At 39.6% G+C, this 282,023-nt stretch overlaps 2 protein-coding genes across 2 annotated transcripts in view; one reads left to right on the forward strand and one right to left on the reverse strand.

Moving 5' to 3' along the window:
• Nucleotides 1-17,156: 17,156 nt before the first annotated feature.
• lama2 (laminin, alpha 2) lies at nucleotides 17,157-198,897 on the reverse strand. The gene is made up of 64 exons (XM_042332818.1): nucleotides 198,894-198,897; nucleotides 198,094-198,264; nucleotides 187,238-187,350; nucleotides 160,113-160,355; nucleotides 158,957-159,136; nucleotides 158,048-158,137; nucleotides 156,643-156,760; nucleotides 156,014-156,192; nucleotides 154,292-154,391; nucleotides 154,037-154,197; nucleotides 150,041-150,181; nucleotides 148,316-148,489; nucleotides 133,920-134,018; nucleotides 131,323-131,534; nucleotides 128,654-128,765; nucleotides 121,437-121,550; nucleotides 117,133-117,260; nucleotides 112,124-112,210; nucleotides 105,941-106,149; nucleotides 100,418-100,524; nucleotides 98,433-98,714; nucleotides 93,516-93,696; nucleotides 87,251-87,387; nucleotides 81,786-82,019; nucleotides 80,052-80,195; nucleotides 79,448-79,627; nucleotides 78,471-78,656; nucleotides 76,884-77,011; nucleotides 74,278-74,395; nucleotides 72,166-72,297; nucleotides 70,338-70,462; nucleotides 69,164-69,250; nucleotides 67,759-67,952; nucleotides 66,540-66,682; nucleotides 63,696-63,794; nucleotides 63,198-63,309; nucleotides 62,208-62,370; nucleotides 61,827-62,037; nucleotides 59,140-59,256; nucleotides 58,570-58,730; nucleotides 55,434-55,572; nucleotides 54,120-54,222; nucleotides 49,993-50,109; nucleotides 48,741-48,923; nucleotides 46,858-47,012; nucleotides 46,617-46,760; nucleotides 44,035-44,168; nucleotides 42,379-42,538; nucleotides 39,521-39,645; nucleotides 38,863-39,025; nucleotides 38,355-38,499; nucleotides 36,666-36,804; nucleotides 33,320-33,440; nucleotides 32,984-33,157; nucleotides 32,222-32,370; nucleotides 31,325-31,501; nucleotides 30,237-30,414; nucleotides 24,744-24,856; nucleotides 23,649-23,838; nucleotides 22,789-22,944; nucleotides 22,325-22,478; nucleotides 19,611-19,741; nucleotides 19,152-19,374; nucleotides 17,157-17,412 (listed from the first exon to the last, which is right to left on the reverse strand). The coding sequence occupies exons 1-64, from the start codon at nucleotides 198,895-198,897 to the stop codon at nucleotides 17,261-17,263; spliced, it is 9,501 nt and encodes a 3,166-aa protein (XP_042188752.1). The 3' UTR covers nucleotides 17,157-17,260.
• A 71,237-nt stretch (nucleotides 198,898-270,134) lies between these two features.
• The window catches only part of si:dkey-126h10.1 (vesicular inhibitory amino acid transporter), a 15,272-nt gene continuing 3,383 nt past the window's right edge, over nucleotides 270,135-282,023 (forward strand). Inside the window, exons 1-3 of the mRNA XM_007899309.2 lie at nucleotides 270,135-270,321; nucleotides 270,920-270,974; nucleotides 271,655-271,937. Coding sequence (XP_007897500.2) covers nucleotides 270,135-270,321; nucleotides 270,920-270,974; nucleotides 271,655-271,937 — 525 coding nt within the window. The remainder of the gene's footprint in view (nucleotides 270,322-270,919; nucleotides 270,975-271,654; nucleotides 271,938-282,023) is intronic.

Below are 282,023 nucleotides of genomic sequence, written 5' to 3' on the forward strand. Positions count from 1 at the left end.
CAGTCAGTCTGCTCTGATCTGACAACCGGATTGCAGCAGTGTATTCTGAGACATTTGCATCCAAGCTCTAGAAAGCATTTGAGACTAAACCACTACTATAAACAACGTTGAGTTCATTACACAGGGTGGCAGACAGTCACAATGCAATTTACTCAGTGGTTTACATCACTCCTGTAAAATGTCAGCACAAGAATAATTTCATTTCCAGCAAACTCTCTGAAAATTATGCTTTTGCAAGCACAATTTCTGCTTTAAATATTATGCAAACTCATTGTAAGATGAAAATTGTGACCTCAATGTGTTAATTAACTGCGGTCAATCAATACCTGAAGACATTGACTGGTTTGGTTGATGTGAACCCCCGACACACACACACACATTGTGTCACAATGGTTGGGACTGAAGCCAGCAACTTTTGCACATCAGCTTGCTGGTAGCAGGATGTGGCCTTAACTCTGATGTTCTGAGTTAAGACAATATCCTGCTAAACAACAGGCCCAGTGTTTTGGGGGAAGGATCTGCATCACATCCATGGTCGAGTTGATGTTGATTGAACATGCTTTTCAACAGTGTGTTCATTAACGTAGATCAAGAGCAAAATAGGTCAATCAATCAACCAATATATTATGTATTTGTGCTGGTTGGACCTGCCCAGCTTAGGTGCCCAGACAGCATTGTCAAGCACTTGAGATGTCCTCCCAATGTCGAAGATGCTATATAAATGTAAATATTACTTTATCGTATGTCAATGCCTCTTGTGTATTTTTATTTACAATGCAGTTTGTTTCATGTTGAGTTGCAGTTAATAAGTTGCAGTCCTTTTCTTGTCGAAGGTCTATACAGAGGTGAAATAGGACATTGGAACTCTGCATGCATGTGTTTCTCTTTAAGCAACCATGTTGCCAGTGAAGAATTGTGGGTTAATAATAATAAACCTTGTATTTGATTTAGCACCTTCCAGTCAAGGAGGACATCTCAAAGCGCTTCACAGGATATACTGTAAAGTGTAATGAGTGTGCATTTTGAACACAAACACAGCAGCCAATTTCCACACAGCAATATCTCACAAAGTGAATGACCAATTTTATTTGGGGGATTGTTGGCCAGGTCACCAGGAGAAACTCTCTTCTCTTTTCAAATAGTGCCATGGGATCTTTATCATCCACCTGAACTTGCAGACGGGGCTTTGGGTATAGCGTTTCATACAATTGGACGACACCTCCAACAATCCAGTGCTCCCCTGGGACTGCATTGAAGTGCCAGCCTATACTGCAAGCTTAAAGTCCCATTGTGGGGCTTGAACCACAACCTTTTCAAGACGAGATTGCTACTAACCAAGCCAGGATGACACCTTGGCTTTCTTGATCCCTCTCAGAGGAGGAAGAAGTTACCAGAGGCCTCAGTAGGTAGGCACAAACATGTTGAGAAACTGACTGCCTTGATGTCCCCTCGATTTGAAATCTTTCAGTAAAACTCAGATATCAATTCAATCAAGATCATTACTATTATTACATGGTTGCAAAAGCAGTAGATGAGGTGACACCAAATCTGTTATGAAACAATGTTTTCTGCCATATATTCTGAAAAATTGGCTGTAGGTGTGCACTCCTCCCAGATTTCAGGTCAATATTTCTGTCTGAAACTGATTCCAAGATCTTAAGCAAAGTCTTTCTGTTTTCCTGCATAGTAGCTGTGATTGTTGTTCCAGCCTCCAGGGCTAGCCCTTGAGTCCTTCAGAGGTTACTGATTGAGTTAAGGCATAAATTTGAACAGATGGAAAATTAAATGTTTCATCACAGATCACAGATTTTCAGAACAGATCTGTTATGAAAGCATCACTACTACATATGCAAATAAATGTTTGCTAGCATTAGTAAACAGTATGCGTTAGGACCTCACTGTACTTCACAACTCTAGCTCTTTCAATAGAACAAAATGACACAAATTCATGGAGCAAGTGTAATATACAGCAGTGAATCTACTCGCCATCATTTATTGGTTTCTGCTATGTCTACAGAAATTCTGGATTTTTATATTTTTGAAGATAAGTGGTTTCTGCAGCTTAACGAAACTAAAGAAATGTTTTGCCTTTGTATACAACACTGCTTCCTGCTATTGGGGAAAACTGACATAATCCAGTATTTCTCAGCTATTAATTTTGACTCAGCCTTTTACCTTATTATGAGAACCGGATAGGTTTTGTAACAGAAATTGGTCATTTTTCTAATGAAACTTAAAGTTCTGGTGCACAGAACCACTATCAAGCACAATTCAGTCGACTTACAACTGTAATTTCATATTTCCACTGATTGAATGAAACCTAAAATGGTGGGTGAGACATTCCAAAATAACAGGATCTATTTCTGCGCAACTGAAATTGTTGGGGCCCAAATCCTTCATTTTGATTTATTTTCTCCAAACAGAGACTCGGGTCAGATTCAATCTGAACTTTGGAGCAGAAATTTATAGGCGTATCATTGATGGCAATTGGATTTAGGCGGTTAGTGTTTTCATAAATACTGTACAAAGCAAAAGGAAAAGAAACCATACAATGGCAGTGAACAAAAATAAAGGTTTTGGGAAATACTCTGGCTCCACCTAGTGTTGAGTTTTGAAATGCCAAGTTGTGTGTGGTTTTGCTCAGCGAAGTATGTGACATGTGCAAAATCCTCTACCATTCAAATTGCTAAGAATTCTACAAATGGATTGTTTCCATTTGCCTGTTTTAGGTGTACACACTCTCCTCATCCTGCTTACCCAATCCCAGAGAATTTAGGTAGAGGTCAAAGCCAAAGTTTAGTGCACCAGAGTGTGCTTTGTGGTATTTCTGGAAATTAACCAGTTAAAATTGTGTATCTGACTATTTTAGAGCAGTGCTTGTCCAACAAGGACCACCCTAACTGTTAAGTTTTGTCTTGCAGAGGTATCTGGAGCTAATGGGAAGAATCCCAACCGCAGTGACTGGTCTGCTTCTCCAAGTCTCACTAACAAGCCAGACTGGCTGGTCCATTATCAACAATCCACAGGAGAACTGCAGACTGCCGCAACTAATTGTATTGAGACTCACAGAATATACATTAGGATTTTACAGTGAAGTTTAGTGTCTGTGTAGCTGTAGGTAAACATAGTCTTATCTTCTATCGATCTGTGACAGGAAGTTATGTTTAATCTGTGAGAGAAGCGAAATGGGCGAAATTATCTTTTCTCATTTCATGTTTTCTGATAGAGATGGAGAGATAGAGACGAACAGGATTTAACAATGAGAAACACCTTGGAACTAACTCAGCCCTAAAGAGACCCCACTTCTCACTGTTGTGTGAGACCTCTGAAATAAAATGGAAACACTTTACACTCAGAATTTAGAAAGATTTCAACTTGATTTGCAGGTCCACAGCCTCTTTTTTTCTCTTTCTTTGTCATAATTGGTCTCTGGGTATTAACCTTCTATTTATTCTCCCATTGGATCATCTAGATCACATGTGTTATCTTTGACAACAATCACCTGTTTTACATCTGAATTTATATAGTAACTTCCCCTCTCCAACCACAGGAATATAAAGGATAATCTGATCAGGTTAGTCCACAACCATTTGTCAAAAGCTTGAACCTAATTAATTTCCTCATTTTTAGTGACTTGCATATAACAGCAAAACATGGTCCTAATTTGAACCAAATTGAACTGATGAACTGCTCCAAAAAGAGAATAGCTACTCCAACTGAGTAGGAAGGTTCCAGTCAACCAACACAGTTCAATGCTATTTTGGTTTGGGAACTTGCTGTTTAGAATGAATGTGGAGTCCTGCAGCTCAGTGGTTAGAGCACTCACCTCGCAAGCAAAATATTGGGCAAATTTTCTTACTACACACATGCCTAATAATAATCCCTCAAGATAAAAAAAACAAATTGGTCCCTTCAATACACAATTGTTGTGGGAAACTGCTGTGCGCAATTGGCTGCTGTGTTTCGCCCGCAAAATATACAGTCAATTTACCTTACCTTGTATTCTGTGAAATGCTTTGAGATGTCTAGAAGACATGAAGAGCACTGTATCAAATGCAAGGATTATTATAGTAGTTATGGATATTTAGAGTAAAACACAGAGTAATACATAGGCACATAGAAATATGCTGGACCAAAAAAGCATTTCAGACCTGTGCTGGAGTCGGGGGAGAAGGGAGGTGGCCGATGGCATGGTCGAAGGGGAGAGTCTTAAGGTGGGATTTGAAGGAGGCTAAGGAGTGGGCGAGGCCTTGCTGGACAAGCAGCGGGAAAGCTGTCCGGACAGCAATATCAATGCCAAACTATGTGTTTTTAGCTAGTTAGACACCAGAAGTACTCCAACACACACTCTGGGATCCTCAAGCCTTGGCTCTTGCCAACCCACACCTAATAGGGTAGAGTGAAACATTGGGCAAGTTTCCTTACTCCACACGCCTCTATTTACCTAGTAGTAAGTAGGACCCCGGTTGTTAGAACATTGATGGATTGCTTTTCTGGGGATAATAATTCCTTCAAAAAAAAATTGGTCACTCAATCCATAACTGTTTGTGGGACACTGCTGTGCACAACTGGCTGCTGTGTTTCGTCTGCAAAATATACAGTCAATTCACATTACAGTATATTACAGTATGTGAAATGCTTTGAGACATCGCGAAGACGTGATAAGGTGCTGTATCAAATGCAAGGATTATTATAATATTTTATGGAATTAGGTTAACAGGATGCGTCCCTCCACAGGGAGAGAAAATGCGCATTCTATTCTAACAATCTATCTCTGGATTTCCATGTGTCAGTGGGATGCAGGGAACTCTCAGCTTGGTTTGGATATTCTTAAGCATGGTGATGCAGATAGATACTAGCTGGTCATTTGACATCCGACAAGCTTGGGTTTGAGTGCTCACTAGATGTATGTCAGATACCTGGAACTTGGTGAGCACCACAGCTCATGAAACTGAGGTCCAAGTCCATTGCTGCATAACGATCTTACTTAGCACCAGCTGCTTAATCCAGGTCCCCATGTGAGGGCCCTTGGCAAATAGGTGACTCTACCTCCAGGATGCTGTGCGACAGGTCAGTGTAGGCCGGGGCCCTCCCTCCCTGCAGCTACTTTCTGTGTTTGCCACAAATCCACCTCAATACTTGATCCTGGACTTCGCAAATGGGCTGGAGGAAGCTCCTCCACTGCATCCCCAGGAGCTCAGAACTATAAAGAAGAAAAAAGATTGCTCTTATCATAAACCGCTTAAATGAGAAATTTGTCATAACTTTTACACATTGACAATTTCAGCATGAAAAAATTACTGGGCAAAATACTATAATGATACTGATAATGCTTCTGGAGAATTTAAATCATTCTTCCATTTCTGCAGTCCTTAATGTCTCTCTGGTAATTGCGTGATCAGCTTTCAGTAACTGGAGATTTTCTGACAGCTTCTTTAGGTTCAGCCAAGAGAAGGTAAAGTATAAGGATTACGATTGCTTTACGTAACTAATGCATCCTTTATAGGCTCCTCCACTTAAAATCACATACCTTTTAGATGACATTTATCCCCATGAATCAGGGAGAATAACAGTCAAGAAAAAGGTGATCAAAACTGCATCACAGGTCTCACTGTGATGGTGGAGAACATTGGGACATCAACATACAGAGCTGACAAGTGCTGGGAATCCAGGTTTGATTCTCTCTGTTGCTGAGATCTCAGTGCTCTTCTATCTATCTATATGACCAGCATCACTTGAGGATTACCGTCTTAGGGCTCCTACTGCTTATCAGAGATGGCAGGCCGTGAGCAGTGAAGCCTTAGCAATATGAGAAACGCCACAAGATAAATATTGTAATGAATTATTTTCCTCTGTTTGCTCAGTGTCATAAATTTGCTGATGTTGGCTCAGAGATATTTTGCTCCATTTGTCAGGTTAATAATAATAATAATAATCCTTGCATTTGAAATAGTGCCTTATCCTGTCTTCAAAATGTCTTAAAGTGCTTCACAGAATATACTGCAAAGTGAATTGACCATGTGTTTTGTGGACAAAACCCCACAACAGTCTTGGATTGAGTGACCAAATTATTATTAACCTAAGATTCCTGCTCGTGAAACCAGAAAATAGCCGCGCTGGGAACCTTAACTCTAATACGCCTGGCTGTCACTATGGTCCCTCAGACAGAAAGAGTTGACTATTATGATATCAATCAATGTATATTTATGAATACTTTACAATTTAAAACAGCTTTCCAGTTGCTTACAAGTATAGCACTATATTTTGCTAAAATTAGCACAAAAAAGCAGAATAGCCCCAGGTCTATATCAACGAATTTGCTACATTGTGCACATAGAGCAGAACAACCTCCAATGATGCACTTGGTGATCAAAGACTCAACAAACAATCCATTTCAAGAAAAGACAATGTTAGGAATTCTAGATTTTAGCATTTATCATTATTGTGGAGTCCTATAGCTCAGTGGTTAGAGCACTCGCCTCGCAAATGAAAGACCTGGGTTTGATTCCCGGCAAGGCAAACCTTTGGGCAAGTTTCCTTACTCCACACGCCTGTCTACCTAGCTGTAAGTAGGAAACTGGTTGTTACTTGATTGGCGGATCGCTTTTCCGGGGGTAATAATCCCTTCAAAAATTAATAATAATAAACTGGTCATTTTAATCCACAGTTGTTTGTGGGACACTGCTGTGCACAATTGGCTGTCATGTTTCGCCCACAAAATATACAGTCAATTCACTTTAGAGTATATTCTGTGAAGCGCTTTGAGACGTCTTGAAGACGTGATATATACCAAATGCCAGAATTATTATTATTATTATTTATCAGTATTCTTTCAAAACTAAAATCACTTCCACAGCTGGTGTTACTCAGAAGTTGATAGGAAACTAGCTATAAGATGAGTTAACACAGATGTCAATTTAGAGTAAGTTAGAGTACTCAATTTCCCTTTTTACACAAGAGGTGTGATTCTCTCCTTCAATTCACAGAACAATCACAAGGTGGCACTGTAAACGAAAATATTTATATCGTAACAGCCAACGGTTGCAGCCTAAGGATCTTGGTGAGAGCCAGGTTTATTAGAGTTAGGGTTCCCAACTTGGCTATTTTCTGGTTCCAGAAGCAGGAATCTTATGTTAATAATTGCAATTCTTCAGCAATTATTACCCCTGAATTCAGGAATAATGCCAGCGACCAGGAGAGGAGACCTGCAGGCTTAGGAGGAAGTGTCATGGTGAAATACATTGTTTTACTTTCCTTTGACAGCTTTGGATCAACAACAACACATTGCATTTATATAGCGCCCTTCAGATTAGGAGAATGTCTCAAGGCGCTGGGCCGTCGAGGGTTTACACCCGGATCCTCAGGGTTTTAGCACTGTACCCACTGAGGGCGCGTCTCCAGCTGCTTCAATATTGAAATGTTATTTTATCAACATATAGCTTCTTTTTCTTATCAGATTCACCCTTTCCTCTTGTAAGGGCGTTCAGCTCACTTTTTTCTTCCAGTGGTGTATGGTTCCACTCGGCTGGTGCCAGTCATTTTCTAATACCTCTCTTAAATGAGAATTATTCATGTGTGAGCCCTGGCAGTGAGTGTCAGCAGACTAGGTCACTGTGCCTGCTGGGGATTCGGGGCAGTCGAGGAAAAATCACAGCAATAACTTTGATAACATCACACCTATGTGTTCCACTTAAACGTCTATAAACATTCCTTTTGGGATTCACTGTAATGTTTCTCCAGTGATCCACACCCAAAAGATAATTAAAAAGGATCTGTTACCTTGGAGAAACATTGGGACATGGTTCAGCCCTAGCCCACATGTGATATGTGAGCATGGAAACATTACTTTCTGTGACTCCAAAGGGTTTCCTTAATTCAATGCAACTTTACTGCTGGTTGAACTCTATCATTATATCGGCTAATAAGGAATAACAATCATAATAATAAAACTTGCATTTGATATGATAATAATCCTTCCATTTGATATAATGGTTGGGATGGCTCAAATCACTTCACTGAAATTTACTTTGATATTTCCCAGAGGATTACATTCTATCAATAAATTTCTGTAGGAAATGTACACAGAAACAATATTACAGACAAGAACACAAGATTGCACAGATTTTAAATTACCATTTGTGACCACGCATATTTGTGAATCAATACATTCTTGTACAATTTAGTTAGGTATCACATTAATGAAATATCTCACAAAGCTCAATAAATAATCTTTCAGTTTTTTGCATTTTTCTTACTCTATTGATCTAATACAGTGTTGAAATTTAAGGAGAGTAAGAATTTTTATTTGAAGTGTCAAAAAATACTTCACAGGAAATTTGTTTCAATGATAGGCAATGATTGCTTTTATAGACAAATTCACCATCAAGGACTAAACATGTCATTTGGAGGCCTGGACACTGAAAGAAACCTCTGGAAAACAGCAACTCCCATTATACATACAATTTAGATTCATGTAGGTGGACATATCAAAGTGCTTCATATCATTGACTGGATGGGATGGGGGTGAGGAAGTTGACCAAAGAACAGTCAAAACGTTTTTAGCCATATTTTAATGATGGAGAGGGAGGGGGGCAAGATTGGAGTTCCAGAGAGAGGGACAAAATAATAATAATAATCCTTGCATTTGATATTGCGCCTTCTCACATCTTCGAGACGTCTCAAAGCGCTTCATGGAATATACTGTAAATTTTGCAGGCGATACGCGGCAGCCAGTTTCGCACAGCAGTGTCCCACAAACAGTCATGGATTGAAATGACCAGTTTTGTTTTGAAAGAATTATTACCCCCTGAGAAGCGAACCACCAATCGACTAATAACTGGGTTCCTACTTACTGCTAGGTACACAGAGGCATGTGGAGTAAGGAAACTTGCCCACCATTTCTCCCTGCCGGTAATTGAACCCAGGTATCTCGCTTGCGAGGCGAGTGCTCTAACCACTGATTTACAGGACTCCACAATGAGTGAGAGCTCACTCACCGATGGTGGGGTGGATCGATCAGAGGACATGAAGCAGGTTGGTGTTAGCTAATTACTTTCCTGAGATCGCGTTAACGCAAAATTGACACACTGTGTATTGTGTCTGCAATTATTTTAGCAATCCAAGATTTGTCAGTCAAAAATTGACTGACGAGATGGTTGGGAAAATGTAGGAAAATAACTTGACTGACAGATCATGGAATCATAGAATCATAGAGTTATACAGCACAGAAGGAGGCCATTTGGCCCATTGTGTCTGTGCTGGCTCTTTGAAAAGAGCTATCCAAATCAATCCCACTCTGCTGTTTTCTCCCCTTAGCCCTGCAAACTTGTTCTCCCCAAATAATTACCTGTTTATTTGGGTGTCTATTTATTATTAGATCTTGGGTGTTGGACTGAAATGAAACATGCCGAGTGACTGGTCCGTGTTATGCATGATCATTCAGGATATACGCATTTTTTTAATACCCATGCTGACACGATACCCTAATGGGATCTCTGCTTTCTCACTCAGAGGAAAAGATCCTGTCAACATCATCATCTGACTCATACCATTATTATTGAAATATCAATGCTTCAGATTGTTCTCTTGCAATAATCTTGCAATAATGCAATAATCTTGCACTAGTGATGGTGTTTTATTTAGCAATTTTAATTAAAGAGGAGAGATAGTTTGGGGATTAGAGAAACAAGTGTTTTGGTCAGAGACATACAAAACAGCAAGGTACACCGGATTGTATCAGAATTATAGTATACAATGTAGTTTGTTTGTTCTTTAGGATCAAATTGTTAGAAGTCAGGAGACAATGTGCAGCTTGAAGTGTCGGTCGTATGAATTGATAAATCAAACACTGATAAATTGCAAATTGATGAAAAATGATATTTTTAAAAACTTTGCCAATGGTTTTCTGTTTTCCACTCCTCTACATTCCTATGTTCTCGGGAAACAAATAATAATAATCCCTGCATTTGAAATAGCTCCTTACCATGTCATTGAAACATTTTAAAGCACTTCACAGGATTTACTCTAAAGTGTTTGTGACTGTGTATTTATAGGTAAATATGTAGCTTGGTATATGTAGAAGTGCCGGGTAAATCAAATTACACTGAAATTCCCAAGTAATTTACTATATCTGATGGGATATAGTTAAGTACATAAGCCAGAAAAAGCTCCTAATGTTCTCACAGACTGGTACGGAGTAGAATTTGGGCCTCAGGTCTATGTGGTAACATCTGTTCTTCAAATTTTGGTAGTGAAGCACATCACGATACAACATAATTGCTGAGGGAAGTCTCATTTCCCTGCCTCTATGGACGGGGTGTTTGGCATTAGAGAAACAATATTCTTTCTCATTAATAAACAAGACCAGACTTGAAATGCTGTTGTTAGCATTAACCCAGCCTAATCAAATGTTCTTCCACACACTCACTCCAGATTTGGAATTATCTATGGTATAATGGAAAGCTACAAGAAGTCAGCAGGATCACAGTACCACAGCAATGCTCATTAATATTCACAAAAGCAAAAGCAACTTCTGAACATTTCTAACTGTTGAATGTTTGAGTGTCAGAGACATGTACACAAGTGAAATTATAATTATTATTTGGGAGGCTTTTTTGGAATGAAAGGATGATACTTTCTGATTCTTTACACTTTTGTCTATTGGCTCCCCATCCCTCAAGATCCTGATTCTCAGTTTTAAATCTCTTCATAGTCTTGTCACACCTAGCAACCTCCTTCAGCCTTACTGACTGTTGAACCTTATTGAGTGATTCCTTCACGCAGTGAACATCGGCCTGCTTCACGTCCCCGCCCTATCTGCCTCACCAACAGCAATAATAATATAATAATAATCCTTGCATTTGATATAGCACTTTTCACGTCGGGAGGACGTCCCAAAGCGCTTCACAGAACACACTGTAAAGTGAATTGACTGTATATTTGTGGGCGAACGCGGCAGCCAATTGCGCACAGCAATGTCCCACAAACAGTCGTAGATTGAAAATGACCAATTTATTATTGTTTTTAGTTTGGGAGGGATTATTATTAGGCGTGTGGAGTAAGGAAACTTGCCCAAGGTTTCGCCCTGCCTGGAATTGAACTCAGGTCTCTCACTTGCAAAGCGAGTGCTCTAACCACCGAGCTACAGCAGGTTGACTTTGAGCTATTCTGCCCCTGGTAATTGGAACTCGATCTTGGAATCCCTTCGACTCTCTCCCTCCCCTCTTTCAAGGCACCTTTCAATATGTACCTCTTTAACTGTGCTTTCGGTCATTTTTCCCCTCTCTGCTCCCCTCGGATCCCATCCCCGTCTCTGTTAGCCATCCAGCACTGTGACAGTGTGACAGCGCTTTGGCACATCCTTCCCAATGTGAAAGTAAATGTAAATTACATTTTGTATATTGTATTGTTGCTCTTGCTGAGAACAACAAGACCGTTTTATTGTTTCCCATGTCACCAACAAAAAGGATTTCGCCAGCAGACATTCTACAAATGACTTGGCATTTTATTCTGTTGAAATGCTTCTTCCTGGTGTGCAGACGATGTAGCATCTTTTAAACAGTTCTGGCCTTTTCAGAAGCTTGTCACCATTCTCAAACCACACAAACACATTTTAATATTGTCAAAATCAGCTTTTGAAAATTTCTAACTGCTGAGCATTTGAGCATCAGTGACATGCACATACGAGAAATTATAATCTTTTAATTTTGCTTTATTTTGGATGAAAAGATGATACTGTAGCGCTCAGAGGGAATTACTGAAGGTATCAGCCTGGCTCAGTTGGTTAACACTCTGGGTTCAAGCTCCACTTTGAGACATGAACTCATACTGTCTCGGCTGACACTTCAATGCAGCGCTGAGGGTGTACTGCATTGCCTGAGATGGGGTCCTTTGGCTGAGACCTTAAACTGAGGTCCTGTCTGCAAGTTTTGTTTTCATTAGTTGTTAAAAGAACTTACAAACAAAATTAAAGCTATATTTAAGAATCTGCCAAATTCTGGGAGTCTGAAATGTTCCAAAAGTAAATCTAGAACCAGGTGAAATGTGTCCTCAACAATGCCAGCTGCTACAAAGCTACGTCCATAGACATTAGTCAGAAAATCTCTAGCCTGATGTCAAAGCACTTTGATGTGCTTCTAGGATATTCATTAAAACCTTAATGCAATATTGATCGCATCATTACAGCACAAAAGTTCTTTCATAAAACTTCTCTAATTAGTACTTCAGGGACACTTAATAGCAACAAGGAAGCAAAGATCAGACTGCACAAATTCCCAGGACTCAACTGGCAGCAGGAGTGTTTCTGCCAATAATTACTATTTTGTATAAGTTACTATTTAATAAACAGAATTGAATTGTGCCTCCCAGACAGTGAACTCCTGCATTTACCTCAGGTGGATAACTCCACAAGCTGAGCAGTATCAGCAATGGTATTGCTCCTAACTGAATGGCTTCTTGTTGATGCTCATGTTGTCTGTAGAGATTGCGTGACTGGGCAGGGCTCAGACACTTTTCTACAATTGGCCAGTCTCCACTCAACTTAAATTATAGGAGAACTGAGTCCCACTGTGGGGCTTGAACCCACACCCTTCTGACTCAGAGGCGAGAGTGCTACCGACTGAACCAGACTGACACCATAGTGCTGTGGAAAAGCAATGACACAATTGTATTGCTGTCTGAAGGAAAGTGTCAAATTATTTTCTCCCTTTTTTTATTCTCTCTTATTTTGAAGAATGTTGTCGTTTCCAGTCATTTCTTGAAGTGTTTCACTTTATTAACTCTAATGATCAAGGATGAAACATTTATTTAAAAAGGCAATGTAAAAACAGACCCGCCTTACTCCGCCTCACTCCAGATCAGCCAAAACCAGAAGTAAATCACACTTCTACTGGCTCACTGAGTGAACAAGTATATTACCACATGTCACAGTAATACACCACATCACATGTAAGGAGGAAGGGAAACCAAGCAATGTTCTTGCTGCTGTTGACTGTTTGGAAATCTATAGTGATCCCACCCTTATTACAGAATGGATCAACTTAAAGATCCTCACACTGACGTACAAATTGCTTCATCCCTGGCGTCTCCCAACCTCTCCAAACTGCTTACACCGCACTCCTCTACCTGCCCTCTTTGCTCAGCTGGCTCTGGCCTTGTGTCCTTGGCTACACCATTGGCGGCCATGCTTTCACTATGGAACTCTTTGCCCCAATCCCTCTGCCTTGCCTACTCCTTGTCAATTTTCAGATCACACCTGAAGACCTTCCTTTTCAACCGTGCCTGTCACCTCCCTGCTCTGTGTTAAGCTCCGCCACCGTTAACTGTGTGAAGGACACTATTTAAATGCAGGTTAATATTGTCGTTGATCTCATGTGTTGGGCTGCTGAGTGAGGAGAGGCGAGGTTTGACTGCGAATAGCTTTCTAACACTAATTTTCCAGACTCGTAGCTAAAGAATAGTCATTTAGCTAAGGTACCGGATGGTTTCTACCTCTAAGAGCATTTAGCCACATCAGGGATTTCTGCCATGGAGACAAGGAAACAATAAGAGGACAAACTACAGTAAATTGGAAGAGAGGAGAAAAATAGAAGAGGTTATTTTTTATTTAACAATAAAGGTAAATGAAAGGCTTGTAATAATAATAATCCTTGCATTTGATATACTGCCTTATCATGTCTTCGAGAAGTCTCAAAGACTTTATTATATAAGTATATGTCAGTAACTCTCCGCCTTAAACATGTGATTGCTGCAAATTCTATGCTAAATGGTTTCCTAAGAGATAAAATGACCAGCCACTGCCCTCAAGTCTATACATCATTGCAGAATTGAATACAACTTAAAAAGGGGAACACACTTTTCTTTGTGTTTAATAGAATCTCTGACTAATTTGCATTGTGAACAGTGAGTGCTTTATTGTAAGAAGAGTGTGTTCTTATGGTGAGGTAATTTTACTTTTCTTTTGGATCACAAAAGGCACAATTTCCAATCTTGAATCTTTTGTTACAGTGGTGATACTCAATGTGATTGAGTTCTAAGTACAAATCTTTTCTCCTGGCTGCACTCTTTAGAAACCTATAATATTAACCCATATAGCACTAGTCTGAGCAGTTGATTCTGTCATTTAATACAGTTTCTTCACACAGCATGTGGCTTAAGACCCACTTAATATTGCAGTATTAAGGCCATACACTGATATGAACTGTCGGCTCCTTGTTTCGTTTTCTTTCTTCCTTCTCTTTTCTCTATTTTACCCTTTGTTTTTGGGGGTGACAAATACAGCTTCATTGAAATTGAACATCCATTGAGTTTAGCCGTTATCTTGTGATGCATTACACCATGCACTATGGACAATAACAACAATGTTGGTGACAGGTGTCTTTGGGTCAGCTACATATGAAGCATATGCTGGGGAAATGGCCTGGAGAAGGGCAGCCAAGGTTTGGGATGATGGAGTAATGAGCAAGGATATCGCAGGTGGACTGATCTCTCCTGAAAATGGAGATGGGAGTAGAGGGAGAGACATTTTGGGGATTACACTCTAAGAGGCTGAAATAATTGGCAGGAAATGATTGGCAGATCTAGGCCTGGTGGGGTGAAAGGAAAATACCAATGTGTCTCTGTTAATGTCAAATTGCTTTTCCCAGCTGAATGTAGGGTTTGTAGGTAACAAGTAACCAGTGTTGCATTTGGTTCAGTAATTGCAATTCAGGACCACCCTCAGTAACCTATTGAAAATTGAGATTTAGGTTAATATAGCTTGATATAGCTCCAAAGAAAATATATTCCTTCACTGGTTATTGAGCTAGTGACAACCTTGCTATGCAAATGAAGAGGGGCTCAAAAATACTAAATTAAGACCAGTTCTATATTTTAATAATAATAGCCCTTGCGTTTGATATAGCATACCTTATATCGGAAGGACAACTCAAAGCATTTCACAGGATTTTACTGTGAAGTGTAGAGACAGTACATTTGCAGGCGAATGCGGCAGCCCATTTGTACACAGCAATATCCCACAAATAGTCATGAAGTAAATTATCAATTTCATCTGCAGGATTGTATTGTGAGTATTCTATTGGTGTCATCAAATCAAAGTTACTTTCACAGCATCTAGTTACGAAATAGTTATAATACCACATTATAGTCTTTCACCCATTACAATAAATCAATGTCAATAAATCAATTCCCTTAGTTTGTTTGGAGAGCTTGTTTGAGAATTGAACCTTCATACCAAATAAACTTTACATCAGAGGTTGCCTGCTCCTCTGTATTAAAAATGACTTAAAAAATCAGACTGCAAATATTAAATGGTTCAATTCCCAGCAGGGTGAAACCTTGGGCAAGTTTCCTTACTCCACACACCTGATAATAATCCCTCAAAAAAAAAGCAATACAAAAATTGGTCACTTCAATCCACAAGTATTTGTGGGACACTGCTGTGCGCAATTGGCTGCCGGGTTTCGCCCACAAGTATACAAACAATTCACTTTACAGTATATTCTGTGAAGCACTTTTAGATGTGAAAAGCGCTATATCAAATGCAAGGATTATTATTATTGTTGGCCAGGACACGAGGAGAACTCCCTTTTCTTTTCGTATAGTGATTGGGATCTATAAATAACATCAATGTGAACAAGGAAATGGGGCCTCAGGATGTCCAGCAAAACAGCACCTCCCCATTATTGCACTGAAGTGTCAGTCTAGGCTATATAATAATAATAATAATAATAATCCTTGCATTTGATATAGCGCTTTTCACGTCGGGAGGACGTCCCAAAGCGCTTCACAGAACACACTGTAAAGTGAATTGACTGTATATTTGTGGGCGAACGCGGCAGCCAATTGCGCACAGCAATGTCCCACAAACAGTCGTAGATTGAAAATGACCCAATTTTTTTTTTATTATTGTTTTTGGTTTTTTTTGGAGGGATTATTATTATCTTGTTGATACTCGTCAACAAGGTGATGTCTCACCACTGTAATCATAGACAGACTGCAGACATGGTTGGGAAGAGAGACTGCAGACATGGATGCAGTGGGCATGGAGAGAAGGAATAACATGACCAAATCCATTTAAGTTCCGATTTGGGGCTCGAGCCGTCAACCTTCTGACTTGAAGGCGAGAGTGCTACCAACTAAGCCAGGTTGACTTTTTGTCTAAAAAGCAAGGCACTGAAAGAAACAACCCAACAATTGCATCTTTATTCCAAAGTGAAAGTTATGCTTTTCTAAACAACTTAAACATTTTGGTTCCATCCAAAGATCTTGTTACTGAGGGTTTAACAACCCACATTTATTTTACCCAAGGACGGATGATAGCCCCAGCAAAATGTTATTCAAATGGAATTAACTCTCAGATCTCTGAACCTTGCCTTCTCATGGAACAAAAATGGTATTACAGTTAACCCCACATCATCTTCTCTTTATTCTCCCTCACCCATAGTCTCAGGACAAAGGTATCGCCATTGTGAAAAAGCTGCTTCAATCTCAGAGATTGCCATTTGAGTGCAGCAGAAGAGGACACAGACTGAATTATGTCAATCTCCTCTTGTGTTGCATTCAGGTTCTGCCTCCTTGACATTTGATTCCACTTGTCCCATGACTAAAATTTCCAAGTGGTGCTGCAAATGTTGATAAAATGGCCAGGCTTAACCCAAGTAGGTCAGGAGGGAGGAAGGGCTACTGAGCCTGGCTATAACTATCGAATGGAAAGAATCATGCTGCCACTAATTGAACCCTGTTATTACATGTAAGAAATCTTTTGATAATTCTAGTTACAAAGGCAAGTTTCCAATATTCGGAGCTGGATTCTCACATTCAGGATGACATTTGGGTCCTCTGCAAGAGATTTATGTACTGAGAATTTTTTTTTNACCCAATGTTTCTGGGACTAGAAGCACTGCTTTCACTTCAATGGTGAATTGCATAACAATGTTTGACTATATTTCTTCCATCCACTGCATCATCAAACACACACAAAACAAAATAAACCATCAGTCAAAAATTTTACATCATGCAATAAATGAATGAAGTGAATTAATGAATAAGAAATGATGGACATAATATTCATTTCACTGATTCTATTGAATAAACGAGGCCTGAGAATATATTTTTAAAATTGATACAGTTATTCGTAAAGAGAAAAAAAAACATTAGTATAATATGAAGGTAATGTTTAATGTCTACAAGATACAGGCTTATTTTGGATTGCATGATTTTATCTTTGGTTAAAACATTTTAATATATTGCAAGCACTCTTTTCTCATGCGGGACATGTAAGGGGTTGAACTCCCTTGATCTCCACTGCCTTGCTGAAATCTATTTTCAGGGTCTGTGTGCCTTTTACCAGTTTGAGGTGACGTATGCAGCCTTTGAACCCAGTGTTTGTGGTCAATCCTAACTGTTTCACACCATCTGCAAAAGATACAAAGCTAATTATTTTATCTTCATTTGTGAGATTCTACTGTCCAAATAACCAAAGAGAAGTCAATAAGTCTGTTTCATTATGTCCATCCAGCTACCAATCCTTCGGGGGGAGGGGATAATAAGCCATGCAACTGAACTGGCTTCAAGATGACATGCTTCGCAACAGAATGTCAAAATTGAGTCAACAGTCTGTGCCAGTCTCAATCATCCGATTCCTGAGCCAGGCAACTCTGCAGTATTCCAGGGCACTCCTGATGACAGAGCAGCCAGCCTGGCTCATCGACAGGACTTGAAGGGGCAGACTGGGGATTTTTTCCTCTCTGCTCCTGTTAACCCTGAAAACCACAGGGATAAAAATATCCTACTACAGTTCTTAAGGAAGAAGTCAAGACAAGTGGAATTCTTCCCAAATCAGTCAGAACAAATACTTGACTTGTTCTCAATGAGAAATACTGTACAGCACAGCAGGGGACTGAGGTAGCCGACAATGCTTGTGGCAGTGCACAATAAGCACGCAACATAGCTTAGGCTGTGCAGAGGAGGAAATCTAATGAATATTTCAATGCAGGTACCAACTAAGCAATTGCAGCAACACTCATTGGTGCAAGTGGAATGTCAGTATAATGCTGCTGTAGTGACCCGATCAATGGCAATTATACCTCAATATGCCTGAGCAGATCTAGTAGATGTACGAGAGATCATCAATTTCTCCACACTTAAATGCAGATATGTTTCCTGCTTAACATTAATAATGTGCCTTGTTGCAACTCAAGATTTGTAATTTTGTCCTTAATGTGCAAATCATTCTATAATAATCTTGATAATCCTTTATATGGCAGCTTCTAATTGTGGGTAGGTTACAACTCTGTAGGACACCTTGACTGCCAGGGTAGCAAGAAAAAAGAATGAGTTAAAAGATTAAGGTTTACGTGACATATTGCAACTGCAATCAAATCTGAATTGCCAACTAAGATATGCTGATTTAACTTTATAAAACTGCATTTTAAGACTCCCATTTTCTTAAACATGTTTTTAAAATACAAATTATGTGATACAATACATTGACATAGTGCCTCAAAGCACTTCACAGAGCTGGCAGTGGGCACTGGGGTGTGGGGTGGAGAAAGACGGCTGAAAGTGCAGTTAAAGATGTACGTTTTGAGAAGTGCTTTGAAAGAGGACAGAGAGGATGCAACTTGGAGGGACTCCGGGAAATTTCAGAGAGCAGGGGTAGAATGGCTGAAAGCCACCCGGCCCACACTGATGATGGGGCAAATAGAGCAGAGGGCATGAAGCAGGCTGGTGCTCGTTGAGTGAAGGAAGAAAACAGCTTGAAGGAGGTCAAAGGAATCCAGTTGCGGGAAACCATGGAGGGATTTTAAAGTGAGAACAAGGGTCTTGAACCTGATCTGCTGGGGGATGGGCAGCCCATAGGCAGCCAAGCGAGGATGGGGGTGATAGGTTTGGGGAGCCCAATTAATTTTAAAAGGCCCAGAAAAGGAGTCTGAATGAGGAACTCAGCTTTGTTTGCATAAAACATTAACATTTCTCCCGTTTTATTTAACATGAGCACAAACCACCACCATTTCAACCAGAGCAGGTACTGAGGTTAGGATATGATTATACACGTGCTTAGATTTCTCTGATTTTTTGAAATTAGTTTGATTTTGAAGAGAACACAAGGATATTTGTAAAGAGACAATGGTAAAGATTAATTTTATACATACCTGGATAACCTCCAACAAAGATTGGGTCATTGGTATCTGTTGCAGTAGAGGTAGTGCTGGAGCTTTTGCTTTCTACTTTCTTCCCGTCAACAGTAAGTTCCAAACGGTATTTAATTTTATTAACCACCACAGTGTGCCACTGCCCATTGCACAAACCATTGAAACGTTCGGGATCATACACAGCTGTAAATCTGCCTGCTCCATTGTCAACATGAACCAAAATCTGCCATTAAAAAGACAATCTATCAGCCAATGTGACAAAGATTGTTCTGAAAGCCATTGAAATTCTCATCACTGTAAAATTATTTAATCCAAAAATTATTTAACTCTTGAATGAATATTTTTTGATTGATATTCAATCAAGAAATTTTTCTTTTGGCCGACCATAAAGATTGATCACCGCTGTTCTTGAGCGTATTACTGCTGTATATTCATTTTACATTTAACTTGATAACTCACTTTTCCGTTGACCAGTTCAATGCCTATTGCATCCACTTTCTGACTACTGATCCCCAGCAAGACAGCATTTCTTTGAGAAGTGCGGAAATCAAACTCGATTTGTAAATCCATTCCAACCCTGTAGTGTGCAACTGGAAGTGACAGAAGAGCATAGTACAGCATTACATGGTGACGTACACTCAGACTCAGCACAAAGGTAGTAATAATAATAATAATAATCCTTGCATTTGTTATAGCACCTTATCACGTCTTCGAGATGTCTCAAAGTGCTTCACAGAACAAATTAATTGAATGTATATTTTCTGGGCAAATGTATTCAGTCTATCAGATCCCTTCTTGTTATTCGTGATTTTGGACGCCATTATCAACCATGGGCTGCTCAGCCATTGGAAGTTCTAAGGTTTTTTGGAACCATCTAAACAATATATGATTATAAGAAAAAAATATTTTGCTATCTTATGTTACTAACTTATATTCATCTTATGACTGTTTATGCACAAAATGGCTTCCACATTTGCCAAAAAAAGTCACTATATTTGACAATAATTCCTGTAATGTTCCATTGTTATGACTGTGTACAAATACAAGTCCTTTCTTAGGGATACAAGAGAGGAGATTAGGATTAATTGGGTTGAATGGCCTGATTCCATGCTTTAATGTTCTAGTTTGAAATTCTTTATAAAAGCAAAAAAGGAGCAGAATAATCGTTTTGGGGACTGAGGGAGGAAATTCCTCAGGCCAGTAAAGATTTTTAAGCACATTCTCTTGAAGTCAGTAGATTTACTGCACAGCAGAAATTTATTCCTGAAACGAGATGTGAAAATAGATAGATGGATATCTGGTTGTATGGAAACGTAAGTAATAAAGTCACTATGCACAGCGATTGAGGGATACAACAACAACTACTACTGGCGCTTATTACAGTGCCCTCCACGCAGGATGGCATTTCAGAGCGCTTAACAGTGGCAGAGCCTGTCTCTGGGGTGGGGGGAGGTGGCTGTAAGTATGGTCGAGGAGGAAAGTTTTCAGGCGGGACTTAAAAAAGAGAGAGGTGGCGAGGCGGAGGGATTGAGGGAGAGTGGTCCAGAGTTTTGGGGGCTAGTGGCTGAAAGTGCGACCTCCGATGGTGGGGCGGAGCGTGTGAGGGACGAGCAAGAGGCTGGTGCCAGTCAAGCGGAGAGGATAAAAAGCAGATTGTATGTGTTCGATTTAAATGTTTTTTNGTTCCAGTCTTTCTTATGTCTTGCAGATGAGATAAAACTGAAGACCTTTCTGCCTGCTGAAGTGGACATTAAAAATCCCATGAGACAACATTTATTCCAAAAGAGAGTTCTCCCAGGTCTGTTCTGGCTAGGAATCTTCCAGAGTAATTGCTCTGATGGCCTTTTTAGGGACCTTATAATATGCAAATGTATGTATGCCATCTGTTTGGCTAAAATAACAGTCGCTGTACTTACCAGAAATCAGCTGTGAAGTGGTTTGAGATGTTTAAACATGATAATGCATTCTAAAAAGGCAAGTTCATACTTTTTTGTGTGCAGTGGTTCAGAGGTGTGCAGATGTGTCATGTTTTTGGAATACTTCACATCACTTCTAAAATTTTCACCTGGTTTGTTTAATATGTGACAAAATTATTTTTGATGGCGACCGTGTTTGTTCCAGGACCGATTTGATGGGGAAAATAAAATTGCCTTTGGAGCTAATCAATGACTAAAATTCAAGCCCAGCTCAGGAATGGAGATCAATGGATACAATTTCCTTTCACAAGTTGCTAAAAGGTCAGCAAAATGGACAAGATTGGATACAAGAAATAAATTCAGATATTTAAGGATAGTATATGGAAGAAAGAATACAAAATAAGGTAAATCAATGGAAATAAAGGAAAAAGATAGATCAGCAAAAAGCTGTTAACTGATAAAAGGATATTCCTTGGAACTGCTCTATGGGTTAATATGCATGCATTCTTTTCCTCCTCTAGTTGAGATGCTGATTCATGCTGTGGCACGGTTCTGCGGGAGATAGATAGTCATTCCCTGGTACCTTTGGACTAGATCATGGGTTTGAAAAAGCAATCGTTGTGTTATGTAAGGGATAATTGACTGGAGAGCTTGCTTGGAGAGTCAGTGGTTCCGTACTGGGGAGATAGTTCATGTTGTGAGACGTGAGTTTTTCTGGACACCTTTTCTTTTCCAAGGAGCAAGAGTTAGCAAGCAATTCAACTATGGGGCGCACTATAGTCAGGATCAATGTTGTCCTCATCCACCTTCCACAGCAGAGATAGTGATCAAGACCAGGGCTCCAGACTGACTTGTTTTCCTCCCTAACCCAAAGGCAATTTGACCAAGCTGGAGGATTTCCACTGTTGTCCTGACTCAGATCAGCAAACTTACCACACAGGCTGTACGTTTCTTTAGCAGAAATTTTAAAAAAATGAGTGTTTGAGAGTGCCATGCATGCATGCGTTCCTCTTAAGCCCTCTAGTGGTTGATTTGTGCTTTGTTCATAAGAATTCACACATTTCTCCTGGTGATTGGTAAAGGCAAGTGGGGTTCTACTTGGAAACAAGATGGTAAAGAGCACTGTAACCACCACAATTCTAGAGGAAGCTTCTTAAAAAAGGATGAAAGTGAACATTAAGCCGTGCTGCCCGTTAACAGGAAAACGAACACAGCTAATTTCAAAATTTGCATAAGATAGATTTAAAACATATTTACCTGGTTTAGCAAAACCTGTTCCATCAAAATAGGTTCCCTTCTGGCTATTGAGAAAGCAGGTACCGACATCCAAGCTGGATTCTGGGTTATCCATATCAAGAGTTTTGGAATTCAGTTTAAAGTTACGGATACAGGCGTTTATGCTAGAGATCACCTGTGTTACAAAGCAATAAATCAGCAGATTAGTATGAAAGTATATCTGATTGTACCATTCAGAACTTCACATTTTACTTGACTTTTAACCTTTGACAGCTACCCCAACATCTCTATTCAATCGATGGAACAAACCGATAAAAGATCCTCGTTTCAGAATGAATGTCTGTCTCAGTGTTGTTGACTGGCCTCTGGGATATCTTTTTTTGGTAAACATCAATGTTTGGTGAATTCTACCACTTTGTTAATGCCCAATGTTATGCATTGTATTGTGTGACTCATTATCATTCAAAGATTCTTTGGTATCTTACAGGACCAATTCTTCTTGTTGTATAGTTCTTTGGTAATCCTCCAATGTAGATCAACCCCACAACATCCAAAATGTCTGCATTTTTAGGACTGACTGTGGTTGCCATGCTGAGACCAACTGTGACTGTAGCTCTCTTCTTATCCCGGACAATTCGGATCTGTGGAAAGTAAATGTCAGTGTTAATAATGATATGGACAGGTACACTGAGGAGCAAGTCCAAAAAGAGTAGGCTTGATTCACATTTTTTTAATTCATTTAATTCATTCATCCATTGCTGTTTTCCTTTCGTTTCCTGAGATTTCACTCAATCTCAGATAGTTAAGTGATATAAGACAATTTTGCACATTTTTGTCCGTCAATATAATTCATTACTCCATCACTGATGGTTATCCAAGAAATAAAAGGTGACCTCTAAACCCAAGGACTGTGCTGCTCATAACGCATATAGCTCCTGTTCAATCTCCAGCAGTGGCTTGAGACTGGTCTAGATAGTCTCCACTATCGCAGTGGAGATAGTCATTGGCAAATATAGAGAAAATATATAACTACTTTAAGAATATAACTTCAAATATATAACTACGTACGGTGAATTTTCAGCAAGCAACATGGTATAGTACTAACAAGGTTTCTGATAATGTAATTAATTTCTGATGTGGTTTTAATAGAGCAGCAAATGTGTGGTACAATTATTCACAATAGCTATATAGCCAAATGTTTATAAAGCGAAAGCCTACACTGAATTACCTGAAGATAATAGTCAATTTATGTATTTGTAGATTTAAACTATCACAACATTGTCTCATTATGCGCATATTTTAATAAAAACAATCTTGTGTTAAAATAATGCTAGTTTGTTTTTACCTTGTGCCATTCACCATCATTAATCTTCTTTCGAACAACTACACTTGTATTCCCACTTCCAAGGTCGTAGCTGAAATGAGGCATTCCATCTTTTATCTGAATAGTTGCAAAATCTGCATGATTTATTCTGGCAATGTAAAATACAAGGCCAAACATTGCTTCTGTTCGGATTTCAAACTCAATTATTAGCCTGCAAACAAACAAAAATAATTATCAATAAAATAAGCCTGCGACATGCCAGGATCATAGTGTTAAATAACACTATTGGTATTGGAAAATTTGATCTTTACCCGGTATTTTTAAAGCACAAATGTATACAATGACCTCTTATCAAACAAGAATATTTTTACAATACAGGTTAGAACAGAAACCGCAACTGAAATTGGCACCTGACAGGTGTGTGATGCAAGTCAATATTAATACTGCAAATTGTTGCCCTTCACCTTACACAAGCTGCTATTGTTTGTAGCAGTGGGTCTTTGACTCTAGGTAGTCCCATTTCTCATAAATGAAGACAAACAGATTCAGTGAACAGTGCACTCATGAGGCTAGGCTCTATACTTGCCGGTTGTATCCAACACTGCATGCTACAACCTAACAAGGTATTTCACAGAGAAATCTATGAGCTTCTTTCAGCATTGTGAACTCAGGTCATTGGGAATGATGCATGTCACTCAATATAACTTTTAACCCTAATAAATATCAGTGACTGGAGTCTAAGCGAAAATCAAGAACAATTAGAATTACTAATGTAGGCCTTGTCTGGCTGCCTTGAATCGTGGGAAATGTAGTCTTCATCCATCGATGCATGTGTAGAAGAACTTAATTTCCTGTGATTCGATGCAATTTGCAGCACTTGCCGGTAGGTGCACATGTGGTGGATTAAATTACGCATGCGAGTGTAGATTATTGATTTAATCGGATTTTCTATGATTTCTACTGTTTGTCTGCAACTCGGATTGCGCATAACTCATATTATATGTTATGGTCCAACTGTTATGACTTGTGAGTTTTACTGCATATGAATTTTATTGGTATGAAAGGGAATCCAATGTTCTCCAACCTCTGAGGGTATTACTGCATGAAATGTCTTACCTGGCTTTAACTTTGGTGTCATCAAACCCTATGGCAACATGGCTGTTCTTAGAGAGGCCAAACTGCTTGGCTTTCAGTATTGTAACAGGAGAAATGTCAGCAGCACATGTTTCCTGCATATAAAGCAGCAAAGGCTTTAGGTTCAATACAGATTTCACAGGAACACTTCATTTCTATTCTAAAACAATAGTTCATCCGTACAATGTGAAAAATAGTTGTTAAAAATATTTGCTCAGTTGATTCCAAATGTCAGCCTGATGTCACAGAGTACAAATTATCAAAGATATTGGAAATAAAAATAGTAATATTAGTTTTATACTGGTTAATTCGGCATTTCTGGTCTCTTTTAACATGCAATACAGTATATTTTCTGGCTCTTGCCCTTCTCTTGAATACTCTGACTTCCCAAGTAACCAGCTCTCTTCAAACACTTTTAAGTCCTCCCAACATGACAGGAATATAAAAAAACTAAATTTGTATTACATTGCATGGTAAGTTTTTCAACGTCTCTCTTGCACTGTAGAATCAAATATAAGCACCTCCTCCTGGATTTTACCATTACTTCTTTGGGCAATATTGTACAAAACATTCCCCTCTTCAAATCTCTCTCAAATCCTTGCTTGGGATTCAAAATGTACCTCTAACCCCACTTTCAGTCATCTTTTCCCTTCTCCACCTTATGGCTCTCACCCTCCAGCTTGGATGTCCAGCCAGTAGTGTGAAGCACTTTGTGAGATGTCTTCTAACATGGAAGGGATGCGTATCATATTGTATCATATTAGTGTGTACAATAGATTTGTCAAGAGATTTAAGAATTACTTTTATGTTATATAATTGTAGAATTACATTGACATAGATTTTCAGAGTCTTACACTGAAGAATCAGGTAATTCGGCCCAACTAGTCCGTGCTTGTGTTTATATTCTACTTGGGGCTCCAGAATTTTATACCCCTCTATTCCCTTCTCTCTCACATACGTGAAAGGTGTCATATATCTAGAATTTGCTCTAGTCCCTGTTCCTGTATCCTCACTGTATTATAATAACAACTCATCAAGCAAACTGCTGTAACTCATTCTTCCCCAGGACCTCAAGACCTGCTTCCCATCTTCAGTTTTTCCTTTCTCGGACACATGCAGACTTTTAAAGCTGAAGCCTGGAGTCACCTAACCCTTCTTGTTTACTCGTTTTACTTTCTCTGCTACTTTCATCAATCTTGGCAATGTATTTGCACTATGGGTCTTGGCCCAACATTAAAAAAAATCCACACAAAATAATGCATTGGCGATTTCCACTGTAAAACGAGTAAGGATTAGAAAACCGTGTGGAAGAACTATCACAGCCAATCCCTGCTGAGATCAGGTCAGTTAAAGCAGGAGAGCCGAGGAAGGATGCATTCAGTGTAAAATATTCTCACCCCGTGTATTACTAAGAATAAATGGAATAACAATTTTCTTACTTGTTAAGTAGCTTTCAGTCATCTTTCCCCTCACCCCACCCCTCTTCAGTTCTCTCCCACAGCTTGGATACCCATCTAGCACTGTGAATGGGCTTTGAAACCTCCACCCGACATGGAAAATGTTATATAAATGTAAATTTTAATTGTATAGTACCACCGCAAATTCATGATGATCATCCAGGGGCATTTTGGATAATAAATACTGTTATTAAACCTGACAGGTGTCCTACATTATTCTAAATTATAATTCCCCTTCTATCCTGATAGAGTGATCTCACCGGGGTTTTTTTTTNGCTGCGAATAATCTCTTAAAATAAAATAGCAGAGCTGACCTTCAAAACTCTTGAGATGTTTTTGAGTTTGTTTTTTGATCAGATTAATTCTAAGGAATTAACTTGCGTAAACTTAAAAATAAATACCGGATTTACAATGACTAGGGAACAGAAGGCAGTATTAGTAATATGCTATGGATTATGAATACTGTGTAAATATTATAATTAGATGTCAAAAGGTACCAGATTAGGGCCATGTTCAGTAGCAAGCCTGCCGCTCTTCAGCTCAGCGGGAAGCAAACCCTGAGAAGCAGTAAATGCAAGTAAACAGCATTAGAGACTGAAGCAAACAATGGAAGCTTACCTGTCAGCAATTGGATTGAAAGAGAATGTACAAAAAATGTGTTGATGCTATACGGCTGAGATATAGCATTCTAATGTATTCCAAAATTGTCAGTATAACAACTCATGCTTTTGCAAAACTATTGCATAAGTAGGATGTATCACATGTCTAAGTCACTGTACCATTAAAATAGCAATCCATATTTGCAGACAATCTTCAAAATAGCAACAGAAGGAACAAAGTTTGCTGCATTAGTCAGCTTTATAACATTTTCTGTCAAACGATCACAAGTCATGATAATTGAATAATTTTGTTTTGGTATTTGTTTCCTGCTTTTTAAATTTGCTTTTATTTTCTTCTTCTCTCTTTAACTTTTTCTTTGCCACAGCGAACAGGCAGGCAACTCACTCTGATCTCATTGCCAATGTTGTTCTCTCATTGGCCACTTGAAGCACCATGATAGTTTAAAACGATGACTCGCTGTTCAGTTCTTATCTCTCCATTTTGAGAACTGTGTGGCCTTCAATTGGTATTTGCCAGTAAAGACATGTTTAAGGTTGACTGGTTGCTAGATGTGAAGTCATGTAGCATAAATCCACATCCTATCGCAGTGTGCAGCACTACCAAAGCACTGAACCACTATGTTACCAGCAAATAATTCACTTTAAGATGCTTATTCTTTAAGCCATATTCATTTTTGCTGAACCAACACAGATCACAACTCTCCTTTGGGTGCGTGGGTGTGAACACTAATTTCATTGGCAAATCTAATCTCTATCCCAAAGTACAGTAAATGCAATTTCAAGACAGTCACAAGTGTCAATATTTCAAGAATCAATTATTTAGAATGAAAATCTGTGTATTTTTAAATATAATTTTTTTTAATGTATATTACTCTTAAATAATAAGCACACCTCCAAATATTTCAATAGGTTTGCACTCTATGTAACTTTGCTCCCCCATTCCCCTTAATCTATTCCAACCCGCGTCTCCTCAGCTCCACCTCTCTCCTCTCAGCTTGAGTGCCTAGTCAACTGTGTTAAACACATGAGACGACCTCCCAACATGAAAGTGCAATATAAATGTAAATGTTATTGCATTTTGCACTATATAGAAACTTTTGTATTTTCCACTTTTGTGGAATATAAATATCACTAATAGCAGATCATTGTGATTTAGAGGAACCTGCGCTCACTGGCGAAGGAAGGACCTGTCCCTGTTTTAATACCTTTTGCATAATCCCAAAGAAGCATTAAGGAGGTAAGAGAGGGTGGCTTTGTTTCATGAGAGCCCTACCAAGCAGTTTTTGCAACTTTAGTTTCCCTAAACTGTTACACCTAGAACCATATAATAATGATGACAATAATAAGGGTGAATTAAGCTGTAATAACATAACAATAAACCTTGTATTTGATACAGTGCCTTATCATGTCATCACACATTTCAAAGTTCTTCAGTAGATTTACCATAAATTGCACTGACTCTATTTGTAGGCACACAGTTGCACACACCAATGTCCCACAACAAAATGAAGTGAATGACAAACTTTATCTGGAGGATTTATTGGGAACAGCTTCCTTCACTTCCGAATAGTGTTGTGGGATCTTTAAGGGAAAGCCATTGTTAGACTATTATCACTCTCCGACAAGATGAAATGCGACAGTGCATCTCTGGGAACAATTTTTTTTAATTAGATGAGACAAATAATCTAGAAAAACACATTTCAAGAGACAGTAGGGAATTTATACCCACATTTTAACAAAGGTTAGAAATTAATGATTGCAGAGAAAACATTCTAAGTTTTCGTGAGGTTTTCGTGTTGGTTTAGGATTAGAAATTGGAAATACTTGGAAGAAAACATTTAGATGGTTAAAATAATATGGGCCATATTAACTATAGCTAGCAAAAAGTTAAAGTTTGAAAATATCATTCACTTGATTTCTTCAAGCAGACTACAGATGCAGCATTTCTCTAACAGGAAACCACTTTAACTACGCCACGTTAAACACGCAAAATATAGATTAATAATACATATAGAGGAGCTCATCTTTCCTATATATATATTAAAAAGTCTATAGTATTTTCAGAGTTGTTTTTTATTTTATTTTAACCTTGAAAAGAGAACATTAATAAAATAGTAAATAGACTGTTTGTGTGAAGGATTCATTAACTCCAGATACTTGTTGGCAGACAATTGAGGGTTCACTAGTGGCAGTATTAGTAGTAAATGAGGCATAAACAGACTGTAAGAAAAACAGTTTCAACAATAACTTGCATTAATATAGTGCCCTTCATGCAAGGTAGCGTCTTGGAGTGTTTCATGCAATATGGGAACATTAAAATCGTTATGCAAATATACATACAATGGACCTTGCTAATTCAAGTTGTCACATCTGGAGTAGAGAGTTAGTCTATATTAGGCACTCCCATAGAAATGATAATTTATTCAACCAAATCAATCGAATAGATAGAGTGAACTGATTACAGGAAATTTTCTTTCTAGCACCTCTGGACTGGGCTCCTTAAACACTGGCAGTGGATCTTTATTTTTTGCTCTCTTGCCCTGTCCTCCCGACATGAAAGGCGCTATACAAATGTAATTTTGCTGTTGTTGTTGTTGTTGAAAGCATAACACAAAGTAGCTAAAGAATGAAAAAATGGAAGCAAAGGCTTTCATGTGCAATGTATTGTGCACATGACTTCAGGGAAGGAAATCGGCCGTCTTTACCTCTCTCTATACATGACTCCAATCCCATCTTGTGTGGTTGACTCTTAACATTCTGTTAGATGGCCTAGAGAACCACTTCGCTAAGTGAAGGCCTACCACTTAATGGGGGAATCAGGGAAGGGCAATAAATGCTTGCCCTGCTAGTGTGTAAAGAGCAAGTACTAGTACTATGGAACAAAATAGTTATTTTTTCATACATTATTGTGGTGAGGCGATTCCACTAATCATTAAATAATAAACCCCACAGACCAGTAATTTTATTTTAGTTCTATTAAAAAAACCTAGTAAGATACCATTTATCTACATATTCAGTAGAGTTCACCCTTAAATATATTATGAACACTGCAAAACAGACATCTCACAACAGATGATGCTACTTGTATAGTCTGTTAAATGAAAAAAAATAGTGTCAGTGTTGATATGCTTACTAGTTAATATTCGGAAGTGAACTTACTATATTTCCTGTTGCTGTCTGACTCGACAGTCAATTACTTTATCCTTCAGATTATTGCCCGAAACAAAAGACTATTTTGTTTATTGTTTTGTTTATTCTCTATAAATGGAATCTTGTTGTTGTTGTTTGTCCCTCTCCTCACCATTATATATTGTGACCAGAAGACAGTTCACCTTTAATTTAAATGTGGGAATGATTGCAATTAAAACAAAATAAGTAATCTAAAAAAAAGTACTCACAGGAGGCGTGGGAACCTCCCACTCTTCTGGGATGGGTTTGGGTGTGATCTGAGCTGGAAGTCTTGTTGATGTCTCAATTTCCTCCTCTTCTTCATCAGGTTGCTTTGGTGGCTCCAGCGTGGGACACTTGCCAATGTTTGCATTCTCAAAAGATACTGGTTGAGCAAAATCTAGAGGTCTATTGAGAAACACATATTATACGAAGTTGAAGTAACAAAATAGCTTGAAGCACAGCAAGTATTTTACATGTTATTCAATTACAGAAGTTACAATGTATAGTTATCTTATGGTCATCATTGAGTGCTGTGATTGGCAGCAAACTTAATTTTGTGTTAACATTAGACTATTCAGAGCCATATAAATTGCTTGGGTTAGAGATAATAAAAGCTATTTGTAAACTGCAGAATCATGATTTACTCAACACTGACACTACCAATAACATTAGTGGGAAAAGGGCCAACATTAAAGGAAATGTCATTAGATTTGGGAAAGTATATAAAATGTGGTAACATACTTAAATATGAATATAGAAGTTAGAGATAAAGCACACTAATACAAATATTTGCATCTCAATAAATTTAAAGGTGCCATTTATTTTTATTTTTCTCTAAATGTTTCCTTTTTCACAGACTCATAGAAATTAATGATAATCATAATAACTCTTGCATTTGATATAACGCCTTCAACAGCAGGAGGATATCTCAAAGTGCTTTACAGGGCTCACTATAAAGTGCAGTGACTGTTTTTTTTGTAGGTGAAACGCAGCAGCTAATTTGTGCATAGCAAATTACAGACCTGGAAGTGATTGAGCAATTTGTCTATAGAGCATATATTTGGTGCTAGCTTATTCACTGAGGCTGGACTCCACGACTATAATCCTCTTGTCTGCTCTTTCCCCCATACATGTATATTGTTCCTCTTCACATGCTGTTATGATTCCCTTTTACATGTTATGGGTTCATTAATTCATTAACACGTTGTGGCAAAGTGTCCAACCTTCCCATAACTCCCTTCCAGTGACAATGCTGGAACTCTTGTTACCTATTCACCAACCGAAGAGTTATCTTCAGCAATGAATCTTTACTCACACTGAATTAACAACTACATTCCATATGCAGCCATAAAAAGGCATAATGCTTCTGAGAGGGTTGGGCTGGAAGGAGACAGGAACACCACCAACAAATAGTTGTTTAATATGGAGAGAATGATCATTTGGCAGTCGCTGCATGTGAATCCTTTCTTCATCCATTTGGACTCTGAGGAATCTGACAGAGGAAGAACAATCTAAAATTACCTCAATATTTATGTCATTTGATCAACACAGCAGAAACAATTGATAATAAAATAATAATCTTTGCATTTGATATATACATCATTGACTAGGAGTCTCAAAGCGCTTCCTAGGATAAACTGTAAAATAATGTGACTGTGTGTATTTTGGGGGTGAACACAGCAGCCAATTTGCAAGTGGCAATGTCCCAGAAACAAAATCCAGAGTGAGTTAGTGATTACATTTTATTTGGGGCATTTTGACCAGGACACCAAATCACGCTAGAGTGAGGGTATTATAATGTGGTGCCTTGTTACTGGTCTCAGTGATCCCATACTTGGAGGGGGGGAAAAAAATTATAGACAGGTTTCCTGATCAATATTACAAGCACATCGGGTGACAACGGGATCAGGATTGGCAATAAGGTTTGACCTATTTGCCAAAACTCACTGAGTGACCTGACACATGAAGATTAGTCTTTGAGCAAACAGATAAGAGGCTTACATGTAGTATTGTGTTCATGCATGAATCACTATTCAGAGGAGAGCAGAGGACAGCAATGGATAGATAATAGAAAACTTACTGGTGCGCTTGACATCACGTGAAGGATCACAGTTTTATTTTCAGTGCAACAAATCATTACAATTCGTATCTGTGAGGATGCTGATAGGGCTATTAAAAAGAATATGAGGAAATAATTTTAGAACAGCCGTACCCCCTGTCTCTCCATATTCTAACAGTATGCTCTTTGCCATCGTTAAACTCTCCAGACTCTGGCTTGATTGTGACTCGACGGGGATCCCTAGCTCCAGTGGAAACATGCGCTTCTAGGCGTCCTCTGTTTAGAAAAACTGCATAATAGACCTGTTTGGATAGAGAATACAGTGTAAGTACATAGGAAGGACTGCACGACTAATTTGACTTGAGAACTTGGAGAGCATTTGCAAGTTCATATTTGAAAAGCAGAATTGCATCTCCCTATTGCTAGATTCTTTACTAATGTTCTTACCGACAGGAACACAACGGGTGATAAGTAAGGACCCGACATCTGACAATGCAGTGTTCCTCCAGTACCTCATTGGAGTGTCAATCTAGACTGTGAACTTAAAGTCTGAATGTGTGGATTGAACCCACAATCTTCTTTCCCAGAGGCAAGAGCAAATGAACTGGGTTAAAACCAGACCAACAACAAATATAATTTGTTTAAAAAATAAAATAGCTAACTGAACAAAAGCTGAGCTAAGAATAAAAAGAGAGAATTCATTGCTTTTTTTAAAAAAAAAGAACAGATGGTTGCTTGAGGAACAATATCCAACATGGGTTTAAACTAAATGATTTTCTAGGCTTGCTAGGCACTAAATCTACAGAAATCACATATGCTCAACAGCTATTTACAGATAATGGAGCAAGAATAAAATTAATATTCATAGGATGTTACAACTAACAGGTGGAAGTGTAAACCTAATGTAACCATCACCTGTCCACTTTGTCTGCGTTTTCTCCTGGGTGAAGTGCGAGCTCCACTGCCGTATAGTATCATTCCAGTTTCGTTCTTTGTACTGAAGGAAAGAGAGATCTCTGTGCTTACGTTCAGGGATTGTGGCTTCAGCTCAATAAAACCAGGTTTTTGGAAGCTAACAGTGTGGACATTCTGTCAAAACAAATCACATAAATCAAAATCCCATAAAATAAAATAATTTTTTCAAGACTGTTTTGTGTCCTCTGTTGTCTTGAATGACTCCCTTTATTCTGCTATTCTGAAAACAAAGATACTTGTTCTGAAATGTATATCCTAAAGTTTTTGAAAACATACCTCCAATGTGCAGCCCTTTGTCAATCCCAGGTAATCTGTGCCACTCAATAAATTGTATGGCGTTCGTGAAACTTCTATATCTCGGAGACAGCCACTGTATTTCTTTAACACAATTTCGGATCTGCAACAATAATAATTTTACGTTAATTTAATATCATGAGTGTTTTTCTAATGTTTCAGCTAAGAGTAACAGTGTTTAAATAAAGTTAAAGAGTAAATATTAAAATACATGTTCATTGCATAAAAATAATTGTTAAAATGAGTCATTCCACATAGATGCTTGTCTCAGTTTTGCCTCTACTTGTGGGGAGGGGGAAGAGGATGTTTGGGATTTACTATTGGCTACTGTTGTGTGCCTCTTTGCAGTTGGACATCTTCCCAACGTGAAAGGCACTATACAAATGCAATTTTGTGGTTGTTGTTAACTCAGGAACACTGGTGAAGGAAAGCTAGCAAGCAATTCACCCGCCTGCTGTCTTGATTGCAAGCGATATCTGGCCCAGCAAGACCTCAACAGGAGAACAAAGGCAAAGAGAATTCCTCTACCATTGTCCTCCTAGTACAAAATATTTCCTATGGAATAATAAAACATTAAACATTTCTTTGGTAATGTATTATCAGCTTAAAATTTTTTTTCCCCCCTGTTGTGTCACCTTTAGCGTTTAAGTAACTGAAATCCATACTTAAAGATTTGGAAAAAAGAGAAATTTTCTTCTGTTGATCTTAGACAACATTAAAGGAGAAATTGGACATTAAATAGTAAAAGTGTTTTATGTCAGAGCCATGTCTTGCAAGTCTGTCTGGCGTGATGCCTTCCTGGAGAACACGCTGTTTACATTGAGGGTATATTTGCCAGTGGCCACATAGCTGTTACATAAAGCTACAAAGTCCAGTGGCCCATTAAGTACAATCTTGGCACCATCCCACCACTTCATCCTCCACCCAATAAATAATAATCATAAATGTACCAAAGAGTTTCACGGCTTTTACTATAAAGTGGAGTGACCGTGAATTTTGTAAGCAGCCCAAGTATGATAGCAATGTTCGACAAACAACCATGAAACGAATGTCCAATTTTATTATTGTTGGCTCGGACACTGGGAGAAACTCCCTTCTCCTTTCACCGAACTGTACTCCTGTTGCTCCTGTTGAATTTAGGGAAAACTGTTACATCCCCAGAGTGCTTTTTAGATACTATTTTAGGAGTGAACCCCTTTCAGGTCTGATATACCATCTAGCTGATCATTACAATCCATACATAAAACCTCATGTGCACTACCCATAATCCAACCCATTAAGGATGAGACGCTCACAAAGAAATGGAACTCTTGTTGTGTGTTCCTCCATCTGTCTGTCTGTCTGTTAAAGTAAGTGATGCTCCTGGCCTTCTGAATGGGTGCACATGGAGTATGCCTACACAAGCTGCAGCCATAGCCTGAAGGAACCCACATTCTATGTAAGTTGAGGCCTGTAAAGGGAGCCAAAGCTGTAACAAACACTCTCTAATCACATTGTGCACTGAGACCATGGATAAATATCCCATTTGTCCCATTCCTCAGAGGCTGAGGTAAATTGTACAATGCCTGACTTGAATCAGCTGCTTACCTCAATTAAGACCCTTAACTGTGATTTTCTATGATGTTTCCTATGATGTTTCACTAACCGCTTTCTGCCACTTGTTCAGCTAAGAGGAAAATTGCAGCTTTTATTTTTAATGAATTTAAGGCTATATTTTCAAATTGGTGTTTTGCTATAAGTGAAAACCATTAAGGTCAATAAATTTACTGAGAAGTGAAGAATAACGCCAGTAATTTATGTACAGCATATCCCCCGTATTCCACATATTCCTTTTCATGCATTGTTTTACTGATGGTGGAAAAAATGCCCCTTTGAAGTAAGTCTCTGTTCTATACAGAATAACCAACAGAATTTAATTCATTCCAGGAAATGTGAAAATCCTATCCTTTTTTTCTGTTCACTACTGATTATGTTCACTACAATTTCTAAATCTGACATTAAGCAAATATTATTCTAGATATGATTTCAGATATCTCACTATTTATTGGCAGACTTAACACTGTCCTTGCTACTTTTGCCAGATTCATTTGGGGTACTTAGTTAGAGCGATGATACAAGCATTGAGAAGAAAATGTTGTAATTAAATAGTTTTGTCTGGAAATAGTTTCACCTTCAATGGGAATGCAAACTGTATAGAATGATAAATCCATTCAGCCACAGATCATAGAAATGTGTGATAGAATGGGAGACCATTTGGCCTATTTTTTACTTTATGTTGCCGTTGCTCCTCCAAGAAGTCATGCATCTTAATCCCAATTCTCTGCTCTTTCCCCGTACCCTCTAATACCTTTCCTCTCCTTGTGCTTGTCTGATTCTTTTTTTAAATGGCCAATTAACTCTGCTCTAACAGTCAGCCTTGGAAAATCATTCCATTATCTGATGACAAGAACAACAAGAACAATAAAACTTGCATTTGATATAGCACCTTTCATGTCAGCAGAATGTCCCAAAGTGCTTCGCAAAATAAAGAGAATGAAAATTATATGATTGTTAACACAGTTCAGATATCCTGGACTGTGACTAATTTATTCAGGGAATTTTGCAATTAGTTCCTCATTAAAATCAGAACATTTACATTATTTTCCCAATTTTTGATGATTGTTTAACTAGTAAGTGATTTTCTGCTGGCAATTTATCCTATTTTGCATACTCAGAAATAGATTCCTTCAATAAACTTCCCAGTAATATCATTTTCTCATGGATACTTCTACTGGTGCCATAGAAAAATATTTATGGATGATATCAGGGCTGGAGGTTACCACTGTAAGGATAGACTGGTAAATTTAGGCCTTTTTTTGCTAAAGAAGAAACTTAAGGGGGACCTAGTAGAAGTGTTTAAAATTATAAAAAGGTTCTATAAGATTAACATACATTGTCTGTTTCCACTGGTTGGGGAGTCTGTAAACTGGGGACACAAATATTAAGATAGCAACTAGGAAATCTAAAAGAAAATTTAGGAGGAACCTCTTCATGCAGATGGTAGTGAGATTGTGGAACACCCTGGTGGCTGAATCATAGTATAGATGCATTTAAGAGAGTCCTAAGCCTTTATAAAGGGAACAGAATTGGGTGGAAACTCAAGTGAAGTATAAACACCAGCACAAACTGGTAGGGCCGAGTGGCCGCTTTCCGTGCAATCTTTCGTGCATCCTTTGTAAATACACCTGCAATGTAATCATCTGTGAAATACATTTGTGAAACAAAAAGTAATACTTCAAGTAACAGCACAATTTTCCATCAGAGAAGTATTTAACACAGTTGGTCATACCTTATATTTTGTCCTGTCGGTAGACCACCAAAATAAATCTTGTCTTTATCCTTCAGGTTAAGGCCTGAGTTAGTCCCTTTAGAAACTGTGACTAGTGTTTCTATTTTGTTGTCATTTTCATCAAGTATGACAACATTTGCTGCCAAAATATAACAAATACACAATTAGCCATTGTATGTATGGAGAGTGGTCTTGTTAGATGAGAAGAATTAACCGAGTGAAAGTGAATATATTGAAACAGACAATAAAATGTTTTATTTTGTTAGTTTATTCATCCCGTTACATTAGAAATCTAATCTCTGATGTCATAATTGCTTATATAAATTCTTCACCTATAATAATAATCCTTACGTTTATTACGTCAAGAGGATGTCCCAAAGCAATTCACAGAATATAGTAAAGTGCAATGATTGTGTGTTTTGGGGGCAAATATGGCAGTCAATTTGTGGACAGCAATGTTCCACACAGCCATGAAGTGAACAACCAATTTTATTTGGGGGATTGTTGTCCAGGACACCAGGAGAAAGTCTCTTCTCTTTCCGAATAACACCATGGCATCTTTAAGGTCCACCAGAATAGGCAGATGGGACACTTGGTTTATCGTCTCCAACACTGTATTAGAATGTCAGCATAGAATATAAGAGTTCAAAGTACCTACATGATGCTTGAAGCCACAACCTTCTGATTCAGAGGCAGAAGCACTATCAATTGAGCCAGACTGACACACAAATTATAAGAAATTAGATGCAATGTTTGTTTGCTATTACAAATACTGAAATTATTTTACGGCAAACCTTCACTGTAACACATTCCTTGGGTTCAGAAAATTGAAACCCACATTCCAATTGAGACATTGAAGAGCTGCTGGGTTTCCTGGCATTACTGGCAATGTCATTGAGTCACACTGTATACATGGGCAGAAAGCTATTCGGCTGCTCTCACAATGTACTGCACTGCTCTTGCGATGCACAAAACCATTAATTTCACAAAATTTAATTGCCTTGATGTGCAACCTAACTTACAGCAACAACAACAAAAAATTGCATTTGTATAGTCCCACAGTATTGGACAATCGAGGATTTGCACCGAGTTGGGGGTTGGATTTAGGAGGGGTGCAGGTCAAGCGGGTGGTGGTCAGTGGGGGAGGGGAAAGATGCCTGAAGGCACAGTCAAAGAGGAAGGTCTAGAGTCAGACCATCAAGGAGGCAAGGAAAGGGGAGAAGCCAAGGGACTCCAGGATGAAGATGTAGAGATTGGGTCAGACAGGCTGAAAGTCCATCCAGGCCAGTGTCTGCTAGATTGAAAGTTGGTAAGGTTTTAGAAGACCACAGAAGTAGGATAAGACTGTGGAGTGATTTAAAAGTGAGGACAAGGATCTTGACCTCAATCCTCTGGAGAATGGGGAGCCAGTAGAGCCGGGCGAAAGTGGGGATAGTCTCACAGATAATACTAGGGACTATTCTTGTGAATTTTAGTGCTCTGATTTCACAATACATCAGGAGCTCAACTTCTAAGACAGAGATTGGAGGCTGTTATTATGGGGTTTCCCAGTTGTTGATGGTGGGAGTGAAAACAGAAAGGACTCAAGTTTTTGTAACATCCTTATCATGCCAGATCATACCAATGCACTTCTCAGGGAAATATTATCAAGTGTAGTGACTGAATTTTTGATAGGCATCCGAAGCTTACCTTCTTTCCGAATTCTTGACAGCGTGAACACCTTCCATTTCCCATCATTGTGATGTTTGATGCCAGTGACATTAGCTGTGCCTGAGCCAAGGTCATAGCTGACCTTTATCTGCCCATTCTTGAGTTCAATGCTCATGAAATCTTTCTAATAAAAGCAAAGTAAATGTATTGAAAATAAAGTATTAAACATAAAACTCAAGCTGAAATTTGCTCAGCTATATATCTTGTTTTTTGTCAACCTGGTGTTTGACACATGCAGAAACCCTCACTATGCTTAAGAGTATTCGAATCAGATTGAGAATTCCTACACATGTAAATTCCTGTGTCTGGAGAGGAATACTTAATCTCTCCCTGCAAGGATGCATCCTGCTTACCTAATTATAGAGAGTATTAGGCGCAGGTTGGCAAAAGCCAAGGCTTGTGGAATGTTTGGCTGCTGCTGGAGTTTAACTCAGAGGTGAAAGGTATGAAAGAATTGTTTTCAGTGCATCCCTTACAATGTATTTACCATGTCTTTTGTTGCAAGGTACATGAGTAGTGCATCTGATGAAAAGGTCTTGAACTTGAAAGTGATTGCCGACACATTTGGGTTCCAGCGACTTGGGCGGCTAACAGCGGCATAACCTTCTCCATCAAACTGCACTGTGCCTTCAATTTCAAGGGGCTGTGGACTGCAAAATGAAAAACATCCTCAATGAATTTTGTGAACTATTATATTTTGAATGCTTCCTTCAAACTTTCAATAATTAATTCATTTGGGAGCTGTCGGAATATGTAAAATATGTAGTCAGTGAATGCTTACACATTGTTCATGATTGATGCAAAATATTCCAAATGAAAATACAAGAATTCACAAAATAACTACTAATTTATACAAGCTGAATAAGCTCCAAATTTTTGGTGCAAATAATGCAGCTGTCACTTTGGTTAAAATGTTCCATGATTCGGGCAGGTGGAGAGGGTCATATAGGAGGACTCAATAAGTGTCAGCAGGTATTTCATCCCACAGGCACTTCCTCTTCTATCATGAACTACTCAGATCTGAACTAGAACTGACACAACTTATCATATTCAATGCAGTTAGATTTGATTGACAGGTAGCCCTGGGACTTGGGTTGTAAAATGCATGCTTCTATCACATTCTATTGGACTTTAGTGAACCGTACCTTACAACACATCCTTTGCACTCTCCCTGTCTGTCCTTGTAATTCCACAATCCAATAGGTTTACCGTCCAAGAAGGTTTCTCCCATGCAGCCAGAGAATGTGGTTGTTTTGACTGCATCTGCTTTCTATAACATTAAAAACAGATACTGAATGCAATTACAATAATGATAGATTTAATCGCTGTTTTTTTTCTGGTGACAGTGTTTTAAGATACTATCTTTTCACCTCAGGGAATGAGATTTGAATCCAGTATCAGACAGATGAGGTGGGAAGTCTGTTGTGCTCTTAAGAGTCCTGAATAAGAAATAAGTTTGGACACAGTGGTGCCACGAATTATCAGTCTTTTTGCAATCTCATTCAGATAACCTAAGGTTACAGATGAAATTAAAACATCTCACTACAGTAGGCATTGAGTTATATAGTAGGAAGAGCTTGTGCTGAATTTAAGGCCCCATCATCCCTGGTTAAGATTACTGAATTTTGTAAGTGGATGTATGTTACACTTAGTAATCAGTGATATGCCTTCAGCAATGGAAAGCAAATGATTCTAGTTTTTTTTTGTATCCCTGTTACTGTTGATCCTTGTAAAGACACAACTAATTCAGTCATCAAATTCTAATTTGCAGCAAGACTTTCTATTTACTTCTATGATTAATTTAAAAAAAAACTTACATTTGATATAGAATATTTCAATTAAGACATCTCAAAACCCTTCACAAGATTTACTGGAGTGACTGTGTATTTTTAGATAAATGTGGCAGCCAACTTGGGCACAACAATGTCACAAACAGCGATGAAGTGAATGACCAATTTTTATCTGGACATTGGGAAAAACTCCTGTTTATTTTTGAATAATACCACGGGATAAAATAATAATAAGTAATAATAATCCTTGCATTTGATATAGCGCTTTTTCACGTCTTCTTGATTTCTCAAACCGCTTCACAGAATATACTGTAAAGTGAATTGACTATATATTTGTGGGCGAAAAGCGGCACCCAATTGAGCACAGCAGTGTCCCACAAACAGTCATGGACTGAAAATGACCAATTTATTATTGTTTTTGTTTTTTGGAGGGATTATTATTAGGCATGTGGAGTAAGGAAACTTGCCCAAGGTTTCGCCCTGGCTGGAATTGAAACCAGGTTCTCGCTTGCAAGGCGAGTGCTCTAACCACTGAGCTACAGGACTCCCCAGGATATTTAACACTTGAACAGACAGATGGGACCTTAATTTAATGTCTCATCTGAAGCTCGGGACTTCCAACAATGTAGTGCTCCCTCAGTACTGCATTAGAGCGACAGTCTGTGAGTTTAAAGTTCCAACATGGGGCTTGAACCCACAAACTTATGATTCAGAGCCGACAGTGTTACCAAGTGACATTATGCATACCATTCCTTCAGTCACCAACTTCAAAGTTCTTAAAACAGTAAATAGGCCAATGAACATACCAATCCTGCAAATAAATTCTGTGTCTAACTGGATAATTGTGCAATGTTATTTTTCTTCATTTTTCCATTGCTGAATGGTTCAATATTGATTAGATAAAAAGATTTGCAAATTCATTAGTTTTTATCTACAGAAATCTTTACCTACATGTAACATAACATTCATTGAGAAACTAGTTATGTCTTTATTAGAAATCAATTGGACGAATGTATTAAAAGGACAGTGAAGCTACACATGAAATGAAAATACATTCTATGTTGTTAACCTTTATGTTCATGAATTATTTAGTTACAATATATTTGGACAGAATATTTCTGGCTTGATAATCAATTTTTAGTTATTTATTGATGAGGTTAGAGTGATAATGTGCTAACCATTAATCCATTGCCATGGATATCACCACGTTTTAGTACAATTAAATATTACTATATATGAAACCCGTAAGAGGCAGAGACTGTCAGGATCCACACTGAGAACCTGTCTGCAAAGCAAAACATAGATCTAAAAGCTGAAATAAAAAACCTTAATTTAACATATTAAAATTATAGTTATTCAGCTTTAGGTTTTAAAGCCTAATTTAGACTTTAATCTAATTTTGGGGTTCAGCTGACTGTCCCATTATCACTCCGGGGTATCCAATATTTTCTATCATGAATTTGTAAAACACTCCATAACTAAAAAGACAATCTCAGCCTTGGAGAGAATAAATCAATCACATACAGAATTCGGTAATAATATTTCAGTCTGACTGTTGCCTTTGAATTCACAGAGTCTATGCTGGTAATCAATGCAGTGCTGGAGGAGTGCTGCACTGTTGAAAGTTTCATCCTTTGGATGAAAGATTAAACTGGTTCCATCTGCCTATTTAAATGGATATTAAAGATCATGATACACTATCCACAAAGAGTGTCCCTGTGTTGCGTCAACAATTCTCCAGATAAAATTGATCGTTCACTTCATGGCAGTTTGCTGGACATGGCAGTTTGTAGGACATTGCTGCATACAAATTGTTGCTGTGTTGGCCTACAAAATACACAGTCACCATACTTAAATAAATAAATCCTGCAAAGTGTTTTGAGATGACCTATTAACGTGAAAGGCAAGGGTTAATAAAGAATAATTCCTGAATTATATTTTTCTGTAAATTTGTTTCCAATCCCCTGATCGCCTTGTATCATTTAGGACATGCAGTCGAGAGGCAGGTGGCTGATCTACTGGCAGGTCACACTTCATGCCTCTGTGAAAAGATGACTGTGAAGGAATGGGATTAGAGTAGACAGCTCCAGTGGGCGAGTTAACACGAGAGTAAACACAATGGGCTCAATTACCTCCTTCTGTGTTTCAACCTTTCTAAGATTCTAATGACAGAGAGCAAATATGCTAATCTTCATGCAAATGTTATAGTATACCTTCACTTTTTCCGTTAGACCACCAACAAACAGGTAAGCATTTGTATCTACATCGAGTATAGTGTAGCCTTCTGGTGATACTGCATGGTAAATAGTTGGCATGATGCTTCCCCTGGGCCCTTCCAGGGCACGTACAGAAATTGTCCCATTTCTTTGAAACCTTTTTGTAACAGAAGATTTGTTATTAGTTAACTCTTCAAATAAGCAAAGCAGAATAAAGTGAAACTCAAGACTCAATTAACTGGGTCCGAATGTTTCTTATAACCAGCCTTTAAAGCCTTTATATTATATTCTTTCCTTTTAACAGATGATTATAAATATGACCATAGTGATAAGATACTGAATACAGTAGATCATCCTTTATTCACAAGCCAATTATCCACATCTATTTTGCACTCCAAAGAAGAAGTGGTGCTGGAATACAGACACAAAGAAATCTTGTTTGACGCGTGTGCAAAGATGCTCGTGCAGTTATTAAACTGGATCTAGTTTCTCAGCAGCATCCTTAGTACATGCACACAATTTAACACGTGCATACAACAGGATTTTACCATATAATCCTTGCATTTGATATAGCTCTTTTCACGTCGGGAGGACGTCCCAAAGCGCTTCACGGAACACACTGTAAACTGAATTGCCTGTATATTTGTGGGCGAACGCGGCAGCCAATTGCGCACAACAATGTTCCACAAACAGTCGTAGATTGAAAATGACCAATTTATTATTGTATTTTGGTTTTGGAGGGATTATTATTAGGCGTGTGGAGTAAGGAAACTTGCCCAAGGTTTCGCCCTGCCTGGAATTGAACTCAGGTCTCTCACTTGCAATGCGAGTGCTCTAACCACTGAGCTACAGGACTCCGAATATCTGACAAGGTAAGTATTGCACAATACAGTACTTTTACACAGTGTAAGGTTAGGGTCAGAAGAAGAAGAACAACAACAGAAAGAGATACAGAAAGAAAGTTAGAGACTCAGAAAGAGAGAGAAACACAATCAGAGGAAGAGAGACTGGCAGAGAGAGAAGCAGAGAAAGAATTGCAAAGAGCAGCAGAGAAAGAAAGAATGGTAGAAGGAGAAAATGAGAGTAACAGAGCGAGAGAGAGAGTAGAAGAGAGAGAGAGTAGAAGACAGAGGGAGGCAGAGAGAGAGAGAGAGAAAGAGAGAACCAGAGATAGAGACAGTAGTAGGGAGAGAAAGTGAGAGAAAAAGAGCGTGTGAAAGTGTCAGTATTTCATTTTATCAGTGTAACTCCTAATGGAACAATTATTTCGTCGGCGCTGTAGCCAATTTATATTTTATGTGATGTCCAATTATTTGCACTGTTTGCTTATCCATATTGGGGCCCAATTAATGTTGATAATCAGCTTTCTACTGCAGTAAGTTGTAGATTATTCAATTGCAGTAAAATGCTTTTACCATTTATCAGTCCTTCTCCTAGTTTGTAACATTTGTCTCCTGTTTTTTAATTCCTCCACATTATATTGACTATTGATTCTGCCAAACTAGCCCATTCTCTAACTAAAATGAGGAGCAAGTGATCTCTTCCTTGAGCTTGCTCTCTACCATCCATCGTGGTTCTGGTAATTGGGTAATTGCCAATTTATGTATACCAAACAGCTTCATCAGCAAGCTTGATCAAAAATATAGTACCTACCTGGATGCTTCAATTCTATACCAGTAAAAGTCATTAATGATCAAGTCCGGATACTCAACACGTCCAACACCAGATCCCACATCCCATAGGAAGTTGACTTTGCCCTTGCGCATCTCAATTGCCAAGAAATCAGTCTGTTGAATAACATAAAAAGAGATTTGGGGAATAGTTTTAGGAAATGTGCTAAGATTGTAATTAATTATCCTTCACTGATGTTCACATTTGAAAGCATTATGGATGATCAGTATTAATAGTGGTGAAATATACAAAAAGGTCTTCAAAGCATACTTTTCATAATACAAAATAACTGGTTCAAGGCCAGTTAGAAACATTCACATTGTCCATAATAGAGTCATTGGAAATATCAGCACAAACACCAATAAATACAATACATTTTAAATATAATAAATTTTGGATTTATACCATGATGTTCCAGGGCCTCTTAACCCTTTTATTACTGACTTCTCATTTACATTTCAAAATAGAATTTCTAGCATGCTATGAATTTCAAATGCTGAATATTGTGAACTAGAAATAAGATAACGTGTGGAGCATTTATTTTCCAAATGTTACATCTTGCTTTTAATAGCTGAACTGTAGATTTTTAAAGGTTAAATAAAATAATCTTTGCAATTGATGTGGCCCTTGCAGTCCTTGTGACACAATAGGCTGAATGGCCAGCTTCTGTGCCATAAATTTCTAACGTCAAAATGAGTTTCACAAGGAACTGCAAGTAGTATTTGTATGGAAATGCAACAGTCAATTTACACACAACAATGCCCCACAAACAGTTATGAAGTGAATGACCAAGTTATATGAGGGATTGATGGCCGGGAGACCAGGAGACACTCCCTTCTATTTTTCAATAGTGTTATGGGATTTCTAACATCCACTTGAACAAGCAGACAGGCCTGTGATTTAATGTCTCATCTTGTATGGCAGAAGAACTGGAACACATTGCCAGGAAAGGTGGTAGAGGCCAGGGCATTAGAGCAATTATAAAAAGAAGCTTTTTAAAAAAAAGCTCAGCAGGCTTTTTTCATCCAGACAAACCTTGTTACTTTACCAAAAATTTAGCACTTTCACCAGAATTCTATTACGAGTGTCAGTTAAGACTGAGAGCTAGCATGCGGCTCGGACTCAGAAGCTGATGTGTGAAAGAGAATTATTTTATGTAAAAAAAAGTGTATTTTTCATGGTTGCTCTCAATCACAGATTTCTTAATGGTATTGCTGTATGTACTGCGCTGTGGCTTTGCAAACTCTCCAGCCCTCTTATGTGCCAGTCTGCAAAAGGCAATGACAGAAATCTCATTTCTTGCATTGCACTTGTGCTGTTCAGTCAGAAGGTGGTGACAAATAAACTTGTAAAGCTGTTGTGTTATGGGTTCCTATAAATTTGTTCCAAATCATTAAACATTATGACCCAATTAAAATGGGCTGCAGTATCCCAGAACAGCATGAGCCTCTGCCTGCAGGGATTTTTTTCTGAATGATGCTTTTGTCGGTTATTGAATGTTTTTAATTTTTATATGGGAACAATCACATTAATCCCGACAAGATGTCAATGGCAAGAACTAGAAAACAACAAACCAGATACAGTGAGAAGAGAAGCAAATGAAAGAATCTGTTCAGAAACACCTATAATGCTAACTCCAGGATTTGGTTTAAAATCTGCTGAATGGAATTAAATTTGTTAATTAAATGCTCTCTGATTATAATGTTTTTAATGTTGAGGGGGAAAAAGCAAACATAGTGGAACAAGCAAAATACATGTTAACATCATGCTGAGTGTACTTTATTCAAATCCAAATATTTGTCTCCTTGAATGCCAAGATTTCAAATGATTCCTTTGAATAATAGTTCTTTATTGAATAAATATTTCAATAAGAAATAGGTCATGCTGGTAATTCACCAAACTGATTTGTTGCTGTTTCATTCTTTTGGTAAGTTATTATTTTCATTTGCCACAAGTAGTTTGCCAGAAAGAAGTTCAGTTCCTTCAAATTTGTTTTCTGTTCTCTTGCAGGCACTGATTCATGCTGGAGTATTGTTCCATGGGCACCCTTCACCCTCCTGTACTATATCCAACTAGCTTTAATTAATCTCTGTGTCTCAATAATGTGTATTGGCAACCAGTTGCATAGCTGAAGATTTGAGTTTGATGTTTTGGTTCATAGTTGAATCCAAGCACTAAACCCAAACCTGTCCTCACCAATCAACACATCCTCAGTTTCTAGCAGGGGTTGTGGGATAATGATCCAGAACAGGAACCCTGGCTGACTTTTTCCCTCTCTTTTCCAGTTGAACTGTGGCCTATTGTATCTCACCTATTGCAGTTATTCCAGCAGAGATCAGTGTCCTTGTGGCACAGTATGGTTCAGTTCTACCTGGGCAGTGGATTCACCAACAAACTATTTCGAGATTGTTCAAAAAATATACATTTTGAAAGTCGAGTATCCCACTCTGGCTAGTTCAAAGTAAGCAGCATAGCAGAAGTTTGAGCTGTGTCCAAACGTTGTTACATATGGCTTGAAGATGTTATTATAGCTGGGAACAAAAGTTAAGAAGAAATGAACTTACGAATTTTGCACTGCCAAGGTAAAATAACAGGTTCTCAAGTTCTGATGTCCTCACATTCAGAATAATAGAGTTCAAGGTGCCCTTCTTAATGTCAGGCCGGTAAGTACGAATGCAGTCCCCACCAGATGCCACTGATACTTTAATCTAAGGAATACGGTAACAATTAGATTGGAAAATTGGAGAGTGGGAAAAGCAAAAGAAATACTGAGCACACATCATTTCTGTTTTAGAGATTACTTACGGAGTTGGCGTGCTTTCTGGCTTGATTTATAAGTTCCTTTATGTGGGAGATGTTCCTTCCCACAGTGTCCTGAAGGTTCTTAATAGGTTTTAATTTATCCAGTAACCGGTCAGTCTCTTCTTCTAGTTTCTTAACCATAGTATCAGCTTCAGAAACTTCACAACAAGGAAAAATGGGAGTGCATAAATCAATGAGTTTTACTACAACAACTTGCACTTATGTAGTGCCCCCCCCACGCAGGTAGCATCTCAGAGCGCTTAACAGTGGTGGAGCCTGACTCCAAGTCGGGTGGGGTAGGGGATTGGTGGCTGTAAGCACGGACGAAGAGGAAGGTTTTTAGGTGGGACTTGAAAAAGGTGAGAGAGGGGGCAAGGCAGAGGAATTCAGGGAGAGTGTTCCAGAGTTTTGGGGCATAGTGGCTGAAAGGGCGACCTCCAATGGTGGGACGGAGGATGCAAGGGATGATTAGGAGGCTTGCGCCAGTCGAGCAGAGGCTCGAGGTGGTGGATTGGAGAGTGAGGAGGGCGGAAAGGTAAGGAGGTGCCAGGGAGTGAATGGATTTGACCATGAGTGTGAGCATTTTGAAGTTGATCCGTTCAGTGATGAGGAGCCAGTGCAGCCTAGCCAGAACTGGTGAGATGTGGGTACGGAGGTTGGTCCAAGTCAGTATGTGGGCGGCAGAGTTCTGAATGAGCTGGATCTTTGGAATACTGGAGCTGGGGAGACCGGCGAGGAGTGAGTTTGAGTAATCCAGGCAGGAGGTGACAAACACATGCACAAGGGTTTCGGCTGTATTTCATGTAAGGTACGGTCCGAGGCAGGCAATGTGACAGAGGTAGAAGAAAGCAGTCTTGGTCAGGGACAGGATGTGGGGGAGGAAGGACAGCTGGGAGGGAGCGGGCAGGATGGTAGGGGGTTAGGAGGTCGCAGAGGTAGGGGCGAGTCTAATTACCAATGTATCAATTAGACTTTTTAAGAGGTTGTTATGATGAAAATTAGAATCTACAAGATTGTCTATCGTTCCCTATAATCTTAAGAAATAACGATTACTCAAAACTTTTTTTGCCTTTTCCAATTGTTTCCTCCCCTTCCTACTCTGTTGAAGACATTTGTCCTGACATGAATGTCAGGTAATGGTCTATTACACTTGAATTCTGGCTCCTTCAGTCCAGTAATAACCCAAATAAACATTCAGGAATATAATCCTTAATGCCAATATGCTTCGCCAAGGTTCTAGAAACAATATTTGGAAGTGAACTCAAATTTAATTTTTTTTATGAAACAAATAATCTTCTCTACATACTCAGCACACAAAAAATCACCACCATGCTTAAGAGAATCCAAACGAAACTCCTGCGAGTTCTTGAATTCCAAAGAAATTTCATCACAACACCCTGCTCACCTAATCCCAGAAAATATTTGGTTCAGATTGGCGAAAGACAAGACTTGAGGAACTCAGAGTGTGCTATTGGGAGTTTAACCAACTAAAATAGTTTGCCATTGAGAGGAGCGCTGACTGGTTAGATTCCTCCCGCTTGTCCAGCTAGTCCCATCCTTCCAATTAGGATTAGAGCACGGTACTGTAAGGTTGCAGGGTAACAGGAGCTGAATGAGCAAAATTGCTGCCTCCACTGACTTGTCTATCGAATTCTGCCAATGATCTAGATTACCTGGTCTATTATCAATAGAGCTTCAAAGTACCTGCCTGACTCAGCAAGTGGATTACCGAGGTTGCCATAGAAGATTATCTTGATTTGGATATTTCATTGCGATATGCAATCTTTTAGAGTCAATTAAACCTGAAATAGACCACCCCCCATCCCACCCAAGGAGATTAGCCACTTTTGTGCAAACAAACATATGACAAGAGTAATTTAACCTACTAGTCTTGGCGGGGTCTATAATGGCAGAATTTACTTTGGCAACATCATCTTCCAGTTTGCTACTGTTGTCCTGTAGTCCAAGCAAATTCTGGTTCAGATCTTTTATTTCCTCCAGCACTGCATTTGCTGTGTCATTCGCTTGCTTAGCCTTATCCTTAGCTGCTTGTAGCTTCGTGCCTGCATCTGTTGGTTGCAAATAAATGTACATAGCAGTCTGCTGCATTCACTCAAACAAGACTAGCATGGTAGTGATTAATATGATTAGACCTGATGATGTGGAATACACTAAACACAGTGTAGACCCATGTGACATACAATGTTCAACCTTGCACTTCACTGTCTGGTTTGATCATCAAGAGGCAACAACAATTAAGACGAGTGAATCGTGTCACAATAATAATAATAATAATCCTTGCGTTTGATATAGCGCTTTTCACATCTTCTAGACAACTCAAAGCGCTTCACAAAATATGCTGTAAAGTGAATTGACTGTATATTTGTGGGCGAAACGCAGCAGCCAATTGTGCACAGCAGTGTCCCACAAACAGTCGTGGAATGAAAATGACCAATTTATTATTGTTTTGTTTTGAAGGGATTATTATTAGGCGTGTGGAGTAAGGAAATTTGCCCAGGATTTTGCCCTGCCTGGAATTGAACGCAGGTGTCTCGCTTGCAAGACAAGTGCTCTGACCACGAGCTACAGGACTCCACATAGACAATATTGCAAGCATATGGCTTAGTTAGGATAGAACATCAAACTTTGTTCAAAGGTAACAGATAACACAGTGATTAAATATATAGATTATGATACTGCACCAGTATAGTACCTTACTGGATTTAATTCATGAATGGAAAAAACTGATAAGGCAAGGCACACATAAATATGTAAATGAAGATGTAACTCAGGAATGGGCCACTATGGTGTGATGGTCCATTTATTTTATTGACACTGTTATTAAACATTTGAAATGTTTTAAGTGCCAGATTTAGTTGCATAAACAGCAGGCGACTGGCACCAGCTGTTCACATCAATTGTTAAAGGTGTGAATCTGCTATGATTGGGTGCCAATTACTGTGAGTCTCTGTGATAGGCACTGAGAGCTAACTGATGGATTCATACCTTCAAAGCTTTAAATGAGAAACCAATGCACAATTGTAGGTGAATCGACCTGATGATGTGAATTGACATTTTACTTACCAAATCTCATAGCTTTAGAAATGATAGAGAAAGTCATATATCAAATGAACTTACCATTGGGAATAGCATGGAGTTTAGCAAGAGTATCATTTAAGGCCTTCAGCAAATTTTTGTTTTTTCCTGCACCATCTTTTAGCCTGTTTTGTAAACTGTCCAAGTTTTCCTCATTCACTGAAAGAGAAGAATCATGAATATTTAGCTACCAAGAGTTGGCACTCACAGTGACACAGAATTATGCACAAGTAAATGTATTATTCATCATACATTTGGATTTTCCTTCAGGGTTTATATACAACAACAAAATTACATTGTATAGCCCTTTCACTTCAGGAGGACGTCCCAAGGTGCTGGACAATCAGTGTTTTGGACCCGAGCGGGGGTTGGGATTAGGGAGGGTGGAAGGCAGGGGAGTAGGAGGGTGACTGAAGGTACGGTCAAAGAGGAGGGTCTTGAGACGAGTCTTGAAGGAGGCAAAGGGAGAGGGCAAGGTGGAGGGATTGCAGGATGGAGTTCCAGAGGGCGAGGACAGAGTGGCTGAAGGCTCGTTTGCCAATGGTGGAACGGGCAAGGTGAAGGATGTAAAGCAGGCTAGAGCCCGCTGAGCGGAGGGAGCGGGCAGCTTAGTAGGGGCTTATGAGATCACAGAGGTAGGGGGGAGCAAGGCTATGGAGGGCTTTGAAGGTGTGGACCAGAATCTTGAACTGTATCCTCTGTGTGATGGGAAGCCAGTGGAGTCGGGCAAGGATGGCGGAGATAGGGTCGCGGAGCCTAGTGCAGGAGAGGACATGGACTGCAGAGTTCTGGATGATCTGCAGCCTACGGAAGGAGGAGTTGGGAGGCGAACAAGCAAGGTGTTTGCATAGGCAGTCTGTAGTGTGAGACAGTGACAGAGCTGGATGATGTTACAGAGGTGGGGGAAGGCAGAGCAGGTCATGGCACGGGTGTGGGGTAAAAAGGACAGTTGAGGGTCAAACAAGATGCCAAGGTTCCGGACTGGTAAGGTGGAGTGTCCATCCTTGGATGGTGATGCTGTTAATGCCTGAGGTTTGGAGGCGCTGATGGGAGCCAATCAGGAGTTTGGTCTTGTTAATAATAATAATCCTTGCATTTGATATAGCGCTTTTCACGTCTTCCAGACGTCCCAAAGTGCTTCACAGAATATACTGTAAAGTGAATTGACTGTATATTTGTGGGCGAACGCGGCAGCCAATTGCGCACAGCAATGTCCCACAAACAGTCATGGATTGAAAATGACCAATTTATTATTGTTTTGTTTTTTTGGAGGGATTATTATTAGGCGTGGGGAGTAAGGAAACTTGCCAAAGGTTTCGCCCTGCTTGGAATTGAATGTTCAGCTGTAGAAAGTTAGCTCTCATCCAGGACTTCTGTCAGGACAGCAGTGGCCCTGGAGTCGAGGATGGAGGCAGAGAGATAGAGTTGGGTGTCATCCACATACATGTGGAAGTTGACCCCATGTCTGCGGATGATGTCACCAAGAGGGAGCATATAGATATTGAAGAGGAGAGGACCAATATACACTATTGCTTGTTGACTACGTAAACTTCCTTCTTCCACTATTAAATTTGCAGAAGCAAATTAACAACAAAGATGTGAATGGCACTGAGAAGGAACTGTGAACATCAGATAATTATGTAATGCATATAATTATGCAATATTAAATAATTACGATGAATATCAAATTCACAAATATTAAATATTAGTCTATTAAATTAATGTTAAATGAACTGATTCATTTATATATAGAGAGTAAGTTATCCTTCATGGTAACATGCCCAAGATTAATGAATCAACTTTCTCGTTCTGCCTTTAAAGAATCATAATTTGTGCAGAGGTGCTGTTGTCTGGTTTGGGATCGTGCTCAACAACAACAACAACAAAATTACATCTATAGAGCGCCTTTCACGTCGGGAGGACATCCCAAGGCGCTGGACAGTCAAGGGTCAGGACCCGAGCATGGGAGAGAGGTGGGGTAGGGGTGAGGGAAGGCAGAGAGTTGGGAGAGTGTCTGAAGGCATGATCAAAGAGGAGGATCTTGAGACCAGCCTTGAAGGAGGCAAGGGAGGAAGCGAGGTGAAGGGATTGTGGGATGGAGTTCCAGAGTGTGGGGGCAGAGAGGCTGAAAGCCCGGCCACCGATGGTAGGACGGATCGGGTGGGAGACATGGAGCAGGCCGAAGCCTGCTGAACGGAGGGAGCGGGCAGGTTTGTAGGGAGTTAGCAAGTCAGAGAGGGAGGATGGCCTTGAAAATGAGGACAAGGATCTTGAATTCGATACTCAGAGGGATGGGGAACCAGTGGAGTTGGGCGAGGGTGGGAGTGATGGGGTCACGGAGCCTGGTGCGTGAGAGTTTTGGATGATCTGCAGCTTGTGAAGGGAAGGGTTGGGAAGGCCAATGAGGAGGGCGTTTCTATAATCAAGCCTTGATGTGATGAATGAGTGAGTGAGGGTTTCGGCAGCCTGAGGGGTGAGGCAATGGCAGAGTCTGGCAACGTTGGAGAGGTGGTGGTCGGCAGTGCCGGTCATGACGCGGATGTTGGGAATTGTCAAACAAGACACCCAGGTTCCTGATTGGCTTAGTGAGGTTGAATGTGCTGCCATGGAGGCTGATGCTGCCAGCGCCTGAGGTGTGAGGCATGGGCGCGAGCCAATCAGAGGGCCCTCGATCTTGATGTCGGACAGGGGGTCCGTCAGGATGCCTGTAGACCTGGAGTTGAGGGTGGAGGCAGAGAGATAGAGTTGGGTGTCATCCGCATACATGTGGAAATTTACCCTATGTCTGCGGATGATGTCACCAAGAGGGAGCATTGTAGAGGGTGAAGAGGAGGGGTCTGAGGACAGAGCCTTGAGGAACACTGCACGAGATGGCGCGGGTGCTGGAGGAATAGCCGTTTCCAGAGACCAAGTGGAGGCGGTGTGAAAGGTAGGACCTGAACCAGTCAAGGACAGAACCTTGAAGGTTGAGGTGGGAGGAGAGGTGGTGGAGGAGGATTGAGTGGTCCACAGTATCAAAGACGGCAGAGAGGTCGAGGAGGATGAGGAGGCAGAGGGAGCCCTAGTCACACATGTCAGGATGTCATTTGTAACCTTGACCAGAGCAGTTTTCATGCTGTAGGCAGCACGGGAACCTCATTGGAGGGGCTCATGGAGGGAGTGGGAGGAGAGGAAAGAGTAAAGCTGGGAGGCAACGGCTCTCTCAAGGACCTTAGACAGAAAAGGGAGGTGGGAGATGGCCGGTAGCTGGATAGCTGTGATGGGTCAAGGGAAGGTTTCTTGAAGGTGGGGATGTTTTGAGGATGGGGTAGGAACAGTGCCAGATGACAGGGAGAGGTTGATGATGTTGGCGAGTAGTGGGGCAAGGAGATGGAGCTGGGATTTAAGGAGAGGGGTGGGGATAGGGTCCAGGGAGCAGATGGTGAGCTTCATGGAGGATATGGAGGTGATGAGAGAGGAGGGGCTGATAGGTTCAAAGGTGTGGAAGGAGGGATGGGTAGTGGTCGGAGTGTGGGGGAAGGTAGGGAGCAGGTGCAGTTGGAAGGGCAGCAGCAGCTGAGCGGATTCGTTCGATTTTGGAATCCAGGAAGTCCAGCATTTCCTTGCAGTGGGAGTCGGAGAAAAGACTCTGCGAGGTGTGGCGGGGAGGGCAGAGGAGCCGGTTGGTGATGGAGACCAGGAGCCTGGGGTTGCCCTTGGCCTCCAGGATTAATCTGGAGTAGAAGGACGATTTGGCTGAGGCGAGAGCAGAGAGGTAGGTTTTGATGTGGTCCAGCCAGATGTGCCGGTGGACCATTAGGCCGGATTTGAGCCAAGTGCATTCGACAGCCCGCACCTGGCCCTTGAGCGAGCGGAGTTGGCTGGTGAACCAGGGTGAGGATCGGGAATAAGAGTCAGTTCGGGAGGTGAGTAAGGGCAGTCAGTTTGCTGTATCACACACTGAGCACAACGTTGCCAAGGGTTGAGTTTTGGACGTCTTGGTAGATTACATTTTGGCAGGGACAAGAGCTCTGAAACATTGCAGAACACATCAAAGAATAATTTTAGATAATCAAAGATACTCAAATTGAGGAATGATTGACAGAATCCCTGTATCAGCAATATTTACTGTTTATGAACAAAGGAACTTTAATCTTTTATTATTTATTATTTTATTATTCGTAACTTACCTTCTAAATCTGTTCCTAGTTTGTTGGCCTCATTCAACAGTTTGAAGCTTTTCTGCAGTGAACCTTTTGCAGAATCCTTCAAAGATCCCCTTGGACTAGATGCCTGATTTGATTGGAATTGAGAACAGTTATTTAAATAACTCACAATTAAACATTATTTAACATTGTGTTGTATTTTGTTCAAATTGTTGGCATTAATTCAAATACATTACATTGTGTACGTCAAGATTAACTAGAATTGATCTTCCACAATGTTCCAAAAGATTATTAAAACATTTGCATTTCGATTTGCAAAAATCATGAACAAACAAAGATTTAGGGGATTATCCTCCTTATTTCACTATAAATGTAGCAAATATGTTGATGCGCACCCGAGTATTCTGCTCTAGTCTTTTCAAATGAACCTTTATAAGTAACTGTAATGTCATCTTGAGTTATAAACAAAATAATAAGAACAAAATAATTTCCTAAACATCTGTATGCAAGTTATTATTTTTCTTCCTTCCTTGTCTGGTGCAGTGAATTCCTAGCTGAAAAGACAAGCAGCTGATCTGCACTCAACTCTCTGCCAATGTGTCTGTAGTACATAGAAAGCAGATGTGGAAGCACAGCCTTAATGCAATCATTTTCAGTCTCCCCCAGCAGCAAAACTGAGCCTGGGATCTTGGCATTAGAGATAATTATAAGCTCTTGTTCTACAACTCTGTGTATAGCCAAATGGCCTGAAAACATTTAAAATCGTTCAGTGAAACAAACTGCATGCGTAAGGAAAAGCTGTGCAATGTTTTATTTATCTAACGCCTGACATTTTTGCAGAAGTTACAACAGCGGATAAAGCATTGTAAACTGCTAAATATTGGTACAACCTGTTTGCCTGAGCAACATTTCGTTCCAGAAAAGTGCATTAAAAATATATGATCCACAGTCAGAAAATTAATTTGATTTTTATGCACAAGCCTGGATTTGTTTTAATCATTTCACACGTTAGTGTGGACCTCATTTTGCACAGTCTGAGAACGTTGATTAAAATGTGGCACACTTGTAAATAACATCAGCAGGTGTATAATAAAACTAACTGTTGTGAAATAATACCCTGTTCCTGTTGTCATATTAATTTAATTCTCTATATTCACAGAATGACTATTACTTTCCACCACTGCAGGCTGATGTGTTCAATTTGTATTGGGTTACTTTGTATTAAAAGTATGTTTAAGAAATTGTAAAAGTGATAATATTTCCCTATAATACAGTAATTCCAGAGAACAAAACAATTCAATGTAACATCTCTTCAAAAATGAGAGACTTGCTCCTTACCAGGTGAAGAGCTTGATTGGCTCGAGTCTTAGCCTCTTTAGCAATTTTTTCAGCTTCATCAATGTTATTTTTGATGTTGGTGTAAGCTTTGAAAGCTGCTGTCGCATTAAAGGACAGATTTTTGGCTTCAGCAAGAATACTGGTTTTGGAGGGAACAAAATATGTTAATAACTGTAACATTTTCACATTTGTTGAATTTTACATTTTTTTTGCCGTCCATCAGTTTTTCTCCTCCAATTTTCTTCCCCATTCCCTAACGGCAATACGGATTCTCCCAATTAACTTCTTTTTCTGTTCCAATGGCATTCAGTTTCATGGTCACCATTCAACCTCCAGTGACACATTATTCATATGCTTCACAGTGAGTGTTGCCATCACAGCTGAGCCCAGTCATGTCCTTACCTGATAAATATCCACACACATCTACTTTCCAGCAGGTGTTTCTGAAGGTGTTTCTCTCTCTATCACCCAGAATCACTGAGGCCAACTGGCGCACCAGATAAGCTGAGGTCAGCAAACAGCACAGACCACGAATGAAAACTGCAACTTTCATTCTGTAAGATCTAGTATTGCACCATGTGGTCCTTTAGCTGATATTTCTTGATTCTTAACAGTGTGTTAAAAGTAATTTTTCCTTCAGATTATGCTACCTGTTCGTAAAAGCACATATCATCTTTTACTTCTTTTCTCCCTTTTCAGGTTCTTTCCAAATCACACTATTTCTGTGCCTAAGAGGGTGAGTGTGGTAACTTGCTCCCAGATGACCAGCAGTGTTCTTCTTGAATAACTACAATGCTAGTGGCTGGTGGAAGTATTAACGTCATCGCAACATCTCAAAGCACTTCACAGGATATACTGCAAAGTGGATTTGACTTTATTTTGTGAGATGCGCACAGCAAGTACAGGAGAGCGCAGGGAATATGATTGGAGGAGTTAGCTCCAGTTAGAAGCACAATAGCTGAGGTTTATTGGACCAAGTAGCCTTCTCCTGGGCTGAACTTTCTATGTTTGTCTCATGTAATGTAGCTGTAACATTTGTTTCATGGCACTTAGGCCTATTTGCAGGCACTTAATGTGAAAAATTCTTCCCATTACTAAGTGTTTTGACGCTGATGGTGAGCACTACAAGGGACAGAGTGGTGTATATTGGTGTACATTGTTAATGCTGCTATATTTACGAAAATAAAGAGTTTGGGGCCTCAAGAGCTGAATTTGGAAAATACAAAATGCAATACTAAGTCTATTTGTTCTTATGTTGCACAATTTTTAGTCTACAAGTTTGTTATTTTCAGAGAACCTTTGTGAAACCTCAGCTTTCGGTATGATTATAAAATACTCACTGTAAATCACAGGGCAATGAATCAAATGCCACAGGGTTAAGCTGTTAATATTAAGATAAAGGTAAAAGTTTTTTAAAAAATTGAGAAAAAAAAGGATACTGAAACAAGTCACTATAGAGCTAAAGCATTAAGTAAGAATGATTGAATGTAAAAATTATGCCAATCAATACAAAGACAATATAACTCCTATCTGAAGGAAGCAATTGCAAAGCAATTTGCAATGTAACCCATCTGCTGAGACTACCCTGAGGAGATGAGTTGACCAGGATCCAATTCAAGCCAATGCAGTATAAATACAGGTGATGTGAACTGATTCACTCTCTGTTTAAATTGGGTCTAGACAGATAGTCCATTATGATACCCAAGAACTTTTAAGGGAACATTTTAATGTTATTTAAGAAGCTGACTGTTTCATGATGCTGGTCAACAGAGCCCTGTGCCTGCACAAAGCATTCTTCACATTGCTACAGCAATATAAAATCAACATAGGGAAGAAGTGATCCAAAAGACTTGGCATAGTTGAAGACTGTTGAAGAAACTTGTAGCAAAATCCAGTGCTCATTACTTATGCGTTCACTTCATGTGTTTGATGATGGTTTGGAGAACATTTTAGTCAATACACCCTTTATGATAGAATAGATTACTTTTCTTTCGAGTTGTATTCCTTTCCTTGTTTATAACACAATGGGGCCAGCCATTGATACACTGTCTGTTATCAAATAATAAATAATAATCCTTGCATTTGACATAACACCTTTCATGTCAGCAGGACGTCTCAAAGTACTTCACAGGACTTACTGAAAATGCAGTAACTGTCGATTTTGCATGTGAATGCGGCAGCCAATTTGTCCACATACATGTTTCACAAACAGCCATGAAATAAATGACCAATTTTAACTTGGAAATTATCGGCTTTAACAACTTATTGTGGAGTCGTGTAGCTCAGTGGTGAGAGCACACCTGGGTTCAATTCCAGCCAGGGCGAAACCTTGGGCAAGATTCCTTACTCCACACGCCTAATAATAATCCCTCCAAAACAAAACAATAATAACTTGATCATTTTCAATCCACGACTGTTTGTGGGACATTGCTGTGCGCAATTGGCTGCTGCGTTTCGCCCACAAATATACAGTCAATTCACTTTACAGCATATTCTGTGAAGCACTTTGAGACGTCTAGAAGACGTGAAAAGCACTATATCAAATGCAAGGATTATTATCATTATTATTATTATCCAAAGGACTGGCACCTCAAATAATGCAGCACACCCTCTGTACTGTAATAATAAATAATAATCTTCCTTGCAATTGATATAGTGCCTTATCGAGACATCTCAAAGAGCTTCACAGGATATGACTGTTTGTGGGACATTGCTGTGCGCAATTGGCTGCCGCGTTCACCCACAAATATACAGTCAATTCACTTTACAGTGTGTTTTGTGAAGCGCTTTGGGCCGTCCTCCTGACGTGAAAAGCGCTATATCAAATGCAAGGATTATTATTATTATTATTATTATTATATTATTATTATTATAAGGTAAAGTGGATTGACTGTAATTTATGGATAAAGCACAGCCATCCAACATTCACAGAGATCAATAAATGTTGTTTTGTGTACCATAATGTGACTGATATAAGCTTTAATTACAATTTTAATAACCTATAGTGCTCAAGAATATAAGGTTCTGAAAGTTTACTAGAAAATAATCTGGTCGCTTCTTCTCAGCCTATTTTTCATGAAGCACAGATTGATCAAGAGGTATATAAACATGCAAAATATGAGAGCAGCTGACTTACCCGTCTAGGATGCTAGACGAGTCGTTTAGGACTGCAGCATGATCCTCTGCACGATGCACAAGATCTGGGAGGTTCTCTACATGAATGTCAATGGTGAGTTCATTTATTTTGTTCTTCAACTGTCTCGTCAATGGTTCCAAATTGTTTTTGTCTTTTAATTCCTGTAAATCATGAGCAAAATGTACCCAGGATAAGAAATGTACCCAAACAATAAGCCCAGTTAACAGGATTCAGTGTATTTTAAGCACAACTCTCTTTCCCGCATTTCCCATTGCTACACACCCATTGCTTTTTACACATGCAACACACATGTAAAATATTTCTCTAGGTTAACAGAGTAAAATCAAACATTGTTTATTGGAACTCTGCTCTAAAGTGATCAAGGTTTGGAGTGGAGGTCCAACGATTCAATGTAATGTACATGAGGATCCCTGGAAGAGATGTGTTTTATATCCTTTTTCCCGGGTGTGTTGAGACACCATGGATGAATTTCCCACCAATTGTTTTGTCAACCACAGTATAAATTTTTAAAAACTATACCGAAAACCTAAATAACAGTAATGTAATTACATCTAATCCCAGAGTAGCAGCTTCCAAAAGACGCTTGGCTTCAGCTATAAGATGTTGACCTTCTGTCAGCACATCTTTTGTATCCTTTTTACCACCTTCTACAGCTTGTTTCCTTGCCTAAATTCAGAGAACAATAAAGAGAAACACCTATTAAATTAAGATCACACTTTTCCACATTGATTTCTATTACATTTTACACGTGAAAATGCACTGTTATATTTAAGAAAATTACTCTCTATCACAAAAGTGTGACAGCTCCAGTGTCCAAACTCCTCAGATCATTCATGATCATACAGATAAATAATGTTCCAACTACAGTGTAATAGATCAACAGTACATCAATTCTCGTTGGTATCCAAGAGAGATTTATGCGGCTGTATTCAAAGCTTTGCTCTAGAGTTAAAAGGCGAGACAATTATTTAACCGCTCTAAACATTGGGTCAGAAATCTTGGCTGTGTTTTAAATGAAAATGGATTGCACAGCTCAGGAATGAGAGCAGAGCACACTGCAACTGGATGACAGAGCACTGGGTGTCGTAACCTATCAATTGTCAATTAATACATACATGAGGGAGAAGGGAATGGATGGGTATCGGAGAAGGGGCATAGGAGGGGTCAGACTTCTGTGGAGTTTTAACACTGCCACGGGCGAGTTGGGCCAAAGGGTCTATTTCCCTGTCATATTAACTGCTGACATTGAGTTCTACCTCCAAACCACCAGGGCAGTTTTTGAGGGCTTTAATTATAGATATGACACTCCCTGCCATAATAACAGAACTGAATGATGTTAATGCTGTCCTATTGAATACAAAAAGGTGGCAGCTGTATTCTAATCAAAAGTGGCTAAATTCAACTTCACAAGATTGATTTGCTACTCAGCGTCTAGGGAACAACAGCACCAAGTTACATTTGTATAGCATCTTTCACGTCAGCAGGACATCCCAAGGAACTGACAACAGTATCAGTGACTGGCCACAAAATGGCCACTGAACCACCCACAAATATTGATGCAGTCAGTTCCCAGTTATAACATGGTGGTTTGGATCCATAAACTTATAACAGAGTTACAAAAATGGGTACTAATCCAGTGTTCCAGGTCATCACGTCTCAGCTGACATCGCAATTGGGTACTGTTTTCATTAAACTACCACCAATTGGGTACAGTTTTCCTTTTCTCAGAATCAAGGTCTCATGAGTTGGTTTGAGTACAGGAAGTTCGCTGAAGAAAATGTAATTAATGTCTTTGGGCAATTTTCTGGTACAAAGGGCCAAAAAATGGCTGTTTTAATGTTCAAGCTGTGCGCAATTGGCTGCCGCGTTCGCCCACAAATATACAGTCAATTCACTTTACAGTGTGTTCTATGAAGCGCTTTGGGACGTCCTTCCGACGTGAAAAGCGCCATATCAAATGCAAGGATTATTATTATTATTATTATTATTTAAACCTTTCTATCCAATACTCTGCTAAAAGAACTTGGAAGTGCCTTGGTGGAAGTATCAAAGATTTAGAGGTATTAAGCAGTATGAGAGATATTAAGTGGTATGGAGAACAGCAGCACATTGGGATTAAAAGATGTGCCAAGAGTTTAAACGGTCTATTTGGAAGAATATTGTGTAGATATATTAAAAGCGACATGTTTGATATCACTCTAATAAATTGGTGGGTGAGGCGAGATGGGCTGAATGGCCTTTTGTTTCTGCTTTCCTATAAAAAGAACTAAGTACACGAAGGACAAAAATTACTGTCTGTATGCAAGTATGAGCTATTAAGCATAGATGACAGAATGCAACAAAAATGATGACAAGAAGATTCATGTAAAAAACATCTGGCTAATGTACAGTCTTTTACATCTAGTTAATGTTACAGGTCACAGGTAACATTAACAACAACAAAATTATTGTTTGTATGTTGTTGTAACATACAACAACAACAAAATTACATTTGTATAGCTCCTTTCACATCGGGAGGACGTCCCACGGTGCTGGACAGTCAGTTTTTCGGACCTGTGCTGGGGGTCGGGATTGGGGAGGATGGAGGGCAGGCAGGTAAGGAGGGTGATCGAAAGCACAGTCGAAGAGGAGAGTCTTGAGATGGGTCTTGAAGGAGGCAAGAGAGGGAGCGAGGTGGAGGGACTGCGGGATGGAGTTCCAGAGGATGGGGACAGAATGGCAGAAGGCTCACCAACCATGTGTGGGGCATGCGAGGCCGGGGGCATGAAGCAGGCTGGGGCCTGCTGAATGGAGGGAGAGGGCGGGTTGGTAGGGAGTTAGGAGGCCGCAGAGGTAGGGGGGAGCAAGGCCATGGAGGGCTTTGAAGGTGAGGACCAGGATATTGAACTGTATCCTCTGTGTGATGCCAGTGGAGTCGGGCGAGGAGGGGATGATAGGATTCCGGAGCCTGGTGCGGGAGAGGCCATGGGTTGTAGAGTTCTGAAGCCTATGGAGGGAGGAATTGGGGAGGCTGACAAGCAGGTTGTTTGCATAGTCAAGCCTGGATGTTATGAATGCATGTATGAGGGTCCAGGGAGGGGTTTTTAAGGATATCAGGCGTGTGGAGTAAGGAAACTTGCCCAAGGTTTTGCCCTGCCGGGAATCGATCCCAGGTCTCTCGCTTGAGATATTAGCACTCTAACCACTGAGCTACAGGACTCCACAAAACTACTGACATTGGTGGTGCCACAGTTTACCTCTAAAGAGGTCAAGTTTCTTTGGTTAACTGTTGATAAGCGATCGGCCTCTCTGATTGTTTCTTCCGCTTCTTTCAGCAGCTCTTGGGCATTGTCCAATTTGCTTTTGTAATTGGTTATTTTGTTCATGACTTCATTCTTCAAATCGTGAGTCCTCTCATGAGGATCCCCAAACATCTTTTTCACTTTTGCCAAAAGTGCATCAGCAACCCTGAAATCCCAAACCGTTATCATGTTAGCACAATGGAAGAAGCAGACCCTTTCTACAACCATTCGATTTTTTTGCGCTAAAATTTCAATCAACCATTAACTGAACAAAATGGTTATATGCAAGAAATTTTTCGTCAACTTTTCCGAGAAGTAAGATGTCTAAACACAGACCCAAGTTCATTTTCAGCTATTTGCTCATGTTTGTCAAATGAGCGCTTTTGTAACTCTGCCATCATCTTCTCAATATCCTGCTGCATGTCTTGTAGATTCTTGTCTGTAACTCCATCTTTGATCCCGAGGGTTTCATTTAATTTTTTGGCTTTTAATTTTATGTCTGGTGAGAGGAAAAAAAAGCAATACCAATTTACCCAATTTGAGGCTCGTTTTAACAATAATATTTATGCTTATTTCTGATCCTCAACTGAAAAGTTATAAGGTTATTGATATTGGTTGGTTCACTATAATTGTAAAAAAAGTAATTATGATTTCAGGTTCTAATCATAGTGCTCTCTGAATTGAAGTGAGTTTCAATAGTTCTCAGGGGAACACATTTCCATAGGATATCAACACACCTACAAAACACAAACTGAATGAATGGCTTACTTGCAAAGTTAAACCCACACGTATAATAATAATATTATTATTTCATGTCGGGAGGATGTCCCAAAGCGCTGGATATATATAATCCTTGCGTTTGATATAGCACTTGTTGCAGGTCTCCAAATTTCATAAGATATACTGTGAAGTCTAGTAACTCTGTATTTTGTAGAATGGGGCATCAAATTTGCACACAGCAGTGTCCCACATGAAGTGAATGACCAATTTTATTTGAGCTATTGCTGACCAGAACAACGGGAGAAACTTCCTTCTGTTTTTAAATAGTGCCATGAGATCTTTAACGTCCACCTGAACAGGCAGACAGGACCTCAGTCTAATGTCTCATCTGCACTGCACTGGAGTGTCAAAAGAGGCTTTGCCTCTGCAGAGCTTGAACCCAGAACCTTTTGATTCAGAGGTGAGAGAGCTACCAACTGAGCTAGGTTTACACAACCATCAGAATTAAGCAGTCATACACATGGATTAGGGCATAATCCAGAACCAAAATGTTCTAGTGAAACAGAACCAATGCTAAAGAAAGCAACTAGATTAATTGCCGCCTACCTTGGGAACCCATTACGGTATCTTTGATGGACTTTTCTATCTCCTTTGCACGCTTGTGAGTTCTCTCAGCATCTTTATCAGTTTGTTCGCCATCTGCAGAAATTTTTGTTGCCTAATTTTAGTAGCAAAAAAAAAGGTGTTTCAATTAATTTATTAGTTTTGAAATTCAGTTGTGAATGTATTTGTGGTCAAATTTAGTTTTAGAAAATTACAGGACTGCAGGAGATTTTTGTATATTTTCCAGGGACTAATGTATGTAACTATTGTAAATTTTTATTTGCAGTAAAAGAAAAGAAAAATACATTTGATTTTTTTAAAAAAAATTATTTGCTCAATACAGCAGTGCAACATTTTTCCCCCTGTAGCTTCCTTTGTAGAAGATATAAACAATACATAGACTCCCCATCAGTGTTCAAATGTGTACCAAATGTAGAGCCTAGTAAATGCAAAGCTTCAGTAATTCCTTCTATTTTGACATTAACTGTATCGTTTCTATACCCTATTCAATAGCTCATCCATCTCCATGACCAAGGTGTTCAGGCTACTATCTGCCAGCTGCAGAAGTCTCTCGGGAGCTCTCTGAGGTGACATTAGGTACTGAAAAGATAAGAAATAAATCAATAAATACAGGAGGCATTTACAGCACACTCAGCAATAAAAGTGTATAGTTTCTCATGCTGGAGTTTTTCAAAATATATTTTTAATGAGTCAGCTGAGTCACACAGTTGAGATATGAAAGATATGGTTGCATATACCATAGCTTTCATAGTCTAAAACCAGTTGTGATGAATAACAAATTAATTTGACATTTCTCAGTGACAAGTCGATCTAATGGTTAAAACTAGTAAACTTATATTATAAACACACAATGAAATGTTTAACAAATGAGCATTAACAAACAGCATATTTTTGATCCCACAATCAAAGATAAATACCAAGCAATCCAGTTTGGAATAAATAAATGATTAGGGTGAATTATAACTATCATAAAATAATAATAAATCCATATAGTTGATACAGCATCTTTCACGTTTGGGAGGATGCTTTCACAGGATATATTGTAAAATGAGGTAGGTAAGTGTATATTTTGTAGGTGAACCTAGCAGCCAAGTTGCACAGCAATGTCCCACAAACAGCCATGAAGTGAAACAGCAATTTTATTTGGGGGATTATTCGGCAGGACGTGAGAAACTTTCTTGTCTTTCAAATAGAGGAATTTTTAACATCCACCTAAACAGGCAGATGGGACCTCTCATCCAAAGGATGGCACATCTGACACTGCAGTGTATCCCAGCACCTCAATGGGATGTCAGTCTAGACAAATGGTGGCCAACCCATGGCCCAAATGTGGCCTGTGGGACATCAAGAAGTGTCCCATTGAACATTCGCATTAGTCTAGGTAAGGCGGTGTTAAATGATATTGAATTTCCAGTAACTATTGAGTATCAATTAAGAAATATTTAATGAAGAAAAATGTATTTGGTCAGGCATCCAAAAAAGGTTGGCTACCACTGGTCCAGATTCCCGACATGGGGCTCGAACCCACAACCTTCTGACTCAGAGGCAAAAGTGCTATTAATTGAGCCAGGCTGACAAGTATAGAATTCCAATTGATGTCAGTAGCTTTTAGATTCAAGTCCAAAAAACAAAGTGAGGAACGAGAAAAGATTATTCAGTCCATCAGGCTGAAATGGAAAAAGAAATCAGCAGGAAGAGAGGAGGGTAAGTGGAGACTCACCCTGAAATGTACCTTGAGATATAAAGCGCTTCTCCTTCAGGGAATGCCAATAAATCTCGCCGAGCAAGAACTTGCCTCTGATGAGGTTTTGGGTCAGAGCTCAGATCTCACCAGTTGGCATGACGTGCATGACTCCCTGCAGGAGGCGCACTTTATACCCTGAGGTGCAATTTATCTCCCATTTCCCCAGCTAGGACTTTTTCAGCCTCAGTGGTATCAATACAGTGCATAACTTATTACAAATAATTGAAAGTAATGAATTATGTTTTATCTTTGTTCTTTGGTAAAACAAAGCCCAAATCTTTGTTAGGAAGGATGTACTTCACAATAATGCAGTACACTTTTTATGTATTTAGCACTTTTCAGGTTGGGAGGACAGCTCAAAGCACTTTACACTTTTAGTTTGGCATGCGAGCCAGGGGGGAGTGAGCTGAAGAAGGTGGAGATGGGAAAGAAGCATGGGTAGAATGGCTGAAAACCTCTCCATCGCTGTTGGGGCAGATAGGGGGACATGTAACAGGCTTGCTGAGTGAAGGGAGTAGCAGGGTCCGTAGGGTTTGGAGGAGGTCGCAGAGGTAGGGATAAGGTGAAGCGAAAGGATGGAGGGTTTTAAAGATAAAATCAAGAATCTTGAATTTGATTTGCTGTGGGATGGGGAGCCAGTGAGCCAAGCGAGGGTGGGGGTAATTGGCTCACGGAGCCCGAAGCAGGAGAGGCCATGGCCTGCAGAGTTCTGCATATTCTGCAGCTTGGATTAAAAAGAGCCTGGGAATCCAGTAAGCATAATGTTGGCATAGTTAAGCCTGAATGAGAGTCTTGAAAGCCCCAAGGGGTAGTTGGTGGTGCAGAAGGGTGAAGTTACAAAGGTGAGGGTAAGCTGAGTGAGAACCAGGATGTGGGGTTTGAAAGTTAGCGGCCAAACAAGACACTGAGGTTCCACACAGTGAGCATCAGTACAGGTTGAGGTGTGAAGGACAGATACCAGACAGGCAATTAATGATTGGAGTAGGTTGTCAGGAAGGGTAATTGAGGCTAGCACTTTGGACCCATTTAAAAAAAGCTTGATGTTGTGATGCGAAGATGGTATCTTGGGTATTCTGGAAGGATGAGACCAAATGGACGATGGGCCTCCTTCATCCAAACTACTCACTGGGACAGGAAATCATCCTATTCAGCTCCCGTTAACCCTGCAAACCAAAGCCCTAACAGGTACTAGCTGGACAAGCAGCAGGAAAGTTACCGGACAGCAATATCAATGACAAGTTATTTGGGTTCAGACTTCAGCAGTACCCCAATGCATACTCTGGGATCCCCAAGCCTTGTCTCTTGCCAACCTGTGCCTACTACTTTCCAGAATTAGCTAAGCAGGATGTGTCCCTCCAGGGAGAGAGTGTTTGCATTCTATTCTAATCTATCTCTGAGATTTCCATGTGCAGGTGGGATGCATGGAAAGCTCAGCTTAGTTTGGATACTCCTAAACATGGTGATGGGTTTCTGCAGTGCCAGCCGAGATTATTGGATCTCAAAGTCCTTATATAGTCATGGAACTTGATTCCATGAATATTTATATTATTCTTTGCTCTGTTTCAGCAATAATCACTTGCCTTTAATTCCTGAGTCACATTTTCATATTTGTAGAGCACATGGTACGGGGGAGGTAGAGGTCCAGAGAGATTCAAACTTGTAATCATCATATTAAGGTGTTGCAGGTCATTTAGAAGAAGTCCGGTGCATTCATCATCACAAGCTAATATAGGACACATTAAACATTAGTACAAAAAGCATTCTTCTTATCTCTGTGCTCTCTTCATGCTAATTAACATAAACCAATGCTTTCTCATTCACCAATATTTTGAAATATGATTTAAATTACAAGGTTACACCACTCTGAGCTTAGAAATACTTTCAAACCAGTATAAATCTCGATAAGAGCTACGATCATGAGCATCCCTATCTTAATAATAACAATTTTTTATTAAATATAGAGGTTTTTTTCTTTGATATCAAACGAAAATCAATGCCGATGGATCATTTAGAAAAAAAATTGCTATTAAAGCAAAGATTTATGATGACACTTTTTCGAAAAATAACTATTTTCACTTGTTAATACAAAATACAAACTTGAGTCTCCATTAAATGCAACTGGCATTCCAAAATGCATTGTAACTGATGCTAAGCTACAATTTCAGACACATGGCCCACGTCAAATCCACACTTCATGCACATAATTGAAAGTTGTTTAAATCCCCTTACCTCAGCGCATTTCACCAAAATTTGGAACCATAAAGTACTGAATCCGCATTTTGCTAAATTGTTGCAGTGTATTATTTCTCTCAGAATCTAAAAATTCATGAGTATGCAGTAGAAAGATAAGGGATTAAATGCGTAAAATGTGCTCAGTCTTGGAGTATGCTGAGTGAACAAGGCTGAGCATTCACATCAGCATCAAGATGCAGAACTAAAGCCACCTCTGTAATGGTAGCTGTGCAAACTGATGCATAAAGCTGGACTTCTAACCACAGAGAAGTCAGACTGTGATAGGAGCTGTATCATCATTTTGTTGGAAGATTGCCTTTAATAGATGCCTAGACCAATATAATAATATAATTATGGAATATATAATAATAATATAATTATGGAGTATATAATAATATAATCATTATTACATTATTATTATCATTTTTTTGCCTTTAATAATGGATGCCTGGACCAATATTTATTTGTTTGAAAAGCCCAAGCAACTGAGTTTGGTTATGTTATAGAAAATATACAGCAAAGGAAAATTGAAATTTGGTGAGAAATGTTTGTTGTTAATATACGTACAGATACATTTCGTGCCCACACGAACATGCCAATCCATGCATCCATCACAGGTCTGGCCCATCATTCCTGGAAGGCATCTACACTGACCAGTGACTGTGTCACATGGTACGGGTAAGGAACCAAGAGGATCGCACTCACATTGTACACAAGAGCTTCCATCAATTGTTGGATTACCATAGTAACCAGGTGCACACCTAAAATTAACAGAGCCAACTTTTACAAAAAAGCAAATTGTGGTTGAAGCAGAAATCATCATTGCATTTAAGAGAAAACTTAACGAATACATGAGGGATAATAGAGGGGATGGGAAGGAGGTTTGGGAATGGAGATAAGGATGGGCAGAGGCTCATGTGGAAAATAATATAATTCTATGTAATAAAGAAATATATTGCTAAATACATACAATCAGTATAAGAAACATTAAGCAATGTTTAAACAACAACAAATTACATTTGTATATCGCCTTTTATCATGGGGATGACGTGCCAAGTCGCTGGACAGTCAGGGATTTGGACCCGAGCTGGGGGTTGGGATCAGGAAAGGGTGGAGGGCAGGGAAGCTAGGAGTACGAGCGAGGCAGAATGTGCGGTGGGAGAGGATGGTCTTGAGATGTGGTTTGAAGGAAGCAAAGGAGGGAGCAAGACAAAGGGACTGCGGGATGGAGTTCCAAAGGATGGGGACAGAGAAGCTGAGAGCCCGACTGCTGATGAGCGGAGGGAGCTGACAAATTGATATGAAGTTAGCAGGTCACAGTGTTAGGAAGAAGCAAGGCCATAAAGGGCCTTGAAGGCGAGGGCTTTGAATGCTATCCTCTGGGGGAGTGGGGAGCCAGTGGAGCCGGGAGAGGGTTATAGGGTCATGGAGTCTGGTGCGGGAGAGGACATGACTGCTGAGTTCTGGATGATCTGCAGCTTATGGAGGGAAGAGTTGGGAAGGCTGACAAGCAGCAAGTTGGTGTAGTCGAGCCTAGATTTAATAAATGCGTGGATGAGGGTTTTGGCGGCCTGAGGCAGTGGCGGAGCTGGGCAATGTTTCACCCACAAAATACAGTCAATTATAATTCGGTATATTCTGTGAAGCGCTTTGAGATGTCTTGAAGACGTGATAAGGCGCTATATCAAATGCAAGGATTTTTATTATTATTATGTTGCGGAGGTGGGGGAAGGCAGAGCGGGTCATGGCACAGACGTAGGGTAGAAAGGAAAGTTGAAGGATAAACAAGACGCCAAGGTTCTGGACTGGCTCGGTGAGGTGGAGTGCACATCCAGAAAATGTATGCATGCTAAACATTTGAAGAAACATATAAATTCCAGTGAAATCATTTAGCAGAATTAATAATGTGCCCTTGTAAACAAAAAAATTCTTGGATTCTTATATTACATACAGACGAAGACAATATATTTACCTGTCACAGTATTGTCCCTCATATCCTTCCAGACATGCATTGCACCGATAATCAGTAAATTCATCCACAATGCAGGTTGGACTGAAACTAAAGCAGATACACAAGTAGTCAACTGCAGTCAAGTAATAACAAAGGATCCTGAATGTATTGTGCGTTTATCTGAAATGAATGGTATTCTAGTCAGCTCACCGTGCTCAACTATATGTGGGTACGTAACAGTGACATTTAGAAACACAGATTGCTGGTCTCGGAAGCTACTTGTGGTGCGTTGGGGCTGGCTACAGAATGTCTCAAGAGATTTATTACTCCTTAGAAAGGTCGCACAGTGGACGGATCAACCTGGTGATTAACTTGGCACAATGCCTATTGATCAGTTTGAGATTGATCTCAAACCCACTTGCTGCCAGGTTAGGTGCTCCTCAGACTGACTGATCTCTGCGATGATACTATAGTACTGGAGTACCAGACCTGCAAAGGACTCAAAGTCTTTTTGGTCCTTGCTGAAGCAACAGTAGACAATTATATAAAACTAGATCCTGAATAAGTTAATGAGTTAATGAAATGTGGATTCCCTCAACAGTCAGAAGTAATACAATGTAGTCGACTAGCTAATGCCATCAACTTAGCTCATCAGCAACAATAAATGACATTTGTATAGTGCCTTTCACGTCAGGAAGACGTCCTTTTGGTTTCAATATTATGATTTTCAAGAAGTCTCTGTTGATCTACTTTCAAAGATAAAAATAAACTCCATGAGTTGAAGTAAAATGAGTTTTGGGGAAAAATATTCAAAAACGAATTACGACCTGGATATTAGCGACAGATTGGTTGAAACATCAATATATGCTCCTATACATTTACTTTCATAATTCTACATAAATTCTTCAAAAATGTTAAATAAAAGGATTTTATAATAAATTATTTTCCATAATTATAGGGAGGGAGAAAGGAAAAAAATTGGATAGGAAACTCAGTTAGATACTGGAATTTCTATTCTGGGACCTAAGGTGAAATGCAACTCAGCACTATGACTTAATTTAATAATAACTAGTAAGCAATCTCTTGTAAAGATGCAGGTTTGGAAAGTAGAGATTGAAATCTTGGTGCAAAAAAGTCATCAGAGCAGAGAGGTGTGGGTACTTGCGTCTGAAACAATGGAGTGATGGGTGCTCACTTGTTGTTTGGAATCTGAAGAGGACAGGCACAAGGTCGACAGTCATTTGGAGATCCTCTGACAATCCCATAGTATCCACGAGCGCACACATCACAATGATCACCAGCTGTGTTGTGCTGACAGTTCTGCGGGGAAAAGGGTATCATAAAACATTTCTGATTTCACTATAAATTGCAGTTGTACATCTAAGCATTTCAATTCAAGCGCTGTTATCAAATCATTTTTGGTCCAAAAGCCAACACCTCAAAAAGTAATTTATATTTTTGCTTCGAATGCACATGTCCAAACAGTTCACATGAAAATGGTTATGGAAACATTCAGAGATATTCCTTTTGACTGGTTAAAATGGAAAATACTCTGAACTGCTCACAGCATCTAAAGTACCAAATTTCTTTCTCATTAGCTCTGCATACAACACTTTCACTGTCAGAAGCATTGCTGATCCAAAGATTTAGTGGTTTATAGAGAGAAAGACTGTCAGAATCCGAATACTCAAAATCCAGTTTAGTAACTTCAAAAGTTACAACTGCAGAGCTATACTAGAGTTTCAAAGCATGACAGTTTTGTAATCAAAAGGATTGTCTTTTATATGAACACTGCAGTAGGAGGGCTGAGATCTACTTTAGGGACAGTCAGTTTCCCTTCAGTAACAGCATCAAAAGGTATTATGGCTCTTTACAGAAAGAATGATTGTTAGTTGGTTGGAAAGTTTTAGAAGAATTCCATCAGATCCCATTATGCATCGTGTGACCAAATAATGAGGCAGCAAAAGTAATTCAAGTTGATGCGTGTGACTGGTGCCGAGTATGCAACATCAGTCCCAGCTCTACAAAGATGAGCACTGTGGGGATATTTCTACTTGATTCCCCTGTCTTATAATAATAATAATCCTAGCATTTGATATAGCGTCTTATCACGTTTTCTAGACGTGTCAAAGCGCTTCACAGAATATACTGTAAAGTGAATTGACTGTATATTTTGTGAGCGAAACGCGGCAGCCAATTGCACACAGCAGTGTCCCCAAAACAGTCGTGGATTGAGTGACCAAATTATTATTATTTTTTTTTTCTTGAGGGATTATTATCAGGTGTGTGGAGTAAGGAAACGTGCCCAAGGTTTCGCCCTGCCGGGAATCGAACACAGGTCTCTTGCTTGCGATGCGCATGCTCTAACCACTGAGCTACAGTACTCCAGCTCTGCTCCACCAGCGGGTCTGAAGTTATGGCAAGTATAAAAATGCTACACAGAATCTTTCTATAATGTTGACCCTGTGATTTACAACCAAGACTAACATTGTGGTCAGGAAGCATTTCTTCACACAGAGGGTTGTGAGGATGTGGAATGCTCTGCCCTAGAAAGCTGTAATAATAATAATAATCCCTGCTATATCAAATGCAAGGATTATTATTAATTTGATATATTGGTTTATCATGTCGACTGACAAAATGCCTCAATGTCTTCATAGGATTTACTGTAAAGTGTGGTGACTGCGTACAGCTTTTCAATAGTGTCACAGGATCTTTAACATCCACCTGAACAGACAGACAGGGCCTTGGTTTAATGTCTCATCTGAAGGATGACACCTCCAACAATGCAACACAGTCCCAACACTCCACTGTAATGTCAGCCTAGATTATAGGAGCTTCAACCTCTGACACCCATAAAATTCTGATTCAGAGGCGAAAGTGCTACCAACTTAGACTGACACACAGATAGGAACTTTCACAACAATAACAACAAATGTCATACAACTGCATTATACATTCATGACTCCTTGGCGGAAATAAATCTGTTAGTTTGATAAAAGGATAATTTGAATGTTTAGTACCTGGCAGATGGAGGTTTTAGAGTCACAGATGTCGCTATGGCTGTTGCACTGACATGCTACACAGTTCCACAGCATTGGGTTGGATCCTCCGATCGCTGTCAATGGTAGTCTATAATATCCTCGGGCACACTCCTGAGACACAAGGAAAACAGGAGCCATCTTTAACATTACAAAATGTTATCATTACTTTCATCCTTAACTCTTAATTTTTAGTAAACATTCTGCTGAATTTGAGGTACTGTGAGCTGAAAACTTGGGCACCCAGTGGCTGGGTAAAGAACTTTTAGATTGTGTCCACCCATGATCAAATTCAGAATAAATCTCCCACTGTTCTGGCTATAACACTATAACACTTAACCTTAAATAACTTGTTTTACTTTACCACTGCAATTTTTTCTTTTGCCATCAATACCTATTGAGTGACACTGCCACTTTAGTGCCAATTGTGTGGTGTGCAGTGATGAATAGTCATTTTCTAACCCAATGACTCAATGCATTGCTCAGTCCTTTCCATCTACTTTGATATTACTTTCTTCATTTCTCGCCACTCTTTCTTTTTCTAAATTCTGGTTCTATTCCTGGTCGTGTTTGCCTCTCTTCTGAGTTAACCTATTTGCAAACCATCCGTTGTGTCTTTTTAGTTGTCTTTTCCTTGCTCTTTTGCTACATTTCTTCCTCTTTTGTTTTCCTCGTTCTTAACAATTTATTGGAACGATAATTTGGTTCTCTTAGCACAAATACAGCAAGAAACAAACTAAGTGAGTTTTCAACTGAAACAAAATGTCAAAGTCGGAGTTCGAGAATTAATGAAATCTTATATTTTTACGACTAATTTATTTGTATTTACAAGAAAATAACTGGCAAAAATAAATTGTTATTTCATCACTAATACAAATCACAATATACATTGCTTTACTGGTATCTCAGTTTAATTTAAAAAAAGTTACATTGTGCTATGTAGCAAAATAACATAACTGAAATAAACGTTTGCAATTTCTCAAAACTTTATGATAGAAAACTAATACGAATTTGAACAGACAGTATCAGCCCCATTAAATGATCATGAGCAAAGCTTGTAAATAATGATACATGCTTGTCATAATAATAATAATATGTAACTTTATGGACGACTGGTTTAGGCACTATCTATTTAAAGGGGGCATTCTCCCTCTAACAAATGGTCTTTACAGTAAGTCACCTATTGCTGATCACATCTTACTACCATTTAAAAACATAATTTGAGATTATAAAGATTGAAACTGTTGATTTGATAAAAGACTGAACATGAGAATTAACTTCTTATGAAGATATAAAATCATTTATTTTCTAATTTTAATGAACATCTTTAATCATACTGTAACATACTAAAATGTTTTTGTGATCAATAAAGGAGCAAATTAATTTTCATTGACACACACTCTCCTCTTGCTAGCTGCCCTGGCTTTGCCTCTCTATCATGTGGCACAAGGCAGATGGTAGACATGGATGGCCAATATCACATCAGCAAAGACAAACTGATAGTAGAAGAGGAGTGTGTAAACAGGGTGGAAGATGGGAGATAGCTCTAATGAACAAAGAAAGAATATTGAAAATTTTCTGGAATATAAAATGCCCGTGAGTAAATACTGCGGTGTCAGAATTTGGATCAAGACTGTAAATCATTCCAAGTTTTGTTTGTGTGTGTTATGTCAGTATACAAAGTAATTTATTATTCTCAATATATCAGCATTTTAGTTACTCTTTCTTGTTTAGTAAGAAACGGGTTAGCAGACTATATAATAATCCTTGCATTTGATCTAATGATTTATCACATTGTTGAGACTTCTCAAAGCACTCTAAGACTATGTATCAGCATACACATGTATAATTGGAACCAGGCTTAAATCAACCACAACTAAAACTGATGCACAGTAACTTTTCAAGTCCTAGAATAAAATAGATGGTGTAATTACTTATACAACCCTTCTTCATTACACTGTTACAAAACAACACATCAAGTTACATTTTTACTTGGGTTATTTTCTTCAGTATCTTTCAGACCATGTCTTCAAAAGGTTTTTTGACTTTACTATTAGTTTCATTGTACAATAGAATAAGAACTATTGAATTTACCTGGCAGGACAAACCGGAATAGCCTTCAGGACAATGGCACTGCTCAATCTGTCGTGCACTTTCAAGCACAGAGGAGCTCTCACCTCTTTCACCTACTTCTAAAGAGATCTCAGAGATTCTGGATCACCAACAGAGAAACAATGACATTGGTTACATCCATTCAGGCAACAACTGCACCTGTAAATTTTGAGACTTTCTCTCTATGCCCGCAATCACTGAGTGTACACATTATGCAGAACCTTCACGTTTATACCAAGAACACAAGAGCTGCTGCATCAAACCCAAAGAGCATGATAAAATACTAGTGATAAAATTTCACACATCACATCTGAAGTTAACGTTGCTTCCCCTCTCACAACTCAGAATCAATAAGGAGGCAAATCTCTTCACTGTTTGTCTGAAATGTAGGGAACCACCTTCTATTAAATAGGTTGAACATGTTGATTAGTGCTGATCAATGGCTTATAAGGATGGATAAACTCCCTGTGGTAGGTGATGGTTTAAGTCTGTGCATTTTCTATACGTAACAGCACAACATAAGACAGATAAATCATGCTCGATAGAGAACTGTTTGTGTCCCTGTAAAGGAAAATTACCAGTAGATGGCACATAACATTCCATTGAAACAAGCGGACAATGAGGACTGCTGGTGTAACCATCACTGGTGCGCTGTAGTCAGATGTCAGGAAGTACAAGCCATTTCTAGATTAAGCTAAGCAGTTTTATTCTTTACTCACTCCAATCAATTCCTCTTAAAAGAGCGCACTAGACTTTTACTCTCAGTTCCTCTGATATCCAGAAATAAAGTTGGATTGTTCCAAAATGATCTCACATGGACTGGATAGTCTACATGAGTAAAAGGGACTCAGAGAGTCAACTCAAAAAGATGGACACATAGATGCATATAAATAGGTGCAGAATATTGAATGAGGAAAAAAAAGGTAAAATTTTTGGTATGATTTCCCCCTTCTAACATTAGAAACAAAATGGTGTGTGAATGGTGACTCTTTATGAGATAGAGGACAGTAGGGCCAGACCAAGGAATCCAAGATGTTGGGAACAAGTTACAGATACAATACAAATTTACATTTACATAGCAATTTTCACGTCGGGAGAAAATTCCAAGGAAGGTTTAAGGTTTCCACTTGAGCTGGGGATGGAGGTAAGGGGGAGAAAGTTGGCTGAAAGCATGGTCAATGAGGAAGCTCTGGAGGCAGACCTTGAAGGAGACAAGGGAAGAGGCAAGTCAACGGGATTCCAGGATGGAATTCCAGAGAATGGGGGCAGATGCACTGAAAGCCCAACCACTGGTAGGACAGGTGGGGTAAGGACCGTGAATCAGGTTGTTGCCCAATGAGCGGAGGGAGCTGCCGGGTTTGTAAGTTTTGAGGAGGTCACAAAGGTAGGATGAGACATGGAGGAGTTTAAAAGTTAGAGTGAAGATCTTGAACTCGACCTGCTGGGGGATGGGGAGACTGTGGAGCCCGGCAGGGATGGGGATGATAGGCTCACGGAGCCCAGTGCAGGATTTGCATTTATATAGTTCCTTTCACATCAGGAGGACATCTTAAATCACTAAGTATTACATCCACTAACCACATACCAAAATAGGCAGCTAGGAAAACATTACAAGACAACGTGAGAATGAAACAGTAAAAAGGGTGTCATTTTGGTACACTTCTGTGAAACAAAAACCAAGCGTAGGGGGTAAGAAAATGACTAAATTTAGAGGAGGAAAAAAAGCTAGGTATGGTTTATCATTATCAGATTATCATTATTCGTTTGCATGATTTATCTCCCTTATGTTGTGCTGCTATGTATAGGAAATTCACAGACTAAAACATCATCTACAACAGGGGTTTTATCCTTCCTTATAAACCATTAATTAGCCCTAATCAACATGTTCAACCTTATATCCATTATTCAAATATATTATTCAATTGTAAATCTCCCCCCTCCCCCGAACCCAGGGCTGCAAAACAAAACAAATTAGGATTGACAAGATACTAAATTTTCTTCTGGACATAAGTGTGCCTTTTGTTTGTCCTGGGGGTGGTGGTGGGGGCGTGTGGGGGGGCAGATGTGTCCAATTTTCTTCCAAACATCAGATTATGATTTTCGCTTTGCTTCTCTTTTTCAAAACAAAATTAGTTTCACAGCTGTTACCACGGTCAATTGACTCATTACAGTAATAAAAATAGCATGAAATGCCATAATTGAAGATGCTTCCTCACTGGTCCCTTGGATCTCATTTAATCAAATGCCATCAGCATTATCATGCCAGATATTACAAAATATCAAGGCTGGGGACATAAGTAGGACTGACTGGGTTATCTGGGAAAGTATTTGAGGCTGGCACTAGTTTCCCGTAAGAAACTGGTTGCTGCTGTAATGATGGTCTGGAGGGTGGAATGATGAGTTCAAATCGTCCAAAATCTAAAGATCCACAAATAGCATTTCTCTTATTTCTTAGCAATGTTACCCCAGGATGATTTTGAAGGTGAGATTTGTTGCTGTAATTAAAGTTCTGTGTCTTAACCAAATTTTTGGAGATGGATTAAGTGATAAACTACAGCTCTACATTTGCATGAAAGCTCTGTTTCTACCTGGTTTGCCTCATGTAAGTCCCATAAGAAGCTCTGATGAGGATACAATCAATGTCATACAAGATGTCCATAAAGTCCTTGCGAGACACAGGGCTGCCATCTGCTGAATTGTAGTATCTCCAATCGTGCTAGACAAAGAGTTGTTTACATGTTAGCTGATGTTTAGGCTGCAGATTATTTTAAGAACAAGTGCTTTTATTGACTTTTATTTTGAAAGAACTTTTAAAATTCCTATCAACTATTTCGAAACCTTTTCAAGTTTTATTTAAAGACTAGTAAAATGGTCTGTCCTGGATGGGCAATGGGGAGGAGGGCTTATGAAGCAATGAAGGTTTGTAGGAGCTGTTGGTAGCAAGGATAAATGCGAAGTATTTTGTGAATGAATGCCTGCCTGTCTTTTATTTACCTCCAAGTGTCTTTCTGCCTTTCTCTCCTCATGTCCTGTCTCGGTCCTACTCTCTACGCCTATTAATTCTCCCTCTGGGTTTGGTTTCTTTGTCCACGTGTTCACTCTGTCTTTCCGTCTGTCATTCTGTCGCTCTCTTGTAAATTTCTCTTTGGGTTTTATCTCTCTGTCTGTTGCAAATCACCTTATGCTCACTCGCTGTTTCGCATCTCTCTTTCCTCAAACTCACTCTTACCTCTTTCACAATGAGTCTGCCACAATTCGTATATCAGTCTGCTCCCTGTATCTTATTTATGTGTGACATTCACTGTCTGATGTCCCAATAACATACTTCAAACTCCTCAAAACTTGTTTTCCCCCACCTCCTCTTCTCTTTGTCTCTCAAGTCACTCTTCTCTCTCACTCACAATTGCTTTCCCTCTCTTCCCCTCTCTGTTCTCCTTCCACTCTCTCACTTACACATTGTCTCCCAGTCTTATAACTCCTTTCTCTCTATCCTCTCAATCTTAATATTGTCCTCCACCTCTATATCACACTTAAAACTACTTTCTGGAGACGTGCAGAAGCTGAAGTGTTGGAATGGTTCTGAGTGATGAGGAAGGTAATCCTGCTCTGTTATAAAAATTAAAAATTTAGACAATTGTTCATTAAATCATATTATTTTGTGGGTGTGAAGGATAATTTCACAATCCAGTGACATAATTCACTGTAGTGAAATTAAACATTTAAAAGAATACTAACTTACTGCAGCAAATTATCACTTGATGCTTTGATTCAATTATGCATTTCAAACTTAACAAGAGTTTTTCAAATGCCAACTGGTTTCACTGACGATTTCTTCAGTCGTGAAATGCTTGGAAAGTCCCACTGGAGACAGCGTGTCTTCTAATGCCAATAAAGCTAATTGTGACACACACACAAATAATTCTAAAGGATCAAGGCTAATATTCATTCTAATATTTCTGCCAATGTTCAAGTGTTTCATTCAAACAGTGCAAGTGACTGAAATCCACATCTCCCATAGAATAAAGAATCTGTTGACAGTGTCTTGTTGGTGTGATTTCACTCATATCATTCTGGTTTCTTACTTTATGTATTGTGAACACTATTCACATAAAATATTTAATAAGATTGTAACTGTGATTCAATAAAAATGTGTAGAAATCACTAAAAATGCATACCTCAGTGAACTCGATCTCATGTCTGGTCAACTGACCAATCTGAGGTGCTGATATGTGCCTTATGATAGCCATGTCCTTTGTGGGTCCGCCTCTCATAATGACCTGTGGCTCATATGTGGATCGCCCGACCTCTTCTCTTGCCTCAAAGTAAATGGTATACCTGAGTTTGCCTCCGTAGGCTGTTAGCTATGAAAGACACAATAAAATGAGTAATATTGTATATATAATATGGATCCTTTGCTTCTCGAGTTTAAAACACAAGTCAGAACTTGCATTCTTATTCTGTCTTATCACATAAAAATGTCTCAAAGCCTTTCACAAGTATTTACTATCAACTGTTGTGCAGGCAAATAGAGCAGCCATTTTGCACTAGCAAAGTCCTACAAACAATCATGAGGTTATTGTTGAATTAATCTGGAAGATTATTCATCAGGAGTCACCTACACTTTACAGTAAATACCTTGAAGTGCTTTGAGACAGGCACCTAACACGAAAGGCACTATATCAAACACGATAATTATTTTTATTATTCATAAATCAAAAAATAACTAAAAAAAAGTTATTTGTGCCAGTGACTAATTAAGATAATCTTTTAAATATTCCAGCTTGGTGAGATACAAAACGATTGCTGAAGAACTAATCTGGTCGGGGTTGCAATAGTACTTTGTGCCCTGAGAGGGCACTACAGTGTAAATGTAGGAAGATGCTACTGGTTTTAGACCAAGCAGAAACTGGCTATTTTCAAATTACTGAAAGTAATGGCACAGAATCTGCACAGTTCCACAGCTCACATGGACAGTTGCCACATTTGTGGCACAATGCAAAATATCGTGAGGGATATCGTATCTCCATCATTCTAGCAACAATCCTTCATTTGTTGAGCTAGTCAATGATTTTCTTCAGCCAGTTGGACGAGGATCTGCAATCAATTTTCTTTGTTCTAAAAATCTATCAGCTGAAGTTAAACAGTTAATTACCTTTTCCCCTTCAAACTGCCCTGAAAGTTTCCAATAAAATGGTTCGTAAAGAAGATCAGTGATCACTCTATCCACATTGGCCACTATTTCTGGATGCTGGTAGAAAACACCACTGGTTGTTCTATGGAGGTTGAGTTTATCTACGATTTCCAATGTAGTCTGATCATGGGTAAGTGTTATCTTTAAGAGAGAAAAAAAACACACGCATAGTTCCTTAAAAGCTCTGTTGCATGTAAATTCCAGTTAAATTCTTTCTGTGATTTCATGTGTACTTTGGAAAAGTTGAGGAAGAAATTCATGCTTAACAACTTAACAATGGTTTGTAGGCCAATGATTTTTCATAATATCTTACATAAAACGGTGAGGCTATGTAATTGTTACTGAATATTTATTGTCACATATTAAAAANGGTTAATACTTTCCATGGCAGTGTGGTAGCACAGTAGATTACAATACTATGATATTTTGTCTATTAATAGAGGAATCAACAAATTGTGGTCTGCAGAAGAGAGTTTCATATTATAGAAATATAAAAAAGTTAACTACTCTGTCCCAGGTAGAGAAGCAAAGTGCATATCACATGTCAAAGCAGTTTTTCCCTTACTCTCCTGTAGATCAGTCCACTTGCTTCCGTACAGTGTGAAGTCACGCCAAAACAGTAGCAGTTATTGCATCCATAAGGATTGTTGGAGCGCAGTGCAAATGTGCCGGTCTTGCATCTACCACAGAGAATCCCCTCCACATTCACCTGTGTGGCAAAGAAAATGAGTTCTTTAAGAAGTGAATCTCAACGCTTCATGTGAACATTGCATTTAATAATAATTTTATGCTGGAGAATGCTCTACTTTAAGTTATCATGACATTTTGAATCGATGAAGAACATATGTGGTTGTGTGTGCGATAGTCTTCTATGCTTTCTGAAAAGTTGAAGAGGACATGTGGTAGTTCAGATGAGCCTCATCAATTGTCATTGAAGCCAAACCGGTTTGAATTTCAGCCATTAATTTGATGGTCACATTAAAGAGTTTGCTCAGTTGGGTGCATTTCTCAAAGATGGGATGACAAACGCTAAACTATCTCATTCCATTTGAATTGGGGACTCCTACCAGTCCCTATACAGTGGCATCGATGTTTGACATGCAGACTGCTTCAATCCATAACCTGTCACCTCTTGTAAGGAAGAGGGTATATGATGGTGAGAAACCAGAAAAGAGAACAGAAAAATAAGGAAATATCTCTCAAATGTGCAATACAAATGTTATTTTAATCTTTTGCGTCCTCTTTAAAAACCTCTGCTTGACTGTATAACAGAATCCAGAAGGTAAAATGCATTAACATTTTGTGCCACAGTAAGTTACAACACAGATTTATCTGCTATTTTCCAGAGGGTGAATCTGTCAGATAACCGGAGAAGATGCAAAGCAGGTTTGAGGAAGGAGGGAACAATGAAAACATCAATCATTCTGAGACATTTATGTACAAATCCAAGGGGCTGTGATAGAGTAACATTGTTTGAGGCTTGAAGAAAGTTTCTTATCCAACAACTACAACAAATTGCATTTATATAGCACTTTTCATACGAGGAGGACATCTCAAGATGTTGGACAATTGGGGGTTTACACCTGAGCTGGGGGTTGGATTCAAGAGAGGGGTGGGGGGTGGGGGGGTGCTAAAGGGATGTGTGTAGGATGGTAACGAAGATATGGTCACAGAGGAAGGCCTTCAGTCAGTACTTGAAGGAGACAAGGAAAGGGGACTCTGGAATGTGAAAAATGATCATAATGGGAGGGGACTACAAAAAACAAACAAAATAAATGTACTCTGGTCTTTTATTCTGCCCCCCCACTCTCTGGAATGCCATCTGCCATTCTGGAGTCCCTCCCATCTTTCAAGGCATGTTTCTAAACATAGCTCTTCCAATCATCTTTACCTTCCCCACCTCCCCTTGGCCCCAATCCCCACCTATTGTGCCTATCCAGCACTTTGACCCAATGTTCTGTGCAATAGTTTTTAAACTGTGTGACTACAAATCAAAATCAATAGTAGCCAATGAGGGATAGAATTAACGGATAGAAATGACCAGGAGAATGTATCAAATTATCTAATTTGCTAATTATACATTGTTTTTGAAGCCTACCAAATACCAGGGTTTTCTAAAATGTAGTCTTTTTTGTTTTATTATTGCTCCTATAAAATACTGCCCTTGGTAAACACAAAAATTCTAGCTTGATGATATTCATAAAAAGCTCTGGAATGAGAATGGAATTCTTGCGACAACGAGCAGAGAATTGTCGGCCAATTCAAATGAGGCCCCATCTGTTGTGAAAGAAAACCTTACCTTACAGTCACATTGTCCATTGTTTTGTTCACAAGTGCATATTCCCATTTCGTCACAGCTCTGAATCTTTGTCCCTGCCAGATCACAGTTACAAGGCCTGCACAGTGGATATTCCCAGTAACCTGCTCTGCATCTGTCACATTTATCCCCTGTGAACTCCGGGTGGCAGAAGCAGCAGCCAGTTTCCTCATCGCATTGAAGGTTTAAAGATCCTACAGTTGTGCAGTTGCAGGGCTTAAAAACAAAAACAAGTAATATATTAGGTATATTAAATACTTCCATGAAGAGTCTAATAAATGCACACCACATTGCACATCTAAAATCCCGCAATTCATGCAGCGCTCTGCTCAGAAACGTTTCTGCTTTAGGAATGGAAGAGCAATGGGTTTGTGTTCCTAGACTTGTCCTCTTTGAACTGATGTCTTGTGCTATAGACATCCATTTTGACTATTTGATTTTAACTTTGAAAGAAATTCCACCACTACCAATCTTTCCATTTTAGCATCAAACGGGTTCTTACATGAGTCTTGTGTCTGTCTTTAAATAAATGCTCCTTGTATCTGTCTTGAAATTGTCCTTCATAACCCTAAACTTCTGACATCTCGTCCTGCTGCCTTCACGTATCTGACAGTATTGTTCTAAGCTACTTAACAACTTATGGAACAACTTGCGTTTATATAGTGCCCCTCACGCAGGGTAGTGTCCCGGAGCGCTTTATATATAGCCCCATAAGGTTCTGTCTAAGAAACTTCTTTTCAAGGCTTAAGTGTCTTAGCTCATCTTTTCATCTCTGATAGCTGATCCCTCTGAAACTGGAAACACAATTAACATTTCTATAGCATCTTTCACGTCAGAAGGTCATCTCAAAGCACTTTCCACTGCTGGCTGGACACCCGAGCCAGAGGATGGGAGCAGGGATAGATCTAGAGTTAAAGGATTGGGGGTGGAGGGGGGGAGTCGAGGTCCCAAATTGGCTGATTTGACTCCACCCCTCGGCCGGTCAGTCAGTGGTTGGGCTGTGGGTAATGTCCAGCCTTTCATTGGCAGTTGGTTGTCAATCAGGGAGGGGGCTGAGGGACTGTGCTTGGCAGTCAGGGCTGCTAGCCAGGCAGTGGGCAGGCTGTGAGCCGGTTGAAAATGACAACATGATCGTGAAAATGTGCAGGTAAGTGAATCAGTTTTGGCCAACCTCAAGGGTCGGGTTCATGAGCCCCCTGACCCTGCACTGGCTCTGCCAATGTGTCGGACCTGAAGAGAATGAATGAGCCTCCAGATTCAGACAACTTGAAAATGTTTTTGCTGAAAAAGCAAATACCTTTACTATTTTGCCCAGGTTCTTCCTCGTTTGTTAAATGATACAGAAAATAGCAGATACGTGGGATTGATAGCAGGGGTTCAGATGACAAGCACATTTTGAGAGCTTTATAACAATCATGTGTACCATCGACTAAGATTATATGCCATGCTGGTATCTCTGTGGTTTGCAGCTATATTGTGTACTGTTGAGTCATTCCATTTTTGTTTTGCATTTTGCAGACAAGAGGTGCCACCGGTAGACAACAATTGCCACAACTCTCCATGCAGCTGATATACAGCAACATTCACACTGAAGAATAACAACTGTGACTTAATCCCCTCACTCAATAATAATTCAGTTTTTGTTATGAAACCACTTGATTCTAAATAGAAGAAATCCACTTGCTTGAATATATAATTCTTAACAAAAGAAGAATTTCATTTTAATTTATGCTGCACACAGAGAGCACAGGGAAAGCACCAAGAGTTGTTAGCATCAATGTGCTCCAGCATTGAAACAGTTGAATGGTCTTGATTATGCAGGTTTACCACTCTCATCACCAGATAACCTGCCATTGCTTTGATGCAGTACATCATGTTGTTCAGCACTGCCATGGCAATTGTAGATACAGAAAAACCTGCCTTATTTCATTTAAACCAACATAGAGCGCCACATGCAGACAGTTTGTCAATTTGTCAAGCTGTTGTTGCCAAGTTGCAATGCAATTACAAGATAATTGTGTTGGAACCTGGGAACATTTCCTTAACAAATTTCGCAAACTTATTTGCAAACAGATCAGAATACCATCTCAAGTTGTGTTATTGGGTTAAAGGCACTGATGAACAATGCTTTACATTTGGTCGCATCAACATTTTCTACACATGCTGGAATTATGAACGCGTATATTTTTGTGAAACTTCTGTGTGGACTTCACCCAATTACTCTGTCATTGAAAAGCTGTGAACATTAATAAATGAATGATGGGTTTCTAAAGAAAAGTCAAATGCTCAAAACAAAACCATGTACATGCACTGTACTAGATTTACAGTGAAAATCAAAATAATAAAATACACAACAGTAAGACTGTTTTGGAGCATTGCTACGAAAATAAATATATTATAAATATATTATTAAGTATTATTAAAATTAAATATATTTTTGCCTAATATTCACTGTTCAAGCCAACTGCACATTTTCTGTCCAAAATAAAGAATTTATACGTATGCTATAACAAATCATTAACTAATAAATTGATCATTTATAAGAACTGTCTATTTAATGTTCTGCCCTTACTTGGTTATAATTCCAAGGGCCTTAGTAGCCTTCTGTCCTTTTTTCCAATTGTCATTTTTCATACTGTTCTGAACACTGATTAATTTAACTGTGAATTTGGCATCACAGCCAGCCCTGGCCCTGTCCTGCTCTGGAGGGCAACATTTCACTGCTTGGCAAAGTTACTTTAACTGACCAGCAGAAACAGATAACACTGATGTCCAGGCAGACTCAATTTCCACCAGCGGCCATAGGATAAGAGTGAGAACCTTGTGTTAACCTTCCCCCTTCTCCATGACTCTGGAACACTGAAGATAAGTTCAATATTCTATCTCTACACTAACCACCATCAATTAATTTGTCTTAGACCAGGACTTAAATCTGGGACCCTCTTAACACATCATACCGCAGCTTTTATAATAATTATAATTCTTCCATTTGAAATAGCACCTTATCAAGAGTTCGAGACATCTCAAAGAATATATTGTGAAGTGAATGGACTGCATATTTTGTTGGCGAAATGCAGCCGCAAATTGCACACAGCAGTGTCCCACAAACAGTCGTAGATTGAGTAACCAAATTATTATTATTTATTTACATATGGAGTAAGCTTTACAGCTTTAATTTATTTTGTTTTAGGTGGTGTTCAGTCTGAACGTTCTTCTTCTCTTCCCTCTTTTCCTGAATGGTGTTCAGAGGATGGCTTTTAACAATGCAAAAGAGAAAGCAATTCTCCTCTCCGGGGTTAATTGGCTTTATTATGAATAATTAAACTATTGAGCAATGTATTCATTCTAACCAAAAAGCAACTAAAACAAAATAAAAAGGAAAATGCATTAAGAGGTGACCTGAGTTCAATAACGTTGAGTATCTTGACATATAATAATTGAGTCTATCATTCATGAAATAATAAATCAGAATATGGATTAATGAAAAAGTAGAAGTGCAAACACTTATCAACATGGGGTAAGGACAAATAGAGAATGATAAAGCTATCTCGACTATAGAACCAGAGCATAGATTTAAGCGGTAAAGACCTGGTTAAGCCAAATTGTCTTTTATTACTTTGTAAGATAGTGCTACCTTTATGCTTCAATTAATTTAATTTGAAAACCTTCATCTTGCCGTTAAATACATGATTTGCATAACAATATAATGGCATGAAGTGCATTTATTGGTGCAAATTCAATCCCGCGTTCATTGAAACTGAAATGAAGTATACAACCAGAAAAACATCCTTTCTGTGTGAACTCTAGTAATATCAGAGCTGGTAATCCACCAGTCATTTAGCTGAAACTACTATAAATGACCAGTCACACAGATCATTTTTCAGTATTTAACAATGGGAAACCTAATTTATTTTTAATCAAGCTCATAATTTCTTTGTAAAATAAACACTACATGGGCAATGAATTAGGCCTCAGTTTGAATCAGTCGAATGACACTCATTGTCAAGGCTCTCAGATACCAAATGAACGAAACAGTGAACCCCTGGGGGATGAAAACTGATCATGGAATCCTCCCTCAGTAAAAAGAAATATTCAGCATATTCTGTGAAGCGCTTTGAGACCTCTAGAGGTCAAATGCAAGGATTATTATTATTAGAAATGAGAGAAGGTGAGGTGAGGGAAGAGGAAGATGAGGAAACACTGAGAAAAGCAAAAGTTTACAAACTTATATTCAAAATTATAATTGAGATGAAGAAAAAGGCACTGACCTATTATGATAGTTGTAGAGAGACAGATGTGCAGGAGAGTTGAAGCCACATAACCCAGAAATAAATGCAATGATTTTTAACATGGATATAAAGATTTATTATGATACATTATTTAGTTATAAATTGAAATCCAATGATCCTTTAGGAATGTCAGGCTGCTATATTGCTAATACTGAAATATGCTTATGGAATAAGTTCTAATGAGTTTGTATTGAATGCAAAGTTCCATAAGAAAATATCAACACATTCCTGACTACGGAAATGCCGTAACATGCAAAACTGAGTCACATTAAAGTATTGACATTCTTGTGAAATCTATATTAGGTGTTGACATGTGTGGGATGTTAGCTCAGCGGCTGCCAATGCAAATCTGAAACCAACAGAAGACACACTAGTGGGCATATCCCATTACCTTTTTGGCAGAGCAAGATAGAATGAAAGAGCACAATCATTACCAACAGTGATGTAACACAAACGAGCTGGCTCCAATTAAACAAAGCGGTGTTAGACAGTTAATTCTCTGGCAAGCTCCTGCAAAGTGCGAAAATTAATGCAAGCCTTTCAAGGCCGTCTTCAATGGGCAGTTCCAAAATGGGAAATATTGTCAAAGTCTAGGCACTGTTGGGCTGCTAGAAATGACTTTTTGCCACATAAATAGGCTGGCCTACTCTTGGTATACAATATGATATTCTAAGATGATGTTTCTTCCACTGGGTGGGAATAGAGCTTCTGCTCAATAGATTTATGGAGTCCTGTAGCTCAGTGGTTCGAGCAGTTGCCTCGCAAGCGAGAGACCTGGGTTTGATTCCTAGCAGGCATGTTGGTTGTTTCCATACTCCACACGAAATGTTGGTCAGGTTTCCATACTCCACACGCCTCTGTTTATCTAGCAGTAAATAGGAACCTGGTTGTTAGTCGATTGGCGTATTGCTTTTCCGGGGGTGATAATTCCTTAAAAAATATTGGTCACTCAATCCATGACTGTTTGTGGGACACTGCTGTGTGCAATTGGCTGATGTGTTTCGCCCACAAAATATACAGTCAATTCACTTTACAATATATTCTGTGAAGCACATTGAGACGTCTCAAAGACGCAATTGAATTAGTTGAAGTAGTTCTCACTCGTCGTTTCATACCTATATTCTGATAGATAAATAAATGCATTGTAGATAAACTTACTTTGCATCCACTGACAAGGTTATGTCCCCAGAAATTCAGTGCACATTTGTTGCACTTTTCACCCACTGTATTCGGAGGGCAGATGCACTGGCCAGTGTTTGGATCGCAATGATTGCCGATGTGGGCACAGTCACATGCTTCACAGGAAAAATAACATACATTTAAAATTTATTACAATGCAAATTTACATTTAAGTAATGCCTGCCTTACATGTCGGGAGGACATCCCAAGGCACTGAGCAACAATAACTTGGCACCTGAGCTGAGGTTGGGAGCTGAGGGAGGTGGGGAGGACAAAGATGACCTAAAGCACAGTCAACAAGGTAGGTTTTGATGAGGACTTTGAATCAAGTGAGGGAGGGGAAAGTCAGAGGAACTCCAGCATGAAGTTCCAGAGACTGGGGGCAAATAGGCTGAAAGCCCGTCTGCAGATGATAGGGTAGGTTGGGCAGAGGACATGAAGTTTGCCTGCTGATAATTTATGTTATCATAAAAGGTATAAAGAATGACAGAAAGAAAGTACTGAAGGAGGCTGTTTAGTCCATTTTGTGTGCTCGTGCTTGCTTCCCCACAGGAGCTCTGCTAATACCTGGCCCTACTCTTTCCTAATATTTCTTTAATATTATTGTCCTGAAATATTTATCTATTTCCATTTAAATACTATTATGGACTCAGTGTCAATAGCCATCTGTGGTAAACATTCCACATTTTTACAATCTAGTTTTCTAACCTCTTCTCTTTTCATCTAAGACCTTTACATCATTATTAGGTGTATCGCTTTTGGCGATGTCAGCCACTAATGGGACTTTCCATTGTAGTAATGCATCTCCAAAGGTATTGTATGTGACACTGATCAGAATTGTTTTTATCTGCTTTAACCTAGTCTGAGCAATTATTTTTTTAGAAAAACTATAATGTTGCAGCTCTAAGGCCCAAAGTACCTCATCATCTTAGCCTATAAGACCATTTTGTCTAACAATTTAAGATTGTGCAGCTTGTGGAAAATTTCGATTTACTTTAGAAGCTGTACGTCTTTTAAGAACTACAGGAAACCGTTTAAGATTGAATTTCAAATGTTTTCAATCCACATGATCTTTCATTTTAAGATAAAATGGTTTTGCAGGTTGCGAGAAGTTGGCATTTCAGGCCTTTGGTGTTAGTTTCTGGCCACCTTACACTTGCCATTTATTATGTCACATATTCCTTGATCTTCACTGATAATGACTTCCTCATCTCCGCGTGAAGGGCGCTATATAAATTCAAGTTGTTGTTGTTGTCATCTGTTCAGACCCCTCAGTCCTAACCTTAAGCTATCATACATGAAGGAAAAGTAGGGAACATCTTGTATACAGTATAAAGAGCGACAGATTGCTTGGTGAATTAGATATAAACAAGGCATCCTTTCACTTTGAAGTTGTAATCAAACCACAATTTAATATTCATCAGTAATCAAATCTAAACCACCTGTCATTTTATTAATTATGTATTAATGTCCGATAATATATTTCAGTACTCTTGATTAACTACTACTCTGCTCATACAATTCTTCCTGTCACTGTTGATAGCACAATCCATTAAGATATATCAGTAGGATCAATGAATCCATTCTTGAACTCAAAGACATTCAATCAGAAACTAAGAATATGCTTTACAAGGCTACCGTTCCACGATTGACTCAGAGGTCAATGAATTAACTAATAATGTATAGCCTCCTGTAATGTACTTGAAATTGAGAATAGACAGGCAATCTGAAAGGTCAGATCACTGGTCAACTCTTTCAATCCTCAAGTCCCTAGTATGGGTCAGCTGCAGTTTATTAATACGTTTCAGTTTCTTTTATTGTTCGAGCTACTATCCTATTTTTCTGTTCTTTTGCAGATTTCAAAACGCTCTGAATGTGCTTAAAAGTAGCAGAAGTCACATAGCAATATAGAATCAACAAAAACTATTAAAGTCTATCTTGTCAGTCCCACTTTTAAATACCATCTCTCACCAACGCTAAACCCTGAGGCAATGCACTAGTCATCCTGCTAGTGCTCAATAAGTGTTAATAAAGGGCATTGATGGTTAAAGGAATAGTAATAGGAATCCTTGATTACTGTGGGGGCTGGAAAGGCAGCGGAACAACCTTACAGTTAATGCACCTACTTGGATGTTGATGTCACTCAAATCTAACTGATATTGGTGATCGCATTGAGTTCTAAAGGATCAGCCATCAGACGTCCAGGATTTGCTATTTAATAATTATAATAATAATCCTAGTGTCTTTTCAATGCCAATGGGACAGAAAGGGATCAATTTTAAATGCACCCACTGCAAGTAAAACAGCTTTGAAAAGGTCTCACAGAATCTGCATTGAACTTATAAAAATATATTCTTGGTTATATTAATAACAATATATTAATATAATACCTTATTAATTTGTTGAAACACCTCAAAGCGGATCACAGGATGTCACAATGCAACAAATGGCAGAGTGCTTAACAGTGGCAGAGCCTGACTCCGAACTGGGGTTGGGCGGTGGACGTAAGAATGGTCAAAGAGGAAGGTTTTAAGGTGGGACTTGAAAAAGGGGAGAGAGGGTGGAGAGTACGAGGGACGAGCAGGAGGCTGGTGCCAGTCGAGTGGAGGTGCCAGGTGGTGGATTGGGGAGTGAGGAGGTCGGAGAGGTAGGGAGGTGCTAGAGAGTGAAGGGATTTGAACACCCCTGTGAGGATTTTGAAAGCGATCCGTTCGATGATGGGGAGTCAATGGAGCCTGACCAGAACTGGTGAAATGTGGGTACGGAGCTTGGTCCAGGTCAGTATGCAGGTGCCAGAGTTCTGAATGAGCTGGATCTTGTGAAAAGTGGAGCTGGCGGGACCGGTGATGAGTGCGTTTGAGTAATCCAGGCAGGCGGGAGGTGACAAACCATGCACAAGGGTTTCAGCTGCATTTGGGGTAAGGTATGGTTGGAGGTGGGCAATGTCCGGAGGTGGAAGAAGGCAGCCTTGGTCAGGGACAGGATGTGGGTGAAGAAGGACAGTTGGGGGTCAAACCGGATGCCTAGATTGTGCACTAGTTCGGTGAGTCTAAGGAGGAGCCCTGGAAGGTTGAGGAGTTCAAATCCGCAGGAGTGCAGACAATGGTGGGAGCCAAGGAGTATGGCTTCCGTTCTTGTCCACATTCAGCTGCAGGAAGTTTGCACTGATCCAGGCCCTGATGTCTGCCAGAAAAGCTGATAGAACATTGTCGGACCTGGAGTTGGTAGTGGAGGAGGTAAAGTAGATTTGTGTGTCATCCGCATACATATGGACATTCACCCTATGTCTGCGAATGACATCGCCCAGAGGGAGCATATAGATAAGGAAAAGAAGAGGGCCAAGTATGGAGTTCTGGGGTACCTCGCAGGTGACCGGACAGGAGCAGGAGAAGAAACCATTTGCTGAGATGAAATGGAGGCTGTTGGTTAACTAGGATTTGAACCATATGAGTGCTGTCCCACTAAGGTGAATAAGGGAGGAAAGGCAGTGGAGGAGGATGACGTGGTCGACTGGTTCGAACGCGGCAGAGAGATCCAGGAAAATGAGGAGGCAGAGGGAGCCCTGATCACAGATAAAGAGAACATTGTTTGTGACTTTGACAAATGCTGTCTCTATGCTGTGTTCTGGGTGAAAACCAGACTGCAGGGGCTCGAGAGGGAGGGGGGGGAGAGGTATGACCGAAGTAATTCCCACAAACAGTCATCTGGTGAGCGACCAATTTTATCTGAAGGATTGTTGGCCAAGACAGGAGAAACTCTTCTCTTTTTGAACAGTGAGATCTTTAATGCCCACCTGAAGAGGCAGATGAGGAAGGCACCTCTGACATTGCAGTGCTCACCCAAGACCACGTTAGACCATCATCTTAGGCTGTGTGAGCTCAAGGTCCCACCATAGGGCTGGAACCCATAACCTTCTAACTCTGAGTCATTGGTTATACCAGCTGTGCCAGGCTTTTAGATGACTAATAAATCGTATTAAAAATGTGTGAATCCCGCATTTTGTCACGTGGTAGAATGGCCTTTGAGAGTTTCTCACATGCCAAGCTGTCTTCAATTAAATGTCATTCACAGTGGTTTTGAGAATTATAAAACAAACTGCATAAATGCATTTTGGATACAAGGACTGAATGCCGCAGTTGTTTAGAATGCGCTTTACCTGTGAAAATTTACTGTCAGCTTGAAGGTAGTTGATCAATTTCACAAATATTAATAAGCTGCATATAATAAGATTATAAAGCCAAGTCTGGCATTATTTATTTCACTGGGTTTCATCATTCTTCCAAGAATACCATTGTGAATATTTTTAGAAGTTCAGTGCAGACCTTTACAAAGCTGTTTTACTTGTCGTGGGTGCATTTCAAATTGATCACTTTATGCCCCATTGACATGCATATTTCACCATGCTGACAGTAAAACAATGTTATAAATATCCTACAGCAATATTACTTGAGTCTTCCATGCATTCAGGAAGTGATAGAACAAACACCCCCGCTCAGAAAGCGTTGTCAAGTCACCTCTCTAAAAGCTATTACAGTCTAGCCTTGAGAGGATTTTCTGATTTGCAAGACAGAAATTCCATCTTGTCAAATGATTAAGCTGTTACTGCATAAAGTCATCTGTTGATATCTTTGAATACGTTAAATTAGCTGAGTTTTTTAATACAGTTTTAGACAGTCTCATGTTCAGGAGCTTAATAAAATCATTCTAGTTTTACAAATATTCGTGTTTTCTAACCCCAACTCCCATATGGCTTGATCTGTTTCCCGCTATCTATGATGCGCTATCAACTGATTTTCTCAGCAGCTGCAACGTGTTTGGACATTTTGCAAACTGAAATGCAATTTCTATTTTCACATATGGTGAGCAATATTCAGCCTCTGTGTCCTGGGGAGATACCAAGCAGAGGCCATGACCGTCCCACAGGACTGGAATGGAAATCAAAGAGAGTCACCTCCAGCAGCTCTCACAGTATTGGCAGCTCGTCACAGAGTATCTCTAACAGTGTCATGAGAACAGGCTGCTTCCCTACACTCTTAAATGGGGTTAATGTATAGCACAGGTGAGCTGGCAACCTGATATCACGCATTTGCTTTACAATGCTCATCAGTTGTCAACCGAGACACCTGGAAGTGGGCTCGATTGATTCAACAACAACTTGCATTTAAATAATGCCCTTCATGCAAGGCATGGTCTTGGAGAGTCTTGCCTTTTGTTTTCTTTTCCTTTCTCTATGGAAGTGCCTCATGTCCACATACGAGTTGCCTCTCCGACTTTGCCACGTTCCCTGAATGACTACCTGAATTCAAGGATTTAGCAGCTGAGAAAATTGCTGTCAGCCTCACAATGCACAGCCTACCTTATTTGTGCCAGTAGGTAAGGTAGTGTATTGCTGTGATGTGCCACAACATCTACCATTTCAGAGCTGGCTAGGTCAGGTGTATCCACAGTGTAGGAAGCTGACTAAGAGCCCACAACAACAACAAGATTACGTTTGTATAATGCCTTTCACATCAGGAGGATGTCCCAAGGCCCTGGACAGTGTACAGCATTTCAGACCCGGAACACAAGACACAACAACAACAACAACTTGCACTTATATAGCACCCTCCACACAGGGTAGTGTCTCAGAGCACTTAAGACTCCAGCCTTATAAGCAAACCAGTCCATTAACAAACTGTGATAATGGGGAGCATTGTAGCTATTTTCAAAGGTTTATATGCCTCAGACCAGGGGATTTCAAAGGATTAAGGTATTTCAAATTATGAGCAGAATTGTCAGTTTAGATAGTGTACAATACTTTTGTTCGCAAGAGGGTTTAGGGCTAGTAGCCATTACAAGGGGAAAGAGGCCAAAATCAGAACCAAGACAGTTAGAACTGAGGTCAGGAAGCATTTCTTCAGACAGAGTTGTGGAGTTCTGGAATGCTCTGCCCTGGAAAGCTATACAGGTGGAATCGATAGGATGTTTAAAAGAGATTTCCTCTATCACCCTCTCACTTTTGCATAAAATAATGATACAAGCTTTCCAACCTTCAGCAATCACTCTAATACAGTATTAAATAGTGCAAATGTTTATCAAACACACTACATGGATTTATAAAGGATTCAGCTAAATTTGCATTATTTTAATAATACAGAATCCAATCAAGCAATATCTGCTGCATTAAGGTGTGTATCATCCAAAGCTTTAACAGTGTTTGTTATTTATTTTGTGAATAGACAAACAAAGAAAGAGGATAACTTACAGATACATCCTCCTTCCTGGAAATTGTAGAAGCCAACGCCACATCGATCACATTTCGGTCCTGTCACTCCAGGCTGACATCTGCATTGACCTTTTTCATCACAGTCAAATGATTTGGATCCAAATGAATTGCAGTTACAAGGAATGCAACCCCTTGAAGAGCTCAGATCGTAGGTTCCACTCTACAAAAGTAAAAGCAGCAAAATCGTCAAAAGGCTGGTATAAACAGAGGAGACACAATCAAGGATAATGGGACACATATTTGTTGCATGAGTGAGAATGACTTCAGTAGTGAAACAAAATGACAATTAAGTTATAAACCACCTAACTCCAAAGCTAATGAACCAGTAACCTATATTTTAACCACTCTGTATTTTTATTTATATGACAAATTTAGTCATTGAAAAATAAATTACTCTTATTAAATGTTTAATTACACTGAATTATTTATGCTGCTTTCAGCCTCAGAGGCAGTTGTTGACACCGAAGCCAGAATAAAGATATAATAAAGTGTTGTCCCACTGATGTGACACAATTGTGGAGGATAGTATGTTTACAAATGGGCTCTTCAACAGCAACTAAAATGTGAAGAGGAATACAAATTCTAAAATTAGCCTTAAACAAGGACAAACTGCCTGTTAGCATGGTCTGCTGACATTCTGCCTGTGTTTATTTATCTCAAGTAAATAATGGTAATCCTTGCATTTGATATACAGTAAATGCCCATTTACTGTGTATCAAATGCAAGGATTACCAGTCCTGAATTGCAGGACTTCAGGTATCTGGAATTTAACGCTGACTCGATGAGGCCCAAAACCCCCAAATTTATAAAATTCCCGACTCCTAACTCTGAATAGCCTCATCATCTTGCCAACATCAACTCTGATTGTTTGAATCCCGTGAGCAGAAAATTGCTTATCTGTTATGTTCTGCGCATGGCATTAAAACAGTCACAACGCCAGAAACGGGAGGACATCTCAAAGCACTTCATAGGATTTACTATGACATGTAGTGACTATGTATTTTGTACAGAGTGAATGCAAGAATGTTATAACTACAATTTGTTTTCAATCAATATTCTAAAGATAATCTTCCTCTTAAACAAATTTGCTTTTATTTGCCTTATCGCATCAAAATGTCTGAAAGAGCTTCACCAGTAATTACTCTCAAATGTATTGACTATGGAAGTAAATGCAGCAGCCATTTATTTTATGAGCTCAACAGCCAATCAATGAAGCTAGTAACTATTAACAATGGTGTATCAGTATTCCTTTGACAGTCTTTTACTTTGGAAAACTACAGCCCTGTATAAGATGATTTTTCACAACTGGTCAGGACTGGTCATGGATAACTGATCAATATTATAATCATGGCAAACCACCTGAGCCAGACAGACACTGAAGCATAAGGAGACAGATGTGGTTCACGAGTCATGGTTTATTAATACAGAGGGAGTCCTCAGTGGTTTCCAACATTCCTGCAGATGTGGACATCCCTAACAAGGGTGCAGGTTCTGGGTTCACGATTTGACCACCTGCACCCCTTCTTATAACAAGCCTCACTCTGCTTCTCACCTGCTCAGATATCTAGTCTCTCAAGCTCTGCACGCTGCAGCGCCTACTTTGCAACACCCTCAACCCATGTGGCTGGACCTCAAGCTTTCCAGTTCTCTCAGGAACTCTGGCCCAAGATTTTCTACATGCAGTCCATCTCAACGTCAGAAACGGTGGAGCGGGGTGGGGAGTGGATCGATTTACATCTCCTAGGCTCCATCATCTCTTCCTGGAGTACAGTGTAAGGTTATATGGACAACATCTTGGGTTGATTGGTCACCACATTGCCAGACTAAAAAGCCACTTACAATATTTTCAGTGTTTATAATCTGCAGCAGCAAGGGGGAAAGGACATCCACTAATACTGATGGAAGCTAAATAACTTGCCAGATATGAATAGATAGGTAGAAATTGGGTCCTTCAAAAATTGTAAATCCATTTCAATATGGGTTGTCATTCTACTGCACAGAACTAGTTACCATGGAAAAATATGCCAGCAGCATCAAGCATAAGCAATGTAAAATGAGGCCATGAATGATCTAGAACTGTACAAGGACAGCTATCACTCCACTGAGTGATGTGCTGTTCTCACTATAACAAAAATGTAATTAATATGCTGCTGTGACAATCTCTGATGTATTTTGAATTGAAATATCAGAGTATGTTTATCACTTGTACAATCCACTCTGTGAGCTAATTTGATTTGGTTCCATAATTTCTTCCCTTTTTGATCACCACAATGGTAACTGTTGTCCAAACACTAAGCTTGAGGCTGGGATTAGGTACAATATTCAATACTTACATAATTTTAGGGAAAATAATTAAGTTTATAAATTACTGGAATAAAGCTTGGTTGGTTCAACCATCATATTACTGCAAATATATGTGGAAGACTTGATGCAAATAAATTATACATTAGTACATTTCAGTAGAGATTTTGAAGTTTAGTTTTCTCTGGCTATTCTGAGAGAGACGCTAAACTAAGGTCCCGTCTACTTGTTCAGGTATACATTAACAATCCCGTTGTACTATTCATAAAGGGAGTTTCTCCAGCTGTCCTGGCCAACAGTAATCCAGATTAATTGATGATTCCTCTCATGGCTGTTTGTTCGACATTTTTGGCACAAATGGGTTGCTGCATTTGGCTATGCAAAACAGTCATCATGTTTGCCAGTCATTAACTGTGAAGCACTTTGATATATTTGGCGTGATAAGGCACTATAAGAATCCACTATAAGTATCCACGTACATTCTTTCTTTCCATTTCCAATACTAGGACCACATTAAATAATTTCACTTTTGCAGGGGTAAACACTATTCATATCATATTTGATGTACATATATGAGTAAAAGGAGATTAGATTTTAACCTAACAGGATGCATCAGCTAACAAAATAAAATACATCAATGGGTGCCTCAGTATATTCAATTTCAACTTGGCATTAGCTGTCTTCTGAGAGTTACACATGCAAATTCAATTTGCAGTATCCCAAACCATGCAGAATTAGCTTTCAAACATTCAATCATAAGGACACAAAATATTCAAATTGGTTTGTTTGCTTCACTAAGCAAAAAAAATTTCACTAATGATCCAAGAGTATATATATTTCCATTGCTAATGTTACCTTTTGAGAGTTACATAACATTCATAAACTTGTATTGTTTAAATTATACCATTTTTAAAACAATCTCTTGCTAAGGAAGCAATGTAATATATTAAATGTTGTTATAACTTCAAATCTTTAGCAATTAAGTCTAGTTCTAAAACACTATCGATAAGGTTGACTGGAAATAAAGAGTTGAGAACACATTAATTTGTGTGATACTTTATGAATTTCCCTAGCACTAGATTGTTTTATTCTAATGGGTCCTCATGCCACCACAGGCTATATTGGTAAATGTATTTGTTGTTTATTCTGTTTGTTAAACCAAAATATTTGGAGTGGAGCATTCGGTGGGGGGGGAGTGGAGATGGGGGTGGAGCCGTATATTAACTTAAATAGCATCTCCAAGCGATGCACAGTTGCTGGGTTTGACTCCAAAAAAGGGGACAGGGGAAGGTGACCACAGGTGCAGTTGAAGAGGTGGGTGGTACGGTGGGATTTATAAACCTCAGATGTTTTTTTCTGCCATTACTGAGAATGGAAAATAGAAACCATGCAAAACCATGAGAACCAACAAAATTCCGATTGTCACTTGACCGTAAAGGGAACTGCTGTCGACATATCAATCAGATATCTCAACACAGCTGGGAGCTGGGAGTTGGTGATGTTTCTCACAGGCTGAAATGCCACTCAAATGCTTGGAATTTCTTCTAGAATGGAGCAGTAACAGTAAGAAATGACAAACAATCTTTCAGGCAACTGGGGAGGATGGGATTGAACACTTTTCTCCCCATTTTACTAGCGTACCAATGGGGCCAATCAAAAGCTACTCCAATTATGTAGTCATCTCAAAAACAAATGGTTACTTTTAGCATTCCCACTCCAACAATTGTATTTATCTGGGATTAATCCTGAAAACACTGTAATATCATTTTAGTCCGAATATCATATTTTTCATTTCCTCTTTGATTGTTGATAATGACTGATGATGATATTATCAAAAGTAACCATAACAACTATATTAAAAATAGTCAAATCTTTCTTTCAAGTGACCATTTCTACAAGATGTATTGAAGTAAGGCCACGCTCACTGCTATTAGCTTATTTACTTTGTGTGCATGTACAGGATGCCCAAATTGGCTGTCTGCTTTGAACATAAATAGAGTCTATTTAAAATGTGTGTGTTTAAACTGCCTTGTTCAGACAGCATTAGGAATAGAGCACTTGTTTGTAATCTAATTTGTTGGTAAATCTGGTTATTCACCGTCAATGTGCAACATAAACACAGCATTAGTTATCAATTGGTGCTGTATTGTGGAATTGTTTTGTGGTTCAAGCCTAATTGCAACTGTCTTGAGCTCCTTTTACAACACAATCCAATATATATTTATACACTGCTTTTCACATCCGGAGGATGTCTCTAAGCTCTTGAAGCTTTTATTCTTTCTTAAACTTTTTAAAACTTGTATGCATGACCTTTAGAGTCTAAATTGAAAGAGGTAAAGGATACAAGAGAGAGAGAGAGAGAGAGAGAGTGAGAGTAAAGGAGAGAGTAAAGGAGAGAGGGAAAACTCTGGGCTTCAAATAAGCTTCAAATAAATCCAGCTTCAAATAATTTTATATCCTCCACACAAATGCCTGATAACAGGTATTATCAAAACAAAAGCCTGGATTTCATTAGAAAATCAATGCAATTATTCTTTTTCAATCCACATGGCAGTTATGAAGAAGTACACAGCACACGCATGCTTCATCATTTACCCCTCTAATAGGAGGGGTGGCAGGTTTGTATGCACCACGTGGACAGCCACCAACGCCACTTGCCCACCACCGCCGTTCCGGGAATCGAATTTGCTTTGCAATTCGTGTGTTCCCGCTGTACTGCCTTTCAAAGATCTGGCTGCTGTGTTCGCACCGTTTCCCCGTGAAGCCAGGCTTACAGATGCAGCTCCCAGTTCGGTCACACCGAAGTGCCATGGAACCAAAGGGACTGCACATACACGGCTTGCAGAGGTTTTGTTCATGGTCCCACCAGCAGTTAGGCTTTAGAGTTCACAGAACAGAAAATGGAAAAGAGACAGCGGTAGAAAGTAAGAGCAAACATAGGATAGGGATCATTGGCAGTGACAGGCAAAGGTACTGTATGAGCCCAGCCCAGAAATTATCACAACAGGTTCATGTGACAACAATAAAAATTGGTGAAACTCAAGAGAATGTAAAAGAAGCTTTAAATTATTCAATGGAAGCAATTGGTTCAAAAATAAAATTCTTTAAAAAAAATTACAAATGCACAGGAATCTTCAGCAAGATGTCTTCAGGTTAATAAAGAGCCCATGTTCCTATACTGAGGATAAACAAACACGTTGCACTGGGGCTGAATGGCGACAGCCAATTATTCTTCATCTGCATTCACTGACAACTTTGCACAGGAAGTAAATTCCCAACTCCGCACTATCAAGTGACTGTAAAAGTATGAACCAAGAACACCAGCCAACAGCACTATTTTCAATGTGTTCATCATCGTTAAACTACAAAGGTCAACAAAGGTCAAGAAAGGACAAACAATTCAAATTTATGTTTTATGTTACTTTTATGATTTTTTTTATGCAAATCTTTGAACTACAGCCTTAAGAAACCAAGTATTTCTATTTAAATCTGTTGGGTCTCGCAGCCCTCAAAATCAGGTTAAAGTTCATCATTGCTATGCATCTTCAAACATCAAAATAATTAGACCAGGACTTTAATGATGCATTCATAGACATTTAGAGTACAATCCCAAATGAAAATAATGAAATATTACAATGATGGCTGGATGTGGAGAGAAATGTGGGTGAGTACAATTTTTTAAAAACATTCTCCACTTAAATGAGTTTGAATCTTAAACTCTTTAAAATGTGCTGGATTAAATGACAACCTTCATTATATTCTTCGGCTATTTTAAATTACTTTGTAAAAAAAAAGCTAAGTGGATTAACTCAACTATGCCGAAATGAACTAGAAACATATGCATCAAAATCACATATCACCATAAACCTGTTCCCTGCAATATAATGTTTTGGGATCAGCTGGGTGTCTGCCACGTGTGGAAACCCTGTGTTAACCGTGCCTAACATTATCCAAACCAGACTGAGAGTTTCAAATATGTGTCCACCCACACATGGAAATTTCTGTGTGTCTGGAATGGAATGCTTAGCGCAACACACCCTGTTTACCCAATCCCAGAGAATATAAAATCCCAGGGAGAATAATGTATCAATAAATGGCAGATAGTATGATGTTATTATAATGTCCTCTTTGGCACTAACGTTATTCTAATGTAAGTTGTATTACAATGGAAAAGCTACTTTTGTCTTGAATCTTGATTAATTTCTTGACCTGCAAAGTCATTCACCAGATCATTTCCTGTTATGCATTTATGCACAACTTATCCTTTATCTTCATCTATTACCACTTAAGTTTTGTTTTTCTATTTCTTTGGAGGGTTATTTTACAAGTATTTTAGATGATACTGTTAACTCCAATGATCTGATCACTGGTGCTGACTTGGATGAATTATTCAGCCTGAGAGTGTGAGGGAGATGAACAAATCATTGTTATCACTGCTCAAACAAATCTATGCAAAACAAGACAGAAACAAACAAGAGAAAAACTACTGTTAATTGTAACTGTGATCACCACAACCTGCCCCAGATCTCTCACTAAAAATCAAATACTTAATCCACAAGATCTTTCTGTGCAATACCTACCATACAATGGTTGCACTTTCTTCCTTCAACATTTGGTTTGCACTGGCACTGGCCTGTCTGTGTGTCACAGGCATTGGTGGTGGAACCATTCACATGGCATTGACAGGCTGTGGAAACACAATGTCAATGCAATCACTAGATGAATTAAATACTACTGAGCTGTTACAACATATGGCTCAGATATCACTGAGTTTACAAAACTTCATTGAGAAATAGGTAATACATTGGATCTAATTCCCATCACCTCAATACTCACCTGTGCTCACCTCAAGTATTCTATTTATATACGTTCATTCAGGACCTCTTCCTGCGTGTCCCAGCTTGTGGAACAGATTCACTAGTTATGATTTTAGGAAACAAAGCCTTTTCTATTCTGCTGATCAACTTGCTATTACATTCAGCAGAGATTTGTCTCCATAATCATGAATCTAATGAGAACTGCTATAACTGGTATTGAAGTTTATCGTCTCATGCCTTTTGTCTGTTGTTACTCGCGCCCAAAGGCAATGATTCATGCTGGAATACAGTGTTGGCCAACTTATTGAGCCTGAACATTGAACGTCAACAAGCTATGCAACTATGAGACAGCACACAAATCCCAATCCTGTCCTTTCCAGAAGAAGCCACTCAACATTTAATGGAAACAGAAACACCAGTTGATTGTTCTTTCTCTTTCCCAGGGGTGAAGAAACTAATTTGTTTGCCTACAAATACATGATTACAACACTTTACAGTAAAAGTCCTGTGAAAAGCTTTGAGACATTTCCACAATGTGATAAATATTATTGCTATATCAAAATAATAATAATCCTTACATTTGATATAGCGTCTTATCACAGCTTTGAGACATCTCAAAGTGCTTCACGGAATATACTGCAAAGTGAATAGACTGTATATTTTGTGGGTGAAACCCAGCAGCCAATTATGCACAGAAATGTCCCACAAATAGTCGTGATTGAAGTAAACAATTTTTTTTAAAAAGGAATTATTACCCCTGGAATAGCCAAATGACTAACAACCGGGTTCCTATTTACTGCTAGGTAAACAGAGGCATGTGGAGTAAGGAAACTTACCCAAAATTTCACCCTGCCGAGAATCGAACTCTTGAGCTCAAACCACTGAGCTGCAGCTTATTATTATTATTAGCTACAGGACTCCACAGCCAATACACTTTACAGTATATTTTGTGAAGTACTTTTGAGATGTCTCAACAACACCCTATATCAAATGCAAGGATTATTATTATTAAAATATTTGATACAAAAATATTATTATTATGACCACTGCAGCTAAGATCGGTTAACTAACTGTGTACTTTGACCCACCTGCTTGAAATGCCTAAATTTTTCTGAATACTGTTTATCCCCCTCATATTACAATGTATATTAATTATGGACCATTTATAAGAATTAAGCAGAAGCTCAACTATTTCTACAGGGTTATTTTCAAGTGTTTCTGATTCACAAAGGTTCCAAAGGGTCTTGTCCACTGTTGTGCAACACACAGTTAAAATGAAAATGTTAGCTGAACTGCAAATGTTGAGATGGATCACTCTACTGATTGTTGCAAACTGCAATGGAGAAGTTAGCATGCGCAAATCATTGATTATCCTGGTTCAGTCTCATTATTTTCTGTGAGTCTGAAATTCCTATCTTGCTTGTTCAGTCTGTGCTGGAGGCCAAGGGGTAATTGCTTTTTGTTTCTTCCGGGTGATCCTATCCGTATTTTTAATATAGATTTCTTCCAGCTCGTATGTTTATACACCTGACACAGGAGTATAATCCATGCCAGACATGGGGCAACTTTTGTAACATTTCCAATATTATTACTGCTGCAGTAATTAAAAATGTAATGAAGACATTTCTTTGAAACAGCTGTTGATCCTGCTGAGAACATGATATAATAGAATGTTACACAATAGGGAAAGTGGAACACAAGAACAGAAAGTATATAATTTAGTTTGATTTCTATTGTGTTTTTGTTTCTGCAATTGACAGCTCTAAATTGCTGGCTACACAAATAAGGGCACGTATCCAACCCGGGGCACGTATCCAACCCGAGATTCTTCGTGAGATCTGAACATAGAAACATTTAAAGATGTAACATTCAAACAATAGAGGAAGACTAGTTTATTCCTAATGGATATATTAAAGTGTACTGGCATAACAATCGCATATCAGTACAAAATAAGAGAGCCTTTGATGCAATATCAATTTAGCAGTGGAGTAATTTGAAGAGTGAAACCTAATTTAGGTGCTCTGAAATACTTTCAGGTGAGGAGAGTCTGTCCATGTGCTTCTTAGTTCCACTAACTGGCACCAAATGTCACTCCGTTTTTATTATTATTAAAGTGTCACCCAAGAGATTATTAGCAGCTAGTGTTTATTGATGGAATGTAAAACTGTCCTCCACAATCCACTGTTGAAGCAGAATTCATAAATTATTTTATAAAGGGAATTAGATGTTTGTGAAGAAGAATATTAAAATGTGTGTAAAATGAATGAGATCAGACTAGGTGGGAAAATATACGAGTGCAGACTTGCAGAACGATCCTTTTTGGTGCTGTAACATTCTGTGATTCGAAAATGTTTCACACCTCGTGCAATTATACTTAAAACTGTTTTCCTGGCAAAACCATTCTTTCAAGGGCTCACAGGCTGAGTTTGCTGTGTTTCTCCCATTGATTCACTGGTTAAATCCTCCCAAATCATAGTAATAAATAATAATCCTTATATTTCATATAGCGCCTTTCATGTCAAAAGTGAAGAGATTGCACAATTTGTAGGAGAATATAGAATTGTGGAATCGGCAGGAAAAGCAGAGTTTAGGTAGCACATGGCTTTCATTTGGGTAGGGCCAATTAAGGACCAAGGCGGAAATCTTATTGTAGAGGCAGAGGGCATGGCTGGTGTACTGAATGAGTAATTTGCATCTGTCTTCACAAAAGAAGTGGAAGCACCAAATGCCGCAGTATCGGAGGAGAGGGTAGAGGAAATGGATAGGATAAGTATAAACAGAGAGGAAGTACTGAAAAGGTTGACTGCACTGAAGGTAGATAAGTCGCCCGGTCCGGACAGGATGCAGCCAAGGTACTATGGGAGGCAAGGGTACAAAGAGCGGAGGCTTTGGCTATAATTTTTCAATCTTCATTGGACACAGGAGTGGTGCCAGAGGACTGGAGAGTGGCCAATGTGACTCCCCTGTACAAAAAGGGAAAGAAGGACAAACCTGGGAACTACAGGCCAGTCATCCTAACATCAGTAGTGGGGAAACTCCTGGAGACTATAATCCGGGACAGAATAAATCTTCACTTAGAAGAATATGGGTTAATTAGGGACAGCCGACATGGATTTGTTAAAGGCAGATCTTGTCTAACAAATCTAATAGAATTTTTCGATGAGGTAACGGAGAGGGTGGATAAAGGTAGTGCAGTTGATGTAGTTTATATGGACTTTCAAAAGGCATTTGACAAAGTGCCACATGAAAGACTTGTAAGAAAGATAGAAGCCCATGGTATAAAAGGGAGAGTGGCAGCATGGATCGAGAACTGACTGGGAGACAGAAAGCAGAGAGTTGTGGTGAACAGTTGCTTTTCTGACAGGAAGGAAATTTACAGTGGCGTCCCCCAGGGATCGGTATTAGACTACTGCTCTTCTTAATCTACATAAATGATCTGGACTTGGGTATAGCAAGTACCATTTCCAAGTTTGCGGACGACACAACGTTAAATAGGGTGGTAAACAGTGAGAAGGATAGTAGCCAACTGCAGGAAGACATAGACAGAATGGTAAAATGGGCAGACACATGGCAGATGAATTTTAATGTGGAGAAATGCAAGGTATTGCATTTTGGAAGAAAGAATGAGGGGAGGCAATATAGGCTGGTAATACAATCTTAAGGGGGGTGAAAGAACAGAGAGACCTAGGGGTGCAGGTAAATGACTCCTTGAAGGTGGCAGGACAGGTAGATAAAGCTGTAAAAAGGGCATATGGGATACTTGGCTTCATAAATAGGGGCATAGAGTACAAGTTAGGAGGTTATGATTAACCTATATAAAACACTGGTTAGGCCTCAGTTAGAATACTGCGCCCAGTTCTGGGCACCACACTATAGGAAGGATGTTAAGGCATTGGAAAGGGTGCAGAGGAGATTTACAAGAATGGTACCAGGAATGAGTGACCTTGATTATGAGGAAAGGCTAGAGAGGCTGGGATTATTCTCATTGGAGCAGAGAAGGTTACGAGGAGACCTAATAGAGGTCTTCAAACTCATGAGGGGATTTGATAGTTAGAAAGGGAAAAACAGTTTCCACTGGTGGGTGTGTCGGTGACGCGAGGTCACAGATTCAAAATAGTTTCTAAAAGAAACAGAGGGGAGGTGAGAAGAAATGTTTTCACGCAACGAGTTGTTCGACTGTGGAACGCATTTCCTGAATGGGTGGTGGAGGCCGATTCAGTAACCACTTTTAAAAACGCAGTGGATTGGTATTTGAGGAGGACAGGTTTGCAGGGTTATGGGGAAAGGGCTGGGGAGTGGGATTGACATTACATTGCTCTTCTCAAAGAGCCGGCACAGACTCGATGGGCCGAATGACCTCTTTTTGTGCTGTACAATTCTATAATTCTATGATTTTTACCTCCTCTGCAGTTCAGGCAAAAACGTGGTCTGGGAGATAGAACCAGGGGTAGTTTGCTTACATTTAAGCGTAAAATCATACTGTGATTCTTATAATGAAGCAATATTCCCCTCATCACATCAAAGCTAAATCTGATGATGTCAAGCTCTAGAATTCCAGCCCACAACTGGCTGAAAACAAGTCTTTGGGATTCATTTTCACACAGTCTGAAGAAAATGTGCTGAATATTCCCCAGGCACCAAAATAAAGCAAAACAAGTATGTAAAATATTTTGAACCTGTTTTTAGAAAAATGCTTTGGAATAGATAAACATCTTATTTTGGAAATAAAGCAAAGGTAAGAGTAAAATGAGAAAAATAAAAGAGAAAATGGAGGGGAAAAAAAAGAAATGATAGCAGCACAGCTTAGCAATGAATTAAACATTTCATGAATCCCAGAAATTAGTTAGGTTACCATACGCACCTCCAAATCCTATTGAAGGTTTAACAATCTTGTTTGATTTTCCAGACCATCATTAAGCAAAGCACTACAACAGAGCCTCAAGATATGCATAATATTCAGTACTAAAAGGCTAGTTTAAAACTACACCAGAATAGGCTTTGGAGTCCAAGGACAGAGTTGTTATTCCATAACGAAAGATGCTCTGCAGCTTTGAAAAAATTTGTGAGACATTTAAAATGTGAAAAATGTTGCTTCATTATAAGAATTGCTGCATGACTTTATTTTACTTCTCCAAAAATGCATACCTTTAAAGTTTTTCCTTTAAAACTGTCCAAGAATCTAACTGTTTCGTGAAATCTGGCCGTATTACAAAGGTTTTCACTATATACATCTTTCTCAGGCACACTTCAAAGGTAAACATGAAATAAAAGGCCCAGGTCACTTACCCTGGCAACTCTTGGCAACAGCATCCCCAAAGAAGCTTTCAGCACATAGCTCACAGAACTGACCAGTCGTTCCCTCAATACAGTGTAGACACTCTCCTGTCATTGAATCACAGCACCCAGGGACTGATAGATCAAGGTTTCCATTGCACTGACAGGGCTGGCATGATCCACCTGGTTCAGTGGGATGCCCAAAGAAGCCAACAGTGCACCTAGTTATCAAAAGCAAAACATCAAATTAGTTCACTAGGCAACAATCAAATAGGTTTCTGAAAATACAGCCAGATTTAGAGCAATAATCTTAGATAGTAAAAGCATTTAATTTTATAAGACATTGTTTCTGAATTCCATATACTCTACCAAGTTACAAAACTGTTATTTAAAGAATATGCTTTCCTATAATGTAGTAACTTAAACAGAGATACAAATGAATGTTGATTGAATAAATAAATTGGCAATTTTTAAAAAATAATTGGGTTGTAGCAATTACTTGTATAAATCAATGATATTGAAAAGGAAAGAACGCAAGTTATGTGCGGTTTAGGTTGGAGTATAAAGAATGAGCAGCACAGTTGCTGAAATAACTTTCCTAGTTCTATACCAACAATTTTTGAGCAAACAAACATATTGCATTGAGAAGCAAAAAGCATATTGTATATTGCATAACAGATATTTTCTGATGTCACATATCACAAGAGAGCTTTGGATCTTCCCGACCATCTTCTCGTTTCAGCAACAAGCTGTTTCTTAAAGAGTCCAGGGTCCTGGGCTCAACCATTCTTCTTGGTAACCCATTCCAGGCATTATTTACCTTTTGGGTAAATAAATTATACATGGCATAATAGAATGTTAGACAACAGGGAATGTGAAACACCATAACAGAAAGTATATCATTTAGTTTGATTTCCATTATGCTTTTTGTTTCTGCAATTGACAGCTCTAAATTGCTGGCTACACAAATAAGGGCACGTATCCAACACGAGATTCTTTGTGAGATCTGAACATACAAAGAACTTACCCTGTGGGTAAATAAATACTTCAGGGAGCTAGTCCTGAAACTGCATTTTGCAATTCTAAACTATACCTTGTTGTTCTGGTGTCTTGGCTCATCTGAAAGTGCTGTTTTACACTTTCAATACCATTTAAATCATATATAACTCCATAAAATTTCCACTAAGACGTCTCCTTTGAAGACTGAAGAACCCTTTCTTGTCTGATCGTTTCTTATAGCTGCTTCTTGTAACAGTGGGAATCGTGCTTGTTGCTTTCTTTTGCACTGCCAATCGGGCCTGAGCAACTCCCTTATGTCACAACTACCAGAACTGTTTACAGTACCCAGATGTAGCCTGATCAGTGCACTATACAGTCGGACCTCTGGGGATTTGAACTCAACTCATTTGGCAATATAGCGTAGCATTCTGTTTGCCTTGTTTTTTGCCCCCTCACGCTATTTTAACATGGTGAGAGATGAGTCAACTATGAGTTTCTTTTAGCAATCCTCGGCAAATTCTATCCCATCAATGGAGTACATGAGTCTCCTATTTTTACTTCCTACGTCGTTGAATGGAAGGTCGTAAAAGTTCAAGTTTAGCCGAAGCTGAGAGACTATTGTAAGATTGGATCCATGTGCTGTGAGGTAATAGGAAACCAAGTCAAAAAACAAAAAGGCCTATTTTTTTAGCGATAACAGTAAAAGATCCTATTATTTACAAAAAAACACTGGGAAAGCTCTCTTTCTTGAGTGCTGCATTCTCATTATAAGAATAATGAACTTTAAATGATTTGATATAAAAAAAATTGAATATATTTCACTCTCCCCCGGATGAATTTCCATCAACAGAACATCACTAGGCATTCGTATTTCAGAATTCTCCCTCAATCATAGCTTTGGGTCCAATTCTGGTGCCTTTACAAAGTGCAATCAATCTTTCCTTACATGTAGCAAAAGTCATTACTTTTGTTTTCTGTCTAAGGACGATTTCCATTCTTGGAAAAAGGCCTTTACAAGCCAGTGATATGAAAAACAGACAGACCAGAAACGTATGGCTGCAGCATGGTGCACCTTGTTCCTTGCTGCCCTAGATGCTCTTGCTTCTGGGGCTGTTGTCCAGCCCCACCTCAGGACACATTGTTGAGTATCTCTGCAGACAATAGAGCCACCGTGGTTTATACAGTATTACATTGCTACCAGTGACAGAAATGCTGCAATGTAAATAATAACTAAATGTATTGAACCTTTCCATGGCAGTGCAGAAAATTACCCAATGGTTGAATTGCCTTTTCTAAATCTATGCTTCAAAAGAAGAATGTAGTTTCTCCTGGTTTCTTGGCCAATAATCCCCCAATAAAATTGATCATTCATGACATAACTGTTTGTGGGACAAGGTAGTACACAAATTGTTTGTGAAGTTTATCTACAAAATACACAGAATATGCTGTGAAGCACTTTGACTTGTAAGGCGCTAAACCAAATTGCACATCGGCAACTGGAGAATTTAAGTAGGAAAACAGTAGAAGAAACATTAACTACACAGGGCCTGGGTAAAGGAATAGCTCCCATCTCTGTCCTTTCACATGTGTCAGACACTCAGCTGACCAAAAAACAGACTGATGTTTACGTCTGGCCAAGACAGATGGGAATGAATCAATGGCTGTTAAAGATCTTAAGTGAAATACAACTGGTAAGTATCAATCTTGTTTCCAGTGGAAGCGAGTGTAAAACACTAATTGATACCAATTAATCAATCACATGCCCTTGTTATACATAGAGTTTTGCACATTTACACTCATAATCACATGAATGTGGTGTAAACCTTCCAATGTACAGCAGTTGAATATAAAGTGGTTCTGACTATATGGAGTCCCAGATAGGGTTTATCACTGGAATAACTATAAGTCAGTTAGTGATAGAGAGTCAGTGCAGTGTTGGGCTGCAGTATGTACACCTGTGGCGATGAAAGAATTTTGTAGCAATCAAGTCCGTATCATCCATTCTACTGAGCGGACCCAGTGTAAGGAGAGAAGTGACCATAGATCTGTATGGTCACAATCTTTAGTATTGTAGTTAGTAGTCTAGTGAATAATAATATGCAATAATAATAATAAAGTACAAAAGGTTAACTGTCCCATTTTGAAGTTGCAGAAAGCTTTTTCAGCTCCTATCCAACAACTGGAGCTCACACAACAATTCAGAATTCAATGAGTACCATAATGTCCTGACAAACATTCATTTATATTTACGTACTGAAATATACCTGACTGCTTGAGGATCACAGAGTATGTGTTGTGGAACTAACTGGAGTTTAACCGGTTAAAACCACGCATCTTATTATGTGATTTCTGGCAAGCTTTCCACTGCTTATCCAGTCTAATGCTGGACAGAATCCAAAGTCTCCACAGGGAACTTAATCCTCTTACACGCTACACCTGATGAGGAAATACTTAATGCTAATACTGGGTCAAAAAAAAGCTCCAAAAAAATTAATTTCCCGGCAATGATATCCCTCATTCTGCTGAACACAAATTCACCCTAATTAATTAGGAAAAAAACATTTATACAAGAGAAACAGACCCTCTACTTACAGTAGCAGTTAATGTTCATGCACAGAATGATGCCAACAATGTGTTATATCACGTACTTGTAAAGTGTCACCGCCACAGATGGTTAGATGTGCCCCAGTTAAATGAGAATTAACAAATAAATAATTCCCTCAATAATCAACTAAGTACTTAGAGGCTGACACACCATTAGTAATTATATATCTGGTGGTTGTTTTCAGCAGTGCTTTGCTAAATTGTGCAGTGCTATGGCTTGCATAACAAATACTTATATGTGCATAACATTTAGATTGTCAAAGTAAATTGAGCATAGACTCAGATTTTTTTAAACCAATTAGCTATTCTGTAATATTCATACCAAGCTCTTTGTATCGTATAATGAATCATTGAAGCAAGCATTTCAATGATACACTGCAGTGACAGCTGCAGAAAAAACGGCAGAAAATAGAAAATAGGGTTTCACTCAGTTTGTTGCCACAATCTCATCAATTTCTAGCAAGTATAAAGGCAGCTAGTTTACAGCTCTGATAAAATAAGGCCTCCCTTGAGCATGCTGTTACTTTCTAGCCAAGGTTATTCTGCAATTATTACTTCAGAATCAAAGAGCGACGTGGCAATCAGTGTGACAAACTCACTGCAGCCGAGTCTTTTACTTTAAATTGACTGAGCACTTGGAGACATCCTGTGGGGAGATTTCAACAGTCCTGCTTCTGATTGAAATAAAGGAACCGAAGTACATGAGAAATATCTTGGTTCCATGCAGTATTTCCCCTGGCAGGTCGAACAGGTTCAAGTATTTTTTAAAAAAAGGAAAATATCTTTTCCTGACTCCAGGGCAGGGCTGCCAAGTGCTTTGTTGGTATTATATTGTTCTGACACACAAGACCAATTTGTTTTACTGAAGTTCAGTTTTTAGACAATACTGACACTATATTGAGTGCCATGACAACAAATTGGAAATCAACAGAGCTCATTTTTTTAAAAAAAAACTAAAACTATACACTTTGCACAATTGCACAAATTCATTAAGTTTTTTTTGTTAAAATGGAAGGAGCAGAAAATAACTTTTTGCACTGATTGTCATAAATGCATCAGTGGTTGACAGCATTGACAGCACTTTACAGGGTGTTTACAGGGTGTCATTTTAATCTGAACCAAACATTATAGGTATAGTTTGATGCAACAGAATATTTATTACAATCCATAAACTTTATTCATTTGCAAAGGTGGTTTGACTTTGAAGAAGGTGGCTCGAACGGTATCCAAATTTAAAGTCAATTCACCTTACAGTTATTCTGTGAAGTGGTTTGAGACGTCTAGAAGACATGATAAGGCGCTATATCAAATACAAGGATTATTATTATTAAATGACAATCCTGTGTCCCTCTCCTCAACCTTGAAGAGTGAGTATGTGTGTGTATGTGTGAGGGGGGGAGGGAGAGGAAATGCAGTGCCTCCTTTTACTTCTTTTAATACCCTGCTGCTGTAATGTTCTTTATTTATAGGACTGTAGATCTTTTACTCCTAAAATAACAAATGGCGCCACCATTACTTACTATCCTGCAAAATCAGCTGGAAAAGTTTGACAGAAATAGCTACTGCAGTGATGCATAATGTCAGGTGTCTCTTTGAACACTAATGTTTACAGAGACTCCCGATATAACAGAGGGTTTCTTATTTAATGCAAAGTATATGTCAAAGTGGAGCCTTTAAATGAATCCTCTCCAAATAAGGTATGGAGTTTCGTATTTTATAATCACTCGTGTCATAATTCTACCTTTTGTGAAACAGAAGCATTTTTTCATGAAAGCTACCACGTTAATCGAACATTGCTTCATAACAGTGTCGCAAACAAACTATATTTTATTTTCCGTTTATTTTAACAAGATTTAAAGGTGAGTGAACTAAGAAGCATTGATGCTTCAAACACTGCAGCTTCCAGTGGATACAAACCATTTTTGTTTCCTTTTTTCTAAAACGCTACGGCACAGGCCAATTTTTGGCTAAACCAGAAGTTTCCTCAAAGCATAAGTTCATCTCCATAAGACGGTTAAGTTACTCAATGTTACATTGCTATAAAATGTGAGGTCAACCACTTAAAAAGTTGATAGTAAAAGTAACGAATGTTGAATGTTGAAACTGGTCCATTTTTACATTGTTGCCAAACAACATTATATCAGCTGCTGCTCTATTTTCAGTAACTTAAAGCTTTTTGGAACCAATGTAGGTGTGCATTTTGTAAATTTCAGTGGAAATACGTTTAAAGGACTAAATGGCTTTTTAGTTCTAAGAAACTGCTTTAAATCCCTATTGTACATTCCACTCTCTTCTCCATTTCACTCTATTCCAAAATTATGTGATGTGACAATCATGAAAAATGACAAAATAACGTATGAGGAAAGAAAGTAAAGATTAGGTGGGGCATCTCTATTGATAATACTGTATATGCCAAAGAAATGGAAATTTGAAGACTGTTATATGTCAACACAATGGCAAAATGCTACTTACCTCTCTAAAGAGTTAACCCACAACATTTTTCTGTAACGACATTACTTCTAAGTTTGAACTTTTCTCTCCAATAATGTGCATTACTGCATATAGAAAGACTCCCTTTCACTGATTCCTTACCTGTTGCACTGAGGTCCTGAGTACCCAGGTGCACACTGGTCGCATATTTGCTCTCCCCTGGAATCCAGGTGACAAGTTGGGCTGAAACTGCGTTGTTCATGTTGTGCAAACACAGGCGACAAGAGAAAGAACAAAGAAAAGTGTATTAGGTGCATAGTTCGTTGCTCTTTACTGAAACCATCACTGGGAGAGGACAAGGAATAACTTTCTGGCACCAAGATAGAGCAGGGATCAGTTCTAACCAATAGTCTATCAAATGACCGCTGCCTATTTCGACTGACACTGAATATAGTATAAAGGGCAGCAGGATATCAATGGCATTTCAGTCTGAAATTCTCTGTAGCTGTCACTCTGTACTATATAAAAACGGAATGTACAGCTGCTCGTCTGTGCCCCCAAGGGCTCGGCATGACATTGTATCTGACTGTAATTGGTAAGCAGTAGCTCATTCGAAGAGTAAGATGTAGCAGTTGCTCATTTTTCTATCACTTTTGTAAAAGGCATTGATCATGCGTGAATGGCTGTTAAAAAGATTCTACCTTATGAAGAATTTCTTTCTCACATGGCTGTCAGGAAGCAAAGAGTTTACATTTACTGATTTTTTTCCTATACATTCTACCTTTTTACAACCAGGCAGGTAAATGGCAAAACTTGTGATTTCCTCTAACAACACATTTCCCTTACTGAAATTCCCTTCTCGTGGGTTTTTGAGCTGGTGGGTCAAGCAAACAACATTTCATGCAGTATTTACAAACTTCCTCTCTTTGTTAATGTCAAGCTCCTCTGCACACCCAACAGTCAATAAGATGGTCCCCAGGCACTTCAGTGTTCTACCTTTCTCAAGCTGGTTGGATTCATCCTCACTCATAATTTTCTGTTAACTATAAACCACTTCTTCCAGATTAAAGATGTTGTCATGGGAACTAATATGGAGTCCTGTAGCTCAGTGGTTAGAGCACTCGCTTTGCAAGCGAGAGACCTGAGTTCAATTCCAGGCAGGGCGAAAACCTTGGGCAAGTTTCCTTACTCCACACGCCTAATAATAATCCCTCCAAAACCAAAAACAATAATAAAAAATTGGTCATTTTCAATCTACGACTGTTTGTGGGACATTGCTGTGCACAATTGGCTGCCGCGTTCGCCCACAAATATACAGTCAATTCACTTTACAGTGTGTTCTGTGAAGCGCTTTGGGACGTCCTCCCGACGTGAAAAGCGCTATATCAAATGCAAGGATTATTATTATTATTATTATTATTATTAATATACATCCAAGCTAAAACTGTGATTTGGTTGGTACTATATACAGAACGTTACAATTCTAACTTGCCTTATTTCAATTGTACTCAGGTCTAGTGTCTGATCTCTTCCACTGCTAAACTCACTGTTTTTTTTTCCCCTATTCCCACTCTCCTGGAGAGGTTCATTAACATCGCTTTTCATTTCCAACCATTTCTCACCTTCAGAGGATCCATCAGTGTCTGTCCCCTTTCCTAACAGAAACTTTGGTTAGCCTAAACTTCAACATTTTCTTATATGCATCAGCCTGGCTCAGTTGGTAGCACTCCCACCTTTGACTCAGAAAGTTGTGGGTTCAAGCCCCACATTGGGACCTGGAACTCCTAGTTTGGGATAATAATAATCTTTATATTTGATATAGTGCCTTATCACATTTTTGAGACTTCTCAAAGCGCTTCACAGAATACACTGTAAAGTGAATTGACTGTCGGCAAAATGCAGCAGTCAATTGTGCACAGCACTGTCCCAGAAACAGTCATGGATTGAAGTGACCAATTTATTAAAAAAAATTTAAGGAATTATTAGCCCCGGAAATGCGATCTACTAATCATCTAACAACCGGGTTCCTACTTACTGCTAGGTAAACAGAGGCGTGTGGGGTAAGGAAACTTGCCCAACATTTTGTCCTGCCGGGAATTGAACCCAGGTCTCTCAGGTGTAAGGCAAGTGCTGTAATCACTGAGTACAGGACTCCACTCCAACACAATGCTTGGGTGTGCTATATTGTTGGAGTTGGCGGCCTTTAGCTAATGTGTCAAATCAAGGTACCTGTCTACCTGTTTAGCTGGATGTTAAAAATCCCATGGCATTACTCAAAAAGAAAAGGGAGTTTATTCTGGTGTCCTGGCTAACATTACATCAAATAAAATGGTCATGGTGTTTGTAGGACATTGCTGTGTGCAAATTATCTATCCACAAAAATAGAGTATATTTACAGTATATATTGTGAAGTGCTTTGAGATGTCTATCGGACATGAAAGGCACAATATCAAATGGAAGGATTATTATTTATTATTCATGCATTCTTCAGATGGCAGTTTTCAGTTAGGACAGGGGGTTCTGGGGAACTCAACAGGTAAACCCGAACCTTGAGGAAGGAGATTTATATTGTTACAATATTAATGTTTCAAGATATTGGCTTGTCTGACTCTTTCAGATGTTATTTTATCTGCTGTGTAATTACAGTATTTGTTATTTTCACTGTCAGGTTTTGAAAATCCTGTTTTTCTTTTTATCTATTCTAACCTAAACAGCCCTATTCTTTATCCCACCTCTCCCACAGATACGTTTTTGTAGTTATGCTAGGCTTCACAGAATATATTGTAAAGTGAATTGACTGTGTATTTTGTGGGCAATAGAACTCAAAAAAATGTTTTTTTGGATACTGAAACTCCCTCCCTGTACCTTCCTATTTGTCTTTAAATCTCACCTAAAAACCTAGCTCTTTGACTATAATTGCAGTCACCTCCCCCTTCCTCAATTGCACTAAATGAAAAGAAAGGAACAGCATTGGATTAGCTCTGTTTCAGCTCTGCTGCTTGCCTTTCACCCTTTCAAAAAAAGGTGAAGGGTTTGGTGCAAAACTGTATAGGTCTGTAAATATACAAGAACATTCTTCACTTTTATGAAATGAATGTTTTTTTCTGCCTCAAACTCTGAGACTTGAGTCATTTTACTCTTGTGTTCCTTTCCAGTGTCAAATCTTACTGCTGAGACTTAATTTGAACATTTGTGATTGTTGGCTCTTTTTCTGTCCTTGTTTATGTAAATGTAAAACAACATGATTTTCTTGTACTAAAATGAAGGTTATCTGGTTTTGTAGGGTGCAAGTGTAGCTATTATCAAGTTGCTACACTGAGAAAATAAGCTCAGCTAGGATGGGGGTTGGAAAAAATGTGCTTCGCATAGCATGAAACAAAGCAGCAAAGCATCCTCTGGGAATTACAATTCCCATGGGAAAGTGAGTTTGAAAGAAAAACAATACAAAAATTGGCTGTTTTACAACACACAGTATATAGAGGAGAGTGGAATGTGAGCGCCCTTTTATACCACCAGTAATCTTTAAACTGACTTTAACATCAACGTAGGTGCCATTATATGGAGGAATAATTAATTATATTTTGTGTTGACATTTTTGAACATTAGACCACTGAATGATGACATTCTTCTAGCATAAGAAATTGCAATGTCTGTCTTTGTCTGAATTTTAGAATTAAAAATATCAGATTGTTGAACTAGACATCTTGTTCGACTCTCAACTGTCCTTTCTCACCCACATCCATGCCATGATCCGCTCTGCCTGCCCCCACCTCCACAACATTGCCCAACTCTGTCACTGCCTCACCCGTCAGGCCGCCGAAACTCTCATACATGCCTTCATTACAACCAGGCTCGACTATGCCAATGCCCTGCTTGTCAGTCTTCCCAACTCTTCCCTCCACGAGCTGCAGATCATCCAGATCTCTGCAGCTCATGTCCTCTCCCGCAGCAGGCTTTGTGTCCCCATCACCCCCACCCTCGCTCGGCTCCACTGTCTCCCCATCCCTCCGAGGATCAAGTTCAAAATTCTCGTTCTCACCTTCAAGGTCCTCCATGGCCTTGCACCCTCCTACCTCTCCAACCTGCTATCCCCCAATCAACCTGTCCGCTCCCTCCGCTCAGCATGCTCCAGCCTGCTCCATGTCCCCCACCCGGCCCGCCCCACCATCAGCAGTCGGGCCTTCAGCCTCTCTGCCCCCACCCCCTGGAACTCCATCCCATATTCCCTTCGCCTTGCTCCCTCCCTTGCCTCTTTCAAGGCACGACTTAAGACTCTCCTCTGCGACCGAGCCTTCAACCACCCTCTTACCCCCACCCTCTCCCTGCCCTCCACCCTCCCTGATCCCAAACCCTCCCCACCCCACTCAGGTCCTATCCCTGACTGTTCAGCGCCTTGGGACATGCTCTCCACATGAAAGGCACTCTACAAATGTAATTTTGTATTGTATTGTAGTATATATTCAAGTCAAAGAGACATAACTCACTGTTATGCATGTGTGATTTGTGAAGCATAAAATTGTAGAATAAACTTCAGGCCCACCAAGTGCTCAAAGGTTATTCCTCACATAAACCATATAATCTATCTACACTTACCTATTCAATCTTCACAATCTCTATAATTCCTCTGTTTGAAGTATCTATAGTTTGAATCGAATCAGGCAAAGGTAAATCAAGGTCATATCTTTTAACCGACAGCTCTGACGTTTCAGTTTGACTCAGTTCTTAGCTGCTAGATCTCTTTGTGGCTTTGTGCTTTGTGCTCACTAGGCTAGGCTGTTAAAACCAAGAGCCTGTACACTATTTTAGGTTCAGGTTAAAGATCTCTTGGCACTACTTGAAAAGAGAAGGGATTTTTTCCTGGTGTCCTGGTCAACAATCTTACAGATAAATTGGTCATTCAGTTCATGAGAGACATTTTTATCAAGGAATCGACTGCCACATTTGTCTATGTACTTTACGTACATGTTTGTCTAACTACTTTACAGCAATTCTTTGTGAAGCACTCTGAGATATTTTGATATTATAAGCGCTATATCGAATTTTTGGACTATTATTATAAAAGATAAAGTAGGTTATGAACTCATAAACATTTTGCCAAGTAGAGCTGGAATGAATTCTGAGTCCTCGATGTCCCGACACTATAGCTGTAGATAAAATCATATCTTACTTACTTGTTTGTTGAAATTAGTAACGGGCAGCTACAAAGTTGGCAATCATTGGGAGTACCCTGAATTGGATATCCATAAAATCCAGGCTGGCATTGATCGCAGTAAATTCCAGTGGTGTGGTGCTGGCAGCCCTAGGATAAATAACAGTTTCCTTCAGAATTGTCCTTTTAAAGGCATATTAAGTATTTGTTTCATTTTTTTAAAAAAATCCTTTATATTATTTGATTAAATCCAAATTATGGCAGAATAAAAGATTATGATTTACATTGTGCTATTGTAAAGTATTTCACATTTCTACGTATGCTTCATGATCAAACCCCGATCGCAATAGAGATTGTAAATAAGCAAACTATATCCCCATTGATTACAAACATGAATCAGTTGGTTGTAACACTGAGTTACCAATAAATGGTTGAGGAAGTTGCTATTGAACCTCAAAAAGTTACAAAGATTGCTTGTTTTCCTTCAGCTTTGTGTAAATGTCCCTGGTCTCTCTGGGCATTGCACACCTATTCTTAGGTGACTGCCCATGCCTCAACTCACAGCTGACAATGGGGATTGAAAAGCTGCAGATATCGTTCTATTTCTCATCATATCTTCAACTGAACTGCACTTTTACACAAACACTCAGATACTGTTGCCATCTAGCTCAAAATAAATAACATCCCTCAGTAAATATACTTCCCACCTTGAAACACATTTCCTTAGGTAAGAGTTATTCAAAACCTCTTTAAGTGATAAAAAGGATATGTGGAACATGCAAAATAGCTTTAGTAAAGTAAACCTATAAATTATTTAGTATTTCTTCTCAGACGTTGAAACCCTCTGAAATGTCAATTTTGCATTATATTTTACATCTTTTGTCCAAAGGAAATGCCTAGAAATATATACTATATAATGCAAATGTTTTCTAATAATAAATGAACTATGGCTAAATAACCTGCAACAGGCATTACATTTCTAAAATTACTTTGATGTTGAATTCCCTCGATTGGCTGGAATTAACCTTTGGTATTAAAATGTAAGACAATCTCAAGAGAGGAACACAACAGGAATCCAATCACTAAGAAAGATGAACAGAGCACAACAGTTTAACACAAATTTCATCAGCCTGACACACTGGCAGTAATCCATCCAGCATTATTGAACTAATAAAATGAGAAAAGTTGCTTTAAGCTTCATGCCTTGTCAGACTGGATAAAAACAAACTGTCTTTGAGTTAATGAGAATAGTCAACTTGGCATATGGTATGCAGATCACAGAATTTTTGGAATAAAATGAAAATTGCATTACTGCAACTTCACCCTTCCTATGACGCATCTGATGTCAGCACTGCAGGGATCAAGAACAGAAGGACTGTCAAATTCAGGTTTAAAAATTCCACCAGTTTGATTACTATGAATAATAAAATATTACACTATTAAGCTATTCATGGAAAATGCCCAAATGCTATTGTGGAAAAAGAAATGTTCATGAAACTCAACGGAAATAGAGTTTAAGCTCTAAATTGTCTACAGATATGTCTGACCATAACATTTCATGCATCATTTGGACACGTTAAAAACTTCAAAGATACAGTAGCTCTAAACTTTAATTTAATATTTGATCGTCATTTTCCCCTACAAGATAAAGGCATTATCCCCATGTGCACAGAATATGCAATTTAAAGCCTGAGTTTGGGATAATGTGATGCCTCTTTACACATTTGCTAATTTCAAAAACAATACCACAAATTCTTGGGCAGAGTCCCCAAAATGTTTTCAACAAGATAAAGAATAAAGTTCACAGGCTCCTCTCAAAACCAAACAGCAGATATTCAGTAGTCGGGCACCAAAAAGGGCAAACTTTCAACAATAGTAATCTTTACATTTGGTATAGCACCTTTCATGTCGGGAGGACATCTCAAAGTACTTCACAGGAAATACTGTGAAGTGCAGTAACTGCGAGTTTTGTGTTTTAGCTCAATATATAAATACTCTAATAGATAATGATAACAATTTACTTCCAAAAAAATCAGTTTGGTTGCTAAATGAAATAAATGCATTCATACTGCATTCATTCTCTAAGGCAGGTCTCTACTTTTGATAATAAAACAACATATTTTTCTTCCTATTAAGTTGTTGGTGCAAAATATCATCATGAATCTAAAAATATTCAACATGTTCTGATATGCACTGGAGGCAGACAGTGCTGTGAATGTCATTCTCCATTCCAACAAAACACAATTTAAAAATTGAGGCCATTCACATCTATTAAGATCCCTTCCTCACCTGTGCAACAAATTGTATTTTTACTTTTGCACCTTTTGGGTACGGTATTCATAGACAAGAGTCAGCAAGGAACATGGTACTATGATTATCCTTAACAATCCTTAGATTTGATATAGTGTTTTATCACATTGTAGATATGTCTCAAAACACTTCACAGGTTTTACTGCAAAGTGACTATCTGCAGGCAAATTAAACAACCAATTTGCACTTACAAATGCAAATGAAGTGAATAACCAATTTTGTCTTGCGATTGATGGCCAGGGGACACCAAAGAAACTCCCTTCTTTTTTTGATGGGATCTATAATATCGGCTGAGCCTCAGTTTATAGTCTCAACTGAAGGACAGCAATTCTGATAATGCAGTTTTTCTAATTTAATTGCTCAAATTGGTAAATAATCCTAAACTATTTTTACTGGTTATTCCGTGAACCAAGATCCCTTAATAACAAGAGCAAATATGGAACAAGAAAGGTGCATTTGGCCCATTGAAACCTAAGCTATCATTGACTATTCCACTCCCTCAACATCCTGGACAGAAAGCTTTCTCATTGTACTGCATGTTTATAATGGAACTAATTTACATTTCTCGCCCACTGCACCTTAATCTACTCTGTACTGTAACTCTAATCAGAGTTAAAGATCAATGCATCGTCATATTGCCATTGATGTGACTCCTACTCCAGTCACAGTTCTTTACCTCACCATTTCAGTAAAGACTACAAGGGAGAATGGAGGAAATATATGGGCAGAATACTTTTCACTGCAGTGTTAACATTCAGAACTGCAGCAGACATCAGCATACCACGTCAGAATGTATGGACAGTTTAGGTCACAGTTGAGTTTACAATCTAGGCTGAAGCTCAGTACAATGCCGAGGGAGTACTGTATTGTCAGATGTCCCATCTTCCAAATGAGATGTTAGACCAAGGTCCCATCTGCCTTTTCAAGTAGATGTTAAAGATGCCATGGCACTATTTGAAAAGAGAGAGGAGTTTCTCCCGATCACAGGCAAAATACGTTCCCCAATTAATAGAAAAAAATTGTCATTCGCTTCATGGCTGTTTGTGAGAGATTGCTATGTAAAATTGGCTGTTGCATTCATCCCCAAAAATTACAATCACTACTCATTACAAAAACCTCTGCTTAGTGCTTTGAAACACTTCATTGTGATAAGACGCTATATTAAATGTAAGGATTATTATTATAATTATGACCAGAGCACTGATTAACTAAATCTTTATTTGGGCTGCAGAGAACATAGTGAATCTTCACCAGATAGTGGTTTAAATTTTAAAGTAAATATTTGAAGCTTGAGAACAGACTTAGTGACTAGGGAGCAAAAGAAGGATTCTGTCTGCCAAGTTAAAATCCAAGATGGTGCTGAATCAGCACTATAAGGACTGGAGAAATAAATCATTCTCTGTAGATGGGATCTGGAGAAAGGAGGGGATTAGGCCATCAAGAGATAGGATACAAAGAAAATCTATCCTCTCTCTAATTAGCATATCATAATACTGCATTTCCTCCATCCAAGAGTGAGAAAACTGGACAAGATATTTACTATCACATTGCAATATTAAAATAGACGTATGCAGAAACAAAAAAACTGGTTTTATTTCCTATACACACTAAATTACAGAAAATGTCACTTTCCCTATTTATTGTTTTCTTCTTTGAACAAAATACAGGTGAAGGGTTAAAAGCAAAGATATCGATCTCCAGCATGGAAAATTATGTTAAAGTATTACGATAGTGTTAAAACCTGATTACCCTGTAATTAAATTGAATACTTTTTTTTGCAAAATAACATGGTGCGTTAACTGACTGCTACAACAAACATTATGTGTAACAGATGGCTCAATCAGTGTTACTAACAGAGCAGAACTGTGGGTGGTGTTCCTAGCTATCCAGGAATGAATACACTCCAAATGTTCCACTGGCATAGGAATTCAGGATTTGCTATGAATAATGAGACAAATCAGACATAAATTCTCTCGTACCCAGCTGGGTAAATATCTTACATTGATCCACACTTACCAAACATTCTCCAGTAATGTCATCACAAGACACTGAATGGCCGTGGCATTTGCACACCTCGCATATTCCTCCATAGAGGGTGCTATTTACTCGTCGGAATCCAGGCAAACAAGACTGAAAAAGAGAAAATGCCGTTGTTATTGACTGCCAAGTTTTAACTAATGTGAAAGGTGCAGCCTTTTTCTATAGTAGGTTTTCATTCAAGTTACCTGAAGCGGTGCATTTTAATATCAATAACTAATATTTTTTTGGGGCAGTCAGGTGTCTGACACCTATCAACCTGTCTGCTCGCTCCACTCAACATGCTCCGGCCTGCTCCACGTCCACCGCCCGGTCCGCCCCACCATCGGCGGTCGGGCCTTCAGTCTCTCTGCCCCCAAATTTTGGAACTCCATCCCATGGTATCTTTCTCTTGCTCCCTCCCTTGATCCTTCAAAGCGTGTCTCAAGTCCCTCCTCTTTGACTGCGGATTTGGCCACCTTCCTATCCCTACCCTCCCTGCCTTCATCCCCCCGATCCAAACCCCTTGCTCGGGTACAAATCCCTAGGATGTCCTCCAGACCTGAAAGGTGCTATGCAAATTTGTGGTTGTTAAACATAATAAAATGATGTAGGACTTCTGTTATTTGTTTAAATAAAAGTAATTTTACAGCACTGCAAATGAGAAGCCTGATGATTCTGTATGATTGAGAAATGGCTCATGTTAGCATCCCTAAAGATTCAGTGGGAGTTCTTAATGCTTTAAAATCTATTTTAACACACTAGTTAATTGCTACTTTGGGAAAACAAAGCAATGCACTGCAAATGATTGATGTGTAAATACAATTGTACTGGCTTGTTATGTTGAAGAATAGGAGCAGCAAAAGGTATGTTAATTGTTCCCGTCTTCTATTAGATGACAGATAGTGTTGAGGGAAAGAAAGGTACAGTACAGTTCTAGCTCAGTTGATAAGGTAAATTTGTGTTCGAGAGCACAGACAAGCAGAAGGGGTCAAGAACAACAGAAAAAGAATTTAACGGTGAAACATTTTTGGAAATTAGCCATTTTACAATAAAAATCTGACACCAGTCTCCAAATCTCAGCCATTAGAGCCACGAGAAAGCTATAATGATTTGTGGATAAAATGTGTGCTGTGGCTTAAATATTACTATTGTACCCAGGAGTTTCCATAATGATCTGTCAAATCTGCTTAAGTAACTTGATCAACTTGCTGGATGTAACTTCTGACCATAATAGATAGAAGTAGAGATGGATATTCCAATGCACAATAAGAGATGCAAGTCAGGAATTAACTCACTTAGTTGAAATCAGAAGTGTATAAGTGCGGTTCAAGTAATACAGTCTCAGAATAAAAATAAATTGAATTATCCCTTGAAATCTGTACGTTCAGGCTTGTTATTTTTATAATGAAGTTGAATGTTTCTTAATATTTTTTATTCAATGAAAGGATCATTATTATTCTGAAGCTTGAGCCACAACTTTTTTCTTGCCCCCTGCCTTCAGATTCCCCCACCCTCCCCTGAGTCTACGTTCCCCTCTGACTGACACAGGAGGCAAATAACAGTCAAGAAAGGTACCCCTTTAGGTGGATCCATCCTCTGCCCTATAAGGGAATGTCTGACCTCCACCTGGCAACTCCCTATAATAATGCAGTTCAGATCAGAAACTCAGCACGTCTCTAAATATCCCAGCATCTAACATACAGCAATACGGTTTGATACATACCATAGTTTCTAACTGAAGAAAATTGTTGTGAATACTCATATATGGCCCTAACAGTGAATTTGTTTCACTGAGGATTCTTTCTTTAAATAGTGCAATTGTTTGAAAATATAATTGTTTCCAATAGTTTCACTTTTATTGTTTTGATAAGAAACCTTGACTAAAATGTTAAATAAAAAGAGAAATGTGCCATTTTGTCAAAGGCTTTAGATCTGATAGTAATAAAATGAAAAATGAATCCTCACATGCATAAAGCAGGGAGTCATTAATCATTACATTGGTTTAATACAATGAGAGTTTGAAACCATCCACATTTATTTGCAGCCTTATTTACAAAGAGATAGTCAAATAAATATCCATCATCATGATCTGAATAAACAATGACAATCTTATTACTCTCTTATTTATTTAGTCATGCCCAGGGAAAACTAGGTTGGGATGAGTATCTCAGTTATGCCAATATTTCATTGTTTTTGATTTTGTTCAACTGTTTAGAGGCTCAATCTCAAATGGAACTCTTATTTCAGAAATCAAGCAATATTTACCTTTCTTGATTAAAACAATGTAGGAATCATTGCTGATCTCCAATACGATTCCTACATGTATTTAGCTAGGCTAAGATCAAGGGGGTGTTTAGAGGTTAAAAGTGAAAATGGATCTGGTCCAAAATACTAGAATGGAGATTTGCTCAAATTCCTGAGGTGATGGCATGTTTGTATCCCAGTAAAAGTAGCAAAAGGGAAAATTGTCATCACTATATGTGGAGAGATGCAGGTTGGACAGAGTAGGTTGTTCTCTGTTGTATCATAGAATTCAGCTTTTTTGGAAAAATATTAGGAAAATAGATAATGCCATTGATAACAGGGTCTGGGGTTGTGCCATGGGAAATGGTTTGCTTCCAGCACAGCCTTGCATGTGTGGTGTGATAAATATCTAATCTATAAGAATAACAAATTACATTTGTATAGTGCCTTTCATGACGGGGGAAATGACCCAAGGTGCTGGATAGTCAGGAATTTGGACCCGAGCAGGGGATTGGGATGGAGATGGGGGTGGTGGAGGGCAGTAGGGTAGTGGAAGCAGGGTGGCCGAAACCACGGTCGTAGAGAAGGGTCTTGAGACAGGACTTGAAAGAGGCAAGGGAGGGAGCAAAGCAAAGGGACTGTAGGGTGGAATACCAAAGGGTGGGGGCAGAGAAGCTGAAGGCCTGACTGACAATGTTGGGGCAGGCCAGGTCGGGTAGGAGATGTGAAGCAGGCCGGAGCCTGCTGAGCAGAGGGAATGGATAGTTTGCTATGGGGTTAGCAGGTCAGAGAGATAGGAAGGAAGCAAGGCCTCAGATGGCCTTGAAGGGGAGGATGAGGATTTTTAACTCTATCCTCTAGGGGATAGGGAGCCAGTGGTGCCAGGCGTGGGTGGGGGTGATAAGGTCAGGAGAGGACACAAGCTTCCAAGTTCTGATTGATATGCAGCTTGTGGAGGGAAGAGTTGTGAAGGTCAAGAAACAGGGAATTGGGGTAGATGAGCCTAGGGATTATGAATGCATGGATAAGGGTTTCATTGGCCTGAGGGGAGAGGAAGTGGCAGAACCGGGCGATGGTGTAGAGGTGGGGGAAGGCAGAGCAGGTTATGGCACGGATGTGGGATAGAAAGGACAGTTGAGGGTCAAACAAGACACCAGAGGTGGTTGTCATCCACATACATGTGGAAATTTACCCCATGTCTGCAGATGATGCCACCAAGAGGGAGCATATAGATATTGAAAAGAAGAGCCTTGAGAAATGCCACACAAAGTGATGCAGGGCCTGGAAGAGAAGCCGTTTGTGGAGATGAAGTGGAGACGGTGTGAGAGGTATGAACCAGTCAAGTACAGAACCATGAAGGCGGAGGTGAGAGGAGAGGCGGTGAAGGATGATATAGTGGTCAACGGTTTTGAAGGCAGAAGACAGGTCAAGGGGGACGAGGAGACAGAGGGAACTCTGGTCACTGGTGAACAAAATGTCATTTGTGACTTTGACAAGGTTGTGTCTGTGCTGTGGGCACCTGAGGAAGGAGGGAAGCAACGACTCATTTCAGGACCTTGGAAAGGGAAGGATGATGTCTGTGAGTAGATGGGCAAGGAGGCGGAGCTGGGCAGTTAGGGGTAGGGATGGGGTTGAGGGAGCAGGTGGTCAGTTTCATATGGGTCATAATGGTGGTGAGAGAGGAGTGGGAGACAGGTTCGAAGGTATGGCGGGAGGGATGGGTAGGGGCCGGGATGTGAATGGGAGATGGGGAGGAGGAATCAGTTGGAAGGGGAGGGAAGTAACAGTTGCAAGGGCAGAGACAGCTGAGCGAATCTGCTTCATTTTGGTCTTGAGGAAGTCCAGCATCCCCTCACAGTTGGCGTCGGAAGAGAAGATGGGCAAAGCGTGAGAAAGTGGGCAGAGGAGCCGGTTGGTGATGGAGAAGAGGAACCTGGGATTGTCCTTGGCCTCAAAGATTATCTTGGAGGAGAAGGACAATTTAGCAGAGGCGAAGGCAGAGTGGTAAGTTTTAATGAGGTCCAGTCAGTTCTGCCAATGGACTGTTAAGTTAGATTTGAGTATTATTTGTATTATTGTACTATTAAAATGACTCCAATGCCTGTATATACTGTACTAAGAAAGTATGTTTTCAAATCACAAGATTTGTTTGGATCAAGAATGTCTTGGCCCATTTGATCTCAATATATATACTATATATAATATATATAATAGATAATGACTCTGCCTTCCTCCCATTACAGCATCAAGCTGTTTCTTAAATGAGTTTAATGACCTGACTTCATCCACCCTTCCTGGTAAGCACCATTATTCCACATCATTAATCACCCTTTAGGAAAATAAATTATGAAATCTCACACCACAAACATCCGTTTTGCGTGACTAGTAACAAGTTCTGAGATCAATGTTCATTTATGAATGTTGTACTTCATTTGCTTCTTAGATTACTGTTTTAAGGTTAGTTTTTTCCAATAAACAAGTATCAATCAAATAAACTTTCAGTCCATTGTCTGTTTGGAATTTTCCTAACTTTTTCTTCTATCCTGTACCCACCCATCTGTTGACACAGGAAGAATATTCACGGTGTCTCTGTTTTCATCAGCAGCTCCTTTTTCTGATACTGTTGCATCACTGTCAAACAACTAAATCAGGTTCCTCAAATTCTTTTGTGAACTTCTAGTACTTTGGGTATCAAAATGCTGCACACAAATTAGTGTGTAGTAATTATTCACTGACTGGAAGTCCATTCACTGCTGAGCTTCGCACACGTGCACACACACATACATATATTTTGACTGTATATATAAAATATATCAGCATAAACAAGCTGAACCTACTAATCAGTAAAGCAAACATGGTTACAAACATTGATGTTGTTGATGTTTTAGCTCTTTGATATTTTGACAGAAATGACAGAATGTGTGACTGGGATTCAGGTTAGACAGCGTACCCAAATTGGCAGGACGAACGAACCTTTCCTAAAGGTTATAAGAATAGTAAACAAGGTTCATTCATGGATCAGTGAGTAAATCCAGTGCATTGTACAATAGACTGACTAGATGGGGGTGGGACCTAACAAATAGCTTCAATATCTTTCAGCCCAAGAAGTAAAAAAGACAAACCACAGTTCCCATTCCTGATTGTTACACAGTGACTTATGCTTGAGAGAATGTGTGAACATCAAGTGGGGGCAGAAAGAGACTTGTCTCTGACCTCATTAATTATTGAATGAGCTTGTCACACTTACTGCCTAAACTCGAAAAATGGTCAGTTATGCAAGGTACTGGAGGGATGCTAATGCTGATACAACCATATGAATGAATTATTCATATCATTGCTTTTGCGGAGGAGAACAATTGGCAAAATATAATAAAAAGCAATATGTGTAAAATAGCAAAGTAACCTAATATATGTTGCACTGGATAAATAAGTGCATAGCTCCAAATGTTTCTCAGACAGACCTCAATTGCTGCACAAGGAAGAATACACCACAGAGGAATTGAAGTAGGTGGAAAGGAATAGTATTCACTATACTTCCCATTAAACTTCCCAGTGCAGGCAAACAAAGATTTGTCTTGGCAATGGGACTTATTTTCTAATAAAGCAGCAGGATGTCATGTTAAGGAAACATTTTTTGTTATTTTACATTGTATTTGAACTCCAATTTTCTTTTAATCCAGAAAATCACATGAGCACTGTAATGCACTATAAAGTGCAGTATGTGATTTGATAATAAATTTGATTCTCTAGAGCTCAGGGTCCCTCCAACCCGGCCCCTCCCTCCCCATTTTCAAAGCGTGCCTCAAGACCTACCTCTTTGACTAGGTTTTCAATAATTTTCTCCCTCCCCCATCCAATCACTCTCCCCTCATTCGGCATGGGTGCCAACTGTGTTAAGCACTTTGAGATGTCCTCCTGACGTGAAAAGTGCTGAATAAATGTAAATTGTATTGTGTTGTATAATAGGATAATTCCTCAATCCAGAATTCCACAGGAGGACACGTCTCCACTAAACTTCATTAAAATTGTTTTGTCCAAATCCGAATGCTGCAGCTCCTGACCCTGGAGCTTCTCATATCCCAATATCTCAGTGCTGGTTCAAAGCACCCAAGCTTAACTCAACTTTAAAAGCTTCCAAGATTACTCAAACAGCAAAACTAAATGTGATAATAATGATTCCTAGCCTAAGAAAAGCTATCAGAAAAAGGAAGTGAATCGCAATTTTCTACTGCTTTAAACAGAAAACAATTTGCCGCTCACGGTGAACAGCATCTCCCTTTACAGTCACATCAGGATTTCAGTTCATAGTCCAAGGGGATGGTCCAGTGGGAAACCAGAGATTGCATTAATGTGTCATGCAAACTTCAACATCTCCACCAAGATGGTAAGAAATTCAAGTGTCAGTTCTCCAGTTGGCTCTGGTCTGAAATGCTGTACAATGTCCAGCGCCTTGGGACATCCTCCCGATGTGAAAGGCGCTATGCAAATGTAATCTTGTTGTTGTCGTTGGCACCGTGGTAGAGCACTTTGAATTCCAGCATTTTGTGGCTTTATAGAAGGGAATTACTTTTTCTCTAAAATGTTTCATACCATGAGTTATTCACCTGAGCCATCTCACCATGGGAAGCCACTGAATAAAGGTCAACTCTGGCATTCCCGTTGTTTCTGTTTTCTATCAGAAGTACTTAAATACACTGTCATCTTTTCAATCAGTAAAAAATGGTTTGAAGTAAGAAGGTTGTGCAATTTAATTTAGATTATTCTAAGTGAAGCACTAAATCCATCATTTTAACTTTTACTCTGTTTATTTACCAGTAACCCGCCCACCTTGCTGATTATGTGTCTTGGCATTTTAAGCTGATACAATTGTTCATCAATCATTTTGTTATGTATGTGAATAGAGATGAGACATTGGAGATTTGGGGTTATTTTCTGACTGAAAATATCCAGCTTCTGCATTCATTACTCACTTCACAAGACGTGCCGGAGTACCCAATGGGACACTCGCAAATCTCAACGTCTGTAGCCACATCTTGGCCCAATGATTGTGAATCAGCAACATGGAGGAAAACAGATCTCAACCTGTTCAGATAAACACATGGCAAAATACAACTGCTTCGTGAAACTGAATTCAATTGAAATGCGTTCCTGCAAACAGCAAGGTGAACCTTTGTAGACATATTTGCCCACTTGGCTCATAGCGGATTTATTCTCATCTGTACCATAGTTAGTAAGACATCTGCAAGAAATGCATATTCTTTCACTATCATCTGCAGGTCAACCAAATTTAACAGTAGTTTTATTGCTAACATCTGTATGTACAAGTTACGGTCATAAAAACTTATTTTACTTTCCATATAAGAATGCTTACCCAGCAGAGAGTAGAAAATATGACTTAAGATGTTTGACTAAATAGGAACATAGGTTTAACATATTTACAATTAAAAAACTATAGGATGGGCTGAAGTAATTGCATTTATGCATTCCCACTCACCTTGACCTATTTTTCGGAAGAGAGTCGTAAGGATGCTCACTATTCATGTATGTCATTATTCTCATATCTTTGCACAACATTCAAGACAAAGTTTATAATTATTATGTCAAGACAGCAGTTCTCCACTGAACCAGTAGCCCCGTTCTAACCTTACTACTTGGTATCAATGCTCCGAGGTGCTATCCTGCATGAAGGGCATTATACAAATGCAAGTTGTTGTTGTTTTTAACAGCGTCCACAAAATATACAGTCATTTCACTTTTCAATGTATTCTGTGAAACCCTTTGAGAAGTATCAATGACGTGATATTAAATGCAAGTATTATTATTTAAAAAAACAATATGAACAACAAACAAAAACAACATTGTGCTGTGCCATTTCATCTATAAAATACAAAGTCTATACATTTTATGGTATCTCCTGTGAAGTGCTTTGAGACGTCTCGATGACGTGATAAGGTGCTATATCAAATGCAAGGATTATTATTATTAAACACAAACACTTTATCTGCAGTGGCACCAGTATATTTCACAGTACTTGCCCAGTTAGCACCAGCCTATTAGACTCTGGCTCATAGAACTCAGAATATATCTTTACCTCAAAGTCTTATGGAAGAGTCATATTGTAGAGTTGTAATATACCAAATGGGTTGAGCTTTCAATTTGAAGAAAGGAATTGCTGTAAACAACAACAATTTGCACTTCGTTTGGATGTCTTAAAGCACTTAATAAGTAGGATATGGAGAATTGAATTGGAAGAAACCAGGGAGAATTAACGATATTACTAAAAGCTGCAGGGTCATTCGGTTGTGATTTATAGCAGAGAGAGCGAGCGAGAGAGAGGAAACAAGATGAAAAGACTTTGGAAGAGAGTTCCAGGGAGCAACAGTGAAAATGCTGAAGGCTTGGCCACCAATAGTGGGAATGGAGGGCGAGAGAAACAAGTGGTAATAATAATAATAATTGTGGTAAATCAGAAATGGAACAACATAAGGTAAAAGCAAGACTGGATCAGATTACAAAGGTAAGGAGTGAGACTGTGAAGGATTTGAAAATTAGGACAAGGAATTTAAAGTTGATCTCTTGAGGTATTGAGGTGCCAATGCGTGTAGCTCAGTGGTTAGAGCACTCGCCTCGCAAGCAAGAGACCTGGGTTTGATTCCCGGCAGGGCGAAACCTTGGGCAAGTTTCCTTACTCCACACGCCTGATAATAATCTCTCAAGAAATAAAAATAATAAAAATTCAATCCACGACTGTTTGTGGGACACTGCTGTGAGCAATTGTCTGCCACGTTTCGCCCACAAATATGCAGTCAATTCACCTTACAGTATATTCTGTGAACTGCTTTGAAACATCTGGAAGATGTGAAAAGGGCTATATTAAATGCAAGGATTATTTATCATTCTTATTGAGGTGCCAATGGTGCCTGGTAAGCAGCAATACGTCTGTAGAGTGTAATACAGGAGAGAATGCAACCAACAGAGCTTTGGTTGAGTTTTAGCTTGTAGAGGATCAAGCAGTGGAAACCAGTGAGGAGAACTTTGGAGAAGTCTATTCTCAAAGTAATGAAGGAATGAGTGAGGAGGGGGTGAGGTATGCGAGCTATGGACCATATGTGGACTTTGAACCATAGATGGGAGGTCACAAGAGAGTTTCAGATGAAAAACATCCTTCAATTCATTTTATCTCATCTTTCCAGAATACCTACCCTATTGTCCTTACATCACAGAATCAAACTGTTGGATGAAGCAGAATGTCCTATCAAGATCGCAAACATATAATAATAAATAATAATAATTCTTGCATTTGATATAGCGCTTTTCACGTCTTCTAGACGTCTCAAAGCGCTTCACAGAATATACTGTAAAGTGAATTGACTGTATATTTGTGGGCGAACGCGGCAGCCAATTGCACACAGCAATGTCCCACAAACAGTCGTAGATTGAAAATGGCCAATTTATTATTGTTTTTTGTTTTGGAGGGATTATTATCAGGCATGTGGAGTAAGGAAACTTGCCCAAGTTTTCGCCCTGCCTGGAATTGAACTCAGGTCTCTCGCTTGCAAAGCAAGTGCTCTAACCACTGAGCTACAGGACTCCACTATATGAAAATATAGTGAAAATGTAAAGTAAATCTAATTTGTACCTATTAATGGCATTCTGGTCACTGCTATAGGTGGCCCTTATTAGAAGACGGTTCAAGTTTGCCAGGACAGTCATGAAGTCCTTTTTGCTGACAGGCAAACCTGTTCCATGAATGACAAAGTTTTCTGGCAGCAGCACAACCACCTCACTGTGCTCTGCATCTGGATAAAGCAAGATTCCTTCACGACCATTGCTTATGCGGATACCATTTCCCTAAAAAATAAAATAAAAGACAAGAGTCAACATAGCGCAAAACATTGAAGAAAACCACAGCACTGAGATCTGTGCTTAAAATAAGTGTGAAGTTATTTTGCTAATAGCCGCATATTATAACTCATATAAGTGCCTTCGGCCTTCGGCTCCCCTCTCGACTCTCTACCCACTCCTCGCTCCCTCCCTTCCCTCCCCTCACCCTGACCATTTCTCCCCTGCTCGGGTCCCCTGCTCAGGTCCTGACCCAACTGTCCAGCGCCTTTGGACGTCCTCCTGACGTGAAAGGCGCTCTATAAATGGAATCTTGTTGTTGTTGTATAATAATAATAATCCTTGCATTTGATATAGCGCTTTTCACGTCGGGAGGACGTCCCAAAGCATTTCACAGAACACACTGTAAAGTGAATTGACTGTATATTTGTGGGCAAACGCGGGAGCCAATTGCGCACAGCAATGTCCCACAAACAGTTGTTGATTGAAAATGACCAATTTATTATTGTTTTTGGTTTTGGAGGGATTATTATTAGGCGTGTGGAGTAAGGAAACTTGCCCAAGGTTTCGCCCTGCCTGGAATTGAACTCAGGTCTCTCACTTGCAAAGCGAGTGCTCTAACCACTGAGCTACAGGACTCCACAAAACATAACATCTTTAGTAAAGCGGTTGTTAGCTCTATAATATATGACTTGATAATGTATATACATAATATGACTGAATGACAACTCCATTTTCTTATCCTGAAATCTTTCACCATTTTCTGTTCAGAATAATATTGAAAACTAGGGCTCCCAAGCATCATATTAATTATTTTTCTATCATTCAGACAGTCCAGCAAATGCCAAGCATTCCTCAGAAGATATATTGTTTTTTCAGTCTAAAACCCTGGTGACCATAATTTTGTTCACTGAATACAGTACTTCACTTTTCTATAGATTCTTTACTTCGTTTCTGCATTTCTTATGTGTTCTGCTAACAAGACTTCACTGGAGCAAGTATACTTACTCTTGGGGAAAAAAATCAATTCTGTCAACAATGATATCTGGAGGAAAACAGCTTTACAAGGACAGAAACTGATCAAGCAAGATAGGGAAAAATTGACACATTACAGTTTTTGTTTAACCTGAATTCATTGATCTCGGATGATTTTCGACCCTCCTATCCCCCACACCCACTACCATTAGAGGGTTTAACATTATATGCAATACAACTACAGATAGTTGTCTCTACAAAGCACAGCAGATTTTAAACAATTTTAGAAAAATTGAGGAATGTAGAGACCTAGTTATACATTTTAAATATTGAAGAGGGGAAAGGAATTGAGTCCAATATTAGTCCTCAATGATACTTTCTAGTCAATGTGAAGATGTTATCAATAAAGTTAATCAGATTCTTGGTTTCATCTCAAGAGGGTTTGCCTATCAGTCAAAAGAAGTTATTGTAACCTTTTATAGGTTGGTGGTGAAGCCACATTTGGAATTGAACTGTATGCAATTTTAGGCACCCTACCTTCAAAAGGACATTGATGTATTTTGAAGTCCTTTAGATGTTCAGAGAAGAGCAATGAGAATGATTCCAGGACTTAACAACAATAAATCACACTCACATCATGACTTTAGCATGAAATGAATACCCTGAAACTCTTGACAAACATAATGGTAAGCAGTGAGCAGGGAAAGGGGAAGATTTAAAGATTTTGACCAAATGCAAAGTCAAAGCTTCTTTTTTAAGTGGATTTCAAAAGCGAGAATAAAGAAAGTATAAAGAGATATTCGAACAAAATTGTAGAGCACAAGATGGGTCAGCCATTGAAGGTGGAACAGACAAGTGGATACCAAACAATAATAATAAGAATACTCCTTGCATTTGATATAGCGCCTTATCATGTTATTGAGACATCTCAAAGTGCTTCACAGAATATACTATAATAATAATAATCCTTGCATTTGATAGAGCGCTTTTTACGTCTTCTAGACGTCCCAAAGCGCTTCACAGAATATACTGCAATGTGAGTGACTGTATATTTTGTGGACAAAATGCAGCAGTGAATTGCACACAGCAGTGTTCCACAAACAGTTGTGGATTGGGTGACCAAATTATTATTTTTTGTGTTTTAAAGGCATTATTATCCCCAGAAAAGCGATCCGCCAATTGACTGACAATCAGGTTCCTACTTACTGCTAGGTAAACAGAGGCATGTAGAGTAAGGAAATTCGCCCAAAGTTTTGCCCTGCTGTGAGTCGAACCCAGGTCTCTCACTTGTGAGGCAAGTGCTCTATCCACTGAGCTACAGACAATGAACCAGAACTGGGAAAGTGGAGGGTATGGGACTGGGGATCCAAGTTGTAAGAAGAGGCTTAAGGAGAGGTGAAAATTAAATGTAATACTAACCTCTAAGATAACATCTTCATGGGATATTGTGTGGATGCCCATTTGGTGTTCTATATCATAAGAGATGATGAAAATCAATTCCCCTCCATACGATGTCAGCTGCAGTATAAAAAAAAGTCACAATAAAATAATACATCAGGTAGTTGTATGGATTTATATAGCTTTCACTTGTATTGATTACAACAACAACAACTTGGATTTATTAGCGCCCTCCACGCCGGACGGCATCTCAGAGCGATTAAGGCATAATCATGGAGGGTATTTCAACAATTGAGAATAAAACACTTATTAACCATTAGACTGCAATCATTTTTAATATGTCTGTGGAAGCATTTGAATGTAAATCATTAACCTTTGTTGAATTATTTAATGAACAGATTTATAATAAATGCCTCAATTGGACTTTGTATGCAAATGTACCATATTGCTCCTGTTTTGAAACTATAACCGTACTGTTAAACAATGTAAAGGAATTTTATTTTCCTTGTTTGGATTGTGAGATTCGGGTGAGGTTCGCTGATCCATCAGAGATAGGAGTGGGGTAAGCGCTCCGGGAACTGCTGGGCACAACAACCAGCAAGATCCTGGTGGAGGGTCACCATCTTAAAGGGCAACAGTGAGAGTTTCTATCTTTGGAGGCCTCAGAAACAGTGGAGGACATCGGGAGCCTTTGGTCACAGTGTCAACCAGTAGCTCAGAGAAACTCCATTACCACAGAAAGACAGTCCAGGCAGACTCCCCTACTGGAGAGGGAAGAGTGGAAGGGTCCATAAGTCTTAGAAAATAAATAGAGTTTCTTCTAGTTTTCTGGTTAATGATCCTCCAGATAATTGATAATATATCTCAGGCCTGTTTGCAGATCCTTGCAAATGGGGCAGAATTTGCCTTCAGCAGCAGATTCCACAGTTGACAATACTCATGAAATGCTTTGACAAGTTTCATATTGATGTGACTATAAACTGGAAGGTTTTTTTAATTTCACCAATATTTAGATTTTAAAGATTGTTAACAATTTATTCAATCTCATATGAAGGCTTAAGTACAACACATTTGTATCCTGAATTTAAGGCTGAAAATAATACTTAACCTAGGTGCAACCAGATCATTTATGTCAGCATAGAACAAAGGGATAGAAGTGTAAAATTAACCATCTTCAGGCATGATTTGACATTGGAAGCAACATTTTTCTCAGAGTGATATAGATGTGGAATAACTCTGATGATTAACAATGTTAAAAAAAGAACTGGTTTAGAATAGAATTGAAGGGTACAAGGATAAATGCTGGAATAATCAAATGCGCTGTGGAACATAATTGCTCCTAAATTGCCAGGACCATGTAAATGTCATACAACTGTCGGCAACTGATCAGGGAATAATGTAGGACATTTTGCTTGATTTGCCTTTGGGGAAGGGGAGAGAGAAACATTGCAGAACTTTTCTCTGAGGCTGAAATGCATTATGTAGAATCAATGATATAAGGCCTGTGTAAGGGATGGAGTTGATGGAAGATTTAGTCCATTTTTCAAAACTTTCTTATGTTCTTAATCTTTGTAAAACAAATTGTGTTTCCTATAACTTGATAGTCTTCGAAGCCTCCACAGAAATTTGAGTAACAAGTGCAGCACTATAGACAAAAATTCCAAAATGTTTTATCATTGAGTGCTGTGCAAATTAATTTTTCACAAGTTGAGCCATTGTGGGATGCTGAAATGTGGAGTCCTGTAGCTCAGTGGTTAGAGCACTCGCTTTGCAAGCGAGAGACCTGAGTTCAATTCCAGGCAGGTCAGTCAGGGCGAAACCTTGGGCAAGTTTCCTTACTCCACACGCCTAATAATAATCCCTCCAAAAACCAAAAACAATAATAAATTGGTCATTTTCTATCTACGACTGTTTGTGGGACATTGCTGTGCGCAATTGGCTGCCGCATTCGCCCACAAATATACAGTCAATTCACTTTACAGTATGTTCTGTGAAGCGCTTTGGGACGTCCTCCCGACTTGAAAAGCGCTATATCAAATGCAAGGATTATTATTATTATTATATTACAAGGTAAGTGCTTCCTCATTGCCCCACAGGCAAATAACCCATTGTTTCAGGTTGTTGCCATTATAATGAATTCCCCAGGTATTCTTCTCTCAGATAGCACTGAGGAACATCCGGGGAGAATCTAGGCATTTGCTCTGCATTTTGACCGTTTACTCAGGACAGATGCTAGCAACATCATCTTTGAGAATGCTCATGCAAAGAAGCCAACATATCTAAATGTAGAAGCATTTCAGACTTGCTCTGAATTTAATGTCTGCATACCCTGCAGCTGAGTATCCATGTTCTTTGATGGCAGTGGAGAGCATTGACAGTAATTCCCAGTGTTAGAGGGATGAACTATGAGTAATGACAAGATTAGCTCTTCAGTTTTGAAGAGAAACATCTCAGTGGGGATCTAAAAGAAGCATATAAGATGCTAAATGGGATAAAGTAAATCCAGAATAATAGTTTTAGATATTCTAATGTAGCAGGACAGCAGGGGAGGGGGCACAGATTCAGGGACGTGAAGCCCAATTTTTAGTACAAGCACAAAGAAGCATTACTTCACAGAGGATAATTAACTGTTGAAATGGTTTACCAGGAAGGGAAAGAAATGTGGAATTCTGTAGCATATTGGTTAGAGCACTCGCCACACAAGCGAGAGGACCCCAGTTCGATTCCCGGAAAGGCGAAACCTTTGGCAGGTTTCCTTATTTCACATGCCTCTGTTTACCTAGCAGTAAAGTTGGAACCCAGTTGTTAGTCGACTGGCAGATCGCTTACAGGGGGTAATAATTTCTTAAAAATATATAATAATTTGGTCACTGAATCCATGACTGTTTGTGGGACACTGCTGTGCCCAATTGGCTAATGCCATTTGCCTACAAAATATACAGTCGATTCACTTCACAGTATATTTTGTGAACTGCTTTAAGCCATTTCAATGACCTGATAAGGCACTTTATCAAAGGATTATAATGGTGGTAGAGGCCTGCCTGCTGGGTCAGACAGTTGGTAGAAGAAGAAGGCTTAAAAGTTAAAATAGGGAATAAAATAACCTTGAAATTTTAATAACATTGTAACATTATGTGTGTATCTTCTTACAAAGGGAAGTGAATTGAGTCAAATAAGTGAATGATGAGCAATTATAATGGGGAAGTCTCATAAATAACTGACATCACCAGAAGCCGATCAGAATTTCTTTCAAATGAACCAATGTGCTTTTTGAAAGGAACCGGATTGTAGGTTCAAGCTCCACATCAAGACTTTCAACTCACATAATCTAGGCTGACACTCCAGACACTCCAGATCAATGTTGTATTGTAGAAGTGCTGCCTTTCAGACAAGTTGTTGAACTGAGGTCCCATGCTGCCTGTTTGGGTGAATGTTAAAGATCGCATGGCACTATTCAAAAACAAAAGGCTGCTTCTCCCAGTGTCCTGCCCACCAATTCTCCAAAATAAAATTCTTCATTCACTTCATAGTTGTTCGTGGGATACTGCTGTATGTAAATTGGCTGCCACTTTGTCCTGCAAAAATAAAAAGTTGCTACACTACAAAGTAAAGCCTGTGAAGTGCTTTGAGATATCCTCAATGATGTGAAGGGCTCACTATCAAAATGCAAGGATTATTGTATTGTTATTGTTATTATTATCTCAGTTTAATGAACAAATTTGACCTTTAACTGGACTCAACTCAAAACCTGAGACAAGCAGCTGGAGTTACACTGAAGTCAGTTTACGTTTCTGAAATATTTCAGAAAATTTGTCCATCAGGAAGACATCTTAAACCTTATTCTGTCCAAATTTCTGGAAAAATCCATTATAAATTCAAACTGTCAAGAACGGTAAATTCATTGACCTTCAGAAAATCACCTTTAGTGTTTTTCATGGACAAAGGATGAAAGAGATCATTGCACATTTATTTAGTTGTAGTTCTTATTGTTTATCCACTTTTTGTAGAAAGAATCTTAGGATTACATTAATTGTACCATATTTCTAGTATGAAAATTGACATGCATTAGCACAGATTGTTTACACAACTAATTTTCATCTCAAAGCACTTCATAGGGTTTCACTGTAAAGTGTAGTAACTGTGTATTTGTACAGATAGTTTTTAAGTAACATTTTGCCAAATGTTTCTCTGTGATAATGTTGAATGATAGGTGAGTGCACCAGTCATCAATGGATGGAACTAGAATTACATTTTTTTAACTTCCAATCCATTGAAGCAATCCTGTCCTGAGGGTATAGTGATAGAATGTGTATTCTGTTTCACCAATGGTCTGGAGTGGAAGATGAGAGCAACGTCTCGATTCCAGTAGCCCTTTGGTAGGGAATGTATCCATTTTTCTTGACAGCAATAGCAGGGTAATCCAATCACTAGCAAGCTGGAGGTGAATGTGCTTATGTTTCCATATGAGGAATATAGTGGAAGGAATATATGAACAGGTGCAAGCATGCCCTTCTTTGATACACGGTGTGGAATCTAGTCTTCTTCTCTAAGACCCTGATTTAATCAACTGAGGGAAAGTTTGCAAAATCTCTCCTAATGCCCAAAGTTCACCATAGCAAAACTCCATCATCATTCCTCCAATATTCATCCCTGTGCTATGGGCTTCCACATACAACATATCCCATTTTCCTTATACCAGCAGTACAGGACTACCATGTCCTATCAAGGATCTAATCATTCCAATCATTCCAATCTTTAAAAATCTTTATAACTTTCCCATTCATTCAACTTTTTTTTAACAACCCAGTCTCAACTTCTTTGCTCATTGTATACCTATGTAGTATACTGGATAGTTTGCCCACAGTCTAAAAAAGAACTTCCATTTTGATAGTGTCTACAATGATGAACAAATTCATAGGGTGAATGTTGTATTTGCGAGAAAGAGCTTTGGTTATTTGTGACAACCTGGTTGCCAACAGCTATGAGGTGAGGGACCAATTTATCTACAGGACTGTTGGCCAAAGGACTGGCAGAAACTCTCTTTTCTTTTCCTTAGTGAAATTCCACTTGAAACTGAAACACTGAGTTCCTATATCCCTCACAACAAAAACCAATCAGGGGGGAAAATGTGCCATATTCAATGGGATTTCGCCCACAAATAGACAGTCAATTCACTTTACAGTCTATTCTGTGAAGCGCTTTGAGATGACTAGAAAACGTGAAAAGCGCTATATCAAATGCAAGGATTATTATTATATTATTATAATTATCATTGGTCATATGGAAACAAAGAACTTGCAGATTTATAAACCCTTATCAAGTTGAAATATCTAAACACATCTTCCAGTAATTGTAAGTTACTGTCTGGTCCAACATTTTTAGTGTTGGTTGAATACTCTCCCACCCCCAACTTAGCCTCGATCTGGGGCAGTGTACCTGGGATACAATCAACTCAGACATCGACAGGGTGACATTTCCCACAATATATTCATTATTACTAGTGATAATTATCACTTCAACATTTGCTTAGGATTGTAAACCCCCCTGACTGAAAATTACAAGATCCAACTTGCGAATTCAACTCTTACTGAAAAATAATAAAAAAAATTTAAGGGCTTTGAAATCTGCACAAACAGGATGTACTCATGAAGCACAATTTATTAATAACTGTGTTCTATTGCAGACAATGGAGCAATTAGTTGTCCAAACTTTACTGTCTGTTGTTAAAAAAACAAATAGGAGCTTCCAGCAGTCTGGAAAGGAAGCCCTTCATTCTTCAGACTTGTCTTTTAAAAAATATTCATTTTTATTGGCTATATTTCAAATGTTGCTAAACTGCTGTGTACAGGACATGGGTTATTTTGGATACAATGTTGAAATAATTATTAGGCTAAAAAGAACAAGTTTTTGTCTACACAAAATGCACTGTCACTAAACTTTACAGTGAATCCCATGAGGTGCTTTGAAATGAAAGGTGCTCCATTAATTGTAAGGATTATTATTATAACCAATTTCAGAGAAGTAACAAACTATATTTAGATCTAGACATCATCTAACTTTGTAGGATTTCTTCCTGCTACATCAATTTCAGGGACATGTTTCAAAGAATAAAATAAGCTATAACTTTCTACAGTCAACGTCAACAAGACCAAGGCTCTCTTGCATGACTCCTGTCAGCTTTGTCTAACAAACCAGGGGCTGGGTTGTATTGAAAATATTGAGCCTAAATAATGGGATAATCCTGCCATTTTATAAATCACTGGTGCGACCACATTTAGAATACTGTGTGCATTTCTGGTCCCTGCAATACAAAAAGGATATTACAGTTATTGAAAGGATATAGAGAAGGGCAACCAAAATGATTGAGAGGACTGGATTCTGAGGATCAATTACATAAACTGGGCATGTTCACACTGGAGAAGAGAAGGTTGACGAGCGATATGATTATGGTCTTTAAGATTCTAAAGGGACAAGATAATGTAGACCATAATAAGCCATTTTATCTTGTACTGAACATTACAACCAGATGACACGGCCTGTGATTAAAGGGGGGTAAATTCAGAAGAAATCTGCGGAAACACTATTTCAATAAATGTGCAGTAAATCATTGGAAGCAGAAAGTGTTGATTCTTCCAAAAACAAGTTAGATGGATTTCTGTTAGGAAATAATATCTAGGGATATAGTATATAGTTTGGGACATGACACACACATGTGACTGCCAGGATGGTGGAACACTAACTGAATTGACCTTAATTTGCCTTATAAGAGGAAGGCCTTGAGGTGGACCTTGAATCATGGAATCATAGAATCGTACAGCACAGAAGGACGCCATTCGGCCATTGTGTCTGTGCTGGCTCTTTGAAAAGAGCTATCGATTCAATCCCACTCCCCCGCTCTCTCCCCATAGCCCTGCAAACTTGTCAAAAAATATCAAAGAATTTTACAATAATTACTGCCAGTAACAATCCTTTTTTTGCATTTGATAAAGCACCTCACATCTCTCATATCGGGAGAACGTCTCAAAGCACTTCATAGGATATACAGCAACAACAACAAAATTAGATTTGTATAGAATCTTTCACGTTGGGAGCACGTCCAAGGCGCTGGACAATCAGTGTTTCGGACCCGAGTTGTGGACAGGATCGGGGAGGATAGAAAGCAGGGGGAGGAGGGTGATCGAAAGCACGGTCGAAGAGGAGGGTCGTGAGATGGGTCTTGAAGGAGGCAAGGGAGAGGGAGAGGCGGAGGGACTGCAGGATGGAATTCCAGAGGGTGGGGGCAGAGTGGATGAAGGCTCATCCTCAGGAATTCACGGACAAGACAGGGGCCATGAAGCAGGCCAGAGTACGCTGAGCCGAGAGAGCGGGCAGATTGGTAGGGGGTTAGGAGGCCGAGCCAAAAAAGCAACACTCCCACAACTCTGCATTGGAATATCACCCTAGATCAGTGGTGGCCAACCTTTTTTAGTCGGTCAACAAAATATATTTGCTTGATTGAATATTTCTTGATTGATGCCATAAATAAGTTAAAGAAAAATGGAAACAAAACACTGATTTAAAACAGACTCACCTAGTCTAGTGCGAATGTTCAGCAGACCATAGGTTGACCATCACTACCCTAGACACTTAATTCCTAATATGAGGCTTGAACCCACAACTTTCTGACCCCTAGGCAACAATGCTTCCAACTGAAGCAAGCTGCCACTTGTCCACTGTGACACATTTCTGAATATGAGAAAATAGGGATTGCTCATTTTGGGGGTTGTTAGTTGTTGGCTGGAAAGCAACAGAATTACTTCCCGAACTGGGTAATTAGTTACACTGTGTCATTTGCAAAGGGCAAAACATTGTGTAAGTTTCCTTGCTCACATGCCTCTGTTGGGATAATAATTCCTTCAGAAAAAAAATGTGGTCACTCAATCCACGATTGTTTGTAGAACACTGCTGTGCGCAATTGGCTGCCACATTTCGCCCACACAACACACAGTCAATTCACTTTACAGTATATTCTGTGAAGCACTTGGAGACGTCTCAAAGACATGATAAGGCGGCTACATCAAATGCAAGGATTATCAGTATTTATTATTTTTGCAACAATTCTATGCTTACAAGAATTTCGCTCTTGCAGTAACATTTTTGGACTTTGTTGTAAGAATTCTTCCACAGTTTTCTTAGTTGTCATGGTTTATAATATTTGTGGTTAGCATAGGTCCTCTTTATTTAATCGCTCTGTATGTAAATGAATGTATTTTGCAGTAATTGGCAAACGCCTGAGTTACATTGTGATACATTTGATTCTAAAAGACCATGATAGCGTAGCGGGAGACGATACAATAATATACTAATTATAAAGGATTAGTTGTTAAATCCTGAAAAGGCATTACCACTTTAAAATACAAGTACTACAAAGTCATGGTTCTGTTTATAGGAGATGCACACGCTCTGCTTATCTGAATTGCTTGCTTGCCTTCAAATAAGTGAAGCTCTGAGAAAGCCTTTTAAATTTTAATAAGCTACAGATCAACTGTGTACCAAGCCACCGATTACCATGCAGTCAGTCACACAGCACTACTCTGCACCATGAAACAGATCGTGGTGTAGACACAGTAAAAAAAATGGAGTGTCCAAAAGACTAGAGAGCAGTCGTAGTACAAGTGCACTGTGCTGTACACTGAATGCAGACACAGTGCTACAATTGCTGTGCACAATTGGCTGCCACGTTTCACCCACAAAATATACAGTCAACACTTTACAGTATATTCTGTGAAGCGCTTTGAGATGTCGCAATGATGTGATAAAGAGCTATATCGAACGCAAGATTTATTATAAGGCTTATTATTATTCCTATACTGTGCTATAATAATAATCCTTGAATATGATATAGTGCCTTATCACATATTTTGTGGGCAAAATGCGGCAGCCAATTGCGCATAGCAGTGTCCCACAAACAGTCATGAATTGAGTGACTGTCTGTCTGTCTGTCTATTTATTTATATATATATTTATGAAGGGGTTATTATCCCCGAGAAAGTGATCCGCCAATCGACTAATAACCGGATTTCTACTTACTGCTAGGTGAGCAAAGTTGTGTAGAATAAGGAAACTTGCGCAACGTTTCGCCCTGCCCGGAGCTACACACTGGTGAGCAGGTCCAGTAGTGATGTACTGCTCTAAAGATTGGGGTGCAGACACACTAAATATGTCTACTGTGCCAGAGATTGTGATGCAGTCAGTCATAGACAAGTGTGTACCATGCTCCAGACTCATAGAAAATTAGGATTGGGTTTGTCAGTTCTCACAAGGCAGCGGGAGAGGGAAAAAATTTACTTTAAAATGCCACTGATTGATTTGTTATCTGAGGCAAACAAACTTCATCAAATGTCTGAGTTAATGTTTTTTTCTTGATGTGTGTCTAAACAAAACCTCCTTTAAAATGGACAAAAATGCTTTGAATTCAGTTTCAGCTGAATAACCAATCAAGAGCTCCGCGTGCCATTCTTTGGGTGTTTGTGCAAACAACATTTAATGAAATGGCTGCTGCTACTCTGGGAAGAGACACTTTGCAATTTTCAATTGGATGATTTTAAACGCATTCGTTCAGGGGAAAAAAAATTATCTGTAGTTACCCATGCAGGCGCTTCACACACTGCTGTCACTCTTGTCAATCTGAAGATGTCAGCTAATGCTTTAGGTTTCAGTGAAACCACTGAAGTGTGCACCCAGCCAGAATCTTGAAAGATGGGTTATTTATCATCATAATAGGCTATTACCCATGATGGGCCAATACCCATTCAAGAGCCTGTGTGTATATAATTGGGGTAATCTCTTTCGCTATGAATAAACTTTGTCATATTCATTGCAAATGGTAACTTAATTCCTCACAACAATTTTAATCTAATATTTAACCATCTGAAATGTCAACAATGAGCTCTGCACTTTCTGGAGAGAATAATAAGACTTGCAAACAAATGTGCTACAAAACACGAGTCACTTCTGCTCCACTGCTGTCCCCAAATGAACAGAGTAAATGTATTTGTCCTGGTTTGTTATCAATCAACCTGATGTGTAATTTGATGACAGACATTTAAGTATCAAATATATCACGTTTTCATGAGCATGATAATGTAGGAACAAACGTTCCTGACTGTATTATACTCTTGGCGTAACAAATTTAACTTATTATTGTGACCCAGAACAGCATATAACTTGCAAACTATATAGCACATCATGACATAACACGTCAAAAGTACAGAGATAATTGCTTGTTTCTTCCATGATCACTGGGACATGAACATTCTGATGGCTCAGTTGTCCTTGAAAATCTTTGTTTACTGCGACATATTCACCTTCACATTCACATCCATTCCCTGATTCACCATTATATGGACATATTGAGGTCAAAACTCTTTGGCTGTTGTTATTTTGATATAGACTTGCTTCATTCAGTCCACTGCTGTGTTGGCCTTCAAATAACTGATGAAGACTGTACATTGTTACACTGGCGGAATCACATAAAGCATTGTGATTCCACGGGTGAACTATTACTTCTTTATTTGATTGTTTTCAATAACGGCAAAATGTACCAAGTGCTTGTGATCACTGTGCAATTATCGGCTTGCATTGGAGGTTAAGAGAGCTAAGCCTTCTTCATTCTGCTCTTTCTGACTACTGTGATGGAATTGCAACCTTCTACATTGTGATAGTCAGTGAAATTGGATATCTGGTTGTCCAAATGTGAGAAGTCTTGATGTGATTTACTTTCTTATACTTACTTATCTAAATTGTGTATTTAGTAACCTTCTGAACGTGAGCACCAATTGATTGTTTTTTTTGTATAGCTGGAGGGTAACTGTTGATACAGGTAGTTTTTGTACAGTGTAGGGTTAGTCAGAAAAAGAAACAGATCAGATACTAGATAATAAAAAGTCAGAGAGAGAGAAAGGGAGCATTTTAGAGAATTGCAAGCCAAACTTCGGCTGAAAACGGCCCACACCCAAACATTCACACCAGTCTAGGTAAGTTTGTGGTTCGATCAGCAGCTTTGAGGTTTTTCTTTAAAAACCTTCAAAAAATTATTTTGTTAGCCGACCAAAAACATTGGCCACCACTGTCTTAGGGAGACTCAAAGAGAGAGAGAGAGAGAGAGAGAGAGAGAGAGAGAGAGAGAGAGAGAGAGAGAAAACATAGTAGAAGAAGCAAACCTCAAAAAGGAATTTGATAGCCAATAGAAACATTCTGTTTATGTTTGGTTCTGTTTCTGTTGGTTATCATCCAGGAGCCCTGACCCATTTTGAGCAATAATGTATGGATTTCTGTGCATGGATTTGTTTTGCTATTAGCGAGTGTTCAAACCCCAATAAATAGCACACAGACTGAGACTACATCAGCTTGTCCATACCTCATGCCAAAGAAAAGAGAAATGCTAGGAATTAAAGCACAAACATTTTAGGTGTATTTTCCCAGTTTTTCAACAATATATGGTCTGGATATACACAATAGTCCAATTTAGGTTAATCTGTTAATCTATTAATCTGTTTTGCGACATGTTTATATTGGGATTTCCCATTATAAAGACACTATGAACAAAGATCACTATTTTAGCAATTAGCAGAAGATCACCCCCTGGCATTCTGCATACATTTTTTCTTTTTAATGTTAGTAAAATAAATTGCTCAATATGTACCAAAATTATTGCTTAAATCCATAATATAAGAGTTATCAATTTATCCGCAGTGTCTCCAGTTATATTAGAGCTTAGTTCTTGGAGAGAGAAGGAGCATTACAATGAAATGAACTGCAGTACCATAAGCAGCATTAACACGATTTCATTCAAAACTGACCTTATAGGTTTCTAAATAAAAGTAATAGGATCACAGGTTTAGTTGCTGGTTGGAAGTAACATGTCAGAAAATATAGGACATCAAATGTCAACAGAAGTGTCCTTTGTATCTTTAGAATAATAATAATCCTTGCATTTTGTATAGTGCCATATCAATTATCCAACAGTCTCAAAGCACTTCACAGGATTTACTGTGAGATGTAGTGATTATGTATTTGAGGGAAATGCAGCAACCAATTCACACACAGCAATGTCTAAAAACAACCACAAAGTGATTTTTTNAACCACGGAGGGTTCTTGGTCAGACTGCCAGGAGAAACTCCCTTTTGTTTGTGAATAGAGCCATGGAATCTTTAACGTCCACCTCGGCAGGCAGATAGGACCTCAGTTTAATGTCTCATCCAAAGGTCAGCATCTCTAACATTCCAATGCTCCCCCAGCAGCCTAGACTGTGAGCGTAAAGTCCCAATGTGCAGCTTGAAAATGCTATCAAACAAGTCAGCCTTCGAGTTCACAATGGATTATTTTTACACCTTCTATGTGCTACTGGGGAGAATATGACCATGCAAATGATTCATTCTATTGTTCATATCTCTTTTGCACCATGCTACAGAATCCAGGGGGAATGCACAACTGGATTATATTTCCTAGTGGACAGTGGTTTCCAAATGAGACATCTGACTCCCATTCCATTTTCCTTATTTACATTTTTTTTAAAAAACTGACAAAAACATCTTAAAAAAACCCAAACTATTACTTTCTCATACATAATTGTGGGCTACCTATAATCAGAACATACACATTCAGATGCGCAGTGAAGGCTATAGCACATCAGATGATAATAAAACCCATTTTAAAAATTGTATTTGTGAGCTGACAGCATACGTAATGCTGATGCGAATAATGAATAGTATTCTGACCTTTATTTCATCAGGAAACATCAGGAAGCATTTATTTGAGCTTTATTTAGCATGTAAGTGGGTATTTGTTTTTAAAGCAGGTCTTTTGAAAATTTGTGTGTTGCTGCATCTCCCACAGTTTAGTGGCCAGAGGATGGGAAGGTCAAAACACAATTTTTCTTTTGTTCACTCAGGTCTCTGACATGGCAGAAACCCAACATCATGCTAAGAGTATCCAAATCAAACTGAGAGTATGCATGTTATTAACACAGGGACATTTTACTGTCTCTGGAATGGAATGTGCATTCCTTCCCTGGAAGGACACCTATTGTTTACCTACTTTTGGAGAATAGTAGGCCCAGGTTGGTGAGAGCTAAGGCTTGGGGACCACAGAGTGTGTGTTGGGGTGCTCCTGGAGCTTAACCAAATATTTTGCCCACAAATTATAGAGTCAATTCGCCTTACAGTATATTCTGTGAGGCTCTTTGAGACGTCTAGAAGATGTGATAAGGCGCTATATCAAATGCAAGGATTATGATTATTATTATTAAAATCACATAGCTTACAAATGAGAACACTGTCTGGTAAGCTTCCCTCTAGTTGTCTAGCTAGGACCATGACTGTTTGTGAGACATTGCTTGGTCCAAGTTGGCTGCTGTGATCACCCACAAAATACAGTTGCTTCACTTTGCAGTTTATTATGTGAAACACTTCGAGAAATACCCCAATGTGAAATGGCTCTATACAACAACAATCTGGATTTATATAGTGCTCTTCATGCGGATAGCTCCTCAGAGTGCTTAAGCGCTTTTATACCAAATGTAAGGATTCTTATTATTATCCAGCAATTAGGTGCCTTGGCTTGCAGGGTTAATAGGAACTAAATGAAAACACAAACACGTTTTTGAGAATTGCATCTAGACCACCAAAGCGAGTTATGTTTTTGATTTTATTTAAAGATTTTTCTAAAATTTAAGAGTTTTTTTTCATCACATGCCTTTTCTTAAGCCAAATTATTATTCATCACCTTTTTTCACTGAAGCAGTGCTGTACTGTTATCGCCTTGATCCGCCCTAAATAATATCATGCAGTCGCAATGTAGCAATGGATCGTCTCCTTTAGCTACAATATGGCGTTACTGGCAAGCAGACTCAGTGTACGAGCCAGTAAAAATATAACACATGAAGATAGTTTTGTTTATAAGAAACTGGCTGCACAAACAAGTTGTGTTCCGGTTCTACATTCCTATCAGTACCTTTCTTGTACCAGAATCCGGTCATAAAATATTGATACAATGTTCATTAATTGTAAATCGATGCCTAATTTGAATTAAAAATATTTCACAATTTTAAAATAATCTTCAGATTGATTGCTATAATGCAATTTTACTAAGATCTGATAACTCCTAGTCATGTTCATACATCACTTTTTTCACTGTACTGTATATCTTTCATATGGAGAAGCATGCATCTGCAATTGACTCCAGACACTATCTTCTCAAGACAATAACTTGCATTTGTACAAAGTCTTAGAGTGCTTTACAAAGACAGAATCGGATGCCTAGCAACGTAGAGGCAGAGAGTTCCAGCAGTTAGGGACTACAGACCAGTGCATTATTACAAGGAAATATTTGTGAAAAACAGAGGACAAGCGCACAGTTCATTTAGCGAGTTACATACCTTATTACCCAAATATCTGCTGGGAGCACTCCAATAATACAGCGGTGCTAAAATCCCTCTGACTTGATCATGGTTGATACTGAGCTGTTGTACTCCACCAGTGATCTCTTGCCTCGGTGCAATTTTCCTGATGCCTTCCAAATCAGTCAGGTACCAACCAAACATGTCTGTCACCTACAAGGCAGAAATACATTTTGGAAAAAAAAGCAATTATCAACTTCTTCAAAGACGGAAATGTATTTAAGGGATTAACTTCTCTCAGACATCTCATGATTAACACTCTAACATGCTTTGATAAATCCAACATCTAAAATTATCCTACTTTCAATAAAGAGTCTTCAAATCATTATTTGGCAATCAAATCATTATTTCTAAAGCTCCCATTTTCTTCTTGAATTAACAGAGCTTTATCAACAATTTCCCACTTGTTGTTTTCATTCCATCCTTTCTGTTAAAACTTCCTGGTACTCGTTAGAAAATAAGCTCTCAATTAGAGGTTAACTCGATATTTTTGATTGATGTTTATATTAAGATTTCCTCCAATCTCAGCTGAATGAGCCGCAGGAGAGAGGAGGAGAGAAGTGGAGTCCTGTAGCTCAGTGGTTAGAGCACTCGCTTTGCAAGCGAGAGACCTGAATTCAATTCCAGGCAGGGCGAAACCTTGGGCAAGTTTTCTTACTCCACACGCCTAATAATAATCCCTCCAAAAACAATAATAAATTGGTCATTTTCAATCTACGACTGTTTGTGGGACATTGCTGTGCGCAATTGGCTGCCGCGTTCGCCCACAAATATACAGTCAATTCACTTTACAGTATATTCTGTGAAGCGCTTTGGGACGTCCTCCCGACGTGAAAAGCGCAATATCAAATGCAAGGATTATTATTATTATTATAACCCAAAGAGGGAATCCTTCCCACATCTCTCCAACCCTGAAGGGTAATGTTGGTGTCTAAAGAGATAAACAATTGAAATGTCACATTTGCATATTGTGGAATGTCGATGGTGTAGGAAAGGCAAAAGTAAAGGCTGGGCGGGGGGGAATCAGAAATATTTACCACTGTTTGGAAAGATGGAGTGGAGTCTACACATAATGCACTGGATAAAGTTTGACTGTGGCCTTATTAATGCTACCAAATTAAAAACAGCTTTTATAAAATGTCAGTTCTATCAAATTGTGCCTGTGACACGTAGGATTCAACCAGAACTGAAGAGAGGAGAACTGATGCGTTATGTTACAACTGACTGAAATATATATGTGATTAACCTCATAAGTGAATTAGCCTTATAATAGTTCACAGAAGGAATGACGGATTCAGTTGCTTTGACATGGCAAATAGATACACTATTATAATTCTCTGTGTGGAATAAATGTAAAAGCTAAAAACCATGTCAAATTATAATGAAACCCAAGAGCATACAGACCAAATGGACTGATGATTATCTGACCAGAGATTGTAGGTTAAACAAAGGCCATTAATGCATTACCGGGACAGAATGCAATGTAAGTATTTAGATTGAGCAGCCTAAATCAACTGTTCTTTACATATCTCACAACTAGATAGTTTACTTACACGGTAGCACTGCCCATTGTGGTTTTAATGGTCGGACGTGAAGCAAATCCACGGTTGATTGCCAAGAAGTAATATGGTAAACCTATCAAGTTTTTTTTTGAAAACCATAAACATAACACAGAAAAATTCCCATTCTGAAGACGTTTCTTACACTGTCATAGGTCCATGGACAATTTTCACAGTAAGTAGATACCCCTGAACAGAAACACTGGTCACAGCCATTGGGGTTTTTTAACTGCAAATTATAGAATCCTTTTTTGCACATGTCGCAGTTCTCACCTTCAACGCTGGCCTGCAAATCATATTAAAGTTAAGATGAATTTACAAGTGTATTGAAGCAATGCAATGTGAATACTGAATCACGCCAGAAAAACAGAGAGCATTTTCCATCCAACAACAACAACAAGATGACATTTATAGAGCGCCTTTCACGTCGGGAGGATGTCCCAAGGAAGTGAACAGTCAGGTGTCGGGGCCTGAGCATGGGGGAGGGGTGAGGGAAGGCAGAGAGGTGGGAGGGAGATCAAAGGTACGATCGAAGAGAAGGGTCTTGAGACCGGCCTTGAAGGAGGCAAGGGAGGAAGCGAGGTGAAGGGACTGTGGGATGGAGTTCCAGAGTGTGGGGGCGGAGAGGCTGGATGTCTGGCCAATGATGATAGGGCGGGTCGGGCGGGAGACATGGAGCAGACCAGAGCCTGCTGAACGGAGGGAGCGGGCAGGTTGGTAGGGAATCAGCAGGTCAGAGAGGTAGGAGGGGGCAAGGCCATGAATGGCCTTGAAAGTGAGGACGAGGATCTTGAACTCGATCCTCTGAGAGATGGGGAGCCAGCGGAGTCGGGCAAGGGTGAGAGTGATGGGTTTGCGGAGCCTGGTGCGTGAGAGTACACGAGCTGCCGAGTTTTGGATGATCTGCAGCTTGTGAAGGGAAGAGTTGGGAAGGCCGATGAAGAGGGAGTTCCCATAGTCGAGCCTTGATGTGACAAATGTGTGGGTGAGGGTTTCAGCAGCCTGAGGGGTGAGGCAGTGGCAGAGTCTGGCAATGTTGTGGAGGTGGTGGTAGGCACTGCTGGTCATGGCGCAGATGTGGGAGAGAAAGGACAGTTCTGGGTCAAACAAGACACCCAGGTTCCTGACTGGCTTAGTGAGGCTGAGTGTGCAGCCGTGGATGCCAATGTTGGCAGCACCCAAGGTGTGGAGGCACTGGCGCAAGCCAATCAGGAAGGCCTCGGTCTTGCTGACGTTGAGTTGGAGAAACTTGTTCCTCATCCAGGACTTGATGTCGGTCAGGATGCCAGTAGTCCTGGAGTTGAGGGTGGAGTCAGAGAGATAGAGTTGCGTGTAGGTGGAAATTTACCCCATGTCTGCGGATGATGTCACCAAGGGGGAGCATGTGAAGGGGAGGGGTCCGAGGACAGAGCCCTGAGGAACACCGCATGAGACGGTGCAGGGGCTGGAGGCCAAGAATGTTTGCTGAGTTTCCTGTAAACTTTCAACATTCTTAGCTTTTCAGGTGACATTGGAAAACTTTCAAATGCTATTTATACAATCACTAAGTAAACATTGATACGACAGTGAGCCAAAATTGTTGAAAAAGGATGTTTATGTTCAGTTTGTCTTCGTTCCTGGTTTCCCCTTTCTAAACAATTAATGTTGCTCAAAATTGAAATAGGCTCTGAAAGTTGTAGAAAACACACAAACAACTAACTTCTACATTAAAATGAATATGATCTAAGTTTAAAAGGTTGTTTGCAAGTTACTTAGGTAATCAAAAAGTACGACAATACTGTAAATGCTCTTTATAGTGCAGTCGACTGAATCTAATGTTTCAAAAGCTGTATTCCAAACAAAGCTTGGAAAAATGCCTGCACACATTAAACAGGGGAAATGTTGTCAGTGACACTTCTTGTACGTAGCACACAAGCGTGATGTGCTGGAAGTGACAGTACTGTAATTTCTTACACAACAATTTGCATTTATGTAGCACCCTTCACATGGGGTTGTGTCTCAGAGCCCTGGAATATATATGTTACAGTAAAGTTATGAAACCAGGGATTTCACAAAATCCCTGAAATTTTCAGTAAAGTTGTGAAGCCATGAAATCACTGAAAATAGAAGTCAGGAATTTTGTGAAAAAGTGATAATTTTATCATACCAATAACCTTGCCTTGATACTTGTTCGTATTAACAACAAATAAATAACATATTATGAAAATTAGGATTTGACAGTCGGCATTAAATTTGTGCTGTTCAAAAAGAACTTTGCTCACCAGTCAGGAATAAATTGCTCCCTTTATGCTGCTGTGTTTGGCATTGAGACTTGTGTTGGCCTAACATCTTTATCACTGCCAGCAGAGGTGATTTCGACAGTGAAAAGTGAGCTTGATTGTTCTTGCAGGTAATACACCAGAAGAAGGACTACCTGGCAACCACTCCACCTCGGCTGATCTCTAAACTGCTACACCAGGCGACAACGTGGCTCTCCCCATCCCAGCAGTGGACAAGGGTAGAGGGGATCCCAGAAACATCCTTGGTGTCATCATCAACAGAGATATATACACTGACCAGTACAAGATAGCAGTGAAGGCCGGCATCCTGAGGGGCTACTATTCAAGGAACCGATTTGACTTCTGCTCACAACAATTGTTAATAGAGACCAACATCATCCAGGAGAAATTAGTGTCTGTTTGTGGTTGACAAGGCTTTACGAAGTGTAACTGCGGTCAGAAGAAATGTCAGACCAACCGGATTTGTTAAAATAATTTCAGGATTTCGTGATTACACAAATTTACTGTAACATATACATGGCACGAATGTATTCAGAAAGTGCTTTGGACAACCTGGAAGTATTTCCATTTTTTTTAGAATGAAAGTCAGCAAGTTAGTGCCAGAAGCGAACCAAGCAGTTCTATAGTATAAACAAGGCATCATTGTATTAATAATAACAATGCATTTGGTAGAGTGCCTTTCACATTGGGAGGACATCCCAACGTGTTTCACAGGATTAATGGTAAAGTGTAGTGACTGTGTAGTTTGTGGGCAAATGTGCAGTTAACTTGTGCACAGCAATGTCGCACAAAAAACATATAGTAAATGACCAATTTCATTTGGGGGAATTGTTGGCCAGAACACAGTGAGAAACTCGCTACTCTTTTCAAATAGTGTCATGTGATTTTTAATGTCTACCTGAACAGGCAGACCTGGCCTTGGTTTAATGTCTCATCTGAAGGACAGCAAATTCCCATGGCATTATTCAAAAAGAGAAGGGAGCTTTCAGTGTCCTGGCCAACATTCCCCCAAATTAAATTGGTCAATCACTTTATGGTTGTTTGTGGGACATTGCTGTGTGCAAATTGGATGCCGTATTCATCAACAAATACACACTTGCTATACTTTACAGTATGTAATTTGTTGTTTACAGTAAAATCCTGCAAAGCGCTTTGAGATGTCTTGACCATACGATAAGGCATTATATCAAATGTAAGGATTATTACTAGACTACATGATCAATGAGCCCAATCCACTTCTCTGTCAGGCATTGAGCTGACATTTTCTGCAGACCAAAACAAGTAGATCCTAGATTTGAGATGAGCTTGAGGTAGATTTTATCCTTGCCACTTATGCAAGAAATAATGCTGGAAACCAGGGACAGCCCTTAACTCGATTGTTGATGCTGTACCAAGCTCAGAAGTCAGTCCATGATTACTGGTGAGGCTAAACTCAGCAGTCAGTCCATGATTACTGGTGAGGAATCCAAAAAATACATTGCTCGTCTCTGTGGACTTTCACTCCACAGGGAAAAGTCTGTGGTAAGAAAACAAAATAAAAACTTCTGACTTGCTAATAACATGTGTAGTACTTTCTTTTTTGCCACTATTTAATGCATTGGATTGCACATGAAAACTGAGGACTCAGAAAACTGCAAAATAGAAGCTCGAAATCTCTTATTGCCTGAGCCTTAAGATCTTTGTCTCAAAATCTAAAATCGCCTGGTGTTTTGGAAAATTCTTAAACTCAGCCTTAATTAACTCTTAATTCGGAAAGCCAAATTTCCGCAGTTATTAAAACAAACCAACTTTCATGTTTAGATAAAATTTCCAACGCTAATTGTGAAAATGATACCTTAAAGTATAGATAAACAATTCCCTACCTTGCAGATGCATGGTTCAATGCATGGATCAGTATTCGAGCTGCCAGCTGCACTGCAGCTGCAGCGAAAACAATTAGGAAATCCAGTGAAACCAAATGCACATCTGTCACATCGTACCCCACCAAAACCAGGCTTGCAACGGCAGGACCCAGGGAGCAGATCTAAATGACAATGTAAACTTGATGTAATAACAGAAACAGACACTGTGCAAAGATAGGAAGCTGAAAGATAAATTATAATTAGGGATCGTTTTACCTTCTTCAACGTGCTTGTCATCCTTAATACATTTACTGTGCAAAGATCCAATTGAATTGCACCTGCAAGGTACACAGGGATCAGAATCATAAGGGGAGACCTGGAAAAAATAAACCCAGTTTACAAAAAAAATGTAAGTGCATCTTCAATTGATATAATTTAATTCCATTACTTATAGTGTTATCAACCAGTTATGGTCCATCACTCCACTCCTTACCAGTCTCCACTGGTATGCTATCTCCCAATGGATCGATTTCAAGGTCCTCACCCTCACTTACAAATCCATCCACTCCCAGATATCCCCTCATCTCTCTGATCTCCTTCTATCTCGTTCCTCTGCCCACCCTTTCCGCTCAGCTAACTCGGGCGTGCTGTACGTCCCTGACCTCACAATGCCACCATCAGTTCCTGCACCCGAAGCCTCTGGAAACCCCTCTCTCTACCCCTCCATCACAGTCCCTCTCATTGTGTCTTCAATTCTTCAAACATGTCTATGGCCACCTCCTTCTCTCCATCCTCTTGCTCCCTTTCTCAGTGCCCTACCCTAACCATCTAAAGCATTCTAAGACATTATCCTATGGGAATGGAGCTGTATAAATGCAAGTTGTTATTGTCATTTGGATATTTTTAAATATACTTTTAGTCGTAGTAAAAGCTGAATGTTTTAGTGTTAAAGCTAGCCTGACATCTGAACTGCTCTACTGTAATACCAAAGTCTGTTTTAGTGTTATAGTATGTAAGTCACCTGGGGATTACCAACAAAATTCGCTATGTTTAATACTAAATTCTGTACAAAACCATCATTAGGTGAAATTCCAATAAATAACTCAAACAGATAAGCATCTGGTTTGATGTGCACAATTTATCAACAATCTGCACCACTTATTGCTCTATAATGTATACTGAATACAGTAATTCCCTGATAACCCACTGCTAAAATAGAAGCTCACCGTACCGTACTCATCCTGTTTTGTCATATGCCTACATCAATTTTCTCCTTTCATGTAGAGCACATTCCATTTACTGCATTGTCTATGCCAATAGCACAGCAGGAAGAAAACAAACAGTGCCCAACAAAAATAAACTGTTCAAAAGAAGGCGAAAAAAATAAAATTGTTTCATTTTCTCTAAACTAGAACCTGAGACAGGGTATTCTCCAAATGAAAACGTGCACTATAAAAATCCTGTCACTGTTCATTTTCAGGACAGTTTCCATTTTTTAAAAAAAATTTCCATTCCGATACACTATTTTATGTGATAAATAAAGTTGAAAACAGCAACGTTCACATCACAGACAAATTCCTGTTAGTGTCTAGTCATTGATGTGGCAGTCAGCCTACTTCAATCCTAACCCTTGGATTTGCTGGTTTGCAGAATACCAATTTCCCTTTTTTTGTTGTTGAATGAAGGCTGTGTTCCAATACCCAGTAATCCACAGGCCATTGAGTTCACCGGCAAAAACCAATGTAACGAGATAAAGGGTGGGAGTCCCATCAACAAATAGACATCAACAAGATGGACTTGTATGTCAAGTTTTGAATTGATCAGTGTAGATGAGCGAAGATCTTTTTGATCCTTGATTAGTTTTACACTATCCCTATTAGTGTCTATTGCATTCATGAACATTACAGTCAAAAAATGACTGGGAATAATATCTGCCTTCTTGGGCACCCTCAACCATATTGTTAGTAGATGGTGAAAATAAAAGATTTTTGGCTGTACCCTTTGAGGTCTGAAGTATTCATCAATGCAGGTCTCACAATTTATTCCGGTTGTCCTGTTAGCACAATTGGTGCACACTCCGCCACCAATGTTTTCGTGATTTGTGTTCAAGCTCTGGTTTCTGTCTGCTACATTCTGGTCATAATAGCAATCCTTAGTTTTTCCATGACAATTACATTCTGCAATAAGAAAAATGGCTGCATTAAGATCATGAAAAGGAATTCCCAAGTTACACTCAAAAATAGTCAAGTCCCAACTCAATAATATATTTAATTCCGCTTTTCCATTTTCGTAGGTAATTTTCTTTTTAGTCAATAGTTCACCTAACACGAAGCACCATTCAAAGACTGAAAAGATTGAAGCAACTTGTTCTCAGAAGTCCACTGACTGGATTATTCATCCGGTCACAGGACAACATCAGAATTTTGAGCTCACAGTCTTGACTGCAATACAGTACTGGAGATGCACTACATTGTTGGATGAGTTGTTCAACCAAGGTCCCAAAACATTCCGATTCAGAGATCAGAGTGTTAACAACTGAGCCAGACTGACATATTCAGCAAATAATGTGAAGTGCTTTGAGATGTTTTCTCATTTGGAAATTGACCTGTGTACTGTTTGTTACTTACTTTCACATGCGTTGCTGCTGAGAAAGGTTCCAGCTTGCCATGGGCTCTGATGGAAGCCAGGGCAGCAATGATCACAGCTGTCTCCACAGGTGTTGTGCTCACATTCACAGCTAAACTTCTGTTTTGTGAACAAAATGTATTCAAATGAAATGGACAAGATCTGTTTGTGAATTTCTACTAACCTCGCAAATATTTATCATCCTTTGGCTCTGTGTATTGCTTTATAATAATATAGTAACACAGGCTAATATCTCAATGTTGTTTGCTGTAATCCAATAATAGGTATTGATGAATAATTACCATAATTGACAAAAGGATCATACCCAAAACATCAACTTGTTTTTCTCTATGCTTCTATTTTTCCAACCTTCTTGTTTTTATTTCAACAATTTTAACCTGTAAGCTGCTTAACCAAGATCAATTCAACTGTTTTACAGTTGTTTAACCAATAGTTTTTGCTGTACTCAGAATTGAACATCAGCTGCCTGGGAGGTCACTAATGTATAGAAAATACTAGGAACATTTGGCAGAGCTTCCTTAATCACAACTTTCCATCATCACAAGTAAGTGCAGTTTGGTGAAAATTGTAAGTATTCACAAGATGTATGTCATTTCTGAAAGTTCATTTTTCCCACTGTTCTGAAGAAGCTCTATAATGTTACTCTGGTCACAAAAGATTTACAGCAAAGCATAGGAGATATAATTTCTATTAGGTTTTAAAATACATCACACCAGATCATAAGTAAGGTTCAGATGTAGAAGGCTTTTAAAACCCATTTGATCTCATCCCTCCAGAATACCCACCCTACCATCTTCCCATCACAGCATTAAGCTATGTTTTAAATGAGTCCAGTGTCCTGGCCTCAACTGCACTTTCTCGTAAATAAATCTACTTCTTATAATACAAACTTGAAGGGTAGCCCATTGGCTACATAACTAGGATTGTATGATTCTTAGTAGCTGACTACAATCCCCACTCTAAGCTGCTTCAAGTGTTCTCAGTTTGTCACACATGGAAACCCATCGCCACGCTTAACAGTGTCCAAAACAGAATGTAAGTTCCATGCGACATAGGATGATATAAATTCACAGCATTGTGCATGTGCTATCTCTCTGAATGAGCTATCCATTTAGTCTCATTCTCTTGCCTTTCCCCCCATAGCATTTTATATTTACCCTCTATCTAGATCGCTTTTAAAAGCGAATATGATTTCTACCTCACACATTGTTCTCAGTAGGGCATTCTATGTCCTAACAATCCTATGTGTAAAAAGAAATCCTCTAAATCTCTCCCTACTCCCTTTGGTAAATCTATCCCCTTTGGTTATTGCCTTAGTGATCAGTTGAAAATATTTTTCCCTTTTTACATTTCCACAGTTACATGATCATAATCAAATAAACATACCTTACTATCTAAGTCAACTGGACAATCTTTGGCATGTCCATAGCAGATACACAATCCACCAATGGAAATATCTTTCAAGGAGTAGTAATACTGAAAGAAAGAGTTTTTAAAAAGCCAGTGAGAGTGATATATTGCTGCAAAGCATATGATATTTAATGGAATGACATTTTTAAACACAGTTGGTTTTCGTTTTTCTTGTATAAATAATGTACTAACTGGTGGCAACGGTGAGCAAGATAATCATGGATTTGCCTACAAATAAACAGTCTCTACACTTTATAGTAAAATCCCATGAAGTGCTTTGAAATGTTTTGACTACATGATCAGGATGATATCAAATGCAACGATTATTATTTTCATCACTATATAATAAGTCACTTAATTTCACAGTAAATCCTGTGAAGTGCTTTGAGGCATCCTTCCAATGTGATAAGGCGCTATATGAAATGCAAGGATTATTATTGTTATGATTATTATTATTATTTGAAGTACCGTGAGGACTCAGTGTGGTGGGAAGGTTGAAGAAGGAATGAAACTTACAATTAGTTATGTCAAATTAATAGATATATTATCTTTATCACTGGGTGATTTTTTTTATAGTTTTGACCAAATTAAGAATTGGGCTTTTCAGTTTAATTGAGTAATAGCAGCGATATTGGTCATAATTTACATTAATGCATTAAATTACGATTAAATGTACGATGTGACTGGAATAGATAGTAAAATCTAATTAAGCACTTTTTTAAATAAAATAGATGACTTATAACCTCCTATAACCTTAAAAGATTAAAAGCATTTCTAATTTAATCCAAAAGAGATTCTGTCACATGTAAATCATTGAAAGTAATACATTATGCCACACAAATTGCACTGAATCTTGAAGAAAGTCTATTTGGGCAGAGATCTCACCCTTCTGGTAACAATAGCATCAACATCCTTTGGATCATGGTGAGCCAATGTCATTAGATCTGCATTAAGTGTCCTAATTCTCTGAAGCCTCAGGCGTATGTAGCGAGCTGAGGTGAAATTCAGCAAAGTTGAAGATGGATCTTCAGCACTCGGTCTTCCAGTTATAAGAGAGGTATGAATCTGAACACCAAATAACAATATCTTAACACACATAAATCAAGTTAAAGCTGTTTCTCATCTATAAGATATTAGTATACACAACTCTTTTGATATCCAAATATCGACTGAACACATCCTTCATTCTCTAGCATATTAATACAATAAAGTTATCAACACAGATCTCTACAAAATATATTGCATTTTGCCTTTGTTGAAAGCAAGTCAAAATGTTTATGTAATTATACAAATCAATCAAAATTAGCCTGCACCATAGATTTATTTTCTTATATTAATCTTTTTACAAAATATTAATTTCAAACCAATGTAAATCACATTGGACTACTAGATCATAACTGGTCCCATAATGCACTGAAAACACTACACAACGCTTCACAAGGGGTTGTTGAAGCAATTAGGAATACAGAACTAATTACATTATTTATTTAGTTGGATTGAGTATTTTACGTACAGTGAGCAAATGAGATCATTTCCAAGCAATGTGGCTCCAATGTATGTTTGCCAGTACATTATAAACAAGAGGAAAAACAATACTGATTTACAAAATCCAAATAATAGATTAGATCTACTTAAAATTGTGCTTGTTTTCTCTGCACCAAAGTCATTTTCATATTATGGCCATGGTACCAACATAATATACTTCCAGATGTTATTTTCACCCACACAATTCAACGTCTGGGTGTAATACAGCCAACACAGCTGGTTGATTACCATATTGGCTGCAATTTTATTCAAATATATTCTTGATTAACGCAACGCACATACACAGCAAACTGACGGTACTCTACAGCTGGCATTCCAAATTGCAAATAATGGGTGAATAATAAGTTGACCTAAAATTATATAAACACCAAATAAGTAAACTAAATAGGAATATGGGAAATGCCACTTCTCTTCTCCATCTGTCTCCAAATCGAACGTTTCCATGCTAACTTTTGAAAATGATTGATTTTTAAAAATTAGTCATTAATGGTCTTACCTCTCCATTTTCCAAAGGATGAATTTTTGAGTAGAATGAAGTACAGATCACCTCATCATCAGCTGTATAGGAGGGGGTGCCTCTGCGAGGTATAATTTTGTAGCGAGTGAGGCATTCAGTATCCGTTATAGCATAGTATTGCCACGCTTTGTATGTGATACCATCAAATGACCGCTCTAAAATCCAGTTCCCAGGGCGTGGAGAATTGGCTGCCTTTATGATAATATATGCAATCTGAAAAACCTACGAACATACAAGGTAATTTAGTATCAACCCACTAGTGATATTTTCACATTACTATAATGTTGTCTAAAATATCAGCAGATCTGTAAACCTGGGCAGCATGACTTAGCTTCCTACTTGATAGGCAAAATACCACAATCTGATTGCAAAAGCTTCAAACTTGTATATCAATGTTAAGGTTGTTTCGGTGTGTTTCATCTGTGGTCAAAAGCCCAAAAGGCAGTTTGCATAACCATTGATGTTGTTACAAATACTAACACAGTTCTGTGGTTAACGGTCTTCCAAACCAACTGTCTCTCCAAGCATCCATTCCACTACTCCACCAAGGCCAGTGCAGATGGATGTCTAGCATTCGTGATGATCAGTTTCTAATTGTTATTATCAACTGGGCAGCAGTTTCAAATTTACATTATTGTAAAGCACATCTCTTCCTGATGATTAAATTTAGGCATTCTTGAAATGCTTACTTGATGTTGGCATGGAGGTGGAATAATAATCAATGCAATTCACTGTACAGTTTGAATTAAAGAAAAGCAGCACTTAAAAATCAGTGAGTGGGAGAAAGTCAAAGAACACTTTCTTTGCAGAGAGAGAGGCTGGATTGTAGAATTCTTTGTCACAAAACTGTTGTTGATGCAGAGTCCATAGATTATTTCAAAAGGAAATTTGAGAGGCTTGAAAGAGGGGAATACAGTATTAAAGAGTATGGGGAGTGAGCAGGAGAGTGAGATCTGATTAGGGGGCTCCTGTGGGAGAAGGAACCAAGACTAAGCCTGTTGCTGGGTACTAATATTCCATGAAACATATGAAGATTGATATTCAAAATTATCAGCAAATACAAGGATGATTATTATTGGGAAAAAATAGGGAAATGGATTTATCGCAGATGGCTACTTTAAGGGGCTTGTAATCAAATTACCTCCTTTGCTTGATGGGCTGAAAGGCCTTCATCTATGCTGTAATTTCTCACTTCCATGACCCTCAGCTCAGGCTGAACAAGTAGATAGACAATTGTTTACACACAGAAGCGATTTCACAAGAAATCATAATGTGATAACTATAAGGATTTCAATCTCCCAAACAACCATCAGAGGAAGAGAAAATATCAAACTTTGCATTCAGGTATTCATTGTGAAAAAGTGTGAAGTGTATTCTTGAAAGAGTGTGTGAAATAGAAAAGATCCACAGTATTATTAAGTTCAGCAGACCACAAGAACTCATAATAATAATCATCTTTGCATTTGATATAACGCCTTATGTCTTCAAAGCGCTTCACAGAATATACTGTAAAGTGAATTGACTATATTTTGTGGGTGAAACATGGGTGATCACTGATCAGTAACTTGGAAGTGGGAACAGAGATCTGGGAGCGGGGGGGGTGGTGGGGTTGACATGTCGCTCTCTATGTAAAAACAGTGTGCGAGGCAACAATAAACAAGACAAACAGGATGCTGTATTGTTAAATCAGATGAGTTTAGATCCCTAGACAACATACTGAGGTTGTACAGTGCTCTGCATGTCTATTGCATGCAGTTCTGGTCACTGCAACATCAGGGTTACCCAGGTCCCAAGAAGCAGTGCAGAGCAACAGGTGTTAGAGGAATGAGCTATAAGCAGTGATTAATAGTACAACAACAACAACTTGGATTTATATAGCGCCCTCCATGCCGGACGGCATCTCAGAGCGCTTTACAGTAACGGATCCCGGGCCGAGCCGGGGGAGTGGGGGGGAAGGTGATTAAAGGCGCGGTCGAAAAGAAAGGTATTCAGCAGAGACCTGAAAATGGGAAGGGAGGGAACAAGGCGAAGGGAGGGAGGAAGGCAGTTCCAGAGCTTCGGGGCATAGAGACTGAAGGCACAGCCGCCGAGGGTGAAGCGGAGGACTCGGGGGACAAAGAGGAGGCCAGACCCGGAGGAACGAAGACAACGGGTGCTGTTTTGAGGAGAGAGGAGATCAGAGAGGTAGGGGGGTGCAGAGAAGTGCAGGGACTTGAATACGAGGGTGAGGATCTTGAAGTCGATCCTCTCTGGGATAGCTAGCCAGTGCAGTCTGGCAAGGACTGGGGTGTGGCGAACAGAGTTTCGTGTGGGAAGTAAATGGTCTGAGAAGGCTCTTCAAACTTAGAAGAAGTCCACTCATAGAGGTCTACAACACTTTAAATGGGGTCGAAAAAGTAAACCTAGATCAATACTTTATGATATATCAAGACGGTAGAATAACAGGACATAGGTTTAGAATGGTAAAAGGCAAATTCAAGAAAGATACCAGTAAGTTGTTCTCTACACAAAGGGTAATCAATGATTGGAACAGGTTGCTAAGAAAGGTGGCAGAGGCCAGGACACTGGACTCATTTAAATCAGCTTGATCCAGTAATGAGGAAACAGTAGGATGGATGTTCTGGAAAGATTAGAAAGGCATTCTTTATCCAGATCAATCTGACGATCTTGTGAACATTTGGGCTCCACTGAACGTGACTCAGATTTGTTACACTTTCACCCCATATTAGTACTTTGAACACACAGTCTAGGCTGACACTCCAGTGCAATGTCGGTGGAGCGTTGCTGTAGAGGTGCTGTCCTTTGAATTAGATGTTAAACCGAGGTCCCGTCTGTCTGTTCTGGTGAAAATTAAAACTCCCATGACATGATTCGAAAAAAAAATTATCCCAACAATTCCTAATAATTCCCCAGATAAAATTGGTTATTTTCTTTATGATTGTTTGTGGGACATTGCTGCGTGCAAATTTATCTACAAATATATTCAGTGACTACACTTTACGAAAAATTCTGTGAAGTGCTTTGAGACATTTTAATGGTGTGATAAGATGCTCCATTCAAATTCAAGGATTGTTATGTCATTGTAAAATTAGATTTAGTATTGCATTAAAGGCCATGAACAAAAACAATAATAGAGCTACGCAATTCATAGAATGCAAACGATACTTATCACATCGACAAAAGGTGTAGGTCTGCTAGAATTATAGATCTTCCGTCATAGCAGGAAGCGGCCAGTCAGTGTTTGGAGCCAATATTGTTCCAAACTTCCAGGTCCACAATATAACTCACAGACTGTGTATATTAAAACGCACAAGAAAACAAACAATAGTGAGGATTTAGATTTATACTAAAATAGTTGATGTTAACTTAAAGGAGTATTAAGAGAACAATAGAAAAAAGATTGTAAAAAGCAGCTTGTAGGATTCAGAGAAATGCTTGAGCTATTTCAGCAGTAGATTATAAGTAAAAGTTTTTCACAAACCCTTTCACATAAAGGACTGTAGTCAAATTCCAGATACCAGGCTGAGTAATATATTAATCCTTGCATTTGATACACAGGTTATAGTGTCAGGATGCCCCAAAGTGCTTCACAGGACATTGTAAATGTGGTAGTCAATTGGTGCACAGCAAAGTCCCACTGACAGCTATACAATTTATCTGGAGGACTGTTGGCCAGGACACAGGATAAACTGCTTTGCCGTTTAGAATAGTGCCATGGATCTTTAACAGCCACCTAAAAAAGGCAGATTTGGCCTTTTGGAATGATAGCATATCTGACAATACAGCCATTATTGCACAGGAGTCCCAGCCTACAACAGCAACAACAAAATTACATTTGTATAGTGCCTTTCACGTCGGCAAGACATCTCAAGGTGCTGGACAGTCAGAGTTTTGGACCCGAGCTGGGGGTCGGGATTGGGGAGAGTGGAGGGCGAGGGGGAAGCAGGTTAATTGAAAGCATGATCGAAGAGGAGGGTCTTGAGATGGGTCTTGAAGGTGACAAGGGAGGGGGCAAGGCGGAGGGACTGCAGGATAGAGTTCCAGAGGGTGGGGGCAGAGTGGCAGGGGATGTGAAGCAGGCTGGAGCCCGCTGAGCAGAGGGACCGGTTAGGATGGTAGAGGGTTAGGAGATCACAGAGGTAGGTGGGAGCAAGACCATGGAGGGCTTTGAAGGTAAGGACCAGTGTGATGGGAAGCCAGTGTAGTCGGGCAAGGATGGGGGTGATAGGGTCACAAAGCCTGGTTTGGAAGAGGATATGGGCTGCAGAGTTCTGGATGATCTGCAGCCTATGGAGGGAGGAGTTGGGGAGGCCTTGAATGTGTCTATGAGGGTTTCGGTGGCCTGATGTGTGAGACAGTGGCAGAGCAGGGCGATGGTGTAGAGGTGGGGGAAGGCAGAGCGGGTCATGGTACGGATGTGGGGTAGAAAGGATAGTAGAGGGTCAAACAAGACGCCAAGGTTCTGGACTGGCATAGTAAGGTGGAGTGTCCATCAATGAATGGTGATGTTGTCAGTGCCTGAGGTGAGGAGGCGCTGACGGGAGCCAATCAGGAAAGCCTCAGTCTTGTTGACTTTCAACTGAAGAAACTTAGCTCTCATCCAGGACTTAATGTCTGACAGAGATTCTGTCAGGACAGCAGTGGTCCTGGAGTCAAGGCTGGAGGCAGAGAGGTAGAGTTGGGTGTCATCCGCGTACATGTGGAAGTTGACCCCATGTCTGCAGATGATGTCACCAAGAGGGAGCGTATAGATATTGAAGAGGAGGGGACCAAGGACAGAGCCCTGAAGAATGCCACACAAGACGATGCGGGGGCTAGAAGAGAAACTGTTTGTGGAGATGAAGTGGAGGCGGTGTGAGATGTATGATCTGAACCAGTCAAGGACAGAGCCGTGAAGGTTGAGGTTAGAGAAGAGGCAGTGGATGAGGATAGAATGGTCAATGGTGTCAAAGGCAGCAGAGAGGTCAAGGAGGACGAGGAGGCAAAGGGAGCCCTGGTCACAGATGGACAGAATGTCATTTGTCACTTTGACCAGGGCTGTTTCTGTGCTGTGACTGTAAACTGAGAGCAGAAATAAAGTGCAGGAGCGCAAACTCAACAAGTCCAAAGTAAGATGAAATACCAAAAGAAATGTTGCCTACAAAGCAGTAGATATATAAACAGAAGTTACCATTATGTTGAAAACTCCTTTTCTAAAAAAAAGGCATCAAAATCACCCGTGTACAAATGGGATTGAAGACTATATTAATAGATACTGATAAATAAATACTAAGTGTGCTGCTGAGGAATATGGATGAGTCATCTTTGGAATGCAACCATTGCAAATGCTGGTTGTAAAGCAGGATTAATATTCTGGAGTTCCATTTGATTTCCCTTGTGGAGGAAGCGGTTAAAGAAAAACTTCTTCTTGGAGATTTGCCTGTAGCTCAATGCACCGGGATATTCATTGAGCTGAGGAGGCTCTGATATCCTGTAGTGGAATCAAACTTTGTGGGCCCAATGCCCTTTACTCAATGAGTACTTCATGTTCTGATGTTCTTAACTAGTTGTATCTGGAATTTTTCTGAATGGAAAGCCAATTCTGTAAGGAAGGCACCAGTCAACAGAGCGACAGATGTTTTTGTCGAACAAATATATTGGACAAGAATCTCGTCCAATATCACCACATTTGCAGCATTGTATATTTGTGTTGATCTTTAGGTGAATAAAAAAATTGACATCTTAATTTGCAGCTATCAAAAATGTTTTCTCAAATTAGATTTAAAAGATTGCTTTTTGTATGTATTTTACATTGTGTATGTTTCCATAAGGTAAAATCAGTACTGCAAGATTTTTTTTTTAAGTTACAGTATTATATGAAAACCTTCCATGGTCTGGTTCTTTAACTAATTATATTTACCCAAACCTTTTTTTACTTAACGTTTCATTCAGAAAAAAACACACAACAAAGGATTTTAGGATAGCATGTTCTCAGTTCTGTAATACAGTTCTGTAATATTATTATTATTACTACTTCAGGATACAGGCAGAATATAACGGAGGAGATTCAAATCCATTTCAGTAACTTAACCCAAAATTGGCAAATGTAATTCATGGTGGATACATGTAAATTTATTAAACGATCGAAGAAACTAAAATGGGTGTGTGTGTTGAATTTTTTTTTGGAAAAGAAGAAACTTTGGAGTGAACTAACTGAAGATTTCAAGATTATGAAGAGGATTGGCAAATTTGATGCAGGCAATTTGTTCACCAGAAAGAAAGATTTGCACTTTTTAACAACTTATACATCAAAACATTTTAAAGTGCTTCAGAGTAGTTGTTAAGTATAGCAATGGTTTTCACCAAGTAAGAAGGGAATGTTCCACCAAGGGAACCTTATAAAACAAGGTTTAAAGGAAGGCCATTGCAGATGCCGATAGTAAAAATGGATTCAAGAAGCAACGTGATGGGTTTCTGGAGAAACAAGGGATTGAGGAATATAATTAGAAACCAGATAGCTGAGTGGGGATTTAACCAAAAGAGGGTAATTTTCTTCTTAAAATTTTTTAATGTTATTATATCTAAGAGAATTATAGGCACTGAATTTTCTCATTCATTAGTGAATAGCCCAGTCAAAGAGTCCGGGACATTAGTAAGATATCTCTTTTAAATACATGTCAGTTACTCCATATATGACCATTGATATAATTACTGTGCAATATTCTCCAGTGCTTTCCCCACTTCAGGTGTCAGGCTGTCTATTTTTTCCAGCATCATGTTGTAACAATATATCCTTTATGAATTTAGGGTTTAGGTCATCTGGTACAATATCATACAATTTATATCTGTTGACAATCAATTTGCTCATAACAAAGTTCTACAAGCAACCATTAAGTGAATGACCAATTTTACTTTGAGTATTGCTTGTCTGGACACTGGGAGAAACTCCCTTCTCTTTTTGGCTTGTGCACATTTAAACACATTTTAGTGAAAGACTATTTCCAATGATCACCAAATCAGTAACAAGGGTGCATATATTGAAAATTATCACCTTTATTACTATTATTAAAAAGAAAACAAGGAAAGCTTCTTTTTGTTACAGACTTGTGGAAATCGGAATACCTTACTACATTGATAGTTTAAGCTGAGTTCATAACAGGATTTCAAAGAGAATTGATCAACAATAGGGGAAGAGTTGGATTGAAAGGTTCAGGAAAAGAGTGGGAAAATTGGATTCAGAGCACTTAGCTTCAGTGGGCAGTGCCAAGCATCAAAATAAATACGAGAGGCTGAATGGACTCCTTTAGTACAGTTGATTCTCTACAATTCAATACCACTTTGTAATCTTCTATAATCTTTCGTCTGAACTTACTACTTAAAGATCCTCTCTGCACTTTTAGATGATGTCTTTGATAAAGATAATTTAAAATGTCTAATTTTAATTTTCTCCAGGTGTTATCAACAAATGCCTTTCTATTGCCCTGTTATGCCCCTTCTAAATCTATTTTTAGTTATCCTCCATTACTGGTTACAATTATAAATGATTTCTGGAGGGAGAAAAGGAAGTCTGCTGTCAATAAGAGGAGATAAGAATTAAGAACAGAACTTAAACAAGACCATAAATAGAGCACTTAGGAAAGCTCTTTTGACCATGCAAGTCAAAGGTGTCTTGACGTGACAGTATGTATTGGTGTTTTATTCTTCAGTGGATTGTGATGATATCCTATTTGTATTTGGAAGTTGAACGAACGAGGAAAAAAATAAAAGGCAAAGTTCTGACAAAAGGTCATTGACCTGAAACGTTAACTCATTTTTGTCTCTCCATGGATGCTGCCTGACCTGCTCATGTTCCCAGTGACTTCTGTGTTTATAAAAAATACATGGGTGCTGGTAATAAAAAAAACAAAATGACAAATCTACCACAATTTTTTTCTACCACAAATGTTGCTGGTTGAACAATTATTTTATACTCTGCCATGAGCTACAGATGGACTAAGCAACAACACATCAGATTTCATGTGTAGTAAATGATATCTGATCAAACTGTGACTGTGAAGCAGTTTCTTCAAGTACGTATGCATAGCTCTAAACAAGCTTGTGTTGTGAAGCCTGTGGACAATGGATAGGCACAATACTGCTATGAAAAAATAAGTGTAATGGTTATCTTTTAATCAATTATTCAAAACCATATTACAGCATTGGTTTTCTTAATTGTTTTCCAATTTGGAACAACAAAATTGAATGGAAAAGCTAGCACAAAACTGTTACAGCAAAACCTAACTAGTGCAGCCTTTATTTTCATATTAAATTTTGTTACTATGCCGTGGTACAATTTGAATGCTTGTGGGACAGTCTGTGCGCAATTGGCTGCCGTGATTCACCACAAAGCGCTTTTAACCATCTTGACAACGTAATAAGGCACTGTATCAAATGCAAGGGTTATTATTATACGAATAATAATTTTTGCATTTGATATTACACCTTATCATGCAGAAGCATTTTAAAGCACTGTCTGGTAATTATTGTTAAGTGTAGTGACTGCATATTTTTAGGCAAATGAATTTGCCAATTTGCACACAACAGTGTCACACTAAAATGCAGGAGGTAAATGACCGATTACCTGGAGAATTGTTGGCCAAGGGAAGAATTTAAGTCACATAATTGGCAAAGTTGTGGCACCTAAAGAGAGATCCTGTAAAGGCTTCTAAGCATGCCATGAAGCACCACTTTAGTCCTGAGGGACAATGTTAATTTTATCCTTCATAAATTTATTATAAGTCAATGCTTTACACACTTGAGATTTCAGTTTACATCTTTATCCTGGAAAATAGTACATGTTTTTCCTACATGTTATGTTATTGCAAAAGGGATTAAGGGATATGGGGATAAGGCAGGGTTAGGTTATTAGCTGGAGTTAGATTAGAAGATCAGCCATGATTGAATGGCGGGGCAAGCTCGAAGGGCCAAATGGCCTACTCCTGCTCCTACATGTCATGTTATGTTAATGTAATTCTTAACCAAAGAGGCACTTTTATAAAAAGCATTTCAAAATATAGTTTATCATGTGAAGTTTTTTGAGATGTCTTCCTGATTTGAAAGACGTTACAGCAAATGCAAGGATTATTATTATTATTTCCAGTGGAAATCTTTTCATCACTTCCAGTGGTTCAGGGCAGAGAAACCAATGGAACCTAACCTAGCACATATTAAACAGAGACGCTGCATTTTAAAATGTTACCCTTTTCAATAAATGACAACACAATAATGCACTGACATCCTGCAGCATAGAGAGGGAGGATTCAAGCTAACATCTCCAATTGCCTGCACAGCAAGTTTCCAATCTTGGCCAAGGAAAAGCCTCAGAGAAGCAACAAAGCTCCTGCTCAGATAGCAGGAAGGAAACTCAAGGGGTAAATAATAATAATATTAATAATAATAATCCTTGAATTTGATATAGCGCATTTCACATCTTCTAGACAATAATAGAGCCGTGCTGGTGGAGACCTGGAAGCACATCTCTTAGAACCTCAGACACTTACATTACAGAAGGAGACCATTTGGTCCTTCACATCTGTGCCGGCTCCTTTAAGAGCAATCCATTCAATACCATTTATATGCTCTTTCCCCATATTCTAGTCATTGATTCCTTTTAATCCACTTGATTCACGTTGGTAAGAGAAGAGGAATCCTCTCTTCTCAAAAAATCATTGATGCAAATGATGTTTAATTCCTTCACAAAACTACTGTACTGTAACTCATGTAATGTACAAATGTAATTTGTTGTTGTAATTATCAAAACAGCTATTTTGATAATTTGCTATCAAACTAACTTTCTTAATCTGGACAGATTCCATAGTTTTGATCTACGTTAAACAAAAACATCACTCTCATCAGCTGGTGTTGATTAACATTTTGAGTTGGAAGAAAAATTTCTCAAGAAAACTGAATGACATAAATTGACATGTGCTGTCAATACAAATGTAATTCAATAATAATAATGCTTGCATTTGATATAGCGCTTATCACGTCTTCGAGACTTCTCAAAGGACTTCACAGAATATATTGTGAAGTGAATTGACTATATTTTGTGGGCGAAATTGACATTCAGTTTTTTTTTATACTCAAATTGGCATGCAGTTTTGGTGACCTTCACCCTTATTAAAGCCTTGTCAGCTGAAGATTCTGCCACTTACCTATAATAATCCTTTTATTTGATAGAGTACCTTATAAAGTTGTCAAGACGTCTCAAAGCACTTCACAAGAATTATTGTAAAGTGTAATGATTGTGTATTTGTAGGAAAACCTGACTGACAATTGGCGAAAACTTCCTTCTCTTTTCAAATAGTGCTGTAGAATTTATAATGTTCTTTATCTTGAATCGGAAACTATCAGGTCAAAATCCCAAAGCGTGGCTTGAACCCACAACCTTCTGACCCAGAAGTGAGAGAGCTACCAACTGAGCCAGGCTGACACCTGTCAATCAACTTACCTATCAATTTTAAGTATGCACTTTTCAAATTGAGTATTAAAAAAAACAAGCAATGAGTAGTTTTAAATGCCACATTTGAAATCCCACTAGTGTACATCTTCATACTTGAAGTTGAAATTTGAAATACTATAACCAAGCAGCTGGTCGTGTTTCAGTAACAGATGGTTAATGCATAAAAATAAGCACGTTAACAATTTTAAAAAAAACTCAGTGGGTAAAGTCACCATGTGGTGCAGTGCTGAGCCATACGTTTGATCAACAGTCTGTGCTGAGTTAGCTAATCTCAGCCAGAGTGCCAATGGTGTGTACATCCCCAGAATGAGAGAAAAATAACAAAAAATGCCCACAATAGTAGTTGTGTTATTAGCTAGTGACCTCTTGATAATAGACTATATGTATGGATATTCCATGTGAGTGTTTGCCCACAAAACACACAGTCACTCCAATTTACAGTATATCCTGTGAAGCACTTGGGACATTCTTCCAATGTGATTAAAGAGGCTATATTAAATTTAAGGGTTATTTATTTATTTTGTATTGGGGAAGGATATATCTTGAGACGTACCTTTTAAACTGCGCTTTCAGTCACCTTACTGCCTCATTTGCCCAGTACTAAGGGCACCTCCCCCCCAGCTTGGATTTCCTGTCAATTGTGAGAAGTGCTTTGAGGCTTACTACTGGCCTGAAAGTGTAAATTGTTGTTGTTGTGAATCAAGAGCCAAATGGAATTCCTCCGCACCAGAACTTCAGGAAAATGGCTGACGATTGAAAGGTTATTGCACAATTTTCACAATTCAAGACAATGGTCAAATTCCAGATATAATCAACAAACTATACAGTCAATTCACTTTACTGTATAATCTGTGATGTGCTTTGAGAAGCCTCAAAGACATGATACGGTGCTATATCAAATGCATGGATTATTGTTATCAGGTATCAGTCTGACTCAGTTAATTGTATTATCCAAGCCCCATGTCAGGACTCTGAACACACAGTCTAGGCTGCTGCTCCAATCCAGCACCTTGGGAAGTTCTTCCGTCATGAAAGGCGCTATGCAAATGTAATTTTGTTGTTTTGTTGTTGCTAGGTGAGTGCTGCATTGGTGGAGGTGCCATCCTTCAGATGAAAAGTTCAGATGTTAAGCCAAGCTCTCATCTGCTTATTCAGATGGACGTCAAAGATCCCACAGCACTTCTTAAAAATCAAAGGGAGTTTCTCCCAAAATCCTGGCCAACAACCACACAGATAAAACTGATTATTTGCTCCATGGCCGTTTGTAAGGTATTGCTGTGTGCAAACTCGCTGTTGTGTTTGCCTACAGTAGCTCCTGTGAAACACTTTGAGATAGCCTCCTTACATGAAAGGCCCATGCAAGAGTTATTATTCTATGTTGGACCAATAATCTTTAATACAGGACCTCAGTACAACATGACATATGAAAAAAATCTCAAAGAATTTCTTGATAAATTTACTGACACTGGGGCAAGTGCATTTTATTTCTGCTTAACGGTAAACTTACCAACCTTGGCAGTGTACACTTATACTGCAATGACAATTAGAGAATCACTGGTATTCTCTGCCAAGGTCAGTATTTTTCATAAAAGGCTTTTTTATTATATGAAAATTTACGAACACTGAAATGGAATAAGAAATACATCCCAAAGCCTGGATATATTAATCATGTAATCTTGTCTTTTGAATCATAAAGATGAATGTCTTCCTGATGTGAAAGGTGCCATATCAAATGTAAGGATAATTATTCTTGTGAACAAATTTTCAACTAACTTATTGTTTTGTTTTAACCATAAATTCAGCATGAGATAAAAGAACTGAAGTATGTACATTTGTATGCATGAAAGTACAGTTTATGCATGAAAAAGTATTTATGTACATACCTTTACCAACTGAAAGCTTACAATTATTTCAGAAAATAACCCATTAAATGTTCTGCCATTTCTTATTTCCCTTTACCTGTGTTTAGAGCGGATTCTGTTTATTTGAGTTTAGCATCTGGAGCTCAGGTCCTGATAAATGTAATGGGCCATTTTCTGAAATAATTGTGAGCTTTCAGTTGGCGAGGGTTTTAGAAAAAATTAACATCTTCTACAAATGCAGGCAAAATTGTAATGCACAGATATTTCGCAATAAACAAAAATCAATGAATAAACTGGAGATAAGTGACTGGATTTCAACGACTTCTGTAAAATTAGATTTTATCCTTAAATAAAATCAAAATAGAAAAATATTATCATGCAAAACAAAAAGACCAAACTTTTAGGCAATATAAAAAATTCAGAGATGAAATAGGAGGCAATAGCACAGTTTTTTTTTTTCGGGTCCACTTTAAGACTTAAGAGAAAGTGCGGAGGAAAAGGAAGCTGGCAGGAAAAAAAAAACTAAAATTACAGTCGCTGAATAAGGAAGTCAAAAACAATCTAAAAGAATTGTACATACTTGAAATGTAAACAGAGCCTCTCTTGCCCCTTATGTTAAAGCTCATGTATGTTTTAATTGATAGATATAAAGAAAAGTACACAATCAAACCTATTTTGATACCACAATTCCTCCCCTTTAAGTACAGCAGTTTTACCTTTACTCTCTTCATCTACCTGCTCTACATTCTCCAACATTCTCTTCTCTTTTCATTTCTGTAACAATCTCCTCTTCTATTCACTTGCCGTTTTTGTCCTGATGTGACCCATCACCCTGAACAGCATCAGCTGATACCTCCCTATATAACAGTTCTCACAACTACTGCTGCCAGACACGTAAGGCAAATTCTTTTTCTGTACCCTTGTCCTTCACTCTTTCCAATCCAAAGATTTTCCCACACTCTTTCAATAAGCACATTCACAATTCCAAACATTGTCTTGTTGCCTCATCTGTTCACCTTTTCCATTCAACTGTTTTCACCACCCTGAACTCCTACCTGTTGTCTTTTATCTTATTCTCAATGCTTTTCTTCTATCTCACTTTTACTCTAACTATCAAGTTTCCAAATTCCGTACCTTCAGCAATTCTTCAACCTTCTCCACCATACAGAAGGTCTCTGGTTCAAATCGTGTCTCCTGCTTTCCTTCTATAGTTTCAGACCCAGTTTTGCCTCTGCTGGCTCTGTCACAATCTCTCTGGAAAGGATTTTCCTGTCTGCTTATTTGGTCAAGTCAAACAGCTATAATTTTAACCTGAACTACAGTCTATTATCTCCTGTGAAATTTACAACTTATTTCTTTTTTCTTGCTGTGGTATTATTTTAAATTCCTGATAGACTTGTCCAGAATATCTGTTTAAAGCTCTTTGGAAAATGTTCCATTTTTAGATGACACTCTTTTTTCACATGACAGAGAAGACCATTTGGCCAAACTAATGTGTAAATGGAGTTTATACTCCACATAAGCCACATCCCTCCTATTCCCCTCTCCTATACCCCTCTCCCTTATGTAGACATCAAGTATTATCTTGTTTTTAACAACGTGGTGAAGCAAATGCAAGGTTTTTCTTCAAAACAAATACCAAGAAAGTCATTGCCATCGAAATTGGTAGATCCAATAAAACCTGGTACATAGCCATTATACATGGTCATGTTGCTAAGATTCACAATGATCGCTCATTCACATTGCAATAATATTCTTAATGCATTCTTAAAGCACAAGCCCATTAATACAATAATACCTTTTCCTGCATATACTGTATAGCACTTCTGAATGAAGCTGATTGATTGCTTATTATGGATGAGAACACTCACTAATAATACCTGTGACCATGTGTCAGCAAGCAATCTGACAAGAATTACTCCTGAATGCAAAACTCTCCCTCAACTCTCCCTCCCACTTGCACTCTGCCCTCCCATCCATGGTTTCCTACAAAATCTCTTCTAAGAATTACTCCTGGTTTTGTGGTAGCACTTCAGGTGCAAGTGCGTTAAAATGAGCTACACTCTGCAAGAACTGTGATTAATTTTCATACTACTATGGCAATGTTCAGCCATAACGATAAAAAAAATCCACGCATGGGAACGACTTCAACATTTCACCGCAGGAATTGATTCTCTTGATTCTTAGTCAAGAATAGACAGTCAACCTTCAAACAAATTACTGCCACATCTTATTACATTTCCATGAACAAAGGAAATGTGCAGGTATAGCAATCTACCATTGATATTCCTGCACTACACCTCGGGATGTTCTCTGGAAGGGAATATGAATATTTTGGTTCCTTTGGAGGAGTTGTACAGCAGCTGAGGCAGCATTTACTGTGTAGGAGGAGAAACAGGCAAGAGAGCAACATCTGCATAGAAGGCTCAACACGAAAGGTAATTACTATCCCTGCTGTGCTTGTTTAGGGCCTGAAAGACCTACCTGAACTTGGGACAAGAGCAATGCTTTGAGGCAACAGAGTATGACAAGACAGGCAGTGACTGACCTCTCATGTTGATTGGGACTGATAGATTGGGAGGGCTCACCGTAAGCATTGCTTTGCCTCTGGCAGTAAAGATTTCAGTGGCATTCAATATTTATGTCATGCTCCATGTGGAAATATTTCTACATTAATTAATATATTGCCATATCAAGCACATTCTTAATACAATACTGTACTCATTATGACAAAGCCACATATTAGGAAGACAAAGAGAAAAAAGAGGTATGAGAGAGGGAGAGTTAGAGGGTCAGAGGCTCATGTGAAGTATAATACTAAATAATAATAATCCTTGCATTTGATATAGCACCTTATCACGTCTTTGAGACATTTCAAAGCGCTTCACAGAATACACTGTAAAGTGAATTGACTGTATATTTTGAGGGTGAAACACGGTAGTCAATAGCGCACAGCAGTGTCCCACACACAGTTGGAGATTGAGTGACCACTTCATTATTATTGTTTTTTGGAAAGAATTATTACCCCTGGAAAAGCAATCTGCCAATCAACTAGCAACCGGGTTCCTACTTACTGCTAGATAAACAGAAGCATATGGAATAAGGAAACTTAGCCAACGTTTCGCCTTGCGGGGAATCAAACCCAGGTCTCTCATTTGCAAGACGAGTGCTCTAACCACTGAGTTACAGGCCTCCAAATGGCCTGCTTCAGTGCTGTAACAATCTACGTAAATCTACCTGTGCTCTCTGAGGACACAATAGAGATATCTGTGGGCGAACAGATGGCGAGTGTTGATGGAACTCAATAAAGGTGTGTGAAATGATGATGGTGTGTTACATGCCCCATAAATTGACCATTGATAGAGGATTGCAATTGAAGTGAAGGGAAAAGTCAGGCAGACGATGGTCGTTCAGGGGAAGCAATATTACTTGAGTTACACAAGGATGAGTAACCACAACTACCTTCCGAACAGATCCAGCCTTATTCTGTAACATTATCCAACATTACCCTGAGTTCTGTAGCTCAGTGGTTAGAGCACTAGACTTGCAAGTGAGAGACCTGGGTTCAATTCCCGGCAGGGTGAAACCATAGGCAAGTTTCCTTACTCCACACGCCTGGTAGTAATCCCTCAAGAAAAAAAAACAATAATAAATTGGTCACTTCAATCCACGACTGTTTGTGGGACACTGCTGTGCACAATTGTGCGTTTCGCCCACAATATACAGTCAATTCACTTTACAGATTATTCTGTGAAGCGCTTTGTGACGTCTAGAAGATGTGATAAGGCACTACATCAAATATAAGGATTATTATTTATTATTACCCCATGAGCTATTTTATAAAATGAAATACACCTGATATTTTACTGTACTTACTTTAATTTCAATATCATATAACTAGTTAAGTGGCATTATTTTTGATTTGTTGATGGGTTGTTTGGTATGGCTCATTCCAATTATATACTTTTTAACACGTTCTATCTCATCCCAAGCATGGCAAAACAACATCCCAACACACCTCAATGCTCTTTTGGTTATACAATATATAAACTATATAAAATATATAAACTAAACAGTAACTGACATTTCATATAATACCCATTTCATAGAGTAAAGTTTCAGAGCACTTCACAGAGATGATGCCAGACACCAAGAGTATAGAGGGTGGGGAGGTGGGGAAAGCCTGTTTAAAAGGCTTTTTAAGATACATAGAGAGGGTGCAAGATGAAGGGGAATAGGGAGGGAACAAGGGAGATCCAGGGACAAATTGGCTGTGGGTGTAGCAATTGATAGTGGGGTGAAAGGAATGAGAAATGTACTGCAGCCCCAATTTTGCCTAGCACAAGGGTGAGGAGGAGAGTGAAAACAAAATGCTGCAGATGAAAACATACTGCAGATAATAATAATAATCCTTGCATTTGATATAGCGCTTTTCACGTCGGGAGGACGTCCCAAAGCGCTTCACAGAACACACTGTAAAGTGAATTGAGTGTATATTTGTGGGCGAACTCAGCAGCCAATTGTGCACAGCAATGTCCCACAAACAGTCGTGGATTGAAAATGACCAATTTATTATTGTTTTTGGTTTTGGAGGGATTATTATTAGGCGTGTGGAGTAAGGAAACTTGCCCAAGGTTTTGCCCCGCCTGGAATTGAACTCAGGTCTCTCGCTTGCAAAGCGAGTGCTCTAACCACTGAGCTACAGGACTCCACAATGCTGGAAATCTGAAATCTGAAACAAAAAGAGAAGTCGCTGGGAACACTCAGCAGGTCAGGCAACATCTATAGAGAAAGGAAATTCAGTCAACGTATCGGGTCCCCTACCCTTCATCAGAACTGGGGCATGTGGGGAGGCAGAGGCTTTTAAGGGCTAACAGAGAGGGGGGAGACAGGACAAGGAAGACAAAGGAGAAAATGAGGTAGTAGAGTGAGGCTGGTGAAGATCACAGAGATAGGCAGCTGTGAGGATTTGATGGGATTTGCAGGCGACAGTGAGAATGAAATCAGTTCTTGGGATACACAGAGCCCATGGTGAGAATGGAGGTGATGCATAGTGCCGCACAAGTAAGGTTGCTGACGGATGAGCAGGAGTTTGTGGATCGTGCAGCAGGGAAGCTGGGGAGAGGGCTGTTGAAAAGTTAAGTCTGGTGATAAAGAAGGTGTGAATAAGCGTTTTGACCATATGTGACAAAGAAACAGAAAACTGGTTTTGATCAAGGACCAAGAAAGGAGATAACTTCATGCAAGGTGTTTATCAATTGTAAATGTACAAAATTTCATGTGTAGCTATTTTATGCTCTATTTGTACTCTTCTCAATGATCTCGCTCCACAAGGTGCAAAAGTATGGCATGGCCGGCATTTGCAACCTACATTTCACCAGGGCATTCAGAATAGTTGGCGGTGAAGTAAGTAATCATACTGAGATTCCAGCAGCAGTACCAGATGGCTCTGACTAGGAATGCATGCAGGCTCTTGGCTGTTGGAGCAACTTCTGACAGGCAATACATCAGGGCAGCATGAGAGCTTAAAACTGTTTTTGAGCTTGTTTCTGTCCAGCTCCATGCTGACAAACGCTGGATAGAACCTGATCCCACCTGTCACTGATGTGTCTGAGAGCAGAATTGTACAGCTGCATGATGCTCTCAGATATTTTCCTGAATAGTTCTCTATATTCTCAGTGAATCAAACTTGGCCCCAATTGCCTCAATGATGACAATTCTTTGTGTATGCTGTGCAATCTATGGGATATGCTACATTAAAACTCTCCCAAGTCCCGTTCAACAATTTATTTTCTATGCAAGTTTGTCATAACTCATACTTTGCATAAATTATATTAAATGTATGTTCTCAACTAATATGACTTATGTGAGATTTACTGAGATTTATTCCGATCTGCATGCATAATGCAGAAATCATACAGGTAACTGGTGTCTTATCTGCAAACTCACATATGGGAACCTTATATCAAATGCAAGAATTATTATTATTATTGTGACATCAAAGTGGAATTGGCAGCTTTCACTTTGACGTCACAATAATAATAATAATCCTTGCATTTGATATAGTGCCTTATCATGTCTTCAAGACGTCTCAAAACCCTTCACAGAATATAATATAAAGTGAATTGACTGTATATTTTGTGGGCGAAATGCGGCAGCCAGTTATGGATTGAAGTGACCAATTTATTATTTTTTTTGAAGGAATTATTACCCCTGGAAAAGCGATCCGCCAATTGACTAACTTAGTGCTAGGTAAACAGTCTAGTCCGCTACCCGGAAACTCACCCGCACAAAACTCGGGACCGCCATCACATCAGTCCTTGCCAGGACTGACTCCCATTTACTGAACGAATCAATTTCAACATCCTCTCATTCCTTTTTGAAATCCCTTCATGCCCTCGTACCTCCCTACCTATTCAATCAGCTTACCTCCCCACTCCACCACCTGCTGCCTCCGCTCGGCTGTCCCCATCCTCCTGTCTGTCCCTCGTCCACTCTGCTCCAACCATGGGTGGCCATAGCATCAGCCACCATGCCCCGAAACTCTGGAACTTTCTCCCCCCTTCCCCACTTTCAAATGCCTTAAGATCACCTCCCCTGGCTCATTGTCACAGTCGGCCACTGTCAAGCACTCTGGGATGCTACCCAGCGTGAAGGGTGCTATATAAATGCAAGCTGTTATTTTTAATTGTGTTCTCCATAATGTTAGCCTGGCTCAGTTGCTGGGCCGTTGATTCTTGGAATTTATATAGGCTAAACTGACACTCCAACACAGTGCTGAGAGTGTGCCGTATTGTCGGAGGTGCTGTCCTTTGGAAGAATAGTTAAACCGAAGCCCGTCTGCTTGATCAGGTGGACCTGAAAGATCACACGGTACTGTTTGAAAAGAGAATGGAGATTCTCCCCATGACCTGGCTAACAATGTCCCAAATAAAAAATTGGTCATTCACTTCAAGACTGTTTGTAGGACACAGCTGTGTGCAAATAGGCTACCGCTTTTGCCCACAAAGTATAGTTATTCCACTTTACAGTATATCCCGTGAAACACTTTGGTAGGTCCACCCGACATGAAAGGTGTTCCACTAAATGCTACATTATATTAAATTAATTATCATTATAATCCTTTCAAACAACAACAAATTACATTTGTTTAGCACCTTCCAACATTGTGAGGAAGTCCCAAATCTCTCATTCTCCATTTGAAAATTACTCCAAAGATTTCTTACACAATGTGCAGCACAGCAACTCCTGAAACCCAGCTTCTGCAAGCAGAGGTTTGTGGTGGGACATGTTCATAACCCTCTCATGTTATACCTTCCCCAATAGTGCTACCTGCTTCACCCTATGCCCTCTCTATCTTGTCTGAAACTCATTCTGTGGGTGTGTGACTCCATGGCATAGAGTGGAGGAGTGGCATAGAGTTACCAATTATTATCTTCCAGCTTATGGCTGGGTGACCCCTCAGTTATCCTTTGAAAAAAAAGTTGCTGGAACACCAAATCCCTTCATAAAAGAGCCCTGTTCAGTTCACAAGCAAATATTTCCAGGCCAGCATATCCAATAATTTATACACACGCACATTTTCAAAATTTAGCTTCATTACAACTATGGTCCTGTATGTGTGATATGTGCAGGGAGGCATTGAAAGGGAAAAGGAATATTTCTGAGACCTGCAGCAGGACATCTTATCCTCAAAACCTTAGATAAGTGCAAGTCACTTAGCTTTTCCTCTACCTACTGCTGGCTGTGGTCCACTTCTCTGCCTATACATCAAGTGGCAATTATACTATCAGAAGATATTTTAGATTGTAGTGTGTCATGGGGAGAATCTCCATTCTCTTTTCAAACAGTACCATGTGATCTTTCAGGTCCACCTGATCAAGCAGACGGGCTTCGGTTTAACTATTCTTCCAAAGGACAGCACCTCCGACAATACGGCACACTCTCAGCACTGTGTTGGAGTGTCAGTTTAGCCTATATAAATTCCAAGAATCAACGGCCCAGCAACTGAGCCAGGCTAACATTATGGAGAACACAATTAAAAATAACAGCTTGCATTTATATAGCACCCTTCACGCTGGGTAGCATCCCGGAGTGCTTGACAGTGGCCGACTGTGACAATGAGCCAGGGGAGGTGATCTTAAGGCAAGCCATTTAACTTCTCCTCCTTAGCTTACGCTATGATTGTCTAAAGCTAGACTGCTTCTAGGCGGTTATGTGAAGTATTGAATTTGCACGGGGTTAACTAAGGTTCTTTTTCTTGGGGACTAACCATTGAAAATTAACATTTCAAAAATATCACATATCTTATAATTTCAAGAACAACAACAATAACTTGGATTTACATAGCTCCTTCCATGCCAGACAGGTCTCAGAGCGCTTCACGTAACGGATTTCGGGACCGAGCCAGGGGGAGGGGGAGGAAGGTGACCAAAGACACGGTCGAAAAGAAAGGTCTTCAGCAGAGATCTGAAAATAGGAAGAGAGGGCATGAGACGAAGGGAGTGAGGAAGGGAGTTCCAGAGCCTCGGGGCATAGTGGCTGAAGGCACGGCCACCGAGGGTGGAGTGGAGGATTCGGGGGACAAGGAGGAGGCCAGACCCGGAGGAATGAAGGCAACGGGCACTGTTTTGAGGAGAGAGGTCAGGGAGGTAGGGGGGTGCAGAGGAGTGAAGGGATTTGAAGACAAGGGTGAATATCTTGAAGTCAATCCTCTCTGGGACAGGCAGCCAGTGCTGGCAAGGACTGGGGTAATCGGGGAGCGGAGTTTAGTGCGGGTGAGAATGCGGGCGGCAGAGTTTTGAATCATCTAGACTTTACGGATGGTAGTGGAGGCCGGCATTAGAGTAGTCCAGCCGAGAGGTGACAAAGGCATGGACCAGGGTTTCGGCGGTTTTCGGAGAGAGGTATTGGCAGAGACGGGCGATGCATTGAAGGTGGAAGAAAGCGGTGCCTCGTCCACTATGCTGAGGTTGGAAATGTCAAGGCTGTTGGGTGATAACGAGGTCAAGAGCATGACCACGGTTGTTGGTAGGTGAATTTATATGAAGGGTGAGGTTTAGGGAGGAGAGAAGGGCAGTGAAGTCGGCAAAAGTAGTGCAAGGGAAGTTTAGGTGGAGGTTGAAATCGCCCATTATGAGCAGGCGTTCGGAGCAGAGGGACAGGGAAAAGAGGAGAGTGGAGATGTCTGTGTGGAAAGAGCCGGGGAGCTTATGGAGGCAGTAGACAAGGAGGATTTTCATTGGGAGAGAGGGGTGGAAGAGGGTGAGGTGTTCGAAGAAGGGGAAACAGCCAGAGGAGTAGGGGGTAAGACCAAGGGAAGCTTTCGAAATGAAGGCCAGCCCGCGGCCACGTTGGTTTGGACGGGGGGGTGTGGTGGAAGGTGTAGCCTGGAAGGGAGGTTTCCACGAGGGGGACATGTTCATTGGGGGAGAGCCAGGTTTCAGTGAGCCCAAAAATGTCAAGGTGTTCGTCTAGGATGAGGTCGTGGATGGTGAGGGCTTTGTTTGAGAGGGAACGGATATTTTTGAGGGAAATGCGGGTGAGTTTGCTGGAGGGAGGAGAGGGAGGATAGAGTGATGTGGAGGGGATTTCGGGGTGTACACGAGAGATAGTTGTGGAGAGTGGTGTGAATGGAGAATTGGGGAGGGTGTGTGTGAGGGAGGGGAAGTTGGGTTTACCTTAAGGAGGCGGTTTGAGCGGAGGGAGTGAATGATTGGACACGTGGGGTCACTGCTCTGGGACAGCCAGTGCCGGGAGCCATGATGGGCCCGACGGAGGATGCCAAGGCTGGAGCAGAGGGTAGTGGTGATGGGGTCAAGGAGAAAGAGAAGGCGGGGAGGACAGTGAGAGAGAAGAACAGAGGAGAGACATTTAGAGTGGAGGGAAAGGCTCAGGTCAGGGCGGCAGCCAAAACGCACACACAGAGAACGGGAGTGAGCGATCAGCGGGACGGCATCAGCCCGCAGGCTGTGTGGTCATGGCTGGGATGGCAGTGGCAGCGGCTGCCAGGCCATTGTTGTTGTTTTTTTTAGTTGTGACGTCACGCCGATGTCACTTTGTGAATTGCGCCCCTTCCCCTCACTTCCCCCCCCCCCCCCCGCCCTCTCCTGACTCCGCTCTCGACTGCCTTCCATCTAAGTTATTTCTTGAGGGTAACCCTTTGTGGACACTTTCGGAAGATTTTCCATTGGTCGGAAAATATGCATTGCCTTGCATGTTTGAAAAATGCACATCTGCATACCTTGCATATCCGAAAAAAAACCTTGCATTTATATGATAGATATTTCCATTGCAAAGTCATGGCAGCAAGATTGGAAAACCTCCCCCATTGAGTCATCTAATTAGATTAAGGTTTTATCAATTCCTGCAGATGCTACCTGTGTTAAGGGTACTATACAAATGCGACTTGTAATTAAAATAATAATCAATGTAGCGCTTTTCACATCTTCTAGATGTCTCAAAGTGCTTCACAGAATATACTGTAAATTGAATTGACTGTATACTTGTGGGCGAAACACGGCAGCCAATTGCACACAGCAGTGTCCCACAAGCAGTCGTGGATTGAAATGGCCAATTTTATTATTGTTTTTTTTCTTGATGGATTATTATCAGGTGTGTGGAGTAAGGAAGCTTGCCCAAGGTTTTGCCCTGCCGGGAATCAAACTCAGGTCTCTGGCTTGCAAGGCGAGTGCTCTAACCACTGAGTTACAGAACTCCCTAACTCCCTGACTTGTTGCAGTCAGGGATTCTGTTTTACATTTAGACTTCTTTCAAAGAGTCTGCTGACTACAGGCCTCTCCCATCACAACTTCCTCCTATTACAGTTTCTGAGTGCTCTGAGCTCCAAACTGCAGCAATAAATATCATGACTTCTCTTAGGCTCCTGAAATGATACTCCAGGCTCTGAGATTAATATCACCAATAGACAGTCCAAGCTCTTATTTCAAGCCAAACCAACACATAAATCCTTTATTAAGAAAAAGTTAATCCCTGAAGCATACTAACTGCTTCTCTCTGAGGTGCCGCCTCCCTGGAGACAAGCCCAATTGATGTTGGAATATTTCATGATCAAAAACTCCAGGACTAAGTAACACAAGTTCCGTTTCCCACAGTGATGCCATGACATAAACAAATCATCCAAATTGCCAAGATGCCACTTTGCTTGCTTGAATAGAATTAACATAGCAAAATCATCACTTTTTGATGGAATCTGATGAAATATTTGCAAATTTTAGCTTAAACTCTTGAACTAAGATTTTGAAAGCAAAGTTTGGTGTTGCCTTGACCACATTTGGATACATTTGGTTTCTGAACCCATACTTCGGACCAATAATCTCTTACTTAATTAAACAAATTTCAAACAACAATCTCAAATCTACTGAACAATGTACATGTAAATTGAAGATCTTAATTTATAAACAGTTTTTCATGCCTAGTCAAAGTCTTGTTCAAAAAAGGGACTTGAAGAAATGAATAGCACAAATTAACTAAAAGCCTATTATACAGTAAGAGGCAAAAGCACTACACAGCAACACAATTATCAATTGTAAAATTGTAAAATCAGGTAAAATATTATGGTAAATAATAAAACAAACATGGATTTGGGTGGTGCAATGGTGGTACAGAAGAATGTCCTTTTAGTGTTACAAGTTCAAACGCAAGCCAGACCACGGTAATAATAAACCTTGCATTTGACATAGAGCTTATCATGTCTTCTAGACATCTCAAAGCGCTTCAGAGAATAATAATAATAATCCTTGCATTTGATATAGCGCTTTTCACGTCGGGAGGACGTCCCAAAGCGCTTCACAGAATAGACTGTGAAGTGAATTGACTATACATTTGTGGGCAAAGCGCAGCAGCCAATTGAGCACAGCAGTATCCCACAAACAGTCGTGGATTGAGTGACCAAATTACTCTTGTTTATTTTCCTCAAGGGATTATTATCAGGCTTGTGAGTACGGAAACTTGCTCAAGGTATCACCCTGCTGGGAATCGAACCCAGGTCTCTCACTTGGAGGCGAGTGCTCTAACCACTGAGCTACAGGACTCCATGTCCTGTAGCTCAGTGGTTAGAGCACTCACCTCGCAAGCGATAAGATAAAGCTCTTCTTACTCAGTTGTTGTACTAATGTCTTTTGGGAAATGCTTTTGAACGGTCTCACTAAAGTTCTCAGAGAACATAGGCCCATTGCTGGTACTAAAATTGTCAATTTCACTTGTCTGCAACTTGCTGTGGTCTACCTGATATGGGAGTGCTTAATGGTAACCTTGGGTGCCTTAAATTGGAAAACAATCCTTTCTTAACAGTAAGGAATGTCTTGATGAGCAGAACAAAAATTCACTCCAGAAATTATTTTAGATCCATATATTTATTAAACTGATAGTACTTCCCAATGCTTAACAAGTGGCTTCTACACATATACAGCAATAAAACAATTGTTGTATTTGATGTAGTGCCAACCTGTATACGGGAATGTCCCACAAACAGCCATGTAGTGAGTGACCAATTGTTAGCTAGATTACTGGAAGAAGCTGTGTTTTTTCAGATAGTGTTATAGGATTTGTGGAGTCCTGTAGCTCAGTGGTTAGAGGACTCGCCTCGCAAGCAGGAGCCCTGGGTTCGATCCCTGGCAGGGCAAAACATTGGGCAAGATTCCTTACTCCACACGCCTGATAATAATCCATCAAGAAAAATAATAATAAAATTGATCACTTCAATCCACGACTGTTTGTGGGACACTATTGTGTGCAATTGGCTGCCGAGTTTTACCCACAAATATACAATCAATTCACATTACAATGTGAAGCGCTTTAAGATTTCTAGAAGACACGAAAAACGCTATATCAAATGCAACGATTATTATTATTATTATCCTTAACGTCCACCTGAAGGGGCAGATGGGACCTCGGTTTATCATCTCATACAAAGGATGGCACCTGTGACACCACTCACCCAGCACTCTACTGTGTCAGTCCAGACTGTGAGTTCAAAGTCCTGGTGTGGGGCTTGAACTCACAACCTTCTGACTCAGAGGCAAGAGTACTCTCAATTGAGCCAGGCTTATCCTCAAGTAGCTCTGGCTAGTTCTTTCACAGTGGGGTACCAAATGTGGACATTTAAACTTTTTACTGATGCAGACCTATCAAATGATGAATGGCGATGAATGGCTATATGCAGACTAATTACAGTAATTAAAAACCATGTTGACAGATTACTTCATAGCCAAGAGCTTCATTTGTGAGGAAATTATACCATGTAGAAACTTCAAGCTTACATTTTAAAACAAAGCAATAGATGTGTAACTCAGAAAAAGCATCAAAATAATACAATTTTGATTGCTTTGTCAACTAAGAAACACACTGATCATAACTGTGAACAAAGCCATGGCAATGTTCACCTAGATAGTACTCAGAGAATAAAAATAACTATTTGAAAATATAACAACCGAGAAAGATTGTTTCCACGACTGTCCTTTATGCTGAAAAGTCGATTATATTTTTACACCAGAATCTTTTGTTTCAGTGCCAGGTTCTAATTACCTTCGTTTTTTCCTTTCTGCTATGTATTATCTGTGCTTTACGTGAAGCCTTTGTTTGCAGATGATGGTGAGGTATCAGGATGGCATATTGTGATTGTGCACATGTACCAAAAATACATTAAAGCACTTTTTGCATCTAATTGTGCAATGACTGCAGAGATGATGACGTCAACATCACCATGGTGTGTTTTTTCATAATGACTGATCAATATTATTGGTACAGTTTGACAGGCTCAGTTGATAAACTGCTCAATATAAAATTCAGCTCTATAGATACCAAGTGTGATCCATTCATTGAGTTATCAGATCTCAGCCAGTGAATCAATACAAGCTGTTTCATTTGGCATCAGCATTACTCAGAGGGGGAGGGAAAAATCCCACTCCTGATAGCAAGTACATGTATGTGGTCAGCAGGTGTGGACAGGATGGGGCTTGTCTGTGCTACCCCTAGCCTGCTGACATTCACTATCTCGGTTCATATACAAAAAATTGACAACATTTACGTCTGTACAGGTGGCCCCAACATAAATCAGTGCTTCAAGAGTGGGAGAAAATCTGAGCAGAGCAATGACAAAAAGTACCTGGAGTATGAGATACAGGTTTTAAAGTTCATCCCATGAAGTATAAACTCTGTGGGGAATTTTTACAAATTTAGCAAATCTCAACAAAAATCATAATTTAAATTATAAGATGATATAGCAATTTTCCCACATCTGTTGAAGTGAATGACCAAGTGCCATGGGATGGATCTTTAACGTCCACCTAGACGGGCAGACAAGACCTCGGTTTCACGTCTCTTGTGAAGGTTGGCACCTCCAACAGACCAGCTTGGTCTCTCCCTTGTGTTACCAAAAAATGTGATTTCTGCTGAAGTGGTGATAGGAATACTGTAATAGATCTCAGCCCTCTAGACTAGGGAGGAAAAGAATCAGGGCACCTTCTCCAGCCAGCTATCAGGTCACTTCTGCAAATGTGAACATATGGTGAATTTCTACAAATACAGGATTGGGCTCAGTTACGATACATCCAAGAGAGCTTTGCCGGCAAGGATTATTATTTTCATTATAATTAGTGACATATCACTGCCATGTATCCAGACAGGCAACATTAGGCAACAGAAGGACACTTAGAAGATACTAATACATCAATGGGTTATTACCACCAGTTCCTTTTACAATCACTCAGTGACTAATTATTACTGTAATAATGTTGTTTTACCTGGTTAAGATCCAGGGTGATAATCACATCATGATACTTCATTCCATTTCGTATACTTGGACTTTGCCACCATCGGTTTGTACCATCAATTGCATTTGTAATTGGGTGCCGTTCTGCAAATGAGCAATAATCAGGATTACAATAAATTGTGCCATTTGCTTACCTTTCTCAAATTTCTCTCACCACTTCAAGAATTATAGGCAAAATACCATAGAGAGTTAAATGGAAACAACACTTAACTATTCAAAGCTTTCCTGTCACCATCATGAAAGAAGCATGTTCTTTCAAACAACTTGTTACAATTCAGGTTCACTATCGGCAGTTATAAACTGGATACCACCTGGGCTCCTTCCTTATTAGTCAATGCAGCAGAAGAACCCAGGTTGAACAATTACCTTTAACAGTGGACGTGTGTTACCAGAAGAGGTGAAGTCCCCAGAGACATCACCAATTTAACTTCAGAAGTCAGAATAATTTATCAGCCAGAACAAAGATTTGCAGACTACAACAATTATGGAATTCTGTTTATCCATCAATATAACTAAGAATTTGAAAGAAATGCTAAGCTTGTATTAAGTGAGCACATATTAAAATATTCATACATATGATTCTTGCAGTCTTTTGCATATAGTGAGTGGACCTGTTTTTTTTGTTTCAGAAATGCAACTCTTGAAGCAGTCAGTTTATTCAGTTCTGACCAGCAATTGTAAACCTAGAATACTTTAAGACATGCCAATGAGATAGAACACAAGATCACAGGTTCACAGTTGTAAAGGACAAATTTTAGAAGAGAGGCAGTGTTATTTTTTACACAGAGTAATCAACATCTTGAAAATGATACCATTCATGGTAATACATACCAGGAAGAGTGATAAAAGCATTGAACTCATTTAATGCCATGTTTCTATTAAAGTTTTGCATCCTCAGTCAAACCTGACTTTGGAAGCAACTTTTGATAAAGTACATTCAGGTTTTCTTTCTTCTGTTGCCTCCACATGCAGGAGGCACTGAAATTATCTATTGACAAAATGTCTTTAGAAATGTATTTCTGCAATCTCTGCTATTCAAATAGTCTCAGAATGTATAAGAGCAGTGGAAGCTCTACTTCAAATAAGTGGTCTGGAGTTGAAAAAAATCATTGGTCCTTGTATAAACTTTTAGTAGTACATCCAAACAAATGGACAAGTTGACTCCATGAGTCAATTCTCAGGTATTACAGAATCCGAACTTTGAGAGAAGGCAATTGCTGAGATAACCAGACTGTGCATCAGAAAATAGATGGATATCTGATTGGGATATTATAGGGTGGAGGGCAATAATGATAAGTGCAAAGAAAGAAAATCAAATGCAATTTGAACATAATAGTTCCTGAGCTGCTTGGATCATGGAAATATTTTGCTGGTGAAGATAAATAGTTTGGAATGTTTTATGTAGGATGCAAGGTTAATCTGCAGTCTGATTTAATTTATCTGTGGTGGTGCAGAAAGAAGCTCTGCAGAATCTTTATTCAGGAATGAAAAGGTTAATAGAGTATAAAAGGCCTAATATAAAGGGCAGCAGCAAAGTGACATGATACTTAGGTGCATTTCCTGGCTTCAGACAGTTATTTGAGGTAGAGAGATAATGCTTGTAGTGCTTCAAGTACCCTCTGGATGTACATGAAGGCTTGAAATGCAACATCACTTTCAATTTGGTGTCACATTTTGAATCTCCAGAATCACAATATAAGTGCAGCAACATAAGAATCAGTTTGTTACTGTAATTGGGAACAGTATGACTTGCACTTATGAAAACACTTTTCACGAAGCTTAACAAAATATTTCGCAGAGCCAGAGTGCAAACCTGATCAGGTGGGTGATGTGGGAGCATTAATGTCAATTTCCTTAAATTTATTTAGTGCCTTTGTATTTAGTGCCTTTCACATTGTGTTGTTATCATGATGTGAAAGGCACTAAATAAATTAAATTGCATTATAGTATAAAGGGGAAAGGAGGGAAGACGACCAACAACAATGATCAAACATTTGAGGGTTTAAAAGGGTTTTGAAAACACATAGGAAAAGTAAGCAAAGGGATTTGGGGAGAGAGTTCCAGAGTTCCAAATCAGCTGAATGCTCAGCTGCCAATGTAGACTAGAAAGGACTGGAAACACGGAGCTGGCCCTCATTGTTAGAGTGTAGGGTGAGGTTGAAGAAGTGACTGGAGGAGATCACAACAGTCCAATAGGCTGCTGTATTTCACTCACAAAATATACAGTCAATTCACTTACAGTATATTCTATGAATACTTTGAGATGTCTCAAAAACGTGATAAACGTGATATATCAAATGCAAGGATTATTATTAGTATTACAGAGGCCATGGTCATAGAGACAGTTGAATGTTAGAACAAGGATCTTGAAATTACTCCACTGGGCAGACAGTAGGTTTGATATTCTTGGAAGATAATATACTTTCCTCACCATATCTTTCTGGTGATTTTCTGATGCAATGTCTGGCTATCTCACCAATCGCCTTCTCTACATGTTCAAATTCTGTAATACCTGAGAATTGACTCATAGAATCAACTTGTTAATTTGTTTGGATGTACTACCAGAAAGTTTATACAAGGACCAATTATTTTTTTTAGACTCCAGGCCAGTTCTTTGAAGAAGAGTTAACAGATACACCCTTAGTAAATTGGACCTGAGTAAAGCTCATATAGATTTAGGAACCTTTTTCACTGACACAAAAATGAGTCCTGAGTTTATCAATTCGTTGAAAAGTGATGGTATACTCAATGTGAAGGCTCCCAGACTATGGGAGTCAATTCTTCTGTGCGCAATTGACTGCCACGTTTTGCCCACAAAATGCACAGTCAATCCACTCCGCCACTGTGAAGCGCTCTGGGATGCTGAAGGTCACTAAATAAATACAAGTTGTTGTTGTATTCTATGGAAAGCTTTGAGAGGTATAAGGAGCTTCATTGAATGCAAGGATTATTATCATTATTATTATGGCTTCGCATTTATCAGAAGGCAATTCTGTCAATTAGAAATTGTTATCAAAATGTTTTGATCTGAAGAACAAAGGCAGTCAATCTCTAAGGTTAACTTTTTAATCTGTGATTGTCTGGAAGATTGCTGCCTTCTATAACTCTGCATTAAATTATTTTCAGTATTTTATTGGCATATTTTAAAACAAGCACAGATTTCTCAACTTGCAACACAACTGTTACACATTCTTAAACATCATTCAGTATAGGGCTAATTATAAATCATTTTGCATGACAACCTGGAAAATAGTAAGTGTACATCTTGCATCATAAATTCACGTCGAGCAGTTAATGCTGAGTGTATTAATAAGATGAATATCTGGCTAGTAACGGGGTGGAGGGTTACAAAGCTAAGTACAAAGAAAGAAAATCAAATGCACTGAACAGAATAGTTCCGAGCTGCTCAGATCAAGGAAATGTTTAGCTAGTAAAGATAACTAGTCTTGGATGTTTTATGTAGGATGCAAGGTTAGATACATAATCTGCAGTCTGATTTCATTCAGAATCTTTATTCACGAATAAAATGCTTAGTTAGATTCCATGATATTTGTTGCCTATTGTCAATATCAGTAACAGTGTCTGCTTGGCAAAGTTTGAAATAGTACCAGAACCACAAGCCTCCCCTGATCTTTCAATGGTACCAGTGTTGATTGGTTTACTCAACACAATGACTCAACCTTTATGAAGTCCATGCTGTTCAAAATCCTTCACTGATATTCCAAATGTCAAAAGGCCTGTTCTTGTTTGGATAGGGAAATAAACCAGTTTGTATAAAATCAAGAATATCTGCTTTCCATACCATCCAGATCAGAGCATTATATGTGGATAAATTGAGAAATAATTTCCCAATTGTAATCGCCTTGCCTTCTTCAACCCATCTCAAGACCCTCCTCTTCGACCGTGCCTTTGGCAACCACCTTCTCCCCTGCTCTCCACCCTCCCTGATCCCTACCCCCAGCTCAGGTCCGAAACACTGATTGTCCAGCACCTTGGGACATCCTCCCAACGTGAAAGGCGCTATACAAATGCATTTGTGTTGCTGTTGTTAAGGCACTTTAGCCAATTTTGTGCTGAGAAGTGAATTCAATTAATAATAATAATAATCCTTGCATTTGATATAGCGTTTTTCACATCTTTTAGATGTCTAAAAGCTCTTCATAGAATATAGACTGTAAAATGAATTGACTCTATATTTGTGGGCAAAAATGTGGCAGCCAATTGCGCACAGCAGTGTCCCACAAACAGTCGTGGATTGAAATGACCAATTTTACTATTTTTTTTTGAGTGAGTATTATCAGGCGTGTGGAGTAAGGAAACTTGCCCAAGGTTTCACCCTGCCGGGAATCAAACCCAGGTCTCTCACTTGTAAAGCGAATTCTCTAACCACTGAGCTACAGGATTCCACGATCGAACAGAAAGATTGCAGTGTCTGAGAAACAGCATCTTAACTTTCTAGTAGTTAGAATTATTCAAATTTATTGCCTGAGCAATGCTCTTTCTCTCCCTCAGGTCCTCAGTTAGCTGTGTGAAGTACTTCAAGACATTCTCTCAATGTGAAAGGCACTATATAAATGCAAATTGTTGTTGTTGATGTTATTTATATAAGTAAATGATGAATTTGATCACCTCTAGTGCTTACTTAAGACACCCCAAGACTAATACAAGCATCCTATTCTTTCTGGTGGTTGGAGACAACAACAACAATTTGTACTTATATATCGACTTCCAGGCAGGGTAGAGTCTCAAGGCACTTTAAAGAGACATGCTTTAAATAGCTGAGTATGAATTAATCACCAAATTCTCAGCCATATAAAACTAAATAATATTTAACTGAATATTACTTGCCCTCTGATTTCTGATGCCATCTTTGACTGGTATTGGAAACCTATAGTTGATGCCCCTTCATCTCCACTACCACACCAATGTGGGTGAGATCAAGTACCCGGTCGTGAATGGGGAAATCAAACCAACATCCTGTCACTTTCTGTGGGCCTATCTTACACTTTTAGTATCTAACTACTACTTTCTCATGATCACACATTTCCAAACAGACATTTCCATCTATCCAACCACACCCAGGGGTTATTCAGGTCTATTCCTTTTGAATACTGGATCTTTCAATGTGCATTAATTTATTATGGTGATTGTCACTGGGGATACATGAAGGATGCCTGGCATCACTTAATTAAGAATGTACATTTTAAAATAAATACTGATCTACTGCAGCCAGTGGAGCCTCCTAGAGAAAATATATCTGTATAATACCTGGTAGTCTACTGAGACTACGTCTCCTAAGACAAAGCCTTGTGGTCTACTGTAGATCTTACATCCTATGAGGTTAGATTCCAAGACATAGTCATAAGTGTAAGTCAATCCAACCCACTGTAGTGTTATGTGAAGGGAAAGCTATGTGTCCAAGTCCCTAACAACTGTATAAAGAGGATGAGGCAAACATCTGTTAGCAAGCATTAATATTTGGCCTTTGGATTCAGAGAATCCAAACAAATCTAAAGGTTAATGTTTTCTGATTTGCATATTTCTGTTTACTGGTAATTACTGCTATTTCATGGAGTCCTGTAGCTCAGTGGTTAGAGCACTCGCTTTGCAAGCGAGAGACCTGAGTTCAATTCCAGGCAGGGCAAAACCTTGGGCAAGTTTCCTTACTCCACACGCCTAATAATAATCCCTCCAAAAAACCAAAAAAAAAAAAAAATTGGTCATTTTCAATCTATGACTGTTTGTGGGACATTGCTGTGCGCAATTGGCTGCCGCGTTCGCCCACAAATATACAGTCAATTCACTTTACAGTGTGTTCTGTGAAGCGCTTTGGGACGTCCTCCCGACGTGAAAAGCACTATATCAAATGCAAGGATTATTATTATTATTGGGCATTCGATTCAAGTTGCATAGCGTAGTTGGCATGCATTCATTCATGAGGGTGCATTTCTATAATGACACAGTGCCGCAGAATTCTGAACATGTCACACAATCTTTTTGCACTTAGACCCTGTGGACTACATATCGCAGTCAGAACAAAATCCAATGATTATCAGTCTCCGACTGCTGAAGAAAGCAGCAAGGTTAATTAAATATCCTAAGCAGGGCACTGGGGAAAAGAGATTTTTAACAGCAAGATTGGTGCAGAATACCATAGATTGAGTCAAATGCTGCACAAGAGATATTGCAGCATTGAGACATTTATAATTTGTAGCAAACTGAAAAAAAATAGGTGTAACATTTATGGGGATACAAATAGGGGGAAAATATTTTGATTTACATTACTTGGTGGATTGTTTTGATTTAAATTAAACAAATGTTTATGTGTGTATAATATATATTCCAGTTGTTTGTAATACATGAGGGAGATGGGAATGCATACATGAGAGAGAAGAGAATTGAGGGGTATGGAAGAGAGGATTAGGAAGGGTGATGTTCATGTGGAGAACAAACATCGGCATGGATGAGTTAGGCCAAGCTGTAACATTCTATATAATTCTACAACACAATTTGCATTTTATGTGTTTGGAAAGTTCTGTAACTTGCCAGGTTTGTTTTGTATTGAAATGTTGACTCTGTAATGAATTGAATTCATTGCAGAATATTAATAAATGTATTCTTTGTGTATGAAATATGATTGCACTGATTCACATCATCCTACAACAACAACAACAACAAGATTCCATTTATAGAGCGCCTTTCACGTCAGGAGGACGTCCCAAGGCGCTGCACAGTTGGGTCATGACCCGAGCAGGGGGGAAATGGTCAGGGTGAGGGGAGGGAAGGGAGGGAGAGAGGAGGGGGGAAATGGTCAGGGTGAGGGGAGGGAAGGGAGGGAGCGAGGAGGAGGAAGAGAGTCGAGAGGGGAGCTGAAGGCACGGTCAAAGAGAAAGGTTTTGAGACCGGCCTTGAAGGAGGAAAGGGAGGAAGCAAGGCGAAGGCACTGGGGGATGGAGTTCCAGAGCCATCCTAGCATCCTTTCAAAATTCATAATAATGAATTTGATAGCTCTGATTTTTTTAAATTAAAAAAGTGAACTAGTTGTACTTCAATTTAAGTAGATGCGATGGAATTCATGTTAGAGGCAGAATATGCAAACCTCTGGAAAGAATGAGCATAATGGACCAAATGGCCTTTACTCAGTTTGTATTTTTTATGTTAAAGTAAGATCCTGGTAACTCAACCCTGGCTTAACTTGTTACTACTACTTAAGCTGCCGTTCTATCAATATCCCAGGTGCTTCCCTTGCAAAATGTTAATAATGACTCCGCTTTACTTGACATTCCGCTTAACACGGAACTACTCACATTCTAGAAGTTCTTGTAAGTACTGACAATGTAAAACTGATCGTATAACTCGCCCTACAAGATGGTGTTTTGCATCACGGAGGACTCCCGCCCTATCCTGTGACTGGTGCGGGTTCTCGGTGCAGGTGAGCTTATGCCTAACTTGCCATTCTGGAGTACTTGTCATTGAGCTCTTTTCCCTTCAAGCGATGAGGTATCCAGAGTTTAATGTAATTGTTCTTCTTAATCCTAATAAAAAAAACGACTATTCTAAAACAAGTGAATTTTCTGCAAAAATAAGACGTAATAACAAGCTAAATAGGATTATTAAACTAAATTGTATCAAAATATAATAATCTTTGCATTTGATATAGCGGTTTTCACGTCTTCTAGACGTCTCAAAGTGCTTCACAGAATATACCGTAAAGTGAATTGACTGTATATTTTGTGGGTAAAATCGGCAGCCAATTGCACACAGCAGTGTCCCACAAACAGTCGTAGATTGAAGTGACCGATTTATTATTGGTTTTTTCTTAAGGGATTCTTGTCAGGCGTGTGGAGTAAGGAAACTTGCCCAACGTTTCATCCTGCCGGGAATCGAACCCAGGACTTTCGCTTGCGAGGCGAGTTCTCTAACCACTGAGCTACACGACTCCATGTAAAATAATATGTAAAATAATCTAAATATAAATGGAAGTGTTCCAGTTCGCAACACTTCTCTTGTTGAGTACATTTCCATTCATACTACAGAAAGAAATTTGAGCAACATAAAACACATATTTGACAGCTAAAGAAATCCAGTCATAAAAATGTAATGTGCGACAGGGACAAAATACATACTTTTTGTGAGGCTAATTAATTGCTGGAACAGGTTTCCAGGAAGGGTGGTTGAGGCCAGCCCATTGGACTCATTAAAAAGCAGTTTGATACTGTGATGGGAGAACAATAGGGTGGGTATTCAAAAAGGTTGAGATTGGATGGGTCAAAGAGCCTTCTTCATCCAAACTAATTGTGTTATCTTGTATTTTGTGCTAAGCAGAATATTGTTGCAACTAATGCCAAGATTGGAATAAAATGTGAAGTGGTTACACAAAAGAAATAAAATTATACTCTCAACATTGTTGTACTTTTTGTGGCTGTAAAGGAACTCTAGTGAATAGAAGTAATTTCATTCTTTCAAAAAACACAAGATTGAGCTAAAGCACGACCTCATGTTGTTCAGAATGTTATCAGATATTCAATACTGTGTGGAATTCTAGCAGATTCAAAAATGTATTAACTCCCTTAAAAGATCAGCAAACCTCAAGCTGGGTCCAAACAGAAAATTGAAAACAGTACCAATTGGGTACCCTAAAAGCTACCTAGAAAATCTCTCAGAAAGAATAAAATTATCACAGCTTATCTTCATCTGTAATGACAACATCGACTCACTGCCTGAGGCTGCAGAAATATCAGGCAAATCCCATAATCATTTGCATGTCTTTGGAATTCTAAATATGCAGTATCATTGTAAGGCTCATAAAGGCCACTGTTACATAGCACCATAGAAATTTACAGTCCAGAGGAAGGCCATTTGGCCCATGGCATCTGTGTGGCTCTTTAAAAGAGCAATGCATTATGTCCCTATACACCCGCAAGTTATTTATTTTTAGATATCTATCTAGTTCCATCTTAAAAGCTAATAGCGATCCTGCCTCGACCATCTCACTCGATAGGGCATTCTACTTTCTATCAACCCTCTGTATAAAAAAAATTATCCTAATCTCCCCCTTTGCTTATCTTAAATTGATGCCTCCTTCCTCCCTCTCTCCCTGGCTCATTGTCAGACTCCGCCACTGTCTCCACACTGCATGAAGGGCACTATTTAAATTCAAGTTGTTGTTGTTCTTATCACTGACTCACCAACGAGCAGAAATAATGTCTTCCTATCAACTCTGTCACAACCCCTCATAATTTTAAAGACCTCTGTTGCTTCCCTCAACCTTCTCTGTTCAAGTAAAAATAAGTCCAGTTCTTCTAGCTCTGGCCATATGTCAAACCACTCATCATGGGATTATCCAAATAAATTCAACACAGTAGAACAAGGGATAGAGAGTGGTAAAGGGCAATTTCAGGACTGATACTATGAAATATTTATTTACCCTGAGGAAAATTAATGACCTGAGGAAATTGCCAGGAAGGGTGGTTGAGACGAGGATGCTGAACTCATGTAAAATTCAGCTTGATGGTGTGATGACACAATGGTAGGGTGGGTTTTCTGGAAGGATGAAATCAAATGGGCTGAAGGACCTTCTTCATCTAAATCATTATGATCTTGAGATCCCCAGCTGTGTGGTAAAGTCTATATCTGGGCCATAGCCCCATAGCCACACATCTTTCCTGAAATAGGACACAACAACATAACTGCAATCTAACCTCCAATTTATACAGGTTTAGCATCATTTCTTTTGTTTTATATTTTACAGCCCTGTTTATAAAACCTAGGATCCCATTAGTTTTCTTAACAGCATTGTCTACTTGCCTTCCCATCCTTAAAGATTCACAAATAATAAACAATAACTAAGAACACATAGCTTGCCTGGGAAAGAATTATCCAGCAAGCTTTCCATCATCACTTTCCAGCTAGGACTACCTACCCATTAGGCATTGGCCTGTAGCATTAACAGGAGCCGAGTGTGAAAAGTCCCTGACCCCAGTGACTGGTCTGCCCTTCTAAGTCCTGCTGATGAGCCAGGCTGGCTGGGCTGTTACCAGGAGTGCCCTGGAATACTGTAGACCCACCTGGCTCAGAAACTCGACCACTGAGATCGCCAAGAGGGTTGACTGATTCCAACATTCCTCTGCCAAGCATGTCATCTTGGAGCCAGATCAGGTCCAAGGAGACCCCACTTAACTCCCCTCAAGGATGATTGTCACTAGTTGATCATTTAACATTTGGCAAGCACATGTTTGAGATGGATAGCAGGTACCTAAAACTCTCCACTAGCTTCATGGTGAACAGTACAACTCAAATGTGGGAGAGCAATACCACCAACCTCCTGCCCGCAGCTTAGACATATATCCCGACCTATTGAGCAGTTGGATGAAACCATAGATAAGACTTTAACAAGGAGATTGAGTTACTTCTCTTTGCAGCATACTGAAGAAAATCCTGTTAATGAGATCCAAATAATTCTGATTAACACTTGTATCTTATTGTTAAATATTCCTCTTACTCATTTACTATAAAACACTAGAATAAAAAAAATTTAAGTCCCTCTGTGAGTCACTTCCAGATCCAGTTGTTTTATTTAGATCCAGCATCAGCCTTAAGGCTTGAATTCTAAGAGAGAGGGAAATTAATAGTTAATTCAGTAGGGAAACAGAAGTTGGTATTGTTAACTGTGAAGCTAAATCCCCACATTGACATTTAAAAAAGCAATCACAGTAAGCAATGACAAAAGACATCATAAATTCTCTCAACAGGAATAATCCGAGACAGTAATAATTTAAAAATAAACACTTCCTGCAAGCTTGTCTCCACAAAGGATGGACCACGTACCTTTTGGGTTCTGACTGTTCATGTCACAGACTCTGCATTGTGGGTTCCTAAATGGCCATCCAGGAACATGTTCCACCAGCTTGCAGTACATTTCTGGGCCATTGAAACCACATGTGGCATTGGAACTGATTTCAGCCATACTGGCAAGATTCAGCACTGCTGGAAACAAACCTGACAAGAGAACAGAATAATGCATGTCAGCAGGAAGTTTCTCAATAATAACTCTTCATTTATTACAATGGCAAAATAGCACCTTTCACCAATGAAAGAATTTTTCAGCAAAACAACATTTTACATCACTACTGCAATACAATTCCCTGGTTCGTTAATATTACTGACAGCATAGACTGTCTGAAATACATAAAAATAATTATGCTGACATTTCATATAGAGTCTTTCATGTGGCGAGGACGTCCTCAAGCACATCACAGGATATATTGTAAAGTGCAGTGACGGTGTGTTTTGTGGACTAACACAGCAGCCAATTTGCACACGGTACCACAAACAGGCATGAAGCAAATGTCCAATTTTGTCAAAGGAATTGTTGGCCAAGAAAGCAGGAGAAACACCCTTCTTTTTTATAATAGTGCCATGGGATCTTTAATGTCAATTGAACGTGCAGACGGGGCCTCAGTTCAATGTCTCATCCAAAAGACAATGCACCAACACTCCCAACACTGCACTGGAGTGTCAGTTTAGAGTATATGAGTTCCAGAGACGCGAGTGCTACCAACTGAGCCAGGAGACAAATGGAAGCAGTGAAGCAAAGGATTGATTAATATTGCTCCCAAAATTCTTACCCATGATAAACTGATGTAAAATTAGGTTAATTAGAAAAAAAAGTAAAATAAACTTGTTAGTTTGGATTCACCAGCAAGTGGATATTCATGTTATTAAATCCTTTCATAATTTTAAACAATTCTATCAGGACCCTCTCAGTGATATAAGCTCCAAAGAGGTATGGAAATTCAAAAATACTCACACAATTTATTTCCATAAAAGGTCCAGTTGTTTTAAAGCTGACACAAGAATGTATATCAATTTTACCAATTATACATCATACACGTTTTCCACATGTCTATATCATAACGTAAATATTATATTACAGTTATTGTCATTATGTGCGTATATTAATAGACCTAATATAAAACAATGCCTTTATATAAATACACCTGTTGTTTTTTTACAAAAAATAATTCTCATATTTCGAGAGGGTAACACTTTTCAAAATGATCTCTTCTGTGTAATAATATTCTGACATCTTAATATTGAACAGCATGGGTACAATTTTCCTACAGAATACAGTCACTATACTTCAAGTAATTCCTGTGGAGCACTCTGAGAGGGGTTAGCAGCTCATACAAGTAGGAAGGAGCAAGGCTGTGGAGGTCCTTGAAGGTGAGGATGAGGATTTTGAAGTCTATCCTCTGGGGGATTGTAAGCCAGTGGAGCCAGCCGAGGGTGGAGGTGATAGAGTCACAGAGCATGGTGTGGGAGAGGACACGAGCTGCAGAGTTTGGGATGATTTGCAGCTTGTGGAAGGAAGAGTTGGGAAGGGCGACAAGGAGGGAGTTTCCGTAGTCGAATGTAGATGTGATAAATATGTGGATGAGGGTTTCAGCGAGCTGAGGGGAGAGGCAGTGACGAAGCTGGGCAATGTTGCAGAGTTGGGGGAAGGCAGAACGGGTCATGGCATGGATGTGGGGTAGAAAGTTTACAGTTGAGAGTCAAACAAGATGCCAAGGTTCTAGACTGGCTTAGTTAGGTGAAATGACTGTATATTTTGTGGGCAGACTGCAGCAGCAGTGTCCCACAAACAGCCATGGATTGGGTGTCCAAATTTCTTTTTTTTTTTGATTTTGAAAGGATTGTTACCCCTGGAAAAGCGATCCACCAATCAACTAACAACCGGGTTCCTATTTACTGTTAGATAAACAGAGGAATGTGGAGTAAGGAATCTTGTCCAATGTTTTACCCTGCCTGGGAATCAAACCTAGGTCCTCGCGCTTGCGAGGCGAGTGCTCTAACCACTAAACTACAGGACTCCACAACGTCGTATATCAAATGCAAGGATTATTCCTATTATTATTACTACAATTGTAAGGTCATCATCAGTTCATCACTTTTCATGTGATTTCGTGCAGTATGATTTTGTGCTTCCAGATTGTACCAGTGTAAATACCAAAATGTTTAGGGGTCAATAAATAAGCTGTCTGTAATTCACACAATTTTAAACAAAAAGGAAGAATTCCTGGTCCAATATTACTTTGCTCCAAAATAAAGCTTCTAAATTTTATACAATACATTCAAATATTTCTACCACATACTGTAATTTTACAATCTTTGGTATTTAATGTGTGTTTTATTTAAGAGCTGTGATTTCCATACTTATGTTATTCGTAAACATACATACGTTTAATTTTTTGTATAACTTGGCAATTGTTTGTTCTCTCAAAATTATGCTGGTTGCATCTGGACTCCTACATTACAGTTCAACTCTCTGGAGAAAATAAATGACTAATGCTGCTTTGAAAAAGACAATTTGCATCAAGGATGACCTGTGTCTGTTATTATATCTGACCCACAATGATGGATTCCTGCTGGAAGCACTCAAAAAGGTAACAGGGTATCATAATGTTGGCACTAGTGATGCTTCTGCACTAGAGCCAAGGATAGTGGCATTTATACAGACACAGCAGGTGTTCTATTGTTGTACCTTACATAAAATGTGGCCCAACGTGTTTTTTAACAATTTTCTACCCCATTGACAGCTTATGCTGAAGACATGCTAAACTGAATTACACAGAGCTTACTGTTCTAACTGTGAAATAGTCATTGTGCTCGTGAGCTTCATAAAGAATAAAATGTGGAAATGTGTACTGTCATAAATTTACTTTGAAGACAAGTGATTTTTTTACTTATTCTGCAAATGTCTGAGAGTATTTTAAAAAACTTGGGGGTTAAATTATCAGAAGCAGGGAGTAATAAACTCCTTATTGTGTGTGTGTGTGTTTCTATGGCTGGCGGGGTGAATCAAATTGTGATTCCATTGCTCGCCCTCTCTCTCAACCGTATTGTTGACCTGTGTAAGTGAAATCTCCGAACCATTAGAACTAACTACACAAAACAAGTTATTTATACTCTTCTGTTTCACATAATGATTAATGTAATTTTCTCTGTAATTCAGTAGAAGTGCCACAAACGATTAGTCCAAATACTTTTGAAGATAGATGCAACAATTTAGCTTCTCCTTATCTTGCTGTTGTTCAACATTCAATTTACACTGTGGCAAACGCAATATAAGAGACCAGTAATTCTTGGCAGCACAGAGGTCTGAAAGGTCCCCCCACCCCCATCAGCACACTGTACTGTCCAAGATATTGAGCAGAGAAATACTATTTATGTTAACTAAAGATGAGAATGTCAAGGAAAGGCTAATTTCCAAGCTATCCTTCTACAAAGCCTAGGTCTATTGATGGAGGCTGAGGAATATTTGCTCCCTTTCTCTACCATACTGCATCTGGGGATACCACGGCAGAAAAATAAGATTGCATTTTTTTACATCTCTTAAATCCAAGCTTTGCATGTTACTGTAAAGACAAATCATTACTAAAAAAACTAATCAATATTTATACAAGTCCAAAAGTTATATGTGTGCATATGTAAGTACTGAAATGGATATTGTTTGTTTGATCAAATGTTTAATTGTAAAGAACTTACTATATGATGAATAGCCAACCAAATATAAGTTTTGTCTATTCTCAGACGTGTAGACAGGACTTGGTGAAATTATTGGAAAACTGACACATAGCAGCCATGATCTAATAGAATGGTGGAACAGGCTGGAGGGTAGAATGACCTACAACAACAACAACAAGATTCCATTTATAAAGCGCCTTTCACGTCAGGAGGACGTCCCAAGGCGCTGCACAGTTGGGTCATGACCCGAGCAGGGGGGAAATGGTCAGGGTGAGGGGAGGGAAGGGAGGGAGCGAGGAGGGGGGAAATGGTCAGGGTGAGGGAAGGGAGGGAGCAAGGAGGGGGAAATGGTCAGGGTGAGGTGAGGGGAGGGAGGGAGCGAGGAGGGGGAAGAGAGTCGAGAGGGGAGCTGAAGGCACGGTCAAAGAGAAAGGTTTTGAGACCGGCCTTGAAGGAGGAGAGGGAGGAAGCAAGGCGAAGGCACTGGGGGATGGAGTTCCAGAGCCTGGGGGCTGAGAGGCTGAAGGCCCGACCACCGATGGTAGGGCGGTTGGGGCGGGGGACGTGGAGCAGACCGGAGCCAGAGGAACGGAGGGTACGGGCAGGTAGGTAGGGGGATAGTAGGTTGGAGAGGTAGGAGGGAGCAAGGCCGTGAATGGCCTTGTAGGTGAGGATGAGGATCTTGAAATCAATCCTCTGGGGGATGGGGAGCCAGTGGAGGCGAGCGAGGGTGGGAGTGATGTGGTCCCGAAGCCTGGTGCGGGACAGTACACGAGCTGCAGAGTTCTGAATGACCTGCAGCTTGTGGAGGGAGGTGGCGGGAAGGCCGGCGAGGAGAGAGTTCCCATAGTCCAGCCTTGAGGTGACAAAGGCGTGGACCAGGGTTTCAGCAGCGTGAGGGGTGAGGTAGTGCCGTAGTCTGGCGATGTTCCGAAGGTGATGGAAGGCGGTGCCAGTTGTAGTGCGGATGTGAGGGAGAAAGGACAGCTGAGGGTCGAACAAAACGCCGAGGTTCCTGACTGGCTTTGAGAGGTGGAGAGTGCAGCCTTGGATGCTGATGGTGTCAGCGCCTGAAGTGCGGAGGCGCTGACGTGAGCCAATCAGGAGGGCCTCGGTTTTTCGCACGTTGAGCTGAAGAAAGTTGTCTCTCGTCCAGGACTCGATGTCGGACAGGTAGGCTGTCAGGACATCGGTGGTCGTGGAGTTGAGAGTAGAGGAGGAAAGTAGGAACACGAGTAGGCGTGTTCCTACCTGTAGGAACACGAGTAGGCCATTGTGGAGTCCTGTAGCTCAGTGGTTAGAGCCCTCGCTTTGCAAGCGAGAGACCTGAGTTCAATTCCAGGCAGAGGGCAAAACCTTGGGCAAGTTTCCTTACTCCACACAGAGCCTAATAATAATCCCTCCAAAACCAAAAACAATAATAAAATTGGTCATTTTCAATCTACGACTGTTTGTGGGACATTGCTGTGCGCAATTGGCTGCCGCGTTCGCCCACAAATATACAGTCAATTCACTTTACAGTGTGTTCTGTGAAGCGCTTTGGGACGTCCTCCCGACATGAAAAGCGCTATATCAAATGCAAGGATTATTATTATTATTATTATTATTATTATATATATTCTCTTTTCCTTTCTTGAAATAATTTTTAAGAACAATAATTTTTCTCACGTTATCTCTCACTTTCTATTTTGGTTATCTTGGATTACGCACCACCTGATGGTGCAAAGAGAGTGAGTGACTTTCCTTGCCCTCCTTTACCCCTCCTTGCCCATCTTCTGATTGCACCTGAAAACTTTCCTCTTCAATCGTGCCTGCAATCACCTCCCCTTCCTCCCTGGCTCAGCGTCAAACTACGCCACTGTTAAGTGCTCCAAGATCCTACACCACGTTATGGGCACTATAGAAGTGCAAGTTGTTGTTGTGGCCTTTTTGCCCCATCTATCCATTTTACAATATATTACAATATACTCTGTGAAGCTCTTTGAGATGCCTCAACGATGTGATAAGGTGCTACATCAAATGCAAGGACTATTATTATTAGAAGTCCTGTAGCTCCGTGGTCAGAGCACTCATCCAGCAAGCAAGAGATTGGGTTCGATTCCCGACAGGGCAAAACTTTGGGCAAGTTTCCTTACTCCACACGCCTCTGTTCACCTAGCAGTAAGTAGGAACCTGGTTGTTAGTCGATTGGCAGATCGATTTTAGTAATAAATTGGTCATTCAATCGACGACTGTTTGTGGGACACTGCTGTGCGCAATTGGCTGACACATTTTGCCCACAAAATATGCAGTCAATTCACTTTACAGTATATTCTGTGAAGCACTTTGAGACGACTCGAAGGCTTGATAAAGTGCTATACAAATCAAATACAAGGATTATTATCATTAAATTCCATTTGCAGCTGAGTTATTTGTGAGAGCTGCCCAGTGTTTCCAATACAATCTCTCTCCAATATTCAGCGCATTGTAGAGTGTCTTAGACCCATAGCTATGTTAATGAGCACTTCGCAAGATAGAAGGGCTATAATAATAATCCTTGCATTTGATATAATGCTTTATCACATCTTCAAGACGTCTCAAAGCACTCAACAGAATATACTGTGAAGTAAATTGACTGTATATTTTGTGGGGCAAACAATCTTAAATTGTAATACATAATGGTCAAATGGACTAAGACAAGGTGGAATTTCTGCTCTCTACTGACCTGTAAAAATACCCTAATTACCTGACTAAAATTAACTAAATGATCAGTGGTTAAACAATCCAATTACCCAAGTAAAAATAACTTAATAAAGGACAGTCACGTGAATTCAGACTGAGCAGACCTTGCTCTACTGACTCCATAGACATGTGCAATCTGTCCGCCTACAATCTCATAAAACACAGCTTCAGTATTTAGACAAACAGAAGAATCTGGCCTGGTACAAACATTTAATTTACAAGAATACTTCAGCTGGTGCAAATATGTTCTTTGGAAGAAGTTAAAGCAAACTGAAGAATTTTCTTTGAACAGGGTCTGTTTTGAATTTCGATAGCACGAAGTGTGGGAAGATCATGGCTTAAGAACATAAAGAAATTAAAACCTTGTGCAGGAAATCTTTCCCAGCTGTGCGCCAAGGGTTCTGTTATTTAGCTCCGGATGTCAAAAAGAAGTTCAAATGGCTTTGTAATTTTGGAAAGCAACCTCCAACTTTAGCAAAAATAATAATGAAGTTACTCAGGCAGGGCCAAGTCATAACATTTATACTTTGTATGTAGCACTTACCCACCTATCGTCGGTGTGGTACATATAATGTAAAGTTACTAAAGCACTGCACCTGTGGTCACTGCCATATGGCTACTCCCCAAAGTGCCTCTGACATTACCAGTGTTTTCTCTATGTAAACGCCTCCTCACCTCAGACGCTTACAACATCCATGGTTGCACACTCTAACTTGCTAAGCCAGTCCGGAACCTTGGGGTCTTGTTTGATCCTCAACTATCCTTTCTACCCCACATCTGCACCATGACCCGCTCTGCTTTCCCCCACCTCTGCAATGTCGCCTGGCTCCACCACTGTCTCAAACCGCAGGCCGCTGACACCCTCATATATGCTTTCATTACATTGAGGTTCAACTATGCAAACTCCCTGCTTATCAGCCTCCCCAACTCCTCCCTCCACAGGCTGCAGATCATCCAGAACTCTGCTGCCCGTGCCTCTCCCGCCCTAGGCTCCATAACTAGGCATCCCACAATCAAACTTTTTTTTAAGGGTCCTGCCCTCACTACAATACAATATAAAATTACATTTGTTCAGCACCTTTCACGTCGAGAGGACATTCCAAGGTGCTGCAATGTCAATCACTCTTCCTGGCAATCTGTTCCAAAAGTAATGAGATCTTTGTTCCTTCTCCGAGATAAAACAAATAATCCTTGCATTTAATACAGCACCTTATCACATTGTGGAGACATCTCAAAGCGCTTCTCAGGATATACTGTAAAGTCGTGTGACTGTGTATACTGTGGGCGAATGCAACAGCCAATCTGTACACAGAAACACCCCACAAAATGCCATTTTATTTGGGGATTGTTGGCCAAGACACTGGGAGAAACTCGCTTTTCTTTCTCAATAGTGCCATGGGATCTTTAATGTCCATCTGGACAGGAGATCTCATCAGAGCAGCAAACTGACAACTCAGTGTGACATGTAGGGGTTGCCACAGAGAAAACACTGTATATTTTGGAGGCACTTTTCAGACAGCCGTGTGGTGGTGGAGAAGGTTGAGTGCTTTTTACGCTTTATTGAACAAAGTTAAGAGCACCAATTTAACTGAAAGCTCAGAGATTGCAGTTATTCTTCTACAATACCCAGCAACATTTAAAAACTGTGAAAACTTCTCCCATGCAAAGCCACTTGCTATTTGTGTGTGCACAGCTCAGATACAAACAAGAAATGGGTGGATGCCAACAGCATGTCAATCAGTGTGTGAAAGGGAAAGAAGTGTTCTGACCAAGTGTCAATCTCAAATCCTTCAACTATCTTTCAAAATCCGATACCAATTTACCTGCTGTCATTTTTTCTTGGGGGGGTGGGGGGCAGATTGACAACATCTGCAGATTATTTTGTTTGGTTCTTCTGCCTTCAAACTTTTCTCTGTGAAAACAACTGCTCAGCATTAACTGGAGTCCTGTAGCTCAGTGGGTAGAGAACTCGCCTCGCAAGCAAGAGACCCGGGATTGATTCCCAGCAGGATGAAATGTTGGTTAAGTTTCCTTACTCCAAACTTCTCTGTTTACTTAGCAGTAAGTAGGAACCCAGTTATCAGTCGATTGGCGGACCATGTAGTGACTTTGTATTTGTAGGCAAACTCAGCAGGTAATTTGCACAAAGTTTAATAATTTCCCAGGAGGTGAATGACCAATTTACCTGAAGGATTGTTGTCCAGGAAACCGGGAGAAAGAATTGTCAAGCAATATCGAAACTTATTTCAACACATCAAATGATTATTCAGAGGTGAATCATTGTTGAATCAGTTATTCAACCTGGCCTTCGCAACCCACATCTGTACCATGACCCGCTCTGCCTTCCCTAACCTCCGCAACATCACCCGGCTCCCCAATTGCCTCCCCCCTCAGGGTGCTGAAACCCTCATCACAGCATTTATCATATCTATGCCAACTACCTGCTTGTCAGCATTCCCAACTTTTCCCTCCACAAGCTGCAGATCATCTAGAACTCTGCAGCTCGTGTCCTCTCCAGCACCAGGCTCCATGACCCTATTATCCCCACCCTTGGCTCCCCATTCCCCAGAGATTAGAGTTCAAAATCATCATCCTCACCTTCAAGGCCCTCCATAGCCTTGCTCCTTCCTACCTCTGTGACTTGCTAACCCCATATCAACCTGTCCACTCCCTCTGCTCAGCAGGCTCCAGCTTGCTCCATGTTTCCCTACCGGCCCACCCCACAATCGGCAATCGGGCCTTCAGCCTCTCTACCCTCACCCTTTGGAACTCCACCTCACAGTCCCTTCGACTTGCTATCTCCCTTATCTCCTTCAAGGCATAACTCAAGACCCTCCTCTTCAATTGCGTCTTCGGCCACCCTCCTACCCCTACCCTCCCTGCCCTCCACCCCACTGATCCCAACCCCCTTCTCGGATCCAAATTCCTGGCTATCCAGGGACGTCTTCCCAACTTGAAAGATGTTATACAAATGTAATTTGTTGTTGTTTACACATTCCTCTTTATAGTGAGATACAATCTCCATGACTGCAGATCCCGTCAATGATTCCTGATTGTAAGCCCATTGTAAGCGTGGAATGTCATGTGCTTAGAAAAGCTTCCACATTTTCTTTCTTCCAATATGCTGTGATGATTTTCTTTGGCTGTGTATCAACTCTCCATTTGAGCAGAACTATGATATAATAGTCAAAGTGGTTCTCTTGTTTGTGGGTGTGTTTCACAAATGCTGTGTTCCCAAACTAAACCTGATTAAATTGCTTTAAAGCCAGCTTTTAAAATGTTCTTGTATTATCTAAAATACAAGCAGCTTCAAACTATTTCAATAAAAGCTTGACTGCTGGGGAAGGGAATGGGAAACCAAGTGTACTATCCTAGCTGGGGCCCTACCTCGCGAGGCATATATCTGCAGTGATGGAGAAAAAANTGTAATCCTCATGAAGCTGTATTCCTGGGAATGCATTTGGGACTCCAACTGAAAATAATACAATTGGGTGATTTGAATGGGTTGGGTTATGCAAAGTATTCAGCTATAGCAGGGAATTATTGATCTACTGCGCTCTGGGACCCTACCCGTATGAAAGGCGCTATATAAATGCAAGTTGTTGGTGTTGATCTGATGAGCTACAAAGACTGTGGATGCTAAAAGCCCTAATACTCTCAGTTAAAACCTATCAGAAATGGTATGAGAAATTAATATCTCTATCTCTAATGTACATAATTCCCTAGGGGGCTAGACCAATAAAAGGGTTTATTGCAGTTCACCACATAAAATGTAATACAGTAATAATAATCCTTACGTTTGATACAGTGCCTTTCACATCAAAGGAATATCTCAAATTACTTCAAAGGATATACAGTATAGTGCAGTGACTGTGTACTTGTAGGTGAACATGGCAGCTCACTTTTGCGCAGCAATATCCTACAAATGGTCATGAATTCATTGATTAATTTTAGTCAGGGGATTGTTGGCCAGGACAGCTTTTCGAAATAGTGACATGGGATCTTTAAAGTCCACCTGAATACACAGAGGGGCACATTGAGAGGATTTCTCAATGCGCTTCACATGACTGATTGGGGGCCCAAGCTTCAAAACTGCCAATATTTCAAAACTTTAGGATACACCGAATGTACCTGCATTTCATATTGTGTTGATAACATAGACCAATACAATTTACATTTATATGGCACCTTTCACATTGGGACAAGGTCTCGAAGTCTCACTATAGTTGGTGTCACAGAGAAACTCACACAGGATGTAAGAGGAGATGAATGCTGGATTTCTTAATAGTCTTTTTTGAGTTAGTTTACGATGACTTTCAAATCAGTTATTCAATGATTCCTCTATGAACGCCCAATTGAGTCAACATTCATTGCTGGCATATTACTCGGATTTCTGGGAAAGCTACCAATTATAACCATAACGATGCACTCAGGTCAATGCATTACTGGTGTCTGAACATACAATGACATTAAGCTTGACTTTTCATCAGGAATTCTCATGTTTGTTGATTTTGAAGCACTCCCGCAACTTGAGTTAAAGCTTAAACAGTACAGGGTGAAAATATGGAATGTGATGTGACAATACCACATTTATGGAGTCAGTGACATGCATGCCACACTTTTCACCCCTATTATGTTTCTATTAAGGAACAGACTACAAGCAAGAAGGTCAGTCGCTTCTATCTACAAAGTAATGCTGAACAGGAGGCATGTGTGTGTTCAGAGTTAGAAACAACAATTTGCATGGTCCTTTCACATTGAGAGGATGCACTTCACATGACTAATGGGGGCCTGAGCTTCAAAACTACCAATAATTCAAGACTTGAAGATACATCCAATATACTTGCATTTCATACTGTGTTGATAATACAGTACAATTCATATTTATATAAGCGCCTTTCACATTGTGATAATGTCTCAAAGTGCTTCACCAGTGCTAAATGGATACTGCTGTATGCAAACTGGCTGTAGCATTCACCTACAAATACACAGTTACTCCACTTCACAGTAAATCCTTTGAAGCACTTTGAGAAGTTTCAACGACATCATAAGGCCCTATGTCAGATTATTTATTCTTCTATGCTCTTTGGTTTTAGGCAGAAATGCCACCAGCGGTGTCACCCAGATTTGTTGGAGCATGTGTTATATTTGTATAGCTGCTACACAGCATGCAAGGAGTCAGACTATTTTCAATATCTACTAGCAAAATCTACTAGCAGGCAGCTTGTGTTGTATCAGGAAGAATTAAGAACAGTCTGAAAACTAAGAAAATAACAAGGCAACTTGAAATTGTGTTTCAAAAGTAGAGAGTGCTGGAATTAATTACTAATGCTGATAACACAAAAAGAACTGAACTGGCGATGAGCTGAGTGCAGGCACAATACAGGAGAACATAACAAACAGGATTGCAGGAACAGAGAGCATTCAACACATATTTTTAAGTAGACAGGTTCCTGTTTTCTCCCATTGAAACTTGAGAATTTTGAGCCAGTGTTATATGTGGAGGAGTCCTGAAGATGAGGAAGAAAAATGTGTTTTACAACATTGAAAGTGACAGCCAATCCCTGGAATGTCCCCAACTTAATAGCTTCAAAATGTTGTTTCCACCATTCACCTATAAATGCAGTCATTACTCTTTATGGTAAAATCATGTCGCTTTGCGACATCTCAATGTGGCGCCAGATCAAACAATAATAATAATAATCCTTGCATTTGATACAGCACTTTTCACGTCTTCTAGATGTCTCAAAGCGCTTCACAGCTTTACTGTAAAGTGAATTGACTGTATATTTGTGGGAGAATTGCGGCAGCTAATTGCGCACAGCAGTGTCCCACAAACAGTCGTGGATTGAGTGACCAAATGATTATTGTTTTTTTTCTTGAGGCCTTATTATCAGGGGTGTGAGTAAGGAGACTTGCCCATGGTTTTGCCCTGCTGGGAATCAAATCTCTCTTGCGAATAAATGTTCTGATTATTGATTTCAACAAACTAACTGCAACCTAAATGCATCCTTATTCAGTAATAACCAGAGCTATTCTATTTTAAATACTTCTCTCCTAAGAGTTTCTCATTTGTGAGTTTTTAGACAACAATAATTTTGATTTACTGGCATCGGTCTCAGTAAACACTGAACAATATCAGGTAACAGTAAATTTATTGATTACAACAACAACTTGCACTTATACAGTGCCCTTCACATAGGATAGAGTCTCGGAGTGCTGTACAGTGACAAGATTGGTTGCTGCGCAAGAGAGAAGGGGATGTCGAGGTGACCATAGGCAAAGTCAAAGAGATAAGTTTTAAAGTGGGATTTAAAAATAAAGAAGGGAGTGAGGTGGGGGGATTGAGGCAGGAAGTTCCAGAGATTAGCCGTGTAGTGGCTGAAAGCACAGCTACAATGGGGGTGCAGAGGGATTTGGGTCAAGCAGCAGGCTAGTCCCAGCTGAGCAACGTGGACAGGTGAGGGGTGAGGTACAAACAGGTCAGAGAGAGAATGAGATACTTGGGCATGAATAATAATCCTTGTAATAATCCTTGCACTTGTTACAGCACATTTCATGTCTTCGAAACGTCTCAAAGCGCTTCACAGAATATACTGTAAAGTGACTTGATTGTATATTTGTGGGTGAAACGTGGCAGCCAATTGCGTACAGTAGTGTCCCACAAACAGTGGTGGAGTGGGTTGAGTGACCAAATTATTATCGGGTTTTTTTGAGGGATTATTATCCCCGGAAAAGCGATTTGTCAATCGACTAACAACCAGGTTCCTACTTATTGCTAGGTAAACAGAGACGTATGAAGTAAGGAAACTTGCCCAACATTTCACCATGCCAGGAATCAAACTCAGGTCTCTCGCTTGCAAGGCGAGTGTTCTAACCGCTGAGTTACAGGACTCCACTGTAGTTTGAAATTTGAGAGTAAGTTTGAGAAGTCAAGGGACTTGTATGTGAGGATGATGATCTTACCTTGATTTTTTTCAGAGGCAGAGAGCCAGTGGTGGGGATTTGGGTGATGGCAATGAAGAGTTTGCTGTGGGTAAGGGTATGGGCAGGTGGAGTTTTGGATGAAGTTCTTATGGATGGTGTAACTGGTGAGATCAGTGAGTAGTGCGTTTGAGAAGTCAAGGTGAGAGGTAACAAACATTAAATAAGTTATGAAACAAATATTATGAATTCCAAGAAGTACCAATCATCTTTCTATATTTATTTGAGAGCTCTGTGTTCTATAAAGAAAATATTACAAATTTAACTAGTGTAGATAGCACAATATGTTTACATATTTTAAAAATTACAGTGAATTTCTGAACATTAAATGGGGGAAATTCAATGAAGGATAGAACTTCCCCATTTCAGATTCAGTGCCAGCATTCCAAATTGAGGGCAGCACTTCTGAATACATGTACAGAGTAAAGCTTCCTCTCCAGTGCTTAACCAATGTGCCTTATTGATGTGCTAATCTGAAACGACCATGCCCCAAAGCACCAGTGATAATTTTTCAGCTGCCACAATAGGCTTCATTAGTGTCTCCGAATGAACCTACCATCATAATACTGAATTAGTGATAATTTTGTGCTGTAAACTCTCACAAACTAAGGAGTGGGCAGAGACTTCCCAAGTTAATTTCCTTTATAGCTAGGAGCTCATCAAGTAGGCATTAAAGATGAAAGGACAGCTTGGTAATTTGCAGGGTAACCTATTACAATGCACATCAATTACATGTGGGTATGCTTACAGGTCTACTGTGGAAGCTTAATAATAATAATAATACTTGCATTAGATATAGTGCATTATCACATAATCGATACAAACTCAAAGTGCTTCACTCAAAATGCTCTAAAGTGGATTCACTGTATTTTGTAGGTGAAATACAGCAGCCAGTTTATGCACAGCAATGTCCCACAAACAGCCATGGAATGAGTGACCAATTTAATTTTGGGGGATTTATTGGCCAGGACACTGGGGCAACTCCCTTCTCTGTTTGAATAGTGTCATGGGATTTTTAATGTTCACCTGATCAGGCAGACGGGACCTTGGGTTTAACATCATATCCAAAGGATGGCACTTCCAACAATGCAACAACCCCTAGCACTGCACTGGAGTGTCAACTTGGACTATGTGATTCCAAGTCCTGAAGTGGGCCTTCAAACCAGAACCATCTGACTCAGTGGCGAGAGTGCTACCACTGTGCCAGACTGACACCTGGCTTGTACACTCGGTGTACACCATTTGCTTGCTGTGCATGAGTGTATTGTGCAGGAAGCAACACTGACATAATTTCTCGAAGGAGGCACGCAATGGCAGGAAGTGATGTGAGCGGTGATCGAATGATCTGGAAGTCGGCTATTTATTCAAGCTTCATTACAACACAGCCACTGATATATTGGACCCAGATAATGAGGTTGCCTTATACTCACAGCTGAAACTCCATCATAAAACAAATATTTGCCTGTATTTTAAATCACACGGAGGGACTATGTTACTGCACAAAAGTGAAAGAGGAACATTATACAGTTCCTACTGGACTTATACCCACAATATAAAGTCACCCTTAAAATTTACCTGGTCACCAGAAATATCGCCTCATGTGGTTGAGCATAAACTACTGAAGCACAACATTTTCTACATAATGATTTAAAAATGTAGCATCCTCATTACACAGACAGTCAAACATCTTCCACCCACTGCTCTATCCACCTCACCCTATGAGAGCAAAAATGCATTTAAATCTGTACAGAGGAGATATTTATCCAATTGCTCTTTTCCCCACAGCTTCAATGGTATTGCTATCTATGCCACTGGATTCCTGCTGAGTAAATCAGTATAACATACTGCAACCAATTACAAAGTCATAAATTACTAGGAAACTGTTCAGTAGCTTCCAGGCTAGTATGTCATGCACATCACATTCTGTGTTTGGGCTACACTTACTCATTCTGTACATAATTGCTTGCAATTTTTTCAAAGAGAAATAAAATGGGAATTCAACATGAGAGAATATTTCAGACTTACTTTTTTATCATATTCACTGAATGCTATTTTGATAAACAAAGCAAAATTTGGCAAAATTACCAGCTGATGTGCACCAATAATCAGCTCCATAAAGGCTACTTTCAATTCATAGTCTGTTTGGTTCATGTGGATTTTGTGTAGGGTCTCATATCACCAATAAAGCAGTAACAATTCCCATAGAAACACAGCATTCTTGCATTTAAAGTTAATCATTCATAAGTATCCCAGGATTTACTGTACATATACAACACAATTGCTGATATTTCTCACACAGTACCTGTATCCAATATTTATGAGCTCATATTTCATAGCAAATGTATGGTCTGGGAAACTGAATGCATTTTTCACATCTCAACACAAGTGATATTCTAATTATTAGGTTGTGATAAGGATTGGGATTACTTTCATCCTCATCCCTCGAGTATTTAGAAATCAAGCTTGTTTGGTAATAAAGTCCATCCTTTCAACGATAAGGTCTACCCCCTAAGGTAGCCTCTGGAAAACAACGAGAGATAATCTTGGTCCCAGTTATAACTGCTATAGATTCAACTTTCAACAATGAACCATATAAATATTGTCAATATCATAGCTCCAGAACTCAATATTAATACAGCAACAACAACTTGTATTCATATAGCACTTTTCACGATGGGAAGGCATCTCAAAGAGTACAAAAGTAGTCAGCAATTATCAGAAATACAATCTGTTTATCTCTTAATCTCCATGATGTAAATTGTACGTGTGGTCCTATTGCAATTCAGACAGCTAAGAAATAGCACAAATGCTCCTCAATAGCACCATCAATTATAAAATATAAAGTATGCATTCTACAGTAAATCCTGTCAAGCGATTTGAGATATCCTCCTTGTGGAGTCTTGTAGCTCAGTGGTTTGAACACTCGCTTTGCAAGTGAGAGACCTGAGGTCAATTCCAGGCAGGGCGAAACCTTGGGCAAGTTTCCTTACTCCACACGCCTAATAACAATGCCTCCAAAAAAAAACAATAATAAATTGGTCATTTTCAATCCATATGACTGTTTGTGGGACATTGCTGTGCACAATTGGCTGCCGCGTTCGCCCACAAATATACAGTCAATTCACTTTACAGTGTGTTCTGTGAAGCGCTTTGGGACGTCCTCCCAACGTGAAAAGCGCTATATCAAATGCAAGGATTATTATTATTATTATTAGCATATTGAAAAAAGCTGATAAATGCTGGTATCAGCAATTGTAATTACTCTTAGCTGGAAATTCTGGCTCATCAGACTGGATCTCCCACCCCCTCCCATTGGTCCGGCTAACTAAGGTTTAAGTGTATATCAATTGATATTATCATGCAGCTGTAATATTTTTATACATGTGTGGGTGGACATGCATTTGTGGAATTCTCAGTCCTGTTGTAATATTCCTTATGATGAAGGGTTTCCACGTGTGTCAGACACCTGGCTACATATGTCAATATATATTCAAATCCAAAATTATTCAAAAACAAAATTAAAATATGTTTTAAAACAAAACATGAATGTGTTTAAAGTTGCAAAACACTGTCCAGAGTTGATAATGAGTGAGCAATATAAAAGATAGAAGAGATCCGAGATGTGCATGAGTAATTATCCATTGCTGATGAGTAACTCAGCATGTGTTGAATGTCGGCAGACACGAGGGATCGAGAATTTTCTTTACATTATCAATCTGTAAACCATCTGTTGGATGTTTATTCGCCCACCCACTCTATAAGTATTAGGTACACAGGAAGGAATTCAGGTTTTCACAGAGGATTTTACATTACTCTAAGTGCTCCATGTAATTAAATTATATTAGGATATTCTGCTTCTTACTGTGTTTTTCCCATTGCCACTGTGCATTTGTAAATAAGTGTAAACAAATGGATTACATCTAGAAATGAGAAAAGATGGGAAATACCAGGAATTGTGACCTGCTTCCCTATGGGCATATGGCCACATCCATCTCCTTCAGATATCTACACACCAACTAATGGCTGTTTTCCTAAGGGGAAGTAAGCAGAGTCTCTTTGGGCTGAGTTGTGTCCAAGGTGCCATACCTGATAATGAAAGGTCAGAACACAAAATACAAAATGAAAGATCAGAACCAATTTGTAGAAATCTGGATAGCCATTACCAGAGCCAGATGACCGTAGGTGCGGACGAAGAGGAAGGTCTTGAGATGGATTTTAAAGGAGGTGAGGGAGAGGCGAGGTGAAGGGATTTGGGGATGAAGTTCTAGAGAGTGGGACCAGATCGGCTGAAAGGCAGACTACCACAGTGGGGCGGGCAGAGCAGGGAACGTGAAGCAGGCCAGTTCCCTGATGAGAGGAGGGAGCTGGCAGGTTAATAGGGTTTAAAGAAGGTTGCAGAGGTAGGATTGGATAATACCATGAAGGGATCTAAATGTGAAGCCAAGGATCTTAAACTCAATCCTCTGGGGGGTGGGGAGCCAGTGGATATGGGTGAGGATGGGGGTGATAGGCTCACAGAGCGTAATGTGGGTGAGGACATGAGCTGCAGAGTTTTGAATGGTTTGCAGCTTCTGGATGGAAGAGTTGGGACGTCCAGTGAGCAGAGTGTTGGAGTAGTCTTGTCTGGTAATGAATGCAAACATACTGAATAAGTAAATTGGCCTTTTAAACCCTTATCAACAAATATTTTACATGCAGTACAGGAAGCAGAGTAACAGAGGTCTCACATTTAGATCCCTTCATGGTATTATCCCTTCCATCCTGCAACCCCCAAATTCTAATCTTCCAGTAAACTAGAATAGCTTTTATTTATCTAACTGTAACGTAAGCTCAGTAAATAGAGGGTGACAGCCATGTCACGGTCTGCATGTTCTGTGGAATGTTCGCAGTTGTCAGTTTGTGCTGGTTAGAGAAAGCTTTTGTTTTGAGTATTTTTTTAATAACACAGGATCTGAAGTAGCTGATGAGAAGGTTGACGATAAAGACAGATGTACTTAGGAAGATTAATGAATGGAAGTTCAGAAGCTATACATTGCTTCCGTTCGGCTTGCTTGATGAGGTGACAAAGGAGGTGACCAGGTTAATAAATCTGAGGATGTTGGGAATGTGATAGAGCAGAAAGGAGCAGTGATGAGGTAATAGGAAGAAAATTGGGAAGGTTATAATAATAATAATCCTTGTATTTGATATAGCGCTTTTCAAGTCTTCTCGACGTCTCAAGGCTCTTCACAGAACACATTGTAAAGTGAATTCACTGTATATTTGTGGGCAAAACGCAGCAGCCAATTGCGCACAGCAATGTCCCAAAACCTGTCGTGGATTGAAAATAACTCATTTATTATTTTTTTTTGTTTTTTGGAGGGATTATTATTAGGCGTGTGGAATAAGGAAACTTGCCCAAGATTTCGCCCTGCCTGGAATTGAACCCGGGTGTCTCGCTTGCAAAGCGAGTGCTCTAACCACTGAGCTACAGGTCTCCATAGTTAATGGAGGCTGAAGGCTGAAGCAAACAGCAATGTCAACCACGTTTCAGGTGTTGGATAACACTGAGGGTGTACCAGGGAGGTGGTGAGGAGTTTGAGCATATTACTTAAATACAGGAGGGAGAAACAACAACAACAACAACAACTTGGATTTATATAGCGCTCTCCATGCCGGACAGCTTCTCAGAGGGCTTTACGGTAACGGATCCCGGGACCAAGCCAGGGGGAGGGGAGAAAGGTGACCAAAGGCGCGGTCGAAAAGAAAGGTCTTCAGCAGAGACCTGAAAATGGGAAGGGAAGGAACGAGATGAAGGAAGTGAGGAAGGCAGTTCCGAGCCTTGGGGCATAGTGGCTGAAGGCACGGCCACCGAGGGTGGAGCGGAGGACTCGGGGGACAAGGAGGAGCCAGACCCGGAGGAATGAAGGCAACGGGTACTGTTTTGAGGAGAGAGGAGGTCAGAGAGGTAGAAAGTTAAAGTGCAAGAGATAAATAATGGCAGAAATTTGTTATAGTGATGAAGGGAGGAAACTCTGGCTACTTTTTCCTTCTGTATCGAGAGAGACTAAGATCCATTTGTAACACCCATTTTGCAATCCTAATTGAAACAAGCTAGTTCAGCACCAACAAAGAATCGCATGCAGAGCCTTCTTAAACAGTGTGGCTCAGTTTAACACACAGCAATGGCTTTACCAACTCAGTCACTGATAGAACTCTCTTCTTTCCTAATCTTTTCAACCTTGGTGGCATCCTATGCTATGGGGTTTTGCCATGATAAAGTGATTTCCTTATCCAGCTTGACAGCTCAAAGCTCTATATCGCACCACCAAGTTAATATTAATTTGTTAATTTATATTATTTCTGACACCATTTGACATCAGCACTCTGGAATTCCAGAGGAGTAAAGGGGAAAGAAATTGTTACGTGCATGAATCCAATACGCAGAACCTTGTTTTTCCAAACTCCTTGTGTCAGAATGGAAGACTTTATTGTTTTGTTACCAAAATTGAAAACAAAAATAGGCTTTTGAAACAAATGCTGCTTAAAAAATGTTCTTGAAGTGAATAATAATAAAAGGTCTGTTGTTATATTTGTGTTGCCAATGATCTTGTCATTCGTGCAGCACTGTGCTACCTTAAAATGACAATAATAATAGTCTGTTGCCAGGGCCTGTACATTCCAATAATGGCTCTGTTCCTCTACCTTTACAGCAAAATACAATCACCACAATAAATAGCGGGGGTACTAATTTATGGGCTTTTACAGGAAATGTGTTCAAGTCCAGGGCAAATTCACACAGAACATAGCAGCACAGAAAAACACAAGTCAGTTCCATTTTGCCACAATGCGGTGTGCATATTAATCCCATATTATCAATGTTACTTTAGTCAACAAAACAATACAATGTTCTAATAATGATAAATAATAATAATCCTTGCATTTGATGTAGTGCCACATCACGTCGATGTCTCAAAGTGCTTCACAGGACAATATGATATAATCAAAGGTCTTTAATTACATTATCGGCTTGTACATCACTCCAAAAATGTGGTTCTTTTTCACTAATACAACCCTAATGTTTTAAACGTTATGTAAGCATTTTTTCACCCACAAAATACACAGCGGTTTTTGCCCACAAAATATACACTCAATTCACTTTATAGTATGTTCTGTGAACATGTTAGGGCTGGTGTCCCAATTTAACTTCTGTTCCTTCTTGACATTTCCCTTATTTTAACTTAATTCATGCAGGCAATGAAAATCAGATAATATTTCGTCTTTCAAGTGTTAAAAAGAGGAATGCGGAAGGGAAGCAACCTCTGTTCAAAGAACTCTGCCAAAAAACACTCCCTATTTCATTAAATCTATCATTAATTGGGTTGATGGATTCTAATCAGTTTTCTCTGTATCTAGCAGAAATATCAATGTCGTATTTAAATGGTTCGTTCCAGAGACTTGTGAAAACTGATTTGGTAACATTAAACCCAAATGTGCTGTCAGCACTTTCTTCAATCTCACTGAGTCATTTGCTTTACATACAGTACTTCTGTCTGGAACAGAGGTTGTATTTCCTGATATTCCACAGTTGCTAATTAAATGTTGTCTTGTAGGGATATCAAATGCATCTGTAATTAATGTGTCCTGCCTACTCACATGCTTCTAGTAAAACAAACCTGATGAAGTAGAAAGAATGTAAAATATATTTTTTTCTTCTTTTTTAAAAATAGAATTTGTGGTAAGCAATAAAATATAATAAGAATAATCCTTGCATTTGATATACCTTCTTATCGCGTTTTCAAGATGTCTCAAAGTGCTTCATAGAATATTCTGTAAAATGAATTGACTGTATTTTGTGTATAAAAGAGTTGAGTTCCCACTTTTTGGTCATAAGCTCTGTACAATTGGACACCGAGCAAGTGAGAATGAGGAGAGCCAAGTGACAATAAGCGTGGTCAAAGAGGTAATTCTTAAGGTAGAACTTAAAGATAAAGAGTAGACGAGGCAGAAGGATTGAGCAGGGAGTTCCACAGGTAACAGGTGTAATGATTGAAGGCATGGATGGTGTTATGGAGGGGTTGGGGGGACCTCAGAAGTCAGTGCCTGGGCAAAGAGGACGGCAGCATTTTGGATAAGCTGGACTTTAGGATGGTGAAACTCGGGAGACCAGTGGGGAGTGCATTTGAGAAGTTAAGGCAGGAGGTGAGAGAGGCAGAGATGAGGGTTCAGTGACATTTGGGATAAGGCCTTATTTGATACAACGCCTTATCATGTCTTTGAAATATCTCAAAGTGCTTCACAGAATATATTGTGAAGTTAATTGACTGTATATTTTGTGGATCCAAAAGGGGAGAGAAATAAACTTTAATGCTGTTTTTCTGTAAGTTCTTTTAAAACCTACAGAAAAATGACTTCAAAGATAAGAATGAAATCAGTAATTTCCCAATTTCTGAATGTTCTAAAATGCTACATTAATAGAATGAACCTAGACCCTAGCAAAATTTCTACCCATAGATCTTTCTTTTGATAATAGAGAACTAACATTTACTACCATTTTTTGTCACTGCCAAAATAGCCAATAGCAATTACCTTAGTGGAATAACAGTTTATTTAACTTGAACAAAGCGAATACAATATGGGAATGCTTATGAAGGATGTCAATCCCTTAAGTTACCATAGGTACTTTCATGAAAACCAGTTAGTATCCTGTGATTATGTCTGTCTACACTCAGTAATAAAGTCTCCTTCAATTCTGTCACAGATGTTACACGCATAATTATCTGAGACTCTGACTCACTGGGTTGTAACATTGGCTTATATAATGATTTAATGTTTCCGTTGAAGATAAATTCCAGACAGCCTTGTGATTTGAGATAAGTAAAGAACCACAGGAAACTCCTAATGTACAGGAAATATAACACAAATCTTTCTATGAAGGGCAGCACTTAGGGGGGTCTTTTGTATAAATAGATTTTGTTTTTTGGTTTCTGCAGTCAGCTCTGACAATCAGTTTCTAAGTCAGCATAAATAAATTCCTAATAATTTCCCAAAATAGCTTTAATCATTCAGATTCGCGTCTGCATAAAGGTCTGATCTATGCCCAAATGTCAGTGAAACCTCTGCAAAACCCTTATTATTATTTTTTATCTATTATTATTTTGTCCCAACCCCTGGCCTTGCTTCCATCTCAGAATTGACCACCCCCACCTACCCCATCTAAATAAAGCTGAGAAAATATGCACCCTTTCTGTAGTCAATTTTCTCTTTAATTGAAGACAGTTGCTGTCAATCTCGAGGAGCATGACCGGAAAACCTGAATATGTTGCTTGTTTTACACTGGTTTAACTTATATTTTATCAGATTGGTCACAGGAAGCAGGGATTCTTCCCATTCAGCTTCTGTTAAATCTGCAAGCCAAAGCTCTAGCAGGTAGGGTGGTCCTAGCTGGACAATCAGCAGGAATTGTGCCACACAGTGCTATCAATGCCAAGCTGTTAGCTGGTTGAACTCCAGCAACAACAACACATTACATTTTTATAGCGCCTTTCACATCAGGAGGATGTCCCAAGGCGCTGGACAGTCAGGAATCCACACCCGAGTTGGATGGAGGGCAGGGAAGGTAGGGGTAGGAGGGTAACCGAAGGTCGAAGAGGAAAGTCTTAAGACCGGTCTTGAAGGAGGGAAGGGAGGGGGTGAGGCGGAGGGACTGTGGGATGAATTTCCAGATGGTGGGGTCAGAGAAGTTGAAGGCTGGCACACCAATGGTGGGGCGGGCAAGGCGGGGGACGTGAAGCAGGCCGGAGCCCGCTGTGCGGAGGGAGCGGACAGGTTGGTAGGAGGTTAGAAGGTGGGGAGGAGCAAGGCCATGGAAGGCTTTGACGGTCAGGACCAGGATCTTGAACTGTATCCTCTGAGTGATGGGGAGCCAGTGGAGTCTGGCGAGGATGGTGGTGATAGGGTCACGGAGCCTGGTGTGGGGGAGGTCACGGGCTGCAGTGTTCTGGATGATCTGCAGCCTGTGGAGCCTAAATGCACATTCTGTGGTCCCCCAGCTTTGTGCATAATACTTTCCGGAATTAGTAAGCGGAATGCAATCCTGCTGGCAGAGAGTGTACATCCACTCCAGACACATGAGGCAGAGTCCATTGTAGATTTCAAAGAAGAAATATATTAGTATATGAAAGATAAAGGCTTGAAGGAGTATGTGGATTCAAATACAAATTTACATATATATAGCGCCTTTCACTTCAGGAAGAAATCTCAAGGCTCTTAACAATTGTGACTTGGCATATGAGATATATAGAGTGCATGATGGGCTAAATACTAGCCATTATTTAGAGGATTTTTTTTGCATTTGGACTGTACAGGTAACAATAAGAAATGGAGATTATGAAATCTTTCAAGTAATCTGTCCCAAAGAAAACTCAACTTTCAAAAGATCTTGAGGAATGTGTTGCTAGCAGCTTTTTAAGTAAAGATGCAAAAGACAAAAGGAAATGTTTTATATCTTAAAAATACAGTACAGTAGTAATTGATTATTCTATTATTGCTGATAGTAGACTATGTACTTCTGAATTTTTATCACCATTTTTACACAGCATTTAAGTAATGTATTCACTGTTGAATGTAAAGAGGTGCTTCTTCCTAATTTATAATTTTGCAAAAAAAGAATAATTTTAAATACAATTTCAAGGTGTGAGCTGATTCTCTTCATCTATAACATTTCTCCACAGGAAATGGAATGAACACTTTGTGGGAAATAACTTCTCTTTCATTTAAAAGAAAATTATTTCTATACTTAGGAATACATCGGAGTCCTGTAGCTCAGTGGTTAGAGCACTCGCTTTGCAAGTGAGAGACCTGAGTTCAGTTCCAGGCAGGGCGAAACCTTGGGCAAGTTTCCTTACTCCACACGCCTAATAATAATCCCTCCAAAAAACAAAACAATAATAAATTGGTCATTTTCAATCTATGACTGTTTGTGGGACATTGCTGTGCGCAATTGGCTGCCGCGTTTGCCCACAAATATATAGTCAATTCACTTTACAGTGTGTTCTGTGAAGCGCTTTGGGACGTCCTCCTGACGTGAAAAGCTCTATATCAAATGCAAGGATTATTATTATTATTATTATTATTAACAATGGCTATTTTTACTATAAGCCAAACCACAGGATATAATTTCAATTAATTGTTGTACTTCCTTAAGTTTACAAGTCTTTGGGATCACAAAGCCCAACACTAAAGACTTTGAAAATATTCAAATGTTAATGAAACTAGTGCATAGTATTAGGTTAAGGAAAACAGACCACTGAATAATGTTTTAATGTTATTTCTTTGAACTGAAAAATCACTATTTATCCCCACTGCTTCGCTCGCTGAATTAAAAAGCACTAGTGTTTGTCTCCAGAATTGAAAAGCAACTAACTGTTCATTAGTTTTTCATGAAGGCAGTTGGTGGAAGATGTTCCACTTATAGAACCTATGGAGTCCTGTAGCTCAGTGATTAGAGTACTCGCTTTGCAAGTGAGAGACCTGAGTTTAATTCCAGGCAGGGCGAAACCTTGGGCAAGTTTCTTTACTCCACATGCCTAATAATAATCCCTCCAAAACCCCAAACAATAATAAAATTGGTCACTTTCAATCTACGACTGTTTGTGGGACATTGCTGTGCGCAATTGGCTGCCGCGTTCGCCTACAAATATACAGTCAATTCACTTTACAGTGTGTTCTGTGAAGCGCTTTGGGACGTCCTCCTGACGTGAAAAGCGCTACATCAAATGCAAGGATTATTATTATTATTAAGTCTTTGGGATCACAAAGCCCAACACTAAAGACATTGAACATATTCAAATGTTAATGAAACTAGTGCATAGTGCTAGGTTGAGGACAACAGACCACTGAATAATGTTTTAATGTTATTTATTTGAACTGAAAAATCACTATTCATCCCCACTGCTTCACTCGCTGAATTAAAAGCAGGCTTAACTATACAAATGCCCTGCTTGTCGGCCTTCCCAACTCCTCCCACCACAGGCTGCAGATAATTCAGAACTCTGCAGCCCGTGTCCTCTCCCGCACCAAACTTCGTGATCCCATCTCCCCCATTCTCACCCGACTCCATTGGCTCCCTATTCTTCAGAGAATCCAGTTCAAGATCCTGGTCCTCACATACAAAGCCCTCCATGGTCTCGCTCCACCCTACCTTTGCGACCTCCTAACCCCTACCAACCCACCTGCTCCCTCCACTCAGTCGGCTCTGGTCTGCTCCACCTCCCCCGACCCACCCGCCCCACCATTGGCGGGAGCGCCTTCAGTCACTCTGCCCCCAACCTCTGGAATTCCATCCCCCAATCACTTTGCCTCACCTCCTTTTTAGCCTCCTTCAAGTCCTGCCTCAAAAACCCTCCTCTTCGACCATGCCATTGGCCACCCCCTCCCTCCCTCCCTCCCTCCCTGACCGCAGCGCAGGTCTGAAATGCTACATCTGGAGTGAGGCGAGGCCAGAGTGAGAAGGAATTGGGTGAGAGTGGGAATTGCTGTGGGAACTGCTATCGTGAGTATTCAAGTGTTCAAGAGTTGTGCTACTAAAAACTGTTAAAACTGTTGATACCATTGGTAGATTGGTCTTGTGGTGAAACTCTACAGGGAGCAGCTGTAGCTAATGAGTTAGATTTAACCAATAACAAGCAACATACTGATTCATCACTTGATTAGGTGTTAATTCTAAATTACTGCTGACCCAGAGGGTATATAAAGGGGATAGCTGCGAGAGCCTCACTTGAGCAGAGAGGCCAGACTGAGGTGCAATTGAGTGAGGTGTAAGGTTGTAGTCTATCTTCTAAACGGCAATGATACAAGGATAAATAGAGTGAGAGGAGAGAATGACTTGGCAGGTGATGTGTGAGGAATGTGGTATGTGGGAGTTGATGGAGGGCAACCTGAGCTCCGGTGACTTCATCTGCAGCAAATGTCTGCAACTGAGGAAGCTCCAGCTTAGAATAGCAGAGCTGGAGTCTCAGGTGGAGACACTGTGCAGCATTAGAGATGGGGAGAGCATCCTGGACAGTTTCATCCTGGAGCCAGACACTCCCATGAGTCCCAGGGATCATTTTGTTGCCAGCCACGGACAGGACTGGGTGACAGTCAGACAGGTGTGTAAGAGGACCTGAAAGAGAGGGGCAGAGGAACCCCAGGCTTTAACCTTGTCCAACAGGTATGAAATACTTATAACCTGTGTGGACAAGGAAGTCTGTGAGGAAGATGGGCAAACTTACCCCAACACCTCTATACAGGAGGCCAAACTGGGAATAGTCAGAAAGAATATAGTGGTGATTAGGGATGAGACAGTCAGGAAGACTGACACACTTTCCTGCAGCTGTAGCAAGGAGACAAGAAGACTCTGTTGGCTTCCTGGGGCCAGGGTGAATGATGTCACTTCTGGGCTGGAGAAAAATTTGAAACAGGAGGGAGTGGATCCAATAGTTATGATTCACATAGGGACCAATGATGTAGGTAGGACAGGTAGGGACGAGTTGAGGAGCAAGTTCCAGGAATTGGGAGTTAAGCTAAAGAGTAGAACATCGAAGGTGTTAATATCGGGATTATTACCTGAGCCAGGGGCAAATTGGTACCGGCAAAAGAAAATTAAAGAGCTGAATACCTGACTAAAAGAATGGTGCGGAGGGCAGGGGTTTCACTTTATAGGCCACTGGCACCAGTATTGGGACAGGAGCTATTCCAAAGGAATGGACTCCACCTAAACAGGGCAGGGACAAATGTCCTGGCAACACAAATAAATAGGGAGGTAGACAGGGCTTTAAACTACTAAGGGGGGGGGTAAATTCAATCACATGTAATCCGTTACAATAAAAATTAGGACTGATGAAAGTGGGAGAGCAGATTAACCAGGGAGATGAGCAAAGGGTGTCAAACGGGGAAAGGAAGCCCAGGGATAGGGTTCTGGTGAATAGGACTAATAGCCCCAAGTCAGAATTAAAGGTGCTATATCTGAATGCGCGAAGCATTCGAAACAAGATAGATGAGTTAAATGCACAAATAGAAACAAACGGGTATGATCTGGTAGCCATCACCGAGACATGGTTACAGGGAGATCAAGGGTGGGAGCCAAATATTCCAGGGTATGTGGTGTATAGGAAAGATAGGCAATGTGGTAAACGAGGAGTGGGGGGGTGGCCCTGCTCATAAAGGATGGGATAAAAACAGTAGTGAGGAAAGATTTTAAATCAGAAAAGCAAGAAGTAGAGTCAGTATGGGTAGAGGTACGTAACAACAAGGGGCAGAAAACTCTAGTGGGAGTAGTTTATAGACCCCCGAACAGCAGTCACAGTATCTCTCAAGGTATAAATCAGGAAATTAGCAGAGCATGTAGTAAAGGAAAAACATTAATTGTGGGTGATTTTAATCTGCACATAGATTGGGACAACCAAATTGGGAAAAGTATGATAGAGGAAGAGTTTATAGAATATATTAGGGATAATTATCTAGATCAGTATACCGAGGAGCCAACCAGGGAACAGGCCATATTAGACCTTGTTTTGTGCAATGAAGCAGGGCTGATCAGCAAACTGGAAATTAAGGCACCTCTAGGGCAAAGTGATCATAATACGATGGAATTTAGCATTAAGTTAGAGAGAGAAATAGTTAAGTCCGAAGCAAAGGTTTTAAATTTAAGTAGAGCCAATTTTTCTGGTATGAGAGAGGATTTAGCCAAAATAAACTGGGAAATTAAGACTTAATGATTTGACAGTAGAGCAGCAATGGCAGACTTTTAAGGAGATAGTGCAAAATTCCCAGCGAGCACGTATTCCTTTGAGGAATAAGAATGCCACGGGAAAGGTGGCCCAACTGTGGCTAACTAGAGCAGTTAGGGAAAGTATAAAGTTAAAGGAAGAAGCCTATAAAACAGCTAAGATGAGTAGTAAACCTGAGGATTGGGAGAACTTTAGGGATCAACAAAGGAGAACCAAAAAAGTGATTAAGAGGGAGAAAATGGAATATGAGGGCAAACTAGCAAGGAACATAAAGACAGACTGCAAGAGTTTTTATAAATATATAAAGAGGAAGAGGCTGTCAAGGGTAAATGTGGGTCCGCTAAAGGCAGAGACGGGGGGAATTATAGTAGGGGACAAAGACATGGCAGAGTCATTAAACAAGTACTTTGCTACTGTCTTCACCTTAGAAGACACTGAAAACCTACCAAGAATAGAGGGGAACCAAGAAGAAAATGTTAGCGAGCAACTTGGGGAATTAATATTAGTAAAGAAATGGTTTTAGGTAAATTATCAGGTCTTAAAACTGATAAATCTCCTGGACCTGATGGCCTACATCCTAGGGTTTTAAAAGAGGTGGCTACTGAGATAGTGGATGGCTTGTCTTTGATCTTCCAAAATACTCTGGATTCTGGAACGGTTCCCATTGATTGGAAGATTGCAAACTGACACCACTATTTAAGAAGGGTGGGAGAGAAAAGATGGGGAACTATAGACCAGTTAGTCTGACTTCAGTGGTAGGGAAAATTCTTGAGTCCTTAATTAAGGATGTTGTTATGGGATTCCTGGAAGACCATAACAAGATTAGGCAGAGTCAACATGGCTTTACAAAAGGGAAGTCATGCTTAACTAATCTTTTCGAGTTTTTTGAAGATGTATCTAGCAGGTTAGATAGGGGGGAACCAGTAGATGTAGTATATTTAGATTTTAAAAAGGACAGCGAGGAGAGCATTGGAGAAATAAAGCTTAGAGGTGACAAAGGCATGAATAAGAGTTTCACCTGTATTGGGGGTGAGGTATGGACAGAGGCAGGTGATGTTGCAGATGGAAGAAAACAGACTTGGTGAAAAGCTTAATGGGACATAGATAGGCTAGGGGAGTGGGCGAGCAGGTGGCAGATGGAATTTAATGTGGGGAGGTGTGAAGTTATTCACCTAGGCAGAAAAAATAGAAAACAGATTATTTTCTGGAAGGGGAGAGATTAGATAGTGTTAGTGCGCAGAGGGATTTGGGTGTCCTTGTACACCAGTCTCAAAAAGTTAATTTGCAGGTGCAGCATGTAACTAAGAAGGCGAACGGCATGTTAACAACAACAACAACAACAAGATTCCATTTATAGAGCGCCTTTCACGTCAGGAGGACGTCCCAAGGCGCTGCACAGTTGGGTCATGACCCGAGCAGGGGGGAAATGGTCAGGGTGAGGGGAGGGAAGGGAGGGAGCGAGGAGGGGGGAAATGGTCAGGGTGAGGAAGGGAAGGAGGAAGGAGGGGAAAATGGTCAGGGTGAGGGGAGGGAAGGGAGGGAGCGAGGAGGGGGAAGAGAGTCGAGAGGGGAGCTGAAGGCACGGTCAAAGAGAAAGGTTTTGAGACCGGCCTTGAAGGAGGAAAGGGAGGAAGCAAGGCGAAGGCACTGGGGGATGGAGTTCCAGAGCCTGGGGCTGAGAGGCTGAAGGCCCGACCACCGATGGTAGGGCGGTTGGGGCGGGGGACGTGGAGCAGACCAGAGCCAGAGGAACGGAGGGTACGGGCAGGTAGGTAGGGGATAGTAGGTTGGAGAGGTAGGAGGGAGCAAGGCCGTGAATGGCCTTGTAGGTGAGGATGAGGATCTTGAAATCATAACATTCATTGCAAAAGGTTTCGAGTACAAGAGTAGGGAAGTCTTGCTGCAACTGTATAGGGCCTTGGTGAGACCGCACCTAGAGTATTGTGTGCAGTTTTGGTCTCCTTATTTAAAAAAGGACATACTTGCCTTAGAGAGGGTGCAGCGTAGATTCACTAGGTTAGTTCCTGGGATGAGGGGACTGATCTATGAGGATAGGCTGAATAAACTAGGGCTATATTCTCTAGAGTACAGAAGAATTAGGGAAGATCTTATTGAAACATATAAGATTCTTAAAGGGCTGGATAAAGTAGACACTGAGGGTCTGTTTCCCCTGGTAGGAGAATCTATAACCAGGGGTCACAGTCTTAAAATTAAGGGTCAGCCTTTTAGAACAGAGTTGAGGAAACATTTCTTCACTCAGAGGGTAGTGAATTTATGGAATTCACTACTCCAGAAGGCTGTAGATGCTCAGTCCTTGAACATCTTCAAGGCTGAGACTGAAAGATTTTTAAAAAACAGATTAGGGTATATGGGGATAGGGCAGGTAATTAGAGTTAGGTCTGAAGATCAGCCATGATCTTATCGAATGGCGGGGCAGGCTCAAGGGGCCGAATGGCCTACTCCTCCTGATTCGTATGTTCTTAATAATATAATAATCCTTGCATTTGATATAGCACCTTATCACATCATTGCGACATCTCAAAGCGCTTCACAGAATGTACTGTAAAGTGAACTGACTATATGTTTTGTAGATGAATTAAAATAATAAAAATAAATTTAAAATATTTACATTTATTTTAATAATAGACCTAATCTACTTATTCTTATATTACCTCTTCTCAAAACACTTCCATCCATTTTCTTCTACCTATTGAGAGGCACTGTCCATTCTAGAGCTACTTTGGTTATCATGCCATTAATTGACTGAAAATTGCTTCCAAAGGGTGTTTATTTTAGGTAAATGAATTTGGAAGAGTGACGCGATTAATGATCTGAAGTTCCAGCATCAAGTAATAGCAGCACTGCCCCAGGCTGAGTTACCAGATCCGCAGCACCAGTAATCTGATTGCATTTGGACTATGTAACTAATTTAAGACCCTCTGAGGACTAAAGTCTTGTGAGAATTACAGATTTAAACAAGTCAAAATGAACTTTTCATAGCATGATCTGAAAAGACTCAGATGTACTGAATGCAAAAGATAGCCCAAGACAAATTAATCATTCTTCAAATCATGATATTGTAAGCTCACCACAAGTTCATCTGTCAAATAGACTGTATTGCACGTCATGAAAAATCCTGCAAAACACCCTCCCGATGGGAAGAGTGTTAGATCAAATATAAGGTTTATTATTGCTATTGGATTTTTTAAGTTTGTAAGTAACCATTCCCAAATGTAAGTCCAACGTTGTTCCCAATATGACAACTTGGACATATTTTTATATTTTTAAAGAGCTGATCACTCAATATTAAAAATGGCCAGTTTCAATATTCAATGCACGTGCCCAGCTATGCTGCAAAGAAAACTAAAATCAGCTGTTTGTTTTGTAAAATAGCTTAATGTGAAGTGGAGTGGGAAACATAAATCAGCCTTGCTGTTTCACATTGTTCCACTCATGGAAACAAAGCAGCTTTACTCCCAACAATAATAAAATCAAAAGAAGATTTGAAAGCTTGGAAACTCACAGGCTCCCTGGTAGTTAAAGAGTTAGTAAAAATGTAAATATTTTCTGCCAAAGCACAATACAATATTCAGCAAAATCAAATTAAATATCCTTGTCCTTTTTCCCTTATTCCCATATATTCCATGTTTTCTCAGCAAATCTTTATTTTGTCAAAAGATGTCTTCAAAAGCAGCCTAGGTGTCAGGTTCGACCTCCAATTATCCTTCCTCCCCCACATCCAGTCCTTCACCACTTTCTTCCACCTCCAACGGATCGCCCGTCTCCACCAATACCTCTCCCCAAAAGCCGCTGAAACTCTGGTCCATGCCTTTGTCACCTCTCAGCTGGACTATTCTAATTCCCTCCTCGCCGGTCTCCCATCCACCACCATCCATAAAATCCAAATCATTCAAAACTCTACTGCTCGCGTTCTCACCTGCACAAAACTCCGCTCCCCGATCACCCCAGGCCTTGCCAGACTGCACTGGCTGCCTGTCCCAGAGAAGATCGATTTCAAGATCTTCACCCTTGTATTCAAGTCCCTGCACTCCTCTGCGCCCCCCCTAACCTCTCTGATCTCTCTCCTTAAAACAGTACCAGTTGCCTTCGTTCCTCCGGGTCTAGCCTCCTTCTCATCCCCCAACTCCTCCGCTCCACCCTTGGTGGCTGTGCCTTCAGCCACTATGCCCCGAGGCTCTAGAACTGCCTTCCTCACTCCCTTTGTCTCGCTCCCTCCCTTCCCATTTTCAGGTCTCTGCTGAAGAACTTTCTTTTCGACTGCGCCTTTGGTCACCTTCCCTCCCCTCCCCCTGGCTCAGTCCCGGGATCTGTTACTGTAAAGTGCTCTGAGATGCCGTCCGGTGTGGAGGGTGCTATATAAATCCAAGTTGTTGTTATAGAGTATTTGCTGGGTTTGTTCAAGAATAAGCAAATTTGGACTCAGACCATAGAAATATATGGATTTGCCAAATCCTTACAAACAAGGTCATTGTAAAAGAGACAACAACATTCACTGGACCTACAACAAATTGGACAAATACTGTAGCCAAAACACCAGGGAGATCAGATAGAAACCCAATACTAAACCACAAAGGATATCAGCTGCAGACTTAGCATTAAAACAGATTGATAGATAATAGAAACTATTATAAAACAATATCAAATAAACAGATCACAGTGATAAACAGTCACTGAGAGGGGTTAAATAGATAAAGCTCACCAATCTTCCTTCCAACTAATGTTAACCTGATCTACTGAAAGACACATCAGCAGCCCCCCACCCCCCAATATGGTACTGCACTTGTATAAGGGAGTCGCTACAAATCATAATCTCTGCAGATACAGTATAGCCATCGCTCATCTTTTCGAAATAAACAGGTGACCAATGCAATGGTCAGAATTGAGCCAAAATGTGGAGATTTCTGCCATGTTGAGGGGGATTCCAAATGGTGTGCCCAGCCCCTGCAGTGGGCATAATAAATAATCCTTATATTTGGTATAGAAGCTTTCACATCAGGAGGATGTCTTCATATTTAATTGGAAGTATGCATTTCATTTTCGGCTGATCTGTATATGTATAAATCATCCTGGCTATGTGTAACTTGCAACTGTTTGTTTCACTAGATGCTGCAGGCTTACTGAAAACCAATGCAAGTAACAGGACCTGCAGACTAGTGTAATTGAAAAACACAAAAGTGCAAAATTACTTCAAAGATTTCTCCCCAAAAAAGATCTCTTGTAGGTGCTTAAAGCTGAGAAGGGCAGTGTAAAGTACTTCAAGACCCTGACCCCACATAATCGACCTAAATAATTGGAACTGAAGTCAGTTTTGCAATAGCTACAATTCTCCTAATTACAGCTGAGCTACGCCCTGTTAAATATTTCAAATTCTATTAGATTAGATCAGCGCCTTGGGACGTCCTCCCAATGTGAAAGTCGCTATACAAATATAATCTTGTTGTTGTTGTTGTGTTGTAGATTATCTTTGCTGATCTTGTTCATGAGTAGAATGAATATGGTTCTATTCATAAAAAAATTTGCTAAGGTAATCTTTGGTGCTGATCTCACAGAAATCTTTGGCACACATTTCATTTCCCACCTGATCTCATCCCTCCAGAATACCCACCATGCAGTCCTCCCTTCCCAGCATCAAGCTGCATTTTAAATGAGTTCAGTGTCCTGGCCTCAACCATCCTTCCTGACAACCTGCTCCAGACATTAATTGCCATCTGGATAAAGAAAAACTTCCCAGTTACTGTTCTGAAATTGGCCTTTGCAACCCTAAATTTATGCTCTCTTGTTCACAACTGTCTTGGTGCATCCTAATACAAAGATACTTAATGTAACGGCCAATTCAACTCCTTCACAGAAAAACCCAAATGAGGTATGTTTAATCCATCTTCTAGGTCTAGTCCATAAAACTGAGACACCAATCAAGTACATACTTTAGAAATAAGTATGTTATATTACATACTTTAGAAATAAGCTTTGAACTACAGCAGATAACTTCATACTGCAGTTTGAAACCCCTTCATTGCAATAGATAAAGAATGCTGTATAACAGAGAGTTCAGAGAAAGGGTGAGAACCTTAAACTGGATTGGAGCCTGATACCCATCTATGGTAATTCTACACTGATTTTGTTTGTTAAGTTTTGTTAGTCCCAGAGTCTTAATGTTTGCTCATCCAGGGATGTTTGGATTGTGGGGCCCTCAACTTACCCTTCAGGAACAACTTGCACTTATATAGCGCCCTCCACGCAGGGTAGAGTGGCGGAGCCTGGGGGGAGGTGACCGTAAGCATAGTTAAAGAAGAAAGTTTTCAGGTGGAACTTGAAAGAGGGGAGAGAGGGGGCAAGGCAGAGGGATTGAGGGAGAGTGCTCCAGAGTTTCGGGGCATAGTGGCTGAAAGTGCGACCTCCGATGGTGGGACGGAGGGTGTGAGGAACGAGCAGGAGGCTGATGCCAGTCGAGCGGAGGTGCCAGGTGGTGGAATGAAGAGGTCGGAGATGTAGGGAGGTGCCATGGAGTGAATAGATTTGAACACGAGTGTGAGGATCTTGAAGTCGAACTTCCTGATATTAGCTTCCTGATTCCTGATGCTTCTGATGTTCCTGATGCTTCGGATGCTAAAAGTCATATCTATGATATGGCTGGGCCAATCATTACAGTTTGAACATTATACAATAAATAAACAATACAATTTGTACTTATATTATGCCTTTCACATTGGTAGGATATCACAAAGCTCTTGACAATTCTGGCTGACCATCAGAGTTGAGAGTGGCAGCTGATGAGGGTGAGGAGGGGAAAGATGACCAAAGGCATGGACAAAGAGGTACCTTTTGAGACGTGCCTTGAATGAGGGAAGGGATAGAGCAAGTCAGAAGGCCGTGGGAATGGAGTTTCAGCCAATAATAATGTGGTTTGGCATTGTTGGACACCAAGCAAGGGAAAATGCCTTGCAAAATTGATGATAAGAGTAGACATAAGATAAACCGTAAAGTAAAATTAAATGCCACAAAGCATTAAACTTCTGCAGGCAGAGAAAAGGCTTGGAATAGACAAGTTGCATTTATATAGTGCCCTGCACACAGGAACGCTGTCTCGGAACTCGGAACTATGGTGTGGTTGGACACCCAGCAAGGGAAAAGGGGAGGAAGAGGTGACAGTAGGTGTGTTTGAAGAGGTCTTAAAGTTGGATTTAAAGATTGATAAAGAAGGGAAAGGTGAAGGAATTGAGGCAGGGAGTTCCAGAGATTAGGGTCTTTGCGGAGGAAAACATGGCCTCCAATGATGGTGCAGAAGGATTGAGAGACCGGAAGCAGACGTGATAGCTGAACAAAGAGGGAGAGCAGACAAGGAAAGGAAGCAGAAGACAGAAGAGTTGTTAAAATACAGTTTTAGGTTTACTGAGATAAACAAGTCCCTGCAAATCATTATGGTCATAAAATAGTCCAGATTGGATGTTTTCAAACAGAAGGAAAGCATTATATTTTATACCAGTCGGAAGGACATGTCTTTTTAAAGTTAACAGATCTAGTTCATAAAACTATTTACAAGGAATGGTATTAAATCAGAAGTAAACCATCTACAGTGATTAAAGTACTTCTGTAAGTACTCAAGTGCATTGCATTGAAGTATTTGATTGCACTGTTGCAAACGACAAGCAGTGTTGAGTTTCTTTACACTTTACTTGAACAGGAATAAGTTAGCATGGACAACCAGCACAGATTTTAACTGCAGCAAATATGTTGTTATGGGAACCACGTCGATGTGTCCACCGCTGTATTCAAACTGTACAAGGCGTACAGAAAATGGATGTTTCTATATTTCTATTTTGTTAGAGTAATAAAACTGAAATATATACTGTCATTAGGGCTGACATAACTGTGTGTGGCATATGCTCTTGCAATTATTTCTTCATCCCAGTTGTGCTTCTTTGTACTTACTCAAAGGACATGGACAAGTTGTATAAACATATACTTCCTACACTTAACTGTTCTTGAACTGTCTCTGTATCAAATCTCTTTCAGACACATTCCTACTGTCAGGTTTTGACTAACAGTCATTTCCAGTGTGGCCCAAGGGTCAGCCCCAAGGCGTCAATAGCATCATTACTTTAAGACAACTGTTTTCCTTCTCTGTTCTTTTGGTGAAAAAATGCAAAGCAGAAAATGCTGTCACTGTATGGTACATATCTGCAGCCTAGCACTTCATGAGAAGTAATTAGAATGAGTAGGACTCACAATTTTCAGCAGTAATTCCAGTTATAAAGGCATTTTTCAAATGCAGCAAATTGTCAATTTAAACTTGGATAGCTTGTCATTGGGGAAAGTATTATGGACAAGCCAAATCTTGAATAATAATAGCACCACAGATGTGCAGGACATATGCTGTACATGAACTCCTAGTGAGTTCGACAATTTTTTTGTTTCGTTGCCATCACATTTTGATTTCATTACAGAACGTGTGTTACAAAATCCAAACATCTACTTTTAATTTGCTCTTTGCTTCTTAATATAAATTAACCTTTATTTCTATATCGTATTAAATCAAAAAATACCTACAATGCATATAAATGTAGATAAGTTTTTTTTAAAAAAGCTACTTAAACCATACATATAAACAATGTTCTAGCATCAATTCCATAAAAAGCAATGCTTAAGATACTGCCCAAGTATGAGTTGGTGAAGAAGCTCCAGAAACCTCTATTCCCCATACCTCCAGGGACAGTCTAGTACAATCTGTTTTGGTAATTTCCTGAGATTTATTCTCGTTTTTCCTCTCTAAGGACTATTTGTACTCTTCATCACATCCAATGGAGACAATAAAACAGAAATGCTGTTTTTTCAATGCATCATTCCGAAGTTAAACGCCATGATTTCAACAAGACGAAAATGTCATGTGCAAGTTACAACATTTAAAAATAAGTATTATGCATCTCTTCAAGAATGACTACTTTGACCAGGCTTTCAGTCCTCTTTCCCCTCCCCACCCTCTGTAGCTCCCACCCCCCAGCTCGGCCAACATTGTGAATCGCTTTGAGACGCCCTGCTGATGTGAAAGGCGCTATATCAATGTAAATTGTATTGTATCTGATAACAAACAGCAATTCCATTCAGTTGAAAAAGATATTTGTCCTTGTAGCAGACCATACAAGTCATGTACTTTCAAAAGTAAAACATAGAAATACATTAAAAAAGTGAGGTAAAATTTATATGTTTCACAATATGTTCCTTGTGATAATTAACACCTGTGCTACTCAAATCAAGATTCAATGACTCACTCATCAATGCACTATGTCTGTCGTGTGTACTATTTACAGAACACACTGCAGTAACTCAGCAACCTAACTTCAATAGTGTTAAAATACAAATACCTACCAAATTCACAGTCATTACACTTTTATGTAAATCCTGTGAAATACTTTCACACCTCCTCTGGGTCTAATGACTGTGTATTTTTTAGGCAATGTGCCACAAAGTGAATGATCACATTGATCTAAGGGACTGATGGCCAGGACACAACAACAACAAAATTACATTTGTAAAGTGCCTTTCGCGTCCTCCCAAGGCCCTAGACAGTCAGAGTTATGGACCCGAACTGGGGATCGGGGTCGGGGAGGGTGGAGGGCAGGGGGGAAGCAGGGAGATCGAAAGCACGGCCGTAGTGGAAGGTCTTGAGAAGGGGCTTGAAGGTGGCAAGGGAGGGGACAAGGCGGAGGGACTGCAGGATGTAATTCAGAGGGTAGGGGCAGAGAGGCAGAAGGACCACCCACCAATAGTGGGGCGAGCGAGCGGGGGGACGTGAAGCAGGTTGGAGCCCGAGAAAAACTACAGTCAAACCTGTTCAAGCAACCACTACTATTATTATTATTATCATTATTACATTCAGCAACCACCCTCTGTTAACAATCAACCTGGAACAGCCAGGACAGTCCACTTTGCACACCAATGAACCCTTACTCAGAGGCCACCCTTATACAGAGATCACTTTGGTCCAGTGGCCAAACAGTTGTTGAAAACAGATTTGACTGTACCTTCTCTTTTTGAATAGCTCCATGGGATCTTTAATGTCAACCTGAACAGATAGCAGACTCAGGTTAAGGTCTCGTCCAAAGAACAGCACATGCAATAATGCCTATAACTCCCAGAACTGCATTGGAGCAACAGTATAGATTATGTGAGTTCAAAATCTTAATATAGGGATTTACGTCTCATACAGGAAAATAACATCTCTTAGATAAGTGAATGGACGGCTGCAAGTGCCCAAGGAACCATATCCTAAAATGAATTATTGCTTTGAAGGCAAAGGGGCAATGAGAGCAGAGGAAAGAGAGAAACTCAAAGGAAAAATAGTGGAATTCCCTTGCTAGAACATGCCTTCTAGTGAAGGAATTCCTTCTTAATATTTCTAACCAGAACCATTCAGTAATTAAATCTGAGAGTCAAGACGGCATTCCCATTCAAAATCCACAAAGAAAATTAAAAATGTTTAAAAATGTTTGCAGGGTTTCCTAATTTGGCTGATTACTAAATAACCCTTCACGGAAAAGGAAATCTCTATTCTCTCCAATCATGTAAGTTTAATGAGCTTCAAAACAATTCCAATCTCCTTGATTGCAGTTGACATCAATGAGAAGCTTGTGTGGTCATTTACGGGCTTCTGTCGAGTCACTCGGTGTTCCTGCTGCTGGAGACTGCTTTCATTCACTCATTTTAATTTATTTATGGTTTTAGATTTATTAATTTCTATCTTTCTTGAAGATATTCTCTCTCTGCCCTTAGGCTCACTACCCTCAGGCTCCCCACACACCATTCCTCAAGTGAGATAGTAATAGATGTCCTGCCAATTCTGTTATTGAGCCAGTTGCTAGGTTATTATGAGTGCATGTCTGCACGTCAACCCCTCTCTGAGTTTCTGTCTCTGCATAAATACTTAGTCTTCATTCAGCATCACAGTCAGATGTCCTCACTACAATGGAGATCCTTTCATGTTGCTATCCCTCGCCACTGTGACACTGATTCACTGCCATTTTTATTTTTATGAAAATAGAACAAATGGCTACAGATTGAAACATTTCAGAATAAATTACTAGTTGTAGCAACGTCAGAACACAAAGTCATGCTACCAATGTAAATTGAGTGGAATATCACTGGCCTGTCCTGAATTATGTGATCTCTGCTGGGACAGTCCTGTGAAAGGCCTTAGTGTCCAAAAGATCAAGAGGAAAACATGATTAATCCTTCTCCCGAACAACTGAACTTCAACTGATTCCTGATGATAAAGGTCATCAATTGTAAATGATCCTCTCTCTCCATAGTTGAATTTCTTGCCAATACTCACCACCAGGCATAAAAAGCATCAAATTCTTCATCTGCCCCTTAGTCACTTGGAATAAGAATATAAAGAGGTACAAATCGGAAAATAAATATTTAGCCCATCAAACTCACTCCTTCTATAGATTTATGTAGCTCAGTGGTTGGAATACTTCTATGCGCACCCACAGGCTATTCAGCCGTGAAGAGCATCACAACTGACCATAACTGGATCCTCACTCGATGGCCACACACTGATATGAATGTAAAATCCACCAATTAGGTGCTAGGAGGCAATGCCGTGATGAACAAATTGCTACCATGCCACCTGCAATACCTTTTCTGACATTACAGAAGACAAAGAACTCCCAGGCTAATTTTATCTAAACCTGTAAAACATATTTGTGGCTGGTAACAAGTGGCTGAGCAGGCTGACTCCCTCGTCAATTCACTAATTCAACCAGTCTAGGGACGCTGACAGCCAGTTCTCATGAGACATATGGAGAATGTTCAGGCATGTGGCTGAAGTGCCCCGTGATGATGAGCAGATCTCTGCTGAATCCCAACTGTTATCTTCATATTTGCAGTTTTAACACCAAACAACAGATACTTTTGTACACAACTGTTTTGTTCACTGGATTTCTCGTTAGCTTTCCTGCAGTGTACCGCTCCTGATACACAATCATTCAGTGTGGAATACATTTCAGGCAATACCTTTAGTCTTTGGATAGCTTTAAACCCAAATTCAACTTGAACTAAACACTGCTAGTATTTAGATAGTAATCTTTAAATGATAATGTTTGAAATTAAAATAGCAAATGAGCATTTTTCTGCCTTCCTACACTCTCAAGTATGAGCTTAATAATTCAGCAGTGAGCATTACTGCCAGGTATTAATAAACATAGAGGCTCTGAACTGGTAGTAAATATGTGTTAATTTATAGCAAAATAAAATACGTTGCTGCTTGTGCACTTATCTTAAATGGAATGCCCTACTAATGCTACATGTGAAATACTGTATTATATCAAGAAACCTCAAAGTACTTAACTTCCTTTTAAAGGACAATTACAAAGCCATTTTGCTTGGCTCCTGCAATTGAGAACTTCTTCATCTCTGCCTCTGACAATTTGAACCTCCCTGACTACTTACTCCAGCTCACACAGTCTATGTGCAACTTTAGTATTTTATTCGACCATCAGCTCTCCTTTAAGAACATAAGAACATAAGAATTAGGAGCAGGAGTAGGCCATTCGGCCCCTCGAGCCTGCCCCGCCATTCGATAAGATTATGGCTGATCTTCAGACCTAACTCTAATTACCTGCCTTATCCCCATATCCCCTAATCCCTCTGTTTTTTTTAAAAATCTATCAGTCTTAGCCTTGAAGATGTTCAAGGACTGAGCATCTACAGCCTTCTGGGGTAGTGAATTCCATAAATTTACTACCCTCTGAGTGACGAAATGTTTCCTCAACTCTGTTCTAAAAGGCTGACCCTTAATTTTAAGACTGTGACCCCTGGTTATAGATTCTCCTACCAGGGGAAACAGACCCTCAGTGTCTACTTTATCCAGCCCTTTAAGAATCTTATATGTTTCAATAAGATCTCCCCCAAATTCTTCTGTACTCTAGAGAATATAGCCCTAGTTTATTCAGCCTATCCTCATAGGTCAATCCCCTCATCCCAGGAACTAACCTAGTGAATCTACGCTGCACCCTCTCTAAGGCAAGTATGTCCTTTTTTAAATAAGGAGACCAAAACTGCACACAATACTCCAGGTGCGGTCTCAACAAGGCCCTATACAGTTGCAGCAAAACTTCCCTACTCTTGTACTCAAAACCTTTTGCAATGGACGCTAACGTGCCGTTCGCCTTCTTAGTTGCATGCTGCACCTGCAAACTAACTTTTTGAGACTGGTGTACAAGGACACCCAAATCCCTCTGCGCACTAACACTATCTCATCTCTCCCCCTCCAGAAAATAATCTGTTTTTCTATTTTTTCTGCCTAGGTGAACAACTTCACACCTCCCCACATTAAATTCCATCTGCCACCTGCTCGCCCACTCCCCTAGCCTATCTATGTCCCATTAAGCTTTTCACCAAGTCTGTTTTCTTCCATCTGCAACATCACCTGCCTCTGTCCATACCTCACCCCCAATACAGGTGAAACTCTTATTCATGCCTTTGTCACCTCTAGGCTTTATTTATCCAATGCTCTCTTCGCTGTCCTTCCTAGCAACCTTCCACAAGTTCAACATGACACAGAAGATCACAGCCCCATATATTTCCCTATACCATGCTTTGAAAGTCCATCCTCCCTTTCCTTATCAGGTTCACTTAACTTCTTAGTCCCTGTGGATTAACTTCAAGATCTTCTTTCTTTCAAATTCCTCCTTGCCCTTATCCCACCCAAACGCTGTGATTTTCTCCAATCCTACTCCCCTGTCCACTCCTGACTCAGGCTTGCTTCACATCCTTCCAAACCCACAAAATTCAGACACTTCCCCCGACTCTCTGCACCTCACTCCTAAGATTCCCTCGATTTCACTCCATTCCTCTCTGCTTACAAAACCCTACCAAACAAATACTTCTTTCACCAAGCTTTCATATGTTCCTCTCCTCCCTATCACCTTCTATCCTGCTCATACTCCCGCTGTGTCTCTGTGAAGTGCTTTGAAATAATTCCTACGTGATAGGCATTACATAAGTACAACAACAACAACAAAATTACATATGTATAGCGCCTTTCACAAGTTTTTGTTGTGAGTGAAACAGAGGTTCTTCCACAAGCAGAGCACCATCGTACAAGACTATATCTGGTGGAGAATATGAACTTCAGAGGTGCTGGAATCCCTTGAACCTGGCAGTGATTATAAGGATTAATGATTAGATTATTTGATATCAGTTTCTGATACTGCACTACACAATAACATAATGCCAAGATGACGACAAAATGATGTTACAATTGAGTATCAATAAATCCTTAGGATTGAAAGAACATTTTGGAATCCTGTAGTGTAGAGTTTAGAGCACTCGCCTCACAAGCGAGAGGACTTGGGTTCGATTTCCCAGACAGGGCGAAGCGTTGGGCAAGTTTCCTTACTCCACGTGCCTTTGTTTACCAAACAGTAGGAACCTGGTTGTTAGTTGATTGGCAGGTGGCTTTTTCAGGGGTAATAATCCCTTCAAAACAAAAATATTTTTTAAAAAAATAATGATTTGGTCACTCAATCCACGACTGTTTGTGGGACACTGCTGTGTGCAATTAGCTGCCGCGTTTCACCCACAAAGTATAGTCAATTCACTTTACAGTATATTCTGTCAAGTGCTTTGAGATGTCTTGATGACGTGATAAGGGGCTATATCAAAGGCATGAATTATTAATATTATTATTACTTTCAAAATATTCCACATTCCACGTAGCTCAACTACTGGTTGTTTTTGGTTCAAAGTTTTTATTTAATAGATTCAAATACTCAATATAACTGTACTTCTTATTTTACATAATCCATAAAATAAGAAAAATGTAAGTAATTAGTTTAAATGTATGATTTGGCGGAAAAAGGAAAATTATTTTTTCCATTTGGACATTTTTTTCCTTCGTACTCTCTTCAAGCTCTCACTTGGGTATCATGCTGTGATCAAGCCCTCTACCAAAGATATTCTTCAACCAGGTGCTAAGAGTTGCTGAGAACAGTGAAGAACATAACATAAAGGTGAAGAGGGGGTGTGGGGCAACCAAGGCAACGGGCCTGCAGGATAGAGTTTCGGGGGTGCGGGGGGGGGGGGGTGCGAGGTGTAACAGTTTTCAAATGATAAATAATAATTTCATCCCACATTCGAATCACACAGGGAGCACTCAGTTAGTCTGTAAGTTTCTATACTGCATGAGTATTGTAGGAATTCTGTTTATTCGCTTTCTGCATCAGAACAGAAACAAATTGAACACTGCCAAAAGCACTTGCCAGCTATCCAGTTGAACCCCTTTGTTAGTTCAGTGGCATGAATAGCCCCTCACGGTTCTTTGTGACAAAGTACCGTACTGCTCAGAAATGAAACAAAAATACCTTGAAATGAAAATAAATGAATGCAAAATATTTTTAAAGGATCAATAAATATTAAATAATATTTTAAATATTTATAAAAGTAAAACATTCTGAAATATGAAATCTTTGTATCCTTTTATTTTTCTCCTGTCTGGGCACATTTTGTTTATTATATACATTAATGATCTCGTGAAATGCTCATTACGAAGCCATTTAGTGCTTCACACTAGTGCTTTTCCTAATTGGTTGCTTAAATTTTACACGAGCTACTCTGGGGAAAACTACGATTTATTCCATGTTCATTTATCGGGTTGATTTATCACCCAATTTCTTTCTTAATGTCCCCAACAAACTGGCATTTGGGAAAAAAATCTTCTCGCCGTGTTTATGACTATACATTTCCCACATTCACCTCATAAGATTCAGCATTAGAAGTACTCAGAAGATTATTTCTACAGATGTTACACGGAAAAAAGATGTCTATATTTGGTGTCTGAAAATGTCTCCCAGTTTCCAAAGGATTAAGTAAAGTTTAACACATAAAACTGTGATTTCCACATCCACAAAAATGTTATGACCATCTGGAAAATCACTTAACAATACTGCAAAAGCTTTTGTGCTACTGTCAACAAGTTGACTATGTTTTTCCTGGACTTGTTCTTTAGCTGTGAATCCAAACTCCAACGTATAAATTACGCAACATATGGCATGTCACTTAGGCCACAAAGCTTCAACTATGAAGTATTCTGACAATAATAATGTTGCTGCAGTTGTTTAATAACAATGATTGTTTCGTGGATTAATTTCATACATAACTAAGGATCATAAATGTCTTTTCTCCAGAATTTGATTTTAAACAAATTATTTTTCTTCTATGTCTGGCATATCTCTTACAATCTCTTACACATCAACAACTCAGAAAAAAAATTAAATTATTCTTAATGAGAAATCCATATGAATATTTTGACAAGATCATTTCCCACCAACATTTGAAAAATGAGCATATATGTATAACTAAGCAGCTAAAATAATTCCCCTGACACTCAATTTAAAACAAAATACACACAATTTTTATTTTGCTACTTTAAATGCACTAACCATTAGTAATGCTACGCTATATTGCTGGTTCATAAGTATTGATTGCAGTTGTCACTGATTCCGCAGGGCAGGAAGGTTACTTTTGTAAGTTTGCCTGCAATTACAGTCACTGTATTTTACAATAAATCCTATGAGGCATTTTGAGACTTCCTCCTGAAGTGAAAGGTGCTACATTAACTGCATTGATTATTATTAGTGTGCATTATTTGAAAATCCATTGGAACCTGCACCAAGCAAATCCACTTTGAGCAGACATGTTCATCTATTTATGATCAAAGCAGTTCATTTAATAAAAATCCTCTTTTTCGTGCAAGTTAAAGTATTTTCCTATTTTCAATTGTAGTTATTCAAGGTTTCACCCACAAAATACAGAGTCAATTCACTTGATAATATATTCTGTGAAGCACTTTGAGACATCTCAATGATGTGATAAGGCTCTATATCAATATAATTTTAAAGTTAGATTCTGTAAAGAATTCTGTTTTTGGAAAAAGTTTTTTTATTTGTATTTTTCCAAAGTAAAGTAAGTTCATGCTGAGCGGAAAATATGCATAAAATACAATGCTTCATTTAGGACAGCTTACATGCAGTTACAGGCATTCAACAGGTGCACTAAAACTCATTTTCCTGTACATTATCTGTGAAATTGCTAAGCAGTTGCTTCAGTCAACAATGAAGATTTCTTTCCTGGACATAATAATCCTAAATAATAATATTCCTTACATTTGGTATAATGCCTTTCATGTTGGAATGGCATGCTAAAGCATTCACAGCATTTACTGTGAAATGGAGTGATTGTACATTTGCAGGTGAACTCGGCAGCCCATTTTCACACTGCAGTGTCCCACAAACAGCCATGAAACAAATAAACATTTTATTATTCAGGAGATTATTGCCAGGACCCCAGGAAAATCTCCCTTCTCTTTTTGAATAGTGTGATGGGGTGTTTAACGTGCACTTGAACATGCAGACGGAATCTTAGTTTAATGTCTCATCTGTAGGATGTCACCTCCAACACACTCCCAGCATTGCAGTGTCAGCTTGGACTGTGTGAAGTCAAGTCCAGATGTGGGGTTTGAACCCATAACCTTTTGACTGTGAGGGGAGAGTACTAACTCTGAACCATGCAAACACATTATTTAATCTGAGGGACTGTTCGCCAGCACACTGGGAGAAACTCCCTTCTCTTTTCGAAAAGTGCCAAAGGATCTGTAACTTCCACCTGATGATCCACAGGACAATAACTCTGACAATGCAGTGCTCTCCCAGTTTAACACAAGAATACCAGCCTAGACCATGAACTTAAAGTCCTGATGTTGGGGCTTGAATCACAACTTTCTGATTCAGGGCTGGAATCTACCACCTGAGTTAGGCTGACACCTGACACTTTAATTTGAAAATAGAATAGAATATCCTTGTGAAATCATACAGGTCAGTCTATCTCATAGACATGCAACAAAGAACATCATGTCATAAGATCTTTGCAAGCGAGGTCCTCAAGGAACTTTACTGAGCAACCAATTCAATCCAAAGCTTATTCGTAAAAGTACGTTTTAATGACTTTTTCATGTCACATAAAGAGAGTTGACAGAAAGCTGGTTCACTTGTTGTTTGAAGCCAGGAGGCATTTGACATGAGAGTAGAGCTCCACGATTTTTACAAAAGATTACCTCTAATACTATTCATCTTAAATATCTATGAGTAATATAACTGAAACCAAATCTGGTGTATTAAATTGAGAAAAATCTGTTACTCAATCATGTTTTCTCTGAATTATTTCTGTGGGTTGATTTCTTTTCTTCTGGGGATTTTCAGCAGCAATTTTACAATAAATATACTATACAATGCCACAGGTTGTGGTCTACAGGCAGGATGAGCTCATGAATATGTGGGCTTAATGGGTCTGTGACTGTTTCCTACTTTCATTGATCAATCCTAATTTATGTACCCTTACACATGAGGTACCAAACCTCTCTCAATCTTGTCGAATCTGGAAATGTATCACAAACTCATATCAGCATTCAAGAAACCACCAAATGGTGCACTATGTGTTGACTAATGAACGCTGTCACTCAGGTGTCAGCCTGGATCAGTCGATAGCAGCTTTCTGGTCTCAGAGCCAGAGGATTGTGGGTTCAAGTCCAAAGTCATAACTTTGACCTCATAGTCTAGACTGAGGAGTGTTGTGTTGTTCAGGGATGCCATACCACAAATGAGATGTTAAGCAGAGATCCTGTTGGTCTGTTCAGATGAACACAATGAAAAATGAGCTTTTCCCAGTGCCTTGGCCAACAATTGTCCAGAAAAAATTGGTCATTCACTTCATAGCTGTTTAGTATTTAAATTGGCAGTCATGCTTGCCTACAAATACAAAGTCACTACACTTCACTACACTGTGAAGCTCTTTGAGACATTTTGATGAAGTTATAATACACTTTATAAAATACAAAGAGTATTATTATTAGCTTGGCCAGCAGATGACCATAGGCTTCTTGACTGGATTATGTAGACTTCTTGATTCTTTGCCATTCTCTGCATTGTCACTATGCTAACAACTCGCAAGTTCTTGTCAATCTAACATATCCAAAGGATCTTACTCTTCTACAGGAATGTCACCATAAAGTTTGGTGTCACATACAGATTTTATTCCTACAATCTCAGTAGTTAAGTAACAAATCTTGTTCTCTTAAAATGATGGAACAGTGTGAAAATACTGCCTCCCAATTTGTTGGATAACTGTCTGCTGTTACTTGTATTTCCTACTGCAGAGCTGTCAATTAAATTGTGCTAGGCATCGGATTGCAAGACATTACTGCTCAATATCAGCATATGCTCCATTCTATTCTCCATAAGAATCCATGTCTCATTGCCATACAGAAGGATATAACTAGGGCAAAATAAATGTGTAATATCCTTCTTAAGGAGGTATTTACCACACAAGAGATTTAGCAATGTGATGAATACCTGTTCGATAAGTCTATCTTGTGGTAACAAAACTATTGTCAAAGTGTGCGAATATATTCACAATATGTCTTTACTCCATTTTTCACCCTGCCTTTCTCTACTTATCCTCTCCTGAAGGCAACAACTTATCCTGCTTCATGGGTTCTCAGAGAGCGGTGCTATCTTGCTTGAAACTGTTCTTCATGTGTGCACTGGGAGTTTGAGTGTCAATAGGCTATTCAACCTTGCAGATTATCCCAACCAAGCCTAATCCTGTCCTCACCTGAAAACACATATGCAAAATTCCAGTAGGGAATGAATAATAACCATATTCAGCAACCGTGGCTGTTTTTTTGCCTTCTTGAACTCCAGAAAGCCAAGACAGTTATTGCTTTGAAGAGACTGTTTACATGAAAGGTGCTATATAAATGTAGGTTGTTGTTTCTTAGTAGTGGACAGCTATTCACTATGTGGTCATATCAGCTGAGAGCAATGCTGTCGCGTTTTGCCCACAAATATACAGTCAATTCACTTTACAGCATATTCTGTGAAGCGCTTTGAGACATCTAGAAGACATGAAAAGAGCTATATCAAATGCAAGGATTATTATTATTATTGAACGACTTAGGTAACAGGTATTTTGATGACTTCCTCTTTTAAACCTAAGAAACATTACGCTACCAGACAGTTTGATACCCTGAATGTGTGAATCCCCATTAATGGCCAGCACATCTGGTTCAATGCTATCAAATCAAGCTGCAAAGCCTAACTTAAACCTCTTGCTTGTCTTTACTATTTCCTGTTCAATAGATGACACCACCCAGATCACACGTTCTACAATGCTGCTTCTTGCAAACTTGTTTAATAATGCAACACAAGAGTTGGATGAACTAAAGGAATCTGTGTAATGCTCTTTGTTCTGGAATAACCAGTTGTTATGGGGGTGGAGAGTACAACATATCACCATTGGTTGGTTTGGTTGTGTTATTAAAGGATATAAAGTATCACCACTGAACTAGCAATGCTGTCCTTTGCACCAAAGTATTTTTAAAGCATACAGTTATGAAATAACTATGAAGGATTACAGAACAAATTTGTGCTAGAAGTGGCCACATTCTGTTTGAGATTTCAGAGAACAATCTGGGTTTGGTCCAATTTTGAAGAAGCTGTTGGATCTCATCTTTCAGCCACTTTGCCCCCGCTCTGTGGAACTTTCTTCCTAAATCTGCCTCAAACCATCCCTCTCTGCTTGCAAAGCTCTTCCAAAAACATACATCAGATTGCACCTTTGGTCACCTCCCTCCTATCTTCTGCCCTGTTCAGACTCCCACTCTGTCTCTTGTTTCGAGATACTATCATACATAATAGGAGCTATATAACTGCAAGCTGTTGTTTTGTTCTGCTTGGAAATTTCAATTTTATGCTGTTTTTCCAAAGGAACTCAGGGGGAATAAAAGAATGTAACCAGCTAAGAATGGAATATGGTGTAGGCTGCAAACACAGTCTGTTGTGTTGGGCCATGACAAATAGGTTAGTCAACTAATAGTTCTCATGAATTTTTTTGACGTTATTGTACATTCATAACATTTTCAAGTTACATTTTCATTCTTGCATATCATTATTTAAAAAAGCCACACTTTCTGTTCTCAATAACCATACCAGAATTCCTAAGGGCCAATGCTTTATTGATATCAGCTGTCATGATGCTGCTGGCTGGACTGAGTTTGCCAAGTGGAGGGGATGAGCACAAGAGTGAGGTTAGAGAGCTCAAAGGGTTTGGGAGGTTCAAGAAATGCTGGGATTTGCAGAGGGAAATGAGGATATTGAAGTTGATCTGCTGAGTGAAGGAGAACCAATGGAGCTAGGTGAAGATGGAGGCGATGGTCATGTAAAGCTTGGTGCAGGTATGGATGCAAGCAGACAAATTATAAATGGGTTGGAACTTGTGGAATGGTAAAACCGGAGAGGTCAGCAAGGAGAACATTGAAGATGTCATCTGCAGTGATAACAAAGGCATGGATACAGCTGCATTGGTATAAGATATTGCCAGAGGCAAGTATCTGGTGAAGATATTGAAAAGTGTCATTAGTCAGAGATTGGATGTGAGAATTGAAAGAGAATGGGAAGGTTGAAGAGAATACCAAATATTGTGCACTGGCTCAGTGAGCTGAAGTGGGTAACCAGGAAGATTGAAGTAATTACAACCAGAAGCAAAAAACTGGGGTTTTTACTCTGCATCTTGATATTCAGCTGAGCAAAGCTATTAACCAAAAATGAAACTGGAGTCAATTAAATTCATACAAGGCAACTTGAAAAATCATGAAAGCCTGATGTACTATATTAGACATATTGGACATTTTAGGAAATATTGCAAACTTGTGAAATAATGTAGTATCCTTCAATAGATCGGCTCACATATAACTACAGGCAGAATAATCCTTGTATTTGATATAGTGCCTATAACATCAAAACAGAGACCTCCTATTAAGTTCTCAGCAGCAGCACATTGACAGAAACAATGACCTGAACCCAAGCCCGTCTCACTCTGTTTGGTGGGAGTGGGGAAGCGGGCACCATTTAACACCAATTGCTGTAATTACAAAATTCCACACAATTTGTCATGCCTCCTGAGAGAAAACATTTCCCAACCAGCTCTGTCTTCTACCATTAAGTTCATAATTTGCTAGACTCTACAGCTGAATTAGCACAAAGTTCATTTCTAATAGCTGTTGATCACCTATCATTGAACAATTCAGCTTCATTTGAAAGTGTCCCATTGTTGGGCCCCTGGCATTAATTAATATCAATGTATTTGCAATGTAACTCTAAAGCAACCATCTAACAGAATTTGGAGATGATTGTCAATTCACTTCTAAGTACAGCAATAAAAAACTGGTTTAGCTAGTTTAGAACAAATGGAGGATATTCGGCCTTCAATGAAATCTCTCCATGCTTTTCCAATTCTATCTCAATGAGGAAAAAAAAACCTTTCTGTTCATTAAATTCTGCTCGTACTTTCAACAGATTTTTTTGAATAATGCAACAAACAAACATTGGATGCAAATGACCTACATTTGGTGCATTTGTTGGTGCAAATGTACAAATGGTACATTTTGAGTGCTATTTCCTATAAAGGCGGGGGCTGAGATTATTTAAAGCAAAAATTAGCAGATGCCACCTGCTGATGATGCATGAGGAGAAGGTACAATCTTAATTCACACAAGGTGGTAAGACACGAATGACTGTTGAACAGAAGGAAAAGCAAAATAGTTCACTCTGTTGGTCTAAGATGGCATATCAGTTCACAGCATTCATCACAGCAATTAATCTGACCATTGAAAATATACTTTGTAACTCAGCAACTCCAACGCAATTATTAGATTAATATTTGGTGATTTTCGCGGGTGCATGCTTGTAAGAAGCATGCTTACAAATTAAAGTTCTCACTCTGACTCCAACCAAATGATGCAGTGCCCACCAAAACATACAATTCCAACATGTCTATTTTTGTACAGCTGAGAAAATGGGTGAAAAACTTGATTTAGATAGACATCTGCCAGTCTGCATTATCCAAGCCATATTTATAGGGGCAGGAACATTGTTATATAACGTCAAGATCCAGAAATGCATCCAATTATTTCTGAATGATCCTATGAAAATGCCTCATAAGTCATGACCTCAGTTCTAATTGTCTTGGTTCTGATTTTAAGGTTATGGCCTCTTGTCACTCTATCGATATAGTGGAAGAAGTTAAAAAGAATTTTAAATACCTCAATCAAACCACAACATCCTCTGACTCCTCAAGACGATGAGTGGGCTAGAGGAGAAACCGTTTGTGGAGATGAAGTGGAGGCGGTGTGAGAGGTATGATCTGAACCAGTCAAGGACAGAGCCGTGAAGGTTGTGGTGAGAGGAGCGGCAGTGGAGGAGGATAGAGTGGTCAATGGTATAGAAGGCAGCAGAGAGGTCAAGGAAGACGAGGAGGCAGAGGGAGCCCTGGTCACAAATGGACAAAATTTTATTTGTAACTTTGGCCAAAGCTATTTCTGTGCTGTAGATGGCACGGAAACCCGATTGGAGGGGTTCATAAAGGGAGTGGTGGGAGAAGAAGGAGCGAAGCTGGGAAGCAATGACTCATTCCAGGACCTTAGAAAGGAAAGGGAGATTGGAGATAGGGAGGTAGTTTGAGAGCAGAGATAGGTCCAGGGAGGGCTTTTTAAGGATAGGAGTGATGATGGCCATTTTCAAAGGGGGGTAGGAATAGTGCCAGAGGACAGGGAGAGGTTTATGATGTCTGTGAGTAGAAGGGCAAGGAGGTGGAGCTGGGAGGTAAGGAAATGGGTAGGGATGGGGTTGAGGGAGCAGGTAATCAGTTTCATGCGGGTTATAGTGGTGGTGAGAGAATCAGGAGACAGGTTCGAAGGGAGGGATAGGTGTGAGAGAGGGCAGTACATGGAAGGGCAGAGGCAGCTGAGTGGATTCACTCGTCTTTGGTTTTGAGGAAGTCCAGCATCGCCTCGCAGTTGGCGTTGGAGACAAGGATGAGCGAGGTGTGAGATGGTGGGCGAAGGAACCGGTTGGTGATGGAGAAGAGGAACCTGAGGTTGTCCTTGGCCTGCAAGATTATCTTGGAATAGAATGCCAATTTAGCGGAGGCGAGGGCGGAGAGGTAAGATTTGATAAGGTACAGCCAGATCTTCCAATGGACTGTTAAGTTGGATTTGAGCCAAGTGCATTCAACGGCATGCACTTGTGCCTTAAGGCACAGAGACAAATGTGCATTGGGGTACTGATTGAGTCTAACCAGCTAAAACTGCATAACTTGCCACTGAAAGGACTGTCTGGCAAGCTTTCCCACTGCTTGTCCAGCTAGGACTACTCTATTGATCATTAGACCAATAAACAGTGTTGGCCAGGAGTTCACGTAGAATGAGAGGGCTGCAGGCTCCAGACCTGTCTCCAACAACAAACATGAGGAGACCTGACCACCTCAGGAGAAGGTGAGGCCCAGGAAAGAAGATGCTAGAAACCTATAATTTTATAAGATAATAGAATCAGGACATGAAACTCAGATGACAACAACAACAACTTCAATTTATACAGCGCCCTCCATGCCGAATGGCATCTCAGAGCGCTTTACGGTAACGGATCCCGGGACCGAGCCAGGGGGAGGAAGGTGACCAAAGGTGCAGTTGAAAAGAAAGGTCTTCATCAGAGACTTGAAAATGGGAAGGGAGGGAGCGAGATGAAGAGAGTGAGGAAAGCAGTTCTAGAGCCTCGGGGCATAGTGGCTGAAGGCACGGCCACAAAGGGTGGAGCAGAGGACTCAGGGGATGAGAAGGAGGCCAGACCCAGAGGAACGGAGGCAACGGGTACTGTTTTGAGGAGAGAGGAGGTCAGAGAGGTAGGTGGGTAAAGAGGAGTGCAGGGACTTGAATACAAGGGTGAGGATCTTGAAATCAATCCTCTCTCAGATAGGCAGCCAGTGCAGTCTGGCAAGGACTCGGTGTACACAAACCAGAATCATATCAAGCCTGCTCTTAATCCTCAACAAAGGAAATACAAACCCTATTGTAAGGGTACTGGAATTGGAAGACTTGAGTGGTCACTTACCTCTAAATTTAATAGCATGTTTATTTGGAAGCAGGTACTTCCCTTGCAAACCAGAACTATACAAATGCATACAAATCTGTTGGTTTGTAATCAATTCATATAAATCCGTTGCCTGATATGGTAAAATATAACTGGATAAAGATAGGAAAATGTAAAGATTAAGGAAAGATTTAATTTTATTGTCCATAAATCTGTGATGAGCTTTTGACAGTTTTCTCAGGAGTCACTGTTAATTTGGAAACTGTAAAAATAATGTTTCAATCACATCCTCAGCATTCAATGATAAACATTTGGATGCTATACTTGGGAATATATTTTGCAAACTGCTTTCCAAGCACACATCAATCTAATGTAGCAAATCCAGATTCTTGCTGTGTGTCTGATAGGCACACTTTAATCTGTCTGTTGCCAATGTGGAGGGGGAAAATGTTATGTTTTAAGGTTAAAAGAGCATAGGTTAATAGGAGACTTCAGAGCTATGGCAGCAATTGCCAAAGGTTACAGATAACTTCCGATTCAATGGCATACTTATTGAAGTTTGTGCAGTCATGGGAGAGTGGTCAAAAATTACCCAAAGGCCCTTCTGCCCTCAATGTGGAAGTTAATCTTCATAGTTTTTTTAAGGTTAGCGAATGCTTGTGAACTGGTTTCCGCTTGGAATCTTTAAGCAAAAATGAATCCATTTTGCTATAATATTTTAAAATTGCATGGTTTTCAGCAAATTTCTGTTGCAAAATAGCGAGGGAAAAAGATGCCAGTTGAAAAAGAAGCCACAACAATAGGCAATATAAATTAGTATGCTTGTCTAAAACAGCTATAAATTCACATCCATTTATTTCCTACCGAGGGAGGGGGAACTATCTTAAATATTTGTTTTAAGAACATTTGAGACAATTCCCATACGCAAGTTTCATTTGGTATGTGTGATCCAAGTTCAGTTATTTTCTTGCTCATTTTTCTGACAACACACTTCTGACATCTGCAAGGGCTTTCAGAACAATATATTTTAAATTGAGGAGCAGGTCAATCCTCTGGAATAATTTTGGACTCTTGTTTCTGCAGTCCATTCAATGACAATTCATAACACAGTGTTACAACAATGATTTAATAACCTTATTCTAACAACCTTGCATTTTTCTCCCTGGGTAGCTGCCAGCCATTTAATACATTTAGCTTTGGAGAAAGACCCAGTAGATTAAGCAGTAGGGACGTGTAACAGTAAGCTGCAAAAATCAATCCCAGGTTGTCTAACACTTTGGTTCAATTGCCTTGATCTGGTGAGATTTCCTCAGGCTTCAACCCGCTGCTGGATGAAGCATTGCAGAAAGCTGAAGAATGAATCACAACAACAGAAACATATTGTCCTGGCCAACAATTCCCCAGATAAAATTGGTCTTTCACTTTACAGCTGTCTGTGGAACATTGCTGTATGAAAATTGGCTGCCTTGTTCATCTACACAATATACAGTCACTATGTTTTACAGTAAATCTTGTGAAACATTTTGAGACATCCTCCTGATGTGAAATTAGCTAATATCAAATGAAAATATGAAGAATTGCAACAAGAAAATAGTACAGTTGGTGAAAGGAAACCAATATAGAGCAGCTCAGCCATGTGAGCAACCTTCCACCTTGCCAGACACAGTATCCTCAACAACAACAAGGCACAGTTGAAGAAGAAAGTCTTCAGATGGGACCTGAAGGAGGCAAGAGAGGGGCTGAGGTGGAGGGATTGTGGGATAGAGTTCCAGAATGTGGGAGCAGAGATAGTGAATGCCCAACCGCCATTGGTGAGGCGGAAAGTGCAAGCGACCTGAAGCAGGCCGGTGTCTGCCGAGCGTCGGGAGTGGATAGGCTGATATGGGGTTATGAGGTCGAAGAGGGAGCAAGACTGTGGAGGGCCTTGAAGGTAAGAAAGCCTGGATCAGGGTCTTGACGGAGAGGCTGTGGTGGAGGCGGGCAATGTTGCGAAGGTTTGGAAAGGTGGAACGGGTCACGGCACAAATGTAGGGTTTCAAGGATAGCTGAGGGTCGAAAGGGGCACCAAGGTTTCAGATTGGCTTGGTGAGGTGAAGAGTACAGGCAGGAATGGTATTGCTGGAAGCCAAGTAGGAGAACCTCTGTCTTGCCAACATTGAGCTGGAAGAAGTTGGCTCTCATCCAGGACTTGATGTCAGATGGACAATTAGCCAGGACATCAATGGTATTGGAGTTGAGGGTGGAGGTGGCAAGATAGAGTCGGGTGTCATCCGCATACATGTAGAAATTGACCCCATGCCTGTGGATGACATCGCCGAGCAGGAGCATGTAAAGATTGAAGAGGACGTGACCAAGGACAGAGCCCTGAGGGATGCCACTAGGACAGTGTGAGAACTGGAGGAGAAGTTGATGGTCATGAAATGCAGACAGTGGGAAAGGCAGAATTGGAACTAGGCAAGAACAGAACCATTGGAGTTATAATAATAATAATCCTTGCATTTGATATAGCACTTTTCACATCTTCCAGACACCTAAAAGCGCTTCACAGAATAGACTGTAAAGTGAATTGACTATATTTGTGGGCGAAATGCAGCAGCCAATTGGGAACAACAGTGTCCCACAAACAGTCGTGGATTGAAATGACCAATTTATTATTGTTTATTTTTGAGGGATTATTATCAGGCGTGTGGAGTAAAGAAATTTGACCAAGGTTTCACCCTGCTGGGAATCGAACCCAGGTCTCTCACTTGCAAAGCGAGTGCTCTAACCATTGAGCGACAGGACACCACGGTTGAGGTGAGAGGAGAAGCGGTGAAGAAGAATTGAGTGGTCAACTGTATTGAAAGCGGTCGAGAAGATCGAAGAGACAAAGAGAGCCCTAGTCACAGGTGGACAAAATGTAATTTGTCACTTTGACCAGGGCTGTGAGCGGCACGAAATCCAGATTGGAGGAATTCATGGAGGGAATGCTGGGAGAGGAAAGAGGGAAGCTGGGAAGTGATGACTCGTTCCATGACCTTTGATAGAAAAGGAAGGTTTGAAATGGGGCAGTAGATGGAGAGCAGAGATGGGTCAAGGGAAGATTTTTTGAGGGTGGGGGTGATGATGGCTGTCTTTAGAGGGGATGGATACAGTGCCAGTGGCCAGGAAGAGGTTAACGGGGTAATGTTAGTATGGGGGCAAGAAGGTGGAGCTGGGAGGAGAGGGGTAGGGATGGGGTCAAGGGAGCATGCGGTTTCATACCGGAAATGATGGAGGTGAGCGAAGAGGGGGAGACAGAGTCAAAAGTGTGGAGGGTGGGATGGGGGGGGGAGCTGGAAGGGGAGTGGGAGGTGGTGGGATGATGGTAGAGGGGCTAGAGTGGATCTCCTTGACTTTGGATTTGAAGAAATCCATCATCTCCTCGCATTTGGTGTTGGAGGAGAGGATGGTAGAGGCATAGGAGGGTGGATGGAGGAGTTGGTTTATGGTAGAAGAGAGGAGTCTGGGGTTGTCCTTAGCTTCCAAGATGATTTTGGAATAAAAGGCTAACTTAGCTGAGGCGAGAGCAGAGTGGTAGGTCTTGGTGCAGTCCTGTCAATATGACAGTGAACCATTAATTTGGATTTGCACCAGGTGCATTCGGCAGAGTGCACCTGAGATTTGAGGGAGTGGAGATGGCTGGTGTACCAGGAGGATTTGTGTGAATCGGAGCAACAGTAACAATGGAAAAAGTCCTTAGCTCCACACAACCCCTCTTTCCAGGATTTGAAGGGTTATGTTGCGCTAAGCAGTTCGGTCAGGCAGAATAATGCATGAAATATATCAATAAAACTATTATTGTTATTAGTAGTAACCCTTTGTATCAATTAGCATCAATTATGATAAAGGTAGATTAATTCTTGCACTTTTGCTCAATTTTTAAAGGAATATATTTTTTATATGCTGGCCTCAAAATTAATCACAATATCAGAGACATGTTAAACATTTATCCTACTCAACACTAAAAGAATCATCACCTGAGTAAGCTACTCGTCACTTACTGCTATATCAAGGAACATCTTTATTTGCATTAATGTTATTTGTAACCTCTGTACCACTATGTAAAATATCACACAATCCTCTCATGCATTCTTAACCCTACCAAAAGTGAATTTGCTACTGTCACGTACTTTGTTGGGGTAAGTAGGAACCTGAGAAGCAAGAATTCTAGAACTTCTCAAATATCATATTCAATAAGGCCGTGTAGTAAGCTGAGCCTATATTTCAAACCAGGTTCAAGTTCCAGCATCCAATGTCACTCAAATATACAGTATTTGACTTAATGGTATAACTTCACCCTCAGCTACTAAAATAAACTGCTTTGCAAAACTTCAACGTTACTTCATTACAAACATCACTGCCCCCCACCAACCATTTGTGATTGCAAATACATGTTGTGTACATTGTTGATGCAAATTGCTTTTCTAAAACTCTCTCTTGGATTGATGTCTGGAGATATAGAATGCCTTAACTATCTCAAGTCTCACAGGCACTTTATTAATAAAGAACAGTACTTTATTACTACCAACTCATTGCAAGTTATGCATATAGCCCAGCCAGAAATGTAACTCTCAATGCATGTGGGACTATATATATGTATATATCCACACACATCCACACGCAAAATGTCCTTATACACACCGACCACACATACACCGTATAGGTCAATTACCATTCTTGGAAGGAATACATATGTTTGCAAAATGTTAGAATAATAGCATTGAAGTAAATATTTTTTTATCTGCAACTTTCTGATACCTCATTGTAATCAATATACTTAATTAAGTGTGATCATATTTAATCTTTCATTTAAATAGACATTTAGTATTTGTGTGATAGAAATAGATGTATTTCATGAATAGAGATAGATAAAGAAGTAACTGTGTGTTCTGTACACAATAAACATTTGCTTGAAAAGTACAAGTACCTTCTAATGTGCATTCTTCTGCAGAGGTTAAGAGTGTATTTCTAAAAGTGTGTCATATATTAGGTAAACATAGTGTGTACATTTTAAATAAACTAAAGCAGGAACATATCACCCAAACATTCAACAATATTGTGAAGATCAAGGATCACTATTATAATATGTGGTGCAAAAAAGCTTTGAATACTGTGTACTTATATAAATACAATATAAAATTACATTTGTAAAGCATCTTTCACATCAGGAGGATGTCCCAAGGCACTCAACAGTCAGGGATTAGGACCCGAACAGGAAGGAGTGGGGGGGATCAGGGAGGATGGAGGGCAGAGAGGTAGCCCGGTCGAAGAGGAGGGTCTGGAGACTTGCCTTGAGGAGGAAAGGGAGGGAGCGAGGCAAAGGGAATGTGGGATCGAGTTCCAGAGGGTGGGGGCAGAGAGGCAGAAGGCCTGACCGCCAAAATACAGTATTTTTGTGGAAAGTTTTAACAAAGGAACAAAATCAAGCAAATGTTTTCTGGAACAAATATATTCAGCAAGAGTTCCTGATTCTAATTCCAGTTCATGTCCAGCTGGAAAGTATCTGTGTGTGAACATCAGATAAGAGCAGGATCAGCTGTAATACACCCTGTGGTCAAATAGCCTACTGACACTCACTGTTCATTCATATATTTAGAATAGTCACTTAGGTGAGGAAGGACAGGTGATAGCCATGGAATCATATATCAACATGAGTTATTAACTTCATGTCCCCCGCCCAATCTACCCCACCATCGGTGGGCACACTTTCAGGCATTCTGCCCTCCTCTCTGGAACTCCATCGCCTTTCGACCATGTTCTCAGTGACCTTCTCACCTTCCCCCTCAAATCCCGGCCAATTTGGGCTCACAGTCATCCTTGGGAAGCACTTTGAGACATCCACCTACATAAAATTGTCTCATTTTATTCAGATGTAAAGAGAACACTGAACTAGAATTTTTTTAAAAATCCTTAATACCATAATTCGGTAGGTAATTCTATTCCCTCCAAGGTTTGAAATTGCAAGTAAATCAGATGTCCAACATGAATGAAACTTCTAATTGTTCAGGGTGTGGCAGCCTCTATTCTTACATTACAGGGTTCATGTGCTCAGAGAAGTTTATGCATGTCTTGAAACTGTAAAAAAACAACTGTAAGAAAAGCTTTTATGATATTCCAAATTCTTTGGGTTAAAAATATCAGAATTCATTATTGCATACCATCATATACTGTACTAGTGACGAGCAATACCGAATGAAGGGTGATTTTTTTGAACCTTCAATTTAGTACAGTTTCACAACCACGTTTTGTTTGCACAGAGTTGTATTTATCTCTATTTAAATGTGTCCCTTGTCTGAGAGCAAAGCCCGAGGAGAGAAGGCGATCCCTGCAACAACGAGCAACAACAACTCATGCAAGAGGTTGAAAGTCACTGATGTGGCGTTTCGCACTTTCAAGTTCACAGACTAAACACAAGACCTTTAGCAGAGATGAAACTTTTTTAAAAAAAAGACCATTTAGTTTCTCGGTATTAGACTTTCTCTTTCAGAAAACAAAAGGAAAAATATTACTAAGTATTCAACGTATCGATTGAGCTGCAGTCTGAACATTTGTCATTCACATCCATCTCAGCAAACACTTGAGGATCACCTCTCAGGAGGACCCGCATTGCGTTAACTGTGTCAGTTGCAGCTCCACTGCTCTGTTGGGATGAATTCTTTATGATCATTTCCAATACCTCACCTTCAATTTATGTACTTTCCACAGAAATGAGGTGCAAGGGGGAAAGGAGGCGCTTGTGACCATTAAAGTCCCTGTGTCTTTGATGCCATAGACAACTTCTGAAATTGACAGGTTTTTTTTTTCTGGAAGTTTTGAGGATGAAATTGAATCAGTAAAAGTGATTTCTCTGCTCACAAACACAGACGTACCTCTTTGCTGCCCATGGCTGCAATGCCATAAGTGGGCAATGATCCCACAGACGATCAAACCAAACGTTTGCATGTTGCTCCTGTTGCCTCTTCTCTCCTACTTCATTTCCAGAGCTTTCAGTCACTTTCAGCTGCAAACTTTCTTCTCTGGATCTGCAATGAACTGCTCTGCTCTGCTCTGCTCTGCGTCCTGGACAGTAACCCAACCTCTGGAGTAAGTGATGACAGTGAGCGCCCCCTAGCGCCGAGCCCACAGAGCGTCACCCCAGAGCAGGGGAGGGTTTGGGGAGCCAAGATAGTGCTCCCTTGAAATTAATGATAATAATAATGATAATAATAATCCTTGCATTTGATATAGCGCTTTTCACGTCGGGAGGACGTCCCAAAGCGCTTCACAGAACACACTGTAAAGTGAATTCACTGTATATTTGTGGGCGAACGCGGCAGCGAAATGAGCACAGCAATGTCCCCCAAACAGTCGTAGATTGAAAATGACCAATTTATTATTGTTTTTGGTTTTGGAGGGATTATTATTAGGCGTGTGGAGTAAGGAAACTTGCCCAAGGTTTCGCCCTGCCGGAAATTGAACTCAGGTCTCTCGCTCGCAAAGCGAGTGCTCTAACCACTGAGCTACAGGTCTCCACGACATTGACATCCTGAGACGTGAGACCTCCTGAGACATCCATCTATAACAATAATAATCCTTGCATTTGACAAAGCGCCTTATGACGTCTTCAAGACGTCTCAAAGCGCTTCACAGAATATACCATAAAGTGAATTGACTGTATATTTGTGGGCGAAATATGCAACCTCCATCTGAACTAGATCACCCAGCATCAAAACATCTTTGCTCCACAGCGTATTCTTAAAGTTCTGCAGATACTCTTCAGTGCATGGAGGAGCAAGGGGGAGAGACTGGGGCACGCATTTCCACCTGGATCTCGGTTAAGACCTTTTTTCAAAAACAAGTATTTTTTTCGACAGTGCAAATCTTGAACAATTCTTCAATTCTGCCTTAAAATTTGAAGCCGGATTTCTGTAGTTCTTAAAAGAACCTAAAGAATACGCCTTCAGCTTTAAGATTGAATTGAATAAATTTCCAAAATTTGCACGCTCTGAAATTTTAATTTAAAACGAGTCCACTAAGTGGATCTCCCCCCAACCCCCACCTCCCAAACGCACACACTTTTTAAGTATTTCAAGGTGGGATGTAAGTTTATATTGTGTCCTCCACATAGAATAACATCTTGAAGCGCTTCACAGTGGTACAGAGCAATAAAGAAGAGGGAGGTGACTATAGCCACAGTCAGTGAGGTAGGTTTTGAGGTGGGATTTAAAGACGAGTGAGGGTGAGCCAGTTAAACAAAGACAAAGCGTTTCAGAGGTTAAGGGAGTAGTGAATGGAATTCTGAGTTTATATAGTAAACCCCAACTTACTGTACTCTGAGTTTCAGGAATTCGTACCAAGCTGGACTGGGCCCGAAACAGGAAAATTAAAAACATTAAAAACAAATTTCTGCAGTCACGTGCACATGTAGATTCCTGCCGGCCTAACTCTCCTAGTGCACTTCAACTTGCGCACTGGCCTTCAGTGGCCGGGGTATCAAATTTGACTCAGTTTGAAGCCCCCGAGCTTATTCAATATCTTCTGCTCACAGAATTCAAAAATTACAATGCCAGTACAGGCATTTATTTTGGCACCAAAAAAAAATCGGCAAATGTCAGTGTTCACATTGTATTTACACTTGGCCAGAAATTCCGGCTTTCCAGACCAGATCTCCTTCCCATTGATGGGCCAGCTGTGGTTTTAGTGCATATTCTGTTTTTTGGTTAGCCAGGTGTCTAATGTATGAGGAAACCTATCACTATGCTTACAAGTATACAACCCAAATTGAGAATTCCATGCATCCCACCTATACATGTAAATTCCAGAGCTGTTTATTGGAATAGAACACACGCTCTTTCCCTGAAGGGATGAATCCTGCTTTCCTAATTCTGGGTTTACATTCAATACAAAAGCAATTAAAAACAACAAAAATCATGTTAAATTTAGATAATATATTGGTTAGGCAGCAGCTAGATTATTGCATCCAAACTTGAGGACCTTTTTGCAGAAAATACATTGCAGTCATGGAAGATAGCACAGGGAGATTCATTAGATTAATACTGAGGATAAAGGTTATAGATATCAGCCTGTCTCAGTAGATGGTATTCTTGCTTCTAGGTCAGAAGGATGTGGATTCATGCCTCATGTACTCAAGCTCACAATCAGTGCTGCATTTCAAAGATGAGATGTTAAACCAAGATTCTGTCCATCTCCTTAGGTGGATGGTCAAAATCCCATGATACGATTTGAAAAGTGAAGGGAGATTGTACTGTCAAGTTAATTGGTCGTTAACCTATTGGCTGATTGTGGAACCTGACTGGTATAAATGACATCTGACGTCCCATTAAAAGTGTTCCATAACATTATTTGACAGTGATTACCTGTTAAGTATTTTCATGACATTAAAGTGCAAGTCCCTTATTTCTTATTTATGTGGAGCGATTTGAAAATTTGGGAATGTTTTTCACTGAAAAAGAGATTTCACAATAATGTTTTTTATATTATGTTTTTTAATAGGGTAAATAGAGATGGACTGCAGGGAAAGTGTAATCACTGTGTATATTGTGCGAAACCATGGCAATTTGCACACAACAATGTCTCTCAAACAGCGATAAAGTGAATGACCAATTCTATTTGGGAAATTATTGGCCAGGACACAAGAGAAACTTCCTTCTCTTCATGAATATTTCCATGGGATCTTTAACATCCACCTGAAGAGGTAGATGGAGCCTTGGTTTAATGTCTCATCAAAGGACTTGACCTAACTTTACACTGCCATCACTGCATTGGAGCGTCAGCATAGACTATATGAATTCAAAGTCTTGACATGGGGTTTGAACGCACAACTTTCTGACTCAGAGCGTGACACCAACTGAGCCAGAACCACAGATCTAGAATATAACACATCCCCTGGACTGCATTGGAGCATCACCTGAGACTAATTGCTCTCAGCCCAGTTGTGCAATTTGAACCCACACGCTTCTGATTCAGAAGTGAGAGTGATACCAACTGAGCTGATACCTACAAAAAAAGGTTTCGTTAGAAGTAAACAATGGAGGCTAGAAACATTTTTACATTTAAATATGCATTGGTTTATTCCCAAATGACTGTTGAAGCCAAGTTCATAACAACATTTCAAAGTGGTTTTGATAAATTTATGAAGAAAAATAATTGATTCTGTTAGAAAAGGGAGAAATATTGACAAGGATCCTGGAAGAACTTCCTGCTCTTTTTGATGTATTGCCAAAGAAGATTTATCTTTAACATTCACCTGAATCATCAAAACAAGCATAATGTATCTTAATTTAACATGCTATCCAACAGATAGGTTCTGAAGTAGCAGCTGAGATTTGCCAGGTTTTAACTGGAGTCAAAACTATAACCTCTTGACACAGAAAGCTGCTGAGTGAGACAAAACAACACATCGACTTAAGTTACTACCTACAGGAGAAAAGGGAAGAAAATTGTTAAAAATCTGTAATAATAACAATTTACATTTATATAGCTCTTTTTATGTTGGAAGGGCATCTTAAAGCACTTCACAGATCTAAATGTTCAGAGTCCTGTAGCTCAGTGGTTAAAGCACTTGCATTGCAAACGAGACACCTGGGTTCAATTCCAGGCAGGGCGGAACCTTGGGCAAGTTTCCTTGCTCCACACGCCTAATAATAATTCCTCCAAAACAAAAACAATAAATAAAAAAATAAATTGGTCATTTTCAGGCAACGGCTGTTTGTGGGACACTGCTGTGTGCAATTGGCTACCGTGTTTTGCCCACAAATATACGGTCAAATCACTTTACGGCATATTCTGTGAAGCGCTTTGAGACATCGAGAAGACATGAAAAGCGCTATATCAAATGCAAGGATTATTATTATTATTCTAAACCACTCTCGGTGGGCGAGCTTTCAGCCATTCTATGGTGGGAGATACTGAAGGGGTAGGGGGTGGGGGTAAGGGGTAAGGTAACCCAAAACAAGGTCTTCAGGCACATTTTCAATGTGGGAAGTGGGAGGACAAGGTGGAGGCATTCCAAGATGGAGTTCCATAGAGTAGGGGCAGAATGGCTGAAAGCTCGCCCACTGAGAGTGGGTTGGAGCACGAACATGAAGTTTCACAGAATTGCTTCTTGTGAACAAGAGACATGAATGAGTACAGTGTTTGCCTAGTGGAGGGACTAGCCATGCCGATAGGGTTAACGAGAAGATGGGAGTCTGGTAAGCAGGATCTAGGCAATTTCCAGGGTCATTACTGATGTGCTGTATCTATGGAAATCAATGTGGTTAGCAAGAAAGAGCTGGTGGGAGCCAAGGTGGAGAGGCTCACTTTTGAGGTCTCGCTGGTGTTAAGCTGAAGAAAGTTAGAACTCATCTGAGACTTGATGTCTAACAAATAATGAGTAAGTGTTCCTGGAATCGAGGGTAGAGGCAGAGTCGAAAAGTTGGATGTTATCCATGCACATATGGCAATGGACCCCAAATTATCTACAGTCTACAGATCATGTCACCAAATGGACCACAGAGGCCAAGCAAAAGACCAAGGAGAGAGCCTTGAGGAATGCTCAATTGACTGTGCAGAGACAGGAGGAGAAGTTGTTTGAAGAGGTAATGTACAAAAGCTCTAAAAATTGCTGTCAAGTGATAAAACAATAGGCAAAGTGGTTAACATTAGGATCGTGATGACTCAGTGGTAAAAGATCATACACCCACTTGCTGTGATCCTGAAAAACACTAAACTGGAAGGTCCCTGATTTCTGTTATTCAGAAGGAGCAATTGGTTCCAGTATCTGCAAAATTAGGGAAGGGAAATAAACAAGGGTTCCTATTCCTGATCCCGAAATACCTGCTTGGATACGTGTAAGTGATGAGGGATCACATCAGCTATAAGCGCTCTGAGATGCTACCCTGTGTGGAGGGTGCTATATAAGCGCAAGTTGTTGTTGTTGTTATCGCTCACTTGTAGCGTAGAAATATCTAGTATCTACTGAGTGCCTCAAAGCATCAGAGGCCAGCAGCTCAAGCTCACACCCAGTATTCTGTAACGCTTCATGTTCTTGATCCAACCCACTGCCAAATTTTAGTTTTATAGCAACAAAATGGTCAAGGAAGCAGAGAATTTCTTAATATTGTGAAAAGAGTTGACCTGGAACCCGGTATAAGTTTCTATGTCTTGGAGCACTGATTACAGCTCTACAGTATAATAAGTTGTATCTTGAAAAAGGTGTGAATTCTGTCATGTCATCTTTTTCAGTTCTCTACGGCGTCAAGGTACTTTGAGATTGTGTGATTGCCTGCTCCCTTTTATTTCATTTGAGACAGTATGTGTTCAGTACTGTATCACGAAATGCTTTATAATGAACAAATCTCATACATTGCTCATACATACAGAACCAAGAGTGACAGCCCATAAATCTCAATCACCGTCTCAATATAACTTGAGTGAGTGAGATTTGCAGTTGATTTCATACAGGAGAATTCAGCAGTTTTTTTATAAAGATGATGAATTGCAATCATTTATTTACAATCACAATGCTTCACCAAGTGTTCTGAAGACTTTCTTGGTGAAAGATAGCAACAGTGTTGCAGCTAACATCCATGTCATACTCCAGATAAAAGGTATCAGACCAATACCCACAGCAGACCATTGTGAGAAAGCAGCACGTTATGCAGTTAATTCCATTTCATTCTCTAGTTAGTAAGATTTAAATATGCACAAGTTCACTTACACTCAGGAAGAGTGCTCCACTAATATGCATCTGAATGCTGGTAACATTTTTAAGGCTAGATAAGAAAACTAGGAAGATTGTTTACTTCTCTGGCAAGTTACTAAAAAGAAGGGTTTGAAAAAAGCAACAGAAGTTTGGACAGGGACTACTGGCTATCCTCTTGACTAAGGAATAGTTCACAATAGATATGACCTGTGTTATACAACAACAACAAATTATATTTTGTATAGCGCCTTTCCCTTCAGGAGGATGTCCCAAGGCATTGGACAGTCAGGGATCCGCACTCAAGCTGGTGGTTAGGATCAGGAAGGGTGGAGGGCAGGGGATGTGAAGCAGGCTGGAGCCCATTGAGTGGGGAGAGCAGACAGGTTGGTAGGGGATTAAGAGGTCACAGAGATAGGGAGGAGCAAGGCCGTGGAGGGCTTTGAAGATGAGGACGAGGATCTTGTACTATATCCTCTGAGTGATGGGGAGCCAGTGGAGCCGGGCAAGGTTGGGTTGATAGGGTCACAGAACCTGGAGCGGTAGAGGACACAGGCTTCAGAGTTCTGGATGATCTGCAGCCTATAGAGGGAGAAATTGGGGAGACCAACAAGCAAGGAGTTTGTATAGTCAAGCCAAGATGATTCCTTAATAACAATCACAATTTGCATTTATACAGTGACCTCCGGGAATGAGCACTTGGTAGAAATTACTGTATAGAAATAAGAAATCCCAGGAGAAATTGCTGTGTCTTAAATCCCATTGTAATGCTAATATTCTTAGCATCGAGACCTGGTAATACACACTTTAGTAAGTGAGAATGTAAACAGACAAGACCACAATAAAAGCGAATAGAGTTCTAGGTTTTATATAATGCAGCAATGAATACAAAAGCAAGGAGATAACAAGAGAACATCAATTGAACATTATCACCAGAAGAAAAAAAACAAAGTTTAGTTTTGTTGAAAGATTTTGTTTTACACAAAGGTTCTATTATTCCCTTCATGAGTGAGTTGCCAGTGAAGTCTATTGCTCTGCTATTATTCTGTAGTTCATCTTCCTCCATTGTGGTCCCATTCACAATTGTAAGCCATGTCACAAATGTCAATCAAACTGACACAAACGTGGGGAAAAACTCTTCCTGATGTCTGCTGATGTCATATACGGAAACACTTAGATATTGATTCCCACAGGTCATCCACTAATTATAAAAATGTTTCCACACTCATCCAATTCCAATTCAACCAAGTTGACACAATATCCTGACATATTTCTCCAATTAAGATACTTGATACAATATTCCATGTTGAATCCATTTAAATACAGTACAACTAGCCATCTACATATATCTAAAAAACATATCACTGGATTAATACAACAACAAAATTATATTTGTATAGCGCCTTTCATGTCGATAGGATGTTCCAAGGCACTGGACAGACAGAGTTACAGACCCGAGTTGGGGGGCGGAGTCGGGGAGGGTGGAGGCCGGGGGGAGGTAATAATAATAATAATAATCCTTGCATTTGATATAGCGCTTTTCACATCTTCTGGACGTCTCGAAGCGCTTCACAGAATAGACTGTAAAGTGAATTGATTGTATATTTGTGGGCAAAATTGTGGGATAGCAGGAAGATCGAAAACGTAGTCGAAGAGGAGGGTCTTGAAATGGGTCTTGAAGATAGCAAGGGAGGGGGAGAGGCGGAGGAACTGCAGGATAGAGTTCCACTGGGTGGGTGCAAAGTGGCAGAAGGCCCGCCCGCCAATAGTGGGGTGAGCAAGGCAGGGGGCGTGAAGCTGGAGGGAGCAAGCAGGATGATAGGGAGTTAAGAGGTCACAGAGGTAGGTGGAGCAAGAACGTGGAGGGCTTTGAAGGTGAGGATCAGGATCTTGAACTGTATCTTCTGTGAGATAGGAAGCCAGTGGAGTTGGGCAAGGATGAGGATGATAGTGTTGTGGAGTCTAGTGCGGGAGAGGACATGGGCTGCAGAATTCTGGATGATTTGCAGCCTGTGGAGTGAGGAGTTGGGGAGGCCGACAAGCAATGGGTTTGCATAGTTGAGCTTCGATGTAATGAAAGCATGTATGAGGGTTTCGTTAGACAGAGATGTGAGACGAGCGGACCGGGCGACGTTGCGGAGGTGGGGGAAGGCAGAGCGGTAAAGATAGTTGAGGGTCAAAGAAGACCCCAAGGTTCTGGACTGGCTTAGTAAGGTGGAGTGTGCAACCATGGATGGTGATGCTGTCAGCGCCTGAGGTGAGGAGGCGCTGACGGGAGCCAATCAGGAGAGCCTCGGTCTTGTTGACGTTCAACTGAAGAAAGTTAGCTCTCATCCAACGGACATTCAGTCGGGGCAGCAATGGTCCTGCAGTCAAGGGTGGAAGCAGAGAGGTAGAGTTGGGTGTCATCCGCACACATGTGGAAGTTAGAGGAATACATTCACACCATTCCTGCCGTACATATCTCTGAACATCCATTTTAATTTTACACATTTTCCAGACAATAGTGCATTCAATGAAGCTTCAAAACTATAAATCAAGATGTTTTATTTAACATCAAATTTGTACAAGTGCATTGCTATATTATTCTCCTCACATTGGCATTACATTTTTTGGCTGATTTCCAAAAGGTTTGTTATAAGCATTATTTCCATGGAGGGACATATGTGAGTGAAGCTCACTGTTCCAATTCACTGTATGATTCCATTCAGATTATTAACAGACTTTCATTTCAATTGTAACAATGCAATAATTAAATTTGAATTTGTTAATATAGACTCTCCCCCCCCCACCCTCGCCCCATTGTAATAAAATATACAATATTCACTTGTCTGTTTAATATTGGCTCCCAACTTAATCTCTGTATTGCTTTAATTCAAATAAAGGGAATATTAATATGACTGTAACTCTTTAGAAGTCATAGTACTAGTGAGACGTCTTGCTATGGAAAAATGCTGAGCCCAAACCAGGAGCTACAACAACGAAGAAAGGAAAAGGAGATGGGGTGTTTTCACTTGGCCATTCTTGCATGCCCTCTGGCTTGTAAAGGCTTTCAGTCATTCTGCCCCTGTTCTTTGGAACTCCATCCCGGAATCCTTCCATCGTGCCTTTTATTATTCTTTTAATATTCTCAGATGCCGCTTAGTCTAAGCGCTTTTATTCACTGCCCCTCACCTCCCACCCCAGCCCCGCACTAACTGGGGTACCCCATCAGCTTTATAAAGTGCCTTGAGACAACCTCCCATAATAAAAAGTGTAATATAAATGTCAATTGTTGTTGTTAAAAGGGAACTGAGAAGATACTTAGGAAAGTACCATTAATGCCAATGCATCTTTCCATAGCAAAACAACTGAGATTGGGAAATTGGCAAAGTGGAGAATTCAACCAGCATCTCACCGTGCATGACATCATACATAGGGAAAGTTGATGGGATTATACCAGGTGACAATTGGTGTTGCTAGAACCAGCTGTAAACTTTCTAGGATCAGAAAGAATATTACATCATGCCTCATTTTATCACTGAAACATTTTTTTAATGAAATATGTTTTATTGATAGAACATATTTCATGTTCTATTGCTAAAACTTATGTTATATGTGCAAATGAATATAGCCGCTATTAAACCCTATAACATGTACACAGGTGACAAAGTTTAATAGTGGAATATATTCCACCTTTGTACATGTTACCTCCAATTCTTTAGCAGTGCAATGCTAGGTGGAAACAAGTCACTATGGGATGGAATAGTTGACATTTTGTTATTATCACAAGGAATCTGTTATAAAACAATATTTTCAAAGACTTGTAGGAGATGATCATAATTCACTTTTGATTTTGTCAACTGTGGGTTATAATGATAATAATAATAATCCTGCATTTGATATAGCGCTTTTCACATCTTCTAGACATCCCAAAGCACTTCACAGAATATACTGTAAAGTGAATTGACTGTATATTTGTGGACGAACGCAGCAGCCAATTGCGCACAGCAGTGTCCCACAAACAGTCGTAGATTGAAAATGACCAATTTATTATTGTTTTGTTTCGGAGGGATTATTATTAGACGTGTGGAGTAAGGAAACTTGCCCAAGGTTTCGCCCTCTGCCTGGAATTGAACTCAGGTCTCTCACTTGCAAAGCGAGTGCTCTAACCACTGAGCTACAGGACTCCACGAAATGGGGCTAATTATGATTCATAGTTCCTAGCTTTGTGTATATTTATATAATTCAAAATATATACAGTAATTCATTTCCTATGGGATATCATAATGTATCTCTTACTACCTCCAATAATTTATTTACAAAGAATTCTTCAGTGAAGTATTTTGAGCCAAAGTTGATAAATCTAGTTTATTACATTATAATCACCTATGGTTGATATTATAATAATAATCCTTATATTTGCTATAGCATCTTTCACATTGGGAGGACATCCCAAAATGCTTCAAAGGATATACTGTAAAGTGGAGTGGCTGTGTGTTCTTATGGGCGATACAGATAGTTTGTTACCTTCTTTGGGACGTCCTCCCGACGTGAAAAGCGCTATATCAAATGCAAGGATTATTATTATTACATTCAAGCTTTGCTGACAGTCATTTGGAAAGGGTTGTTTTTTCCAGTGTTCTGGACAACAATCCCCCAGATAAAATTAGTCATTCACTTCATGGCTATTTGTGGGATATTGCAGTTTGCAAATTGACAGTCATGTTTGCCTACAAAAAAAATAGTCACTACAAATCCTGTAAAACAGTAAATCCTGTGAGATGCTTTGAGATGTCTTCCTGACGTGAAAGGCACTAAATCAAATGCAAGAATTATTATTTACTTACATGATTAAAGGCAGACCAGAGCTGACATCATAAATACTGAAAATGCATTATTTTACATTTGATACAAATATGTTAACCAATTGCAAATATTTTAGAAGGTACACCACCATTTGTTTACTTTTCGCGACAGAATCTGAATGGTAAATTAAATGCAACATTTTTACTATTTACTTTGCCTTCAATGAATTTTATTGCCGCCCTGTTAATTATAGATTAGGCTGACACTGCAGTGCAATGCCAGGGAGTATTGTATTTTCACCGGTAATGTCCTTGCAATTAAATGTTAAACTGAGGTCTCGCCTGCATTTTTAGGTGAACAATAAAGATGTTATTCAAAAAGGGAAGGGAGTTCCTCCTGGCCAATAATCCCCTAGATTTTTTTAAAAATTGGTCATGCCTCCTGATGTGAAAGGTGCTATATAAATGTAAATTCATAATTTGTTCATTGCTCAGTGAGGGACATTGCCTTGGCAAATTGGCTGCTATAATTCGCCTACAAACACACAATCGCTACACTATACAGAAAACTGTAAAGTGTTTTGAAATGGTTTAATGTAATAAAGGTCCAGATCATGTGCATGTATATTATTTCATTTTTATAATTGGACAATATTTTACATTGATCTTTAAAATTTCTGCCTGAAATAGTTACCATGGTAACATTAAATAGATCTTTATGAAACATACTGGACTAAAGGCAACATTGATTAAAGGCAACAATGAAGAGGAATATTTTTGTGTCAAATACAAAATGATAGCAACACGCCTAAATTTCAGGAGACAAATTAAACAAAGGTAGCAATGTGCAAACAATTTGGAAAGGAAGCTGGCTCAATAAATGTTACATTACTGACAAACTAAAGTAATTGTCATATTTGCATTCATCCTTATCCCGCAAATAGCAGGGAGTCTCTGTTGTCTTTGGTCTGATTCTTATATGCATTGCAGAATACATTATCTGCGCACACCACATGGCAGTGCATTACACCTTCCTATTGCAATGACTATTAAATTGCAGCCTGTCTATAGTGAGGTGGTGCATGAACATAGATTTTTTTTTCCCTTTCGTAATACGGACTGTGTTCAATTCTCTGTTACTACAATAGGTTAATGATTAAAAGAAAGGAATGATTGTCTTAAAAGAAGAAGCATGACTGTCAACCGTATTTGCTACAATTTAAATAAAACATCTTTGTTGTAGTAGGATAAATCCAGTGGTGACACATGTGGCCTCAATTGCTGAATTCACATCTACCTGGAATAAATGAATGCAGTTATATTATTGGGGAAACAACCCAGACAACCTCTTTGTAGCATAAAAAGTTGCATGCTGCTCCAGTTGAGATATATTTTCGGTATTATGAACTGTGGCAAAATGTGTTACAAAACCACCACACTGAAGGCAGATGTTTTTTGTCAGATTACTGATGAAGAAACTCTGAGGCTTGGGGTGACAGCTGCTGGAAAGTGCTACCTGGAGTCGGACGTCATGGACATCCATTCATACATCCAGTACTTGGAATCTACCTTGATTGGTTTGCAAAGAGGTAAGCAGCCATTGCTTAAGCTCCACACCTCCTCCAACTGATAGAAACATTGTTCAATGGGAAGGGATGTTTGTCTGAGCTATGGGAAGGAAGATAATAATAACCATATTCTGAACAGCATGCATTATGCAGGAATCATACAGATAACTGATCTCTTATCGGCAAACTCACTCCTACGTCACAATAATAATAATAATCCTTGCATTTAGTGCTTTATCACGTCTTCGAGACATCTCAAGCGCTTCATAGAATATAGTGTAGTGAATTGACTGTGGTTAATTTGTGAGCGAAACATTGCGCACAGCAGTGTCCCACAAACCGTCATGGATTGAAGTGACCAATTTATTATTATTAATTTTGAAGGAATTATTACCTCCGGAAAAGTGATCCGCCAATCATCTAACAACCCGGGTTCCTACTTACTGCTAGGCAAATAGAGGCGTGTGGAGTAACAAAGCTTGCTCAACATTTTGCCCTGCCAGGAATCGAACCCAGGTCTCACTCTTACAAGACGAGTGCTCTAACCACTGAGCTGCAGGATATCCAAACTGGTGGCAATTCTCTCACGCATTTTATGCTGATGTGTGTTGCCCACCAGGAAGCTCACAGGGAATTCCTGTTACCTTCCATCCACTTAGTGAGGGCTTCAACCTGTATTTGTCGAATGCTAAATGACCTACTAGTGACTAAGTACATTAGGGAGATAGCAATTTATAAAAACATAAACAAAAGCAGAATGGAATATCAATGGAATGAAGTCACAATTAAACACAATGCGAACATAGCTGTCATGCATTTCGGTGATCTAGAAATAGGCTGTTAGTAACATGGCAGAAATGGGCTTGATTCAATGATTCCATCGAATAACCATTTGGTTTCACTACAATGATTGATATATGACAGATTCATAAATTCACGCATCAGGAACCCAATGCTCAAATGTTATACTGAAGGCATTTTGGACACTTCAAGTGATATACAAAAAAATTATAATTTCAGATTTCTCTTCAAGGGCTCTGAGCCTTATTTGCTCAATATGGTTTGCAGATTGTTCAGAAATCTTGTTGAAGAGATTATATATTTCCCCACCACGTCTTATGTTGTATGATAGCTCTGGAATTTGAGCACACCAGTTCAGTGGAAATTGATTTTTGGTTTCTGATACAACTCTAAAAGTCCAAAGGTAAATAAGTAGCTCAATATTTCTAGCTGATTTTATGCTGCATGTTTTTTTTTTGGTGGCTGTGGAGGGAGCTGGTGATAAACACCCCCAAAGATTCTCTTCTCTTGTCCAAAACTTGACTGTTATCTTATTGTCTCTTCAATAAAACAGGTTAACTCCTGCCTCCAAGATTATGATCACCTTTCAGAACATGTTAACCAGGCTGCTCAAAAAGCAGCAATATGGATTTCAAGTTGACGAAGAAAATCTGAGCTTTGCAAAGCGGGATGAGCTGGATGCAGATCACAGAGGACTTTGTCCTGGAAAAGAGGGGAGGAATGAGTGCCTGGAGCCCCAGGTAGAGAGGTGTGAAATTGACCAACTATCCCCTCGCCAGGACACCCCACACATCACCACATGGGAAGCAGGCTGGAACATTACCAACGCCATCCAAGTAAGTTTACTAAGTTCTGCACTGCTTTTCAGATTGCATGTTATCATTAATATGTTGGCTGTATTGTGCCGCTAGACATTTTCTGCAAATTCTTATCAGATTTCACTTTAAATCGTCTAACATATTAAAGAAAACGTCCGGGGAAAAGTCGATTAGCAAAGGCGAATAAGAGATTGTTCGAGCATGTCCCTGATTAGAGAATGTCATTGCCAGCCTTGACCCGAAGCACACTGATTCCTGATAAGGCGTAGGAGGAATATTATGCATTATGTAGAGATAAAGTGGCTTCTTTTAACTCAACATCTGGATTGCACTGTATGTACTCACTTGGGTTCTGTGGATCTACACTTTAGTAATATGAGGTTCAACGTGAAAATGAATTGAACTTTCTGAGTTTAACATTGTGTTTTTTTTTCCGACAGTCAGTTCATTTTGATGGTTTTAGTTGCTCGATAGTTATTGTAACTAAACGACGTTTCAGTGAATTGGATAAAACTTCAAATGTCAGCTTCTCAAAGGCGAAGAAAAACAGGGAGGGAATTAATTATACCCCAAAGTGGAAATTTCAAGGAATATTAGTCCAGTACTTTCGGGTTAGTGCATATGCTTTTAAATACATATATATATTGCATATACATTAAAGACAATCTAAGAATGCTTCTGTAAGACAGCACTCATTGCTGAACCAAGAAAATCAGGATACTAAAGAATACACTTCAGAAGCAGGATTGCTAGGATATGGCACCATCTGATACAGCTTTGCACATATATTTAGTTAAAATAATCCTTGCATTGAATTCAGCTCCTAAGTATGCCAGTGATATAAAAACACTTTACTAGTTCCATCTCGGTGTATCTGTAACTGCAGGCACCGTGTTGAACCAATATGATTGCAGGATAGGTGCTTCCTTTCTTTGGTCAACAGGTTGACTGACACATGCTGAAACCCATCATTAGCTTTAAGAGTATCCAGACCAGACTGTGAGTTCCACATACATATGCCACTTACACCTGCAAATTTCCTGTGTCAACCCTATGAGTCATCGCCCATCCTAGCTGGACAAGTACCATCCAAATAACAGCAGTATTGAAGAGGTGGGTGTCCCGTGGACTCTTTAATAACATTACACAGTTATTTTGTTGAAAAAAAAGGTTCTGCACTGGCTGCAGATAGACATCAGATATGAGAGTCATTTATTCTCTGGACTTTGCATGATTTGATCTGAAAATTGTACCAAATCGTCGCAAATTGCGTGGAATGATTGGACTATTATTTACAATATGTTTCACGCATTCCCCTTCTAAGTACCAAACTGTTGCCCTCCAGGGCTGTATTGTCTCTTTATTGCCAGGAGGGCATTAAAAACTGCGCCACAAGACTTTTGCATCGGCCACCATCTGTGTTGCTCAATGAACGAATGACAGAAGGCATGATTCCTCAGGGCAAAACTGCTGCTGTCAGTTTGCAGTACTGCCAACCAGAGCTCTGACCGGTGTCCCAGCAAACATTCTTCTAATGAAGGACCTGACAATGATTGTGACTGTCAGTCCACTCTGCCAATTAAATGTGAGCCTCAGCATTTTAAATGAGTTTCCAATTTAATTTTAATGCTGTTAATCTGGGAACACATTTCCAATTAAAAAGGCAGAGGTGTGTGTTTTTGGCAGCTTGTTCTTTGTAATACAATGTGCTAAATAAAGGCCGCATTTTGAGTTTGTTCCATATTTTTAATGTCATCAAATGTCTTGTTTCTAAATTGTTATTAGAATCATAGAATGATATAAAGCTGTCCAAATCAATCCCATTCCCACATTGCCCTGCAAACTTGTCCTCCCCAAATAATTATCTACTTCTCTTAAAAGTTGCTGTCGAATCAGCTTCCACCACCTTTTCGAGCAATGCATTCCAGATCTGAACAATTCATTGTGTGAAAAAAATTATTGTTTGTTAAAATATTACACTGGTAAATATTACACTGGTAAAAGCTTAAACTATGATTTGTTTTCAATTTAAAATATGCATAATGCAAGGATTATTATTATAATAAGATTGTTTCTCAGCAACTCAATTGTAAAGGCACTGTCTGCTGTTTAGTGCAAAAATAATTCAGGGATTTACCAGAAAGCTCCACATTTGAATCACTTTCACAGAGGCTAACATCTCAGAGAGATTTACAATGGGGGTAGTGCTGAGCAAAGGAGATGGGAAAGTGGAGAAGGGAACTATAGAATCCTAAAAATGTACAACAGAATATTTAGCCTATTTTATTTTGTCTGTGCTTGATTCTCTAAAAACAATATCGATCTAAATCCCAATTTCCTGCTCTTTCCCCGGATCCTTTAATATCCTTTTTCTTTACGTGCTTGTCTAATTCTTCTTTAAATGCTTCCATTTGACTCTGCTCTGATAGCCACCCCTGGCAAATCATTTGATCGCTGGCCTATGTATTAGACTAGCTATCTCAGAGAGGATGTGAATGGAGGTGCTATGACTGGCTAGCAAGGGGAACAAATCAGCCAAGATTCCAACATCTGCTCATTATCCCGGTGTTAACCTTGCTGTTAATTTATGTGCGTGTCAGGTTAGGACGGAATTAGACTTGGCGATGACGCCTATTTCCCTTTTCAACATTGAATAGTCTATTACTGGACTTACATATGAGGAATTGACATGAATGAGTTGTTGCAGTGGTCAGCACGTGAGGGATTGTACTCAGGCAAGAATCTGTTCCTTTAGCTGAAGGGAAGGGGAAGGGGAATTGGTGGGAAAAAATACCTTTTTTTAAATTTAGATTAAAAAATTTCAGCAGTATTAAATAAAAACCATGTTAAAGATTCATTAATCACCTTGTTGCAAGTTCCAGATCAATGACTCATACTTAAACCTGTTCCTGTATTTGATTTGTGATATTTTAAGCTCTGTGAAGGCTGCTATACAAATGCAAGTTGTTCTTGACAATCCAGTGCTCTATTTACCTGAATGTTATATGTTCAGATGAGAGCTCCAATGTGTCTGTGTATACATGGAGGAGTCCTGTAGAGTCCTGTAGCTCAGTGGTTAGAGCACTTGCTTTGCAAGCGAGAGACCTGGGTTCGATTCCTGGCAGGGCGAAACCTTGGGTAAGTTTCCTTATTCCACACGCCTGATAATAATCCCTCAAAAGAAAAATAATAAATTGGTCACTTCAATATTTGACTGTTTGTGGGACACTGCTGTGCACAATTGGCCGCCGCGTTTCGCCCACATAACATGCAGTCAATTCACTTTACAGTATATTCTGTGAAGCGTTTTGAGATATCTAGAAGACGTGGAAAGCACTATATCAAATGCAAGGATTATTATTATTATATGTCAGACCTGAAAAAGATACACTTGCTGCTGTTGTAGCACTTGATGGAGGGAAAAACAAGGTAGTCACTTAAAACAGAAGACACATATTAAACAATCATAACAGTATGCCCTCGGCAACTGAGAAGAGGAATGATTAAAAGAATAGACTTAGACCCTTGTTCTTCAAATGAACCTATCATCTCTCATTTCTCCAGAAGTCACAAACTGAAGGAACCTGTATAATGATTTCTCTCTGATTTTGGTTAACCAGCAGTTATAAACAACATGAGTGGTGTACATATAGTTAAATAGAATAATATGGCATTGGCCCAACTAGTCAGTGCCAGGGTTTACAAACCTTCACCCCTCTTATTCCCCTTTCCCTTTTTCCTCATGTAAGTATGAAGTTTCCTTTTAAAAGCAATGATGCTCTATTCTGAGATCACCAACACATGTAACATGTGGAAGGTAAGATACCCAGTCAAGTGCAGTAACTTAAATATATTAGAAAATAAGATTATGGATCAGTGCAGCCCTGATGGTGTAATGTTCTGAGCTGCAGCTTATGGACCAGAAGGTTGCAGGTTCAAATCCTGGTCCAAGGGTTTACTGATCTCAGGCATGGGGAGGTTAAGTTGACCTGGCCTTTCCAGGATTGTTGGCCCTGGTCCCACTACAGCACTTGCTGCTAGTTGTGTGCATGTGAAGCAAGGTCAGGCTTAACTGTGACACCCTCTACAGCTGAGTGGCTTACATTCACTGCCAAGGCTCACACTTGATGCTTGGGTTATTGGAGGCCACAGGTTCCCATGGAACCACATCTCATCTCATCAAGAGACCAGTCTTGGAGTAGAGAGGCATTTTGCCAGAGGGGAGAAAATTAGAAAAATAAGATTGGACAATTGGACACAATAATTGTACAGTAAATTTTACATTTACATAGTGCTTTTTACATCGAAAGGACATCTCAAAGTGCTTCAAAGAGCCAACTGGGAACCCAAGCTAGGGGTGGAGGGAGGTGTTGAAAAGAAAGGTTTTAACACAGGCTTTAAATGTTCGGAGGGAGGGGTGAGGTGGATATGTTCCAAAGAGTAGGGGTACAATTGCTGTAAGCTTGCCCACCGATGGTAGGATGGAGCAGGGGACATGAAGCAAGCTGGTGTCAGATGAATGGAGGGAACAACTCAGCAGTAGGGTTGCAAATGGATCAATTCAGTAGAATATAATCTACTTAATCCCTTTACAACAACAACAACAACAAGATTCCATTTATAGAGCGCCTTTCACGTCGGGAGGACGTCCCAAGGCGCTGAATATTTAAATAAGAGGTGAAAAATGTAACATTCAATTTGATAATTAACACTTGTGAGTCTGGGTGCAGTCTAGTAGGTTCCTTTTAAAGCCTGGATGATCATTGCCCAGGGAGCAGAAAGAAGTACATTTGGCCTCAATGTCATTGGGCTAGGATGGGAAAAATTTCATGAAACTCCTGGTTCTGATTGCTGCAAAATGTGAGTGAACAGATATCGATTCAGGCAGCGTCAGGCTTTCTGTGATAGCTGCATTGCTGTGATCAAATAGCCTGCCAAAACTCACTGTTTAGACTTACACATCAAGAGTCGTCACTTGAATGAGCTATTGGAGAGTGTCTGCCATCCACGGAATTATACCCCGAGCATGACTTAGTGTCTACACGAGCAGAAAGGACAAGATTGGAGAGTGGGGAAAGTTAGAAGAAATGAACTATTAAAGCTTGTTTGAACAGCTGGCCAGGTTCCACTCACACACTGTGGCATGAGATTGATGGTTGAATTTAGCAAGTCTTATTCAGCAATCAATCTCACAGCTCAGATCACTCATGAAGAATCATCCCATCTTTTTTTTGCAAGCAAGACTTAACAGTGCAAAAAAGCTCAGCTTTCAAATCAAAGGACTGGTAACAGTCTCACCTGTTCCATATAACAATCTTTACTAGAATTTTATTCATACATTTTTTTACTCAATCTTTCAACAGATTTAGTACATTTTTTTATTAAAAAATGTTAATGTATGTAAATTACCAATTGTTTCTGCATTGTGAAAACTAAAACCAATTGATTATTTTATTGAAAATTGGTGTGCAGGTATCTTTTATGCAGACAATAGTTAACCTGCAGGTTATTACACAGAAGCTGTTGCAGGTGCAGGAAGTTTTCAGACTCTGAAACATTCATAAATGCAGAGATGTAATTGAAAAGCATTGATTGCTATTTTATTATTATATAATATAGACTGTACTCACCGAATGATTGTTTATTATCTTCCAAAAAAACATGTAGTGATTGCATTACAATTATCACACATACAAAATGCCTTTTTCATGACAACCAAGGTCCCTTGTTAGCTCAAGAGTTAAGATACTATATGTTAAAGAGAATATTAGCCAGGAAGGTGCTAGATTAAATCCCTGCAGTGAGGTCTTAGACATTATTGATAGTCATTGAAGATATTCAGATAATAAAAAGCAGTTATCAAAATGATTCGAGAGCAGTGATTCATCCTGTTAGAACTTCTTGACCAGCATTTTGTATAACTATAACGTACCTCCTTGACTGAATTTGGTTCTTCTTGACTGAATTGGTTCTTCTTGACTGAGTAGTTTAATAAACAACAACAACATCTTGCATTTATATACAGCCCTTCAGAGCATCTTGCATTTATATACAGCTCTTCGAGACATCAGCCTACAGCTTAACTGTAGGCTGATGTCTCGAAGTGCTTCACAAGGATGGGCTCAGAACCCAATTGAGAGTGAAGGAGGAGGGGTTAACCCATTCACCTGTGGTGCCTGAGGATTGCAAGTTTCACACAGTCAAGAAGCTAACAGAAAATACAGCAACATTGGTTCTCAACTTTACTTAATACATAAATTACAAGAAGATTTTACCCATTTATAACACAACTAAAAAAAAACACATTTTATAAAATATCTTACTTTTGCCTCGTAATAATATTCAATTTTATTTTGAGAGAATCTGGTCAAACAAAAGTTACAAAATCACTTTGGAGATTGCCATTTCTGGATTCTCAGGATACCGCAAAATGTTGATTTATACTAATATTGTGTCAGCTGGGCTTAGTGGTAGTGCTCTAGCCTCTGAGTCAGAAGGTTGTGAGTTCAACCCCCATGTCAGAACTTGTAATCACAGTGTCTAAGCTGACACTCCATTGCAGCGCTGGGGCATGTTGACTATCGGAGGTGTCATCCTTCGGATAAGGTGTTAAACTAAGGTCCAGGCTGCCTGTTCAGGTGGACATTAAAGATCCCATGGCATTATTTGAAAAGAGAAGGGAGTTTCTCCCGGTGTCCTAGCCAACATTCCCCCAAATAAAATTGGTCACTTACTCCCATGGCTGTTTGTGGGACACTGCTGTATGCAACTCGCTCACAAAATACATAGTCAACCCACTGTGAAGCACTTTGAAACATCTCGACGACGTGAAAGGGCTATATCAAATGTAAGGATTATTATTATAAGCTTGCAATAGTTTACAATAAGCGAAAGGAACAACTTTATAAGATTTTATCAATCACAACCTCAGACCAATGATTGCCAGTCCCTTCCATCTCAAACTGCAGAGATCTGTTCCTGAATCCAGAGGGAAACACATTGCTTCTGTTATCACTTTATGTTTGTTGCTTAGCAACCTGCCTCAGCATCAGTATGTCTGTCCATAAAAGTTCCCTTCCACCTACAGAATAATGGTCTGAGCTGGGAAGGGTAATTTTCTTAGATTTATATCGCTGAAATCTGGATAGTTTGGGGAGTAAGGGAGCATATGTGAAAAGGCAGTCATTTATAAGAGCTATAGAACATTTGTTAAGGGAATTCAATGCTTTTGTGAGTGAATTCGGTGAGCTTCCTTATAAACTATAGTATTCAATGGTGCCTCGTGAGGGCATTTCAAAATTATACTTAAAAAGCAAAGAGCTCCCTCTTACAAAGCTGCACCAACATTCCCTGTGGATTTAAAAGCCATTTGGGGGCCTATATTTTTGGTATCAATAGCTTCACTAGATTGTCTATTATAGATACTTGCCTTTCTTCTATTCTGTCCTAAATAGCAGCAATAATAACAACAAACTACTACTAATAATAAACAAAAAAAAACAGCAGAAACAATCATCAATAATAACAAACAACAACTTGCATTATTATAGCGCCCTTTATGCAGGGAAATATTTCAGAGTGTTTAACAATGGCAGAGCTTAAGGCAAGCCGGGGAATGAGGCTTGGGGTAAAGTTCTCTAAATTCTAAAATATGGATGTTTAAATAATGTTTGAGTGTGGGACTAACATCTATGTGTTTTCACTCGCTGGAGACAACAATATTATGGTGAAAGGTTCTAGTGTGCTCTAGCGTTGGGGAATGTGAGATATTTTGTTTTAGTCAGCTGGGTGTCTGACACATCACCATGCTTAAGAGTATCCAAACCAAGCTTGGATTTCAATGCATCCCACCTACATATGAGATATGACTGAAAGTGTGAATAAAGGATGTTTAGCAACACATGCTTTACTTGAAAATGATCATGTGATGGAACCAGGTGATTTACTCACATCTGCTGCAGGCCAACAGAAGTACAATAGACATTAGGAAAAAGGATCTGATTATCAACTGAAGGTTATGACTGAAGTGGATATTTCATGTTGAACTTTTAATTAAAAAAAGCTGTCCAGTGCGGATTTTAAGAAGTGTGATGGTAACCTGGAAGAGGTAGATTTTAGAAACTGCCCTTACGAGGAGGCAGTGGTGGGATGGCAAACTAGGTACAGAGCAAGTGAGGTCCAGTGTGATGATCCAATGAATGCAGTGAAACCAAGATACTGTGGACCTGGGAAGAAGTCTGGAAAAAGATTTGTAATCTGTTGAAGGTACCCAGAGAAAGTAAGTACCTTGGTAAGCTTACCTCCTGCACTTATCATCGTAATAGCACTGAATAATACACAGCGATAATTACATATATTTTAAAACCACTGCTGCATCTATAATAGTCTGAGCTTTGTGAGGGAAATCTATTGATGCACCCGTACTTATATTCCTGATGATAATATCGCCTGACACGTCTGATAATAATTCCTCAAGAAAAAAAATAAATTGGTGACTTCAATCCAAGACTGTTTGTGGGACACTACTGTGTGCAATTGGCTGCCGCGTTTTGCTCACAAATATATGTGGAGTCCTGTAGCTCAGTTGTTAGAGCACTCGCTTTGCAAGCGAGAGACCTGAGTTCAATTCCAGGCAGGGCGAAACCTTGGGCAAGTTTCCTTACTCCACACGCCTAATAATAATCCCTCCAAAACCAAAAACAATAAATAAATTGGTCATTTTCAATCTACGACTGTTTGTGGGACATTGCTGTGCGCAATTGGCTGCCGCGTTCGCCCACAAATATACAGTCAATTCACTTTACAGTGTGTTCTGTGAAGCGCTTTGGGACGTCCTCTCGACGTGAAAAGCGCTATATCAAATGCAAAGATTATTATTATTATTATATACAGTCAATTCACTTTACAGTATATTCTGTGAAGCGCTTTGAGACATCCATAAGACATGATAAGGCACTATACCAAATGCAAGGATTATTATTATTATTATATTCCATTAGATTAGAATCCAACAGCTCCCCAGCAAATAGGACTGGAGAAGAGCCACTCTCCATAAATTTACTTATAGTAATAATAATTCTTGCATTTGATATAGCGCCTTATCACACTGTTGAGACGTCTCAAAACACTTCACAGAATATATCGTAAAGTGGATTGAGTGTGTATTTTGTGGGTGAAACTTATGAGGATTGTTGAAATCTTCAGGAAGGATGCTTTAATGGAACTGGGGGATATTGATATAGAACATGATGAGTCAAATGAAACAAGTTACTGAATGTAAGTTTCTTTTTCTTGCCATGTGAAAGGCATTGATATTTTTCTGTATAAGTTGTGCTGTGAATATGTAACCAATCTTGTGCATTCTGCTTCCTTATTCGTATCTACCTTGCCCCTACTTCCACATCTCTTCACACAGAACCAAAGGCTCTGCCAAAGCCATTAACAGCCAACGGGTTCCACACCAATGGTTCCCTTCTGTGACTTCCAAAGGATCTACAACAACAACAACAAAGGATCTACCTCCCTGCAACTGAACCAGCGCTGCACCACAAGCTGCACCTTCCATATGCACCTTCTCACCATGAGCAATTAGACATTAGCTTAATTATAAACACAGAGTGAACTGTAGAAAGGGTGGAGGTGATGCACAGTAGATTATGTCACGTAGATCATGTAGATGTGATGACATTTTACCATCATGCGTCAGATAGCCAGCTAACCTAACCTGTGGCATTGATTCCTGATACATGGCTGTATGGGCTGACCAAAAATTCTGTACCTATGCAGAATCTTTCATGACTTCTGATACTGCTGATGTACAATCATGCAGCATGCTCTATTAATAATCAGTCTTTTGATTCAGGCGTTACACTGTGCGAAATTGGCTGCTGTGTTTGTCCACAAATACACAGTTGCTCCACTTTACAGTATATTCTGTGAAGCACTTTGAAACGTTTCAACAACGTGATATGGCGCTATCTCAAATGCAAGAATCTTTATTATTATAGTGTTCTAAGCCACTAGCACAGATCTCAGCTGGGGCAACCATCATGGGGCTACAATTGGCCACAGTGCCTTGGATTAGTCCCATATCTACATTCTTTT

The sequence above is a fragment of the Callorhinchus milii genome, unplaced genomic scaffold, assembly GCF_018977255.1.
Source record: "Callorhinchus milii isolate IMCB2004 unplaced genomic scaffold, IMCB_Cmil_1.0 Scaffold3, whole genome shotgun sequence".
NCBI lineage: Eukaryota > Metazoa > Chordata > Chondrichthyes > Chimaeriformes > Callorhinchidae > Callorhinchus > Callorhinchus milii.

What these genes read in the sequence shown, in the direction of transcription:
- lama2 (XM_042332818.1), bottom strand. An exon ending in TGTGGGCACGAAATGTATCT is followed by an intron (nt 66,683 to 67,758) that starts GTACGTATATTA and finishes GTCCTATATTAG; the next exon opens with CTTGTGATGATGAATGCACC. An exon ending in AACAGGTTTTGCTAAACCAG is followed by an intron (nt 19,742 to 22,324) that starts GTAAATATGTTT and finishes TGTCACTTCCAG; the next exon opens with TTGCACACTACAGGGTTGGA.